Below are 288,358 nucleotides of genomic sequence, written 5' to 3' on the forward strand. Positions count from 1 at the left end.
ATTTCCACATCCCACCTCGGCTGGCACAGGGCCGATGCGCTGCGGAACAGGCCAGCTGCCCAGAGACAGGGGCCCAAGCGAGAGCCCGGTTAGCACGAGTGACCGATTCCCGGGAGGGAGGGCATTCAGCGGGGGAGCTGGGGGAGGGGGTCAAAGTCCAGGCCGGAGAGAGGACAATAAGGCTGAGGGTGGCAACGAAGCCGAAGAGCAGCGCAGATGGCTGATTCCCAGCGTGACATCGGTGAACAAGCTCTGGTTTTAGGAAAGACTCAGGCCGCAGGGCGAGCGCCGCTGCTGCGTCCTCCCTGCAGAGCCTGGAAGGGCGCGCGGGCCGGTGGCCCTCGGGCGTGGGCAGCGGCGGCCGGGCCCGCTCCCCCGCGCCTCCCGGCCAGCAGCGCCAGGCAGTGCCAGCCGAGGGCAGGGCGCGCCGCCGACGGGGGCGGCCGCCGCTGACGCCGTGCGGGCCACCGGCCCCGACCGCCCGGGCGGCAGGAGCGAGCCCGGCCCCCGCTGGCCGCGTCCGCGCGGGGGGCAGGGCGCGCGCACACCGCCGTCTGGAGGCCGCGGGCGGCCTGCTGGCTCCGCCGCCGCCGCCGCCGCGCTCGCCATTCAAGCGCGCCGAGTCCCCGCCCCAGATCCTGGGGGGTGAGCGGGGGAGGGGGCGGGCGCCGGGCCGCTGAATCACCTCCCCTCTGCGCCCGCCTCAGCGCCGCCGCCACCTTTCCATTCAGTCGCCCAACATGGCTGGAGCGCGGCGGAGGTGAGCCGGCCGCCCTGCCGCCCCAGCCCCTGCGCCCCAGCGCCCCAGCGCCGCGCCTCGGGCAGCGCCTCCGCTCTGCGGTGCCGAGGCCCAGGGGCCCGGCTGTCCCCCCGCCGCCAGCATGTGGGGCGCCCCGGACGAGAGCTCGGTGCGGGTGGCTGTCAGGTGAGGACGGACGCGGCGGCGGCGGCGGCGGCGGGCGGGCTGCGGGCTGAGGGCGCGGCTGGGACCTGCTCGGGTCCGGGGCACCGGCCGCCGCGTTGCGGGGACCGGAGGGGCGGCCCGGCGGGGGGAACGCAGGCAGCGGGTCACCGCCGGCTTGGCACGAACGGCCGGACGCTAGCGGGGAGACCCCAGCGGTCCCCACGCCGCCGGCGTTTGCAGGTGGCCGGCGGCTGCGCGGCGCCAGGTCCCCGGGGGCTCTCACTCCTCCGGGTCCCGCACCCGCCCGGGGCGATCGATCGCCCGCTGGGCTTTGCCTGCAGGAGCTCCCTCTCTGCTGGGCTGGGTGCTTTTTTATTTTTATTATTATATTTTATTTCGAGAGCGTCTGTCATACGTGTCCATGCAACCCTGGCCTCCTGAGGCAGGAGACAAAGCGTCGGACTGACAGCGTTTCCACCAGCAGGTTGGGGATGTCTGTGCAAATGGAAGCCTCCTTAAGCATCACTGCGAAGTGGATAATGGCACAAGCGTGTGCGTGTAGGAGACACCTCTGGCCTCTTAGGCGTTGGAATGGGAAATTTTTTTTTTTTTTAAGATAAAAATCACCGGGGATAGGTCCGTAGAAGAAAGGAAAGCCTTCAGCCAGTGGAAGGGTTTAACGGGCGTGACTGAGTGAAACATCCCGAGGTTAAGCCGGGTGGATACAGGATGAAATTAGACATGCCTGGGTGTGAATTTGGAAACACTGGATCCCTCAAAACGGCATTTTGGTCCATGACAGACACACGGGTATTGAATGTAATTTAGACCGTTTTGAGACGTGTCAAGAAGCAGAGCCCTGACAGTTGCTCATGGAAAATTGCAACATCATCCCTGAAATATTAATGAAGCATTCATGGTGGAATAAGTGCGTTGCTTACACAGCTCGGACAGGCTGCTACTGTGAATTCACTTCTCTCTATGGGTACTTTCAGGATTATAAAAATAATATTTTTTTTTTTTCTGGGAAACTATGCTCTAAAATCCTCCACTCTTGTGGTCTTTCTGGAAAGTCATTTTGCAAACCCTATCATGTCCGCATTTCTAAATTATTTTAGTGACAAATCTTGATTAGGCGTAGAAATGGTAGTTTTATATATACTTTGTATCTTTAAGCGACTTTAAAGAATACAATGAATTTTAAAGATCTTTTTACATGCCCTTTACAAGACCAGGAAATGACCACCCATGGAAGTGACAGTTTTATGAGTTAGAATCACCTGTTATAAAGCTTTTGAAGTTTGAATTTGGCCTTCTTGGTTATTCTACACCTACTTATCCAATTGTTGGATTAGTTTGTTTCTCCTATATACTGCTATTATGTCTCTTTTGGTCTTTTCATACTTATAGGTGATGGTGCCCTGGCAGAGGAAGGGAAAGGAAAAAGACAGGAAACCCAGTAAGATAATTTTGTTAGTTAGCTGATCTGGTCAAGCAACATGACCAAGGAGCATACAGTAGTAATGGAAACATAAGATTTGGCTGCGAGAGAAGCCATTTTTACAGATTTAAGATTTTTATCTGTGAATTCTCTAGAACCATCATAGGGCCATGTGTTGGCCGTCCTGTTAAATCTGATGCTGCTTTGCAGTGGAGGGGAGCAGAGCCACGGGTCACCCTAAAGTGGTTTTGACATGCATAATAGCATTTTGCAAGTGAATAAATGTGGTTCTGATTGTCGGTAAAGGCTTTATAAAACACTAGCAGTTAAGCCACATTGTGAAGATTTGTTTTTTTTCTTCTTCTTCATTAAATACATTGAATAGATCCGCTCTCTAAACGTATTTTGCATAGGATAGAAATAGCTTATATAGCACTTTGGTATTAAGAAAGCGCTTGGCCATGTATTTTTATTTACAACAAATATTTATTCAGCATTATATTCCCATCTCTATTATCCAGACTTCTGAGCTAAACATAGCAATAATGGTTGGACACCTACCATATTCTAGGATTAGTGCTGTGTGTTCAGATGTTTTATATCCCGTGAAATCTCATTTGTTCCTCATAACAATCTTTGGCTTAGGTCCAGTCCTGTTATTCTTATAGCAATTTTACAGATGAGACACAGAAAGATGAACCTGAGAGCAAGTGGCAGAACAAGAGTTCCAACCCAGACAGCTTGACTCTACCTGGCCCAAATGGTTAACCATTAAGCCTACAGAGGTGAGAGGCAAAGACATGCTTTGCAAAGCCTTCCTTAGCATAAGGTCGGTTGCCTCTTCCTGGTTCTGTACTAGTTCAACTACAAATGAATGGCTCTGGCAGGTTATGCATACCTAGATGTTGCTAGAAAAAATAGAGGTCAGAGAGGACCTGAACTTAAGGCTAAAATATTTCCTCAGAGTCTTTAATCTTTCCAGTGTCCTCCTAGCCTACCTCCGGTTTGTGATAAGCTTTCATCAGCAGGGTAAATAAAATCAACAAATAGACGCACATCAGCAGGGCATTGAACCTGCTTCCCCCCTTCCATGTATAATGTAATAACAGGTAATAAATAGGGTTGACTCTACCTGTGTAAGTAAACAAAAATGTCATAGCGATTCTTGTGTTTTATTCGATATAGAGAGCTACCAGTATGCCAAAGCTAATGACTCTGTTTCAGGTTTCTCAAAATAAGCGCATGGGTCATGTAAAGCTTTGGGGAACGGAAGTTGGACAGAAAGTTTCTCATTTAGGGAGAACATTTTTAATCCAATTTCTGAAAATGCCTTTTGACAGAGAATATCCGGGGTGTTCTGCAAAGTATCTTTCATTGTGGTAGATGTGGATTCAGGTGACAGCCGCACCCCTTGTTGCTGATGAGCCCTTGAAGTATGATTAATGCTACCGAGGAACTAAATTCTAAAGGATTCTAAACATTGGTCCTTGATTTAGTTTTTGGAAAAATCTTATGTATGCTTGGAACAACTTGGTATGTGGATCTACTTTTTGACTGTCAAGTTGATGAAATCTAAAAACCGATGTAGTATTTCTGATGAAGAGTTAGTGTCCTAATGGACATGTGTATAAGTGTAATGTATGCATTGGATTTCAAAGACTTATGAAAAAATATGAAAAGAATGTAAATATATCAATAATCTTTGTATTGAATATTTTAATATATGGAGTTAAATAAAATATTGTTAAGGCCGGCTGGTGTTGCTCAGTGTTTGAGCGTCAGCTCATGAACCAGGAGGTCATGGTTAGGGCACATGCCTGGATTTTGGGCTTGATCCCCAGTAGGGGTATGCAGGAGGCAGCTGATTGATGTTGCTCTCTCATAGATGTTTCCATCTTTCTATCCCTCTCCCTTCCTCTCTCTAAACTCAATAAAAATATATTTTGAAAAATATTGTTAAAATTAATTTCATCTTTTTAATTTTCCTTTTTAAAAATGTGGCTACCAGAAATTTTAAAATCAAATATAGTGTTGTTCACATTATATTTCTATTGGATAGTGCTGCTCTATAATTTAAACAAGGTGAATAAATATAGAATAAAACTGTTCAAGCCATCCTATCATAGACTAAGATCAAGAAAATACCAAAATATTAGGTGACTGTTTTTAGAGTGGTTACACGCGCGCGCGCGTGTGCACACACACACACACACACACACACACACACAGGATTTGATTTATTAGCAACATTTTTTTCCTCCCAGTGCATAGGTGTAGAAAGTTACTAATTATGTAGAAAGTTACTAATTAAAGATACTAATTACTCCATATGGTAGCTGATTCTAAATCTAAGACATCATGAGATGGTGTGTCCTTTTCCTTTCCCTGTTGTAACACTAACATAACATTCGAAACTTTTTTCCTTTACAAGAACTTCAGCTTGCAAAAGGTATCAAGAGCTGAATGAAAATGGAGACACAGAACCATCGTGTTTTCACATCATTGTTAATAGACAGTATGTCAGTGATTTTCAACTAGTGTGCCGCAAGAATTGTTAAAACATGCAATTCCTGACTATTTATTCAGGGGCACTGACCTCGTTTCCCTTAGACTGTCAAATTAAAAAATGACAACAGCCAACACAAGCCCTCCAATGTGAATGAATCAAAATTATACCTGTTTTTTTGTTGTCAGATTGGCAAAAAATATATTTTTTGTTGTGCTGCAGAATTGTGGTAATTACTCCATGTGCCGTGAGATGAAAAAGGTTGAAAATCGTTGGCCTGTGTGGTTGTGAGCTAAAATGTCTTTGCTTGGCTTTGGCAGAGAACAGTACATACCCTTGACAGTGAGCTTGGATGTTGTCTGATTTACTGTGTTTCACCTCACTGAAGCACTTGTAACAAGTAGCATTGCTCAGCAGGCTCAAAGGCTCATTGGACAAGTCAAAACCTCTGTTCCGAGGTCTGTCACTGGCACTGATTTGCAGAGTGAACTCCCTGAACTCTTCTCTTTCCTCATGCTGAGGTGGCCATGCAGTGGCATGAAGGGTTGTGCAAACTTTCCGTATTCAGTCTATTAAATATGTGATTTCTGTTGTTGTGTGCCTGTTGACAGGAAGGCACTATTTTACCATTTCAATCTTGACTTTTCCAACAATATGTTTGCTCTGGTTACTGAAGAGGAAACATTTGCTAGTAGGCTTTTGGGGTCTCTCTGTTTCATTCTGGTTATAATATAAATGTATGGTATTTTATTTAATCTACATAGAGACCCTATGAGGTAGGCTGGGCAGATGAATAGAATATTATACAGATGAATAAAATGAGTCTCAGGCACACTGGCGACCTCTTCAAGATTTCTCAGCCACTGTGTAGGAGAACTGGAACTCAAACTCAGGTTTCTGATACCTATTTCTGTGTTCTTAAACATATTTCCAAATGTTTTCAAGACATTTCACATACTAATTTCAATGTAATAAAGATCTTTCAAGCTGACACATGAATATACACATGGGTAAAATTATCTGAAACAATTTAACGTTTAGAAAATGTGGAGATAGATAAGCAAGGCTCTCAGAAATATTTACTTGATTGAAATAGATGGTTAACTGGTGTTTGGTCATTTGTTTATTCCTTCCTTAATGCAACAAATACTTATAAAGTGCCTACTATGTGTTGGATGTTGGATGCTTTCCTACCACTGAGGATACACACATATTACAGCATGATGCCTGCCTGATGGAGCTTAGACCTAGCAATATGAAGCGTTTCAAATGCACAAGCTGTGTTGGAACTAACAAAATATAGTCAGCAGCACAAACTAGACATGAACAACAATTGTTTCAGTTTAGTTTTTATTTCTCCCTTATTTTTTTCAATAGCATATATTAGTTCATACATTTCTCAAGAACAGTGGTTAAAAATGAAAGGGTGTACCGCTTCCAAGCATATTTCATATAAAAATTGAACTCCAAAGCCTATGCATTAGAAGGATTTTACTTGTATCATGTCCCACTTGATATAACATACATGCCCTACTTGTATTTATTTATTTTTGGATCAGGAAGTAAGGAAAGAGAGGAGTAAAAACTAGCGGATGATTTGAGCTGAAAAACAATGAAATTATTTTATTTACCAAATGAGTTGATACATTTTCTTCAGGTTTATTAAATTTATGAAGTATGGTAGACCTGTTTGTTTCGAAGTCCGTAGAAGTTCAGATTTCATGTCTAATTATCACTACCCCTTGAGCTCTTACATCTTTCCTGCTAATTGGTTAATATTTTGATGCATAATTACGGGGTAGTGAATGATGCACTAGAAATTCCAGTTTAGTGAAGCCATGAAAGCAGAAATTATCTTGGCAGTTAATTCCATAATCTACCCAATCTTCCATTTCACGTCAATTTCTCCTCAAAGAAGGGAACTTGGAATTTTCATTATTATGGATGTTTTCCCCCAAGACAAGTTACAACTCACCTGTGAGACTCTGACTTATAAATGGTTGTTTTCTGTCAACATTAGACATGACCTTTATCTGAGTTTGAGATCAGGAAGAAAAAAAACACAACAATAAAAATGCATGCCAAACAATAGAAAGTATTTGTATACAGTATATCATTAGAATAACTTTATGCAAAATAAAACAAATGTTTGCTATTTTCAATGCGTGTCTCTGGGAAGCGGATTTGTGAATTCTGTGTTTCAACCTGGTTTCCCAGTGGATTAACTATTTAATCTTCTCAGAGTGTTAAAATAGTTTTCCCGTGGCTCAGGACGGGAAAGGACAGCCAAGCCAAAGGGGCAATTTTCACGACATCTCACAATTATTATGAAGTCTTTCTGAATGTTTAAGAATTATATTTGAGGTTCCTTTGTCCTTTGTTTTTTGAAATTATTAGGCATTTTATATTATAGAACATAATTTCCAGTACTTCTATAATTATTGACAAAATTGTTTTTAAAACTTGAAGGGGACCTTGATGGGGCCAGCTGGTTGAAACTTTTTTTTTTTTTTTTAAGACAGTTGAGGCAATTGCGGCCCAGACAAGTTGAGAGAATTGCTTGAGGACCCACAACTAGCAGCTCAAGTCTTCTTTGTGCTGTGGATTTTGCTGGCAGACATCCCAGAAGTAGAATAAACTTAAAAAACTGCAGTTTTAATCCCTTAAGCACTCCCTATAAAAGTTTAATTTGACATTTAGGTGAGTTCTCCCATCTCAATGCCCATTATTTTGGCTTCTAGAAAATAGACCAGTGATTCTAGCAAGCGGAGGAACCCTGGAGTAGATATCCAACTTTATATTCCTGGTATATTCAAATGTGAAGAAATTGCCAAAACTGAGTAATAAAAATAATATAGACAGTTTTCAACACTGGCATGTAACACATGGATGCTTTAACAGCAGCTACAAAAGGACAATGTGGGAGTAGTCTAATTTTGAAATAATGATAAACATGTACTGGTAAATAGCAGGATTTTGTAAATGCTCGGCCTGGAATGTGTGGCCTCTCCTCCTCCCCTCACCTTGATTCTTACAGCTTTCCCCCTACTCCTGTAGACTTGAGGATTATACCACATTGCAGCAAAAATGGCAGCCTCACTACAAAGGAGGTGGCTGGAGGGCGGGGTTGAGGTAGAGGTCAAATGGGGTGAGGTGAGTTGTATTTATTGGGATCTGGAATTGGAGATGGAGGTAGAAATCTGAGTGGTTTCAAAAGACCCCTTTTGAGTGTTACTTTACTAGATAGGTGGTTCTAAACTTCTAAATAATATATCAGCCCTTCCCATCCTTATTTTAAAAGAAAATAAAGAATACAACACAATTTGGCCATAATGGAGACCCATCATCCAAAAAATATCCTAAATCTCACCTCTTCACAAAGCCTGTCTAGACTGCTCCCATACAGGGGCATTTCTGCCTTTTGATGTGATTGATCTTCTTTGTATGATTCTTCTTCCACTCTCTCTAAAACCCCAATGGGAGGGAAACACACAATGTAGTGATTTTTACTATTTGGCTTAAAATGTTCCCCAAACTCAGAGAACATTTAATGCTTTTTTTGTTGTTCATTTTTTTTGTAGAAGATGCTAATAGTATTGACAGCATTATTACAATAGAATATTTGAAGGGCATTGGGGTTATTGAATCGAAACAAGCTGATATCTACAAATCTAGTTTGGAATGGAGGTCATTCAGGATTTAATCCCAGGATCATTTAATTTGTGTAACTGTCCTCCATCTGCTTCTTTAGTAAAAGCAAGCAAGAAAAAAAAAAAAATCACACTTGGTTGTGGAGAGGTGGGCAGCATGTGCCCAGGGACTGAAACAAGGTCAGCTCAAGGTTTATTCCCTGCTCTTTGGATCTCTTAGTGTATAGTAACATTTTAGTTTTTGAAATTATTCTCAACTTTGGGAAGCTGTGTCTGTCCCTTAGGCACGACAATATCAGTTCTCTAAATATGATAAATTATATAGTTTTTTCAGAGTAGATATTCTTATTCATTGACACAGCTGCACAGTCAGTTTGGAGTTCTAAATAAGCGACTTTTTCTTTCAGCAAGCAGGAACCAGAAACCTTGGAGAGGGTCAAGCTGTAGTTATTCATTACGATGCGGTATGTTGATCACATGGTGTACTAACGAGGCACAGGGCATTTCTACCTCAATTGTATTCTTCTAATTTTATTTACTTTTTTAAGATATATATTTTTTTTGTTTATTACGCAATTGTTGAATGTCCACTGTGCACTAGAATCACAGAAGTTGGAGGCATTAAAGCAATAGGAGGTGAATGATAGAATGAACATTGGATGGTTAAGAACCGTTTTTGGTCTGGACTCTCACCAATGATAAACTTGTCGTTGAGTAGGCTTTATCCACTTAACCTCAGTGGACTTTGGAAAGGATTAAAAGAAATAACCACGTGAAAGCATTTGGAAAACAGTTTTTACACAAACACAGGCAGTAATATTATTAGAGATGAGTTTGAGATAACCAGCAATGGGCGTGTTGGTTATATTCCAAACTCTAGCAATTGGATTAGTCATTCTCTAATATGTAACCCATAACTTGAATTTGCAAAGTGCATGTAACTGTTTGCATTTTTTTTTTTTATTTTTGAGTGTCTATTACTTGCATCACTATGAATGAAACAAAAATGTGTTTAAATACTTAAAAAAAAATCTTTACCTTATCTAGTCTCCTCTGCTTTTTTTGTTTTCAATATGTAAATCACATGCCTTGTTGCTCTATCTTACCAAATTCCTTCTTTTATAATTTAGTAAAATCCACTAATTTTATTCCTACCTTTCTCTTTCCATGAAGACTTTCAGTTGTTATGGTTTTTAGTGTTTAGTAAAGTTGCTACCTTATACTTTGTGAGATTAACAATAGGATGGAGTTATATTTCCCACTAGTTGCTTATCCTATTGTAAGAGGAACATGATTAAATTGGTTAATAAAAATGTGAATTTTCCTTCTGAATTGTCTTGCACCAGATTTTTGAAAATGTTGCTAATGCTTTCCTTGCTTCCTCTCAAGTGTGGCAGTAATACACTAAACCAGGCTATAGATTAAAGAGAGCTGCAAGGAGTAAACTGAGTAAAAATACTAGAAATAATAGTAACACTGGATTGAAAAATAAATTTACATTTTTTATAAAAACTGCTTTCTAGCACCTGGAGCTGATGGGGCCATGTGCCTATAGTATTCATCGGTGGAGCTAAGGGAAGACTTAGTGGAAAGCATCTTAAAAGAAGATTGATACTTAGAAGCAGGAAATAGATCTTTCAAGCCTAGTCTAGTGATCACAAAATCAGCTTTTAACTTAATTGTATTTGATTTTTTTCTAGTATTGAAATAATGTAATCAGATTAGTAAAGGTACCTGGGAAAAGATGAGACAAATATCATAGTTCATCACCTTCATATAATTACTACATATCTGTTTTCATATGTATATCTACATCTTAAAAATTGTTATAATCTGGATACACTTTTATAGCCTGACTAGAGGCCCGGTGCACAAAAATTCATGCACTTTGGGGGGGTCCCTCAGCCCGGCCTGCATCCTCTCCCAGTCCTCGGGGGATGTCTGACTGATGGGTTAGGCCCGTTCCCCTTAGTGCTCCTGCGGAGGTGGGAGAGGCTCCCGTCACCACTGCTGCACTCACCAGCCATGAGCCCGGCTTCTGGGCTTCTGGCTGAGCAGCACTCCCCCTGTGGGAGTGCACTGACCACCAGGGGGCAGCTCCTGCGTTGAGCGTCTGCCGCCAGTGGTCAGTGCGTGTTATAGCAACCGGTAGTTCCGCCATTCATTCAGTTTGCATATTAGCTTTTTATTATATAGGATATTTACACTTTAGAGCAAGCATGTCAAACTCGTAGCCAGCGGGCCTCATGCCGCATGCAGCCCACTGGAAGCGAGTTTGACATGCTTGCTTTAGAGTATAGTGTATGAACTTTTCTATGTCTTTATATTATTTTTTTAATTTTTATTGATTTTTTACAGAGAGGAAGAGAGAGGGATAGAGAGTTAGAAACATCGATGAGAGAGAAACATCGATCAGCTGCCTCTTGCACACCCCCTACTGGGGATGTGCCCGCAACCAAGGTACATGCCCTTGACCGGAATCGAACCTGGGACCTTTCAGTCCGCAGGCCAACGCTCTATCCACTGAGCCAAACCGGTTTCGGCTCTATGTCTTTATATTAAAGAAGGGGCATTTTTGAATAACATGTTAAATATACATTATCTGCTTTACTTCAATAATTCCATTCAATATATAGTATATTAAATTCCATATATCAAATGAATTTAATTGACAAGCCTTTATTTTCTAATAAGGACATTAATTTCATTTTTCTAAGTTTTGCTGTGTCGTATGATTCTTGGTAATGTTTTCATTTCTACTGATAAGTGCAGCCTCTATAAATGACTTTTTCCTGGAACTGTAGTCTCTAAATAAGAGCTTTTTTCTTTCAGCAAGATGGAACAAGAAACCTTGAGAAAGGGTCAAGCTCTCGTTACTCATTATGATGTGGTATGTTGATCAGAAGTGGGAGGCGAGTGCCATTCACCAGAATATACGATTTAATATTTCAGCATCTTCAGTACCATAACATTAAGCTACATATATAGGAAGATATAATGTGTTAAGAGAATATACACATTTGCTCTGCACATTAGTCTAAGCTACTGATGGTAAACCAAACACAGGTTCATAACCATGCCACGTTCCTTGAAAATCAGTTCATTTCTAAGGCATTTATTTGACTTACGTTCACCTCAGTTCAACACAAAATATTTTTGTTTGAGTGGCCTATTGATCACCCAGTCTGCATCTGTTCTGTCCTAAAATGGAAGTTGTCAACTGCTGGTTGATTAAACATGAGAGTACAGATTTCATTCCTCATTATTTGACCTCCCAGTTAAGGTTCCTTAATCCAAATGTGACATCTGTGACATTTTCAAGTCTCCATTTAGGCAATACAATATGATGCTTTTGAATTTTAGTTGGCCAACTTGGCCTTAAATTGACAACATGTTCTCTCCGTCCTTGATTATGTTCTTATCTATTTTGTTTCATAAGTGTAACTGGACCTCGCATTACCTTTGTAGCAGATTTGGTTCTTGTCTTTTGAGTATAGGGTTTCTTTAGTTATCTTTGATTCTGAATTTTGTATTAACTTGGTATCACTTGACATAATTTTTCACTTCTCTTGTTCAAGTGTTCTATGACTGCAGTTCTCAACATAGAGTAACCCAGACTTGATGATTTCACAAATTTAAATTTGAACATATTTTGATATCCATTTTGTGGTCTCATTTTATATATTTCAATGTTAGGATTCTACCTCACTCTATTTAAAAATAGGCATAAAGAGATTATGTGGTATTGAGAGCTGTGGGTATTGGTGATTTTTAAGTCCAGTGATTTCAGTGTGATGTTTAATAATAAAGCCAAGATTATGAGTTTGATCCCTAGATGGCCTTGGTAGCTTTGCTGCTTTTTAATGTAACCTTTGCAATCACAACACATACTGTTGCTTGAAGCAGTGACTGGATAATAGTAAGGATGAATCAGTACAAATCAGTCAACACTGGTGAAAATATCTCCAACCTTGTTCTAGAATTCTCATTCCCTTTACTAGATCATTATGCATGAAAATATTTTTATACTCAAAGTTTACAGGGGGCTCAATTAGAGAAAAAGATACCTACCTTAGATGTTTGTTGTGAAATTAAGTAAGATAATGTACATAAACCCTTATCATAGTACTAGCATTAGTAAATGTTTTATAAAGCATAGTTGCGCCCAGCCAATGTGGTTCAGTGGATTGAGCATCGTCCCATGCACCAAGAGGTTGCTGGTTTGATTCCTGGTCAGGGCATATGCCCGAGTTGTGGGCTCTATCCCCAGTAGGGGGCGTGCAGGGGGCAGCCAATCTATGTTTCTCTATCATTGATGTTTATCATTGATGTTTCTATCCTTCCCTCCCTTCCTCTCTCTCTAAAAAATCAATAAAAACACACACAAAAAAAGAATAGTTGCTACTGAAGGGTAGGAGGAGGTAAAGAGGGCATAGGGAGGACAGATGGTGATGGAAGGAGACTTGACTTGGGGTGGTAAACACAAAATACAATATATAGATGATGTATTATAGAATTGTATACCTGAAACCTATATAATTTCATTAACCAGTGTCACCCCAATCGATTCAATTAAAAATTAAGAAAAAAAGAATAGTTGCTGCTATCATTTTATTATCATTACTAGATGCCCAGTGCACGAATTCGTGCATGGGTGGGGTCTGGCCAGCCTGGCCCCAATCAACAGATCAGGGCCAGGCCTGTTGGGAGGAGGAGTTGGCTGGAGGTTGACTGGCGGGCCTGCCCCAATCAGGACACGATCAGGGCCAGGCCAGCTGGGGGGAGAGGCAGTGGGTGATTGGCCGGTGGGCACACCGATTGGGGTGGGTGGGGATGATTTGAGGTGGGACCGGCCGTGGGGAGGGGCTGTGGGCAGTGGGTCGGCCAGCCCCACCTCCAAATGGGGTGGGGGGGCCAATTGGGAGCCAGTGGCCTGGGGGAGGGACCATGGGTGGTTGGCCAGCTGGCCCTGCCCCTGATCAGAGTGGGGGGGCTGATTGGGGGTGGGGCTGGCTGGAGGGAGGGGCTGCAGGCGGATGGGGTGGTGGGGGCCCATTGGGGGCGGGGCCGGCTGAGGGGAGGAGCCGCAGGAGGTTGGCTGCCGGCCACACCCATGATCAGGCTGGTTTGCTGACGCAGTGGGCTTCATAGCAACCGGTCGATCTGGTCATTATGGCGTTCTGGTTTTGCTGCTTCAAACTTATGTGCATATGCTTTTAGGATCATAGCTTTTCCTGTCCCCTCCAATCTTATTTGTCCAGACTTGGCTTCTGTCTTAGTTTCATGATATATATCCTCCCCATCTTGAATACAAATCCACTTGCTTAAGTGAAATTATTGGAAGTCCCTTTTCTGTGGAGGAGGAAACTTATCCCCTTATTTTTCCAACTGGGATCTCCTTCAACTCATGTGGGCCACTCAGAACTGGAAGCTGCCCGGCTGGTGTGGTTCAGTGGTTGAGCATTGACCTGTGAACCAGGAGGTCATGGTTCAATTCCAGGTCAGAGCACATGCCTGGGTTGTGGGCTCCATCCCCAGTGCAGGGTGTGTAGGAGGCAGCTGATCAATGATTCTCCCTTATCATTGATGTTTCTATTTCTCTCTCCCTTCCTCTATGAAATCAATAAAAAAATGAAAAGAACTGGAAGCTGCCATCAGATTGAATCCACTTGTACACCTATGTTAGCACTGACCAAATCTGGGTCACTCTGGACCTCGCTTCACTTCTACATCATCCAGGCCTCTGGCCAGACTAGTTGTCCAGCTTTCTCCCTTAACCCATGCCAGCTTGGAGACCCCACTATGTTTTGAGAAAGATTTTACCTGATATCAAGACACTGTGATTTTCGTATGGGATTAACATGAAATACGTGTGCGTACGGGTGCACACACACACAAAAGGGAGTAGATGAATCTGGACAGTATGGTATAAAATAAATTAATGTAAATAGCCCAGTCAATGTGGCTCAGTGGTTGAGCATTGACCTATGAACCAGGAGGTCATGGTTCAATTTCCAGTCAGAGCACATGCCTGGGTTGTGGGCTTGATCCCCAGTAGGAGGCAGCCCATCAATGACTCTCTCATCATTGATGTTCCTATCTCTCCCTCTCCCTTTCTCTCTGAAATCAATTAAAAAAATATATATATATATATTAAAAGCATGGACTTTAGAGTCACATAGATTTGAGTTCAAAATTTTAGGACAGTCCCTTAAACTTTATGGACCTTAGTTTTCTTATCTGTAAATGGAGTTAATACCTATCTTGTAGGATTGTTAAGATTATGTGAATGTTGTAAATGCCTTGCATTTAGAAGTGTTTGAGAAATGTTAGATTCTTTTTCCTTTTTTAGTTTCCCCTCTTTCTTCCTCCCCTTCTTCCTATTACCTCTTTTTCCCCTCTCCATTTATCTCTATCTTTTTAAAATTTGTATTTTCCCTCTTCTAGGTAAGACTTGCAGTGACTAACCATACTTTTTTCCTTAACCACCTGAAGGGAGGGATCATTTCTTTGGTGAGTTTTTTTTTTTTTTAAATAAAATTTCTCCTTCATCTTGGCTTTGTCTATCTATGAGGTGAAGATTAAGAGTACTAATCTCATAGGATTGTCATGAATGTTAATTGGTATATTTATAAAGCACTCAGCATAATGCTTGACGTATAGCAGTCCTCAATTAACGTTAGTTGTAGTCATTAACTTGCAAACGTTTATTCATTTTTAAACAAGGATTCTCTCAAGTCCTCACTTGAGGCCCCTTTTTACAATTTATTATGTATGTCTCTAATGATGAAGAAGAGGGAAGATGGGAGATGGGAGAAGTAGGAAGAGATTGATAAAAGGGTATAAACTTTCAGGTATAAGAGGAACATAGTTTGAGGATCTAATGACTAATATAGTGACTATAGTTGATAACACAGTATTGTGTAATTGAAATTTGCTGAGAGTAGGAATTAAATGTTCTCAATAAGAAAAAAGAAAAAAATGTGATGGGAAGGATGGGTTAATTAACTTGGAGAGGGGAATCCTTTCACAATGTATATTATATGAAATCATCACAATGTACACTTTAAATATCATATAATTTTATTTGCCAATTATATCTCAATAAAGTTGAAAAGAAGAATGATAATAGTACGTTTTATATTAGATAATATATGACCATGGTATTACCAAAGTTATCAGTATTGTATTTATATGATAAAATGGATGTCTTGGTTTGTCCATATAAATACAAGTTGTGAAAGTCAAGATTGAGAAAATTATACTTTCTTGACCACGTTGAATAACATTTTTGAAATCTTTGTCCTCTGTTGGTATGTATACTAATGGTATTACATTCCTTTCTGTGTATCTTTAAGGGCATGGGAAAACTTATTGATTTGCAACTGCTTACCTAGCAGGGTGAGCTGACTGACATGTTAATCCTTAAACCTCTTAAATATATTGCTTGATGTATCATTAACCTGAGCACACTTCTACTTATACCAACAGAGTTTTCAACCAAGATTCCAGAAATAATCTGAAACACACACTCCCACTCCCACTCCCACACAATTTTCATGGTTAACATGAAAAAATTAAAAGATTTGATAGAGTGGAGTTTTTTGCTAACTTAGAATAGTCATCTGATTAATTTTGTCCTTCCTTTTGTAGTTCATATGTCATTTTGCATATTTTTAAAATTAATTACCATTTTGTGACTTTTTTTTTTCATAAGACCTTACTCAATAATTAGGTCTTCCTTGTTTATACAATAGTAGTTGCTGAAATCTTTGACTAGTTAACTAGTTTTACTTACATTGAAAAACAAGTTTCTGAGTGATATGACATCAATAAAGTCTGAAACTGAAATTATTCTGAAAACAATTACTTTTTAAAACCTGTTTAGAAAACAAACTAGACTGAACTGGTAAAATAAATACCTTTTGTGTCCTGCACAAATTGGTTTACTGTGAGATGAAACACCGTGAAGACAGATGAACTTAGAAAATATGTGGTAGAAAATTAAGTGGACTGTTGAAGATGCCTAACACAGTACTACTTGCTGTCTATTACAAGCAGAAGAACGCTCCCAATATTAGCTATTAAACTAATAAACACAGTGGCAGAAATAAAGTAATGTAACAGTATGAATATCCTTCAAAATAAATCATCAGTTTCCCTCTCCTCATATCTAAAAAACAGATGCTTATATATCTGAGTTGTTTTCTGTATATTTTGATGAGAACCAGATACTTTTTTCAAGTATTGTTTACTCGAAAAACGAATACAATAACAGGAACACGTGTTTCAAAACCAGTCATCTTTGTGCCTTTTTTGACTATCAAATATGTTTATTTGCACATTACATACTTTTTCTTTTATGATTGAATATTTAGAAAATGAACTTTGGTGGTGAAAGTAGTGCTTTTGGACTCTGAGTGCAGCGCTCTTCTGTTTCACTGACTCACTTTGGGGTGGCTGTGGTATAAGAGTAAGCCTGTGGAAAATAACGTGACACCTCTATGACTCAAGTCCTTCTACATGGAAAGTGGATTACACTTCTGCTGAGTACTTTATAGACTCTTTGTAAAGGGTTATAAAAGTGTAAAAAGAAAGCAAAAGTTACTTAGATAGGTAACTTTTAGATATTTTGGTCTCTTAAATGGAGTTAAAATAAAAATAAATTTGTGAGGATAATAAGTAGCTCTTATCCCTGACCATTGCAATTCATCTTGGCTCAGATCAATTTAATATATTTCAATTTAATTCCATTCCATTTATTAGTTATTGAGGCCCACTAAAATCAAGTGCACTCCAAACACTTTGCTCGGCACTGGGAAATGCAGGATGAATAGATATAGCTCTTGCCCTTGAGGAACTCAGTCCATTTGGGAGAGTCGTTCAGTGTCCTTGCAGGACCTGATAGCTATCCCATGAAATATGTCATAAATGTAATATGAACACATATGTACATATTATTGGAATAGTCTACCTCTATAGCCATTGTAATCATATTAGCCCACTTTCAAAGACAGAATAATGACTCCTTATTTTCCAAAATAGTAATGTAAACTATTAGTAATAATTTGTCTCATGACACCTAATCTTTCCAATCTCCTCATCTATAACATAGCCCTATTGGTTTATTTGCTTTTATTCTTTTCCTCTGTACTCATCCTTTCCTGATTTTCATACTCATTCCATGAAAAAACAATCCCTGTCCATAAATTTCATTCTATTTTCATCAAATGTTATTTGCAAAGATTTATTGACAGTTGCTCATCCACTCATATAAGGACATGAGTATACACACATACATACATATGTGAGCACAATTAAAGACATATCCTTTTCCCACATCATTAATAACTAATTCCTTCAGAATGGCCAGCTTGGATCTGAGTGAGTTAGGAAGCTTCCATGGAAAGTTCTCTAAAATATTCCATTTCTAAGAATAGTTTGAATAAAATTTAAAATCCTTTAGTTAACTGCATATCTATTTCTTATATCTACTTCATCAATCCCAAGGTCCTGTGGGTAATACGCTGTGTTTTTTCTCAGGAGACTAATGATCTGTTTTATCTTTCAATCCCCAAAGACCCTAGGCACTTTGAACATGTGATATTGGTAGAGTTATGAGCTTCCAGATGTCCTTGACAGCTTCGTTTGTGATTATCCAAACTTTTGATAGATGTTCCTTTCAAAGTAACCAGCTTTGGTTATAAGGAAATGGAGGAAATGATTTCCTAAGAGGAAAATGGGCTTTGACATCAAGAGAGTTGTTTGAACCTGACTTCTAGTTTTTAACCTTGGGTGAATTGTTTAAGCTGGCTAAGCCTCAATTTACTCATCTCTAAAAAGTATTGTAATATGTACTTCATAGATTATTCTCTCTTAACAGTGCCTTTCCTGATTAATTCTATCATGTTCACATGTGTAAGTATAATTTATAGTATGTGGCAATGCTTTGTAAATAGTTGTCTTTAGTGTCTTGGGTTTATGTTGTTGTTGTTTTTCTTCCTCCTCAATTAATTTTTAATTATTTAAGAGCACAGGTAGACTTTTATTTCTTCTTTGTCCTTCTCTGTGAAGTGATCAGTACATCAGTAAGCATGTCAGATCTGGTTCTCCACACCAGAGGGGAAAATATAGTATACTCCTGATTATTCTTATGGAGACTTTAGTCAACCTGTCAAAAAATATTTGATTACTATTGATGTTGCAGGAAGGGTGTTCTGGGTCTGGAGGATTTAGATGTGAGCAAGATAAGAGTTTTCACTTTCAAAGAGCTAACATTGGGTAAAGATAGAGAGCATAAACATAAAAAAATAATTTCAGGTGTTGATAAGTACTATGGAGAAGATGTAACAATATGCTTGAGAGTAATTGGTTCTGGCTGGGAGGAGCCATTTCAGTTGAGACTTGGATATTGAGAAGTGAACCATGAGAAGATCTCAGAGGAGGACATTCTAAACAAAAACAAGTCCAAAAGCCGTGAAAATAAGCTAGCCTGTTAGTGGAATGGTATGAAGAGCAGTACAGCCAAATATATCAGATAAAAAAAAGGAGGATGGAGATAAAAACAAAGGTAGGCAGGAGCCAGATCATTTAGGGCCTTTTAGTCTAGAATGGAAATTTTGGACTTGCATTTCAGTGGGAAGGCTTTTAGGGAGCTTTAAGTGGGGATATGACATGATCTGATTTACATCTTAGAATGATAACTGATTGCTTGCTATATAGAAGATGGACTGTGTTATAAAAGTTCAAAACGGAGGTGGGAGGCCAGTGAGAATTCGATTGTGTTCCAGAAAAAAGATGGAGGAGACTTGGACTGAACAATCACAGTACAGATGGTGAATAGAAGGTTTTGGAGATAGAGCTGTTAGGACTTGCTGATAAAGCATGTGATGACAAGAGAAGAATCAAGTAGATACTCAGTTCTGAGCATTGCGAAGAACTTGCTTTTTTGGGGGGAAAGGGGATCTATAGTTCTACTTTGACTGTGTTGTGCTTGCTAGGCCTTTTGGGCATCCTGCTACAGATGTCAAGTTGGCTATTGTATATATGAGTTTGGATCACAGGGAATATATCTGGGCTGAAGATAAACTTTTGAGAGTCAACAACATTTATGTGGTTGAAGAATGGGACTGTATGAGGTCACACATAAAGGGAAAACATTTAAAGAAGACCTGTGGGGAGAAAGCCCTGGGACACTAAAATTTAGAACCAATAAAAGAAAAAAAATTCACCAAATGAGACTGGACAAGAGTATCCAGTGAAGTTAGAAAAAAATCAGGGGGCTTATGTTGTCTTCGAAGCTGGCCAACTGTTTTAAATGTTGCTGGGAAGTCAAGTGAGATGTGAGCAAAAATTGACCATTTGCTTTGGTGAGAGTGTATTGGTGACTCAGATTTGAGCTGTTTCAGTGGAATGGTCATTTGGCGTGGATTAAGGAAAGACTGCGGCGAGAGTGAAATCAATAATGCTTTTAGAAGATTTTGCCGTGAAGAGGAGCAGATAAATGAGATGAAGAAGAACAAGGTTAGGGGAGATTGTGTTAATGGATGATAATGAGCAATACTTATGCCTGACTGGAATGATCCAGGACAGGGAGAAATTGATGGTGGTTAAAGAGGAGATAGTTGTAGGACTGAACCTTGAGAAGGAGACTAGGGTTAAGTGAAGAGAGAAAGAGAGAAGTGGCCTTTGGTATAAGCAAGGAGACTTCTGTTTTAACAAGGTACAGAGAATTTTTGGGTGTAGATGCATGTGGTTTGGAACTGGGAGTATGAAAAATGAAGTAGTCCTCATCTGACTACATTTAAAAAACACACACCAAAAATAAGAATGTTTCTTGAGGTCAAACCGTGAGATAATGGTGTTGGGTGTATCACCAAAGGGATTTGAAGTTGCCAAAAACAATCATAGAAGTTGTGGTGAAGCGGATACTGTAAGTGAGATCAATGTATGAGGCAGTGTGAGAAGGACAGCAATGAAATTGAAGGTGGTGACGTATGATGACATATGCTTCAAATAAGATGGAATCTTTGGAAGAAGAATGAGGAGAGACAAGTTGGAAACTGCACTAAGGAGCAAGAAGGAAACTTACCTCCAGGCAATGACTTATAGGTGATGTGAAAGAAAAAAAAATAAAAAGCCTTACTCAAGACTATTTCAGTAAAAGCCATGTATGTCCTCAGGGGATGGGCTGGTCACATTTAGGTTGAAGGAATAGGTGAATTTCTAATCAGAATAAATGAACTACCAACACTCATTCTATAGTGGAAGCAAAAGTTCTAAACTCTAAACCATATAGTAACTCACACGATCCTCACAATAATCCTATAATATAGAAACAGTCATGTGCTGCATAATGACATTTCAGTCAACGACGGACCACATATATGACCATGGTCCCATATATTATGATGGAGCTGAAGAATTCCTGTTGCCTAGTGACATCGTCAGGTTGTAGCACAGTGCATTTACTCACATATTTTTGGTGAGGCTAGTGATGCTGATGTAGGTTATAAACAAACCTACTCTGCTGCCAGTAATACAAAAGTATTGCACATACAACTATGTCCAGCATATGATACTTGATAACGACAATAAATGACTGTGTACTGGGTGATGTATTTACTATATTATACTTTGAATCGTTACTTTACAGTGCATTCTTTCTACTTACTAAAAAAAAAGTTTGCTGTAAAACAGTATGCCGTGTTATGCTGGTAGCAGCCTCATACATCTCATGTTTACTGCATCTCTTCATTGCATACTTTTCTCTTGTGCTTGATTTAATCTAATCTTGTTTGGTACAGTAACATGCTGTACAGGCTTGTGACCTAGGAGCAATAGGTTCTGCCATATAGCCTATGTGTGTAGTAGCTTAGACCATTGAGATTTGTGACAGTCCCCCTAATGACACATTCCTAGAATGTATCTCTGTTGTTAAGCAGCATGACTGTACTATTATTAGTCGCACTTTATGAATGAGGAAATTGAGAAGTTAAGCAATTTTCTTGGGCTCACACCTACATCTATAAGTGAAAGGGCCGGATTTGAATTCTGGCGAATTTGGTTCCAGCCACTGTTCCAGGTTGAACCACTTGTCTCTCCTGCTGCTTTTGGACCACAATTTCTAACTGACAGCAGAGAGTGTTTAGGAAGGAAGTGAGAAATAGATGATGGGGCCAAATGTGAGGCTATCTAGAGAGTAGTATTGAATGAATATTTTTTTTTTTTAGTGAATATTTTTATTTTAAAGGATGATCTGGGAAGTTTGGACTTCTGATGGTGACTTTGGTGAACAGGAGTTTGATGAGCTTTTTCTATGTTTTAGACCAAAGAGCAACTTGAAGACCTTGGATAGCTGGTTTTGCTGGGGGCTGGAGATGTCCTGCTAACTGGGAGAAAGTGGGGAATGAAACTTTTGAGGTGGCTGGTGACATTACTGAGAGGGGATAGAAGGGTGATTGATTTAAATTCAGGTAGCAGTGCCCTGCCATGTTATCATCTGTATAGACAGTTCTGAGTGAACATTCTATTGTCCAGTTTATCTTTCTGTCCTTGAAACTCAAGCATGTTGTAGTTCTCATCATCTGATATTATTAAGGAAATTTCTTTTAGTTGCAAGATTTGAAACAATATTCATGACACTAAAAAGAAGGTAGAAGTTGCCGTGATGTAAGAGTCAAAATTTTCATATTTTTGTCACAACTTGTGACAGCCCAGTTGCCAATGCAAAGAAAAATATTTTAATAGTATTTTTTTCTGATTATAAAAGTGATATCTGTTCATTTAAAAAATTTCACACCAGATAAGTAGAAACATTGTATTTCTGCCTAATATATATTAACATAATCTCATTTATGTAACATAATAAAAAATTGAATCCTATTGCATATACAGATTCCCGTTATGTTTTTTTTCCACTTTATATTTTTTATTTCATAAGTATTTCCCTAGGTCATTAAGGTGTCCTCTCAGATATGATTCCTAAAGATTGTATAACTGGTTGAGTGGACTGAATTTGGTAGCCTACATCTAGGTAAGCTTTATCAAAATTTTTCTAGTTTTTCTTTCCAAACTCTTGGGTAGGTCTCATTACTTTCAGGTTATTTTCAGCTGTAAGAATGACTTCATTTTTAGGAATTAAAGTACTGCCCAGTTTAAATCTAAAACATTCAATTCATTGTTCTTCTCTTTCCATCCAGCTCAGTCCTGACCTCTTTTATTTCTCCTTCTAGGCTCTCTCTACCTCTTCTGGGTCTTCCAGAGGGAGTGGGGAGACATTTAAGAAGCAGAGAAAAATTTCTTTTTACTTCATGTTCTTTGTTTACTTGGTGCTCTTTTGCAGTTCTCTCCTGGCTTTTACTTGCTGGCTGTTGGATTCTTCGAAGAGCCTCCTGGGGCTTGCTTCATCTGTAAGAGTGGCACTCTCTGCTGACCTCTTGGGAATGTTCTAGCTCCTTACTCTCCTCACAAGTTCTATAGCCTCTTACAATGAATGTCCATTTACCCCGATGTTAGTTAAGTTTCCTTGCCCAAATTCCTATGAAATGGCTTATTGTCTGGCCATCCTTATCTTTGTCCGCTTGGACAAGGAGAAACATCACACATATGTGACTTGTGAAACATCAAAAGTGCAGCTTGCTTGCTTAGTTAATTGCCCTCTAACTTTTTTTTTTTTTTACTTCCAATCTTCAGACTTTTCCAAAGGTGTATATATATATATACTGGACTCCAGAAAGCACGTCATATTTCCCCAGGGAGTCTCACCCCTCCTGGGTGGACACTCTGAGCTGGGTCTGTCCTCTGTGAAATGGTCATTTTGAGGTGGGACACTGTTTTCTGTGGAAGTGAAATGCCACAATCCCCTTCTTAAAGCTCTTCAATCTTTAAAGTAAATAGCCCTAGCCCGGTTGGCTCAGCGAATAGTGTTGGCCTGCGCTGCGGACTGAAGGTCCCTGGGTTGCAGGCTCCTCCCTGGCCCAGGCCCTGGTCCGGGCGTGTGCAGGAGGCAACCAATTGATGTGTTTCTCTCACCTTGATATTTCTCTCTGTCTTTCCCTCTCTCTTCACTGCTTTAAAAATCAATGGAAAAATATCCTTGGGTGGGGATTTAAAAAGAAAACAAAACAAAAAAAGAAAACAGACCACGCCCTCACTTGGCTTGATAGAGGAGAGTCATTTTACTTCCCTATACTTTGTAGAGAATAAGATAAAGAGAAAAAAGGTATGCTTTATACCTATTAATTATCTTCAAAGTATCCCCAACGTGAATTTTTAGCCTTATCTGTTATAGCCTAAAGATGAGAGATAAGGATTGATAGTTGAAGAGCCAGTTTGGCCAATTCTTGGTAAATGTGGGGATGTGTCTAGAAACTTCTCTTGAGGATTGTAGTTAAATCAAAAGGCAACAAGAAAAGTCCCATTCCTTAATCTTGCTATAACTGCTAGTATTTTATTATATGAATTGTTAGTTCAAATGATTTCATAGCAAACATTGCTGGTCAGTATGGCCCCTTCACAGAGGTGCTCCCATCAATCCCCAAAGGAGTGGCAAAAAAGAGGAACTTTCAGAATAGAGCCAGTGCCATATCGTACTAGGCCATTTCATTCTTTTCCACGTCACGCCATTCATTTCCTTTAATTTATTTTTTTCATCAGTTGATTTATTTAACAATTGCTACTCTATTTACTCTCATGGATCTAGTCCATGCACCAATTTCACATACAAGGTAAGTAATGTACTTTTTTCTCTAAATAGAGGAGAAATAATCACAGTTTGAGAAAATAGTAAATAAAATAATAGATGTAGCTTCTAAGCATAGTTTCTGGTACACAGTAGTTGCTTAATAAGTACAATGGGCAATTAAGCCAGTTGAACATATCCTGGGGGCTCCACTAATTGTGCCATGTTATTGCTAAATTCTTGGTGATTTGTGGGTACCCTAAGTACTTTATTAATAAACATAATTATGTTACATCATCATCATGACAGGCATTTAGCAACTTGCTCTTGTTGCAATACCAAATTGTCCTTTTACAGGCATACCTCGTTTATTGAGCTCTGCTTTATTGTGCTCTGGAGATACTGTTTTTGTACAAATTGTGGCAACCCTGCGTGGAGCAAATCGATTGAAATTGCTCACTTCATGTTTCTATGTCATATTTTAGTAATTCTTGTAATATTTAAGACTTTTTTTAAAATTATACTTGTTATGATAATCCGTTATCAGTCTTTGTTGATATTACTATTTTAATTGTTTATTTTGGGGAGGGGCGGGGGTGCCATGTACCATGTAAGATGCCCATATACGATGGTGATAATTAATTATTAAATAAATGTTGAATGCGATTGCTCCACTGACCAGCTGTTTCTATCTCTCTCTCTCTCCTTGGATCTCCCTAATTCCCGAGACACAAGAATAGAGGCCAATTAATAACCCTACAATGGTCTCTAAGTGCTCAGATAAAAGGAAGAGTCCCATTTACATAAAAAGCTAGAAATGGTTAAGCTTAGTGTGGAAGGTGTGTCAAAAGCTGAAAGAAGCTGAAAAATAATCTATTTGTTGACAGCCAAGTTGCTAATGCAAAGGGAAAGTTCTTGAAAGCCATCAAAAGTGCTACTCTACTGAACATTTTATACAAATGATAAGAAAGTGAAACAGCCTTCTTGCTGACATGGAGAAAGTTTTAGTGGTCTGAATAGATCAAAGCAGACAAAACATTCCCATAAGCCAAAGCCTAACCCAGAGCAAGACCCTAACCCTTTTCAATTTTATGAAGACTGAGAGAGATGAGAAAGCTATAAAAGAAAAGTTTGAAGCTATAGAAGAAAAGTTTGAAGCTAGCAGAGGTTGTTGGTTCATGACGTTTAGGGAAAGAAGTAATTTCCATAACATAAAAATGTGAGATGGAGCAGCAAGTGCTAATGTAGAAGCTATCCAGAAGATCTAGCTAATAAAATTAATGGAGGTGGCTGCTCTAAACAACAGACTTTTAATTGTAGATGAAACAGCCTTCTATTGGAATAAGATGCCATCTCGGACTTTTATAGCTAGAAGAGAGAAATCAATTCCTGATGCAAAGCTTCGGATGGCAGGCTTATTCTCTTGTTAGGAGCTAATGTGGCTGGTGATTTTTAAGTTAAGTCAATGCTCATTTACTCTGCCCAAAATCCAAGGGCCCTTAAAAAGTATGCTAAGTCTACCCTGCCTGTGCTTTATAACTGGAAGAACAAATCCTGAATGACAGTACCCCTGTTATACTGAATATTTTAAGCCCATCATTGATACCTACTGCTCAGAAAAGAAGATTCCTTTCAAAATATTTGTGGTAATTGACAATGCACCTGGTCATCCAAGGGCTTTGATAAAGATGTACACTTAATAGACTGTAGTGGAAACATACTTTTTATATGCATTGGGAAATAAAAAAAGATGTGGAACTTGCTGTATTGTGATATTTGCTTTATTGGGGTGATCTGGAACTGAACCTGCAATGTCTTTGAGGTATTCCTGTATGTTATGGGTAATTCTTACTGATGCTACTATAGATGCTTGAGTATTCATTGCTCATTGAAGAACATTCTGGATTAAATGGCTTAGGTTCATCAATTCTGTTGCCTCTGTAGATTTACAGTATTTTCCAAGCACTGATATTATGTGTTCAGGTGAGGTATCATAATAAGGTTTTAGGATCAACAGGTAATGAACTCTTAGAGGACTCCAGGAAACCCTATATTGTTTTCATGTATCAGATGTCCACGTGAAGAAGCATTTGGATTGTTGGAGGAGACTGATCAACAAGATGTCTATGTTTTTTATTAATATGTTACTTTATGTGTGGATCATTCCTACTGAATTACTGAAGAGGCAGGCCTCAAAACGTACTAATCATCTTTGTCCAGATATAGACTAGACTAGACTAAACCAATGTTTTCTGGATACTATTTCATCTACAGCTTATCCTTTGATCATTTCAATGACAGAATTAGAAGTTGCTCAGAAAAGGAGCCAATTGAATTCCCACCAGTATAATTTAGGTGGTAGAACCCTTGTCGTTTCATATTCATGTAGAGATGTGTTTTTGTTACTGTCTTTTGGTTCTACACCATTTTTTCCCATTTCTTTTGCCACCTCCCTAGTTCAGGTTTTAAATTATTCAATGCCTGAACAATTACAATAGTGTTTTAATTAATGATGTGGACCAGTGTGATATGACATTTGCAAAACCTTCCTCCAGGATGAGCAAATCTAGAGTCACTAAGGATTGGTTTTGTTCACTGTAGCTTTACAGAACTCCATAGGTGACACGGTGAAGGAAGCAATACCTTTTCCTTGTCTACTACATTTGCAAACTAATACAAAGAAGCCTCACAGCACTTTTCCTTTACAAGTTAAAAGTAACCAGCTGATCCTTTAAAAAAATTACTTGTTTCATAATATAAACAGAGAAAATTTATTAAAACCTGAAAAACTGCAATTGCCAGTGTTATTGGTATTTGAAAGTATAATAATGACTGAACAAAGTTGTACCCACTTGGGCATTTTATACCATCTTTACATGGTCTTAGTACTATTAGATGTCATGCTTAATTTCTTTTTTTCACAACTCAATACTCTAATTTTTTTTTTTATCACTCTCTCCCATAACACTTATTCCTGGTACTTATATTTTTAAAAAAAATTTTTCTCTCTCTTAAAAAACTTACCCCTAGTTTTTGCCAAATCCAGTTGCTTCTTTCTTCTAAATGTCTCATATTGTATTTTTCTCCTGGCCTCGACCCTATAATTTCACTCTGCCTTCACTCTAGTTCTGTTGTTTACTATTTAATGACTGACCTTTTGCTGTAGTCTCTTTACTAATAATAGTAATAACTCACATTTGTATGGCTCCTGGCAGATCAGAGAGTGAATCCTCATGTTTTCTTACTTGAGCCTCCTAATCAAATTGTTGTTATTCCAATTTTAAAGGTGACAAATTTAGACTCTGAAAGTATCAGAAAATGTTAAGAGCAGGGACTGGAACCAAATTTGCTGACTTCAGATCTCATGCTCTTTCTGTTAAGCCCTCTGCCTCATTTTATGACTCTCCCATCTCTCTGTTTCTTCGCCATCAGATGATTTTCCCCTAAAGCATGGCTCTGAACTCGTCTGTACTGATCTCTTTGTCTTCTTGCCGCTGCATATCTCTACCCTTGGAAGTGGGTCTACTTAACACTTGCAAATTTGTCTTGATCTCAGACTCTCAGACAGATCCTGGTCTTAAATACTAGGCTACTCTGAGCTCCAGTGGCTCAGAGGTCAGTATTGTCTTGTTTTTTATTTTTTAATTTTTAATTTTTTTCATTTATAATTCTCAGTAGAGACACAGCATTTTTAAAATTTATTTATTTTTGCTAAATGAATTAAACCTCCATTACTGGGCTTTTAGTAGCTTAATTCTAGGAATTGAACTTTTGGCCCTGCCTTGTATTACTGTTCCAATAATTTGTTCTCTGTCTTGTTGCTCCTTGTGCCTTAGTTACTGCCTTTGTTTACTGCTTAGTTCATCATTAAACTTTCCCGTGAACTAACATCCACAACAAAAACAACACTTGTATTCACAGACTGTTTAGCACAGACCCTTGTAAATAGTAAATAACCTTCTTTGTTTTATTCATAGTTGGATTGCTGGAATCTAGAACAGTGATTAATTCAGAAGAGACTTTCAATAAATATTTGTTGATTGACTATACATTTCTATTATCAAGTAAATCATTGTTATTAAGTTTCTCATACCTGCCAACATACTCTCGCTGATACCAGTTATATCTGCATAGACATCTGCCTCCTGCTTAAGCATTCCTGATGTTGTTTTCTGCCTCCTGGTAGGCCTACCTATTGTCATCTGCCCACATGCATGGGTTTATTATTATTGCATAATACCCCCTGATTGTCAAGACCCTATGAGTCTATTTTGGCTTTAGATCTTACATTTAGCCTGAGTAGAATTCTTTAAGAGCTGTTTAAAGCCTTTTAATTAGTTTTAAAAAAGGATTTTCTGACTATATTTTGCAGTACATAATTGTCAACCAGATATCAGCTAGATCTTTTGACAGTAAAGTACCAGAGACAGTGATGTAACAGCAGTTACTGGCCTCATAGTGATCATGTTTGGTCTGCTTTGTGTACAGCTGCACTTCTGTTATTGAATAAATTGCGGGGTGATGATCTCTAAATTTTTGAGTGAAACATACTAAGTATATACAATGATTTAAAGAAAAAGGAAATATCAAGTCAATTTGTTATATATATCATGTTAGTGTTCTTTAAAGTTTCTTGTATGGTAGAGGTTTATTTATTTTAGAGTACATCTGAATCTTTGTGAAATCAAAGCATATACTACATTTATGCCCATTTTGTGGGTGCTGGTGCAGTACTTTTATTAGCTCCAACAAAATAGGTTTAGTAATTAACTTCAACAAATAGGTTTATTTTTGTTGTATGGCATTTTGTTGATTATATGTGTCAGACTGTCAAATATTACATTTGCCCTATGGGAAAATAATTTTGCTAAATATATTTATATATTCTTTTATTCTATGTTACATATATATGGTATTTTTAGTTTCTATTTCACAACCAGTTTTTTAAAAAAATATATTTTTATTGATTCAGAGAGAAAGGGAGTGGGGGAGAGAGATAGAAACAACAATGATGAGAGAGAATCATTGATTGGCTGCCTCCTGCACGCCCCCTACTGGGGATCGAGCCCGCAACCAGGCACAGGCCCTTGACCGGAATCGAACCCGGACCCTTCAGTCCACAGGCTGATGCTTTATCCACTGAGCCAAACCAGCTAGGGCCACAACCAGTTTTGAAGTAATTCAAATTAGTGATTTCTTGTAGGACTTCAAAATTATTATTCATCAGAACTGCTTTTGTTCTCTTAGAACAAAGAAGTGAGGTGTGACAATGGGCATCTGTCTGTACACACTTTCTTATTCTCTCCGAGGAACCTCGTTTAAGTGTTCTGCCTGGTTAGAGGGACTCAAGGTTTAGATGTTGATGTTTTGCTTAATTGAAATAGCATTAAATAGGTAGGATCAGGAAGGAAGAATCAACCAGTTGTTTCCAGATGGGGGTGAGAAACTGAACATGCAATGTAAGCTACTAATTTATTTGTTTATACTAGAAACCGATTTTTAGATACCACAGTGTCAATGAAATTTTACTTTATGGTATCTTTTCAGGTGCCTTATTAATTTTTTTCAAGAAATTCAGATAGGTCAATAAAGGACTACAATATATGAATGCTTTCAAATTTAAATTTCAAAACCATTATGTAGGTTCTCCAAAATGACAGAAAGATAAATTCTTATTTTTTTGTTGTACATGAGATATTAATTTTTCTCATTTTGTAAATATATTAGAGTTTTCAGCACCCTGGTAGAGAGATTCAGAATTGATTTATATTTTTTGTTTTATTGATCCTTGTATTAGTTTTCTACTGCTGCTATGACAAGTTGCCACAATTTAAAACAACACAAATTTATTATCCCCCTGTTGTGTATGTCAGAAGTCCAAAATGGGTTTCATGGAACTGCAGAGGTTCCAGGGGAAAATCTCTTTTTTTGCCTTTTCTAGCTTCCACTATTATAGTCCTTTTTTCCTTGGCTTTTGGTCCTTCCTACATCTTCAAAGTCACCAGAGTGGCATCTTTAATCTCTCAGTTTTCATCTTCACAATGCCTTTCTCTTATACAGACCTTTGTGATTAAATCATATATTTAATGTAGATACCTGATATCTGATAATGCAGGATGATCCTCCAACACAAGATTCTTAATTAATTCACACTTGCAAATTATCTTTTGTCATATCAGGTAACATTTTCACAAGTTTTAAGAATTAGGACATGGACATCTTGGGATAGGAATAATTTTGTCTCTCATTATTCTGTTATCATTATGAAATATTCCTCTGTATCTTTAGTAATATTTCTTGCCATAAACTCAATTTTATTTGCTTATCAGGTTCATTGAGTTTATGTCTTTCAGCAGGTTTGGAAGTTTCTTGCTCATTATTTTTTCAAAGTGCTTCTACCTACCTCATTTTCTGCTCTTCTCTTGAGACTCCAATTACACATATGTTGTTTGATGAGAGTGTCTCAGCTCTCCCTTATGCTTTTTCTCTTCTCATTATTTTTCCTTCTTGGACTTCAATTTGGATAGTTTCCATTGATCTTTTTGAGACAAACATGTCTTCCTTGTCTAAACTATTGTTAAACCCATTCAACTAGCTCTTAATTCAGATATTGTATTTTTCAGTTCTAGAATATCCATCTATTTTTCTAGATTCAAATTAAAATTCTCATTTTATCCATTTGTTCATCTTTTATTTAATATATTATAATAGTTACTTTATAACTTTGCTAACTCCAATATCTTTATCATCTGTGGATTTGTTTCCATTATCTGCTGCTGTTGTTTTTTTTTTTTTTTCTTAATGACAGATTGCATTTTTCTTCTTCTATTACATATGTCTTCACTTTACTGATTTTATGCCAGATATAATGTGTAAATGATCAATAGAGGGAGATTTTTGTTTTTTTTTGTTTTTTTTTTGGGGGGGGGGGAGGGTAGGGATGAAGCATGGGTTAAAAGTGATTGGAATCATTCTGAATAGTATAATAGGGACATAAGGACACACCTCTTGTTGCTTGTGAAGGAACTGGGAAACAGATTTGATACAATGATTGGTAGAGTATAGCCAAATTACAGGGTTTTTTTCTAGAACTTGCTGAGAGATCAAGCCGTGTGATTTAAAAAAAAAACATTTATACTTAGAAAATTTATTGAGATCATTTTCTCTCATATTTCCTTATTTATTTTTTATTTAAAATATTTATTTTTAATGTCAATTTTTTATTTATAGCCCAAACAGAATTTATCTTCTTTTTTAAAAAAAATTATTTTTCAATTACAGTTGACATTCAGTATTATTTTATATTAGAAGTCCGATGCAGGAAGATTCCTGCAATAGGGCTTCCTGCAGCGGTCTCTGCCACCCCACCTGCTTCCCTCCCTTCTCCGCCGCCCCACCTGCTTGTCTCCCTTCTCTGCAGCCCTGCCTGCTTCCCTCCAGTCTCTGCTGCCTCACTTGCTTCTCTGCAGCTTCACTCCCTTTTGTAGCGCTTGGCTTCCTTCTACGCTGTCTTCAGTCTTCGCTCTGTGCCTGGATATGCAAATTAACCGCCATCTTGGTTGGGTTAATGTGCATATTCACTCCTGATTGGCTGGTGGGTGTGGCTTGTGGGCCGTAGCGGAGGTACGGTCAATTTGCATGTTTCTCTTTTATTAGATAAGATTAGTGTCAGGCATATAGCATTGTGGTTTGACAATAATTAAGTTGTGTGATCTTGAGCAAGTTATTTAACCTCTTCTTATCTAAGTTTCTTCTTTAAAATGAGATAATTATAGTATCTATTCCACGGAGTTACCATGAGGATTAAGAAAGTATGTTGGGCCTTAACCGGTTTGGCTCAGTGGATAGAGCATAAGCCTGCGGACTGAAGGGTCCCAGGTTTGATTCCAGTCAAGGGCATGTACCTTGGTTTCGGGCACATCCCCAGTGGGGAGTGTGCAGGAGGCAGCTGATCGATGTTTCTAATTCTCTATCCCACTTCCTTCCTCTCTGTAAAAAATTAACCTTTTGCACTCGGATGTCGAGTGTGACTTGACAGGGTTAGCATCGGTAGCAGCTCGTATGTCGAATTGTATTGAACGTATCAATAATTTGAAATATAAAAAAATCCAAATAAATAAGTTTGTATGAAAAGAAACTCCAGTTTTTTATTCTACTGCCATGCTTTGTAAAATCTGGGTTATTTAAAAAATTAAATCCTGAGTAGAATAAAGGAATCGAGAAAAAAGCAAGTGAGTGCAAAGGGTTAATAAAATATATTTAAAAAAAAAAGAGATTATGTTGGGCAATATAAGGCGTGTTCAATATGTATTATCTATTTGAGGACTGAGGATAGTCCATTAGTGGTCTTTGTCAGGTGGGTATTTAGAGTTTGGTGATGACAAACCTGAGTGGAGGAGGTTCAGGAGAGAATAAGGAATTAGATATAGGAAGAATAAGCCACTATTTTGACATAGCTATAACAGGTATTAAAATGTGTAGCCAGAGGGGGTCATGAGGTTAAGTGATGGATTTAAAACACGATAATAATTATAATTATAGTAATCTTCACAGCAACTCTATAAAGTAGGTACTACAGTATTTTCACCCCACTGTAAAAATGAGGAATCTGAGGCATAAAGAGAGGAATGCAATTATAAAATGTTTGTACACTGAGAATGGTCTAGCAGGGAGGGAAGAATGCAGGAGCTGAGGGATAATGCCGGGAGTAAAGTTTCAAGTGGGTGAGAAATGATGGAATGCAGCCACAAGTGGAGGATCACAGAATGTGTATTCATTTTAACAGTATTGAAAACAAAGAATATGAGTAGAATTAAAATGGGGAAAAAAGTTTTATTCTGATAGTTTGTCCTTTCTCATTGAGGTAAGAAGCAAGGGGGTCAACTGGGAGTGGGGTTGGAGATGTTAGAAAAGAAGCCATGAAATCATCATTTTGGAGAGTAAAACAAGTTGGGAGATGGATGAGCTTTTTGGTAATGCTAAGGGCTCATTTGAAGATTGAAATCATAAGTTTAAAATGGGGGTTACTGAGGCTCAATGTCTTTGAGAAGGAATAAAAGGTTAATTAATATGGAAAAGGTAAGAAAGGAATAAAAACAGTCTTTGCCCTGGAATATCTTAAAGTCTACCTGCTGTGTAAAGTGGTGCTCACCTGAAAAGGTACATTAGTAAGCAAATGATAGGTGCCAATTGGATAACCTAACCACAGACTTTGTCCCTTCAAAGGAGAGAGTGAACACTTGGGGCAACATGGGTGGCTTACGTAAAACATGAGCATTCATTGGGCAATAAAGTGTTTGAAGATGCCAAAAGGATAATCATTTAGCATCTCTTTGGTGATATACACTGAGTGGCCAGATTATTATGATCTCTGAATGCATAATAATCTGGCCACTCAGTGTATATCCTATATAATAAAAGGCTAATATGCAAATTGTCCCCCCGACCAGGAGTTCGACCAGCAGGCAGGCCGGCCAACCGCCCATGTCCCCTCCCCCTGGCCAGGCTGGCCGGACCCCACCTATGCACGAATTCATGCACCGGGCCTCTAATATATATACACTGAGTGGCCAGATTATTATGATCTCTGAACGCATAATAATCTGGCCACTCAATGTGTGTGTGTGTGTGTGTGTGTGTGTGTATTAGAGGCCCGGTGCATGAATTCGTGCATCGGTGGGGTCCGGCCAGCCTGGCCAGGGGGAGGGGACATGGGCGGTTGGCCGGCCTGCCTGCTGGTCAAACTCCTGGTCGGGGGGACAATTTGCATATTAGCCTTTTATTATATAGGATATACACTGAGTGGCCAGATTATTATGCATTCAGAGATCATAATAATCTGGCCACTCAGTGTATATGTTTATTACACATGTCATTTGTGTAATTATTTTTACACACTATGTTCTATAACTTAAAATTTCTGTTAGAATTTACAGAAGTTTTTTTTTTGTTTTTTTTTTTTAAGTATTCTGAGCTTTCTTGACTTGAACATGAAAAGTGGCCAGGAAAGAAATATATAAAAACATGCTTTGCATATGAGCTAAAGGGGAGATACTTTGTATACAATATAAAATGCTAATTTGTCACAAAATTGACATAATGATGTGTTTGTAACTGTTCTGTTACTATTTTGTTCATTATTGAGTGAATTTATTATTTTTTCTTATTGCATATTTTTTTTTCTTATGGCCTAGTTAAGTGTGACCAACTCCGTGTTTTCAGTCATTTCAGTGAACAGGCGGCCTTCTGTTTCAAACAGAGAAACGTCTGTTAGTAGGAAACATGCAACAATAATGTGGGGCTTCTCTTAGTAGTTTGTTTTGGAACTTTATATACACTTTTATAAAGCAGCTGCAAGGAAAAGTGTGTGTAGGTTTTTGTTTCTTAAATGTTAATGTAAGGAATATTTACAGAACTATATGAAGCTTTTCAACAGTCCTTTATTTGACTGTTACTCTTTAATTTTTTTTTTTTTTTTTTGCATTTCAGTTTTATTAGATGGCTGTAATTTTATGTAAGACCTTAGATATTTTTATTACCTAAGCAAATATATTTTTACATAAATATTCTCTAAAATGCTGCAGTTATTTTGGTAAAGATACATTTTGGGCAATGAATTCTGTATATTTTTAAATTAATTTGTTACTTTTTAAAATAGCATTTAATACTAAAGACAATTTAAAAAGTAAATTCTCAACTATAATTTTATCACATAAATAGTTTTACATTTTCCATTAAATATTTTAATAGCATTCATTATATATTTTTTAACTCAAGAAAAAAAGCCTTATGAAAATTTAATTTACATAGGCGTAATTTGTTTAATAGTGTGCATTTGAAATTGTCGCAGAACTATTGACTATATTTTTATATTATCTATATTATGAAACATGATGGTAGTATCACATTGTAAGGAATAGGAGACATTTATGCCAAGTTGTGTTATCCAAGAGAAAAGAGAATTTTTGGATTAATGGCTCAAAATGCTTATTGCATATTTCCCAACTGCTTTTGGGTGTGTTTGTTAGTTATGACAAAGAATAACAACATAGATTATTTTTAGCACTACATAGGGTAGGGAAACTAATATCTAGAACATTTTATCCTTTCTTAATTTAAAAATATTTTTAAAGGAGCTAGAAAATGCAAAAAATATTCTATGAGATCTTTTATTTTTTAATCAAGACATTTTTTCTTGATCTTATTTGCTAGTAAGGTCAGAAGAATGAGGTGGTCGTTTGCCATAGATTAGTGGCTCTTAGATTTATTATGTGTAAAAGTTTCCTGGGTGTTTGATAAATTGGTAGATATCCAAAGGCAGCCCTCTAGAAATTCAAATTTACAAGTCAGCATGTTTAACAGGCTCCTAGGTGATTAGGCTAGAGCTGGTCTACTGAGAAACTGGCCAGGTGACTATTCTTCAACATTAACTTAATTCTCACTAATATTAATTCAATGTTAATTTCAAAATTATGTCAATTTTTATTAAATTATCAATGCTAGTCTTAAAAGGAGTAAGCCTTTGCAGTTGAGCTGAACTTGTTTCAAAAACATGAAAGTATTTTAGCTACTTTAATAGCTTTAAAAGTTAAAATAAGTTCTCATGTTTTGGATTGTAATAACATTGTACATTTGTAGACATCTACAATTTAATTGACACTATTACGTCTTTTTGCCACTTTATCTCCATAATAAGCCTGTGACAGTAGGTAAAACAGGTATTATTATCTTCATTTTATGCCGTGGGAAATAGGCTAATGAAAGTTAAGTGACCTGCCCTCTGTCACGGAGCTAATAAGTAGCAGAACTTGACTAGAATGTAAGTCTTCACTCCTAGGCCAGTCCTTTTCCTATGGTATCACATCATATAAGCTATCTAAAATTTAGTTTAAAAAGTATGTGTGTGTGTATATATATATTCACATACATCTACACCATCAGACACGAGTCAAATTTTCCAATGAGAAAAGTTAGCATGCTTCATTGGATTTTAGTATATTTTTATTTTTTTAAAACTTTATTGTTTAAAGTATTACAAATAGTAGTACATATGTCTCTTTTGGATTTTAGTTTATTTTTTAGATAGTAAATATGTTTTATCTTACAAACTCTAGACTGTGAGTTATGCAAGGGCATGGATTATGTGTTATAAATCGGTGTTCTAATTGCCTAGCCTAATCTTTTTCACAGCATTCCCAGGTATTCCACAACTGTTTGATGCATGAACAAATGGATAAATGAACGTCCTTTAGGCTTTTGTGTCAACGGCGAGTGTTTGCAGTTTTTTGATGTATATTCTTGTCTTAAAATGGAAAAGGCTCACTATTGGGCTGTTGATATTTAAATGGGATGACACATTCCTGGATCCTGAATACACATGTAGTGCCAGTTCTCACAAGCAGATGCCAGATAGTGCTTTGCACAACAATGATAAGAAGGGTGTTGTTGCTTTTTGTAATGCATTGTAGAATATTTTATAGGTCTAGGTCCTATACACACTCCCTCCCCCCAGTAATAAAATGTGTGTTACCATGGTAGAACTAAATTCTCAGGAGAGATGAAAGGGGTTCCATTGTTTTAGAAATATATCAGAACCCCTTAGAGAACATCTAAAGAAGGTATTTCTAAACCTAACAAACCTTTACACTGCCATTATAACTTCTTCCTTGCCTTTCCAGAAAGACATTGACCCACCTTCTGCTCTACTCAGATGGTTTTGGTAGTTCAGGAAGATTTCTCATATTGAGGTATATGTCTAGCAGAGCTCTTCTTGTGTTGTACAAAATAAAATGTCTTCAGTGTCTCTTCCTAAGTGTGTATAATCTCCTAAAAGGCACAGTCACCTTTCTTTTTCTTGGACCAGATTGTTTCTTATGCCAATTATTCAGAATGTCCAAATAGGCAGTTTGTGTGGGCCGCTAGTTTTGATTTTGTTTTATTAACATATGTGCTTTTCTGTTTATAGGAGTAGTAGGAAGGAGGAAAGAATCGAATATACTCAGTGTGTTTCTCTGCATAGTTGCATAGTTGCGATTCATAACTAGCTTGGCAAGGAAGTATACTGAATCAGTGGTTCTAAAAGACACTTTGGATAGACTGTGGTTTTCATGTATTTCTACAGTTCCTATTTTAAAATATTACATATAATTAATAAGTGCATTCATTTGTTACTAGTCTTGAAATCCCATTCCTAAAAGGTGTCTACCAAAATATCTTTCTTGGAAAAAAAAAAAAAGTGTTGAGAATGAAGAAGAGGAAACACTTTTAACATGCCGCACGAAGACATGCTTTTGATTGATATTCTGGGCACTGGTTTTGATTCAGTGTTTGGCGGCCCGCCAGGTGTTCCTCCCATGCACTCTCAAGTTCTTTGAGTTGCCTCAGTAAGTATCTGTAGAATCATGGGAACTTGGCCTTTACTGTTGTTGATAACATTTTACAGTGAACACCCTTTAATCCTTGGTATACTGAACTTTTATCTAAAGCATTTTTTTTTTTCAATATAAGAAATGCTTTTCAAAATTGGTCTTTACAAATAAGGCAATTGGGCAAAGGATTTACTTTAAAAAATTTGCTTTTTAAGCACTCTCCTTTCCCATCTATTATTGTTTTTTTTCTACCTAGAAAGAAGTTTATTTTCCAATATAATTCTTTCATCCTTTAGCTCTTCTGAAAACTACAGCTTCCTATTATAGCAACTATTCCTTACAAATGTTCTGTTTCTCCTTCCATGCTATACTTTCTGATGTTTTCCTGATTTCCTTTTGACAGTGGTTCCCTTTGGGTTCCCAGAGCATTTTTTTGGTATTCCTTTTTGCAGTACTTATTTTATCCTGTTTCTCTCTTTTTTTTTTTTTTAAGGACCATGTCTGAATTCTCTGAAATGCAAGCTTTGTGAGGGTAAACTATTATCTTAATCATCTTTGTCACCTGTGCCAATCATAGAGATTTTCAAGAAGTGCATGCTCAATAAATATTTATTCTTATAAATTAAATTAATCTTATGAATTTATGTTTCCATGAATGTAATTCTATAAAAACCACATGTCTCCAGGAGCCTCTGACAACCTAGGCAGAAGATCGTTTTCTCCTTTGGTGTAATTAGCCTTTTCTTCTAGATTTGTTGGTTCTGACTTCAGAGACACCATCAGAACCACATGTCTTTGGTGGTACCTTGTTTTCCTTAGGGATAGGGTAGGCTTCAGAGCTTCATTCGGAACCATCCTTTCTCTATTTGTGTACCTAGTTAACACTGCATGATACTATTAGCAAACCGCAGTGATTAGCAAGAAAGTAGCAGCAGTTGGAGACCCTCCCCTTGTAGCATTAAAAAGATGCTGCACTCTCCTCTCCTTCTACATCACTGAAAGTAGGGCTGAGCATTCATGGGTAAGGAAAGTTGGGAACAGTGGGAAATACTTTTAAAGCCTTGAGTTGGGGCTTTTCACTACAATCAAGCCATCAGGAAAAGCACTTGGTTGTATCACGTTAACTCTGCTTTGTTTCTCTACTGCTGTTTTCACTTATTAGCCAAAGAGCTTTAAGCCAGTACTGTAGATAGGAAGCACAAATAGTAAATGCAGTATATACAGAAGTGATAAATGATGCTATTCATTCCTATTCTTTGCCTTTGATGCCAGTAAGATTTGGAATAAGTTAATTGGGGTGGAGTCACATAAGAGCATATCTAAAATCCTTTAACTTCCATTAAATCAAAGCTTTATACTTTTGGTTGTCAGATATGAAATCCATCGTTCAGAAGAGCCAACTAGTGACTTATAGATAATTGTTAAGAACAAGTGTGCTTCCTCTTCCTTCTACACATCAATCATCTCAACCTAATTCTGTCCTAAAGGAAAATTTGATTTTCATTGCTGAAGTTATCACAATTTTCAAGAAGCATATTTCTACATTGCAGACAATATAGTTGCTGACCATGTGACCTGGGATAAATGACCACAGAGCTTCTGTTTTCTCATTAGTAAGTTGGGGGCACCCAGCTCAGGGTCCTCATAGGACCTGCCTTCTTTTCCTAGCCTAGGTTAATTTCCCTCTTGCTTGGCTCCAGTGATGCCTCCATGTTTTCTGTTTATCTTGTCCCATTCCCCTCCTGTCCAGAGCAGGTTGGGATTAAAGCATCCTTCGATTGCTAAGCTCCCCCCCCCCCAGAACCCTCCTATGGAGACTTTGCTCTTCATTAGACCCAGAATTAGGACTGAGCCTGGCTGCCTTTGCCGTTGAGGATCTCACCATTCCTTATTTTCCTCCCCTGCTTTATACATTGCCTCAGGATGCTCCTGATCCAGGGCCCTGAATCTAAGCCTTCTTCATAGTGAATATGCACATGTAACTAATCCTCTTGTCAACCACTGAAGGTAGGTACCTTTATCCTTATTTTTGGAACAAGGAAACGGAGGCATAGGGAGAGTCTATTACTTGCCCAAGTGCACTCAACTCTGGAGTGGCAGAGCCACATTTCAAATTCTGATTATTTAACCTGATACCAGGGCCCATGTTCTTTACCACTTCCCTATACCAACATTTTCTATACACAGAGCTCGTGTCTTCTTTCTACACTGCAGACAATATACTTGCTGACCATATGACCCGGTATAAATGACCTCAGAGCTTCTGTTTTCTCAGGCAAGTCTGTATATGGGTTCCCAGTGGTTTTTCCTCACCTCCTGATTACATAACCTAATGCATAGCAATACCTTAATTTTGATTGAGTCTCTAGTATTTCTTGAGGAACTGCTGAAGGACCTAATTACCTTTGTAGAGAGCAATCTCATAATTGTAGGGTTTTCTCCTGTCCTGATTTTAAGTCATTATCTTTGCTGTGGTTATTGAGGCACATCATCTGGAGTTTGAGGCCAAGATGCCCATCAATTTTTGTTTTAAGGAATATAGAATATATACAAAATTGTATAATTCTATTATCTCCTTAAAACTCGTTATTATATGTATTTAGAATCTTAAGAAAAATATATGAAATTAAAAACAAGATAAAAAGTGTATATATTACAGCCCAGAGAATACTACTTGTTAATATGTACCTTCTTTAGACTTTAGACAAATACACACACACATATATATGCCATGTACATAATTTCTATTCCATATTTTTAATTCAATGAGGGTAATTAAGTAGTTGTACTATTTTATACTGTTCTTTTTTTAAAATATATTTTTATTGATTTCAGAGAGGAAGGGAGAGAGAGAGATAGAAACATTAATGATGAGAGAGAATCATTGATTGGCTGTCTCTTGCACACCCCCCAATGGGAATTGAACCCGCAACCTGGACATGTGCCTTACCACGGAATTGAACTGTGACCTCATGGTTCATAGGTAAACACTCAACCACTGAGCCACGCTGGTCAGGCTATGCTGTTCTTTTAAAAAGAAGGTTATTTCCATAAACATGGACAATATCGTAAATAGATTTGATAGCTTATTACTGGTGGTGTCATGACTCAGACCAAATTTCCCTGTTTAGTCTTTATGACGTGTGTCTTTCCATTCCTTCTATTCACTAGTTGCTCAGGCCAATCATCCCAGGTTTTCTGAACTTTACAAGTCTGCTATTTATAGTGATACTTTTAAGATAGAAGTTAGAGCATCTGACTCTTCTGCTCAAAACACTACCATAGCTGCCCATCTTACTGAGGGTGAAAAGTCAGGCTGTTCACATAAATACGTTAAAATAGTTCAGGTGGTTGGCACAAAATTTAAAACATTTGCATCTTGACAGTGCCTGTAAAGGACATATTCCCCACATTTCAGCTCCCTCAGGCATTCTGTTCTGATTCCATTCCCTTCATCTTGGTTATCAAATTAAATGAAAACATTAATATATAGAGAGTCCTAAGATGAGCAACACATTAGGTTTAATGTTTAAATATATTTAAATATATATTTAAACATTAGAGAAAAAAACTTTTTAGTGTACTGTATATATTATTTTGGCTCTTTAATTACCTTTTAGTGATTATTTTTTTCCCTAGCCTCATTACAACCTGAGCAGATAAGCAGATTAGATACCATTTATTTCAGTTTGGCAGATGAGAAAATGTGGTGTTATCTCCCATCAGCAACCTGTTTTTCCTTATTTCCTTATGTCTCTGTGCATGCTCTCTTGTAAAAGAACCTCTTCATGAACTACCATTTGATATCAAACATGGCTATTTTAAACCAAAATTCACGACCTCTCCTTATGATGGTTTTTTAAATGTAGAGTGTAAGTTTCCCAAAACGGTCTAAAGTGCATATTTTGAATAGGGTGTATAGCATTGTTGGCACCAGAGATAAGAATATGTCAGTTATTTTGAGTTTGCAGTGAACATTTCAGTTAGAAGAATCCTTTTTGGTTGTTAATTTGAACCCGTGGTTACATAAAAGCCTCTGGGGATTCAATTTAAGAGTCTGGCTAAGAGTATTGTGTTAGATTTGTGTGGGTGGCTGTGGTTGAGGCAAAACTTTGTTATGTCATACTCAAAATCTGAGGAATTTGATCCTCACTTCATCTAACATTGTGCTAAGTCTGTAAGCTCAGCATACAGCTATTTATATCTTTGTGGACAGTGCTTGCCATTAGACTGTTTTCGCCACCACTCAGGTTGCTATGGCCATGTGTGAAGGGCTGTGGGCCAGTGGATCCTACATGTTAACGTGCCGTTATTTAGGAGAACTGGTGAATATGTAGCTTCCAGGGCCCCACTCCAAGGGTCTATTTGGTAGATCAGCAGTGAGGCCCAGGAACCTAAATTTCACTCATTCAGTAAGTATTTGAGTATCAGAAACTGTTCTAGGTTATGGGGATATGTCAGTATGTTCTCCCTTGAAGCCTTCTTGCTACTGTATGTGTATGTGTGTGGGAGTGTGGGGATCACTGCTGGAAAAATGTGATAACATAATAAATAAGTCAATTATATGGTGTGTTAGAGGGTGATAAAACACTGTGGAAAAAATGGAGTTGGTAGAGGTGGATTAGCAGTGTAGGGAGTGGTGTGTGTGGGGGTTAGAGTTTGGAAATGGAGGTGGGAGTGCAGTTTTAGCAGCTCTCAATATTATTTTGATTATGTGGTTTGAACACACTTTGAAAAACACTGCTGTCAACATTATAATTTAAAATGGTAATTTAATATGATTTCTCATCAATGTGGTATTTAAAATTAAAAAAAATATCTTAATATTGCCCTACCTGGTTTGGCTCAGTGGATAGAGCATCAGCCTGCGAACTGCAGGGTCTCAGTTGCAGGCTTGAACTCCGCCCCGGTCCAGGTAGGCAACCAACCCATGTGTCTCTCTCACATTGATGTTTCTCTCTCTCTCTCTCATGTTGATGTTCCCCTCTCTCTCTCTCCCTCTCTCTCTCTCTCTCTCTCTCTGTCTCTCTCTGTCTCTCTCGTCTATCCCCCTTCCATTTCACTCTCTGTAAACAAACCAAAAAAAATCAATGGAAAAATATTCTTGGGTGAGGGTTAACAAAAAACACACACACAAAACACAAACAAACAAACCATCTTAATATTAAGCCCAAACATGTAGTGAATTATAAAGAACTGAAGGAAACATCGTTTACAGTTTTATTGTAAAACTGTTCAGTAAATTTTAGTGTATTTATGCAGTTGTGCAACCATCACCACAATACAGTTTTAAAAGACTTCTATTACTCCAACTCTGTTTTTTTTTTTTTTTTTTTTTTTTGCTTCACTTCCTCTTCCCATTCCCAGTCCCAGGCAGTTACTATTCTGCTTTCTGCCTCTATAGTTTTGCTTTTTCTAGAGAATTTTTTAAATAAATGGAATCATATAATATATAATCATATAATATATAATTCATATAATATATAATCATATAATTATATAGTCATATAATTCTGTTATTGTCTTTTGAGTCTGATGTCTTTCACTTAGTATTCTGTTTTTGATATTCATCCAAGTGGTTGTATGTATTAATAGTTTATTTCTCCTTATTGCAGAGTAGTATTGCATTGTCTGGGTATACTGCACTTTATCTCTTTACCAGTTGGTGAATGTTTGGATTGTTCTTAGGTTTTGGCTATTTGAAGTAATGCTGCTCTGAATTTTTGCACACATTTCTTTGTGTGCACCTTTCTTTTATTTCTGTTGGGTAGGTATGTAGGAGTGGATTTATTAGGTCTATGGTAAGTAATGTTTAACTTTTTAAAGACAGTGTCAGTTTCCCAGAGTATTTATACCATTTAAATCTTCTCACCTGTGAGGTTCCAGTTACTCAACATCCTTGTCAACAGTTGGTAATATTAGTCTTTTTTATTATAGCCCATGCTTTTCAATGTGTAATGGTACCTTTTTGTGGTCTTAATTTGGGTTTCCCCAATGACCAAGAATGACGAGCATCCTTTCATATGCTATTGACCATTTGTATTTCTTCTTTGGAAAATACCTATTCAGATTCTTTGCTTATTTTTAAATTGATTTATTTGTTTGTTTATTATTGAGTGGTAAGTGTTTTTACTATATTCTGGATATGAGACCTTTTTCTGATATATGGTTTACAAATATTTTATCTCATTCTGTAGGCTTTCTCCTTACCTTCTTTATAATGTCCTTTGATGCGCAAAAGTTTTCAATTTTGATCAAGTCCAATTTATCTATATATATTTTTTTGTTGCTTGTGCTTTTTGGTATCATATCTAAGAATCCATTGCCAAGTCTGAAGTTATAAAGATTTACCCCTATGTGCTCATTATCAGGACTGACCTTCTAAAGGAAATGGAGCTGGTCAAGAAGGGAGTGGGTAGGATGGGTGGGCTGAAGGTGGACATTTCAGGCAGAGGACAGAACATCCCTAAAGCAACAGAGAAGAAGAGAGCTGGAGTGTTTGAGGGTAGAAACTAGGCAGCCTAGCTTTGAAGGTGATGGGGGCTATTAAGAGGTTTTAAATTTAAAAAATTAGCATTTTTACACTGATGTTTTTACAAGACATGTGTGTAGAAAGAGTTTAAAGTGGTAAAAGGTAGAGGCCAGGGAGATAGGCAGACTGGAGGTAGTGAGAACAGTGAAAAGACTGTTGCTTTTGACCAGGTGAGAAATGACATGGACTTGAACTGTGGCAGGAACAGTTAGAATGGAGAAGATGGTTTTGCTGCTAGAGGATTGGTGGGTGGAATTCCTCCGTCACTAGTGGGAGTGGGGTTCTTGCGATATCTTCAGGAAAGGAATTTTCTAAGACTCACACAGGAGCATGAATAGTTTTTATTTGCCTGGAATTATATTTTTATCAGTTTGCAAAATCTCATGTCCTTAAACCAGTCCTGGAAAATATGCAGCTGGGGGTTCAGTAGAGCTAAAAGCAAGGCCAGTGTCCAGAATTTCCATTCCATGGTGTAGTTGAGTCTGATGTAGCATCGGGCTAGATTCAGTCCATTAGTTCATTTGTGTGGGTCATCCCATGGCTTTGGGCCACATTGGCAAGTACAGAGCATGCGAGGCCTGCAAGTCTGACTCGAAAACCAGGAGTCAAGCGTGAGTAGAGAGAGAGCTAGAGATAGAGGCAGAGGCAGACAGAGATGCTTTGTTCAGGAGTTAAGTATTTCAGATGTCACACCCTTGCAGTAGCTGTGCCTATTCTGGCCGCTGAATTGCTCCCAGCTGTGACTGACAAGTAAGCATCTTCCCACATCACCCAAACCTTACTGGGCATGCATCTAAACTGACTTTCTCCAGTCCATTTCCTCATTGATCTGCAGGGATTAGACTTGGAGAGTATTAAACTGTAGTATAAATGGTCTGCCTATATTATCTAGTCTTCTCTTTACTCTTTTCCTATTAATAATAATCAGGTTATTAATGGTATCAGTTTAAGAGGTCTTACCCAGACAAAATGAACAGATCTTGATAATGGATTAGATGTGAGATGAGTGAGAGAGAAGGAGTCTAGGAGGACTGGAGTTTTCATTAGTAGAACTAGGGATTGGTGTGAGAAAAGCAAAGGTATGATAAAAAGACAGTATGATCAGAATTGGGCATGTTGAGTTTGAGATGACTGTAGGACTAGGAAAGAGATTAGGATAGAGATGAAGACTTGGGAGCTGCAACTATGTATATGGTCATTGTAAGTATCAAAGGAAATGACATCTGAAAGTGCCATACAAATATTACCTAATTAATTACCTGACCAAGCTCTCCTGAACTTCAGCATGTAAGTTCTTCCTCTCAATGAAGTATATTCCCATGACAATAAAATGGAGGATGTTTAAGTAATAGTTGGGGGTTGAATTTACATGAAATATCTATATCTGTCTATCTATCTATTTTTTCAAAATTAATTTATTTATTGATGTGAGAGAGAGAGAAAGGAAGGGAGAGGGAGAGAGAGAAACATCAATTTCTTGCTTCACTCACCCATGCATTCACTGGTGGACTCCTATATGTGTCCTGGCTGGGGGTTGAACCCACAATTTTGGAGTATGGGGACACTGCTGAGCTACCCAGCCAGAACAAACTTACAAGATCTTTAAGTTTTTGAGTTTTCTAATTTCTAGGGTTGAATGAGTTAACAATGCAGAGGCAATAAAACAGTGTCTGGCACATAATATGTATTGTATAAGTGTTTGTGGTTATTCTGTAAATCTGTAGAATCTTTGTGGTTTCTGTTCATTTGGATACCAGTTCTATTTAGGTACTAGAGGGCCGATGCATGAAATTGTGCAAGAGTAGGCCTTCCTTCCCCCAGCTGCAGGCACCAGCTTCCTTCTGGCGCCCGGGACCCAGGCTTCCCTCTGGCCATAGGCAGGCACCCGGGACCTGGGCTTCCCTCGCAGTCCTGGCTTCATCCGGAAGGTCATCTGGAAGGACGTATGGTCTAATTAGCATATTATGCTTTTATTGTTATAGACTAGAGGCCCAGTGCATGAATTCATGCACCGGTGGGGTCCAGCTGGCCTGGCCCTAATTGGGGTGGATCATGGCTGGGCCTGTCAGGAGGAAGAGATGGTGGGAGGTTGGCTGGCGGGCCTGCCCCGATCAGGGCTGGGCCGGCTGAGGGAAGGGGCTGCGGGTGATTGGCTGGTGAGCCCTGCCCCTGATTGGGATTGGGGGGTGATTGGTGGCGGGACCAGCCATGGGGAGGGGCTGTGGGCAGTGGGCCAGTTGGCCCTACCCCTGAATGGGGTGGGGGAGTGCCGAACCAGGGCCAGCGGCCTGGGGGAGGGGCCATAGGTGGTTGGCCGGCCAGCCCTGCCTCTGATGGGGTGGGGGGCGAATCTGGGGTGGGACTGGGTGGGGGGAGGGGCTGCAGGAGATTGGTTGGCCAGCCACACCCTTTTTTGGGGTGGGGATTGATAAGGGGTGGGGCCAGCAGGGGGGAGGGGCTGCGGGCCGATCAGGGTGGTGGGGGCCCATCAGGGGCATGGCCAGCTGGGAGGAGTGGTTGCAGGAGGTTGGCTGGCCAGCTCCACCCCCTATTGGGGTGGGGAGTGTGATCAGGGGCAGGCCAGCCAGGGGGAGGGGCTGTGGGCCTATAGTGGTGGGGTGGATTGATGGGTGCAGGGCTGGCCGGGTGGAAGGGAGGGGGTGTTTTGCTGGTGGGCAGCTCTTGATTGGGGTGGGAAAGTCTGATCAGGGGCAGGCTGGCAGGGGAGAGGAGCTGCCCCACCCCCTGATAGGCCAGTTCGATGGCCAGTGGGCGACATAGCAACCAGTCATTATGGTCGTTATGGCTGTTACGGTCTCTGGCTTTTTATATATGTAGATATCAATACTGTTTGATTATAAAATGTCTACAGAAATAGCAAAATTAACTAAAATGCAATTCAGTGTTTTATTTATGTCTAGTCATTTGTAAATAGATTTGCTAAAAGCAATAAGGGTGATTGCTTGCCTAGAACCACATGCAGTTTCTGTAATGACCTGGAAAATGAAAGAAAATTAAGTTTGCATTAGCTGAAATTCAATAGGTTTTCTGTTTTCAAAAAGGCAAACAGACAAAGACTGTGACAGTTGACTGGAAGATGGCATCTGTATTGAATACTCTGCCCAATTTACAGAAGCATCAGCTTAGGAAAACGTGTTTTCCGGCTGCCCTGGGGCTTTGATTAGCATCTGAATGGAGCAATGAAAAAGATGAAATCAAGCATTCAGAAATAGGAGGAAAGGACTAAAGGATTTCCTGCAGATTGGTTCATTATTGTAGGCACTCAAGTTCTGGAATATGCCTGCCCTGATCTGGCTGACTGCTACACTGAATCCCAGCTGTTATGCTTGTATTGCAGTGCTGAGCTCAGTTATTATACATGTTAAAAGCTTAACCCCTTTTCCTATATTTCCTTGTTTTTCCTTGATAAATAAGGATGGTTTATTGTGAGGATTAAGTGAGATTAAATGAAATAACAACAACAAAAACCCCAGTGCAGTGCCAGGCATACTATAAATGCTAACCCTGTGTTAGTCCTTGTTCTTCTCACTCCACTGCCAGCACAGTGATGCTTAAAAACTATCCTTTCTCTTTGATTCCTGTGGGGAATGTGTTACTGGTGGGGAGAGGTCCTCATGCCCACCTGTTGCTTCTGGGAGTGGGATTCTTGTGATGCCCCAAGAAAAAAAATTTTCCGAAACTCGCATGGGAGAATGACATATTGTAGAGAGCTTTATTTTTGTGTGGAATCAAATCCCTGAGCTGCCAGGATCCCATTTCCTTTGCCCCTCCTGCCCGCAAGGAAGAAGTTCCATTTTGCCTTTAACAGGGCTAACATCAGAGCCAGTGTCCAGAGCTTCCACTCCATGTTGGAGCAGTCCAGTACAGCATCAGGCTAGCTTAGTTTTTGTTTCCAGCTGCAGTCCATCAGTCCATTTCAGGTGGGGTTCGCAGGGCCACATGGCTATGGTGGGAACATGGGCAAATGCAAGGAAGCAGAACAAGAGAGCCAACTCCTTTGTTTGGGGGATTATGTATTCCCCAAATTTTGGCCGGCCTGCTGTGGCCCTGCCTCCTTTAGCCAATCCTTGGTTCCCCAGGCTTACCGCACTTTCCCTAGTCATTCTGACTCACTGTGCATTGCGTTCATCTCCCCTTTGTTGGACCCTTCCCCCAGGGATCTGCAGGGAATGGGCCAGTGGTTCCCTGGGGAGTGTGATATTGCAGCTTCCTGTTGAAGCTGCCCAAGTGATATGCCTATAGTGTCTGGCCTCCCCTTTGCTCCTTTTCCATTATTAATAACTAGCTAATTACAATGGCATTCCTTCGGGGAAAGTATCAAAAAGTTGCCTCAGTTCGTTTAATACTGACTATTTCAGCCTGGGTTTCCTAGACAGCAGAGCCTGAGGCAAAGCCCAGGAGCCAATGCCCTACCAGGAGTACAATCCTAGAGCAGCAGAGAGAGGGGGGAAGTGAAGCCAAGCAGAGAAGATGGAATAGCACACACAAAGTGCACATCACTGAGCTGTAAACACAGCAGTGTCACTAGGATGTCTCTGGATAAGCCATATGGAAACACCCATTTCAGAACAGTCTGTTGGAGGCAGGAAAGGGGAATAATTTGTGTTTTTTTTTTCTTTCTATTTCTTATCTTTCAGTGGTCAGCGTGTACCCTGGCCTACTGTGTTCTGCTGCTCAGCCTTCTGGGCAGCTGTGGGGAAGCCAGATTTTGCCCCCTATGGAGCAGCCCTTCATTTGGGCCTGGAAGCAGTGGAAGGTGCCAGGGCCTCTGTGAGTCTAGTCAGACCAGGTCTGGTGCCAAGTTGCTGCAGGCAGTCCCCGTGCTGCACGGGGAGCCAAGCCCTCTCTGCAAGGAAGCCTGAGACAGCTGACAGTGCTAGGAGATGATGCAGGTGGGGCTGAGGTATCTGCAGACCATCAAAAACTGGCTTCAGTACACAGCAGGTTCTTCATAATGCTACTGCTCTGGAAACATCTCCCTTTAAAATGTTAATTCTTTTGTATGTAAAACTTAGTACAGTTTCTGATGATCTGAATTTTATTTTACATTATTACCAGCAAGAGCCAGCTCTGCAGGTGGTGTTGAATTTTTATAGTGCACAATACTACTAACGCTCTCTGCTGAGGTGAGCTCCGATTGCCTCCTCCAGCTGAGGGAGTTCTGCCAAGTGTAACGCACTTCACTTTGTCCTTTCCACTGACATGGCCAACTGATTGACCAAAGGTGTGAAAGTGCTGGGTTTTCCACAAAGAAACAAAGGACTAACCTTTGTTTCCGTGGTCCGTGAGAGACACTTCTAGGAAATGCTAAGCAAATGGAGGGTGACCTCCTTTCTGCACAACAAAAAGCATCATACACACCTGCCACCGGAGGACTGGCCAGTAGCTGGGTGAACAGGAGCTGGGAGAGTGGTGATAGAGGCAGCATGAAAAGCCAGACCTATGTATGTCAGACTGTTCTCTTCACTCTTCTGTGAATACACTCTATTAAGTCCCATCTCCTAATTCATGACTCTTCCCTTTGGCTGGAAATATCTTTTTTTTTTTTTTTTTAATGCCCAGATCCTGCCAATTCTTCCTTTCCTCCCACAATAAGAGCCATTGTATCTGAGCCCCTGACTTGTGCTTTTGTGATTACTATCTTTATCAATCTTTGCTTTTAAAATTATTGCTCTTCTACCATTTGATTTAGATTTTACTTTGTACATTATTATACTTAGAGGCCCAGTGCACGAAATTCGTACATGGGGCAGGGGGTGGGGTCAGCCTGCACCCTCTCCAATCTGGGACCCCTTGGGGGATATCCAACTGCCAGGGATTGGGCCTATAACGGCAGTCAGACACCCCTCTCACAATCCTGTACTGCTGGCTCCTAACCGCTCACCTGCTTGCCTGCTTGATAGCCCCTCACTACCCGCCCCCCCTACCCCCGTCACCCCTAACTGCCCCCCTGCTGGTGTGATCACCCCTAACTGCCTCTGCCTGCTGGCCTGATCGCCCCCAACTGCCCCCCCTCACCAGCCTGGTTGCCCCCAACTGTCCCCTCTGCCGGCCTGGTTGCCCCATGCAACCTGCTGTTCAGTTGTTTGATCGCCCCTCACTAACCCACCTGCTGGCCTGGTTGCCCCACGCAGCCTGTTCGGTTGTCCGTTTGGTTGTGACAGTCACTTAGGCTTTTATATAGATAGTCTAGAAGATTTGACATTTACTTACACACAGGTGTGACAGACTTATTTCTCTAAGTAGATTATAATGCCTTGTGCATCAGAGTTCATGTTTAAGCTGCCTGTTTGCCCCACTGCGTTTAGTGCAGGACCCATAGTAAGCAGACCAGAAACCTATTCAGAAGGCTTCTCCTGTCAACTGACCTCTAGCTACCTGAACTCAGGAACTGAAATAATTCTGAAAATTTTTGAATGAATCCTTTATTATTCACACTGTTGCTATTTGCCATCCCAAACTTAAGAACCACATAGATATGTAATTTCTTGCTATCAGTGTTTGCAATCAGAACTCTTTCTACCCCAGCTCAGGAATCAAATGGATTTAGATAACAGAGGATACCTGTCCTTCCGGATTCATGTTGTGTTTCAGTGATGGGATCAGCAGTTATACTGAGATTTTAGCTACCGCTCCTTCCTTTGTGACTATAGTACACAAATATAATAATCATATAGTTATTGTTATGGAGGCTCAACCAGGCAGGAATACGCATAGTTTTTGACCTGATTTTGGTTTTGGCACTTAATTCTCTATGCATTACTCTCCTTACCTATAACATGGTAAAAATTATATGTATTTTTTAGGATTCTTATACAGAATAAAAATTATGTCTGTAAAATGATTGGTATTTATAGTAGGCTGTTGCTGAATCACAGATATCATTGCTATGTCCATATTATTAATCATCTCATTCAATCCTAACAAATTGCTTTTATTCTCTTCTTTAAAGCAACCAGTCAGCTAATATGTATTGAATAACTTCTGTGTTAGACACTAAAATGTTCTGACTTTACAAATGATCTTATTGTTTTGGTACTCTTTTTATGTAGGTTGGTGTAAGATAAATGAAATTATACCAACACTTTGTGGTTGAACAAAATGTACAAGGTGTACATCTTGGGTCTTCTTTGTCTTTAATTTTTTAAAATTTGAATAAATTAGTCTTTTAAGTAAAGGGTACCTTTAAGAAAAGTAAATCTAGTGTTTAATAAACCTGCCTATCTCCAGTTTTTCTCAGAAACTTGAGTCTTTACCTTCTTCCTTGTTAGCATATGTTGTCTGATTTTGTCTTATTAAACCGGAATTTTCTTGGCTATTACAAATTCTTATTTAAATCATTCACTTATAGGAAAATGTAGTAGGAATGACCTGAATGCCCATAATGTGTAAAAGTTGTATAGTGAGTGGACTGCACTGCTGGGAAAGACCTCAGGTGATTTTTTTGTTTTGCTACCATTTTGAATTGTTTCCTAAGTCTCTCTCCCACTATCCTAAGAACCTGCCAGATGGAAAGCATAGTGTTAAATGGGAGAAGAAATACAAAGAGATGAATCAGAGAAATTTTTACAGCCCCCTAAAACACAATGTGAGTGGAAGTGTGTGTGGGAGAAAGACAGATGCCCCATGTAAAGGTAAGGTGTGTAGTGGGAGTGGGCGTGGCAGAGAAGAGAAAGGTGTTGTTAAGCCTTCAAATCCTAGCATGACATTCCAGCAAATCTAGGGGCAGAGAGATAGGCTGTGTGCTGGAAACTACTCACAAATCTCTACAACATGTAGTGAGTAATGGAAATTGAAATAATTTATTTAAACAGATGTGAATTAAAAATTTAAAGGATTTTCATCTTTCTAACAATAGATACCTGAGGAAAAAAGTGCCTTGCACTCCAAGAGAGGTAGGTCTGTACTGGGAACGATCTGCTCCTAGCAGAGGGTGGTCATTCTCCCAGTTGCCCCAGAACCTGGGCATGGCCTGAAGACTAACATAAGACACCTGATTATGGTAAACGTGTCTTCCCTAAAGCTCTTTCAAGGTTTAAATCCTTACATTTAAGGATGTTATTTAGCTTGTAAGGATTCTCACTGTGGCAATGTGGAGCAGACCCCATAGAAAAGAAATCCATGGGGAGCTAATATTTTAGTTGCCAATTAGGGCATCCAGGTAGTGTGCCATGGAAGTCATTCTTTATCAAGGTATGTCCCAATTTCTCTTTTGAAGGCTGTGTTATGGATGATACAATACTGTGTCTTTTTATTTATATCTAACTTTTGAATGAAAACATTTATATATGTGAAGATACATGAAAAGCATTATGTGAACAACATTAAGCACAGGTTATTATCTATTTTGTTCTCAGACTTTCAGGAGACATTAATATATATGTTTTTATTGACTAAATATTTAGTAACTAAATGTTGAGTTAATATTAACCTGTATGATAGATTTTTTATTTGAAAATACATTTTTTAAAAATTGGAGAAAATGAATTGATGAACTTTAATTCTAAACAACTCTATAACACATATGTGCTAATATAAAGTTTACATTTTAAGAAATGCCACCTTTATAAATGAGTTTAAACCCAACTTTTGTAATTCAAGGCATTCTTACTGTGTTTACACATTTCTTCTACAAGAATGCCTTTCATTTCAGTATGTTTAGCGGTTTCCTAATTTTTTTTTAATAAGTGGTAATTTAGCACTGTGTTTTAACTACTATTATTATCTTGTAGCAAATGGTTTTATAAAACACAGAATTATCATAGTGAGTCACAGTCCAAATGAGCAGTTTAGTTGGAATAGGGGTTTTAAGCCATTTACTGTGTCTCTACATATATCTCTTCATTAGATTGAAAAGTTCCCTGACATATTTTTGTAAGCATGTATAAGTTATGTTGTAGGCTTGGCTGCTACATTCCTTAGCCACCAATGATGGAATATCAAGCCCTGATATTACTTGTTGGCTCTAACAGAGATCTAAAACATCAGGTACTTAAACAAGATAGGAATTATTATGCTAATCCAGGTTTAATAAGGACTCTGACAGTGTTGGGGACTGAGGCTCCTTTTACCTTTTGGCTTAGCTGTCGGGATATTGATCTCGTATATGAATGGAGACCACCATGTTTATATTCCAGAAAAAAGCTCCCCCTTTCTTTTAAGAGACTGACCTAAAAGTAGCACACATCACTTTTCTTGAATATTTTTATTCAGAACCCAATCATGTCACTATATGTAGTAACAAAGGAGGCTAAGAAATGTAGGACGCCATTTACCTAGCTAAAATTCCTGTTACTGTAAAAGAAGGAGAACACGGAGTTGGGAAGACATTTGGCAGTTTCTGCCACGTGCAGTCTGTCTCCCAACCACGAAACATACCCATTCCCTCTCCAAGGTTTTATTCATCTCGTAGTTTATTGTACCAGGGTGCTGCGAAGTCAGTTCTTTCTCTCAAGCCCTGATATTACTTCTCACGTCTGACACTTTCAATCTGAAAGCCAGTTGATCTGCCATCTGCTCGCTCCCCAGGACCCCTAAATGCACACCCAATACACAATGGTAAGGTTGAGGCAGGTAACACATCCAAAAGGCAGTGGCAGAGGAGAAGCTGGACAAGACACTCGCATTTGGAAAAGGGGACGATAGGAAACCCAATCGTCACTCAGCAACGGCCAAATCCTGTGTGTAGGAATCATGAAGATTTTTATCCTGGAAGTAGAAAAAGTTCTTTGTTATCCCTCCTGGCAAGCGTGCCCCCTTGCCCTCAGGGAGGAAATCACCTGTGCTCCTCGCTTCCTGGCTGTGTCCTTTGGGAGGTTCTTTATTGTCTATTATATTCTGTGGCCAGATCTGAAGTGGATGTGGGAAATATACCCCTTTCTTGTGGAGAGAGAGCCTTCACAGCTGGCCTCCTGCTGGAGCAGGTAAAGGAGCCAGAGGGGGTTGTCTTCCTTGAGCATTTATAGGCTTTCACAGTCCCCGCGTGTGTAATACAAGAATTTAGTGGATTTCCTGAGTATTTTTACTGATTAGTTCCACGTGCAAGGAAACATAGCCAAACGTTAATCGAGACATAGTTTTGTGGGGTTTATGGTTGGGCCTCTGTGCTCTGTAAATCCTCCAGTTTCTAAATCAAGGGTAGTTACCTTGATGGATACGAGAGTTTACATTTGTATAAACCACTTACGTTCTGTGAAATCAGAGTTGCTGTCTACATTTCATAAGGATTCTGAGTATTCAAATATTTTGAGAAGGAATATTAAGAATACCTTTGTCCTGCGCTGTGGGGGAAAGTCAATGGGTATTGTTTTAGGCTCCTGAGTTTATAATAAATTGTTACCCAGCAACAGAAAATGAATATAAATGCTGAGAGTCCTGTGTTGCTTGAGGAAAAAAGAAAATCTACATTCTACATCCTTCCACATGGGTGTGGCTGTCAACATTTGGGGCAGCCCTGCCCAAGGGTGTTGGGGTCAGACATACAATCCAGGGTCAGCGCTATGGGCTGTTGAGCTTTCTTGTTGAGCTCGTCCTGTGAACTATCACTTACAATACCATAGTGCTAAGCTGCTGGACTTTGCAATGTCTAGAGCCCTTAGCTGTTAGGAATGGCACTGTAACAGAATTCTGTCAATTATGTTTCTACAGGTAATAGAAGATAGCTCTTTTAAAATAATAGAACTGATAATAATGATCAGAATTTATCTTAAGTGAAAACACACTATCAGTAAAAAAGCACATTTTTTTTGTTTGTTTTACATTTTATTTCTTTTTCCACAAAATCCTACTTCAGAGGCCTCTGAAACATCAACTTCCCTTCTGTTGTGACTATACTTTCTTCCCTTTTCTAATGTAGCGTGATGTCTCCTATCTCAGCATCACCTGTAGGCTCCTAGAAATGCGGCTCCTCAGCTCTTACTCAGACCCTCAGTATCAGATTCTGCATCATTATAAGATCCCCATGTAGTCCACATGGACGTTGAAGTTTGAGAAGTCCTGTTCTAAACCTCTTTTATGCTGTTTACTAATATATCTTGTTGAATTACAGTTATTTTTGTGTTTGCCGTATTTCCTGCATTGGATGATTAATTCCCAGGAATCAGAAAGTTAAATTTTATTCATCTTTATTTCTCCAGCTGTGTCTAGCATTATATCTTACATATAGGGGTATAAAAATAATTCACACAATAAATGGTTTATTAAATTAAATTGAATTGACTGTAGGAAGATTCCTGTTTTTTTTCATTCTTATAATTAAGCTAAAATGTCTGTTACTTAGGACTTCATTTTGTTGTTGGTAATGTAGGAACCTTCATTATCTACTTCTGGATATTAGGCATTTGCCAGACAGGGAAAGCTAATGGCCTGGAGAGCTCATTGAGGCTCAGAAATCTCGAATGACATTTTTATTCAATTCCTGACACTCAGCTTGTTTTCTCAGAATGTACAAATGTGGTTTCTAACTCTTTTCGTATCCACACTAATGGATGAGATTTATCTATTTCCTCTGACCTTCAATTCAAGAAGAGGATTAAAGTACATTCTGTGCATGTATCAATGATACTTTGTTCTCTGATGTTTATTACATTGATGGCCTAAAACGTCTGAGCCACAGCCAGCTTTTTGTGATATCTGCCCATGTCCACTTGTCAGGGATCTTTTCACTTCCTTCTGATCTTGTTCTTTTTCAATCACTTGTTCTTTTTCTTCTCATTTTTTTTTTTAATATAAAAAACCCCCCACACACCTTAAGGTAATAGGCTAAATACAACTGATGAGAATTTTATTGGGAATGTTAACTTTTATATGCCATTCTTGATTCTTCCTGAACTACTATAAAGCTGCCTGGATGATATCTGGGTGACCTTCTAAAATATAAACAAACTGTAAAAAATGAAGCAAGGATGGAAGTTTAACTATTAGAAAGACAACTTCATTGATGGTTAATTTCACTCCACATGCTGTACAGTGTGTGTGTGTGTGTATGTGTGTATATGTGTGTATGTGTGTGTGTGTGTGTGTGTGTGTGTATGTTTAGAAAAATATGGTTTGTTAATTGTTTATTTGGAGAGGCTGCCAAGATTGTTTTTTTGTTTTGTTTGTTTTTTAATGTATCTGTACCCTGAGTCCCACTGAGGCATGATTGTGTGAGATAGCAGAGTTGTCTCAGAGAGTAAACCCCAAAACAGTGTTTTAGTCAGCTCAGGCTGCTATAACAAAATACCATAGATGGGTGGTTTAAACAGCAGACCTTTATACCTCACAGTTCTGGAGGCTGGAAAGTCAAAGATCCAGGTGCTGGCAGATCCAGTTTGTGGTGAGGGTCCACGCCCTGGCTTGCAGATGGCAGCCTTCTCTCTGTGTTGTCACAGGATTGGGAGAGAGAAAGAGAGTGAGCTCTGGTCTCTCTTCCTTTCATGAGGACACTAATCTCATCATGGGAGGCCCACCCTCAGGAGCCCATCTAATCCCAATCACCTCTCAGAGGCCCCACATCAAAACACCATCACATTGAGAGGCAGAATTCATTCAGTCCATAGATATGAAAGTAATTTTTAAAAATCTAGGTCTGCTGAATCTGTTACATACCCCCTTGGAGTGAGATATTTTTTATTACATAAAGTTGACCTGGGAAGTTAAGAAACATGGGCAGCTCTGCCCTCTGAAACATGATCCATGTTTTTATTTTATTGACAATCATATTACCTGTAGTTGTTCTTAGAATCGTCACAATATGAAGTTTTCAGAATTTTACAGCTGATTGTGTAAGGGAATTTTAGGGTCATCTAGTTCATCTCTTACCATATGCAGGAATTTACTTGATAATAATGGTTTTCAAACTTTTATGAACTCCAAATTGTCTCCTTTTAAAAATAAAATTCTACAAGTAAATAAGGGGCTGACTCTGCCATGCTTTAAAGGGAATGATAAAAAACGAATAGATTCTTCACCCTTCACCTGCACCTTCACCTGAAGTATCCTCAGGCAGAAGAACTGAACACCGAAGAAAGGTAATGTATTGCAAAGGTGATGACAAGGCCCAACTTATTATATTAATTGAGACAAACTCCAAATACACAAATTTTAAAGACAGTAGCTTCTCTGAGTAGTTACAGTAAACTGTGGCCTAAATATGCCTACTTGCAATGATGGAGGCGTAGTTTTCATAGGCCTGTTCTGTGCGGGGCCCTGGGTTTCACAGGGGAGCCCAATGGACTGCTGGGGGCAGAGAGTCCAGTGGTGAGGGATTCCTGGGGTTCCTCCAGTAGGAGTGACTTCAGTTTTATATTTTTTTGCAGATTGTGTTTGGGAGAGAAGCAGGTTGTGGAAGTAGTGGCATTATTTTATGTATGTGTGTATGAGGACCCTAAGGTGGTTGGGGTCCATTACCAAAATAAAGTGCAAATATCACTGCTCATCACTGAGCTGGCACTGTGTTAGAATCACTGAAAGGGGCAAGAATGATATATCGGTGTGGGTAATTGGGGATCATCTTAAAATTTGACCTACTACCCTTTCCTTAAAAAATGTGTTCCCTGCCTTTCCTTTGACCTGTCACTTTGGGTTTATTGGGAGATGACAGAATTATGGCTTATTTTAGTGTTTGTGGTAGAAATGATATTTTGTTGATGGTAAAGTTTTGTATCAACAACTTGTGTTCATTAGTTTAGAACCAGAATCTTAATCTGCACAATATCATGCATACTTATAAATATTACTTTCATTTCTAAGAAATAGCTGAAATGGTAGGTCTTTCTCCTTCTATGGAATGATTGTAAACATAGATAATGTACACCTTCGACAAGGATGTGGAACTGTAATTATATATAGTCATAATGTCAGTTTTTCTCATGATAAAATAATTTAATAAATATACAGTATTATTTAGCATAGAAAGCCATCCCTTTCTTTCCCCCAGGAAGACAAGTGGTTGCATTTAGAAGGGGCTTTATATAAATATTTTTGAAAAATTTGTATATAAATGGGATGGAGTATAATAAAAAAGGAGGTATTAGAAACTTATTGATTTCAGAATGAGAGCTGAAATATCATCTAGTTATAATTCTCATTCTGAGATTACTTTTTTTTCTTTTACTCCGTCTCTCTTAAATCTTCTTTCACCTTTTCTTTAAGTTTGGAAAGCAAAACTGAAGTGTTAATTTTTTTTTATTGAAAGAATTAAAAAAACTAATTCTCTTGACAAAGAGAATGCTTTTTAACCTTTGTGTTATTACATATTTAACAATAAAATCCAGTACATGTATCTCAAACTCCAGCTCTTCCCAGGAAACAGAATGGCTCAACAGAATGGCTTGAGAAGGGCTAGAGAATTGGAGGGACCTTGGTGGCTCTGTATTCTAGGTCAATATTGATATCAGAAATGGGGTGGTGACAATGGTAGTGCTAAAAAAAGGGTGGTTGTCATTTTCTGAGACTAACCCTGATTCTGTCAGGATCGTGAACAGGTAGCAGATGGTATATTCAGACAGGATGATTGGGGAGAGTGTGGTAGAGGATGGGCAGCATTAAGGGAAACTCGAAGGGATGAGGCTGTACTGTGGTCTTAGTATTCTACTGTTGTAAATGTCCTGACACAGCTGTGGCCTCTGGTAGAGGGACACAGCCCTCAAAAAGGACCTGGTGGGGAAGGAACCAGGAAAACCATTCCACTTCTATCTTACAATGTTCTACTGAAAGCGGAGGGCAGAGAGCCCCACTGGAAGCTGTAGGAGCTCATTGTAGCCAATGAAGGTCAGTCTCCTAGGGCACAGGGTTAAGGTGAAGATGGTGAAGAATTGATATAGAGAGGAAAACAAAAGATACCTGGCAGAGATCTCTAGTATGGCTCTGGTATGCCTTTTGGTTGCATCTTTCATTTTGTAGAGACCAGGATGCTTATTTTATTTTTATTTATTTTTTATTGATTTTAGAGAGAGAGAAGAAGGGAGAGGGAGGGAGAGAGAAACATCAGTGTGAGATAGAAACATTGATTAGTTGCCTCCCAACACACCCCAGCCTACCACCCTTAGGTGCGTGGGATGATGCTCCAACCAACTGAGCCGCATTGGCCAGGGCACCAGGGTGTATATTTTAGAGAAAAATGTCTTAGGTAGGATGCCTACTTAGGTGATAGCACGTCCCTAAAATGCTCCTAAATTTTAACAACTCTTGCTATCCTGGTGCTTCTGCCCCAAAGGACTATGTTGCAATCAGGAACAAATACACTTCAGGCATCTTTGCCTGTTTTGCCTGAACTGACCTTTTCTCCCTGCCCGGCCTGGAGAATTCTAATCACCGTTCCACATCTAGATTAAATTTCCCATTTAAGGTTTTTCTGTACCAATGCCATTTCCTTCTGACTAATCATTATTCCATTTCTCCTTTGTATATAATATTCATTTGAGCACGTTTAATTTTCTTCTAGTCTCCTCCCACCCTCCCCACCCCCACCCCTCACCCTGCCTCCCATGGCTACCCTACTCTAGTTTTTTGTTTTGGCTTTTTAGGTACCACATGGTTTGACATTTAGTAGGTGTGCCATAGGAATTTGTTGACTCAAGTTTTCTGATGGCCACCGCATACAGCCACCAGCAACAATAGACATTTTCTGAGCACTTTGGACAATACGCGAATAGGTCATGTTGTCACTTAAAGTTCCCTGTTTCCTAATCCCTTTTTGTTTCTTTCTTTCTTTGTTATTTTGTTTGTTGTTTTTATTTTTTTTTGAGTGGAAGCTCTTGTATTTCTGGGAGAGAGGCTAAAGAAGAAAGCCTCAGAGTTTCCAAAAGGATTAATTAGTGACGCAGAGAATTGCACTTTTCTCTAAATCCAGAATTCAGCTACTTTTTATTTATTTTTTTATTTTTGGCTACTTTCTTCTTTATTTTGTCAGTTTATGTGTACTATTTCATTGTAGTTTTCTGAACTTCCGGTATTCAACAGAGAGAGTGGCACGATGCTACCCTCAATGGAAGATACTAGTTTCCTCGCCTAAGAGAGAGCTTCTCTCACTGTGCTGCACCTCAGGTGGAACGCAGGCATCAAAAGGTATGAGACATGAGCGTGGATGTCAGGGGAAGGTGGCACAGTGGCCTTCATCTTCTTAACCCCACTTCCTTTCCGTCGTTAGCCCGCATAGAACTGCACTTGAGGAAAATAGATCTTTTTGCAAGTGGAGGCGCAAACCAGAGACTGAGAAGCTTAGTATAGAATCACAGCCCCAAATATTAACAGTGCAAACTGTAAATTAAATATTTTAATTGAAAACAGGTACGACTATGAATATCTTTTGGTGTTATTGGGTTAGAATAAGCTTGAATCAGGTGGACCATACAGAGATGAGGCAGAATATAGTTGGCTTTACAGATTAGGATAAGATTTTGGGGTGATTTTAAAAAAGTGATTCATTATTAATGGATTAAGAAGTGAAGTTCTCCTCTCCATCTCTGTTATTCATAGACGTGTATACTTCCTGATCCCTAGTATACACTGCTGTGCTTTACGTATTTATTTTTTAAATATTTTTATTGGTTTCAGAGAGGAAGGGAGAGGGGGAGAGAGATAGAAACACCAATGATGAGAGAGGATCCTTGATTGGCTGCCCCCTGCACGCCCCACACTGGGGATCAAGCCTGCAACCTGGGCGTGCCCTGACTGGGAACCAAACCGTGACCTCCTGATTCATAGGTCAACACTCAACCACTGAGCCAAGCCAGCCAGGCTGCTGTGCTTTATTGTTCTCAGGCTTTTTACAGACTGAATGGAATTACCGAGATTTTCCTTTTCCCCTTGAATGTCTTGAAGAAATACCTTTCTGTCCATCAATCATCCTTGTAATTGAAGATCCATTTCTGGGAGGGGAGTTTTTCTTTGTGGACCTGTATTACTTACTTATGCAGTGCCCGGTCTCTTAGGAAAACAATTCAGTAAGTCCACACATGGTCTAGCCAGTTCCTGTGGTGCGTCAGAAACGTTTTTCTAGAGCAGCAGGTGGAGAGGGTTGAAGTGGGGCAGATCCTTACCTAATGTGTGTCTACTAACTGGAGTGAACTGGGGAGGATCAAAATAGGGACCTGATGAAACTCCAGTGGCTCAGTGATAGTGACAAAATGATAGCTGTCCTATTTTCTTAGAAATGGAAGGGAGGAAATTAGGAAGCTATAATTAACGTGAAGATATCAAATTGGACACTAGTAAGTAGCATCCAATATAATGACCATCCAAAAACGGTGACTAATGAGAAAGGCAAAGAATCTTTACAGGGGATGGATTTATTGGTGTCTGTGTAGGAAGAACAAAGGTGTTAGCAGGGTGCCAAGTGGGCTAGTTACAGATAGCTGTAAGTAAGAGCCACACAAAGTGGGAATCAGGTCAGATTATTGAGTGAACTGGAGAACTACAACAATCGCGTGGGGATGAAGTCAGAATAACTCAAGCAAAAGAAAGAAGAGACAGTGTACAAAGACACTGAGGTAATGGAAAAATTTGTCACATTTATGAACCATAGATTAAGGACAACAGTGCTTTCTAACAGGACAAGTAGTTAGCAATGACCAGCAAAAAGGAAGATATTTTGTATGTTATTCCTCTTCTATTTGTGGGGAAAAATAAAAATAACGTGTCCAACCTGTTAGCAAAAAAGGCTTTATCCCTTGTGAAGCTTTGAATGAAATGGGGAACAGGAATAGGGGAGGTGAGGGTGTGTGAGAAAGTCTGGGAGGTACTACAAAACTACGTATTTAAAAATATGTTTGACTACCAGCATCCTTGGATTTAGGTTAATGAGTGATGTTAGTGCTACTCTTCTAATTTAAGGGGTGGGGGGAGGCGTACAAGTCCCGAGAGGTTATAAATTATAATGCATGCAATTATTTATGTTTCTGAAGTCAGTATCTCTTCAATAACTACAAATCATTGATTAGTCATTTGTCAACGTTCTAGTCACTAGCATTTAATCAAATTTAATTCAGTATAAGGAAAAATTGTACTATTAACAATTTAATTCCCTTTTAAAAGAATCTGTTACTCAGGAACTTGGGCTTCCATTCTGAAAAAAAGTTTCTTTACTGGCTATATGGAGATAGTGAACATAATAATATTGAAAGAATTCCCATTTTGGCTTTTATAATATTCTCTTGTGATATGAATAGCAGGATGAATGGGGGTTTGTTACTTATTACTATGAAAAGGTTAGCTTTAGGATTATGACTTTTCATTGAAAATGGAGGTATAATATTATTCATTTTGATTATCTTTGCACAGCAACATATGTATGCATATTTATAAGTATATGTATGTACACATATATCCAAGTGACAATGTTCACTATTGTGCTATCCTTCTATTCCTGAGATAATAGTTTTACCTTTAATTGCTTTGAAGATTCACGGCATCCAAAGGCATTTTGAAAAACATGGCTATAGTGTGGGGAAGGCAAAGAGTAAATTATGCATTCCTTAACGAGGTGGAAGGCCCAAATGGATTTAAGATGTTAAGGTGCCTCCTGAAGGAATTGACTTGAGAATCTTCAAGTGGTGCTGAAACAACAACACTTTATACCTATATAGGCTTTTATTGCCACACACTTTCTCATTTGTTCAAGATGCTGTGATGTGGATGTGGCAGAAATCACATACCATTGTATATATGGGAAACAGGTGAAAAGTGACTTGCTGAAGGACAGTTAGTACATGTTAGGTAAGACTGTGAAGAACCTGAGATTTTACACAAGCGAGCTTGTTACTGTTTCATGTGTAGTGGCAGAAGACACAGACTCCTGAGTAAGAGGCGAAGGACTTTTATTACTCACAATACAATCAACATTGTGGACTTCATGTTGATTTGAATGGTTTTCCCCCCTCTCCCTTGCTCCCAGTCCAATAGAGGCAGTGTAGGTAGACCAATTCTTGTATGGATGCTGTGCAGGCAGTGGGATATGAAGAAACACTGAGCTTGGGAATTCACTGTTTTTATAGAAAGCAGAAGCCTGCCAACTCTTGGTCAAGTGGAAGGCATTATCTCTGAAGGTTGCTGGCTGCAAATGTAACCTTGAGAAAGGATCCATGAAGAGAGCAGTCAGGGGCTTGCATTCTTTTTAAAAAAATATATATTTTTTATTGATTTCAGAGAGGAAGGGAGAGGGAGAGAGAGATAGAAACATCAATAATGAGAAAGAATCATTGACTGGCCCCCTGCTGCACACCCCACTCTGGGGATCGAACTGGGACCACCTTGTTCATAGGTCAATGCTCAACCATTGAGCAACAGCAGCTGGGTTGGGTCCTGCATTCTTGGGATGCACAGCAGGAATGTGCAGGAATGCTCAGGTCTCTTCCAACAATTAAAGGTTAAAATCAGTTTTGCTGACTTTTGTGACTAAAACTCTAGCTGCAAGCGTAGCAACTATAAGCCATTCTCCCCCCCCCCAAAAAAAAATGTTTAGCTTCATATTTCTCTGTCCTATCCAAGACATCTTGAAAGTAGTCCTTTGGCTTATTTGATATTCTTGATCACTAAAACCAGTTATGGTTATGATGAAGGCGGAGAACAGAAAAGAGGGCCCAATTTAAGAACTGGTCTCAGTCCCACAATCTCCTCTAACCTTTACAGCTACTGCCACTGCAAGGAGCCCAGATAATGTTTTCACCAATGAAGTTCCTTGTACCTCTGGCCATAGGAACATTTGCTATAAAAATTGGAGGGCATAATAAGAACCACGGAGAAATAAAGAACAAGTGATGTTACTAATAGTAGAGATACGGTATGAAGGAAAAAAAGGTCAATTATTGATGCTTCTTTTAAGTCAGAATTTAGCTGTTCTTAAAAGAATAATTATAATAGAATTTGAAGTTAGAAAGAACTTTAGGAACCTTAGGAATGTTAAATCCAGGCTCCTTATCTTATAGATTAGAAAATTGAGACATAGAACGGTTAAATGATTGCTCAAGATCAAGTTTCTAGTAACAGAGTAAAGTAATGGAGCCCAAGTTACTAGTACATTATTGTGATGACTGCATACTTGGTATTGGGATGTCCGCCTTCCACTCCTCCACCCCCCGCTTAACTAGAGCAGGTTATAAGATTCAGTCAATAAAAATTTGTTGAATTACTTTGTCTTATGAATGAGTAAATATATTCTCTGTCTTCAAAGAATTTATTTACTAGTGTAACAGCAAGAATTCAAATTGATATATACTACTCTAAAATCATGTGCAAATTGCATAGATTAATTCAAGCTTAGGGGAAGGAGGCAGCACTTTAGAAAAGTATGTAGAGATGTGTGAGCTAAGTCTTAAAGAATTACAAAGAGGTTTCTAGAAAGAGAAATGGAGGGAGAGCATTCCAAGCAGAGATAAAACCATGGCAATGATGAATGATATGTACAAGTTGACCAAGACATGGTCAGTGGTTTGGTGTAGCTGGGTGTGACTAGACTTGAGAATGGACTAGCAGGTAGAATCCTGATTAGGAAAATCTTAGAGACCATGCTAAACAATAAGAGCATTTTGGGGGGAAAAGATGGGCTCATAAATCAGAATCAGTTAAAAAAGGGATGTCACAAAAACCAACTGGTTATAAAGAATTGAGAAATATGATGTTTGAAGGGCAGCAGTACTAGTATATGCCATCCCCAAGTATGCCACTGTGACATATTTTGAGTGAAAGGCAATTAAAAAGCAGCAACAAGAAAATATCTGTCCTCACCCTATTTGCCTAAAAGCAGGACATGTATTTGTAAAGGTGTTAGCCCTCCTGCCTCTCTCTGGAACACAGAAGTTAATCACTGGATATGGCATCAGAGGAACCTGCCTAACAAACTCTACTAACCAGCTCTGATCTTCCATTAGTTTCTCTCTATATTTATGTATTTTCCCACAATTTGCTGTCCTAGAAACTCAGTTCTTTCCCCTTTTGTTAAGATGTTATAAAAATCCAAGTTCTAACCACCCTCTGCGTTGCTCATCATAAACTTCATGTTAACAAACCTCAATTTTTTTTTTTGTTTGTTAATCTTTTGTCAGCCTAATTTACAGGAGAACCTAGGAGGGTAGAGGGAAAAGTTTTTTTCTCCTTTACAAGTTGTACATAGGATCAAATGCTTAGGAGAGATCAGGTAGGACAAATCCTAAAAAGGGTCTACTCTATTTGGAGATAGAAAGGTCCTTGGTGCCTTCTGCCTGAGCAGTTTCGCTGGACGATGAGAGCAGGTGGAATGGGTGCTATAGTCTGAGGGAACGATTCAGATGTGAGAAAACGGACACAACCTTTGTTCATCTCCTCTCATCATAAAAAACTGAATAATTGACAGCTCATGTCATGCTCTGTTTCAAACTTCCAACCTTCACAAACTGTTTGAACAGATTTTTTTTTTTCCTATATGGCTCTCCATGGGCTTTCCCTTTCAGATCCCACCCATCGGTCAATGGGCCACAAAGGATAAAAGGTTCCATACCTCATGCTAATAAAAAAAAGCACATTCTCTAGCAAAACTGTCACTATTTTCTGTAATAGCCTCACCCTGCCTACACTCATTTCCAATGTGGCATTTTTCAAAAATCCATCTCCACTAGCAAGTTCATATTATAGATAGAACCCCCCATTGTTGTTGTCCTTTATAATATAATTTTTTAAAATATATTTTTATTGATTCTTAAAGAGAAAGAAAGGGAGAGGAGGGAGAGATACAGAAACATCGATGAGAGAGAAACATCAACATTCATCGGCTGCCTCCTGTACACTCCCTGTTGGGAATTGAGCCCACAACCCAGGCATGTACTCTGACTGAGAATTGAACCAGTGACCTAGTGGTGCATGGGTCGATGCTCAACCACTGAACAACACTGGCCAGGTGATAATATAATTTTTCTATGTGATATTAGAATGTCATCCTAAATATTTATGACATAAGTTTTATGCATAATTGTTTTTTTAAAGAAACAGTCAAATATATCTAGGTGTATGATTACACATTTAAAAAGCCTGCAAGGATTTTTCTTTATTTCTTGGTGTCGATGCTAACCAAAATGTTAACACTGATTATTTCTTAGTGTTGGGATTAGGTGAGTGTGTTTAATGCTCTTATTTTTATGTAAAAATATTAAGAAAGAGTGTATCTCAATGTATTTAGAGGAATAGATGTCTGATTCTATTTTTAGTCTTCTCTTTCCGAGAGGGGTTGGTGTATTTTGTCTACATATAAGCTCAAATTATAGTTTTGAAATTGAGGTTTGTAGCTGTACAAACTCTTTACATTATTAAAGCAGGTGATTTGGGTTGGGTTAGAATTTCATCAGAGAATTCTTGACTGGAGTATAAATTTAGGTATTTGGAGAGTTTAACATGCTAATTTTTGAAGGGGAATTGAAAAGGTGACTATATTCCTAAACTTTGAAGTATAGTCAGCTTCCAATTATATGCATGTAGGGGAGACCACCCTTCTTAGGTGGGAGTGTCTCAGACCTGCTGGGGAACTGCCATTGCCTGGTTGTGGTAGAAAAGGGTCCTGCCTATTTGTTGGTTTTTAAAGCCATTCTCTCTCCCTGCCCGTGCAGATGGATGGAATTGTGCATCATTGCTTCAAACACAAACTCCTCCCCATTAGCAAGGACTATAAATCAGATGAATGGAGGTTAGGAGATTAAGTTCTGAGTGACACTGGAATTCTAAAATTGGCTGTTAGATCTGCAGTACAAGTGGCAACTATTCTTTGTTCTGTTGAAATGAAATTGAAAGTATATCAGCCAAACCCTGGCCTGTGTTGCTCAATGGTTAGAGTGGTGGCCTGCACACCAAAGGGTCTCAGGTTTGATTCCTGGTCAAGGCGGCACGTACCTGGGTTGCAGGTTCCATCCTGGCCCCGGTTGAGTGGGGGAGGCAACCAATCGATGTATCTCTCTCTCATCGATGTTTCCCTCTTTCTCTCCTTTCTTTTCCCCTCCCTCTTTCCCTCTCTTCCTTCCATGCTCTCTAAAATTCAATGGAAAAAATATCCTCAGGTGATAATTTAGCAACAACAAAAAAGAAAGTATCTTAGCCAAATAAGTTAGCCTGTGGTTATAACTACTTAAAATTAATACGGAATTGATTTCAAACATTTCATTTAGATAGTGTATTTATTTTTATCTGTCTTATTACATGGTATTTATTAAGGTTTCGTAGTAAAGCTATCTGTCAAGCAGGGAGAAAGCAGAATCCTGGGGTAAATATGGTAGCTTTCAGGAAAGAGAACAGCTGAGAACAGCCTGGTCTCAGATATGACTTTATGTTGGAATGCAAACTATTCATGTTATCTTCTCAAAGAAGTGAAATCTAAACAGAAATTGAAAACATGAGATGTTCAGGGTGGAGAAGAGTAAGCCAGGAAAAGAGAACAGCTTATTTTAAGACACAGAGGCCAAAGAGGGCATACCTTGTTAGTGAAACTGGTTTAAAAGAAATCATCACCACCAAAAATCCTGTCATGCAAGCATGGAGCATGGCAAGAGGAGACGCTGCAGAGAGATTTTAGGGACTTACTGAAGGGTTTCAAGTCAGATAGCTACCTGATCAACTTCATATTTTATAAATATCACTAATATCACAGGGTGTGGAACAGGTCAGGGGGCCAAGACTGGATGGCTATTGAGGAGACTTTTGCAATAATCTAAGTACTAGTAAGAGATAATGGTAGCTTTGATAAGGGTGGTGTTGGTGGGGAAGGAGAGAAATGTGTGGGCTCGAGAACTATTCCAGAGATAATTTATAGCTCTTGCAGACAGATTAGATAGATGGAGCAGGGAAGAGGGAGTCATTGAGGTTGACTCTCCTGTTTCTGACTTGGCAACAGTCGGAACAGTGATTCCCCCGAGGAGATGGGGTTTGTTTGGGTTTCCTCCCCTTGGCTGGATGAAGTGAGATAGGAGAAGAGGAGTTTGGAAAGAAGAGAATATTAATTTTGAGAAAGACAGGAAATGTGGAACCAGAAAGCTAAAGTTGCTACTACCATGGGCTGTTTTTATAGTTCACAACCTAGCTCCTTATAAGAAACCCTTTGTTTTATTACATATATATATATATATATATGTACACACACACACACACACACACACACACACAGAGTCTATATGTGTGTGTATTTAAATATTTAATCTGTATAACAGTACATAAATATTATTTTTTTCTCTCTCCTTTTTATAATAAACTGTCCTGCAGTCAAATAGTGTTAGATCTAAAAGGAACCTTGGAAATGACCCTTTCTCTCCACAAGTGAGGAGACTGGAACTCTGAGAGAAGACCATGTGTTATCTTTAGAGGAACAGAAGTAACAGAACCCAGGTCTCCTAGCGGCCACTCCATTGCTCTTTCCATTGTACCTAGCTAGCTCCACAATGAGCATTGCATCCCATTACAACAAATACACGAAGTTAAAGACTTTATAAAAGAAAAACACCATTATCATCGAGGAAAGAAAAAATTGCATTAACAAATATATTCATTAACACATTTTTTGGCAGTATAGAATACTATTTTAGATAACCAGGGTCGCAGATGTCTAGTCCCTTCTCAGTATTGTCTTTCCTATCCTTCCATTGACCATTCATTCTGATGAAGCGGAAGGGGCTGAAACTCAGGAGATCGGGGCGTAGGCTTGACTTTAATTCTGAAAAATAGGTGAACTGGTTCTACTTCCATAGGCCTGTTTCCGTATCTGAAAAAATTAAAATGTGGGACCAGAGTCCTTTAAAATACCTTCTTTACTCTGTCTTTATCATTTCATATTTTCCATCACTGGTTGTCTTTCCTTTCTTCCTTAAACTGCTTCTCCTCCGTGGCAAAGAGAAACTTCTTAAAATCCCAGGCACAGGAAGTCAGTGATGAGTGTGTTCAGGATGGTCCTGTTTACAGCAAGAATAGAATAGGGCCAGATTTTGGGTTATTCTGTTCACATATCATTGTATTTACTGTTCTTCTTTGAAAATAAAAATAGGCCTTGGCATTAGGAAGAGAGGCAGAAGAGGAAGACTCTGGAGTAGATCGGGGTGGGGGTTGGGTGCTATGGTCTTCCAAGCACAGACAGGAAACCTGAGGAGCTATACCTGGTGATTCATGGGTTTCGGAGAGAAAATACTGTATTTCTTTTGTAATAAATTTGTATTTATTTTTTTAAGTAAAATCTGCTTTTGTGTTTGCCATAATATATGGCAAATCAATATCGTACATGCATATCATTTACAAGTGAATACACATACACATATGTTGTGGGAATACGTGTTAACAGTTTAAGCTGACAGGAGGATGTGTTCAAACAAGTTTGGAAACCACTGGTGAAGAGACCTTGCTTGGGGCGATGGGTGCACGGAACAGTGTGCAGATGATGTGTTGTTGAGTTGTACACTTGAAACCTGTATGGTTTTGTGAACCAATGTCATGAATTCAGTTAAAAAACAACAACAACAAGCGAGTAAAGGGCATCAAGATATCATCCTTCCTGGAAATAAGAAAAATAACTCTAAAACAAAAATAGCAACAAAGAGCATTTTGGTAGCAGAATTATTTAACTGAGTCTTTTACCTCTTACAGAGTTGAGGAAACATATTCACCCATAAAAATATTTATTTAATTTACTCTTGTTCATGATTTTTTGGTATTGCTAAGTAACTGACACTGAAATGGACTCAGTATAATTTATTTAAACTTTTCAACAGAAGGAGCAGGCATTAGTGCTTTTAAAAAAATTGGCCAGGAATTTTTGTCCTATTTATTAGTTTTTTTCAATTTATTATATCTTCTTTTATTTTTTCTTGGCTATTTCTCACAGAATAAGACCACAACTTGCCAAAGAAAAGATTGAAGGATGCCATATTTGTACGTCGGTCACACCGGGAGAACCTCAGGTCTTCCTAGGGAAAGACAAAGCCTTTACTTTCGATTATGTGTTTGACATTGACTCCCAACAAGAACAGATCTACACTCATTGCATAGAGAAACTAATTGAAGGTTGTTTTGAAGGATACAATGCTACAGTTTTTGCTTATGGACAAGTAAGTATCAGATTATTTTCATAGAGTTGTAATTGTTCAGAAGTGTCAATTCAGTTGCACTTTCATTTTTGTTCTTTGAGGTGATGTTATTGCGAGCAAGCACATTATTTTTCTCTGTTGCTTTATTCAGACTGGAGCTGGTAAAACATACACCATGGGAACAGGATTTGATGTTAACATCATCGAGGAGGAGCAGGGTATTATTTCTCGTGCTGTTAAACACCTTTTCAAGAGCATTGAAGAAAAAAAACACACCGCAATGAAAAATGGGCTTCCTCCTCCAGATTTTAAAGTGAATGCACAATTCTTAGAGGTAAAGGACTAATTGTGTCATTAGTTTATTTTAAATTTTGTCCTTGAGACCGTAGACTTTGTGATTTTATGCTTCTGGCTTCTAGTACAGTGTTTTGCACAGAGTGCTCAGTAAATGTTTGAGTAAATGAACATTAGGTCATAGGTAGCAGGAAGAATAGACAATAGATAATAAGTATTCCTTACTTGTTGGCTTTTAAGATTATAAACACTTGGCCAGTGTCCATAGAGTAAAAGAATTAATATTGTTTATTTCAGAATCTCTCTGGACCCTATCTATAATTACCGTTATAATGTAGGCAGGCTCATAAAGTTCTGGAAACTCAGTGATTAAGACCGAAAGGGAGGGAGGGAACATGAGGAATAATAGGACGAAGGCTGCAGCACTAATCTGGCTGCAGAAGCTGGTATTCCTGCAAGGATAGGCAGATGTTTTGATGCAAAATCCAAAGGTTGGGGCAGGTTTGGATTAATTTAGGTCACTGTAGTCTGGTGGGAGGGACATGAGAGTCAGAGGACATGTCGGATATGAGCAATATTGCAGTTAGGTGAATGGTGGGTGACATTATAGTTCTGGGTGCTTTGTTCAAAGAATGTTCTAGTTTAATTCTAGTCTGGATACCTGAACTAATATTTGGTCATTGATGAAACATTTTATTTGACATTATACAGCACAAAATAGAAAACAATTCAAATTAATATACATTATCTTACTGCTGATTTTAATAGCTATCCCAGTTTAGTAAAAACCAAAAGCAAGATAAGTAACTGATGGAAAAAGAAAAAAAAAGTGTTCTTCCATCTTCCCTTTTACTCTCCAAAATGCTGTTGGGCATTGAGACTTTGAAGCATACTGATAGAAAAATGGTGTGTGCATCCTCTTCCAGGGAGTAGCTCAAGTTTGTCAGCCTCTATTGACACAGAAACACTAACATCATTGCCCACCTTGCAGAATATTAAGTATTAATTTTTAGATACATTAAGAAAGGCTGTAGGGCAATAGGAAATACATTTTTAGCTTAAGTAGTAAAACCTCTTAAAATCTTAATTAGGATTTATCTACATTTGGTACATATTTCTTAGAGTTTGCTTGTATTTATAAACTAGAGGCCCAGTGCACGGATTCGTGCACAGGTGGGAGGTCCAGACGGCCCAGCCCCAATCTGGGCAGATCGAGGCCAGGCCTGTCAGGAGGAGGAAATGGTGGGAGGTTGGCCAGCCGGCCCGCCCTGATGGGGGCCTATCAGGGCCAGGCTGGCTGGGGGAAGGGGCTGCAGGTGATTGGCTGGCGGGCCTCGCCCCTGAATGGGGTGGGGGGCTGATCAGGGGTCAGCAGCTGAGGGAGGGGCTATGGGAGGTTGGCCAGCCAGCCCCACCTCTGATTGGTGTGTGTGGGGGTGATTGGGGGTGGAGCTGGCTGGGGGGAGGGGCAGTGGATCTGGGGTGGGGCTGGGTGGGGGGAGGGGCTGCAGGAGGTTGGTCGGCTGGCCCCACTTCCCTCCCCTGATCGGGCTGGTTCGCTGGCTGCAGTGGGTGTCATAATGGTTGTTAGGGTCATTACAGCGTTTTGGTTGCTGGCTTTTTATATATATAGATATTTATCACTTGCAAAGGATTAGTAGATCATTTTAGCTAGCTCTCAACTTATCAGTCATGATTACATCCTTTACTGTTCTTATTCTTATAAAAAAACCTGACATTCATTTGAATTTGTAATAATAATTGCCTCATTCATTTTTTATCTATTTTGAAGAAATATATGTCATTTTGAAGAACTTTAAGATATATTTGAAAGATAACATTATGCACTACATGTTGTTAAGCCATGAGGCAATTTCTTCTAAATTTAAACTTGCAATATTTCTTTCTGATAGCTGTACAATGAAGAGGTCCTTGACTTATTTGATACCACACGTGATATTGATGCAAAAAATAAAAAATCAAATATAAGAATTCATGAAGATTCAACTGGAGGAATTTATACTGTGGGAGTTACAACACGTACTGTGAATACAGAATCAGAGGTGACGTTCATATTATAGTTAAAATAAGGCATATTTGGCTTTATTTAATATTCAGCTTTGCTTATAGTTTGCTTAAGATCAAATTCTGAAATTTGTACTTTTCATTGTAACATCTTGTAAAAATCTTGCCTTTTTTCCTCATATATTTTATATCAGGATTTTATTCTTAAAAATGTCACAGCTATGATAAAGTCAGTTCATTTATTGTAGCATCAAAAGAGTCCAAGGCAATGTATATATAGTTTTCTTTCACAGCTAGTAAAAGAGAGTTAGGTCATTAAAGGTGAAGGCTGGGACCACAATCCTTTTGCACCTTTTGCCGTCACATATATACGATTGTACCATGACTCCTAAAGGGAGACTGTTAAGAAAAGTCACAAAAATATTTTGACAGATGATACAGAGTAGCCTGAGTAATACAAGATTTTGCTCAGTTTGTTCCCAAGTGTTCCACTGTAACAGTTTGGAATAAAAGCTGCAAATGTCAGCAAAAGGCAAACAATGGAATCTCAGTGTTTTCTCCTATTTAAAAGATAATACGCTGTTATACTGAGAAGTTCAGCTCAAAAAGTGCATGTAGCTAAAATAATATGAACTTCCACATCCTTTACATCCCTCAGCATGGTGGGTTTTAGCATTAGCTCAGCTTCCGATTGTATGGTATCTTGCTTAAACATTGTTCTTTCTTCCCCTTTTCCAGATGATGCAGTGTTTGAAGCTGGGTGCTTTATCCCGGACCACAGCTAGCACGCAGATGAATGTTCAGAGCTCTCGCTCACATGCCATTTTTACCATCCACTTGTGTCAAACCAGAATGTGTCCCCAAATAGATGCTGTGAGTTACTAGCTCTGATTTCTTAAACTTTCAGTCATCGTTTCCCTAAAGTCACATGAATCCCAAGAGAAGAATACATATGAACCACATTTAGTTTGTTTAATTATTTCCTTTCCCAATGAGATGTCTCTGATCCTGTTTAAGCTGAAGCTGGCTAAGTGTAAGGTTTTGAAATAAACGTTTGGATATGTGTCTACGGCAACTGGAAAGTAAGCTGTGGCCATGTGGTGATGGAGGTAGTCACCCGAGATGCTTTGCTTTTGAGGACTGTGTGCTATAGGTGTTCTTTTATTAATGTAAGCAAAGTCTTAGTTCATAACAGCTGGGTTCTGACTGTCAAGTTTCTTTCTGACTTTGTTGTAAGCTTCTAATTGCCAGCAGACATTTTTGCATTTATAATTATTTGGCTATATGCCGCTGTGTATGTGCGCGCGCGCGCACACACACACACACACACACACCAGGGGAAAAGGGTTAGAAGATATGTAATGTCACATTAATAAAAATATTTTCAATTATTGTCCTCAATTGCAGGAAAATGCTACTGATAACAAGGTGATTTCTGAATCATCACAGATGAATGAATTTGAAACCCTGACTGCAAAGTTCCATTTCGTTGATCTGGCAGGATCAGAAAGACTGAAGCGAACTGGAGCCACAGGCGAGAGGGCAAAAGAAGGCATTTCCATCAACTGTGGACTTGTAAGGCTAAGACTAAGACTGAGATTGATGTTCCATTGTTCTTTCTTCTTTTTGTAATGCTTAATACCTAAGTGGAAAGCCTCCTTGCACTAAGCTGAGAAATGAGAGTTACAATAAACGCGTAAGCTTAGGCATAATGCCCTGAATTTTGATCTCCTCACGATTTTTTCAGTCTTTCACATTTCAGATTTTCTTCATGTATGTAAATGTAGTTGGATTAAATTTTATGATATGTTCAGAAAATAGTATATATTGTGGAAGGGAGTTACAAAATTCCACATTTAAAAACATTTTGTCAGTATCAACATTTAATTCTTATTATGGCACAGGGTGACTTTCAAAGTAGCATTTTTCCCCCCTCACATTTTGTGACAGTCACTTTATTTTAGGAATTATAATCAATGTTTTTTAGTGGATTTTTTCAAAATGAGAACTTTTTGGATTGTAATAGGAATTAACTTTAATACCCTGCCACCTAGTGGTGCTTTTCATTGGAAAACATCTTGTGTTTATTAGCACCAAGTTTCTGTTTTATGGAAGGAAAGGAGCTGAGGAGAGGAAAGGGGGCCTTCCTGCACGCCCCCTACTGGGGATCGAGCCTGCAACCCGGGCACGTGCCCTGGCTGGGAATCCACCGGCAATCTTCTGATGCCCGGGATGACGCTCAACCACTGAGCCACACTGGCCAGGGTTGGAAGAAAACATTTTTAGAGTAACTTTTTGTGTAATAAATATTTTCTTCTTATTGACTTCGTTATAAAATTGGGCATTTGTTCCTACAGAAAAGTAATGACATACTTCTGTGATGCTCACAGCATCAGGGCAAGTGTTTTCTACTTTGCTTCCCTCCCTGGAGCTGGGGCCTCCAATCACATGTCCCTATTTTGCCATTGCCCAATATTTGCTCCTGTCTGATGACAACCCTTCTGTGGGGGAATTAACAACGGAGGCTGATTAGACAGAGCCAGACCTCCCAACTCCATCTTGATACCCATCTTGATGCTCCCACCATATGGTTGAGTTTTGTGTTTAAGGGAGTGACCTGGGACCTGAATTTTGTGTATTGTCCTGAATTACTTAGGAGATAAAATTATGGTGGTTTTTACATTTGTTCTATCAGGAAAAGACAAAAGCCATTGGTCTGTTTTCCTGGTTAGGCTATTGAAGCACGTTCAGATATATCTGGTCAAGTTTCAGTGTGGCCAGTAGTCCAAACTGTAGCCTCTCTGGGAGAGAGGGGCAAGGAGACAGTGTGATGCGGATGCCTCTCTCTGCACGCTCCGTTGGCAACAGAGGCATGGGTAGAGGTGATTGCATCACTGAGGGGAAGTGTGACCCACATTTAGGCTAATGCTATGCTGTGGGGGCTAGCTCAGTGACAGCAAGGAAAGCAGTAGGGGTGGCAGGAGGAGTGACTAAAGAGTTCTGTGATTTGACTTACTTCCTTTCAATATTAGATGCTTAGCTCTTAGAGTCATTGTATTTCTAAAGACAGCCGTACTTACATTAGGAATACCTTTTCCAGAGGAATCATAGTGACATGTTTATGTTGGTTAAAGGAAAGTTTGTTTTCCCATAAGGTAGCTATATTTCAACAAGATAGTGTCATGAAACTATTGAACTACTTAAACGTTTTATTTCTTCACTGAGTTGAGGAGAAGAATTTGCAACCTGAATTGACAGTTTTCTGGGGACACAGCCTGATGGTCTGATAATTCTAGAGATGGTTAAAAGTCACCAATCTTTTATTTATCTCTAAAGAAAATTTCTGAATAGAAGTTCAAGTATTTGTGAGTTATGAATATATATAAGTACTAAATTTTGAGTCAGTTTTAGTCAAATTTCATGTCAGTTTTTCATAGTTAATAGTGAAAACTTGGTTAATAGGTCATACTTCAAAATATAAATGTAAAAAAAACACAAAAACAAAAAAGCCCAGACCTGAATGTTTTCAATTCTGTCATGTCTCCATACTATTCTCTATAAGCCTTTATTTAAAAGTGTTATAATTAGTGCATTTTTATCATTTTTCTTTCTCTCTCTTTTAGTTGGCACTTGGCAATGTAATCAGTGCATTGGGAGACAAGAGCAAGAGGGCCACCCATGTCCCCTACCGAGATTCTAAGCTGACAAGACTGCTCCAGGATTCCCTCGGGGGTAACAGGTATGCATACGTGATTATCCATGTTTGTGAATTTCAGTTATCCATTATTATTAATGTAAGTTTGCAAAGTGACTTTTAAAAACTGGTTTTATTATAAAGCAAATTGACAGGATGAGGAACTAATAATTATCAATGACCGGAAATGTGTGCGGCTTTCTGTATGTTGTTACTTCACATAGTCCTTATACCCTCCCTTGAAGTAGGTATTATTATTCCTATTTTGTAGATAAGGACATTGAAATCCAGAGAGCCATTGATTCAGTCACTTAGCTTGTAAATGAAGTCCATTGCACGTTCTCTTTATACTTTTTTGTTGTTCTGCTTAAGTGCTTGTTACCTAGCATATGCCTAATACAATTTTGTTGAAAAATACTAGTAAATGCTGTCTAAGTAAACACAAAGTAATTTAAATATGCTTTATACTATTTTACAAAGTCTCCTAAAAATTAAACTTTTTCTTTTTGCATTTGGAAAAACTAAAAATGTCAGTTGAATGAAATACAGGGTATTTGCTGTTTATGAACTTTGTCAGCATCACTGATATTCCTTCTTTTCATATTTTGAATTTTTCTGATGTTTCGTCAGCTAAACACATTATTTTGTAATGCATTCCTTTTTATAAACATCAACATGTTGGCTTTATGAGTAGAAACATTTTTGTCATTTAAATTCAAATAGTACAATTCAGCAAGTTCAGCTAGCCCTTACATTTTTATTTATTCTTTTACAGTTAACAGAGTCTATTTTAGTGTTTTCGAGCTAAAGAATCTCAGGTACTTCTCATCCATTTCCTTACTAGGTGGTAACTCTTCAGACAAGAAGACCTCTTTAGTGAGCATCAATTCCTGCTTAGAATTTTAAGACTGAACTCAATTTAAAAGCATTGCACTTTGTATAAGCTTTGGGGAAAAGACCTTCATTTTGTGACGTTTGTATAAATTATTCTTAAAAGAAAAATTAGATCAAAGATCTTTTTGGACACAAGCTGCATATATTTTTATGCATAATCTAGTGACTTTTATTTTTAAAAGTGAAGCTGGATTTTATACATTTATAAAGTTATAACAAGATTATAGCAAAAATTCTGAAAAGTGCTGAAAATATAAAGCATGAGAAAAATCAATTATATTTCTATTACTTACAAGTAACTACTGTTAACATTGCAATGCATTTCCTCCCTAATGCATAATATAATATGATATATGATATAATAATATATGATATGTAACACAATAATATAAATGGTATGGTTTCATTTAAGACAGATATGTGTTTTTATATATATATTGAGCAACTTTAAAAGTAAACAACTTTAATGTTTTCTTTTAGCTTTTCATAAACACAATCATTTTTGAATATGTATCTTTTGGATTTTATTTAATGACCATTTCCCTGTATAATAGATCTTAGCACTTCTCATTCTTGACTTTCCCATTCTCCTTAAGCACTTGATCCCAATGCTTTTCAAGGACAAGTTCTTTTCCTCCTTCACCCCAAATTTGTGATTTGTGGCGGGTTAATAATATGCATGACTGTACTCAACTTGCCCTGTTTGTGACTTACCATGTGAATTCAAAAACACTGGAACTGATCTATACTCTATTCAGTGAGTTCATTGATTATAGCAATCTCAAATGTTGCAAAATTTTAAGATGCTTATTTTTCATTTCTATGCTTATTATGAACTGTTTACAAATAGTTTGCAGACTGGAATTGGACTGGGGTCTATACTTTGAGTAGTCCTGTTCTCTAATCAGTGTTTATAACCATTACTCTTACTTGATTACCTTATCTTCATCAAAAAAGAGCTAGAGGTGCATGAATTATCTTAACTTTCAGATGTCCAGTATATAAGTACTAGAAGCCCAATGCACGAAGTCCTTGCTAGAATGGGCTTTCCTTTCCCTGGCTGCTGGCACCGCCTTTCCACTCTGGCCCAGCCCCTTTCCCCTCAGGCCCTGGAGCTGCCTCTTTCCACTCCGGCCCCTCCTTCCCATGCTGCCAGAGGCCCTGAGAGACCGGGGGTGGGGCAGAACACACCATCTCTCAGTGGCTGAGTATGCAAATCAACCTCCATCTTTGTTGGGTTAATTTGCATATCACTCCTGATTGGCTGGTGGCATAGCAGAGGTACGGTCAATTTACATGTTTGTCTATTATCAGGTAAGATTATGTACACATGACATACTCCACAAACAATTATTAATGGCCTAGAATGTTTTAAATATTGTGTTATCCAAAATAAAGTTGATGGTTCTTGGCCCCTAGAGTTTAGGGTGTAAGAGCTGGCATCTATAAAATTTCAAAATAATAATAATAATATAACCAATAAAAAAGAGATATGCAGGGGGTATAAGGAAGCAGAGAGAATAAGTACAGTCAGATGAGGGTTGGATTCTTGGACGAGATGATATCTGAGTTGAGCCTTGAATAATAATAAGAGTGAGGATAAATAAGGATGAGCAACAGTCAATAAAGAGAAAAAGATGGGTGGAATGGGATGTCTTTTAAAAGGGTTACTAGGAGTGCTGTGTTGAAATTATTGGGGGAAGGCAGAAGGCAGGAGTGGAAGCAGGAGACTAGGAGGTGATTAATTAGAATTGATGGGCATGAATTCCTTACTGGGGTGGGTTAATTCGCTCTTTCAGTGTCAGTGCCGATTAGAATGTCCTTGTCTGTTTCATTGACAGACATAATAGCTGGGGCATACTAAGCATTTTACTATTCTATTCTTTGGTTGATAAAGCAATTCATCATTACTGTAAAGTAATGTTTCCCTTCTCCCCTGTGTAATCTGGCCTGAACTTTGACCAGTCAATCACAAATGATGTTTTTATAACTTATGGATATACTATACACTTGTTCAGGTGGTAGGCTTTTAGTACGAAATTTTTTGCTAACAACAAAAATCAGGTTACAAGTGATTAAATAAAAAGAAAAAAAGTTTAAATCCTCAAATATTAAGTAGATAATGATTTTTGAATTTCAATTTGGAACATAGGTAGATTAAATTTTAGAATTATTCTGTGTGCATTGCCTCAACTCTTTTTTGTAAAGAGGTGAGAAATAAATATATGTACTTATACTTTCTCAAAACATTATGGATCAAAGAAGGATAATATAAATTAATTTTCTTTAAGATAGTCATAAAGCATAGGGGCTTTTACATTTGCTTTTATTTTTAAGTTATCAGTGTCAATCTTTTGGTATCTCAAAGAGAAGATATTATTCAAAAGGCAGGGATTTAAAAAGTGATTATTGCAGTGCTTTATTTGCCTTTATTCTTCTTTGTCACTTTCAGCCAAACAATCATGATAGCATGTGTCAGCCCTTCAGACAGGGATTTTATGGAAACTTTAAATACCCTCAAATACGCCAATCGAGCTAGAAATATCAAGAACAAGGTGATGGTCAATCAGGACAGAGCTAGTCAGCAGATCAATGCACTCCGCAGTGAGATCACACGACTTCAGATGGAGCTCATGGAGTACAAAACAGTAAGCTACTGGGTTTGACTTTGCATTTTGTGATACATTTTGTGAACACAATGATGCCTTTTGTGATGGCTTGCACATGTGATTCTCTGGAGCCTCCTGTCTGTCATGATAGTGGTCTTCTTCCTTTTGAAGGTAGAATTCTCTAACTTTCCTTGTGGGTAGCCATTAATAATGTTTAGTCTATCTATAAACCTGCTTCAAAAGGCTTCCTATTTAATCAATCAATTTATTATTTTAAAATTGATTTTAGAGAGGTAAGAAGCGGGGAGAGAAAGAGAAGAGAAACATCCATTGGTTGCCTCCTGTACAGGCCTGATCGCAACCGAGGTATGTGCCCTGACTGGGAATGGACCCCATAACCTTCCAGTGCCTCAGACAACACTCCAACCAACTGAGACACACCAGCCAGTGCTCAATCAATTCCTTTAGTGACAGAACTGCTACGGAGAGATGCTGTAGAGTAAAAGGATCACTTTTGCCTTGAGGCTGTTAAGACAACGGGCTCTTGGTTGTAGAACTGCATAGTCCTGTAATATCCTTAAACAAATCTCTTGTGTATTTAAGGCTCCTCAACCAACAGGGGAATCTTTTTCTTCCCTAGGGTAAAAGAATAATTGATGAGGAGGGAGTGGAAAGCATCAATGACATGTTTCATGAGAATGCTATGCTACAGACTGAGAATAACAACCTGCGTGTAAGAATTAAAGCCATGCAGGAGACGGTTGATGCACTGAGGACCAGAATCACCCAGCTTGTTAGTGATCAGGCCAACCAGGTTCTTGCCAGAGCAGGTAAGCGTGTAGGGTGGGACGAGTAAGGGATTCACCTCGGGAGAGCAGGGCACATTCTTTGTGTTCATTAATTATCTCGAACATTTGAAGTAGAAATGTCAATCTGTGTACAATGAAGTAGAAATGTGCAATCCATGATTTTCAGTTAAACGGTTAATTTGTAAATAATATCTTACAGGAACAAAATGTGCCCTTTACTTTGCTATTTTATCTTGCTGTCTGCTTGTGCAGTTTAGGGTGGAAAATTTGCTGTAGGATTTGTGTTTTAGAGCATTATTATTTTGTTTCTGTAACTTAGTGTTTTTTCTCCCATTCTGTTTTGTTGAAGTTTTAATTTGAAGGAAATCCTTAACTTCGTGTTTTATCTTGCAGGGGAAGGGAATGAGGAGATCAGTAATATGATTCACAGTTATATCAAAGAAATTGAAGATCTCAGGTACAGTTCATGGTCTGTAAGATGTAATGCACATTTTGGGCTTTTCAGTGCAGTAATATTGCTAGCTGTTGGGTTTATTGTTTAGTCATTGTTCACGGTGATATTTCTGCCCTTTGGTCAGGTTACCTGTAGGGGAATAGGTACTTGCCTTTCCATAATGTCACGTCCCAAACAACTTTCCTTCCATCTCTTCCCATATTATGTCCCCATGTTATCTTCCTACTCTGGTTGTCATACCCCTCATGGGAACTTACCCAACCTGACACACAGGACAGGCATGTGGATGGACCTTTAGTGCCTTCCCTCACCGTTTGGGAATGGTCAACATCAATGAGTCATCTCTGATTTTTATTGTTATGTTAATCCTCACCCAAGGATATTTTTTCATTGATTTTTTTTTTTTTTTTTTTTTTTTTTTTTAGAGAAGGTGAAAAGGAGGGAGAGAGGTACATGCTCTTGACCGGAATTGAACCCGGGACCCTTTAGTCCGCGGGCTGACCTCTAGCCACTGAACCAAATTGGCTAGGGCTCATCTCTAATTTTAAAAATCTCTGATCACTCCGGTTCCTTTCTGCTTTTCCAGCTACACCTTATGTGTGAATCATTGCACCCCTACCACTTTGCCTGCCTCTGTGGTACAGAGGCTCATTCATCACTCACATTTCACACACATACTGCAAATGCTCACTATGTGCCAGGCACCATGCCATGACTGAGCCAGTGTGACATAAGCAAGGAGTTCACAGTCTAGGTGGAGAACTTACAAATAGTAAATGGAATGATAGAAACCAGTAAAAGGAATGTCATCGCCTGAGCCCAGACTGTGGGAATAGGGATTGAAAAGAAGGTCAAGGACACAATTGTTTCTATAGTATGTTCAGGTTTCATGGTTTGTCCTGATGGCTCAGCTACTTTCTCTTGCAGTAAAACCACAGTCAGCTCCATGGGGAGCATCTAAGTAGCTCAGATCTCATTTCTGTACACATTTGCCGAAAATAACCAAGCGGGAAATGTTTCACAGCTACCCTAACTCTAACACGTCTCCATCTTGTATCTGTGTTCTCTTTCCCTTTCTCTTCCTCTGACTATTCTAGAGATTCTTTTTTTTTTTAACTTAAAAAAATATTTTTTAATTGATTTCACAGAGGCAGGGAGAGGGAGAGAAAGATAGAAACATCAATGATGAGAGAATCACCAATTGGCTGCCTCCTGCACGCCCCCTACTGGGGATGGAGCCCACAACCTGGGCATGTGCCCTAACTGGGAATCGAGATGTGACCCCCCGCCCCCTCGTTCATAGGTCAACGTTCAACCACTGAGCCACACTGGCTGGGCTAGTCTAACAATTCTTAAACAGAGATGAGTAATGTTTCCACTGTTCTTGCCTCTGCTAGGCATATTGGATCCCTTAAGTGTTTCAAAAGCAAAAGACAAATGAGCAGACATCTGATGTGGCAGTAGATAGAGTGACTCTATTAACTGTTACTTTTTTTCTTATACATGTCTCCAAGCTTTACCTTTTTGGCAGAGACCATTGGGCCACTGGGTACTGGTTCTGGTCAGCAACCAAGTTGGGCTTGCATTTCCATCCTGTGTTGGCAGTGCTCATTCCTGCCTACTGCCCAGAACGTCTTTCTTCCTTCTGTAGCACCCATCTTTACCTTCCCTGACACACACCTGACATCTGTCTTTCAGTTCCTGAAGATTCTCCTCCTGCTCCTAGCCTGCTTTTCTTTTATTTCCTCGGCACTGGCCAACAATGAAGGCTGATCCCCTGCTCTGGTTATTGTGCCCTGTTCCCTGTCTTCCACCCTGTTATTCTAAGGCCTTACCTAAGCTTGCTCTCTCCTCTGGACAAATGGCTTCAGTGGTACTCTTTCCTAGAGGACTGATGTGGTCATTTCCACTCCTCCTAGTGACTAAAGCAGCATTAAATACCTTCCTTCTAGTTCTCAACTTAGGACCATTCTTTGTTTTTTGTTAATCCTCACCTGAGGAAGTTTTTTCCATTGATTTTTAGAGAGAGTGGAAGGGAGGGGGAGAGACAGAGACAGAGAGAAACATTGATGTGAGAGGGACACATGGATTGGCTCCCAGACCAGGTACCTGCCTTCGACCAGAATCAAACCCAGGACCTTTTGGTCCAGGAGCCAATGCTAACCACTGAGAAAACCGGCTAGGACAAGATCATTCTTTCAGCCATTCAGTGAACAGAGATCAATCAGTGATCAAATCTTTCTTGGTGTAGGTTCGCAGCTTGTTCCACTTTCCTAACTTTGATGGTTCTTTAATTAGGGGTGTCCCACTCCTGAGGAGTAGGCTTGTAGAGTCCCAGCACTGTAATTTACAACATAAACATGATTTACACATGGGATAAGCATAAATGAGCTTTGAATTTAAATTGGATTCCCTGGTTTGAAATGTAAGTTTCTATTTTTTAAGAATTGTGTGCCTTTGGGAAAGTTACCTAACATCCCTGAGCTTTGATTCATCTGTAAGAATGAGGTAATACCTGCTAGTTTCAAAGAGTTATTATGGGGCTCAAATAAAAGCACAGGATATAAAAATTCTTAAATTCAAAAGTACTGTAAAGATCTGACATGTTATCATTATTTATGTCCAAGCTCTCTCATTCTGTTTTTATTTACTAAATCCTGCTCCAATTCATATTTCTATCAAAACTTGGTCTTAGGAAGACATTTATTCACAGCTTCTTAAACTTAATACAAATTTATATATTGTCACTTGGAAATGTTTATATTTCAAGTCTTATCATTCTAGTTGTAAAATAATACCAGTTATCTTTTAACAACTTACATGTCATATTATTTTTTTGTGAAACAATAATTGTCACTAATTAATTAACTCTTATTTTGGTGGGATTTATATATTTTGTAGAAATTTTTGAAAATAAGACAGTATAGCCGAAACCGGTTTGGCTCAGTGGATAGAGCGTCGGCCTACGGACTCAAAGGTCCCGGGTTCGATTCTGGTCAAGGGCATGTACCTTGGTTGCGGGCACATCCCCAGTAGGGGGTGTGCAAGAGGCAGCTGATCGATGTTTTTCTCTCATTGATGTTTCTAACTCTCTATCCCTCTCTCTTCCTCTCTGTAATAAATGAATAAAATATATTTAAAAAAAAAAGAAAATAAGACAGTATAAACAAAATTAAAACCATATTCTCACCATTTCTATAACCAATTTTATCATTTGGTGTATTTCTTCAACATATACTTTAGCAAAATTGATATCAGGGTGTATATATTGCTTTGCTATCTATTCTTTGAAATTGGACAAGCTATTATGAGCATTTTAAAAATGTTACTAACTCTTTTTCTAATATGATATTTGCATGGTTTTATATAGTACTCTCTTCTGTTTTTAATTGATTTAACAAATCCCCTATGTTAGATGATTATATTGTTGTTAGCAACTTTTTGATAAAATAGTTATTATTTGTTAAATACATTATCAGTCAGGTGAGTTTTAAATTCATTGTATCATTGATCCTCACAATAATTCTAGGAAAGTATATATTTTTCATCTTCATTTTACAGAGGAAATAGTGGAGGCTTTTAGAGATGAATGGTGCAAGATTTAGTGAATAACAGAGCTGAGAGGCAAGCCCTCAGTCAGCTCCTTCCCAGGGAAGTCTGGGTACTTCCTTTCATGCCTCACTGCTTAGCCTCCTGTTAAATGAAATGCAGGCAGCAACCAGTGGATGGGTGGATGAGTGTGAACGGAAAGAGAGGCTCTCTCTACAGCCCATAAAAAAAAAAAAAAAAAAAAAGCAGCAGGTTCTGCTAATGTAGCATGGGATTTGTGGAGATGAGCCCTAAAGGTTTTAGCCTTAATCAGCACCAAGATTGAAGAAACATTGACTATGCCCCTACCAAATGCAAAATTCCTATATAATAAAAGCCTAATATGCTAAGTGTCCGGTTGTCCAGACCTTTGTTTAACCAATCAAAGTGTAATATGCTAATGATATGCTAAGTCCACTCAACCACTTGCTATGATGTGCACTGACCACCAGGGACCAGACACTCCAACTGGTAGGTTAGCTTGCTGTTGGGGTCCGGCCCATCAGAACTGAGCGAGACAGGCCGGGCACTCCCTGGAGCCCTCCTGCAGTCCCTCCCAGGCTGGCCAACCTACCGCGTCCCTCCCCTGCCCTGATCATGCACCAGTGGGGTCCCTTGGCCTGGCCTGCGTCCTCTCACAATCCAGGCTGAGGGACCCCCCCCCCCCCGAATGCATGAATTTCATGCACCGAGCCTCTAGTTTAAAATAAAAACACAAGTTGTCTATTATATAAATCAGCCAATTAAAATACAGGTTATTATTGACAGTTCATTTATTATATTTTCATTTGTTACTAATATTCATCATTATGCACCCAAGCTTTGTGATAGATATTGAAAATACAGAAAAGTACAAATTTTGACTTTGAGTTTTTATAGTTAAGCTGAGTTTTTATACTTTGGTTGCCTTCTTTTTTTAATTTTCTTGTCAATCCTCACCCGAGGATATTCTTTTCATTGATTTTGAGAAAGATTATTTAGAGAGAGTGGAAAGTGGAGGAGAGAGAAGGAGAGAGAAACATCGATGTGAGAAAGACACATCGATTGGTTGACTCCCACACATGCCCCGACTGAGGCTGGGGGATCGAACCTGCAACCCAGGTATGTGCCATTGACTGGAAATCAAACCCACAACCTTTTGATGTGCAGGTCGATGCTCTAACCACCCTGCAGTACCAGTCAAGGCTTCGGTTGTCTTCTTGTTTTAAAACTGACATCATTATATTTCTGATTTCTTTAAAATAATTTTGAAGTCACTTAACCTAGAAGTTTGTACACAGCTATTTAACCAGTTAAAAATATTATAATTATTGTTCTGCTCACATATGACACCAGATATATAATTAAACAATTTCATTAAAAATTAGTAGGACACTAACTGGAAACATATATTCATTGATTTCTATACACTCCATCTCTAGCCGGTTTCAACAGTGTCATGAATAATTTCGGTAGATAATGAAAAAACACAGAACTGACTATGCCTTTGAGAGCTTAATAGTTGCAAATAATCTAGCATTTTTCTCTGAAATATTTATACATATGGCAAAAGTGCTTAGTATTACAGTTTTGAGGTAGAGTGTAGTAAGTTTTCTTTTTACAGCCCTGTCTCAGTCACCTTTGCCAATTGTCCTTGGAAATCTATTATATTGAAGTAGAGAACTGTGTTCTTGATGATTTCAATCAAATCAAAATAAAGAGACTGGCCTGGAGGACTCTCTGAATCTCTTTTAGTCTCAAATCCAGGGTCATTCTGTAGTTTTGCATATTACTGACAGGACATTCATTATTCTCCTCTCATTAGTAGAATGACTTGAGCAAACAAAAGAATTCTTTCAATTATCAGACTCAGGTTTCCTTGGAGATATCATCTTTTCCCATGACATATTCAGGAGCCAGATGTCTCTCAGACAGTTAGGGGCAACTTTGACTAACTGTTCTTTGCAAAGATTTGGGAATGCTATTATAGCTTGATGAATGAGGAACTGAAAGGTTGGGAACCATGCTGCTTGCATAGGTTAAGTTTAAATGATGGCTTTGCAAAGCAAGGATAACTAATGCCTAGTGGCCAGAATGCAAGCAATCTAATTGCTCTTGGCACTTTTGAGCATGAAGGGTGTGATTTCAAATTTGTAATTATATAACCAGGGAATTAAAAAATACCCTACACATTAATGTTTGTGAACACATTTATTTAAAAACAAAACCTACCTTGTAGCAATGTTGAAAGACATTCTGGAAATCTTTTTTTAGCATGCAAAACAACTCATTCAAAATGCCTGTGTATTCCTGCTGTAGTCAACTTCGTAGAGGCAGAAAGTAGAATGGTGGCTGCCAGGGACTGGGAGGAGAGGGGAGTGAAGGGTTCGTGCTTCATGGGTACAGAGTTTCAGTTGGAGAAGATGAAGTTCTGGAGATAGATGATGACAGTGGTTGCAACAACAGGGTTAATATACTTGGTGGTGCAGAACTGGTTAGGGTGGAGCATTTTATGTTACATATTTTTGCCACAATAAAAGATGTTTCCTATTTAAATATGTTTTTATTCACTAGGGCAAAATTATTAGAAAGCGAAGCAGTAAATGAGAACCTTCGGAAGAACTTGACAAGAGCCACAGCAAGATCACCGTATTTCAGTGGACCATCAGCTTTCTCTCCCGCTATACTATCCTCAGACAAGGAGACCATTGAAATCATAGACCTAGCTAAGAAAGATTTAGAGAAGCTGAAAAGGAAAGAAAAGAAGAAGAAAAAAAGGTAGTGTTTTAAAATCACTGGTCTATGAATCCCTATTTTTTTTTTCTTTACTTTTCAGGATATTTTAATTTGTGATTACAGTGAGTATACATAGTCTCATAAGTATATTAGTAAATAAAATGCCATTTAAATTAGCTGACAATTATAATTATGCTTCTAATAGTTTATCTCTACTTATATGTAAAAAAGTTAAATTATGTTATTATGGTAATGAATTTTATTTAGACTATGACAAGGTAAAATTACTATTAGAGACTATGTTATTATTTCTTCAGATAGCTGCTTTTGCATTCCATTCATCTTTCTTTTCTGCAAAGCTTGCTGTACCATTATGACTCAATGTTTTCATCCCCTCCTCTCCCCCCCCATTTTCTAATGCGATTAAATAGTCTCTTGGATACATTCTAGTTCCTGTCTAGATTAGTTTAACTAAAGGCTAAACCTATCCATCAGGCTGTCACTTAATATTATTTGGTTTCTTAAATATTTTCTGCCGGGCTTCCAATTTGATTATATGACAGTTATTTATTACCCAAATCTTCCCACAAGGAATTATTCACCACTGTTGTAGGTTTTCCTTTCCTTGCATCCTGATAATATTCCCTCCTAAAATCAACTGGGTGCAAAGAAGAGGAAAAAAAATTAAAATTTGACCATTGATAGTGTGTGAGCGGTTAAATACTCATAAATTCTTGACATGTTTACATATGGATTTTATGGTGCAGTGAAATATATTTTGAACTTGCCAGTCAAAACAATTTTAAGCATTTTTGGCTAGATATTCAAAAGGAAGCACAGCTATCTTATTTACCAAAAGTTTGTTACAGGGGATGCACTTTGTAGAATTATTATTGACATGTAGTCTACCTACTGCTTTGCTCAGTTTATTTAGAAATTTATTTAGGCAATCAGCATTTCTTCCATGAAAAAAACAGTTGGTCAAAGTTATTGGAGGTAAAATTCTTCATATTAATTCTGCTTGTGTCCTTGAGTTAAAAAGGAATTATTAAAATAATTAAAACAAGGAGTTACACATCTGTAGTTAGAAGGCATTGCAACTGAAGTTGCATTCTTAAGATACTGATGTCTTAGCAGGTGTTTTTCATGGAGGCTGATTATGGCAGCATTAAGAAATATATAATAATGCCCTAGCAGGCCTAGCCGGTTTGGCTCAGTGGATAGATCGTCAGCCTGCGGATTGAAAGGTCCGGTTTCGATTCCAGTCAAGGGCACATGCCCTGATTGTGGCTCGATCCCCAGTAGGGGCTGTTCAGGAGGCAGCCAATCAATGATCTCTCTCATCATTAATGTTTCTATCTCTCTCTCCCTCTCCCTTCCTCTCTGAAATCAATTAAAAAAATAATGATTCCCTCTTATGCAGAGCAATTAATAATGATCATAGAATTATCAAAACCACTGTGACCCAACAAAATGAGACTTATGATTTAGTTATAAAATCTAATTCTGTAGTTGGTCACAATGTCAAAGGTTATGACTTATTTTTAAAGGATTAGGTGGTTTGTGTTCATGAATAATAAGTACAACCAAGGGTACATTTCCCAAGGTTCTCCTCTGTTCTTTTGAGTTAAATTTAGAAATGTTACTGTATCACCTGTTGGATATAAATAAATGAAAAGAGACAGGGATCCCAATAGAAACATAGGCTTTTTTGACATTCTTGCAGTGATCATAGATAATCTCAAATCAGTACCTCTGATGCAGGTTATTTTTGTGACAATGCAGAGTTGTAAGCATTTTGACTGGTAAATAGCATTAAAGGAAAAAACATCTTATTATCAAGATTTGTCTCTGTTGCTTTACTCTGGAACTCATAATCACTTCAAGATAAAAAATATTTAACAATTTCAGTGATTCTTTTAGATGTAATAATTATTAAGGTAAACATAATAGCAGATTTAATACTAGGAAGAACTCACCAAACAACTGTGTGGGGGGAAAAAGTTATTTCCTAATAAAAAGTGATATGATATTTAAAAAAATTTTGAGGAGAAAAATAAGCCAGATAAATTGAGAGATATTATTTTAATGTGTGAAAAAAGTGGAAGATAGCTTAGAATTCGAAAAACAAATGAATACTTACTAAAGATTAATAACTCTTATAAGTGTTTTTAAAAATGCTTTATAAATCATTTTCACACACATGTTAGTGTGTCTTTGTAAAACAGAAACTATATAATGTAGTGTGAACCCATAAAAATTTTGGGTACCATAGACTGTATAACTGTAAAAGCCTTTAGAACCAGTTTATGAATTTACTTAACCACAAATATAAATTTAAGTTTAATAGAGTTTTTCTTACCACACTATTCAAATGTTGTTGTGGATTAAAAAATGAAAACCAATACTATTTTACTAGGTTTGATAAAGATTTTGTTCACCATTAGTAACTTTTAGCTATAGATCCAAATAACTGTTAGCTGCATGTAATGTTCCTATTTTTAAAATGCAGGTAAGCTCTCATTTTAGCCAAAGGGTTTGCTGCAGGTTAAAACAAGTAAAGATTTCCAGAAATGTTGAGAAGGACATCAGGTTTACTGAACTGAGTGATAGTCTTCCAAGGAACTTGATGGAGGCGATAGCTCCTCCTTGGATATGTTGATTTTGGTCGAGTTGTGTTACATGCCTCAGATTTATTTATTTTATTTATCAGAGAGACATTACAAAATCTGGGTTCTGCCTCAGTCTTACAGATACAGTAAGTTCAATTAAAAGTTGTTTGGAACTGGACTAATTTTTCTCTAGAAAGTGTTATAAATACCTAGTGTCCAGGTTTCCCAACTCACACAAAATGAGTTTTACCCATTTTATAGTGGTAAAAGCAAGTCAGAAGGGAATAGGAAAAGACAAAAGAGGGGAAAGAAACTTTCACTTTCATGGGTGTAGCCAACCTTTGGCTGAGGGGAAGAGGGGGATGTGAATTTCTGCCTTCGTTGTTTTTTCGTATTCCCATCTACTGACTTTGTGTGTCCTCCTGCTGCCTCAGTCCCTGCGTCCATTACACAGTCAGTTCTCATGCAAGTCTCCAAACGACTCCCAGTTTAAAAACCATCTGCTTTCTTCTGATTTCTTTAAATTCATACTTGGGAGCGAAGCCATCTGACAAAAGGAATTCATGCCAGTGGCAATGACTTATAACCAGTAAGTTTCTTTTCTAGGGATGTCTGTAATTTTGCAAGAGGAAACATTAATCCAAACACTAGAATTTGGGGCAGCAACCCCATCAAGGAAAAAAAAAAAATCCAGTCATGTAGGAAAGAATTGTTTTATTACCACCTTTTGGCTGAGAGTTCCCAAACCTGCCCGGGGCCCCGCCTTTGGGTTCTCATAGCTGCTTTCTTCCCTCCCCACTGAATCCACAGGTTCTTTAGAAGCTCCATGTCTTTTAATTTACTTTGTTTTGTGCTGTTACTCTTTGGTTTCAGTGGCTACAGGGCCTCTGACATTGTAGGAGTTGGTAGGAAGAGCAGCAACTGGATCATTTTTAGCTGAGTGACATTTGTGTTCAAGGTAGACATCCTACGTCCCGTTTTACATGCAAGTTTCACCCTCTTCGGCATCAGAGTCTTTGTCAAAGCTACAACCAATAGTTGATATGTGGCGTTTTAAGGATTGCTCTTCTACCTTTGTGTTGATCTGTAAAATAAGTGAAGATAGTAAGAAAATAAGGGCATATGAGAAAATGAGGGAGCCCTAGCCGGTTTGGCTCAGTGGATAGAGTGTTGGCCTGTGGACTTAAGGGTCCTAGGTTCAAGTCCAGTCAAGGGCACATGCCCGGGTTGCAGGCTCGATCCCCAGTAGGGGTTGTACAGGAGGCAGCTGATCAATGATTCTCTCTCATCATTGATGTTTCTATCTCTCTCCCTCTCCCTTCCTCTCTGAAATCAATAAAAACATACACTAAAAAATAAAAAAAGGGAGAATAATTGAATAGACTATATTGCCTGCTTTTCAGTTACATAAACTTTTAGAACAGTTAACAAGATTTGCACCTGCCTCTCTGCCTGCCCCACCGCCCCCTCATATATAAATACAGTATTGTAGTGGAACTAAGTAAAAAAAACCCGAAAGTCCTTTAAGTTACGGAGAAGTACCAGATTATTAGCTTATTCTCTGACCCTCCATTGTCTTTTTTTTTTTCATTAAATATATTTTATTGATTTTTTTACAGAGAGGAAGGGAGAGGGATAGAGAGTTAGAAACATCGATGAGAGAGAAACATCAATCAGCTGCTTCCTGCACACTCCCTCCTGGGGATGTGCCTGCAACCAAGGTACATGCCCTTGACCGGAATCGAACCTGGGACCCTTGAGTCCGCAGGCTGACGCTCTATCCACTGAGCCAAACTGGTCAGGGCTCCATTGTCTTTTTGAACTGTTGATTGCAAAGCTTTTCTAAAACGGCAATTAGGGAAGCATCTAAAGTTTAACTACTTCTTAGCTCATTTCATCCATAGATTTTAAATATAACTCTCTTGTCTAAGGCAAACAAAAATTCTTCATATTGAAAATAGAAAATTTGGTCTGTTTGCCAATGAACCATATCTTTTGAGCCATTATAGCTCATTATCATCAGTATAAACCTAGATTAGAAATAAAGTATTTTTGCATTTTTTATGTATAAAGAAAGTCTATGATTCACACATTTATCCCCATGTTTTTGGATATCTAGCTTTAAATGACTTGCACTGTAAAAAAACAACAAAACCCTAAAACTTCAATTTACTCATCAGACTGTATTATATTTGTATTTCGTGGTGTCAGGTTGAAATTCTAGAAACAGAGTTCTTAGGCAATGGCTTTCCTTTTCTATTTTAGCCATTATTCTGGACGTTTGAACCCTGGTGACTGTCACTCTGTTGATGTTTTTTTCTCAGAAAGATTGCTAGTCTCTTTTTGTAATAGCAGTAATATAAGTATATAAGAGAAACAATCACAGGCCAAAAAGCAAAATTCACATGTGGGCACATATGTTACAAAATTAAAAGGAGAACTGGCTTGATAATTCATATCTAAGACTCAGTCTCCTTATTGTAAAATATTGATGATTCTGGAAGATACTTTTGGAATTCTGGGCAGAAGGGGGATGTATCAAGGTTGCTAAATGCTTCTGCAGAGCCTCGTACATCTATCCTTTTGTCTACATGACAAATATTGGTATTCAGTACATTCCATTGAGTAAAGAAGCCCAATTCTGCATATTCAATATTCTTTACATTTATTTCAAAGCCTTTAAGTACATACTTATAGTTTTTTTTATAGTTTTCTGATTGAAATATAATCTTACTAATGGAAGGTACTACATTTCCCATTTTATTGCCACCTTTGCGTTAGATGTCCTTTTTTAGTTAGTTTTTAATAATTAGTACAGTGAGATTATGAGATTTTAATTTTAATTAATAAAATTAAAAATTTTCACTAATATCATAACAATCATATTCATTTGACCATAATACCATTTCATGTATAATTTTAAAATAGAATTTTTTTGGATGTAGTGATGTTCACATGTAGTATATTAAAGTAGAAATCAAGTTTTAAAAGTAGTATTCTAGTATGTAGTATTAATGGTAATTTCATAGTATGGTATAAAGGCATTACTTTTTGAAGTTTTTTTAATGAAAAGTGCTTCTGTAAAGATTTAAAAGGCAGAGGATATCGTTGAAAGTAGGCCTTTGTGGGAAACTGAGAAAATTGATCCATTTCAGATTTAAAAGAACAATGGCATCCAAACACTCCTACTATTTATATAAATTGAGACTTTATATTTTATTGCTAAATAATTTCAACCGATAGTCTATTTATTCTTCTTAGATATAATGCTGCTTGTTTTTCTACTTACTTTTTATTCTTACAAAATGTATTGCCTTTTTACTGTGTATTGTCCTTTGATGATATCTTTAAAATTTATTTTAAAGTCTTCAAGCTCATGTTTCATTTTTACCTCCTTATCACTCTCGCTTTTTACTGTCTGGTTTGTCCTTCATTGGCTTGGCCTTCCAATACTGTGCCTCGTGATTTTGAAGGCTACAGAAACTTGAGGAAAGCAATCGAGAAGAAAGAAGGTTGGAATATTTCCCAGGTTTTTTTTTTTTTTTTTTTTAAATTAAAATGTCATTTAAATTCTTAGTTGCCGTTCAAAAAGAAATGTGTTATAGAATTATAAATTGTTTCAGACCAGATTAGCTTGGTGCTTCTAAAAGTGATGTTGATTTTGTAAAATTAAAAATACCAAATATATTTTTGAAAAAACTTTTTAAGTATTTACATTAATTAAAATTCTGGCAATTTCATGTGATTTCAGAATAAAATATCATACTTATGAAGGAGATTTTTTTAGGTTAAGAAATGACCCTCAAACCTCATTTGGCTTTCAGAATGTATCTTTTCAGAAACTTGTGAGCAGACTGGGAATTATTATTTGGGTGGGAATTGTCATTTTGTTGCAGCCCATGCTAAGTCATGGGTGGGATCTCTTTCTTATTTGGTCTAATCTTTGTTGAAAAAAATATTAAAATGTCAACAAAGCAAAAGGAAACTGGCCTCACGACAGTTACGATTTACAAAACATTTTTAAGGTTCAATTAAGAAAACATGTTTTAAAATGTATTTGAAGTGAGCATCAAAGACAAGAAATCTCTGTTTTTTCCACTTGGAATTTGAGCAACATTTAGAAGTGCATTTCTCTATATTATAAACACTTGCATTTTAACTCATTCAGAATTATGGTTATTTAAACCAAGTCAAGTAGTTTTTTTTTACTTCTTAGAAGAATTTCTCTTTATAGATTTTTCTAAATAAATTCCCAGACTATATAATCAAAATGATTAAGAAAATAAACTGGTTTTAATAATATTTATGTATTTTAGAAGCACCACTCTAGAAATGTCATCTCTTAAAATAAGCCTTTTGAGAACATTTGCTATGCAACGATGAAGTAAACGAATATCTTACTTTAAACATGAGAGCTTAAAACTTATAATTCCTTGAAATTATTTGACAATTTACATTTCACCATTATATCCTACACATTATATATTATTCTAACGTTTCTGTAATTCTATTCTATACTTCTATAACTTATTTAAAGTATTCTAAAATGAGTCACACTAGAACTCATCTGATTAGTACATATCTAGGACATTATGTTTATCATTGGAATTAAACTAAGGGCTTAAAAATGTCAAATTTCTTCTGTTTTTGAAAATAAGATGCATAGTTCAAGTAGTGTGTGGAAGCATTTTCCCACCTGAAAATATTTAAGCCCTTTAAATGTACGTAGTGGAGTGTTTGCTTCCAACTTTTATATTATCCATAAAGGAGAGCAAAAGCAGAGCAGTTTGATGTTCTAGGACAGAGCTTCTCGAACATGCACAAGCATCCAGATCACCTTGGGAGGGTGATGAAATGAAGGTTCTGGTTCTGTAGGACTGAGGTGGAGCTGAGATTCTGCATTTCTAAAGGCTCCTAGATGATGCTAATGCTTTCCTGACTGTGGACCGAACCTTGAGTGCAGGATCTAGAATACTGGCCTGGGAGACTCAACACCTGGTTTGGGTCCCCTTGAGTGGATTAGTTTACCCAGGCCACAATTTCTTCCTTGGTTGTCAATAAAAATGTTGACACTGGTTGTCAAATATTAAAGGGGTTCAACCACATGAGCACTTGTGTTCCTTCTAGCTCCAAGATTCTGATTCTATGTCAAGTGCAGACTTAAAGATCTTTCATTGCTGCTGAGATAGTTATTTTACATATAATTTGCCCAGTTTATTGAGGAAAACTGGAATATTTGAAGTGCAATAATTATAAAGCATCAACTTGTATTTTAAAAGTTTAAACCTTAAGTGATTTATAAGGGTAAATTAATAATGTTAAGTTACAATGGATTTTTCTGCATCAGAATTGGCACAAACAGCGAATAATATGAGTTAACTTTATTTTAAGTAAAAAGTAACATTGGTTAAACTGGATACTGGAGGAAGGGAGAGGGCGTGTTGGGTCAAGAGTTTGGAATAAAGTGGTTTTATGGCTATACCTGAGGAAAAGAGAATTTGGGTTAGAATTTGAAGTAATAACAATAATAACATATGCTGCAACAGTTGTAGGTGAGGAAAGGAGACTGCATAGGTGAGGGAAAGGGGAATGCTGATGGGAAATATCTTTCCTAACACATTCTCCTTTCCTAGCCCTTAACTTTAGTCCATCTCTCAACTATAACACAACAGTGTTATGGTACTGACCTTTGAATGGAATGACTGGATGAGTTTTTTTCCAGATTTTCAGCTTGAACTGCACAGTGGTGGAAAATCAGCAGTCCTACTATGGATAGTAGAAGTGATGCAAGACAGGCATTCAGTATATTTACCTTTCCCTCTCACAGAATGATTTAACAACATTGATGGAACCCTGTTATAATTTACTTGGTTCCTTTCCAGTTATGATGGTTTTATTGGTATTGCTACTGCTAGTTTCTTCTCATCCTAGACACCTGTCTTCCATGCGTCTCTATGCATCTTTCAGTTGAACTCCAACATAATTAGTGTGTGTGACCCTTAGGCAGAGGTGCAAAATGGAGGTGTTCATGCACAGTCATAGGGTTAATGTATTTAACACTTACTGCACATTTATTATGTACATCCTCTGGGCACTGGGAATATAATACTGAGCCAAACAGACATGATGCCTGCCCTCATGAGGCTTATAGACTAGTGAAGAAGAAAGAAATTAAAGAGATAATCCATAAATATACATAAATTAAGAACTCTGAAAAATGCATACAAAGGAAAAGTATTTATAATTTCTGTTGTCTGAGTACAAAAATATTGGGGAGCACTGGGACTTAGAGTTAAAATTTAAAGTTTAATTATAATAACAAAACTTAAAAAGATTAAATTTTTAGTCTAGACTCTGAAAATAAATCCATGTATTAGGGCAACTATTTACTATAGCAGAATATCTGAAAGAAATGCTAGCTGTTGTAAAGTTATTGTGATAGAGTTTTTAAGCTCATGCTAGGGGGTATTTTATTTGGAGAATATTGCCTTATTCGAGTATTCTTTTTATTCTTAATATCTTGAAAATGTTACAGTAGCACAAGAGGAAATTTTTCACATATAGATTCACGTAAAGTTCACTTTCTTAATATTACTTGGCTTGATTAAATGTACAAGTCTAGTGTGCAGAAGTGTAACATCTGTGCATAATTGATTATGATTGCTAAACCCCTAAAAGGGTGAAGTGATTTAAGTGTGCCAAAACTTTGCTCACTATAGAGTCTCTCTTTTTCTCAGGGCTACCAGGGCTGACCTAGTTTAGTTATAACCATTAGCTGGCAGGAGTGTGTAGTTAAGTGTGTAGTTAGTACTCGATGACTGAAGAGAAGGCTTCTATTTGTATGGCGCATCTTGTGGCAGACCCTGAAACTTTCTGTTCACTCAGAGGTCAGCCTGGCCTTCAGACAGTTTTGATGTGCAAAGACCCATTTCTGGGAGATTATCAGAAACAGACCTGCGCTGTAGGTATGGCCTTGGGAAAAAGCATCACGTGCTATGTTATGGGAGACCTGAACGCGGATGGGTACAGCCAGTATAGACAAATTTACTGTGGGCAGATTTATTCTGGATCTTCAAATTTATTCTTAAATGTATTAGATAAAAATGCAGTTTTTGTATCTTTGTATTTAGATGAGAAAAGTTGTACATGTTAAGGTGAGAGAACAAAAATATTTATTTTTATTTCCTTTTCATTTAAATTGCCCGCCTTCTAGTTAAGTGGCTGTTCCTGTGACTAGTTCTTAGCTGTTTCATCAGTTCTCGTGCTCCCAGGACATGATCTGTTCCTCAGAGTTTCTGGAAAATAAGTTTCTCCTTCATTAATATTAATCACTGTACTATGGGTTGAATGGCAATTTCTATTTTCCTCTGAAGCATCAGACACGATAACTTTGGTCAGTAAAATGATCAATTCTTCCAGTATGTTTTCCCAAATAATTGATGATTTTTAAAAATCAGAAAGAAAAAAGTGAACCATTTTTCTCTCTACTTTAATACCATATCCTTTTGTTCCTTTTTTCAAAAGTGTGGCTGGTAAAGAGGATAATGCAGACACTGACCAAGAGAAAAAAGAAGAAAAGGGTATTTCAGAAAGAGAAAACAATGAGTTAGACATGGTAAGTATGGAAAAATGAACTTGTAAATTTTAGAACCTGAATTAGGTTGTCCTTGGCTATACTAACTTATGTGTGGAAAAGAGAGGTGGCTGGCTATCATGCATCCATTTTAGACTGTGTTTTTTTTTTAGAACCTCCTTTCTTTAGATACATGAACTATAAATATTGGCAACTCTCATTTTTGTGCCTTGTAAAAACATTGTGTGTGGGGAGATAGAATACCACAAGAGATGAAGTATTCTTTGATTTAGCACAAAGTTGTTATGTAAATAACCTTAAAATCATGGAATGATTTTTGAACTAATGAAAAGTGAAATTTTTGTACTTTTGCACTTTGTACTCCCTTAGTTTCTCTTAATGAGGTAATCAGTTTGCTTTGCCATATTGTGGTCACAAACCACATTTTAGGAAGAAAATCAAGAAGTGAGTGACCATGAGGATGAGGAAGAGGAGGAGGAGGAGGAAGATGACGATATCGAAGGGGGTGAAAGCTCAGATGAATCAGATTCTGAGTCAGATGAAAAAGGTACTTGCCTTTTGGTACAAGAACAAAAAATTCATTTGGGAATTTGATTAAAACATGACAAAAAAGTCTTAATTTTCTCAACTTCATCCTTGATGAAACAGCTTTTATGACTGTTGACCTATGTATGCCCTCTAAGGCTCATGCTTCTTCCCTTATTGGATTTAGTCATTGTGTGATTTCCATTCTTATTTAGTACAAATATATCTGTTGTCCCTGATCAATGTGAACACTTTTTATCTTGTTCACCTGTTTTAGTTTTATCTAGAATATGTTTTTTATAACTGCTAAGTGGATACCTGGATATCATGGTTTTCACACTCTTGCTTGAAAGATAAAATTATGATACATTGGTTTATCCCAGCATTTTTATTTTCTTCTTCTATAAATAGCCAATTATCAAGCAGACTTAGCAAACATTACTTGTGAAATTGCAATCAAGCAAAAGCTGATTGATGAACTAGAAAATAGCCAGAAAAGACTGCAGACACTGAAAAAGCAATATGAAGAGAAGCTAATGATGTTACAACATAAAATTCGGGACACTCAGCTTGAAAGAGACCAGGTGCTTCAAAACTTAGGTAAGAATTATCTCTAATTCAAATTAAAGTTCAAACTAAGTCATCAAAATGGATTTTTATCATCTCTTCCTTTAGAAAAGAAAATTATATTAGAAGCCACATTAAATATCAATGTTTCTCATAAGTTAAATATTTTTTTATTTTGTTTATTTCCCTTTGGTACCTGTCTAGGCTACTTAATTATTTTGTCTGATGTTGTGGTTAATTGTTTTCATGCCTTTGATTTATGCTGGAAACATTTTCTAAATTAAAAAGACTTCAATAATTGTTAAACAAGCAAAGAGTAGATAATAAAAGAGAAAGTGATTCAGAGACACTCTGGTTTGAGTTTGAGAGGATGTTCTTCTCGAAGGTCATGAGTTGTAAATCTGTGAAATAAAAATCTGCGACTCACAGATTCAGATATCCTTTGATCATTTAGGCTCAGTGGAATCTTACTCAGAAGAAAAGGCCAAAAAAGTTAGATCTGAATATGAAAAGAAACTCCAAGCCATGAATAAAGAATTGCAGAGACTTCAGACAGCCCAGAAAGAGCATGCAAGGTTGCTTAAAAACCAGTCTCAATATGAAAAGCAATTGAAGAAATTGCAGCAGGATGTGATGGAAATGAAAAAAACAAAGGTATTGATTCTATTTTCCATTAAAGTCTGATGTTGAAGATGCTTGTGTCATTTGGGACAAAAATATGATTGTGGTTCTTTCCATATTCAATAAAAGTTAACTATGTCTTCCAAATGATGCACTTCTTTGGGCAATTAGAAGTTGTTTCCTGTTGTCATCCATTATCAAAGCCTTTCTTCAGAGTAGCTGAAAAGCATGTGGTCAACATGGCTTCTGAGACCTTGATGGTATTTCTCTTCTTAAAACCCTTACACAAGGTTAACAACAATATAAAATATTGCAAACATTCAAAAAAGCACAGATAATAATACAATTAACACTATATCTAATATCCTAGTTTAAGATATTAAATATTAAAGATTTACACAAAGCTTCCTTTATATTAAGTTCCTGATCATATTCTTCTTTCCCTGAGAGGTAACAACTATTTTGAATTTGATGTTTATCACTCCCATGCATAGAAAAGTACAAATTGTCTTCCCTGACTAAAGAGAGTATTTGAATCTTGATCTGTTACCTGCTTTAGTTGTGGGATCAGTTATTAACATTTGGCATACCAATTAATGTTGTTTCCTTAAAATAGCAAATGTGGAAATGATTTAGGAAGTAGGTTATTATGTTGTGTATTTGCTGATGACAACAACAGTAGCTAAAATTATTGGGCGCTTGCTATATGCCAGACACTGTTATAAACAGTGCACAGATATTAACTCATTGAATTGTCTTAACAGTTCAGTGCCATAGAACTATTATCTCCATTTTGTATGAGAGAAAGCCAAAACCTAAAAAGGTTAAGTAACTCGCTCAAGGTGACACAGTGCCTGGTAATAAGTACCAAAAATTCATTCATATAGCAACTGAATACTGAATACTAGTATAAAAAGCATAAGCAATTTGATAGAAACATATTACCAATGTATTAGAAATAGAAATGTATTTCACTAAAGTAAGAATTGACCATTTGAAATGCAGCAAAACTCCACATTTTCATGTTAAATTTCTGAATTCTCAATAATTCATTCCACACATGTGGTTTATTCAGTGAATGTTTTGATAGAGTAATTCCAATAGATATATTTACCTATTTTTTTTTAGGTTCGCCTAATGAAACAAATGAAAGAGGAACAAGAAAAAGCCAGATTGACAGAGTCTAGAAGAAACAGAGAGATTGCTCAATTGAAAAAAGACCAACGTAAAAGAGATGTGAGTGGCCTTCCTTATGTACGAATGTTGTGCATGGGACAAAATTATTTAATAAATGAAGAAAAGTTTCTGATAACTATAACTATTAAAGACAGGCTAAGGACAATAAACACTAGTTTTATGTGTTGTTTATTACATAATATGTGTATTTTAGTTTAATATAAAAGTTTATGAAAAATACTATAATATTATTATAGATTTTATTGAAGGCTTATTTCCTACATGATGAGATGGAAGAAAATGTCAAAGAACAACTGGTTATTACTAGGGAGATCAGGGAACTATTATATAAGAGAGCAATTTTAGGATGGTTCTACAGATAGTTTCATCAGTACAGATTCTTTGAAAAGTTCTTGGAATGACAACCAGGTTTTACCAGAAGAGGCCTTTAAGATATACAAAAATGTTCATATTCTTTGACTCAAGAATTCTACTTCCATGAACTAAGACTACGAAAATATTCTAAAATAAGAAAAATTGCTGTACGTTAACATCTTCACTTTAAGGATATTTATAATAGCGAAAAAGGTAAAAACAAGCAAGATGATGTAGGAAGAATATATAAATAAGTTATAGCTCATCTAATTTAATAGGTTATTATTCATCCATTAATAATTAGGGCTTGGAAACCACATAGTGAAATGAAAAACGACTATGATTTAACATTAAGTATAAAATAACATTTCATATATGCATGCCTGATCCAAATCAGGGAAAATTTTGAAGGATATATCCCAACATGCTAACTGTAGTTGTATTAGGGTTATAGGTTATAGTTGATTGGGTGTTTCTTCTTTCCAAATTTTTTGACAATATAGTCATTTCATTTTCCTTAAAAGAAGAGGTTATCACCTTCTTTCCCCTGTTGTTGGTTAGTTTCAGCCTTTGATCCTTTTTCTCTCTCAACATTTTCTAAGTCTTCCCTGGATAAAACTGAGCGTACAGCATATTTCAGAAAATAGAAATCTACTTTGGGAGGTAAAAGGAAATTTAAGGAGGTAGAGAAGACAGAGTAATGAGGTTGAAAAGTAGATATTTTAGCCAGATGATTCCCATAATTATAGCTTTATTTATTTCATTCATTTCTTTTTTTTCTAACATATCAGTGGATTTTAATAATCAGTATACTTTGTCACTTTCAATTCCTGGGCATTTTAGGACTTGTTTATACTATTATTTTATTACTAAAATCAAGTAGATGGGCATGCTCATATTTTGCCTATTCTTTGTTTCCCTATCTGGTACTTTTTTAAAAAAAGATTGAGTTAAATTCATTTTTTTAAACTGTACAATTCAAGTTTTAAATATATTCACAAAATTGTACAACAATCACTACCATCTAATTCCAGAACATTTTGTCACTTCAAAAAGAAACTTATACCCCATAGCAGTCACTTTCCATTCTACCCTCTCCCTAGCCCCTGATAACCACTGACCCACTTTATTATCCTGATGATTTGTCTGCTTAGGACATTTCATCTAAATGGAATAATGCAATATGTAGCCTTTTGTTTCTGGCTTCATTTAGCATGATGTTTTCAAGGTTCATTCCTGGTAAGCATGTATTAGTAGATCATTTCTTTTCATGGCTGTATGGATAGAGCACATTTTGTTTACCCATTACTCAACTGACAGACCTTTGTGTTATTTACACTTTTTGGCTATTTATTTTGTTTTTCGTGAAAACTTTTGGATGACAGGAACAGTTGCCTTCCAATATATGCTATTTATTACCAATTCATATTAGATATAGAGAGATCAGTATTGAACAATTAACTCTTGGGAATATTATCTGCCACACAAATGATCATAAATGATATACTATCTTACCTAATATTAGACAAACATGACCATACCTCTGCTATGCCACCAGCCAATCAGGAGTAATATGCAAATTAACCCAACAAAGATGGTGGTTAATTCGCATACTCAGCCTTTGAGTGACAGGGGCAGGATGCACACCCCCCCCCCCCCCCCCCCCCCCCCGTTCTGGCAGCATGGGAAGGAGGGCCTGAGCAGAAAGGGGCTGGGCCAGAGTGGAAAGGCTGTGCAGGCAGCCAGGGAAAAGAAAGCCCATTCTAGCACGAATCTTCGTGCATCGGGCTTCTAGTTCTATTATACAGCTGTGAGGCTGGCTAATCATATACAAAACTAACATTCAAACTCCTTCCTTTTTTATTTGCTGCTTTGTGTATATATTGAGCCCCTTTCTAAATTCTTTCTTGTCATATTAATCTCTGTACTTTTAGAGAATCAAGTACATTTGTACACCACACAAAAAATATAAATGAGCTTGAAATTTGACTTTTAATAGGAAGAAATGTAATGTAAAAATAAGTTTCAAACTATATGTAAATTTTAACTTCTGGTAATTTATTCATTTAAAGAAGATTTATTAACTTTGCTTCTATGTCAATCATTATTATAGTCAATAAAATATGCTTGGGGTAAGATAGAATTCTTTTCTCTAAAAATTCTCAGCTGATGGCATAGGAATATGCCTAAGCATGAGATGAATGACCTGTTTAAATTTGGGATCCAAAACATGCAGAGTTATTTTTTATATCACAAAATTTAAGTCCTAGAAGGAATGTTTTTGATCAAGTTTAATTCCTAAGCTTTGCCCAAGATCATAGAGTTGAATAAATGACAGAACCAGAATTAAGATCTATGTTTTTTTTTTTAATCCAACATTATTCCCTAAATTATAGTCCTGTGAAATGGCTTAAAGTAATCCATAATTAATTGTCTTTATCATATAAAGTATCTAGAAACAAATTGATAGGCAATACTAACATGTTTCATTGTCCATTTACTTTACCCAACATTTTAAAAAGTTATTATACAGTGCTAATCCAATTAATTTATATCCTCCCCATATTTAAAACAGAGTTTGGAATTACTGTATATATTGTAAGGTACATCTATTGAAACTGGCCTAAACTGTGTTTCTTCTTGTGTGTGCCTCAGCCAGCAAAACAAAATGTCTAACAAAAAGGAAATGAGAATATTTGTGAAGCATTTAGAAAAGTACTTGTATATAGTAAGCACTATTTGAGTGTTTTTTACCTAAAAGTATATGCCCCAGAGATAGCCTTTCAGAGAGAGATGACTATATCAATATGCATTTGTGTTTATTGGAATAAAATACTTGTATCTGCAATAATGGATGCAAGGTTGTTGTTAGCTCAGATTTTGCTAAGAACTCTTATAGTTTCCAGCAGGCTGGGGTATATATTATTGTAGGAGGAGGAAGTATTGTATTTTCCAGTTTACTATTTTAACTTACTCAATATTCTTTTATAGCATCAACTTAGACTTCTGGAAGCCCAAAAAAGAAACCAAGAAGTGGTTCTTCGTCGCAAAACTGAAGAGGCAAGTTGGCCATTTAGAGGAAACATTCTGACTTTGAGATAAATGATGTATTTCTATCGATGAAGGGAATGAGTCAGTCTCTGTTGCTATTTCAGGTTACAGCTCTTCGTCGGCAAGTAAGACCCATGTCAGATAAAGTGGCTGGGAAAGTCACACGGAAGCTGAGCTCCTCTGACACCCCCGTTCAAGACACAGGTTCCAGTGTGGCTGCTGTAGAAACAGATGCGTCAAGGGCAGGAGCTCAGCAGAAAATGAGAATTCCTGTGGCAAGAGTCCAGGCCTTACCCACGCCCGCAACCAACGGAACAAGGTCAACACGATTCTTCTGTTCCTCCTAACAGAATCTGTGTGGCATTATTACTGAATGTTGGACTTAAATGCAAAACAGCATATTGTGTGCTAGTGCACAATCCAATAAGCACATAAGTAATTATGTTTGTCTGTTTATATATGATTATAGAAAAATGTATCAGAGAAAAGGGTTGACTGGCCGGGTGTTTACTTCCAAGACGGCACGCATGAAGTGGCAGCTTCTTGAACGCAGGGTCACGGACATCATCATGCAAAAGATGACGATTTCCAATATGGAGGCTGACATGAATAGACTCCTCAAGGTGTGGAAAATAGAAAGCAGATATGCTCTCCTTTAGCTGGCTGTGAATTTTCAGTTTTTCAAGTTTGTTCCCTGGGTAAATGTAATACTAAGGATTTTCCCCCTAGTGAGTTTTGATTGCATTGTGTATGAATAAATGAACATCCTCTATTAAAAATTGTGGTAAGAACAGGTAACATGAGATCTGTACTCAAAACTTTAAATGTATAGCATAGTATTGTTAACTATAAGCACAGTGTTGTACAGCAGATCTCTAGAACTTACTCATTTTGTATAACTGAAACTTCATACCCATTGAATAGCAACTCCCCATTTCCCTCTTCCCCCAGCCCCTGACAACCACCATTCTACTTACTGCTTCTATGAGTTTGACTCTTTTACATACATCATATAAGTGGAACCCTTCAGTACTTGTCCTTCTGTGACTCACTTATATCACTTAGCACCATGTCCTAGATGAGCATAATGTCTTAAAATCCAACTGTTTCCTCAATAGCAACGGGAAGAACTCACAAAAAGAAGAGAGAAACTTTCCAGAAGAAGGGAAAAGATAGTCAAGGAGAGTGGAGAGACAGATAAAAATGTGGTCAACATCAATGAGGAGATGGAGTCATTAACTGCGAATATAGATTACATCAATGACAGCATTTCTGATTGTCAAGCCAACATCATGCAGATGGAAGAAGCAAAGGTTTGTAATTTAAAAAACTGTGTAATGCCTTACTATTATTTTTTTATTATTAAAAGCAGTTTTAATTTTTATGTGAAGGAATTTTTTTTTATTTATTTAATATGTTTTTTAGGTTTTGTATGTATACCACTCCCTGCCTGCTCTTTAGCTATCTCTGCTCATTTCGTATTATTTATTACTTGTAAAAGACATATATCATTTATTAATCTACCTTGTGCCTCATCTTTTCTACTAGACTATATATTTTTGGTGTGGGGATTATATTTTACACTATTCTGAGGAGTCCAGTTAGTTAACCTAGTGAAGCAATAGGCTTTTGCCTTCTGTTTAAATACAGTTAGCTCAAAGTAATGTTACATCATCTGCTGGTTTGATGTAGGAAGAAGGAGAAACCCTGGATGTCACCGCAGTCATTAATGCTTGCACGCTTACAGAAGCCCGGTACCTGCTAGGTCACTTCTTGTCAATGGGCATCAATAAGGTAAGATCAACACTGTTAATGAAAATCCAAGTTTTGATTAATTTCATTGTAGTTTTTATCTTTCCCCAGTGACCCCTTCCTTTGTGATAAGGAAGAAGATTCTTTTTAATTAGAAAAAATTCCTTTTACCTTTTATTTATTTATTTTTAAAATATATTTTTATTGATTTCAGAGAGGAAGGGAGAAGGAGATAGACAGAAACATCAATGAGAGAGACACATTGATTGGCTGCCTCCTGTATGCCACCCTCTGGGGATCAAACCCGAAACCTGGGCATGTGCCCTGACTGGGAATTGAACCCATTTAACCCGAGACCTCTTGGTCCATGGGACGACACTCAATCCATGGAGCTATATCAGCAGGGCCCTTTCCCCTGTTTTTTAGAGTTAAGAAGCATCAGCAATATTTAGATCAAATCCACCTATTGTGTTTGTATATTAGAACAGATAAACAATTTAGGGAATAATTAATTCCTCTTTTGCTTTAACAAAGGAAGAATGAAAAGAAAATCTCTTGGGTTGCATACAAATTTGGTATCATAGGATGAATACTGATTCTTTACAGCTCAAAAACATAAAATTAGAAAGGAAAAAATATAGTTTCATTCTCATCCTCTTTGAATAGGAATGCATTCATGTCACCTGTAAGAAACTTCTGCCTAAATGTTGAAGGTGATAGTGATTTCTGACTTATTTTTTCCCCCTCATGTTGCGGTTGTGCCTAGAACTAGGCCATTTATGCTATGTTTTCTTAATTAATTTTCACTAGTGCCAGGAAGTAGGTATTATTCATATAACTTTGCATATGAGAAACCTGAGAATCAGGAAGATAAGGTAACCTGTTCAAGGGCGCGAAGCTAGTAAGTGGAGGCACGGAGATGAATCAAGGTAAGGCGTATTTGCTGTCGAAATCCATATGCACTTGCTATTTGTTTCAGATCTTTGTTTGGTAGATTCTGTTTTGTATGACCTAACATAATTTTATTTATATTTTTGGTGGTGTTACAGGGTCTTCAGGCCGCCCAGAAAGAGGCTCAAATTAAAGTACTTGAAGGTCGGCTTAAGCAAACAGAAATAACCAGTGCGACACAAAACCAGCTCTTATTCCACATGTTGAAAGAGAAAGCAGAGTTAAATCCTGAGCTGGATGCTTTACTGGGCCATGCTTTACAAGGTAATCTAACTATATTTTAGTTAAATAATTGCATGGGAGCTTTGCTCTTTTGAGTATGCTATACTATACTTTCCCCTAGAGCTTGACTGAATAGATGCTATATTTACTTACATTTTTATTAGTTATTCCTTCTTTAATTTGCATGTATGAATTTGGGGGGATGTAATTTACTATTGTCATCCCAAGAAATGATTACAAACTTACTGGAAAAAAGGCTTACTTAACCTTATTAAGGAGTTAGTTTTCATGGATAAAGAAGAACCAAGTTTCTGAATTGGTTATTTAAATTATTTATAATATTAGCCAACTGTCATTACTTGACTCTGCATATCTAACTGCCTTAAAAAATTAATGTTTTTGTTATGGCATCTATTCTACATATCTTACAAATGGTACCATAATCTTGTTTTATGTGGGAGTTTTTAACATTGGATCTGTTTTGATTGGAGTATTGCTTTTTGTTTCCTTTTTGCTATTATTTACACAGATCTAGATAGCGTACCTTTAGGTAAGTATGTTTAGCTTTCTGTGTACCCTACAAGCTGCATGAATTACTAATTGTTCATGTGCACTAATTGTGGTACATCTTATTTTTAAAATGTTTATTGGCAACCACTGTTTTGCATGATCCTTTTTGAAATGTATCCACAACCACAAACATACTAAGCCTTTTGTCTTTCTCATACATGCTTGATTTTAAAATTCTTAAAATGTTTAAAGAAGTATGCTTTAGTGAACTTTTTTCTTTTATTACTTGAACTGCAATTGTGGCTCCCGTTTGTAAGCCATTTTTTCTCTTTCTTGTAAAAGGCAAAAAAAAAAAAAAAAAAAGGAGTACATATTTCTTTTTAATTTTTAAATATATCTATTAACTTACATCTGTTGTTTTAACATCATAAATAACTTTCTTTGATATATATCTTTGGTGTATATTTATCTTTAGGATATATTTGCTAGATTCTCAGCTATGTTTTATAAAATTAAGCATATATATTTTAATATTGTAAATTAAACTATCCAAGGATCTTATATGAACAAATTGAAACAATATTTAAGATCATAACATTTTTAAATTAGAAGAGGCTTTAGTGATTTTTGCATATAAAGATTTTCAACCTTTTTCTGTTGCCACTACAGCATTCACATGAACTACCCCCACCCGTCAGTATTATTTCTACTCCTCTTGGTGATCATACACATGAAGAACCAGGAGTATCAGGGCAATTTTATTATTTGAAATTTTTCTGAATCCTTATTTCATCCTTATTTAAATAGTTTAAATCCTTATTTAAATAGTTTTTATTTAATCAAAATTATTTCACAACCTGGTCTGAACTTTCTTTTTTCTAATCATACAGTTGTCCAAGTTTTTAAAATGCTTTTTACTTTAAAGGAGAGGAATGTAACCAAAAGATTAAATGTAATTACCTCTCTGTGTCACTAGAATAAACATACTCTATGAATCTGAATTTATTTAATTTTTTTATTTATTTATTTAAATATATATTTTTATTTATTTAAGAGAGGAAGGGAGAGGGAGAGAGAGATAGAAACATCAATGATGAGAGAGAATTATTGAGCAGCTGCCTCGAGCCCAAAACCCCAGCATGTGCCCTGACTAGGAATCGAACTGTGACCTGCTGGTTCATAGGTGGATGCTCAACTATTGACCCATGCCGGCAGGGCCTGAATTTATTTAAAATAATGTCACACAAATAAAATACATGAGCTATATGATTTTTATAATGTTTATACTTCATGTTAATCTCAAAATAGTATTTCTTTGATATCAGCTGCATAATATAGGTATGGAAAGGCTAGTACTTTTATACTGCTCATGCTATAACAAATAAAGGTTAAAAAAAAAGGAGGATTGGTTATATCCTAACCAAGTTTCTGGATTATAACCAGAAAATTTTCAATTCCATGTGTTATCAGCACATTTCTTTTCCTCCTTCTATACTTCTTTCTCTTCCTTCTTCTTTTCTTAGTGGGTCAACTTATAGCAATAAGTAAAAGTCCATGATCTCTCTTACTTTGGAAGAAAAGTGCAATGCCCTCTTTGATATCCTTTTGTGCAGAAAATGTTAAGCTGCTAATTTCATGAGCAGAGTTACTTTTTCACAACTTTCAATTATCTGTAACTTGAAGAAGGGTCTTAAGCAGAGAGTTGGAACCCATTTGACTGATGTAACTTATGTCTTAATTGCAGAAATTTGCCCCAGGTATTGGGGCCATAAATGTAGCCCAGAGGTGCTTGGAGGAAAAGTATGGAAGAAGAAAAAAATGGAAGTGAAATCCACATAAGCTGGGCAGCCATATATACATTGCTAAAAACAAAACCACATTAGCACCAATGTTATTTCAAGCATTGGGCGTAGTGCTGGGATTCAAAGATATATAAGACACAAAATTTTGCCCTTGTGGTCTTGATGCTGAGGTTGACAGACCGTGAACAGATTGTGATACATTATATTGAGGGCAGTGATTGAAGTATATTCAGTATGGGGGTTGTGAGAGCACAAAATGGGACCACCCAACAGGAATGGAGGAGTCCAGAGGAGGTGACATTTGAGCTGAAACATAAAAAAGGAAAAAGAGTTAGCCTGGTGGAAGAAAAAGAATTAGCCAGACCAAAGATAAGGTGGAAGGGGGGCCTGAACAGAGTGAATCTAGGCAATGACTAAGTGAAAGCATAAGTTAGCCCCAATATTGTGTGCACAAGGTGTTTAAGCTGATTGGTACCCTAGAGCAACAAGTACATGGCACAGAATGAGGGAACAAAGCTAGAGGGTGAGCCAGGGCCAGCACTTCATGCTAACAGGCTTGTAGTTTTTGAAGAACACCTTTATTTTCCCTTCTCTTTTCCCTACCTACGTTAGCATCCTGACTTTGTATATTTGCTGGAAGACTCATGGGGCTCACAGTATTGTATCTACAGCAAAGATTCATGAGAATAGAAAGGATACATAAAGGAGTCCATGTCCAGGCTTCCTTATGTTTCACCCTCCCACAAGAGATTGCACAGAATGTCCTTTCTTCCTGGAATGAAAGTGCGGCAACATTTTGTGATGTTTATACTCAGGGAAATCCGTTATAGAGTCAGCACCCGAGGTTTTTACTGGGGACTCTCACACAGATACCCTCTGCCCAGTATATACCTGGATGCCAGACTCTCAGAGGAAAGCAGGAGTTTGGCAGAAGCCAGATTGTTTGTACAAATTCTAGGTACAATGAGCCACTCTCGTTAGTTCACTGGTAACTGGGGCCCCTTGCTAGGGTTCTTTTCCCAGCCTTACAAAGCGTTCAGCATTCTGGAGAAAGGGGCTGCACATTGATGATTAAAGAGTCCAGAGACGAAAGATAATTTTGAAAGGCATTTGGGGTCAGAGGAGCTTCAGCTGAAGGAGCTAGAAGACTTCTCCTTCACCCAGGACCCTGCTTTTATTCACACGATTTATCCTAAGACAAGGTGGAGATATACACTTTAAAGGGTAAGGTATCAAAGGGTATTGTCAGTTTGGGGAATAGCCTACAGCTGTTCAGGTATTTGGCCAACAGGAGGCAATAAAATGCCCTGAGCTCTCTGGCAGCAAACGATTATCCTATTCAGGTTTGGGGGAAGTGCTGTTTAGCCATTTCCAACATTTAAACTACATATGTGGCTCACCCTTGTTGAGCCCACCAAGTCCCATCAACATTTTGACGGAACTCTTGTAATTATTACATGCTGGAATTGGTTCCTGGCAGCCCCTCTGCCAGCCAAGGTTGCAGATGCCAGACAAAGTTCGACCTTGCAAGCAGTCCTGTCTAAGGATAGCAGTCTTCGGGCTGCCAGTCTAATTATTTTCTGTACACTGCTTTGAAAAAAGTTTTTATTAATTTTAGAGAGAGGAAGGGAGAGGGAGAGAGAGATTGAACATTGATTAGAGAGAAACATTGATTGGCTTCCTCCTGAATGTCCCCCATTGGGGATCAAGCCCACAACTCAGGCATGTTCCCTGACCAGAAATTGAACCAGCGACCTCCTGGTGCATGGGACAGTGCTCAACCACTAAGCAACACCAACTGGCTGTTTTATTATTTTATTACTAGAGGCCAGGTGTGTAAAATTCGTGCATGTGGGTTGGGGGTCCCTCAGCCTGGCCTGCACCCTCTCCAGTCTGGGATCTCTTGGGAGATGTCTGACTGCCGGACCTCTAAACTGGCAGTTGGACATCCCTCTCGCAATCCGGGACCGCTGGCTCCTAACCGCTCACCTGCCTGCCTGCCTGCCTGATTGCCCCTAACCGCCTCTGCCTGCTGGCCTGATGCCCCAAACTGCTCCCCTGCCGGCCTGATTGTCCCTAACTGACCCCCCCACCAGCTTGATCGCCCCTAACTGCCCTCCCCTGCCAGCCTGATCTCCCCTAACTGCCCTCCCGTGCTCGCCTGATCGCCCCTAACCGCCTCTGCCTCAGCCCCGGCCATTGTAGCTTTGTGCGGAAAGACATCCGGAAGATGTCTAGTCTAATTAGCATATTACCCTTTCATTAATATAGATTTTAAAAAATATATTTTTATTGATTTCATAGAGGAAGGGAGATGGAGATATAGAAACATCAATGATGAGAGAGAATCATCCTTTGGCTGCCCCCTGCACACCCCACACTGGGGATGGAGCCTGCAACCCGGACATGTGCCCTGACCTGGAATTGAACTATGACCTCCTGGTTGAGGTCAATGCTCAACCACTGAGCCATGTTGGCTGGGCTGGGGCTGTTTTATATAACTTAAAAAAAAATAGCTTAAAAAATAACTTCACTAGTTAACTTCCAGTGAAGTGAGATTGTGCAACTTTGCACTTACATGAATAAACTTTAAGGCATTCGGGCGTTATAAATCTCTGCCCTTAGCTTTAATTCTATGGTGATGGGAAAAGAAGCTGGCATTGGGCTGGATTTATGTTCTGGGAGTTGAGAGTGTGACAGTGAGGTGATGGTTTGTCCTGCAGCTCAGATGACTGTAGTGTTCATACCAAGCTCAGTCCAGAAGAGGGGTCTGATTTGGTGACTGAATGGGTGGCACCTCTAACCTCTGGCTAGGTTGGTTATGTCAAAATATAATTATCTCTAGATTAGGCATACGTGCATAGGCAGGAACTAAGTAGTTTTTACCAAACACTCATATGATATTTACCATACTAACTGATTTCTCCCCACAAGAATACTAGCCAATCTTAGTCCGCTTTTATACATGGGGAAATAAAGGCTAGTTTGTCATTCCTTTTAACCCCATTTTCTATGTTGTCAATTAATTCAGTCAGCTTAGTACTCAAGAATCCTGGTGTGAAGCAGGTCCTTGAGCCTTCCTCTAATGGTGAGCTTTGAGATACACATTGCCTTCAAGACTACCATTTTCTCCACTTCAGAAAGTAAACTCCCTTCTATGGGTCCCAGATGGGCTCCTTTTTATTTTTTAATATTTTTATTCGTTTCAGAGAAGAAGGGAGAGGGAGAGAGAGATAGAAACATCAATGATGAGAAGCATTGATTGGCTGCCTCCTGCACACCCACACTGGGGATCGAGCCCACAACCTTGGGCATGTGCCCTGACTGGGAATGGAACAGTGACCTCCTGGTTCATAGATCAACACTCTACCACTGAGCCACACTGGCCGGGTGATGGGCTCCTTTTTAGATAATACTATCAAGTATCAAGTATTACTGAATATCCTGTTCTACCTGCTAAACAGTGAAGAAAGAAAGGGAACATCAGAGAAAGAGATTAGTTGACTTACGTACTTATATGATATAAAATTAAAAGCTAAAAGGGGATGACTCATATATTTTATTAATATATGTTATTTATAATTCTGTCTTTAGTTTTGTGGAATGATTTTATAGTACAATGTGTATGTTTTTAAAACCTGAACCCATGTTACGGGCTCACTGACATTTTAAATAGTTCACTTTCACTGGCTGTTTTATTTACTGACTTCCTGATAGTTTTGTTTGCTTTTTCTTCTTCTTTTTTTAATAGCCTGCTAGAGTTGTTCTGAAATAGCAGTGGTTTATTTGTGTTCATTTATGAAACCATTGCATGCAAACCTATTGTTTTTGTCTTTCATGTACACATGAATGAGCTGCATGCTGATGTATAATCTATAGGTACCTAAACACACACATACTCTCTGCTTGAAAACAAAAATAAAGGGAACTCATAAGCATTTTCTTTACTCTTACATTTTATTCAGTGGGTTTTCAAAAATTTGGATGGCTTGGGACAAATGCATACTATGAAAAAATATATAATGTAATTACACATGCTCTTATAAGTACATGATTTCAATTCTATCCTATGAATGTTGTTCTATGGTTTATCAAACTCTGACAGGAGGAAGATTTTCATATAAATTTTACTAATTTTCTTTCATCTCTGACACTTCTATTATAGAGAAAGGGCAAATAACAATATTAAAATATTTTCTCTAATTAATTCCCATTTAATGTGCATGAATTTCGTGCACCGGGCCACTAGTATAATTACACATGCTCTGATAAGTACATGATTTTAATTCTATCCTATGAATATTGTTCTATGGTTTATCAAACCTGTGGTTTTTCTATTTTGAACATGTTTTTCCTCATCCTAGGACATGTAGTCAAAGGATTTTCTTAGAAATGTTTTTCTACATTTCTATTTTGATTCAGTTACTAAAACCAAAGTGCCCATATTGAACCCTTGGGCTGATAGTTATGGTAGTATAGGGATTACAGTCATCATTCAAATTGCAACATGGATAATACATTTTGGACATGTTTTTATTTTATAGAAAATGTAGAGGATAGTACTGATGAGGATGCACCTTTAAACAGCCCAGGATCAGAAGGAAGGTAAGAGAATCTTTGGGAACTTAATAGATTTTACTAGTTTCTATGATATTTTTAATACTTTATCTTGATGCTTCAAACAATTACCCTTATAAAACAAATAATTTTGAATTTTATGGCTGAGTGAATAGCACTGGACACAGTAATATGGAAACCGAACTCAGTTAAGCTTAACTACCACACATTTTAAAATAAAAATACTGGAATATTTAAGTAAAGAAAATGAAAAACATTTATATTAGTTTATTTTGATTTTAAATATTGTCTTTCTTTGTTTTCCATAGCTAGGCATATACAATTCTTCCCATAGTTGTAAACATAGAGGACATGCAGTTTTGTATAGTAAGTTCCCTTTTAATATTGTGGTTATATATTTGCATATAGCACACTGTCTTCAGACCTGATGAAGCTCTGTGGTGACGTGAAACCTAAAAACAAGGTACGGGGATTGAAAATGCTGGGTGACTATTCTTTTTCCCTCTGTTCTTTGTTATAACTATTAAACACATCGGAGGCCTCAGGCTTGACCCTGGGTAGGTTATCAAGTAGGCATTCTTCTACCAAAGCTTCCATGTATCAGAAAATTAGTCTTTTATCATATTCCCCTTAGACAAAAGTTCTATTGAAAATTTATCTCTTGTGAAATTTGCATTTTACTGTATTCTCACACTTTTCTCACTAGTCATGATTATGGAGACCAGTTTTTTTTTTCCATTATCCCCCCATATTTCTCCTAAAGGTTTATTACCCATTAAGGAAGTTGTGTGTTAATCTATTAAAGTTGCCTAAATTTCCTAATAATATAGGAGATAGTCACAAATTACTAGACAATAGTAATTTAAAGCAGTTGACTAAAGAAGTTGTAGACCTGTAGTTGGCATATAAAATAAATCATTTTGATTGGTGAGAGATTTTTGAAATTTTAACATTCTGGTATGTTTTTAAGTATTTCTTTCTTACTTTGTTTAACTATCTCCTGATGTGGTTTGAATAATAAGCCAACTCCTAATCATTATCTTGTATTAAAAGCAAATAGGCTACAATATATATTTGTAACGCTTTTCAAAAAATATAAATAATACATGCTGTTAAATGTGTAAGAAACACGTGGAACTTTTCAGATTGCGAGTTGGTGATATTTGATACTAGATGAATTAACTAACCATCTTAAGATGTTTGAAAACAAAGAATTCTTAGTAAATATTTGTTGAATGAATGGATAGAATCAGAACCAGAAAGAATAATGCAAATGGACAGCACAGATATAAGGCCCCAGTGGTTAGTCAGGTAAGGTCAATGAGTAATTTGGCTGGATGTAAAATCATGGGTCGGAGCCATTATGATTACCTAGAGAGGATGTGCCCAATTAAAGCAAATAGCCAGCACTCAACTCTTGCTCATTTTTGCCATGATGGAATATGGGCCTAAGGCTACCAGATCCTTCGGCTTTTTAAGAAAAGCCTTGAATATGGACTTTTTAGGTAGAATTTCCTTATCTTAAAAACATTGGGCAAACCGATCAAAAAACAACTTCAGGCTCTGGGTGTGGTCCTTGCGCCGCACGTAGTTTGTGTCTTATTGTTCTGAGTGACTAAGCAGAAGTTACCCACACTCAAAACATTCTAGTGTAGTTTGGATCCAGCCTTAACCCTTTGCACTCGCTTGCTTTTTTTCTCGATTCCTTTCTTCTACTCGGGATTTAATTTTTTTAAATACCCCCGATTTTACAAAGCGCGGCAGTAGAATAAAAAACTGGAGTTTCTTTTCATACAAACTTATTTATTTGGATTTTTTTATATTTCAAATTATTGATACATTCAAAGAGTAATTTTAATCTCGACATCCGAGTGCAAAAGGTTAAGCAGAGGAGAGAATCTCTTAAGGTAACTTTCATCTTTCAGGCCCTGTGGCAGCCTAGTTATTCCTGCTCTTAGGGTACCAGAAAAGAGCTGTAAAGTGGTGGTCTAAAGGTCCTCGCCTAGAAGAGCCACTTTTGTTAGGAATCCCCAGCAAAGTGATTTCCCTCTGCCCTGGTCCCTCGGCTGTGTGGAGAATTGACAGTGTACAAAACTGACTGCAGGACTTCCTCTTCCTAAATTCTCTGAAGTGCTATCTGCTTTTCCCTTTGAACTGCAAAAATACCTGGAGAAATCTCAAATCATTTATTTGTCCTCACTGAAAAAAATGAAGTTGACCTTATACTTTAAATCGGTATGTACCAGCACTCTGTGAAGTTGGGGATATAAAGTTGAAGAAAACAGGGTGCCTGCCCTTTAGAGTCTTACAGTCTGGTAGACACAATGATTATTTGTTAGTTCCTTAGTGATAACAGCGACTCTGAGCAACAGCAGGGTAGTCACTTGGTTTTCAAGAGTAAAGAAGGAAATGCTTATGGTGAGTTTAGGCTCTAGGGAAATAATCTTCGCCTGCCTCACCAGGCTGCCAAAATCTGGTGCAAGCTGACGCTGAATTATCCAGCAGGTAGATTAAAAGCGTCAAGGGAGCAGGTTAATACAAGTTGAGAAACATATGTAAAAACTGATATTAAATAAAGCATCTCAGCAAGAGGAATTATATTTTGGTTTAATTTCTTTATTTTTCTTCTTCTTTCAAAATTATATGCTGAGGGAGCTGGCCATGAGTGTCAGGATAGCACAGTAATATTGGAGGCAGATAGCTTCGTGTTGAACCTTGGCTTTGCCACTTCCTAGCTGTGCGACTTTGGGCAAATTGCTTAGCTTCTCTGTGCTTCATGTATGAATTAGGACAATAATAGCACATGCTAAGATAGTAGAGTGTTTAGAACAATGCCTTGTCATACAATACGTACAATACAAACGTTGGTTACTGCTTTGTCTTGTAAAGATCTTATCTGGCTATAGCTCTGGCTTGTCACTCTCTTACTGCTGCATTTGACACACTTGCGAGGAAAAGACACACTACATGTTTTTGTTTGTTTGTTTTGTTTTACCTATTTCAAACTAATATTAAATCTCTACTCTCTAGTCATCTTCTGTACAAAAGTTTGCTCCTGATTGCTTTTCCTCCCATTTTCTGACTAGGCCCGAAGGAGGACCACCACTCAGATGGAATTGCTGTATGCAGATAGCAGTGAACTAGCTTCAGACACTAGTACAGGAGATGCTTCCTTGCCTGGCCCTCTTACAGCTGTTGCGGAAGGGCAAGAGAGTGGAATGAATACAGAGACAAGTGCTACTTCTGCTAGGGAAAAAGAACTCCCTCCCCCATCTGGCTTCCCTTCTAAGATAGGCAGCATGTAAGTCTGGCCCAGCTACACTAACTTCCTTTCTTTTGGCTTTTCTTTTTTAATATGCATGTTGCTAATTTCTTATTTCTATTTTTTAAAATTTATGTGAATAAGATCTCTGGTTTTCAATGTAATTTCTGTTAGGTATTATCTCACCTAATTTTTGGGGCATTCAAAATGACTTGAGATGGGAAATGTTCTTTGTTGAATTGCATTATCTTGTTTCTCAGTTTTAGGGTCCTTCTTAGAGGATTATAATTTTTATAAAGACTGAGTTGTGAACTGCAGATAAAATTGATTCAGCAACTGCTAAATTAGGTTAATGCTATACCTATAAAGCCATTATATAAAACAACAACCTGAAAGTCTCTTAAATTAGCTCTAAATTATGTGTGTCCTAGTTCTAAGAGCCTGGTCAGATACTAAACCTTGCTGACCTTTCTAAAGAAAAGTGAAATATGACATACAAACATAAAACACTTGGGGCTTTCCTAACTTTTTGCCTTAAAGCACATTACATGTCCGACATGAGTTTGCACAAAATATTTGCATTGATATTATTACAGATTTGAAGGAAGACATATTCTCTCTCCCATCTATGTTGATCTGAACAAAAAAACATTCTACTCAAAACAAATCTTATTTAGAGATTTAAAAAATTATTTTCTGGATGAAAAAGAAAGATTTCCCTATACAGGCCCATGTGTGTGTGTGGGGGGGGGGGGGAGGGGTGTACTTTGTGTGTGTTTTGGAAGTTATATTAAAATTAGATCAATCATTCACTGGTAAAGATTTAAATGATATTTTTCAAACGAACCCTCACATGTACTCTGGCAAATGATTTATGGGATGAATACATGCCGGCATTGAGATATACTGCCCAAAAAGCAGCACGCTCCATATAACTCTGCAAATAATAAAAAATAACAAACTTCCCCCCCTTGAATATCTCTGTTTCCCATAACTTTATGCATTGTATGAAGATATTTTTGTTGTCTTACATTCAGTAAGCCCATCTTCAACCTTTAGTTCCAAAATTAATTTTAATGATGACAGAACTTCCTTGCATGTGCTTGAGGCCTATGTAATTAACTATCGGATTTGCTACTACAGATTGCTAACCAGTAGATAGCTTATGGCTTCAGTGCTTTTTAATAAGATGATAGTAGCAGAAATGCTTTGGGTGAAGGTAGTGAGATAGAAATGATAACAGATTTTAGGAACCCACATGTGTTCAGCATAGTCTGTCAGATGAGTAGAGACTTTTGGAACTTCAAGACTAAATCTATGACCTGGAATCCAGATTCAGGTAATACCTTCTTTTTGCCTTTCTTTTTAAAATTTTAAAAATGTATCCTTTGTGACAGGTGGTAGACAATACCTTTTGGAATCTCCCTTTTTGCATGATTTATTTTCACGTTTTCATGAATGCGGATGATTGTGTAATCCTGCACAAATTTAAGAGCTGGTCTTGTGCTTGGTGCAGTAACTTTTATAAACTATTACTGCATGACTTTTATTACATAAACTAGAGGCCTGGTGCATGAAATTTGTACACAGGTGGGGTCCCTAGGCCTGGCCAGAGATCAGAGCCTATCAGGGCTGTCTTGCCCAGTCCCAATAGGAGCTGGGCCGGCCGGGGCCTGTACCGGGGATAGTTGGTTGGCCATGGGAGGTTAGCTATGGGAGCGCACTGAACACCAGAGGGCAGCTCCTGCATTAAGTGTCTGCCCCTTGGTGGTCAGTGTGCGCCATAGTGACTGGTTGACCGGTTGTTCCGGTCATTTGGTTGTAATGGTCGCTTAGGCTTTTATATATATAGATGAAATAATTTACTCAAGTGGCCCTTATGATTTAAAGAATGCAGAAGTTCTAAAAATTGATTTTCTCCAATTAGATAAACGTTTGATTATACTTAATTTTTGCTTTCAAATAGGAATCATGTAACCCTTTCTGGGGATATTGCTTTCTAATTCTTTAGTGAATTTGTATTTTTTAAATTAATGTAACTAGCAAAGAATAGCAGAAATTCCTTTTTTCAATTAAAATGTATTACATCAAAAAAAACAACATAGTCTTACATAACTACTATTCAACATTTAAAATTTATAAGGCAAGAATATGTTAATTACAAACATTTCTGAGTTACAAATTAAGCACTATAGTTAATTTAAATAGTTGTGCATTTTTTGTGTGACTATGTCTAAATGTAATTCACTAAATCTCATTGTTTCTCATATTCTGATAGTCTAATATTTTTGTTCTTACAAAACTGTAATGACAATTTTTCTTCAACTGAAGCAATTCTGATCAAACTTAAACACTTATGTTTAAAATAAAATATTTTATTTGGCAATATAATATTGATTTTTTATATTAAAAGATAATGGGTTTGCACATATTTGAAATGGTTGCTAATTTAAAAATTAAATATATGCTTGTTAAGCTTCCATTAACTAAAAATAACTCATAATATTTTCCTAGTTTTAGTTTTTATCTTTTGTTTCCAAGTAATCTTTCTCGAGTTCTAGTTATTAATGTATTTTAAAAATTTAGGTTAAATGTCTACCAAATAAAGTTATATGTACATACTTAAAATTAGATGACTACGGAATCTTTTTCTATTTTTAGTACCAGATCGTCATCTCTATCAGAGAAAAAACTACCAGAGCCTTCTCCTGTAACCAGGAGAAAGGCATATGAGAAAGCAGAAAAATCAAAGGCCAAGGAACAAAAACAGTAAGTTACTCATGCTTTGTATCTATTAGATTGTATAAAATGTCTGCTACACTTAGATGCTAAAGGACAATAGTGAAATTATTTTCCAGATTTTAGGCTGGTTCTGTGCTTATGACAGATTTGAGTAATCATGACAATCAAGTCAGCTATTGGCTTGGCTAAATGGTCTTTAAATTCCTTGTTCACACACATCTGTAAAAATATTGAGCACTTGTGCCTGATCATGTGTATGCATATATTTTCCAATTATTCGCACATATTATTGTAAGAGTTAATATACACTTGAGGTGAGACTTATTAAATATGAGTCCTCTAGAAAAAATTTGAAATTAATCTTGGTTGTCATCTGACAAAACTACATTGACTTCACCTCTTTAACAGGGTTGACAAAAAACTAGTGTTGGAGGGTGTGTGAGTTGTGCCATTTTCTTGCTGTTCTTTTATGTTTAAATCGGTATTATCCCCAATTTATTTTGTGTTTTTTTTTTTCTAAAATCATTTTGTTTGTTTGTTTGTGGAAAAGCAAGCAAGAATTTATTGACCACAGCCAAAATATACACAGGAGAGTGAGACAAGGAAGGGCGTATTTGAAGAAGCAATAGGAGAGCCTAGACTGGGCTGCTTGGCTCACTGGCCAGTCAGAGAAAAGAGGGCCTTGGAGACAGGTCCTGGGTTAGCCCAGGATGAGCTGCCACTGCCCATTGCTCCTCTGGTTGCAAGTCTCATGGGGTCCCTTAGAGGTGAGAGGATAAGAGGTGGGGGAAGGAGGAGGGGAAGGGAACAGCAGGCATGTGCTCCCTGGAGAGAGAGTGCCTGCTAACCTAACGTCTTTTAAAAGCTGTTTGTGTGTTTTGTGAAGTTTAACTTACTGAACAACACATCACATAATCTGATGACCCACTGGGTAATTGCAATACCTCAACATGCAGAAAGGTGAATGAAGGGGTGAGGGCCACTGTCACCCTTCTACCTTGTGTGTGGCCTCATGCGCTGCATGTGGCAGGTGGATCTTTGACTCAGCCTTGAGTGAGAATATCAATGCCAATCTACACTTAAATATTTATTGGTAAAGCTAATTTCTTTACCATAAAAATAAATATTAAAGTAAGTTTTTATACATTTTCTGTACCTGAGTGGACAGTGTTGTACCACCCCCTTCCCTGTGCCAGCATGCACACGCTCTGCCTTGACCACTGGCTTAGCTGACGTGAACGTCATGGAAATTATCCTTCTAATCACCCTTGCTTCCTGTGTTTAAAGATGTCATTTGTTGCTGCTGAATCAGACCTCTCAAGAATGATTGGGAGATGGGGTATTGGAGCAAATAAGTAATTTAGATCTAAATGAATGACTCAGTTGAGTAGGCAAATCACTCTTAAACTTTCTGGGTCTGTTTCCTGGTCTGTAAAATGAACATCTTGGTCTCAGTTCTAAAACTGTATAGTTTTAAATTTGGCTTGCTTTATTTGTGCGGACTTTAGAGTTCAGCAGCAGATAGAACTCTTTCTTTAGTGCCACCTTGTGGCCAATGTAACAAAATTCAATGGGAAAAAAATTAAATTGTTCGGAGTGCATTTTATCTTACAATAAAGGAAAAGAGGAAGGAAGGGAGGGAAGAAGGAAGGATTTCTCTAATGAAAGGCTTTTTTTAGAAAAGCATGTTTCATATAACATTCCTAACAAAGCATAACCAATTAAAGCCACCTATTTAATGTTCTTTTTTCTTGTAGCTCAGATTCTGGAACCTCAGAGGCTAGTCTTTCACCTCCTTCTTCCCCACCAAGCCGGCCCCGTAATGAACTGAATGTGTTTAATCGTCTTACTGTTTCTCAGGGAAACACATCAGTTCAGCAGGATAAGTAAGTCATTATGGAAAAGAGCCCCAGCGATTTATTACAATATTCTGAACCTGTCAATACAGTCTGTAGAAAACACGTAGCCATCTCTTTGTGTGGGAGATGGAGTCTGACTTGTGAACTCTTGCCATATTTTGTGTGTTGTTCCAACAGGAAATGAACCGTAGAGACAATATTACAGAAAAATATTTTCCTGCTGAACATTATTCCCTGCTGTAGATTTGCATCGCTATACTTTCAGCACTTGTCTTGCTCTTTCTTTTACAAGTACATTCGCTTTGAAATATCTTTGAGACCACCTGAAGTTTAAATTTCATGGGATTCTTCAGCTTCTGTGAGCATACAAAAGTCTCTAATCCAGACTGCCTGGGTTGAAAAGATGCAAATTATTTTACCTTTGGTGGATAGAACAGATTACAAAGATCACTGTTATATGTGGAATATGTTATTTATTACTTGGCTGTTCTATAGAAATCCACTAGTAAACTTCAATAATAGTTTTTGGAATAAAAAAGTACCCTTACGGGTGAAGGGTGTAGGTTTGAGGGTGTGTTCTGGGGAAAGGGTAGTTGGAGGAATGTGGAAAATATTATTTTCATTAAATATTCATTGAAAAAGTATTCTCACATTGAGCCAGAATCTCTCTTGCAAGAATTCAATACTAACAGTGCTGCCATAAAGTGTTTGTTAACTCTGACTTATCTGCTTTGATTTTGAATGATAGCATTGTATGTGGATGTACTTGATATCCAGTCTCCCAGCCCAATTATTTGTTTTTTATGCTATAATTTCTCTGTATAATTCAATAATTTCTGAAATTTATAGGATTTTGTTTAAGATGTCTGGCATGTTTCGATGATGCTGAATGGCTCTTTAGACATAGAGAAACACAATAACATGTTGAAAAAACTTTAATCTACCTAATTTATGGATACAATTCTTGATCACATTTTAATATGGTTTATCAGCTGATGACATGTCTTTTAAATTGATCTAGATAGGCAACTGTTATCTGTTACTGAAAAAATCTCTAATATTGTTATATCATATCTTATTTAACTGAGAAAAGAATAGAAGAACATTAGAAATGCTTTTGGGAAGTCCATTTTCACTAGTGATATGAAAAATTACTAAATTTTCTTTACCATGCATTCACAGTCATAAAATTTTCTGCCAGTCTTTTGATGATCTTGACAATCTCATCATAGTTACACATTTTGTACTGAAATGTCTTATCAGCTACCAACAATTTGACTGTGTTGTCATCTCTGAAAGTTGTCACTTAGAATAATTGAACTCTACACTTTCAAAAGCTCAGCCACCTTCTGGATCACTTTTGGGGGGGGGCTCCTTTTTGAGACCAGAGTGTTTCACCAGCTACACATTGTTTCTGGTTACATTCCATGCCAGCAGCACTCACCCTCCCCTCATTCTCCACAAACTTATTTACAGGTAAATAGATTTTCATAATAGCCAGACTCACTGCCAGACTTGGAGGTTTTGGGATAGGACCCACTGCTGACAGGAGTGGGTCATCTATTATAAAAATCCTACTAAAGTTCCCCAGTTATTAGGGAGGAACTCCCTGGTCAGAATTCCATATTGTTAAGATAAGTTAAAACAAAAAATTATTAAATTGAGTGATTTGCTTTCCTTTCAAACATGTAATGTATTTGTGCAACAGCCATAGTAAAGAGTTCAAATCTAAAGTAATTATCAAGATGAATAAAATTCATGAATAGTTATTAAAATGGAAAACATTTTCTGGTACTAGTCTATTAAATAGAAAGAATCTTGAAGTGATGTATTTTACTTACTTGATACTGTCCCTCTTCAGGTCCTAAATTTTAGAAATAAGGATAGATAGGCTCTGTAGACCAGTAATAGAAATATTTCCCCCCAAAGTCTTGGTAGAAAACATAAGAATCGTATAGCTTGTCTGACTTAGCTAGACATTGAATTTGCTGTTATTCAGTACAAATAGAGAAGCCGGGCATGATAAAGGAAGTGTTTACCATATTTCAATAATACTGTTGATTTTCATTTCAACCTCAGTGTCTTTATCTGTTGACATCTGTATTCTTTCTCCTCATAATTCTAACTCTTTCGCTGTAGGTCTGATGAAAGTGATTCCTCTCTGTCGGAGGTACACAGGTACTTTCTTTCTATCTTTTCTATATTCTGGCATTTCATGGTGTTCTAAAATGCCTTCCTAGTAACTAAGCAAATCTCATTTTTGTTGCATGCATAACTTGTTGTAAACCAGCTAGATGCACTAACATTTTTTAACATATTCATTTTAATGATGCACCTTTTAGACAAAAGTAGTGGCAAAGTTTTTTGTATAATAACATAAAAACTTGTGATATTTGTTTTCTATTTCTAACCTAGATTTTTTTTTAAGTAATTAAGTTCTACGAATACTGATTTCAAGAAATTTTGCTCCTCAGTGATTTTTTTATTTCCAATAAAAAAATGTGGTAGGTCAGTACGGTTATCTTTTCTTGTTTGTTTAGCATTTTAAATAAAGAGTTTATGGGAGGTTTTGTGATTTAAAAAAAAAAAAAAAGCATGTTAGAAAAAGAAGGATACTATGGTACCAAAAAAGAGAGGAAGAAATAGAATGTAGAAGAGCTTTTTAAAAATTTTTTTCTATTGATTGATGGTATTTTAAAAATAACAATGTTATATTTTTTCATGTTAAGGATTTCTTTTTTTTTTGGACCCTTAATTTCTCTTTCATCTTTGCTATCATTTCTTCTTCCCACTTATCATTTGTCTTCTCTCTTTTTGCACTCGTTTCCCCTGTTTATGGCCATTTTGCTGATCAGCAGTAGATCCTCCAAAAGGTAGGCAGAGGGAGGGAGATGAAATTAATCTCATTCACGGTATTACAAACTTTACTGGTTTGCATGGAACAACAATAAGCTTTTTTTCTCTCCTTCAAATCAGGTTTGTTTTACAAGTTTGCAATATCTAACCTTAACTTAAAGAAATTATTTTAAAGTTGATTTCTATATTTCAGAATGTGAATGGATTAATTCTAATAGAAAAAAAATACCATGATTGTATGTTTCCAATTTCTATATTTTTTTCTATTATCTTTGGTGTTAAGGTAATATATATAAAGGTATATATGTATATTATATATAATATATTAACCCTAATACTATGAATATCTGAGAGCATTTTTCAGTGTCTAATTAATAAAATGCTATATTTAACATTGAGATTATTTTTCTTCAGAAGTGTGACTAATCAATGATATGAACACACATAACAATGAAAGAGGCTCGAGGAACTGTGCCACACAGAATTCACTGTATATTTGGTGGCAAATATTTACTACAACCTTTGACATGACAGAGTTGTGTTGTGTGTTATATCATTGGGGAAGCTTTAGTAGATTCTTAGGATAAAGCTGATAATTTGAAGGAAGGAAATCTTTTGGAGACATCGTGTCACATAATTGAGGTTACTGATTTTTTTCCTTAGGATGGTTTGTGTCATTAGATGCAAATCAGAAACAGCTCTTAGACTGTTCCCATGATTTTTTTTCTCTTTATAGTCAGCTTGTTGTAATATGCACACATATATTTTTTCTATTTAAGATGGAACAGTAGCAGTTGACTGTGCATTAGATCACATTTGTGAACGTGGGAAGCAATACTTTGATGGCTTCAGTTCATAGCTAACAACCTAACAGCAACAGGAAGATTCAAATGCCAGAGTCAGACCTTTGAGGAGGTTTTGCTCCCATTTCAGTTTTAATCTGCATAAATTCTTACGTTACAAACAAGTTACTGAGCATTAATTTAAAGAATCTCAGATTGACACATGTGTGCAATTAATAGCATTAGACCGTGTACTTATATATCTAGCAATAGCAATCCCTGGTATCATTCCAGTGATGAGGTGCTTCTTTTATTTTTTGAAATCATTTTAGCTAGATCCTAAAAATAAAGTTTTTAAAAAATTCTGAGCCTAAATTTACCTCCTTTAAATTTCTATTCATTGGTTTTTCATCAGCCCGCCTGAGTTATACCAGAATTAGCCCAATAGCTCTTCTTCTGTGTACGTGACAGTTCTTTAAATATCCAGCCCTTTCACTGTGCTACTGTGTCCTCTCCAGTGAATGTTCTTTTATCATCTGAATAGGCCTAGTTTCATCATCTGTTCCTTATGTGATAGAGTCTATAGACCCTTCATTCTGCTTCCACTGTTTTGGAAAGTGCCCAGTTTTTCAATGTGCTGAAAATGTGGCAACTAGAACTCAACTCCATTCCAGATGTGGCCTTGGTAGACTATAGCAGTTATATTACTTTCTCCTGAAAATGTTGGGAGAGGAACCATTAATTGTCAACCCGTTAATCATGTATTCAATAACTAAATCACTTACACCACTTTCCTACTTTGAACATTCTATTATATACCGTATTTTCCCGCATATAAGACAACTGGGCGTATAGAAGATTTTCCTGGGTTAAAAAAGTTGTCTTATACACCGGAAAATACGGTATTTGAGTTAAGTTTTATGTTTAAACTAGAGGCCTGGTGCATGAAATTTGTGCACTCAGGGGGGGGGGTCCCTCAGCCTGGCCTGAGCCCTCTTGTAGTCTGGGAGCCCTCAGGGGATGTTAGACTAAGGGCTTAGGCCTGTTCCCCATGGGGAGAGGGCCTAAGCCTGCAGTAGGACATCCTTAGCACTGCCACGTAGGTGAGAGAGGCTCCCACCACTGCCTCTGCACTCCCCAGCCGTGAGCCCGGCTTCTGGCTGAGCTGCACTCCCCCAGTGGGATGGCACTGACCACCAGGAGGCAGCTCCTGGGTTGAGCATCTTCCCCCTGGTGGTCAGTGCGTGTCATAGCAACCGATCATTTCACAGTTTGGTCGATTTGCATATTAGCCTTTTATTATATAGGATATCATTCAGTGATTATTTTCATGCTAAATACATACTTAACAATAAGTGAATTTTGTTTCAGTCATTTTTTTCTAGGCAATACAACACAGTAGCCAACTTTTTAATATTTCAGTGCAGTAAACATACCATTTCTGTCTTTAGGGCTAGAAAAAACATGACTAGATTTTGAAGACCTCCATTTAGACTGACAGGATCATTGACTCATTCGGTGTGACTCCAAGCATCGCTGAAACTACCTTACTATAACAGTTTTGTTCTAACCCATTTCCACAAGGATTTCCTTTGAAAGGCTTATTGTACGAGCCTTATTGGAGTCAACATATCTTGTGAATATGACTTGTCCCTATGTTGCTGCCTAGTAACCCTATAAATAACTTCCTTCATGAGATCGATGAGCTTGTTTATCTATTATTGATGAGCCTTTATTTTTAAGTGTTTATAATAATTTTATTAATCTCTAATTTCTGAAATCCACTTTTCCCCGCCTTTCTGGAATTGGGTCTGCATGATTTCCCCTTTATTGATCTTCTTAGAGTACCAATGGAGGTACTCCATTGATTTTTGTTCCCACAGGCGTATACGTTGAAAAACCTATGCTAAAGTGATTTAAAAACCGAATTCGTCAGATGTCTCCATTTGTTAGTTCTACTTAGTCTGGGCTTGTATTTCTTCTTGGTAATTTCTGCCACTTGTATCTCTTGAAGATTTTTTTTTTTCATCAAGAAGTAGAAACAGTATTGTTTTACACCTGTATTTGTCCTAATATTATGCCATCTGTCTTATATACTGGACATACTTCAATATAATTTTTCTTCCTGCTCTAAACAAAGAAACTTCTGACTGATATATTTATCATGTCTTAATTAATTCTCTCTTTAGTCTTCCTGACACGATTATTTCAATTCAGATCCTGCATTAAACTCCTTTAGGATAGGAATGATGTTTTGATAATCTGTGCATTTCCGTAGTGCATAGACTAGTAGCATAAAGCAGAATTTCCAGAAACATTAAAACTCATGGGATAGATACCTAAAGAATCTCACTGTATTTTTTTTTTTTTTTTAATTCTCAGTCTTTTTATCTTGTTTGATATTGTTAGTGTTTTAAGTTTTGGGTATTTTTAAACCATTCACCCTTTAGAATTTCTGTCCATGCAATCTTGTCTTTTTTCAAATTTGTTTGAAATTTGCTTTCTCAGTATTTTAGGTGGTATGTGTTATACTTTCTCAAGAATGTCCTTTTTGATACAGAGTCACATCTTCCAAGTGCTACCCTATATACTTTCTTATTTGTCAGAATTCACAACACTCAAACAGCTCCCAATATTGCTGCATTAAATTCTGAAGAGATGAAATTGTTAATAAGAAAATCCAAATAGGCTTTGCTCTTTATAGAGCGCAGCTGTTAGCTGGTGCCTAATGAGCTGATGTAGTCCATTGCTACTATTGCTACTTCACACGTTGTCTCTGTCCTTTGGCTTAAAAAAGAGATGAGGGAGCAGCCTGAATTTTGTTACTAATTATTTAGAAAGACTTCTTAAAGTCAGGGAAAAACTAAAATTAGTCTCATGGTATAGCTACTGAAGTCAGTTTTATTTCTTTGTTTTTGTCCCCCTCCCCCAACCCCCCAACTCAGAGGCATAATCAACCCATTTCCTGCTGCAAAAGGAATCAGAGCTTCTGCCCTTCAGTGCGTTCACATAGCTGAGGGGCACACGAAAGCCGTGCTCTGTGTGGATTCCACCGATGACCTCCTCTTCACCGGATCAAAAGGTGCTAGGAGTGGTTTCATGGGGGTTTTTAAGATTTTTTGAAATGACTGCATTTTTAACAAGCTTTGACCAAAAATAAGTGAAACTGCTTAAGACCCCTAAGGATATGAAAGATCATCTAATTTAGCCACTGAATTGTATAAACTATAAAATCATCTCATTTTGGGGAAGAAAGTAAAATCTCTGTTGATGTTATGTAAATAGAATATTGAGAGACTACATCTCTGTTTGGTAATTGAGTACCTAATGCATGCAGGGCCCCGAGCTTAGTAGTGCAGTTTATATAACGATGTACCAGAGGCCATTACAGTGCAAAGTGTGGTAAAGAAAATAAGATGGGGGGCAACCACCATTTCTTGAACACTTACTATATTTCAGAGACTATGCTAGACACTACAAAATTTTTATCTCATTTAATTCTCACTACAACCCCAGTGAGATACATGTTACATCCTAATTTTACAAATGAAGAAACTGAGGATTCAAGATATTAAATAATTTTCCCAGAAAAACTTAGCTAGGAAGTGGAAGAGCCAGGATTGGAAATCTAGGTCTACTCCTCTCCAGTCCTGCAATCTTAACCCCTTTGGTACAATTGCAGGTAGCTAGAACTCAACTGTATACACTTTGAAGAGTTATACACCAAGAGTTTTGGGGTTTCAGAAAAGGGAGAGATTTGGCAATCTGTGAGAAGCAGGAAGGCTTTGACAAGGGGGCATTTAAAATGAACCTTATAGGATGGTTTGCATATTGACAGATGAGGATTGGCAACCAAGATTAGAGAACAACATGAGCAGAGACATGGAGGTAAAAGTGGGGTATGTTTGGAAATGAAATAGTAGAATATATGTAAGAGAAGTAGTAGGCAATGAGGCTAGGAAGGTAAGAAGGAAGCCTGTTCAGGAATTTGGGGATCTAGTAAAAGTTATTTAGTACTTAGGGATATTATAAGATTCAGTTTAATCAGCAAACATTTATTGCTCATTATCTATGACTGACATATAAGAATCTTGCTAGAACTTATGAACTGTAAATAATGGCAAACAGTTCCCATTTTAGAAATAATCTGCTCTGTGAAAATATACTTTCCTAATGATTCCAATTAAATTGATCTCGCCAGGATAATTAGATTGTCGTCATACCAAAAAAATACAAAAACAACATAGAATAGTTTTAGGCTTATGTTTGTGCGTCAGAAATAAAATTCACCACACAGTGACCCCTGGAAAAGAAAGGTGCCTGTGCTTATGCATGTAGTGTGTTGTGAGGAGGTAGGGACATGATCAAAGCAGAATGTTTTGAAGAGGCTGATTTATTTGACATGACTTTCAAAATTTTATGTAATTACTAGAGGCCTGGTGCACGAAATTCGTGCATGGGGGTGTGTGTCCCTCAGCCCAGCCTGCACCCTCTCCAATCTGGGACCTCTCGAGGGATGTCCAACTGCCCATTTAGACCCGATCCCGGTAGGCAGTTGAACATCCCTCTCACAATCCAGGACTGCTGGCTCCCAACTGCTCTCCTGCCTGCCTGCCTGATTACCCCTAACCGCTTCTGCCTGCCAGCCTGATCACCCCCTTACCACTCCCCTGCCAGCCTGATTGATGCCTAACTGCTCCCCTGCCAGCCTGATTGCCCCTAACTGCCCTCCCCTGCAGGCCTGGTCCTCCTCAACTGCTATCCCCTGCAGACCTGGGTCCCCCCCAACTGCCCTTCCCTGCAGGCCCAGTTGCCCCCAACTTCCCTCTTCTGCTGGCCTGGTCAACCCTAACTGCCCTCCCCTGCATGCTTGATCACCCCCAACTGCCCTCCCTTGCAGGCCTGGTCCCTTCCAAGTGCCCTCCCCTGCTGGCCTGATCGCCCACAACTGCCCTCCCCTGCAGGCCCGATCCCTCCCAACTGTCCTTCCCTGCTGGCCATCTTGTGGAGGCCATCTTGTGTCCACATGGAGGCAGCCATCTTTGACCACATGGGGGCAGCCATCTTGTGTGTTGGAGTGACAGTCAATTTGCATATTACTCTTTTATTAGATAGGATTTTTTAATACCCACGTAATGCATGCACCAGACATCCCTGGCTCTCATCTAATCCTTTACTCCTACTTTGTCCTTGAACCTGCTGCAGAGGGTCAGGGATGGAGTCAGAATGCCTGTGCAGATTAATGGGATAATTACTGATTTCTTATCCCATTTCTTTCTCATAGGAGAGAAATTGTTTAAATAATTTTTGTTAAGAGAACCTAACTTAGTTCATATTGACAGTATTTCCCCTGGTTTATTTATTTGTTTTAGATCGTACTTGTAAAGTATGGAATCTGGTGACCGGGCAGGAGATAATGTCACTGGGAGGTCATCCCAACAATGTCGTGTCTGTAAAATACTGTAATTATACAAGCCTGGTCTTCACTGTGTCAACATCTTATATTAAGGTGTGGGATATCAGAGATTCAGCAAAATGTGTTCGAACACTGACGTAAGTAACTTAAAGATAAGTAGCATAAAGGGTGAACAGTTCTTGTTTACAAATTATGAGAAAAGATAACACTATAAATGCATTTTTATTTACTTACTAGAGGCCTGGTGCACAAAATTTGTGCACTGGGGGGGGGGAGGGATCCCTCGGCCCAGCCTGTGCCCTCTCGCAGTCCGGGAGCGCTCGGGGGATGTCCAACTGACAGCTTAGGCCAAGCGGGCCTAAGCCGTCAGTCGGACATCCTTAGTGCTGCTGTGGAGGCAGGAGAGGCTCCAGCCACTGCCGCTGTGCTCGCCAGCTGAGAGCCTGGCTTCTGGCTGAGTGGCGCTCCCTCTGTGGGAGTGCACTGACCACCAGGGGCAGCTCCTGCGTTGAGTGTCTGCCCCCTGGTGGTCAGTGCGATGACTGGTCGTTCTGTCATTTGGTTGATTTGCATATTAGCCTTTTATTATAGAGGATATCTGCCTACTTCCAAAGGATGGTAAAATGTTTATAATAAGAACACAGATAAAGTAAAGAGAAAAATACTATTGAGAAAATAAAATATGATACTTAGTATTAAACAGGAAGGGGTAAATAATTTGATCTGTGACTAAGTATACATTTTATATTTCCATGTTCCCAAATACCAAGGTATCACATTTCATAGTATTTACTGTGTGTTGTAGTTAAATGGCTTACAGTGCTTGCTTCAACAGAATAACACTCCTTGGAAAATGGCATAAATCACCATTGTAGACAGTTAAGAAGTGTTTGTAATCTTTAATTGGCAAGTATTGATTAATTGATAGGTTTTTTGGGTTGGGGAGGATTTACAGTATTAGCTTTGGTATTAGCACACATTTCATAACTGCATGTTATAGTGGACAATCGGAGGATGTGTTTGTTTTCTTTGTCTATCATATATGTCTATAAAATGTGGAGCAAATAATGATTCTTTTTGCCATAAGATTGATGAACTGTTTTATAATTGAAATTGAGGGTGAACTTTGATGGCTTAAATAAGAGAAGAGAGCATAGGAAAGATTAAGTTTTACTAAAATTAGGGATTTAGAGTAGGGGTTAATAATTTGTAGGGTAGGGATTATTAACCTTTAATTGCTAATTTGTATTTGGAGAACTACTAATTTTTGTACTGCATACAAGTCTCTTGAGGGAAATTTTATTTAAAAAGATGTTAGAAATTTACCAATCCAATTGATTCCCTAAAGTCAAATTTGAAAAGATTAATTATAACTTGATTTTTAGAAGTTAGCTAAGAGAGTGTTTCAAAATTTAAAAATATGCTCACCCTTTGGAATTTACCAGAGGAAATAGAAATAAGTTATGTTTGAGTTTTTAGCACATAGTAAATACTTCATGTATGAATGGGCTAAAGTAAACAAAAATGGAAAATAATTTAAAAAGTCCTCAGAGGCTTTAATTCAAAAGGGCAAATCTTATAGACAAAAGCAATATTGGTTGGCCTGGCCCTCAGGGGGCTTCTGGAAGCTGCAGAAAAAATGAATCACCTTTTTGACACTCTCATTTGCTGAGGGGTTTTTGTTGTTTGTTTGTTTGATTTTTAATTTTTGTCACCTAATCTTTTTTGAATGATATTTTAATCATTCTTGATTCAGGGCTTGTAATTCTTAACTTAATAATAGAATTGCAACTTAAGAGTCTTAAGCATGTCATCTTGTTTTATTCATTCAAAACATTTAAGGTGCCAACTATGTGTGTGTGCCGTGCTAGATTCTGTGCATACAGTGACCAAAAAGGGCATTGATGTTGTTGTTGCTTATATCAGGTTTCTAAGAATTCATGGAACTTTAAGATGAACTCATGAGCAGAAAAGGTGACTTTTATTTTTTGTTTTGTTCTGTCTCTGTTAAGATCTTCAGGTCAAGTTACTCTTGGAGATGTTTGTTCTGCCAGTACCAGCCGGACGGTAGCTATTCCTTCCGGAGAGAACCAGATCAATCAAATTGCACTGAACCCAACTGGCACTTTCCTTTATGCGGCTTCTGGAAATACTGTCAGAATGTGGGATCTTAAAAGGTAGAATGTAGAAGAAAATGTACTCCTTACACATGGAAAATACAGCATTCAGACATTACTAGTGCATCTGAAATCTAAATTTTATAACCCCAGAAGTTAATAGGAAAATCATAGGATTTTTTCTATTCAGCCCAACACCTCCAAAGGTCTCTTCTGTTCTCTTTAGCAAACTCACAAATTTTTCTTTCTTTTAAGTAGCATTGATGGGGAAAAAAACTATATGAAGAAAAATAGGATTAAAACCTTAGCTTTTCTTAATATTTGTCTACAAATTGTGTTGTTTTCTAGGAAGAGGCCAGCATTCTCATCCTAGTTTTACCAGTACCTTTGAAAGGATTATGTTTTGCAATATTATTTAAACATCTTATATCTCTAAATTTTTCAGTTTATAGACATAAATGAACAAATGTGGGCATAAAACCTTAAAGGGTTTCTGTGAATATCAAGAAGATAAAGTGGTTAAAAAGTAAAAAGATTGATACATTGAAATGTAAGGCAATACATCTTTGATGTGATTTTCATTTGCCATGAAATAGGAGTTTTTATCCTTTAGTTGAGTATTTATTTTAGTTTCTTTTCTAGTTCTTAAAATGTTGGCAGCAAGAGAACATTCACTTGTTAGTTAAATACTTACTCAACATCAGCTAAAGCAAGCACTGCCCAGCACTGTGTTGGGTCCTGGGAATATAGATGACACCAGACAAATGTGGCATCTGCCTTTGGAGACCTTATGTTATGAAGGAGGATAAAGGCCATTAAACAGGCTGTTCCAGGGCACTGAGTAAAGTTAGCAATTTGGGTACCTCCCCTCAGTAGGGCTTTGCCACTGGAAAATCAAAGGGACAGTTATTTGAGAAACTTCCAGAATAACTAGTTATAACATTTAAACAGATGGCTGAGAAAGTCTAACAAGCATAATTTATAGATAGATGATCGAGAAAGAAAGAGGTGCACCACCATCCTCAGTGCTGTTTTAGAAATAAAATGTTTAAGAAACTTAGAAAAGTGAGGAGTTAGTTTATTCTTGAAGAGAGTACATTTGACTCATATTAGGAACACCAGAGAGGAAGATACACAAATCATGACATAAGGCAGAAAAGACATCAGGTTTTGAAAATCTTTATACATTTTATTTTGTGGAAGAGTTAGATCCTGTGAGACCTGGTTGATTTCAGCGACATGATTAAATACTGATTCATATTAATAAAGTAACTGACAGAATAGTTTTCAAGAAACTGATATTCGAAAGCCAAATTCATGCCTGCATTCCGGCAGTGGGATTTAAGATAGAACTATGAAATAAAGGTTTACGGTCACTCCTATTGATTGACACCATACATTTTCCTACCAGCCCGATATATGTTCTGGTCATTTTCATATCTTTATAATAACTGATAAAATGTACCAGCTATTTTCTGATGTACATATATACATAAATATGTGTGCATAGATGTATGCATGTATGTATGTGTATACTTGAGTGCCTATCTGTGTTTTTGTATATGTGAGGGTATTTGTGTGTGTGTTTAATAAAATAATCTTATTTTCTCTATATTCTTATTTATTAGACAAATTATTTTAGTGATATAGTTGTTTTAATCAAATTTCAAATTGGATCTAATAACATCAGTAATATGTCTATCACATGTTTAGATATTTAACAGATTAATGTTTTTCTGGACTTGGGTTGGGAGTTAAAATTAGTCATAAGCAATTTTTTGGACTTTTGCTTCCTCTTTTTTTACTACCTAAATGACATTCATCAGCTTTGGAATACCATCATTAGGATTCTTCCCACTTCTTTTGGCTATTTTTAAAAAACTAATTTTGAACAGAGTTGAATAGAGGTGGAGCTAAAATAAAAATATTAGTGAACTATTTTATCAAAGAATATAAATTATTTATATTGAAGGTTGGCATCAGCATGCTAAGGAATATTTTCAAAGAAAATTATTTTTCTTTCTTTTTAAAGGTTCCAATCTACAGGAAAGTTAACGGGACACCTAGGCCCTGTGATGTGCCTTACTGTAGATCAGATTTCCAATGGACAAGATCTAATCATCACTGGCTCCAAGGATCATTACATCAAAGTGTGTATAATTGAATTGTTGAATTGTAGTTTGAAGTATTCAAACTCATTTACCCTTTCTCTTAATCAATTTTCGTTTTTCCTGTTTCTAGCCTTTGCTTTTTCTTCCTGATCTTTTCCTCCCTCAGAGTTCCTGATTTTATCATCTTATTTAATCATATCTTCCTATTTTTGACAGAAGATAGGTTGAGAGGGATTTTAAAGATTTTAATTCAGTCATCCAACTAATACTTGAGTCTCATTGTCACCATCTTTTATACTGAGCATATTATGGTCTTCAGATTTTATAAAATTATCAGATAAGCTAAGGAAAGATGTATAGTTTGATTCTGGAAATGTTAAATTTGAGGTAATAACAGAGGACATCCTTACGTAGGCCAGCAGACTATTAGAAAGGCGAGCCCAGAGTTCATGATGAGTTATAACTGGAGATGTAGGTTTGGAAGCCATTCAAATAGAAGCAGATGTTCAAGGAGTTCAAGTAGATGACATGGCCGAAGGAGAGGAGTTGATAGGACTCAGCCTTGGGAAATCTCTGTAAGAGCCAATAGGAATAAAAAGAGGGTATGGTAAGAGAGAGTGTAGCTCTGAGTAAGACACAAAAAATGGGTTAGTGACTTGAAAATCAAATGAATAAGGAGAGAGGATTTTTGTATTCAGTAGACTTGAGCATATCTACAGCTTAGGAAATGGGCTTAGTGGAGAAGAAAAGTGTAAGGAGAGTGAAGTGGCAATTGATGGACGTGGTAGGAGGAGTTAGAACCAGATCAAAGATGTGAACCTTGGGAAGAAGTAAGTACACTCTAGCATCTGAAAAGAAAGGAAGGGTAAGAGAATGTTTGAAGATAAAAGGAAACTTTGGGATGGAGGAAAGGGTCCAAAAATATATTTTTGATCATGCTGGCCTTTTCAAGAAATCACAAGGTCAACAGTTATAGAGGTGAGGGCAACTGAGGGGAATGAAAGGTTTTGAAATAAAGGTAAGGTTTTAAAATAAATGGTTAAGGGAATTTGAAATGGCCACCAGGACTCCAGAGCTTTCTATTAGTGTTTAAATAACAATTATGTTATTTATTTGACTTTCAACTGGATTATACATGAAAAAATTGATTGTCTTTCTTAAAAGGCATGTAAGCATGAGACACATAAGCAAAATAGTGTGAAAGTGGGACTCAGGTTCATCCGGAGTGGAACAGACCAGGTAATTTAGTTAACTTAGCAAGATATTCTAACGAAACAAATGTTTGATGAATATACATGTGTATGCATTTCTGTGAGTGAACACTTATAGCTGCTTATTTTAAGTTAAATATGATGACTGCTTTCTTTTTGCTATTTTTTAGATGTTTGATGTAACTGAAGGGGCTCTTGGAACTGTGAGTCCCACCCACAATTTTGAGCCCCCTCATTATGATGGCATTGAGGCGCTAACCATACAAGGGGATAACCTATTTAGTGGGTCCAGAGATAATGGAATCAAGAAATGGGACTTAGCACAGAAAGACCTTCTGCAGGTAATGTAAAACCTTTTCACAGAATGGAGTGGGTATTTCAGAGCCACTCAGCAGTCTATATAAGAATTTGAAGAGCCTCTATGTAGATCTTCATTGTTTAGGAATAATATTAATAAGGGCTTCCTCTTAAGGAGTATTTCTTTTCACCCACCTGAATTACTAATTATGAGAAGGGCAACATTTGACATTTACTAAATACCTCATCAACAAGAGGAGACTAGACACTAAAAGATCGGATATTGTCTCATGTATGTGCTAATTGAATAAAATCAGTCTTGGTGTAGAGCTGTTATAGTTTCTCATTTTGTTTTGTTTTGTTTTGTGTACACATATTCCACAGAGTAACGAGTTTAGCTAAAGTCAAAGTAGTGTAAATGATTCCTCAACTTACAGTAACATCTTCATGCATCTAAAAATGTTGGTTCTCTCATTTCCTATAGAACACTAGTTGGATTGAAATGTTGTGTCATTACAATCAAATATTGTTCTATTTTCCTAATTCCCAAGGGAAGAAATTAGCTAACAGATAAAATTATTCTCAGTTTCAAGCTTTCTCCTGTACATGTACAGATGTGTATGTATTGCAGTTGCTACTACTTTCCTACCTGCGACTAGACAAAACAAAATAAATAAGTAGCATGGAATATTAATAGAAAAAACAGTAACAGATGCATATATTGCATTCAAAAGCTCTTATGGACACATATTCATGGTGTGACATTTATATTGTGTATATAAAAATATTTATGCATAAAATATAGTCATACAGTCTGATCTTGTAATTATTATTTGCTTATTATAATATACTAGAGGCTTGGTGCACGAAATTCGTGCACTTGGGGGGGGGGGGTCCATTAGCCCGGATTGCGAGAGGGTGCAGGCCAGGCCAAGACATCCCAGCAGTGCACGATTGGGGCCAAGAAGGGATGTGGGAGGTTGGCCAGCCAGGAGGGACCACGGGAGAGCTCCAGGATGTGTCCGGTCCATCTCGCTCAGTCCCAATCAGCTGGACCCCAGCAGCAAGCTAACCTATTGGTCAGAGTGTCTACCCCCTGTTGATCAGTACACATCATAGTGACTGGTCGACAGGTTGACTGTCTGCCCCCTGGTGGTCTGTGCACATCATAGCAAGCAGTTGAGCAGCCTTAGCATATCATTAGCATATTATGCTTTGATTGGTTGAATGGACAACCAGACAATGGGACACATAGCATATTAGGCTTTTATTATATAGGAAAGATAGGTTAGCTCCGGTCTTCTACAAAAGTTTAAGTCAGTGATTTTATGAGGCAATCCTTAGAGTCTACATGCCAGGTTGTAGTTTTTAAATTTGTTTTATTAAATACATTTTGGGAAAGGTGAGATATTTACTGCCTATGAAGAGGATGTAATGTTTGACAAATTTTGTATACTTTTTAAGTCCTTTAGATTCTATAGATTTTTAACATTATAAGCCTTTAATATTGATATTACTGATGGTAATTAGTGAGGCAAATTATAGATTTCTTTAAGTCCCTAAGAATGATTGCATAGAAAATGATTTTTATAGTTTTCAGGCCATTCAGCATTCCAAAAATTGAGTTTTATCAATAAAAATGTTTGTAACTTTTTTGGGTGTGAAAATGTATGTCTCCTTAAGCTTCTTATTTCTCTTATTTCTCTCAGCAAGTTCCAAACGCACACAAGGATTGGATCTGTGCCCTGGGAGTGGTGCCAGGCCATCCGGTTTTGCTCAGTGGCTGTAGAGGGGGCATTCTGAAACTCTGGAATGTGGATACTTTTGTGCCAGTTGGAGAGATGAAGGGTCATGATAGTCCTATCAATGCCATATGTGTTAATTCCACCCACATTTTTACTGCAGCTGAGTAAGTTTTTCCTATGTGATTTTTTTCTATGTTAGCTAGTTGTGTTCAGATTTAATAAATATTGTAGGTTGTAAATATCTGGAAATGTAGAACATGAAAACCTTGGACCTCAATTTGCTCATCGATAAAAAGGGAATAATAGCATTATCTATTTCTTATGTTAGTTAAAGAGAATTAAGTGCATTAATGTATTTAAAGGGCACATGTAACAATGCCTGGCACATACTCTTGATAATATGAGCTATTTTTTTTCTGTTTTCTACTCACTTTTTTGTCTTATTTAAATTCTTTATTGTTTAAAGTACTATATAAGTCTTCTTTTTTCCCCCATTGACCTCTCCCTGGCTACTTCCACCTCCCAGCATGTGCCCTCACCCCCCTACTGTCTGTGTCCATTGAATATGAACTATTTTTAATATCATTATTATGATGCCCTGTTAGATATACTTATGGCACAAGCTATATTTTTACTTATATCTATTAAAGACCTATTTAGAAAATGTTTCCATGTTAAGTAATTGTAAGAGCTATTTCTTTATCTTTCTGCCTCTTTTCTCATGTTCATTTTTAATTTATTATTTTGTAGTGATCGAACTGTGAGAATTTGGAAGGCTCGCAATTTGCAAGACGGTCAGATCTCCGACACAGGAGATCTGGGGGAAGATATTGCCAGTAATTAAACATGAATGAAGATAGTCATAAATTGAATACTGTGATAATACTCTGTATATTCTTCATGGAAAATATTATACTACATTTATTAGGCAAAAACTTATGAATGGGATTAACAGGAAACTATATATCTGAATACAACTTCTGAATATAAATGTATTCTAGTAAAATTGTGTACAATCCTGTGTGCTTAATAGTAACATCTCTGAATACATGTATGTCCTAATAATTGATAATACTGCTTGATTCGCACTTTTATTGTGGCTGGATTTTTGTGACTAGCTATTAAAAAAACACACGCTTTCAAATTATTTGAATTACAAAATGTCTGCTTTTGTGACAGTCAGAAAATACACTTGGAATATTATGCAACCCACTGATGGTTTACTTATTTATAGTCTGTTCAGATGACTTACGTATTTAAATATATTGGAAATGTTGTCAAATTGTGGTCTGTTTGTCTGGTATTTATATCAGGCTATGGAGCGTTCCCAAATTTCAAAGTTCCCAAAAAATAACATGAATAGTGTTGATGATTTTTCATAAGGTGGAATTGACATTAATCTACTAACAAAGAATGTTAAACAGTTTGTGTTAAATGTTGATGTTTACTTGTATTGACCAAAGTTTTGCAGCTGTGCTATATGTATATCCTGTGCTCAGGACTAAAATGCCGTTAATTGTTGTATTAGTGCTGTGCATATATTCTGTGATGGGAAACATTTTTGATGTCCTAACAGAAATATATTTTGATCTATTTTCCTATGAAGTTGTTTCTATGATTACCTTTTAATTTCATTAGTATTATTTCCTCCCCTTTTATCTAATTTTTTTATATGCTGCTAAATATATTTTAAATATACTATGTTTGCAAACTTGGTAGCTATGATGAAAACTGTATCATCTGTGGTGGGAAAAGCTATGTAAATAGGTAGAATGTAAAGAGAGAATGTCTTACATTGTAACTGTATGAATTTTTAAATGCTGTAGATTGGATTTTGCAAGAGGATGTATAATTTATGTCTGTTCAGAATATTAATTTGTAAATTCTGCAAGTTTAATTTTTATGTAGATGGTATAACATTGGAAAATATTGTCTTGTGAATCCTGCTCCCCCCACCCCCCCAAAATATTTGCTTGTAAATGAAAGCTTAGCTAGGGCTTAAATAAACACATTGCTAGGAATTATTTTTATTCTATTGTTTTTTCTAATTATACTAGAGGCCTGGTGCACGAAATTTGTGCACTTGGGGGGGAGGGGAAGTCCCTCAGCCCAGCCTGTGCCCTCTCGCAGTCCAGGAACCTAAGCTGGCAGTCGGACATCCTTAGCGCTGCCACGGAGGTGGGAGAGGCTCCCACCACTGCCGCTGTGCTCGCTAGCGGTGAGCTCGGCTTCTGGGTAAGCAGCGCTCCCCCTGTGGGAGCGCACTGACCATCAGGGAGCAGCTCCTGCATTGAGCATCTGCCCCCTGGTGGTCAGTGCATGTCATAGCAACCAGTTGTTCCACTGTTCAGTTGATTTACATATTAGCCTTTTATTATATAGGATGAAAATGGCCAATATTTGTATAGGTTATTTTACCTCTGTGTGATATAAGGATAGGCTTTTTTGTTGTTGTTGTCATCTAGCACTTCAAATTTGAACCATAAATGAATCTTGATGAACCAAGGAAGCTCACTACTTGAGGGAATTAAATCAAGCTATAGAATTTAGGCATTTGAACATAGATGGTAAAACAAATAAAAATTATTCCCATAAATTTAGGACAATAGTGACTTTGGTTCCTTGAAGAAGTGGAGGGAATGGTAACTAGAGGTGCTGCAGGAGGTCAGTTGGGGTGTTGAGGGGTGTGGAGGTACTCCTGGGGTACCAGCAATGTTTAATGCTTGACCTGGGTCCCATGTGACATATTAAACTGCACATATATTTCTTTCTTCTTTTATGTATTATGTTACATTTCAGAGCAAAATATTTTTTAAAAAATGTTTTAAAGAAAATATTTTCCTATAAAAGAGAAACTCAGCTACTTTGTAATTTTGCTTCCTCCCCTGAAGGGAGATACTATGCCTACACCTGAGAGACATTGTCAGGGCTATTTTGAAATTCAATACTCTCAGAATGTTTCTTTTCACTGGACTACTGCTCAACAAGTCACTCATTTGACGATTACTTTATTAAATGAACATCTATTGATCATACATTGAGCCAGGTAATGGGGATGAAAAAATTACAAAACTGAATGAGGCTTGACCTCTTGAGTGGAAAGAGAATAAATCCAGCACTTACAGAACAGCTAGGTAAGTTCTCGGATGGGGAAAATCTTAGAACCTGTGAGAGGCATCTGAGCCTGCCTTTGAGTCCAATTAGAGGTCCGTTAGGGCATCCTGAGCACTGTGTTTGCTGGTGCAGAACACAAAGCCTGCTTCTATTTTACCTTTTAACGTGCTGGAGGCTCAGAGTTGGTCTGATTCATGTAATTAAAAAGAATACGTAGCCAGACCGGTGGCTCAGTGGTTGAGTGTCAACCTATGAAACAGGAGGTCATGGTTCAATTCCCATCAGGGCACATGCTTAGGTTGTGGGCTCGATCCCCAGTAGGGGGCATGCAGGAGGCAGCCAATCAATGATTCTCTGTCATCATTGATGTTTCTCTCTCTCTCTCCCTTCCTCTCTGAAATCAATAAAAATATTTTAAAAATAAGTAAGTAAAATGAATATGTAAAAGAGTCCTCTTGAGACTTAAATTTTGAAAGATGCTGGGAGAAGTCACAGAGAGGACATGATCAGTGGTTGACCTGCCAGCTGCACTTGGACAATCAGTGTGGCTCTCCCCCCCTCCCCACAACCGCCCCCCCCCCCACCGCCCTATCCTTGCAATGTAAGTCCGCCCACCCCAACGGTCTGCCCACTGTTCCCTTAGCAGAGCTGTTAAAGGAGGTGGCCTGGAGAGAGTAAGGTGCTGAGAGCATGGAGACTGGGTAGGTGACTGAACCCAGTTAAGGCCTCAATATAAATTGTTAAGATTATGGCCGGCAGAGGCAGAGATCTGCTCATCTTTCGATCACCTCAGACAAGACTCATGTAAGTTCCTTTGTTTATTAAATTTGCCACCCACCAAAGGGACAGTGGTCTGTCCCTTTCTTCAGTCATTCCTTGCCCTAGATGTGGGTGAAGGGACTAATTTACGAACCAACAAAATGTAGCCTTAACCCCTAAAGATCCCACTCAGGATGGTTAACAATAACTCAAAATAGTTAAAATAGTGCCTCTAAAACTTAAAAATGGGTTACTCCACACTATGTATTAAACATACAGTATACCTTATCTTTCCAGGATAGAATCTTTTTTTTGAAGATACAATTTTTCTTACAAATTCAAATCTCTGCATTTTATCTAAAGAGTAATGACAAAGTTTTGTCTATTATGTCCATATTTATTTATTTAATTCTCAGCTGATGTGGACGCTTATAAAAATTTAAATGAACGTAAACATGTAACTAAGATGTTTCATGCTGCTGTTAGTAATTTTCATTAAGCATTGCCTATACCTTACCTCAAAATCATTTTAAATTCAGTTTTTAGCCTCAGAATAAATAGGTTGCATTCCTGCTATGTTGCTGAGGATTTCATTTGCCAACTACTGTGCAGATGCTGGTAGCTGGAATTTTGTATTTGCAAATTACAGGCATAACGAAATGTACAGATTTCTAAATTTGAGCATTATGGTACAAAAGTAAGAGTTATCTTTCCAGTTTCTAACCATAATGAGATGCTCAACCAATTTTAAAATGTAACAGCTGCCATTAAGCTCCCTCTTTTTTGATGAGGTTCATAATTGTAATAGCTAACGTTTGCTGAACATTTACTCTCCCCTTGATTTTTGACTCCACATCCCCTGAAATAGGGGGAATCTAAGGTGTCACTAATGGTCAGAAACACCCCATTTCAGTGATGGTTAAGTGTAAAAAAGAAATGACATCCTAGAACGAGTGAAATAGATTCTAGAACTGGAAAAGTACAGTATTATGGGGGATTCTGTCAGACAGAGAGTGACAAATGTCCACTACATCATATGTGACAGATGGTATTACTCCAAGCCCTTGTACTGTGTCCTTGTGTGTGTTAGATTTAAGGAAAGTATGGTCCACCTTTCTCAGACTTGCTTTCAGCTTGGGTTCCACATTTAACCTGGTTTCCACCAAGCCTACGATCCCACAGCCTATAATTTGCCAACCCTTGTTCAAGATGGTTACATGGAAGAGAACACTTCTTTTTCTTTAGCTGCTACATTTTAAGATCCTTTGTTAGAGCAGTCTAATTAAATGATACATATCCATATAGTTAATGATTTAACAAAATATGCTCTAGAAAAGGCTTTCTGCAAAGAGAGAGTGGTTACCAGACATTATAAATTTACCTATTTATTCAAACAAGTTTAGGGTACATGGCAGTAAATACCTTGTTCTTAAAAATATAAGCATACAATGATAATTTCCAACATATAGAAGCAAAAAGTGTATTCAGGAAGGCATTTTTTTTCTATTTTTTAAAAAATATGTTTTTATTGATAGTTTAGATAGAGAGGAAGGAAGAGGGAGAGAGAGTGAAACATCAATGAGAGAGAGAATCATTGGCTGGCTGCCTCTTACACGCCCCCTACTGGGGACTGAGCTCACAACCCAGGCATATGCCCTGGCGAGGAACGGAACCAGAGACCTCTTGGTGCATGGGATGATGCTCAACCAATTGAGCCACACTGGGCAGGGCGGCGTGTTTTCTAATGTGAACAAGGATGCCTTTGGGGGAGTAAAAGCCAGCCCTGCTGGTGGACTCTTTGATCTCCACTGCCCAAGATAAACACATTCTTCATTAAGTAAGGTCAACTCAAAACCAATACATTTCTTTCCTTAAAAACGTTAGCTGTTCAGGAAATTCTGGCTGCACGTAATTTTCATTCCAAATTCCAAATTTGAAGCACCACAATGTTTTCTGTCACATATGCCTCTTAAATAAAAATGACAAAAAGTCAGCTATTTAAACAGAAGGGTTTGGACAAGATGGCATATTAACCATTTCTCTCAGACTAATAACTAATTATTCTATGAGTAACTGAACTTTCTGTAAAGAATGTTGCTTCCTAGAGGTTTTCTTATGTCATCTCTGGGATCCAAGAGGGTAGCATGCAGCCATTGGGCAGGGCACTGAGGGTACTGCCTCCTATGATTTCCACTAAGACGGTGAGCAGTCCGTAAGGGAGCACTTGGGCCGTGTGTAACTGCTGTGTTTGCCTCCTCCACCTGCCCCTGATGGTGAGAAAGTAGAATGAAAGATGAGTGTAAACTTTTAGAGGATCCTAAGTCTGGATCTAGTAGGTATTTACCACTCTTGGATTTCTTAGCACCTGTGAACAATTTTCTATGTTAGGAGTAGTCCCATCTTTTGAATTACACCTCTCACTGTAGATGCCAGTTTCTCATTTCGGCACCTGTCAGGGGACTTAGATTGGGTTCATTAGAGCCACTGGCAACAGACTTTGAATTGGAAGCTAGGGACACAGAAATGTTGGCACTTCATTGAATCCCTGTGATGGGGGTGGGAGCTAGTGCCATTTTGTATGGACACAGTGGAAGAAGTTTGAGTGTCAGTATAGGTGTACAAGCCGTGGAGGCTGTGCCTAGTGCAGGAAGAAGCAACCCGTTGTGAAATACGATTCTGGACATTGTTCCTGGTTGCAGAGCCGCCAAATCTCATTCTCTGGCCACTCCGGAAACTGTCCGCATTACCTGATAACCCCCAGTAAATTTTTTTTTCTGTTTGACCTGGCAGAGTGTTATGTGTAGCTAAGAAGTGCCGCTTATAAACTGGATCAAAACTCAAGACCAATGAGGACGATCTGTTGGAAATTGAGTTTCAGCAACAAATAACAATGACTGGAGACCATTTTCTTTTTCTGACCCGGTCAGTTTAAACATCTCTTGGATTAACGTAGCTTTATCTATTTTACATTCCTGTGAGAGACTCAGAAAAATCTCCAGAAGTGTCTGAAATTTCAGGTCCTTCCACAGCATGTCAAGATCACTGCGTCCTCACCAGGTGACTACCTGCTTGGAGTGAGTATAAATGCACCTGTAATACTGTGCTTAAAGCGCCTTTATTTGATATTATTATTATTTCCTTGCTATGTTTGATGTGCCGTTTTCCAGAAATGGGTCAGAAAAATCTTGGATGTTTTTGTATCCTAAGTAAGCCAAAGGCTGTGATTGCATTTCTCCTTGAGCCCATCATTTCTGCCTCAGGGAGAGTATTCCATAGGCCAGGATCACTGCCTTTGTTTATTGCAACAAGTCTGGTAGTTCCTTGCAGGGGCTAGCTGGAGGGTGGGGGTGAGAAGTGGTCAAGCGACCCCTCATTGTGTGAGCAATAACTTCTTGGCAGGTCATTTGAATAATTAAAGATTCCCACCTTCAGGTAGCAAAAAACTAATAGCTAGGAAGTTGGTGTTTTTTTTTTGTTTGTTTTTTTTTTACATTGCATTTGATAAGGAATAACCAGTACATGAAAACTATTTGACTGGCCTCTCTTAGTGTTCTGAAAAGTTCGTCTTATTACATACAATAAAAACGTATTAAAGTACAACCTAACTTAGAGAGGGGAGGTAGTCTCAAGTTGGGTAGACTCTAAGACACAGTATATTTTTCTCAGACTTTCTAATTCACGAGTTCATTCTACCCTTGCGTGGTCCGTGTGATTCAGGGAAACCCCACGAATTGTTCCGATTCGTCTAAGCCAGTGCCTCTCCATCAGCATGCAATCTGGTCAAGGCACAGATTGCCTGGCCACACCCCTAGGCTTTCTGATTTGAGATAATTTGCATTTCTAACAAGTTCCCAGGTGATGCTGATGCCGCTGGTGAAGGGCTTTGAGAAGCACAGGTCTGAGCCCATCTATTCCCCTTTGTAGTGTGGGTCAGGAATCTGGTTTAAACTAAATCAAAACCAGGTGTTCCCCTGGCAGTGATTGTTGGTCTAACTAAGGCCTGGGACTTAGTTCCTGGGTCCATTACACCAAGACTGCAGGAGCTCCTCGCACATTCCCCCGCACTGCGCCATCCCCCTCCCCCCCCCGTCCCCCCAGCAATTAATAAGCAAGCAATTTAGCAAGCAATGTAGCTGCAGGTGCTGCTGGAAGCCACCTATGCCCACAAAGGGATGCCTACAGCGAGCACGTCAAACTCTAGGCCCGTAGGCCGCATGCGGCCCACAACAAATGTTTTTGCGGCCCAGCCAATATAACGGTATGTAACGTTTTAATAAAAATTTTGTAACTTAATTTTTACAACATCCTGTTATACAGAATTATTAATAACGAACTACAACATTCGCTAAGGACTGATTTCTATATTCGTGCTGCATTCATTTCCCTTACACGCCTCACGCGCAGGCGCACCATTTCTCTCCACTAACACCAGCAGCGAATATTTTAGCAGCCGATGGCCAGGTCACTAGTCTTGTGCTGACCTGTTTGGTGTGCGCAGCAGGAAATATTTCGCTTTCAGAGAACAAGAAATATAGGTTTGTTTGCGTTACGTTTATTAATTTGTGCAGCTATTCAGTATCTGGTAAGTTAATGTTCAAGAAAAGTATTAATTTTAATAAAATGTTCTATTATTTTATGTTAACGATTAACCCACTTATTTCAGCCCTTTGTACTCAGCATGTCTCTATCGAAATAAACCTACATCTCTGTGGAAATTGAAGCTTTTGTGTTTTTGTGGCCCACATAAACTTAAACCTTGTTTGTGTGGCCCGTGTTAGCCTTTGAGTTTGACATGCTTTGACTACAGTGACATGAACGTCGGAGCAGGCTGACCTGAGGTCTGCCGATATCGGGGACACCCCCTCCCCATTCTGTGAGATGCTACTCTTATTGATAAGCCTGCCTGAGCTGGGGTTTCTTTCCCAGCCCTTGAAAATACCCTAAAATGGAAACAATGTTACCCAGGAGAGAGGCGCCTCTGTACGCATTAAGTAAGAGGCAGTTGGAAGGAGTTTGAGGCGTGGTCAAGCTAAAAACTGTCTTGAAAGTACAGTTGACCCTTGAACAACGCCGTTTTGAAATGTGCGGGTCCATGTATAAGGGATTTCCCCCGGAATAAATACGTGGCTTCCTGTCCACGCGTTCCGCATCCCAGGATTCAACTAACCGCAGAGTGAAAACTGCTTTTGCATCGCCAACGTCAGATTCCCCGCCGCTCATCCAAAATGCTGTTTTCAGCCCGAGTTGAATCTGCAGAAGCGAAGGGCCCACCGCAAAGTCAAGGCGCGAGCAGGTGTCCCCGGGGAGGCAGTGGCGCCCGAGCTCCGCGGTGAGCATCAGCCCCTGGCTTTGTTCTCCCTTTATCTCAGGTAAACACAAAACTGGAGGGTGCTCTCTCTCTTTCTCTGGGAGATGATGCTTGAGTTTCATTTGAGAGAGACAGCACTTAGGAATAAAAATAGGAAGGAAGGGGGAGAAAGAGAATTCTGGAGAGCACTGAGTGACAAAGCAGGGGCCAGGTCATAATAACCTCCAGGGCTGAGTTAAGGAGCTTGAACTTTGGCCCCCACAGTGAGGCCAACCAAGTCTTCTAAATATGGTAATGACAAGTTACTCTGGATTACTTTTTTTATTATTATTTTTAATAAAGACCTCTATTTATTAAGTCCTGATATGTGCCAGGCAGTGGAGCACCAGTAAGACTTGATCCCCAAACTCGGGGAGAGCCCTCTCTTGTGGAGAAGATCGACATAGAAAAATGAAGGCTGTAAGTGGTAAGTGCTCAAATAGATGGGCCAGGGCATGGAGAGAACCAAAGGAGAGCACAGTTGTGTCTATTGGCCATGAGGTGGCGGTAGAGGTAGGTCAGGATTTAAGGGGACAGGTGGTGTACACAGGAAAACTGGGAGAGTGTGGGAGGAGCCCAGGTGAGAGGTTTCAAGGCCATGAAGTGAGGCAGCAGCCTTGAAAATAAAGAAGCTCATGGACGTGAAAGATCAAGACCTCGATAAAGGACCATTGGGATGCTGGGTAAGAGAGAGGAAGGCTCCCATGGGCTCCTGTGGGTTGGTTGGATGGATGTGGTGCCAGGATGGAAGGAGGTCGAAGTCAAAGCCCAGAAGTCATCCTTGACCCCTCTTTTCCTCCTCACCGGCCACTCAGCTCTTGCACCAAATCCTTCCCATCTCTTAACCCTCCTCCAACTCTACTGTGGCCACCTGCTGTCATTTCTCTGATCAGGGCCTCTGCCATATAGTGTACTTATTTTAGTTTATGAATACAAACTTCTGCCTTGTTTGAAAGTGATCTTTAGGTGTTGAATGGGGACCATCCTTGAAACCATCTGGTGATGAATTGCAGGTGTCTGAGGCTCTTTGAGTGAGGGGTTGATAGATTAGGGAGGGGGGAGAGGAAGTGGGATAACACAGTCACTGGGACCCCAGATGGTTTTTTATTTATTATTATCCTCACTGAGAAGTGAGGATATTTTTTCATTAGTTTTTAGAGTGCAAGGGGGGAGGGTGAAAAAGAGAGAGAGAGAGAGAGAGAGAGAGAGCAAGAAACATTGATGTGAGAGACACATTGATTGGTCGCCTCCTACACTGGATCGAACCTGCAACTCAGGTACTGCCCTTGATGGAAATCGAACCCAGACCCTCTGGTGTGCAGGCTGAGGCTCTGATGACTGGGCCAGGCCAACCAGGACCCTGGATCTTTGAACTTGCAGGTTTTTCAAGTTAGTTTTTTTTCTTGATAATCTTGAAGAGTGTTCTTGTCCTGCAAATATTTTAATCTTTATGCGAACATTTTCAGGAGCATTTTTTAGTGTTTCCACCAGGGGAGAGTAATGTCCTTTACAACGCTGGTACTGTGAATAGGAGAATTTATCATTCTTTTTTTGGACTTGAAGTGGGTGTGAGTGGGAAGAACTGATTAATTTTGACTGCCAGTGGACATTAGGGTGGATTTGGAGCCAAATTCTAGCAGATGACAGAGCAGGGGAAGTGAAATAGCCTCTACAGAGCTAGAGTCTTTTAAACCAGAGCAACCACTTGATTAAATCAGCTGCTGCAGTTGGTTAAATTGAGTAGCTATCTTAAGCCTGAAAATTCATAATTCTTCAGTCTCCTGTCTGGCAGCCTTAGGAAGTTTGAGGACTTTGATTTGGCAAGAATTATACGTCCCATGAAATCATAAGGAACAAATATTGCCGAACAGAGAACAAGGGAGAATTGCTTCTGAAGAACTCAGACTCCCAATGAATTCTGGCTGTTTTGTCACTAATTCCACTTTAGCATGTCAGGAGAGATTTGGCTGCTGGAAGAATAAAACTGTTTCCACTGGGTAAGTTTAATGGGCTTGGCCTTTAGCTAGATGGACGAGCCATCATGGTGTTATGGTACAAGGACTCAGAATCAGGGGAAGACATTTGAATTCTGGCGCTGCCCTTTCAATGAATGTGACCAGAGGGGATTAGGATCCTGTTATCTGGGTTCCCCCCCCCCCCCCCCCCCGGCTCCGTCACTAACTCTGTGTCATCTTCGCTAAGTCACTTGGCCCCTTTGGTCTTCACAGTCCACATCTGTAAGATGACTCAGTTGGTCCAGGTGAACTTTAGTATTCATCACAGCTACAACATTGTTTATTCTATGAAAACACAAATCCACTCCCACTGTAGGATTTAGCTACCACCTGGACAGTCCAGGGTAGTTCTATGGAAGAGGTTTTCAGCATGACATGGAGGGGGCACCTTTAACCAACTTTATCCAGCAGCACAGAATCTGGACTTAGTTATATAAAACAAGGAGGCTCATGATTGTATTCAATGGGCAATGAGCTGGGAGAAATGGATCCTATAAAGTTTCATCTAAAAGGCATTAGTACTTTTCTTTCCTCCCCATTACTTTACAAATGAGCAAGAGGAAATGTGGCAAGATCCTTCAAGAATCATTTATGCAGATACTGTTCTGGGTGGAGCTACAGAAGCAAATGAAGCAAAGTCCCTGTTCTCTTGAGCTTAAGTTTCAGCTAGAGGAGAACCAGTGGTATAGTGTGGTAGTTGGTGATAAATGGGAGGATGGAAGTATAGTAAGAGGGAAAGGGCATGCCAGGATTCCATTTCATTTAGGTTCTCTGGGAAGGCTTCTCAATGACAAGACATTTGAGCAGAGCCCTAGGGAAGATTTCTGGGGAAAGCTTGTTTCAGATAAAACAGTGAATGCAAAGGCTTAGAGGCAACCCAGAAATAATAGGCAGAACCAGAATTCACCTATTCACTGGTTCATTCATTCATTCAATTAATACTCAGTGCTACTCTGTACTATGCACTGTTTCAGCTCTAGGATTGGAATCTTGTTTAAATTCAAAGCATTTGTTTTCCAGCACTTTAAATGATGCCTCCTTGGTATAGTGTCCTGTTGCTGAGCACTGTATAGGCATCTCAGTGAAGTTAGTCTTCAAAAACAATTCAGTGAAGTTGTTTCATGAAAAATAAAGATACGTGGTACTAAAAGATGAAGAAAAGTGAAACAATATTATTTATTGCAGATCTTATTAAATTAGATGGAAAGTCTCACTTCTTTGTCTTGTGAATAATTCTTTGTCTTGTAAGTTATCAGAGTGACTTCGTTGATATTATTCCTTTAATTTATGTGAACATTTATTGAGCTTCTATTTTGTGCCTGGTGTGGTGTTAGAAAGATGAATAAAGTACGAACTCACACAAAGAATTACAATAGTGGTGAAAAATCTTCTAAGTGTTAGGGTGAAGTCAGAATGAGCAAAGTGCCATTCTAGCTGGGGAAGTCATGAAAAGTTTTATAAATCAAGAAAGCCTGGGCAGGAAATTCAAGGTATTATGTCAAGAATTATGGATATACACCATTAGCACTGCATGGAGCAGATATTTTAAAGGGTGTATTGGTGGTGGTGGTGGGGACTTACAAGCAGAATTAATAGAGCACATGCAATAGGCTATTCTTTTATTGACCCACTAGAGGCCCAGTGCATGGATTCGTGCACTGGTGGGGTCCCTCAGCCTGTGCACCCTCTTGCAATCCAGGACCCCTTGGGGGATGTCGGATTGCTGGTTTTGGCCCTGCGGGGATTGGGCCAAAACCGGCAGTCCAACATCCCCCAAGGGATGTAGCAGTGTGCGAAGCGTCAGGGTGAGCCCAGCTTCTGGCTGAGCAGCGCTCCTGCTGTGGGAGTGCACTGATCACCAGGGGGCAGATCCTGCATTGAGTGTCTGCCCCCTGGTGGTCAGTGCACATCATAGCAACCGGTCAACCAGTCATTTGGTTGACTGGTCGCTTAGGCTTTTATATATACAGATGTTTCAGTCAATGCTAGGCTACACATATGAAAGCCAACATTCCAGTTGAAAGGGTTCCAATCCCATAACTCTACATATTTATAGGGTCAAAGGAACAGGGGGCATGCCTGTGACTATGTAACAATAGTAAGAAAATAACGTTGTTGGTAAAGGGCAGTTTCCAAAGCCTAGCAGCTGGTAGTTTTTTGTGCTAACTCAGACCTGTTGAGCCAGCTTCCTGATAATATACCCAGATTTGGAGGAAATGAACCTACAGGCCCATCAAGATTTATCTCTTCTTGCCTGGATGGTGTGGCTCAGTGGTTGAGCATTGACCTAGAACCAGGAGGTCATGGTTTGATTCCTGATCAGGTCACATGCCCACGTTATGGGCTCGATCCTCAGTGTGGGGTGTGCAGGAGGCAGCCAGTTGGTGATTCTCTCTCATCATTGGTGTTTCTATCTTTCTCTCCCTCTCCCTTACTCTCTGAAATCAATACAAATATAATCTAATAATAGACAAATATGCAAATTGACCATACCTCCGACACACCTATAAGCCACGCCCACAAGCCACGCCCACCATCCAATCAGAGCGAGTATGCAAATTAACCCAAACCAAGATGGCTACAGCCACAGAGAGCAAGGTTTCCTAGGTAACAGAGGAAGCCAAGCTTTCTGCCAGCCGTTGCAGGCCTAAGCCTCCACTCAAGCTACAAAGTTTCAATTATAGAAGGTAAACAAATTCAAACAAATGGTGGCAGAATGGAGCTTGAGAGAGCAGGCCAGGGTTGCCGCCGGCAACAGGGGAAGCAAAGCTTTCCACACACCCTGGCTGGGCCCACCCACTTAAGGCAACAAAGTTTCAATTATAACCCCAACACAAATGGCTGCGGGCCTCTGAGGGAGCCCCAGGCTTGGCTTCGCTCCAGGCTACAAAGTTTCAATTGTAGAAGGAAAATAAATTCCAGATACCAGAGCCTCTGCTTGCGTCACCAGGGGGCGTGGCCGGCCTGCAAACCACCACAGGCCCCTCGCTCAGGCCGCCCCACGCCCCAAGGGAACCCCACTCTGATCAGGGACACCCTTCAGGGCAAACCAGCTGGCCCCCACCCCTGTACCAGGCCTCTATCCTATCTAATAAAAGAGTACTATGCAGATTGATCATCACTGCAACACACAATATAGCTGCCCCCATGTGGTCAAAGATCCTGCCCTCATGTGGACACAAGATGGCCACCACAAGATGGCCAGCAGGAGAGGGCAGTTGGGAGGCACCTGGCCTGCAAGGGAGGGCAGTTGGAGGTGATCAACCCTGTAGGAGAGGGCAGTTAGGGGTAACCAGGCCGGCAGAGGAGGGAAGTTGGGGGCAAACAGGCTGGCAGCAGAGTGGTTAGGGGGTGATCAGGCTGGCAGGCAGAAGTGGTTAGGGGCAATCAGGAAGGCAGGCAGGCAAGCAGTTGGGAGCCAGCAGTCCTGGATTGTGAGAGGGATGTCCGACTGCCCGTTTAGGCCCGATCCCAGGGATCGGGCCTAAACGGGCAGTCGGACATCCCTTGAGGGGTCCCAGATTGGAGAGGGTACAGGCTGGGCTGAGGGACAACCCCCCTCCGTGCACGAATTTCATGCACTGGGCCTCTAGTATATACATAAAGATTTGTCCAGATGAGTAGGAGTTTAAAGGGCAGTCCTTTATGGAAGGAACAGTGTGTGGAATTGGAGGGAAACTAGAGATCATGGTGTGTTTGGAGAACTGCAGCTATTTTGTCATGATTAAAATATATATTGTGAGGCCAGTAGGAGATAGGCATTAGAAATTGAGGGGCCATTAGGAAGGAAAGATTCCAGAAAGTTCTCCCCATGGAAGCATATCCAGACAGCTTTATTTGCCATGTTAAGGTATTTTAAGTTACCTTTTTGCCCAGTGGATCCAATCCTATAGTCGATGAGAACCATGTGAGCTGGGTAGACTGTGGTAAAGTGGAGCTCAGGACATTCCCAGTTCACAGGAAATAGGTGGTATTCAACTCTACATTGCTACTATGTGGACATTTGTGCCTAGTGTTACCAGAGCTTTGGATTTTTTCAAGCAGATTTATACACAAAATATTGTAATTTTAAATATTGGAAACAAATTCAAATGTATGTAACACATGTATAGGCCAAACTAAACAGACTGGACTGGTCTTTGGTTTCTGATCCTTGTGGAAGTTGAAAGGGGCCATGTGAAATCTTAAAAGGATGGCCGATGGGGTCAGTTTTGCTTTTTAGGAGGATTATTCTGGAAGCAATGAACAGAATAAATTGAAGGAAGCCAGGATAGACTCAAGAAGAGTAATTATGAGGCTCTTGAAATAAAAATTGAGGTGTGAACTTAATACAAAGGTAGCAGGAATAAAGCTGAGGGGCATGTAGGAGAATGGCAAGACTTGGCAACCAATGAGATATACATACTGTGGAAAAAGGAGTGTAGGGTGACTTACAGTTTTCTAATGTGGATGCCTAGGTAAATGATCTTTCCAGTCACTGAAATAGGAAATAAGGGGCCAACACTGGTTTATAAAGCAATATCAAGAGTTGTTTTTGCATAGATTTAGTTTTAAGGTATCTGTGGGACATCTAAACGAAAACATAGTCAGTTCGATTAATTCTGAAGCTTAGGGAAGAAATCAGATTGACATTACACACCGGGGAGTCATCAATGAGCGGCTCATATGCATTCTTTCAACAAATGTAAATACTTTCCTTTGAGGGGAAGCAGAGTTTGCCACGACAAAATATGCCTTTTGGGGGGTATTGATTATTTTAAGCTGGTTATTTTTTAAGAAATAAAAGACTCAAGAGGAGCCTTTTATCTCCCTCTTACCTGCCTAGAAGAATTCAGATAGAAAAACTGGCTCCAGAAAGGAAAATCAGCTTAGTGTAATATGAACTAAGTATGGCAGACAGGGAGTAATTTAGCAAAGTCTGTTGTTAGACCTCCCTCTGTGCCCCATTGTTTCTGTGTGGCCAGGCAAAAATTTGTTTACAAAATGTTTGCTTTTTCTCATCATCTGTGAATTGTCTACTTTCACCTTAAAATACCATACCACTGCCTCCCTCTTCTAGTCCAGAATGGCATTTAAACCTCAACTGCCCCATTTGTCCTTGGGCCCCATATTCTTATGGAACCCCTAGATGTACGTATGAAATAAATTAGTTTTTTCTTCTTCTGTTAATCTGGCTCATGTCAATTTGATTATTAGACCAACCAGAAGTTCTTCTGACTACTTTCTCTAAAATTACAACCCCAAATGCTTAAACTCCTTATTTCACCTTCCCTGCTTTATTTTTCTTCATCTAGGTATCATTTTCTAGTCTACTAAATATTTTACTTATTTTTCTATGTCCTCTTTATAATGTAAATTCCATGAGATATAGTATTGACTGTTTCACTTACTGTTATGTCCACAGAGCCTGTAAGAGTGCCTGGTACACCATAGGATCCTAATAATTATTCTTCAAATGAGTGACTATAGGGTTAGGGGACCAGCAAAAGAGAAACCAGGTCAAGGGAAATTTAATTCCAAGGAAGGAGTGGATAATAATCCCAAATGAACAGAAATATCAAGTAAGGTAAGGGCAAATAGGGATTTTGTATTTAGCCAGCAAGATGCTACTAGTAACCTTGGTGAGAGCAGAAAGGGTGGAGGTTGTTGCACTACAATAACAGGATCAGGAAGAGAGGTAAGGAAATAGAAATATGGCTTGCAGACCTTGCCTGTGAATCAAGCTGATACATTAGGGTAGTGATGGGCAACCTTTTGAGCTTGGTGTGTCAAACTTCGCCAAAACACTGAGTATAACTCGGGTAGTGTGTCACTTTGAGGAAAAAACATTATTTCACAAATGTTTCATCCTCAGGAGCAGCAAATGTTTCATCCTCGGCATGCGGCCGCCTCAGCGGCTGCGTGTCATCAGAAATGGCTACGCGTGTCAGTGCTGACATGTGTGTCATAGGTTCGCCATCACTGCATTAGGGCAATAGCTGGAGAGTTCGATTGCTTGCTATGACGTGCGCTGACCACCAGGGAACGGCGTGGAACATGGCAGGCGACCAGCAGTGGTGGCGAGGCACTGAGGGAGTGAGGGAAGGAGGCGGGGAGGCGGGGAGGCGAGGAACCTGATAGGCCCTGATCGCTGGCCAGGCCTAGGGACCCTACCCGTGCATGAATTTCATGCACTGGGCCTCTAGTCTTCTCAATAACATTGTTAGCTTCTTAAACTCATTCTTATGCTCCTTCAGGATTTTCCTTTGTCAGGACTTAGTGAATTGGCTCTAGAGCTCTTCCTTGAACTGAAGAACTTAAGTTGGGTTGATTAAGAACCTAAATTAAAAATAAAATAAAATCCATTACTTACTGACAATTGCTTTTCAATTTCTTATGTCAGAGTACTTTTTCCCTCCCAGATTGGTCATTAAACGTCATTTTCTGACCTTGACAAACCAAGAGGCATCCTACTTAATAAAAGAGTAATACGCAAATTGACCATCACTCCAACACACAAGATGGCTGCCCCCATGTGGTCAAAGATGGCCACCCCCATGTGGACACAAGATGGCTACCACAAGATGGCCGGCAGGGGAGGGCAGTTTGGGGGAACCAGGCCAGCAGGGAAGAGCAGTTAGCTGCAACCAGGCCTGCAGGGGAGAGCAGTTAGCAGTGACCATGCCCGCAGGGGAGTGCAGTTGGGGCTGACCAGGCTGTCAGAGGAGGGCGGTTAGGGGTCACCAGGCTGGCAGGGGAGGACAGTTAGCAGCAATCAGGCTGGCAGGGGAAGGCAGTTAGGGGTTGATCAGGTGGCAGGGGAGTGGTTAGGGAGTGATCAGGCTGGCAGGCAGAAGCAGTTAGGGGCAATCAGGCAGGCAGGCCTGCAGTTGGGAGCCAGCAGTCCTGGATTCTGGTAGGATTGGGCCTAAATGGGCAGTCGGACATCCCTCGATGGGTCCCAGATTGGAGAGGGTGCAGGCTGGGCTGAGGGACACACACCCCCATGCACGAATTTCGTGCACTGTGCCTCTAGTATTAAAATAAGATCAGGCTGCTTTTGTGGTCTATAATATTTTCATAGCAGAGTTTAACTGACATATATTTTTTTGCTTATTCTTTTTATTTTTATGTCTAATACCCCATTTGTATGTGCTATGCTGTACTTCTTGATAGTATGATTCTAGATAATAGAAAATTTTAAAATCACTAACATATCCTCAAAGGAAATTTTAAAAAAATTTCCCTCCAAGGAATAGAGGGGAACCCAAGGAGGAATTCAATCTTTGTTAAGAATCAGCATGTATTTTTCTCCAAAGAAAGAAAGAAGAAAATAAATAAAAGGTAGAAAACTAGATAAACCTCAGAATTTTAGTTTCATGCTGCTGTGTAAAATGAACCCCATATGGTAGAAGAAAGCCTGTCAGTAATCCTATGGAGCAGATGGATTTTGTTCTTTCAAGTGGAAAAGGAACCTGCATCTTTATTCCTAAAATATCTTGAAGTGGAAGTAAGCAAAGTTTATTTCCACCCTTACCATTTTCTATTTCAGACTGATATTTCTAACAATCACTAAAAATCAGCAGGAAACTCTTAAATAAATTAGCATTAAAAGGCAAAACTCTATCATCCACTCCATAGAAAACATTTAGTTGTTTGTTTTTTTGAAAGTTCATTTAACTCTTAATTTTCTCTTATTAATTTTCATTTTGTTTTTTCCTTTTGACTAATTTAATTTTTTAAAATTGATTTTTTGAGAAAGAGAGGAAGGGAAAGAAGGAGGAAGGAGGGAGGGAGGGAGGGAGGAAGGAAGAGAATACGGGAAGAGAGAGAGAGAGAGAGAGAGAGAGAGAGTTGTTGTTCTACTCATTGACTCATTGATTCTTGTAAATGCCCCGATCGGGGATTGAACCCACAACCTTGGTGTATAGGGATGATGCTCTAATCAACTGAGCTACCCAGCCAAAGCTAATTTTTTTTTAAAAAAAATTTAATTTCTTATCGTATAATGAAAAGCAATAAACTCTTATTTGAGAATATAACCTATTCTCCAAACATACACCAGAGGCAAACCCTTTAGATAATTTCTTTTTATCTTTTGGTGATTACTTCAGTAAACCAAAAAGATGTGATTATATCTTTGTTTTTACTTTATCAATAGATGGTTATCAATTTAGATAAAAATATAAAATCAATAATGTTGAGGAGTCTCCACTGTGAACGATGGAGCTTTGATGTCACTGGCCTTCTGGTCCTGCCCCCCTTCCTCCTGCCTGTGTCCAATGGTTATATTTCTCGCAGTTCCTCTCTTTAACTTTGTAACTTTAAATAGCAACTTCAATACCCTGTTTTTTGTTCTATTACCTTCCATAGTGTGTCCTGGAGCCCCAATTATATAAGATGAAAACATCAGCATCCTCCTTTTGTCTGTTTTTCTTCTCTCCTCTTTGATCTACTTGATATAAACTAGGGTTCTGCTTTTATGTTATCAAGGTTACTAAAATTTACTTTCTGTTTAGAAACTACACCCAAGTCTTTTGTGTTTTGTCCCCATGTTAAATCTAATGCTGGACAATGATACAGAAAATAATATTATTATAACAATATAAGTAAAATTCAGTTTATGTCTAGAGGATGCTAAGATTACATTTCTTCTTCTCTTGCAAAGATGTGGTTCCAATTATTTAAAATAATACTGAATTTTAATTTCATTTTTAATCTGGACGTTGATATTCTTGTAGTACCTCCCCCCAACCCCCTCGTTTTTCCTGGTGTTTCTAAATATTCTTTCCCCCTTACTTTTGCTTTTGTCATATGCTTAATTTTTTTCTAGCTGCCCTCTTTTCCCCTAGAATCCTTCCTCTTGGAGGCCTATTTCCTCTCCAAAATAGATGGGTGGCTCTCTACGCCTCATCATCTTGCAACTTTCCTTCCCTAGTTTTATCATCTAGTATTCTCTATATTTTCACTTTCTGCTTTACTCTCTTCTTTGTCTAGAGTTAATCCTCAAGAAAATCTTTAAAGAAAAGATGGATTGAAGGAAAACTTCTGAGTCTATTCTAACTATGGCTATCAAATATCATGACACTTAACTATTGAATTGTCTTGGTATAGAATTTTTAGTTGAAAATACTATTTTTTCCTTAAAAGTTTGAAAGTATTGTCATAACTTTTCTCTATCATATTTTATTGGTGACAAGAAATATTAATGCCTGTCTATTTCTTATTACTGGAGATAACTTATATTTTCTTTAAAATGTTCACTTTATTATTGATAGTTTGAAATTTCTTTTATATATATATAAAATCTAAGCGACCGTTTGACCATTTGACCATTTGACTGGTAGCTATGTCGTGCACTGACCACCAGGGGGCAGATGCTCAATGCACAGGCATGGAAACATGGAACAGACTGATGAATCTCAGAGGGAAGAGGGGAGGAGGGAGAGTGGAAAGAAATTAACCAAAGATCTTATATGCATACTAGAGGCCCAGTGCATGGATTCGTGTACCGGTGGAGTCCCTCAGCCTGACCTGCAGGGATTGGGCCAAAACCAGCAGTCCGACATCCCCCGAGGGGTCTTGGATTGCGAGAGGGCACATGCCAGGCCGAGGGACCCCACTGGTGCACGAATTCGTTCACTGGGCCTCTAGTACATATATGTATATTCTTCCATTTCTTTTCAGAGGCTATTTTAATGTGAATATGCTTACCTTCGTTGCTGCTGGAATATCCCTTTTCTGTTCTTTGGAAAATATCTCCCCTTCATTTTGCGTTCTCTCTGGGACTTCCCTTAGTTTTGGTAACTTCTTACCAAATCCTGTACTTGTGTTTTTCATGTTACTAGTCACTGTCTTTTTGCTATGTGTCTTGGAAAATTTCTTGGATTCTATTTTATAGTCTTTGTTTTGAATTGTTTTTGTAACTTAATGGTATCCAGGAATCACAATCAGGTGGGTGTTAAAGAGGATAATGACACTAGTGGCCACCTTCTCATCGCTCTCCCTTCCCAAACTGGGCTAACTCTCTCTCAAAACTCGATGCCATTGGCAGAAACAGAGGTAAGATGGATCTACTTTGGGAGAAAAGAAAAAAGTCTTGGAAGAAATTTGAACTTCGATACTTTAAGAATTTTTCTCAGAAGAGAGAGCATCCCCAACCAAGTGGTTATTTAAAACCAGAAGAAACAGAAATAACTTTGTCAATTTTTTAAGTGAAAATGAGGCTTGAGAACAAAGTGAACTCAGGTTTAGAAATAAACATAACTACAGTGCTTCTTTGGCACATCTGAGACACAGTGAATACATTTTGGACTCCATTATAATGACTTTGAGTATTTGAATATTTTTTAAAATTTACATACTTTCAAGGTGAGAGTAAATTAGAATCTTTGGGGATGAGCCCCAGACAGCAGTCAGTAACTTTTAAAGCTCCCCGGTGAGGCCAACATGCAGCCAGGTTTGTTCTATTGCTATATCTGGAGGGGAGAGGAAACCCAGAACTTTATTCCCCTTTGGCTTTAACAGAAGGGGAGGAACTAATGCAGGGAGGACTGGGGAGAAGACCTGGGTTGCATGGCACCTGGGACATGGGGAACTTTGTTTTCTGAAATGAATGTCCTCCTCCTTCATTCTTTTAAATTCCAAGGACCAATTATTTCTGTAATGAGGTCAGTGCAGTATCGAAGGGCGCCTACCTGCTTTCCCCCGTGATGCAGCTTCCTTCTGTAATGGTCAACTTTTATTTTGCTTGGCGATTGCAAATAACTGGAAAGACAGACACCACACTCCATACTCCTACTCCGGGACTCCCACAGGGACCTGTTTGCAGCACCTCCATGAACCATGCCTCCCTTTCCCCACTGCTGCATCACTGCTTATAGAGAAAAGAAAAACATTCCTCCCAACAGGGATCACCAGTTGTTGCTTTAGATTGTATGGGATATTTTTGTCCTTCGGTCTCCATGGCAGCCAGCACTGACGCAGAGACTATCCTCACCAAAAAAATCCTTTGTTTATAGCAGAAACTTTTTTTATTGAAAAACTAAAATCTTTTCCAGGACAATTCAATATTTCAGTAGAATCATGGGTTTAAAATAGAGCTATAAAACGACTCTACCACAATGCCGCTATAAATTATAAGTAATATATTACTATTGATTAGTTGTTTTCTCTACCTAGTTTTAAAGTTCAGGTTGATCCCCTTTACAGAACAATATTGAACTGGAGAAGGAGAAAAAAGCACTCTTGCCTGCCATTTGATAACAGCGTCGGAATTGGGTTTCGTGCACTGGAGGTAGAAGCCTCTGTTGCTCGACTGCACACGTTGGCATCAGAGAACTACAGAGAATTGGGGTCAGAGAGTTTCTTTAGAGACCATCTCTTCAACCACGTAGGTTCACAGAGAGAAACACTAAGCCCAGAAACACCAAGACACCTTGTCCAGGGAACTGTTGAAACAAGTTTAGGATTCCAGCCTCCTAACGTTCAGTATTCAAACAGCTTCCACTGCGGCCTCAGCTGCTGCTGAGGAGACCGTCCTAGGAGCACACTGTGCTATTGTAGTCACCAGCGACTTCCCAGCTTCTTTGAGCTAAACGGGGCTCGCGTCATGTTTGTGTTGGTGTTCAGTGTTCATGTGCTGTCATGTTCAGGAGCAAATGACAGTGACGTTTTATTTGATGCAGTTCCCTTCTGAATTATAACACGTTGGAGGCTTTCTCCCGTGTGCTTGATTGCTTGCTGGGTAGGTTAACAGACTCAGCTTTGGCCTTATTTAAGCCAGTGAGTTCATTTCTTCATTTAAAGATCTGGTGAAATCGGTTTTATTCTTTGATGGGACAATCATAAAATTTTAGATTTGTTAACAAACTCAAATACAAAGACCTTTGCCATTCTGTCTAAACATATGCAAGAAACACTGGTCTACCTATAACATCCTTTGTGTATGTGATCAGGGTAGGGCAGTAGGCAGAAACCTAGGTTTGAATCCTTGCTTCATTGTTAACTTTGAGTAAGTTACTTCAAGGTTCTGAGCCTTAGGTTTCTCCTCTATATAAGAGATAATCCTATTTCAGTGGTCTATGGTGAGGATTAAAAGAGCACCACTTGCTAAGAGCCAATCACAGTTACTAGTGTTAGTAGGTACTGAAAATACTAGTTTTATACTCATCTCTGATTATCCTGTTCAAAAAATTGCTTGAACCAAGGCTTGTCTTCTCAATGGTAAAACTTGACTATGTAAGTATTTACTGGTTTGTGTAACAAGACTCATTTTTGAGATTCACACAATCAATTTCTTATTATTTTAGTGCTTGATATATTTATTGGATGATTGGCTTGTTTTCCTAGGCATCTTGTAGAAATGATGAATCCTGTACCATTTATTATTTTTATAAAAAATATGTTATTGATTTTAGACAGAGAGGAAGGTGGAGGGAGGGGGGGGGAGAGTGAGAGAGAGAGAAACATCAATGTGAGAGAAACATCGATTGGCTGCCTCCCTTATGCACCCTGACTGGGGAGCAAACCCATAATCAGGGTATGTGCCCTGACTAGAAATCCAACTGGTGACCTGGGATCAAACTTATGACCTTTTGGTGTACTGGATGACACTCAACCAGCTGAGATGCACCGGCCCAAGCTGTACCATTTACCCTTATACTTGGATTCCATTAACATGAATGTTCATCATTTAAGCAACCCATGGATTTTATTAGATGTAGAATTTTTCAGAGATTAATCACTAATGGTTATGTACTTAGTGGAGAGCTTTATGGTGGAACTCTACTTTTTAAATCATAGTTTTAACAAGAGCAAATATGGCACCCACTGTTGGTTACTCACCCAACAGCATAAAGAATTGAATCTTGTTTGAGTGGTAACATGGCAATCCCATTCCTCTTTGCCAGTGACTATTTGAGGGGAGGGCCTGTGATCCTGTTTTGGACAGTACTCAGTCAGAAGAAGCCTACTAAGTGCTTCTGAGAATGATTTCCCTCCTCTCGTCCCTGATAAAGGCATAAGCTGTACAAGGAAAGGCCCTCTCGCCCTTGCCTTGTCCCTCCTGCCTGGGCTGCTTTCATTGGAGGACACTTTCTTGCTATTTTGAGTAGCCATTTGCCCTGACAGGGCAACAGGCAACAAATGAAAGAGCCAGTGTTCCCTTAAGCCATGGAATTGCCTCCAGAACCAACAACCTCCAGATTTCTCATACACAATAAAGGTACTTATAATTCCAGCCATCTTTGCTCAGTTTGTTCTCTCTTGATGGCAAAAGCCATACAAACTGCATCCAGCGTGAGTGATAGAAATGTGTTTATAAAAGGTGCCAGGAATTCAATGCCAGAAGGCATTTGTTAAGCTTTCATCAGCCTTGGTAAGCATTTTGGAAAGTTCACTAATGTTTTCCACTGGTCTGTCCTTGACTCCGGCCACACAATTATGCTCTTTATGTCTGACTAAAAGCTGGTATTCAAATAGATACTTTCTATTTTTGGAATTGCTGCTAGATCTCATTTGTAAGCATGTTTAAATGATAATAAATCCTCAAGTAATACAGTTGTTGCAGACATTTGATAACTCTTCTATTATATGTACATGAGAGAGATTTTAATATATATGTGTTCTCTTGAACAGCAATGCTGAGAGATATAATTATCTTGTAAAAATGAAAAAAGCAAATTTCTCTTAATTTTACCTTTCACCACCTATAATTTTTATTAATTATTAACATAGAAACTCGAAATTACTTAAAAGTTCATATTTCATCTTGAAAGGGAGAGTGTTTTTAGTAAAATAGCTAAATGAAAGTAGCAGCATATTACAAATGTTATGATTTTTTCCCTTTAAAAATAACCTGTAAACCTCTAGCCAGGCCAACCAAGGAAAAAAGGAAGAAAACACATATCAGAAATGAAAGAAGCCCATTATTTCTGGTCCTATTGACATTAAGAGGATTTTATGAACAACTATAGGCCCACAGGACTGATGATTTAGATTAAATAACCCAGTTCCTTAAAAATAACAAAAATTAGTACAAATAAAGGTGTCTTGAATATCCATATCTCTTCGGAATGCAGTAGTTTGTCCCTATTTTGTGCCTAACCAGCAAGGGTTGTCATGGCACCCATTTGTGTTAATATAACATTTCAATTTGTAAAGTGAACAGAACAGGCCTCATATAATTTATTTCCTTTGTAGCTTTTCTTACTTGTGCTAGACAGAGTGTTGCATATTTTGAAGCGATTAAAAAGAAGAGGTTACAAATGGAGAAATCTGCAAGATGTACTGTTTAAATGAAAAAAGCAAAATGAAGAACTGTATATATTTATTATTTCATTTGCATGTTTTCAAGGGAATTTACATATGTAAAGAAAACGTCTGAAAGAATATACGACAAACTTAATTCGAGATTACATTTGAGGGGCGGTAAGGTCTGGAGTAGGAGGGACACGTTCTTCTATGGTATATAACTTAACATTTGTTTTGTTATAGTCAAGGAATATTTAAAATATATGGAGATGCATAGAGAACCTTATAAAGAAAGGGAACTCCCCAAAGATAGGAAGAATTTTGGGGGCCATATTATCTGCAAATCTTTTCTTTCCCTTAACATAGATTATGTTGATAAAGCAATTGAAGCTTTTGTTTAATCCCTTTTGATCCCAGTTTCCAAAACTACCAGCATCCTGAGGTTATTATGAATTTTTCCCATCCATACTTTTATAGGTTCATTGCTCAGGAAACCTTAACATATATGTTTGATTTGTTTCAAAAATTTTATATTAATGGGATCATATATTTATTTTTAAAATTGTCTTCCACATGAGCCTATTGTGTTTTTTTTAATTTCTTTATTGTCTAAAGTTTTACACATGTCTCCTTTTTCTAGGGCAGTGGAGACTAAGGAGAAAATAAACAAATGGGACTACATCAAAATAAAAAGCTTCTGCATAGCAAAAGAAACCATCAACAAAACAACAAGAAAGCCCACTGCATGGGAGAACATATTTGCCAATGATATTTCAGATAAGGGATTAATCTCCAACATTTACAGAGAACTCATACAACTTAACAAAAGGAAGATCAACGCCCCAATCAAAAGATGGGCAAAGGACCTAATAAACACTTCGAAAGAGGACATACAGAAGGCCGAGAGGCATAGGAAAACATGCTCAAAGTCTATCATTCTTTTAATAAAAAAAAGAAGCATACCAAAAATCAATAAAATAGGTCTATCAAAACTGTGTGATGCAGCTGTGCTGTAGGAAGTGCACTGGGTCAGAAAGTTATGTCCTTAAGGTCGGTCTCCACTAAGCAGCTTGTGGCATTGGGTGAGTCATTAGACCTCTCTGGGCGACAGTTTTCTAATATGCAATCTAGATGCTCCTAGGTCCCTGTGACACCTAATAGCCCAGTTATGAAATATATTAATACAATTTTTCCTGTTCTTACTTTGTAATTGACTAAGGCTTCAATCTCTCATTCAGATTCCAGGAAGCCAGCCAGCACTGTGCATTGGCAGTTTTTGCCACTTGGGTGCTGATTTGACTTCAAGATTTTGCCTGAAGAGCTGACCTTTAAGTTGATCCCTGTCAGGTGATAGACAGCGAGGAGGAGGAGCGACAAATGTGAGTGACAAATCCACCTGACAAAGGTGCAGGAGACATTGTCTCCCTCTCTACCCTCTGTGTTCAATACTCACGGATGGAGTGTTGTTTTTCGGAAGTAGAGTCAGTGAGTGCTCTGGTTACCACCGTTTTATTGTTGCTGTCACTGTCACTGTCATGCTTTCTTGGCTTAAATGTGTTGAGGGTGTGAGTCATAGGGATGCAATCACATACTCAGGGGAGCCTAATGCTGGCCTTGGCTGGAGAGGGGAGAAGAGAGATGAGAGGGTCAGCAGTGGCTCCCTCCACCACCTTGGAAGAATTTGTTGGAAAGGTGGAAAACTGAGAAATGTTCAAAGCCAAGATTACAAAATTAATAAAGGAGCTGAGTGAATGTTCTGAAGGGCAGTTTGAGATTTTGAAAAGGATTGATGGCCTTTATTACTTTATGAAATGCAGATCTTATAGTAAATGTTGTCTGAAATATCAGCAATGGAAGAGAGATTATTTTATAATGAAAGAAGCAGGAAGATTTAGGCTCCTATTTAAAAGGGAAAAGTGAGACTCACAAGATATATAGGTAGTATATTTTCTTGAGTAAAAGATTTAGCAGTAACACTCATTTTCATGAATACAATATGTCTAGAAAATGTAGTCAACCTCTTTGCACAGAAATGTCAATTTAAGGATGCCAGAAACTTTTCCTCCTCCAGTTTTAATATAAAGGGAATAAAATAATTGCATTTGCTATTTATTGCTGTAAAACACATTATCTCCAAACCTAGCTGCTTTAAAAAGCCAAACATTTATTACAGCACTAGTGGCCCGGCGCACGAATCCGTGTGCAAGTAGCTCGTTGCCGCTTGCCTCAGCTGGTGGCCCCGCCTACTGCTGCTCGTAGCTCTCTGCTGCATGTAGCTCACTGTTCCACCCTCCTGTAGCTCTCTGCCAGCTGCCCCGCCCTCCTGTAGCTCTCTGTGCTTGTAGCTCACTGCCCCACCCTCCTGCTGTTCAGTTGTTATGTGACAGTGTCCTGGACCAATTTGCATAATACCCTATTATAAGTATAGATGCAGTTTCTAAGAATTACTAGTCTGGGAGAGGCATCTCTGGGTGGTCTGACTCGTCAGTTCTCACGAGGTTACAGTGAAGGCAATGGTCAGCACTATAGTCATCTGGGGTTTGGCTGAGCTTGGTGGACTTACTTCCAAAATGGCTCGATCACATGACTATTGGCAGGAAGCCCCAGTTCCTCACACCTGGACCTCTCTATAGGATTGCTATCATGTTCCCATGACATGGTAGCAGGCTTCCAGGAGCAAGTGATCCAAAAGAGAGAGAGCAAGAGGGTACCACAATGGCTTTTGCTATTTAGCTTGCAAATCACAGACAGTCACTTCTGCCACATTTCATTCAAAGAAGCCAGTCACTAAGTAAGCCAACATTTGAAGGTAGAAGTTCCAAAGAATTAAGGACAGATTTTTACCACAATAGTCAAATTAATTAAAGAACCACAATAGTCAAATTAATTAAAGAGGTCTCAGTATTTAACATGAATTATAAGACTGCAAGGGAGCACACATTTGTTAAGCAGTCCTTCAGTTTATATACTTTTCATAAAAAAATCACTAATAACTAATATTTGTTTAACACTCCACATACCACATTCTGTGCTTGGCCTTTCATATCTGTTTTATCCTCAGCACAATTCTTTGAGATACATCCTCCTTTACCACGTTTCATCAAAATTAAGATGCCATGAATTGTAACATGCACCATTAAGAAACAACAATGCCCATTAAACCATAGCACACCTTATTTATAGAATGTGTACTTTGTACTAATTAAAAGTAAATATTCTAGGCTTATTTAGACCTTTTTGGGGGAGTCATATATCACTCTGTGTATACATAAAAAGGAACACATAGTGAAATAAATTGGGTTGCTAAAACATTTTTACATTCAGAGTCCAATTCTTCTGAATCATTGACCAGCCTTGCATTCCAGGTCCTATGCAGGCAGCTGACTGGTATAATTTAGGAGAAGTGGTCCTAACTCCAGCCTTGAAGTTTTAGCCATCATCTGGCAGTGGGATTTGGGGAATCATAGTGGAAAAGAAAATATCATCAGAAGATCACTGTATTTCAGATAAGTGTAGGACCTTGCATTATATTTCCCATATCCCTTTCAGAATTCCCGGGTTCTCAACCACACCTTCTTCTAGCCTTTGAGTTATAGATCTTATTTAATTAGACCATACCTGTTCCATATTGGATACCCCCCCATACACATTTTTATTTAATCCTATTAAATGGGTTTTATTAAATGGGTTTTCATCAGATGGCTCCCTAAAATTGTATGAATAACTGGATAGGGAAGTTTTATTTTCCCAGTATATGCTTATTTTTTGAATCGCTGACTTTTTTCTCCTGATGGACTACATTTTCTTTGCTCTAAACACCCAGACAAGGTAGCTTTATTTTCATTTTTGCTAAGATTGCTTTCAGAAAGAAAAGTCCCTTATTTGTATTCAATTTGGTTTCTTCATGGTGGGCATGCTTCACTACATCCCTCTTGGATAAGGAATTGTTCTGTTTTGAGAGGAGAGGCTAGAGCAGCGAGTGAACACTTCTCAGTGTTACATTATTGATGACTCTCAGATGTTTAAACCTGTGTGATTGGCAATTACACCAGTTCAGCTTCTTTATTTCTCCAGATTTTGCTATTTTCACAACTAATCAAATTTAGTGACAGTTACTGTAAGGTTTAAAAAGTTATGGTCATAGAATAAAGAAATGAAAATTTTTATGCAAATAAAAGGTTTCTCCTTGTGAAACTTCCCACCACTTGGTTTGAGTGATGATAGCTCTTTATTTGCATTTCCTAAGGCAGTCACAGCCATTTGCATGGACAGTGATTCAGTTCCCACTGAGCCACGATGACAAGGAAAACAAAACTGAAAGAGAGCAAAACTAAAAATCTAAAAGTGGCGAGCCACCCTGTTTCTCTCAGGCTTTCGGAGGTGCTGGAAGGATGCCCATCTGTCCTCATCAGATGATTCTGGGCAACAGGAAATGGGATATGAAAGCTCCTCTGTACTTTCCCAGGGGAAATCACGAGTCTGAGCACCAGAAGTGAGGGCGCGCAGAGATGGAAAGTCCACTTAACTGGGGGCCACGTGCTTAAAGCCCCTGGCAGCTGATGGAAACCTACCAGGTTTCTCCCAAGCTCTCTCCCAAGAAGCAGCTTTTAGTCGGAGGGCGGAGAGCAGGGATGCGGGCACCATGAAGATGGCACTTAGAGGGGCACTGTGGCATGAGAGGCAAAGCACAGGCTTTGGAGACACACATACCTGGGTCAGGATTTTGTCTCAGTCACTCCCCAGGTGTTTGAGGTAGAACAGGCCTTAAAATTTAAGGCATACACACAAAATGTAAGGTATACCCGGGGCCCTTGTAAAAATGCAGATTCTGACTCAGTAGTTCTGTGGTGCGGCTCAAAATTTCACATTTCTAATAAGCTCCTAAAAATGCCAATGCTGCTGACCCATGACCCACCCCCTTGAGAAACAAGGGACTAGAGGGATCGACTTTCTTTCCAAGTTTCAATTACTTCCTCTGAAATTTAGAAAAACAGTATCTAATTCTGTGATTGTGGCTTTGATAATAAATAATATATGTAAACGATCTAGCACAGTGCTTGGTACATCACAGGTATTCAATAAGTGGCATTATTGTTGAACAAAGTTTTCTTCCTTTAATTAGCTTCCAACGTTTTGCCAACGTAAGCCAAGGAGCAATGGCACCAGGGACATTTCTATCAAGTGTGACATTGTTGGGCTAAGGAAGCTTGAATTTTCATTTACGTTGTTGGGTTCATTTTTTAATGAGCGACTGCTTTAGCTACCTAAAGATTTCTGTATTTTTTTTGTGTGTGTGTGTGTTTTTTCTCCTGGACTAAGAGAGCATAACATAGAGTCAGAAAAAAAAAAAATGAAACAAACAAAAGATAGGATTTTACGATTAATATCACCTTGGTCATTTTTTTAAAACAAAGAAATGAAACCAGCGAGGATTTCAGATGTGTTCTTCAACAAGTTGGTGTGCAATGCAGGAAGGAAATTGGCTTGCCGGTGGGCTGAGTGGTGCTGACATGCTAAGAGTACCCAACGAAGCCACAGAGTACCGGCGTCTCAAGGCTATTTTTCTGTTGCACAAGTTCTTTGTAGCTCTTTTACATTTCAACAGCCTAAGGTTTTACCCACTTGGTGTAATTTCTTTGGTAACCATTTCTGATTTTATAAAGTTAGGCTTTTGACAAAATTAGAAGTTCTATTCTGGTGAAAGTACAGGAGTCCTGTAATTACCCAGCGCACTCCACAGTAATTACTGCTGCTGGGCCTTTCTCCCTGTGGCCAAGTAGGCCTGCCTTATTATGATATGGTAAGTGCTTAAAATGTTTTCTCAGGAGGAAGTGGCTAGGAAGGGGCCTGCTCCCTTTCTCTGAGGAGGTAGGAGATTAATACAAAATGTCCAGATCACTCTGTCATTGTTTTGCATTTCTGTGCACATCCTGCAAGTGGCTTTAACTTGAAGATTTTGTGAACAGATGAAAATTTTAGTTCAAAAAGAGGCACACGCCCTGGCCAGTGTTGCTAAGTGGTTAGAGCATTGGCCTGCACACTGAAGGGTTATGGTTCTATCCTCAACCCCTGTTTGGGACCAGTTCGGGAGGGAACCAGTCTCACATCGATGTTTCTCTCTCTCTTTCTCCCACTGCTTCCCCCTCCCCCAGTCTTCCTCTTTCCCTCTCCCTCCCCACCTTCTGAAAAGCAATGGGAAAAATATCCTCAGGTAAGGATTAATAGCAACAACTACAACAACAAAAAAGATGCATGTGGTAAAGTGATAAGGAGATGTTGCATGCATAAAAAATGTTCAGTTGTATTTCTTTCCTTGACTGGGTAGTTTTGAAAACCAAATGATAATGGGTTGAACTTGAACTTTTTAGACATAGCTCATCTTAAAAATGTAACTAAGTTGAGCAACTCATTTTCTTTACAAATAATCTTGTAGTAGAATCAAAGTTTTTAATGAATATGACACGGCACTGCTTTCCTAAATAGTTCAAAGCAATTTTGTATAATTGTGATGATTTGCCTTTAAAACATATTTGGCCCTAGCTGGTTTGGCTTTGTGTTAGAGCATGGGCCTGCGGACTGAAGGGTCCCAGGTTCGATTCTGGTCAAGGGCACATGCCCGGGTTGTGTGCTTGATCCTCAGTGGGGGATGTGCAGGAGGCAGCCAAGCAGTGATTCTCTCTCATTGTTGATATTTCTTATCTCTCTCTCTCCCCCTCTCCCTTCCTCTCTGAAACCAATAAAAATATTTTTAAAAATATGTATATATTTAAGGAAACATATTTGGAATACAACTAGAGAAATGCCATTATTATCTTGGTTTTGAGTATGTAGAAGAGAGAGAAAAGCTTTACCCTGGCCGCAGATTCTGGATTAGATTTAGATACATTTGTGTCCTGGATCCTTTGGGTTGTCTCACCCTCTTGTCAATGAAGGATGTTGTTATCGCTAAAAGTGAGTTTTGTTTTTCCCCCAGAAGACGTTAACTTCCTTTATCCTACTAGATGGTCAAGTTAAAGTAATTAACCAGAAAATATTAAATAAGCATCTTCCATGTGCCAGGCATTGGGATAAAACAGGCAAGCAGGAAACCAACATGATTCTTATCCTCATGGACCTTGTGGTCCAGCAGGGCAAGAGATGCCAACTATAGATTGGGGCTTAGAGGCAAGGTGGGGCTGAGCACCTCAGTTTTGGGGGTTAATACAAACAGTAAATGAAGCTCTAAGGTACCAATGAGGTTGGCTGGAGCTGTAATCCTTAATCCTTAGTTACATATAAGAATGATGTAGGAAGCTTTAAAATATTCTGAAGCTTAGACCCTATCTTAGACCAATAACTAACTAAGACCATCTCCAGGGGTGGGCCCTGATGTTGGTATTTCTTAAAAGCCGCCCAGGTGATGTGAATATGCAGCCAGAGTTAAGAACCACTGTCTAGAAAGGTGAGAAAAAGGCAGATAAAAAAAGAAGTTATGGGAAAGCCTAAATCACCGTTATTAATGAGATTTTCAAAAAGCTCAAGAGGAGTTGATATATCAAGTTCTTGGGGAAAATGATCTGGTCTGTGGGATAAAGGAAGGGTTCTATTTTGCTTGTCTTCCACTTTGCATAAGGATGTGATTTAGAATTTTGACACCCTTCCTCAAGTATCAGAATAACAAACTAGAACCACATGCTCCCAGAATCAGCATTGCTGAACTGGCCGTGGATATTGTTGGGTACTGGGTATTGTTGAACTTGGATCTGTGTAAGGGTCAAAATAGCATTGGAAACATCACAAGGGGGGTGGGAATGGGGAAAGCATGTGTGGTGGCGAATGCTAACTAAACTTACTATGGTGGTCATTTCACAGTATACACAAATATCAAATCCTTGTGTTGCGCGCTTGAAGTTAATATATGTTGATTATCCCCCAATTAAAAAACAATAGCCCTGGAAAGACATTTCTGTGCTTGACTTCTGCTCTTCTACTGCAAGAAGACATTTGGACTTGGACCTGTCTGATTAAAACACAACCTCTTCCCTGGTGTATTCCCTCCACTTCACATTTCAGACTTTATACCCATCCCGACTTTGCTAGTTTTTTTAAATCTCAGGATTAATAGGCATTATGACCTGTGTACAAAATCCACAGCGGGACATAATTCATGTCTGAATTTAAAGAACTTCGTGTTCAACTGGATAAGTATCTTTTATTCTGAGTGTTGAGCACTGTAACAAGTTCAGGAAGTGGAGGGGGAAGAGGAGGGAGGGAACATGTGACTCCCACTCTCAAGGAGCTTACAGTGCTTACTGCTTAAATTGGAGTAAGTGCTGCCTGTGAGAGCGCCGAGTGCCAGGAGAGTTACAATGCATGTGAAGAGGCGTTTCCCCTGTGCCGTGGAAGCAACCCAGTTCAGAAGGCGGGACGACATGTCCACCTTTTACTCTGGGCATAGAGGAGTTCCTAAAGCTTCCTTTCATCCCCTAAAACAATCCGCCGTTTCTCCTCCTCTGTTGCCCGTTTTGCTTTATCCGATGATGAAGGGCTCTCTGACTTTTGCCCTCTAGGATCTCATCATTTTTATAAAGTGTCTCAATGATTCTTTTACTTGGGATGCTACCTCACAGAAGTCCCAGAACGTCGAGTAAACCCATTCTGGTGTTTATGTGTTCCTCTAAATTATTTTTCTCCACAGCAGGTCTTGACTTTTTTTCTGACTCAGTGTGATCAGCAGCTTTGCTTTGAGATGTGAATGGTCAGGCTCCGGACTGGACGACAGAGCCAGAGCCGTGGCATTCAGAGGGCAAATGGGGCAGGAGAGTCCAGGAGAAGATGCTTACCTCCTTCTCCTTGTCTACCTTTCCTGGGTCATGCAAAGTGCTTACACACACTGCTTCATCACATCCTCTTATCACCCCTGTGAAAAAAGTTCTCCCGTAAACTCCCCCTTCCACACAAGCAAGATAAAGATCATGAAGCATGAGGTCCCTTCACTTCTTCATGGCAGAGCCTAGATTCAGAGCCACATCTGACTTTAGAGTATGTCATGCAGCCTACAACCAAAATATATGTCACGCCAATACCCAGAGACCTAGACTGGGTATAGGAAACAGGCTCTGTGGCTGGGATTTATCTTGCAAAATCCAGCACACCTGGGCAGACAACTCTATGTAATTAAGAGCATATCTATTTTCTAGGTTAGACAAAACTTTCTTTTCCCCTTAGACATTGGATACTTCTTTTGAATAGTATCCTTTCACTCAAACATTGCAGGAAAAGGCAAGACAGATATAAGACTCCTGCTTAAGAAGTTAAGAAATTTCCTTGGCGAGTGGAATGGGGAAACTAAGACAGACAGCTGAACAAACTGGCCGAGCAATTTACAGCAGAGACAGAAGGTCAGCTCCCTGGAGATAACATCTAGGCCTCAGTTATATTTCAGCTCCAGGTCCAGAAAAGCAGCAAAACCAGGTGGGCGACACCAGGACCACTGGCAATGACTAATGACCCCTGCCCTGGAGCTGACCAATCAATGGAGAGTATGACCTTAAAAGGGCACAACTGGAAAACTAATGAATATTTTGCTGAAACCCTCCCCTGAGACCATCCCTGAGATTCTTTCCTATGAGAGAGAGAGAAAAAACCTTCAAGACAAAGAACCCAGTGTTCTCTCTCTCTCTCTCTCTCTCTCTCTCTCTCTCTCTCTCTCTCTCTCTCTCGCAAGCCCATGCCTTTCCCTTCCTCTTCTTCCCCACAGACATGCATCTCCTAAACTCCATAGGACCCCATGAGACTTGCAACCAGGGGAGCAATGGGCTGTGGAAGCTCGTTCCGGGCTAATCCCCTGACCTTGTCTCCAAGGCCCCCTTTTCTCTGACTTCCCAGTGAGCTAGAGCAGCCAGGCCTCATCTCATTTCTTTCCTATAAGGTTTCTATAGAGAACCAAAGCAGCCCAGCCTGGGCTCTCCTGTTGCTGCTGTTTTGCTAAGCCCTTCCTTTGCTCACTGTCCCCAGCTTTAATAAACGTGCCCTCGTAGTCAGCCAGACTAGTGTTGTGAATTCTTTTCTGCACGAAGTCAGGAACCCACACATTACTGGCTGGCCCTAGGCAGACCTGCTCAGGGCCAGGTCCCCTTTCCGGTAACAGACACATACATCCTGATTACATAGCACTTGATGAAACAAGGTGTATTGGGGTAGGACTATGTATGGCTTGATGCATAGAAAGAAAACAGTTTTCAAAATGCAATGACTCCCATCTCTAAATTTAAATAAAGAATGATAAAAAGAGTTTTCCTAAATAATTACTTTTGTGATTGCTTCAAGGAGCTCACTTATAGTAAGATTGCCTTTGCAATAATCAGTCAGTGTTTTACTTCTCCTCAAATCTTGGGGATTTCTGTGACTATTTTAGCTTATTAAGTTTGCTTTAAACAATAAACCAAAAATGGCTATCTTCTTTGGTGGTGACTAGAGTATACTTATAATCAATAAACACTGCCTAGTTGAGTTGCAAAATGCTGGGACCTGTTAGGTATTAGGGTTAATGAGGCAGAATGATTTGGGTTATTTTGGCCCTCATGGTCATGTCCTAGTTAGTGGGAAATATATTGAGTTCCATGAGAATATCCTTTAGAATATACTGCCTCCTTATGTGACAATATCTGTTGTAAAGGTTTATTAGAAGACAATGAGTTAAAAGAAAGTAATTGATTATTTTTCTCTGTTTATGATCTAGTTCTGTTACCCATAATAACTTTGCAATTTTCTAGACCATTGCAAGCAATGCTTTCTAATATTCATGACTTTCTGGAGTTTTATTGTTTTTTTCCTTTCTTTCTGCCAAACCATGGAGGTGTGGGGGCTAAAATCCTATCTAATAAAAGAGCAATATGCAAATTTACTGTACCTCCGCTACACTCACAAGCTACGCCCACCAGCCAATCAGGAGCGAGTATGCAAATTAACCCAACCAAGATGGCTGCGGCCACGGAGCGAACAGGAGGCTTGGATTTCCCTGGCAATGAAGGAAGCCAAGCTTCCTGCACACCCTGGCTGGCCCAGGCCTCCGCTCAAGGCTACAAAGTTTCATTTATAGAAGATAAATAAATCCCAGATACCAGGGCCTCCGCTTGGGTCGCCGGGAGTCGTGGCCAGCCTGAAAACCACCACAGGCTCCTTGCCCAGGCCGCTCCATGCCCCAAGGGAACCCCCACCCTGATCCAGGACACCCTTCAGGGCAAACCAGCTGGCCCCCACCCGTGCACCAGGCCTCTATCCTATCTAATAAAAGAGTAATATACAAATTGACTGTCACTCCAACACACAAGATGGCTGCCCCATGTGGACACAAGATGGCCGCCACAAGATGGACAGCTGGGGAGGGCAGTTGGGAGGGATCAGGCCTCCAAAGGAGGGCAATTGGGGGCAATCAAGCCTGCAGGGGAGGGCAGTTAGGGGTGACCAGGCCGACAGAGGAGGGAAGTTGGGGGTGAGTGGGCCTGCAGGGAAGGGCAGTTGGGGGGGACCCAGGCCTGCAGGGGAGAGCAGTTGGGAAAGACCAGGTCTGCAGGGAGGGCAGTTGGGGGTGATCAAGTCTGCAGGGCAGGGCAGTTAGGGGCAATCAGGAAGGCAGGGGAGCAGTTAGTCATCAATCAGGCTGGCAGGGGAGTGGTTAGGGGTGATCAGGCTGGCAGGCAGAAGCGGTTAGGGGCAATCAGGAAGGCAGGCAGGTGAGCAATTGGGAGCCAGCAGTCCTGGATTGTGAGAGGGACATCCCTCAAAGGGTCCCAGATTGGAGAGGGTGCAGGCTGAATTTCGTGCACTGGGCCTCTAGTATATATATATATAACTTTCTTCCTTCCACCTTCACAGTTCTTCTAGCTTGGCTAATAATTAGATTCAACAGAAGCAGATTAACAGGAGAAAATGTCTAAAGTTTATTTTATGAATGCACATTTTAGGGTGCTATACTAAGGCCCAAAGAGGCATTGGACAGTTGAGGTTCTGGACAGAGGAGAAGGAGGGCAGGAGTCCAGAATTTTGAAGGAGAAATAGGCAATTCAAACAGATTCCTGCTAAGCAACCCAGAAACAATAGGGAATGGAGGGGGTAGAGGGATCCAGAATGGGCTTCAGCACGGATCCTTTTTGTCTATTATGCGTCATTCAAAATGCTCAGGCGAATATGCTAAGATTCCCTCTCTTTCTACCTGAATTCGTTTAGGCAGGAAAGAGCAGGGTCAAAGGTTCTTTCTTAGTCTTTTTGTTTCTTAAAAACCAGCTTAAAATCAGTATCTCAAAAAGTATATTTTAGGGTGGCAGAGCTTTGGTTCCCTTCAGAGGAACTGCAGACAGTATTGCTCTTGTCTATTCTGTATGTTGGCATTCCAGAGTGAGATTTTATTTGAGAAAAAAAAATGAAATCCACAGTAAGAAAACTCTGAAATCCACTGATATAGATCACATCTCCCAGATCATTATGGTATTTCATAGGGAACCCATTGAAAAATATATTGGCCACAGACAGATGACAGTAGTCATTTCCCATGTACCTAGAAGTTTCATCATTTGTCCTAAAAAAAAGAGGCTATTGGCCCAATAATTAAATACCATGGATTATATGAAAGAGTAAAAGTAGTGTTCCTGTTCTTTAGGATTCTATGTACCAAAAGGGACAAATAATAAATTTTGCCCTAATATATGCTCCTAGTGTAAGGATCAACATTTTTTCCTATAAAGAACCACATAGTAAATATTTTGGGCTTTGTAGGCCATATGGCTTCCATCAGAGCAACTCAACTCTACCATAGTAGGAGGAAGAGAAAGCGGTTATTAGACTACAGTAAGCAAATGGGCAATCTCTGTTCTAAAAAGTCTGAATGGAGATAAGTGGCCATATTGAGTGATAATACCTTTTAAAGAATGCTAGAAGACAGATTTTAATGAATGCACTTAGGATTTTAGAAAGTAGCTTACTGCTAATGTTTGGTTATCTTGTGATTTTAGTTTATATGTTTTTAAGTGTTCAAAGATATTTTTTCATGTCTGCATAATACTTTGCATGATAATTATCCATGTGAGGATTCTAAAATTATTTTTAGAATGGGTATTCACTTTCATTTCATCCTTAGCTATGTCCTGGCTGGTGTGGCTCAGTGGTAGAGCATAGGCCCACGCACCAAAGAGCTGCGGGTTTGATTCCTGGTCAAGGGCACATACCTGGGTTGCAGGTTTGATTCCCGACCCTGGTTGGGGCACATGCAGGAGACAACCAATTGATGTGTCTCTCTCACATCATTCTCTCTCTCTCTCTCTCTCTCTCTCTCTCTCTCTCTCTCTCTCTCTCTCTCTCTCCTTCTTTCTTTCTGTCTTTCTCCCCCCCCTCCCCCTCTCCCTTCCATTTTCTCTAAAAATCAATGGAAGAAATATCCTCAGGTGAGGATTAACAAAAGAAAAAAGAAAGTTTTTATGTTTCATAAACAGAACTATTTTCTAGAGAGTGGTCCTTATAATTCAGCTCAAATACATTTTGACTATATTTGTTTTATTTATTTATTTTAAAGTTATAGTTGACATACAGTATTAACCATTTTAATATTTTTATTTAATGGTGGACAGAGTAGTGGTCCTTTATTGCTTTTAATTAGATATTCAATTTTTCTCAGTATTCACAAGTTAAATTTACAAGGTCAAAGGAAAATTATTTCTTATTCAGTGTTTTACTTTATTTACCATCTGTTGTATATATTGCCTGTGACTTTAAGTATTTTCAACAACTAGCTGCAACATCTCAAAAACATATTAAAATGACCTTAGAAGAGGACTTAAAAGATTATCTATGATTACAGAAGCTTAAATCTTGCTTTTCAGTAAATGTCAGAATTATAGGGGAAAATTATACCAAGAAGTAAGATTATCAATGAACTCTTCAGTTATTAAAAAGCATTAAGCAGTGCTTGGCATATTAAAGAATCCTGGTACTTACAAATCCTGAAAATTATTCTGTGTCCCTTTCTGTAATACCATCAACTTCAAATAGAGCTACTTTCATGGACCAATAAATAAACAGCTCATGCGATAGTCCTTCTTATGGACAGTAATAAGGATGTTTTTACTGGACGTGATGCTTTTATTAAGTGCCACACAGAGCAAGATTGAGGGATAATGGCTGCTCAAGGTTGTACATCCTCAGAGACTGCTAAATCGGAAGCGGTGGGCTGCACACAGCTGAAGATGGGTCTTGTTTTGCTTACATAATGGTTTGTAAATTTGTTATGACTTAAATTAGATGATTAGAAAATCAGGTGATCTAAAAAAAAAACAAAAGTGAATCTGATCTAAAGGCTTATATTTCTGCATGGCCCAATTTTTGTTGAAAAGTTTTTGCTCCTTTTAGGTGGCACGTTTTCATAGTCCTGGTCATTCGGCCAGGGCATGCCTTCATTCCAACATCCATCCCTCCTAACTCATTAAGTCTTCCAGCTGACCTGTAGGCATATACTTTTTAGCATCTCAACCAGATCCAAAGTAGGAATGACCAAGTTAGCTCATTATCAGCCTCTGAATTACCCAACCCCGAAAGTCCTCAGGGATCTATGTGTTGTGCTGCTTTCATTGAATGCTTACTGGGTGTCAGACTATGTAAGAATCCTCATCCCAGTTCAAATAAGTGTTGTCATTGCCCTCCTTTTACAGAGGTAAACTGAGGGACACAGTGGTAAAGCACCTGCCCTAATAGGCTCACGGGAGAGGGCGTGGGGTTGCCAGCCCAGGTCTGAGCCCTGGAAAGTATTTCTTGTCTTTTGTTTTTGATAATTTTCTTCTCTTTTGTTTTCCTGTTCTGGAAGTCATATTGAGACATTGCCTCACTTGGTATAATTTTCTAATTTCTCTTACTTTTCTATTTATTGATGATTTTCTTTGTTAATCTTCACATGAGGATATTCCCCCCCCCCCATTTCTTTTCTGAGAGAGGGGTGGGGGGAAAGGAGGAGAGAAAGAAAGAGAGAGGAACATTGATGTGAGAGCGATGCACGAATGGTTGCAGGGGCAGGAGTGGGTTTTGGGAGCAACCCAAGTATGTGCCCTTGACCGGGAATGGAACCTGCGGCCCTTCTGTGCGAGGGCTGATGCTCTAACCATCGAGGAACTGCAGTGAGGGTGTTTTTCCTGATCTTATATATCAATCTTTCTATTGAAATTGTTCTCTTATCATATTTTAAAACCAGGGTTCTTTCTTGCCCAGTGTTGGTTTCTTTCTTACTCACCCCTGTTTTGGTTTTATAGGCATGGTCTCTTCTCTACTCCAAGGATATGATTATAGGTTTTTCCTCTTTTTGAAATTTTCTTCTCCTTCATTTATTGTCATCATTTTCTTCAGGTCCTTTCTCCCCCTCCCCCCCCTTTGTTTTGGCCTTCCTCCTTCAACTGGAAGCTCCTCCTCAAATGTCTGTCTGGTGGCTCCGTAGCTAACCATTCATATTTAAGCATGAACGACTAAGATGCGCCTTGGAAGACCTGTGAGTGGAGATGGGGCTTGTTAACTGGTGCACTTCACTCCAGGGTGATCAGGCAGCTTGCCCACCATGGGGACTAGCACCCATCTGAGATAGTTCAGTTTCTCCGAAAAAGAACTCTATGGTCTCCTGCACGCAGTTACAGTCGTTGTGGGAGCAGGTCTGGGGAAGAAGGCTGAGGTACTCACTGTTCATTATGAAAATACCAGAGGCCCGATGCACGAAATTTGTGCAAGGGGCTCGGCCCTTGCAGCCCCGGCTGCCTCAGCCAGCCCTCGCAGCCTCTCACAGCCCCGGCTTTGTCCAGAAGGTTGTCCAGACGGTCGTCCAGAATGTCGTCTGGACGGCCGTTCTGCTGTTCGGTCTAATTAGCATATTAGCTCTTTATTATATAGGATTCTCTCCATTCCTTTGTTTTCAGTTTGCTACCTCAGTCCAGTCCTAAATGTTCCCTGGAGCCTGTGGGCAAAGAGATAAACTCCTGATCTCCCAGGAGGGCTGTGGGGATCAGATGGGGAAGGAGGAAGCTTGCTCTAGCCTGGTGCGCTAGCAGGGCTGACTCTGTGATTGGTAGATTCAGACAGTTTCATCTTCGTAGCAAGGAACTACCATTACATTTTAAAATAGTTTTACATTTTACTTTGTTTCATCTATTTGGCTTTGATATACCTTGAGACGGAATGATTGTAAACTTTGACTAAACCATATTCGGACTAGTGAAAACAAAAAATGCTGCACATAGAGATAGACCTGTTGACTGTCCTTTTTCGGGATGAAAATGATTTTATGTATTTGAGAGATTCACCACATGGAAATAAATGAATACTTTAAGCTACTCACATAAGACATGAAAAAACCATGTCTCCCATAATTATTTCAAGAATTTGCCATTAATATTGCTGTCTCCAGTTTCACAATGAGATGCAAGAATTCTATTCCTGGTTCCAGCTCAGCACCGGAAAGCCTCCTTTAGACACCACCACCCACATCTATGCTCTCCAAGAACTTGTTAATTGCATCTGAATTATGTTGCCAGTTGGAGTCCTTAAATAAGAATACAACGCTTCTTCTTCTTCTTTTTTTTTAAATATATTTTATTGATTTTTCACAGAGAGGAAGAGAGAGGGATAGAGAGTTAGAAACATCGATGAGAGACAAACATCGATCAGCTGCCTCTTGCACACCCCCCACTTGGGATGTGCCCGCAACCAAGGTACATGCCCTTGACTGGAATCGAACCCGGGACCCTTGAGTCCGCAAGCCGACGCTCCATCCACCAAGCCAAACCGGTTTCGGCACAACGCTTCTTTAGATATGTGTTTTTTTCCAATATGCAGAGATATAATTCTAAATCTTTTCCTAACTTAAGAGTAAGAATAATATTACTTTTGCAATCTGACTTAATGAATTAAAACCATGAAAATTGTTTACTGGAACACATGAAAATTGGATCCACCTTTACAAGGCAACAATGCATTTACCAAGTGTATTCATTTGCTAGGGCTGCCAAAGCACCACAGATGGGGTGGCTAAAGCAACAAAAGTGTATTTTCTTGCTGTTATGAGATCAAGGGGTCTGTTGAGTTGTGTGTTTTTTTAGGTCTCTCTTCTTGGCTCACAGATGGCCGGCCACCTTCTCACTGGGTCTTCATGCTGTCTTCCCTGTGTCTGAGTTTTGTTTCTGTGTCCAAATTTCCTCTTCTCAGGATGCCAGTTGTATTGAATTAGGACTCACCCTAAGACTTCACTATAACTTAATTACCTTTCCCACTACCTCCAAATAAGGTTACATTCTGAGGTAGTGGGGGTTAGGACTTCAAAATATGAATTTTTGTTTATTTCACTTAATTCAAATGGGACATACAACTTCTTTTAAGGGACTCTTCTAGTTGAGAAAAGTGGACTATGTTATGTTTTATTCTACTAGAGGCTCAGTGCATGATTGAATCATGCACGTGTAGGGTCCCCTACACGCTTTCGCTTTCAATCGCGGGGGAGCTGGGTGCCTGTCCGCTGGTGCACCAGGCCTTTCGGAAGCCTCCGGTGTGGCGGAGGCTTCGGAAAGGCCTGGTGCACAAGTGGACAGGCACCCAGCTCCCCTGCTTTTGATGGTCCGTGGCAGGACGTGAGCTCGCTGCCCCAGAGGCCCCTTCTGTTCCGCAGCACAGCCATGGTGCAGATGCTGAGCTCAGCGTCCCACCGGCCCAATCGGCTACCCTGGCCACTCCGAGTCCCGCCCCCTGCACCTCCCGCTGGCCCAATTGTGGGCGTAGTCGAGTGATGGTAATTTACATATTACCCTTTTATTAGGTATGATATTGTTTTCCATTATTCTGTAGGCGACCCCAGTAAATGTCAGTAGCTATAACTTCCAGGATAAAAGCAAGGCCTATGGAATAATGAGATCTCATTTTTAATGCCAATTTATTATTGATTAGATCATCATTACCAAAACATTTATTGCACCTAATATAATTCTACCTTTTTGTGCACTTGCCCTGAATTCTTGCTGAGCAGCATGAATAGTCTGCTTAAGAGGAACTGGTTAAGATTATGTCTACAAATATTTTATCCATTCTAATAATTTCTCACACTTAAAACTAGATTTATTTCAGATTCCCAGAGTTATGAAATAGATAAACATTCCTTTGGGGAAGAGAATAAGCATTAATTTAAGAAGAGGCAAATTCTGTACTTTTATGCTGCTATTGTTACAGAAGACTGGAAAAAAAACCAAGCCATGCTTAGAGAAAGGGAGTTACATTTTATTAAGCCCAGGGCCAGAGGAAAATGTGCCTTTCAAATTCTGGGCCCCCCCACATGGAGGAAACCTTTTCTATTTATACTTTTCCTAGCTCTTTTGTCTCCCAAATTTGGAATGAGACTTCCAGGCCTTCTGGGAAAGAAGGCCTACGTGCTGGGAAGGGGCCCTGAGACCATATCTCAAGGCCTGGCCTGGTGTCAGCACCGACAACTCTGTCTGGGGCATAGTCCACGGCCTCTCTGGAATGGGAGTAGTCTTATTTTCCTTATTATTTAAGTAAGCAAGCATTTACAGAAGCTAAAATAGCAGGGTTAAAATTTCAAACAGCAGTTTTTATATAAGATGGATGCTTCACTATAATATGGCTTTATTATTTTTAGAACTATTTAAACTCATTTTTACAATGTACTTAAAACTAATCCAGGTATATCACAGATGAGTTTTAAAAATATTCTTGATACTAACTTTTGAAGGGATCATCCTACCTAATAATAGATAAATATGCAAATTGACCACAACTTCCCTATGCCCAAGCCACGCCCACCAGCCAAGCCACGCCCACCAGCCAATCAGGACGGATATGCAAATCACCCCAACAAAGATGGCGGCTAATTTGCATATCAAGACAGCATAGAAAGAAGCCAAGAGCTGCAGAAGGGAGCAAAGCTGCAGAGAAGCAAGCAAGCCGGGGGGAGGAGAAGGGAGGAGCGGAGGCGGGGCCAGGGGCGAAGGAAGGAGAGCGGGCGGGCTGGCGGAAAAGGGAGAAAAGCAGGCGGGCTGGTGGAGAAGGCGGGGCGGGGGACAAGGGAGGAGAGCAGGCGGGGCGGGGTAGAGTGCAGCAGGAAACCCTATTGCAGGATTTTTCCTGCAACGGGAACGCTAGTATTTCTATAATTATAACAACATGATTCTTCTCTTGTTGACATATCTGAACAGACCTTAAAGAAGAACAGACCTACTGGTAAACATTATTTAGGTTCTAAAAAATGCACACACACAAAAAAATAATATTAAGGAATAAATATCTCAAGAGTATTTGGATTATTTTATGTATTAAAGCAATAAGAAAGCGACTTTGCAAATATTTCCACTACTCTCTTTATCTGGCCTTTTTTGAACAGAACCCCAATTCATGGCTCAAATCCACTTGGTTCTCCACTGCTCAGCTCCACACAACCATCTTACATTCCTCTAAAAAGAATTCTGGAATAGGGTGTAAATGCAGTTGGAGGGAATTAATGACACAAAGGGTGTGTACAAATGAATACATACTCTTTGTCTCATTAATTACTCTGCCAAAGTAAAGAGAAAAGAAAGTGTTACAAATCTGAACTGCTGATCCATCTGTAAAGATTTTAAGTGTTAGGATTTCAGAAGCTCTGAAAAGTATTCTCATGGCTGAACTGCTACAGAATCCTTTTTCAGTCCATTTGGTTTTGAAAATGCTTAGCACTACCTATGTCCTGGAACCAAGGTCAGGCCTTTGGGGAATTTTCAATCTATTTCCCATATTTGAGGTGAATGCCAACTCTTGTCCTCAGGGGCTAAGGAGATTTGAATGGTTGTTGTTTACATAAGTCATTCTATGAAACATAGGACCTAGGCCCAAAGTCTCAACTGTTTCTAAAGAAACTGATTGGCAAATGCTTAACTGTAGGCATTCTGACTTGATATTCTTATCAAAACTTTCAGTAAAATTAATAAAACCTATTTCCATGGTACTTTTGCACTTAGAAAGCTCTTATGACATACATTAGGCTGTCAAATCTCTATTTTCCCTGAATAAAGGATTGCTACTGTCAAGGATTATCTACACTAATAAAGGAGAAAGATGAAAATTGACCATACCTCTGCAACGCCCACCAGCCAATCAGGAGTGCGTATGCAAATTAACCCAACAAAGATGGCAGGTTAATTTGCATACGCAGACACGGAGCAAAGACTGAAGGCTCTGGCCTGAGCGAAGACTGAAGACGACTGAAGACTGAAGACTGAAGAGGCTTGGCTTCTCCACTGTGGCCTGAGTGAAGGCCTGGGTCCCTGGTGCCGAAGGAAAACTGGTGCCTGCAGCCAGGGGAAGGAAGGCCTATTGTACGAATCTTTGTGCAATAGGCCTCTAGTATTTAAAATATTTAATCATCAGTGCAGCAAGATAGGCAGGTCAGGCAGCTGAAAAAATGCTGGGCATGTGTCCACATGTGCAGGCGATGGGAGATAAAGGGCCAGATGGTGGAAGGGCTCTCCTGTCATGCCAAGGGGTCTGAAGCTTAACCTGGCAGCAATGAAATCTTTTGAGAAGACAAGTACAGTATAGGATTAGGCTTAATCCATAGAAAGACCATCTAGGCAACCTATTGAAAATATTTTTAAAAGTCAAATAATGGAAGTGACTGTTATTATCCTGGTCAGAAATGAAGAAGGCCTTTGTCCAGACAATGAAGATGGAGTCCCATAGAATTATACAAGACTTATTTGAGAGGTATTAAGGAGGTAGAGTTAACAGCTATAATAATAAAAGCTTAATATGCTAATTAGACCAGATAGCCGAATGACCTTCTGGACGTCATTCTGGACATCCTTCCGGATGAAGCCGAGGCAGAGGCCGAGGCAGAGGAAGTTAGGGGCGATTGGGCAGGGAGGCAAGCAGTTAGAGGCGATCAGGCAGGCATAGGGGTCAGGGGTGATGAGGCAGGCAGACGAATGATTAGGGATGATGAGGCAGGAAGGAGAATGGTTAGGGGTTATCAGGCAGGCAGGCGAGTGGTTAGGGGCAATCAGGCAGGCAGGCAGAGGGATTAGGGACGATCAGGTAAGCAGGTAGGTGAGTGGTTAGGAGCCAGCAGTCCTGGATTGCAAGAGGGATGTCCGACTGCCACTTTAGGCTCTATCCTGCGTGATTGGGCCTAAACAAGCAGTTGGACATCCCTCAAGGGGTCCTGGATTGCGAGAGAGTGCAGGCCGGGAGGGGGACCTTCCCCCTCTCCCGTGCAAGACTTTTGTGCACCGGGTCTCTAGTGTTTTGATATTGCTATTGGCTAAGTGGGGTAAGAGTAAAGGAAGGGCCACAGTTAGCTCCCAGGTTTCTGTTTTGGAAATAGAATGGATGATAGTGTAATTCACGAGGCTATGGAATGGGGATGAGACACCAGATTTGATAGGGAATAGGAGTTCAATTGTAAACATACTAAATATAAAGGTGTATGAATATAGAACCACATAGTATTGTCTACCCAGAGAATTCTTAATGCAGATCTGTTCATAGGAGAGAGACAGATTGGAGATTTAGATTCTATGGTTTCAGAAGAAAGTAAGTGGTTGAAACCGTGGGAATAATTTGGATAATAAAAGAACAGGAAAGAAGGCCAGGTAAAGTTCCTCTTTTTAAGTAAATGTTACTTAAAAAGAAATATTTCATAAATTTTGTTTTAATTTTTTAATCTCTTGAATGTTAGTTATTTTTCTCAAAAGCCCATTGACATTCTAAGAGTAATTTCTTGATTTGCTCTTTGTGGAAAAGCTTGATGAACTTTCTTGGAATGATTTACTAGTTATTTAACTCTATAATGATGTGTTGCTATTAAAAGTATAATTGAAATATATTAGGTAAATGTAAGCTTTCAATTAATTATTCAATCCAAGCAGTTTAGAAATCCTGCTCTGTGCTTTATTTTATTTTATTTTATTTATTAAAAATACTAGAGGGCTGGTGCATGAAATTCATGCACGGCGGGGGAGGGCGGGAGGGTGCTCAGCCCAGCCTGCACCATCTCCAATCCGGGACCCCTCGGAGGATGTCCGACTGATGGCAGTTGGACATCCCTCTCACAGTCCTGGACTGCTGGCTCCTAATTGCTCACCTGCTTGCCTGCCTGGTCGCCCTTAACTGCTCCCCCTGCTGTCCTGATCACCCCTCACTGCCTCTGCATGCCTGCCTGATCACCCCTAACTTCAGTCTCTCAGCAGGACTGCCACTTTTCACCATTCCCTTCTTGAAACCCTTTCATATACATGTTTGCAAATTCAAGGTTTAGCTCTGGAGAAGGTTGCTTAAGAACCTGGTAATGGGTGTTCACGCTCTTGTTTGAGTTGTGCCTCCATTGTACCTTGTTACAACATTGACACATTACTCATCTGATGTGGAAAAAAAAAGGAAGGAGGAGGAGAAGGAGAATGAGGAGAAGGAGGAGGAGAAGAAAGAAGAAAGAATAAGAAGAGGAAATGATAACAATGGGTGACTTTGGATAGAGAGGCGGGAGGCAGTGGGAGTTAATTTTCACTGTAAAGTCTCTTACATCTTTTGCATTTTGACCATCTATATTTTTCACTTATCAAGAAAGTAATGCAGTTTTGTAAAAAGAGCAAAGGCCATGGAGATGTAGTTTTCTGAAACAGCATAGTTTAATTACTATACAACATGTACTTTAGTCATTATATAGTAGAAATGGAATATAATACAATTTGAAGATTCATTTGATGTTGTTCTTACCATGTTTTAAATGATTTTGCAGTTGTAATGGGTGTAATGATTTAGGTCTTCTCATTATAAGTGAATTTTTTTGTTTAGAGGGCCTTATTCTTCTCTCAGTATTAGACCTTGTCTCACAAAACAAGAAGTCCTAAGACAGCTAGTCCAAGATTGATTTGGTTGCTCGACAATGGTATCATTGAGACACCCAAGCTCTTTCTATGTTTCTGTTAATGTGTTTGTTGCCTCACAGACATAGCTGGCTGCTCCATCTCTAGGCCTTGTCTGCAGGAAGAGAGAACAAATGGAGGCACCGCTGACAGTTTAGAATGCTCCTGATGGAGACATGTCTAATTGCCTACTTTCTAACTGAAAAGTGCTTCCATGTCCTCAGTTATTTCTATGCTGTGAATTGTATGATCTGTTGCACTTAATTTTTTCCTAGAAGCACCCTTCTTGAGTAATTTATTGTCCTAAACCAATCTGAATCAGTGGCCCAGCTATGCCTGCCCAGTTATCTTCTTAGGATTTAGGATTATGTTTCTGAATTGGATCCCAGCTTCCTTTAAAAAGATCTCTGTTGAAGACATTTTTTTTTCTTTTGTAAGAATTTACTTTTGTCTTTTAAAAAATTATCAATTTATCTTGATTCAAAATTAGTATAAGATACTTTAGAGAAAGGAAACATAGTACTAAACATTAGCTGAAGTCTGATTCCCTCCCTCCCTGTAGATTTTGAAGATACGTCTATGGAAGCCTTTGCTGGTTCGTGTTACCTGGGAGTGAGGCATGTCCACTGACTTTTTCTTCATTAGAAAATGTGTTACTTATTTTACTTAATTAGCTAATAGCAAAATGGAACATCAATAAATAATTAATGATTTTGCAATAACTATTCACAACAGTATCTTTAGATGCAATTTCCATATGAAAATCGTGTCTTAATTTTCCAGCTTATGATGGTCACATTCGGATTTCCACATTAAAAGTCAGAAAAAAAGCTAAAGGATATTCATTTCCTAAAGTAATAAGGAGACACATTTGAAGAAAAGCTATTCTGTGCTCAGCTCCCATATGCCTCATGTAAGGTAATTGTTTCAGTGGAGACTTTTGTTATAAATGAAAGATATGGGCTTTCTCTAGACCAGTGACTATAAATATGAAAAATAAAGATATGTATTGGCCCACATTTGGAAGAAAATGAAAAAGAAATTTGAAAGTGTAGAAATGTAGTTTATATTATTCATATACTACCAGCTTCCACTCTTTAAAACAAAGCTGTAGGTAATAATGGAGTGAATGAAAGGAATATATGTCCAGATATATTCTGTTTTAGCTTGATTAGATTAAGCCTACCACCTGGGAAATTAGCACAGTCCCCTAAGTTTTGACATTGTCCTCCCAGCAGGCATCACTGCAGTCACTATTAAATTATCTCTTTAGCTTACCACAAACTCAGTTTGCCATTCATCATGACCTTCTCCAAAGTTGCTATGACAACAGCAAGGTCCTTGTAACAATTGGCTAGTTAAGGCTAAGCCTATTAATAGTATAAAGCACTTGTAGAAATATCATTATTTATTGGATTGGGAGAGCTTCTAGCTGTTTACATAATTTTACTGAAAGTTATTGAAATGTAGATTGCTTACAGGGTTGAATTATTTGAACCAAGGATATATATACCCTATAAATATAGCATAGAGAAACATTAGTATTCAAATTACTGATTATTACTCAGAATCCTGTACTTTTATGGCACAGGTTATGGTATATTTTCACTGTGGTGAAGAAAGGAGAAAAGGGGAAAAAAAAACACTAATGCTAATAGTCTAAACTTCTCAAAGAAGATAATCAGGTCTTCCATAGAGATAGCAATGCTATCTAAAGCTTCCTGTCACAACTCATTCTATAATATAAATTATGAGCCTCTCTCTTTCCATATCTATGTGTCCATCTCTTAGTTTGAGTTGAATGTAGGGTAATTCCTGGAACCACTATCACTGAATCACCAACACATTTACTCAGGTAATATTTGAAAAGTATTCCTGAAAAAGAAGATACAATGGTAATTGAGTTGTCATTCTATCCTCTGGGAGCTCCTGGTTTGGTTCTTTATTTTCCCCAGTTTGTAAAAGAAACCAGAGAAAAATAGGGTAGAGATAGAAGGATTTGTGGCAAAGACCAAGACTCTTTCTTGTAACTTCTCTGTTCAAGATTCTGATTCTAAGTGAAAATTTTCCAGTTTCTGAATGTTTAAACCATTCATCTCTAGGATATGGCCCTACAATTGTTCCTTGTAATGTTAAAAACCACTTGGTATATAGAATTGATGCTAAGTATACTTGTGTGAATGTGTGCTGAGTTCCATGGGAAAGAGAAGGGGGAAAAAGACACCTTCATAATGGTGTTCTTGTTTACAAATAAATGACACAAGCTACTTCTACCATATGTAATTAAGTGCATTTTACTATAATGATCATTTAAATTGGTGTCTTTAAGAAGTGCAGCCTTTGACAAAGTCTCCAGAGTAAAATCCTTTATAGATTATTTCTCACTTAAGGATTGTAGATGGTGCCTTTAGCATGTTGGTTTTTTTCCCCCTTTCAAAGAACCTAAGAACAGTCACTTAATTTTCCTCCCTTCAAAAATTGACAATACTTAATACAAACAGTTCAAAATTGTGGAGCTTAAGTTGGAAGTGTCATAAGTGTCTTATGATCAGACCTATGCAGTGATTATTATATTATTAAGAACTAGTGACCCGGTGCATGAAATTCGTGCACATTAAAAGAATTAATTAGATGAAATAATTTAATACTGCTATTTGCCCTTTCTCTATAATAGAAGTGTCAGAGATGAAAAGAAAATTAGTAAAATGTATATGAAAATCTTCCTCCTGTCAGAGTCTGGGGCGCGCCATGGGAACCAGAGTCAAGTCCCCCCCCACCCACATGCACCTCAAAATTGTGTAAAACCCAGACCTGGTCGGCCCCACCCCCATTGGGCTACATCCAGACCTGGCCAGCCCCACCCCTGTCAAGCCCCGCCGGATGAGGGGGCTCGGCCTCAGGTCACCTGGCCTAGCGCTGGGGCAGGGGGCATGTCTTTAGGTCCCTGTCAAGCCCTGCTAGGTGGGGGCTGTGGCCTCAGGTCCCTTGTCAAGCCCCATGGGTGGGGGGCACGGCCTGAGGTCCCCCGTTAACCACCACCAGGCGGGGTGTGTGGTCTCAGGTCCCACGGCCCAGCGCAGGGGTGGGAGGCACAGCCTGAGGTCCTCCAGCCAGGCGCTGGGGAGGGGAGTACAGCCTGAGGTCCCCCGTCAAGCCCTGCTGGGTGGGGGGTGCAGCCTGAGGTCCCCTGGCCTGGTGTTGGGGTCGGGGGTGTGGCCTGAGGTCCCCTGTCAAGCCCAACCAGGTGGGGGGCGCAGCCTCAGGTCCCATGCCCCAGCCCAGCACCATACAGCCTCAGGTCCCTGCTGGTTGCTTGTTAAGGCTCATTATGGGAACTCAGCCTCCACTGTGGGTGCAGCCATCTTGTTATGGCATGATGGTCAATTTGCATATTCCCCTATACTATCTAATAATAGACAAATATGCAAATTGACCATACCTCCAACACACCCACAAGCCACACCCACCGTCCAATCAGAACAAGTATGCAAATTAATCCAAACCAAGATGGCTACAGCCACAGAGAGCAAGGTTTCCTAGGTAACAGAGGAAGCCAAGCTTTCCGCCTGCCCTTGCCAGGCCTAAGCCTCCACTCAAGCTACAAAGTTTCAATTATAGAAGGTAAACAAATTCAAACAAACGGTGGCAGAATGGAGCTTGAGAGAGCAGGCCAGGGTTGCCGCCGGCAACAGGGGAAGCAAAGCTTTCTGCACACCCTGGCCGGACTCACACCCTTAAGGCTACAAAGTTTCAATTATAACCCCAACACAAATGGCTGCGGGCCTCGGAGGGAGCCCCAGGCTTGGCTCTGCTCCACGCTACAAAGTTTCAATTGTAGAAGGAAAATAAATTCCAGATACCAGGGCCTCCGCTTGGGTTGCCAGGGGGCGTGGCTGGCCTGCAAACCACCACAGGCCCCTCGCTCAGGCTGCCCCACACCCCAAGGGAACTCCCACCTGATCCGGGACGCCCTTCAGGGCAAACCAGCTGGCCCCCACCCCTGTACCAGGCCTCTATCCTATCTAATAAAAGAGTACTATTCAGATTGATCATCACTGCAACACACAATATAGCTGCCCCCATGTGGTCAAAGAACCTGCCCCCATGTGGACACAAGATGGCCACCACAAGATGGCCAGCAGGAGAGGGCAGTTGGGAGGCACCCGACCTGCAAGGGAGGACAGTTGAGAGGGACCAAGCCTGCAAGGGAGGGCAGTTGGAGGTGATCAACCCTGCAGGAGAGGGCAGTTAGGGGTGACCAGGCCGGCAGAGGAGGGAAGTTGGGGGCAAACAGGCTGGCAGCAGAGTGGTTAGGGGGTGATCAGGCTGGCAGGCAGAAGCAGTTAGGGGCAATCAGGAAGGGAGGCAGGCAAGCAGTTGGGAGCCAGCAGTTCTGGATTGTGAGAGGGATGTCCGACTGCCCGTTTAGGGATCCGACTGCCCACTGGGATCGGGCCTAAATGGGCAGTCGGACATCCCTCGAGGGGTCCCATATTGGAGAGGGTACAGGCTGGGCTGTGGGACAATCCCCCTCTGTGCACGAATTTCATGCACCGGGCCTCTAGTTAGATAGGATAATTACGATTTACAACTGAATAGAGATGTGACCAAGTCTTTATGGGAAACCTTTGGGTCATCCCCTCACCCCTGTGACCACACTGAATCAGGAAATGGCACTTTGTCACAACCTGCAAAGCAAATCCAACTCCACAAAGCATTAGCAAGGAATGTGGGTTTTATCGAAAATGTTTTGGATAAATAGATGAGAAAGAGGTGCAATATTGTATTATACTTAACAATGCCTGGTCAAAATCCCATCTAACATTTCCAGACTCCTGTAGCAATTCCTCTTTAGCCCAAATCCACCTTAACCACAGGTCTGCCTATGGCCTCCTAGCCTCTCTTCTTTGTTGCTTACAGCCATTTGTTTATTCCAGATGTGCTCTTGTGCCATCTCTCTTTAGGTTGTCCTCTCCTGCATTTTTCTATTTATCACCCAGTTCAGCAAGCCAGGCATTCTATCCAGGGGCAACTCACGTTAGAAGAAAACAGGGGATTGCACATCCAAATAAAAATATACAGGCATTTTGTTGTATTCTGAAAGATTACAACTATTCTCTTTCCTTGACATATTATCTAGAGAAATGTGAGCAGAAATGAAAATTACACAAAGATGACATCAATTGGAGTTATTTCTAGTCCCATTTCCTGCAATCCATGATAAATTTCAAATAGTCTCTTCTATGGCAAAAATATTTCAAACCAATTTTCTTCATTTGACTGGCAAGACAGCATGATCTACTTCACTTCTGTGTACTGCTAATACAGAAAGCCACCACGCTTTAGTTTTCAAACCAATAAATACAAAATGAGCCATTAATTTGAAGGTAACTGGTTCCAAGAGCCAGGGCACAGCTGTGGCAGTCCTGCACGCACTCTTTATTAGTAAGCACTGAAATCCAGCTCAAATGGGTTTTAGCAAAAATGAAAGATTTATTCGAATGGTATTGGGATAGCTCATACTGTTGATGGTGAAGCCCCTGGAACCTGGCGGCACTGGGAAGACTCAGGACTTGATCACTGGAGTTGACCTCCAGAATTCTCACATTTTGTCCTGTATTCATCCCATTTCATGGATGGGGCTATGACACCTGTGTCCCAAGAAGGAGAGGAGGTTCTATTTTGCTAATTCCACTTAGGAAAAGGCCAGAGATGGCTTCTGATTTGTCCACCTTGTTAGCAACCACACCTGAGCCAGCCACTGCAGTAAAAAAATACTTAGCCCAGGCACCTGCTCTCTTATGTAAGGAGAGAAGCAGAGCCCTGTTACAATCTAAGTCGTAGAGGCAAGTGCATTGGCTAGACAAGACCATCATTAGCAGAGCAGTCATTCTTATATTTGGAATAATTATTCTTAAGTTTATTAATGCCTTGAATAACATTGTTTAAATTTTAAAATATGATGCAAGTCTAATATTGTTCTGGGAAATGTGGAGTTTAATTTTTTTACCACAGTACACATAGTTCTTTTACTTTACAACCCACACTGGGAAAGATTTGTATACATTTATATAATGCATATTGCAATGATCATTGTCAAATCACACTATTCTTATTGGCCTTCTTGGCTCCATCTGTCTTTTCTTGCAGAGAATCTTGTTCATATGAAAAGGGATCATTTCTCAAGGCTCTAATTATGTACAAAAGGAAATACAGCTGTGAATTCATCATTGTTTTTGAATCCCCCAAGTATTGCTTTGAAAGTGCACACTTACACAGTGTTAGCTGCCACACAGACAAAATAATCGTCAGCAATCCTGAATTCTGTTATGATTGCCACTGGCAAAGATCAGTTTGTAGGTGACTGAGAGATATGCATATGTAGATAAATTTAGATTCATCTGAGAGTGATGATGACAGTTCTGGAATCCTATACTTACACCATTTGCCAGAAGCCAGTGGGTATCTTGGATTTGGCCTCTTTGCTCACAAAGAGGGATTTTACAAGGAATTCAAAGGACAAGAAAAATAATGCTGCCCTCGCTGGTTTGGCTCAGTGGATGAGCGTCGGCCTGCAGACTGAAAGGTCCCAGGTTCAATTCCAGTCAAAGACACTTGCCCGGGTTGCGGGCTCGATCCCCAGTAAGGGGGCGTGCAGGAGGCAGTCAATCAATGATTCTCATCATTAATGTTTCTATCCCTCTCCCTCTCCCTTCCCTTCTCTGAAATCAATAAAAATACATTTTAAAAAATAAAAACAATGCTAAAAAATTAAACAAAGTAAGAAATCTTATCTAGAAATAGTATATTTTATTTTTCCTTAAAAAGAAGTAAATAAATAAATATATTAAAATTTCCCACAACTGAAATTCATTTAAATGGGAAAGAATTAAGAGAATTTTTCACTGCTCTAAGCAAACATCATAAAAAAAACCATCTTTATGTTTAAAAAAATCACAATGTTGCTTTAAATAATAGTCACAATAATTAGAACAGTGAATTAAAGGCAAAGGGCAGACAGATCAATTTTATTTAACAACTTCTATATGCTATGTAGTCTGCTAGGTACTTATCTCAACCTCATATGTATCTGAGAGGTATATTATCATTCCCCTTTCAAGGATATGGGAATGAAGGCTTCAGAAATTAAGTGATTAATCAAAGGAACACACTTATTAAGAGCCAATATTCAAACCTTATTTGCAAGTTAAATATACATTTATTGAACCAATGTTTATTGAATATCAATAAGGGACCAGGTAGTAATAGTATAAGAGCTAGAAATACAACAGGAAAAACAACAAAAGAATGGAGCCCCGACCCTTGTAGAGCTTAAATGAGGAAGTCAGTTCTGATGTTTGTACACATCACCCCGTATGCCTGGCCCTCCATCAAATCAGCCCCTGGAATTTCACTGGATCAGTTCCAATCCAGGAAAGCCCAGGCCCACACCTTATCCTGCACCATTGATTACTGGAACCCTTGCATTTTACTTTAGTGTTTGATTTGATCTCTGCCCTGTGCCCCAATAAGAAATGAGAGTGAAAACTGTCGGCCATCTATTTGGTCAGCCTAAATCATGTTCCTGCTTAATGTCTATTTCCTGATTCTGGTCTTCTGTTCGTTTACCATTTCAGTATGGTGAACGCTGAGATCTGATTTCAGCTGTGCCTTGAATACATAATTCCTCTTTGGTTTCATGGGCTAAACCTAAGAGGCGTTTAGCCTATTTTGAGAAGAGGCTGACCTTTCCTAAGGCAAACTGTGAGAAGAGGCCCTTTCAATCCTCGTTTATTTTTTTTTTTCCTTCTCAAGTTTAATGAAATCATACGGATGTGACCAAAAACTTGGGAAGGAATTATGGATGTGGATGAAATCTGAGATTGTTGACATATCCTGCTTTGGGGTGGAGGGAAAGTTCCCCAGACCATGGAGTGGGTTTAAGGGCATCCCAGGCAGAGGAGCCAAGTGAGCAGAACCAGACTGAACATTGAGGCTGGGGGACAAGGTGAATTTAAGGAACCAGATTTTGAGAGATTAAATTACTTGACAAGTTACTTGCAAAAACCCAGCTTTTGATTCAAAGTTCAGTGTTTTGCCCTAGCCGGTTTGGCTCAGTTGGATAGAATGCTGGCCTGTGGACTGAAGGGTCCTGGGTTTGATTCCTGCCAAGGGCACATGCCCGGGTTTTGGGCACAATCCCAGTAGGGGGCATGCAGAAGGCAGCTGGTCAGTGATTCTCTGTCATCATTGATATTTCCATCTCTCTCTCCCTCTCTCTGAAATCAATAAAAATATATTAAAACAAATAAAGGTTCAGTGTTTTATTTCTGATAAATCATTCCTTTTATGTTTTTAATATTTTGATTGTACTTCACTTATTCAATAGTGTCATACTTTGATGGGTAAATTGTGCTTTTACTTGGCATCAATTATATGTTGCTTTTGAAACAATTCAATATTACACCAGCTTTGATGATAACTAATCTCTCCATTCCTTTGGGTGATTCTGCCAACAGGGGACTCTATACCCACTGAACAGCAATTTCCCATTCCTCCCCTAGCCCTGCAACCATCATCCTACTTTCTGCTTCTGTAAGTTCTACTGTTCTACTATTTTCAATATTTTGTGTAATTTGATTCATGCAGTATTTGTCCTTTGTGACTGGCTTACTACAGTTAGCATAATGTCCTCAAAGTTCACCTGTGTGGTAGCTTAGGACACAATTTCTTTTTTATGGCTAAAAAAAATTTCATTGTATGTATACACCACATTTTGTTTATCTACTTTCTACTGGCAGACATTTAGGTTTCCACCTCTTGGCTATTGTAAATAATGCTGTAATTAACATGGGGAGGGGCAAATATCTTTTCATGAACCTGATTTCAATTCTTTTGCATAAATACCATGAAATGGAATTGCTGGATCATATGGTGGTTATATTTTTAATTTTTTTAAACTTCAATACTGTTTTACATAGCAGACCTACCATTTTACATTTCCACCAGCGGTGAACATGGGTCCCAATTTCTTCATATCCTTGCCAACAATAATTTCCTTCCTTCCTTCTTTTTTTCCTCCTTTTCTTTCTTCTTCTTTTTTTTTTTATAATGAGTATCTTAACAGGTGTGAGGTGATACCTCATTGTGGTTTTAATTATTTGCATTTCTATAATAATTAGTGATCTTGAGCATCTTTTCATATACCTGTTGGCCATTTGTATGTCTTCTTTGGAGAGACGTTATTCAAATCATTTGCCTATTTTTAATTCAGGTTATTATTATTATTGCTGTTGAGTTGTATGGGTTTCTTATATATTTTTAAAATACAATTTTATTGATTTCAGAGAAGAAGGCAGATGGAGAGAAACATCAATTATGAGAGAGAATCATTGATTGGCTGCCTCCTGCACATCCCTCACTGGGGATTGAGTCCACAATTGGACATGTGCCTTGACCGGAAATCAAACTGTGACTTACTGGTTCATAGGTCAATGCTCACAACTGAGCTACGCTGGCTGGGCATTTTCTTATATTTTGGATATTAACCCCTTAGATGGTTTGCAATAATTTGATCTGTCCTATAGATTGCCTTTTCATTCTGTTGTTTCCTTAACTGTGAAAAAGCTTTTAATTTGAAATAGTCCCACTTGTCTCCTTTTGCTTTTGTTACCTGTGCTTTTTGTCAAAACCAAGAAATTATTGCCAAGATCAGTAATATACAGCTGTTCCCCTATGTTTTCTTTTAGGAGTCTAATAGTTTCAGGACTTATGTTTAAGCCTTTGAGTATACTTTTGTGTATAGTGTAAGATAAGGGTCCAAGTGCATTCTTTTGCCTGTGGATATTTAGTTTTCCCACAGGCATTTTGCCTGTGGATATTTAGTTTTCTCTTATTGAAGAGACTATCTTTTCCCCATTGTATGGCTGTACTAGCTGTAGCCAGGTGTTCTCCACTCTTATTTGTTCTCAGTGGCCCCAGGCACCCAAACTATGTTAGTTTCACCAGTGATCTAAATGAGCCAAGCTAGAAATCAGTCTCTTGTGAAGCTCTTTGAAAAGCCAAAATGTTGGATGCAAGCTTCACTCTATATATGTCCCACCCAGAGAAGTTATGAATGGGGGTGTACTCTCTTCATACTCCCCCCTCCAGAGAAGTTATGAGTAGAGGCATTCTTTCCTGATGCTGAGCTGTGAGCTGTGCTGGCGTGTGAAGGGCCTGAAATTGCTCTTCTTACCCATTTCAATGTGGATATTCTTGGCTCTGTGCTAGTGTGGGGTGCTGCAACTTCTTAACTGAATTCTAGAAATCTCATAAAGATATTTTCGCTGGTATATGTTTGTTAAATAATTGTTTCTATAGGGGAACAAGGGCTGAGACTTCCTATACCACCATCTCACTGATGTCTGTTTTATTTTTTTTCTTGTTACTGCAAATGGGATTAGATTTTTTTTTTCATTTTTTTTATTTTTTACTGATTAAGGTATTACATGTGTACATATCTTCCCATTGCCCTCCCCACCAACTTCCATACATGCCCTCACCCCCCAGTGTCTTTCGTCCATTGGTTATGCTTATATGCATGCATACAAGTCCTTCGGTTGATCTCTTATCTCCCCCACCCCTCCCCAAACTTCCCGCTGTAATTTGACAGTCTGTTTGATGCTTTACTGCCTCTGTATCTATCTTTTTGTTCATCAGTTTATAATGTTCTTTATTATCCATAAATGAGTGAGATCATGTGGTATTTTTCTTTCATTGACTGGCTTATTTCACTTAGCATAATGCTCTCCAGTTTTTAATGTTTAAATTACCTGGGAATTTCTATTACAACAAGAGATAAATATAGCCATTTCCTTATGACCAATAGAGTTTCTCCATAGAGCCATTCAATGAAGGGATTCTAAAATAATGTGTTAAATGGTCATTACGTTACTATTAGGTAATGGCAAGTCACTTAAAGATATTTTCTAACAGACTATTTAAAACTTAAATAAATAAAACTTTTCAGGTGGAAGAAACTATTTAATGTTCATAAAAGACCCCACCATATATGTTAAGAAGTATTTCTTACCAATTATGTTAATTAAGTACAGGACTCTGCAAGCAGGCTACCTGAATTTAAATCCTAGCTCTGACCCTTGTTAGCGTTTTGGCATTGGACAAGTAACTTAACCTGTTTCTTAGTTTTTTTCACTTGAAAATGATGATAGTAAAATTACTTATCTTACATGGTTTTGGGGTATATTAAATAAATTGATATGTATAAAAACTTTGAATAATGCATAGCATATAGTAAATGCTATGAGTGAGTTATAATTATTATCAGAATTTTATTAGATTTTAATTCTTTAAAAATACCTTTAGCTTTTTGTTTTGAGAAAAGTATGTCCAGAGTAACACATGCTTTTGTTATATTAAAACCTTTTTCTAATTTGTGAAAATATTTAAATAAATTTATGTGAATAAGTGAAGCATAATAAATGATACTCAAGATAATGAAGCAATTTAAAAAGATGAAAACCTTAATCATTTGGAGATAGAAAATAATCATTGACATCTGAAAAAATTTAATGTATTTAATGAACCAGCAATAAAGACCACAGACGGGAAAGCAATCACTGATTTAGAAGTATGGGCAAAGATTGCTAAATTTCTGTACCTGAGTCTGTAACCAGCAGAGACTGAAAGAATTCATTTGTCATTAAAATTCCTAAAATGTTTGATATTAACGTTTCCCCCATTTTGGTCTCTCAAATATTCCTGGTGCTGACTTACATGAGTGCTTCCTTTGGAGTTAAGAAATGTAGCAGACACTCCTGATTTCCTGTGTAGCTATCACCTCTGTACTCAGCCATCTTCCTTCTTAATGGAACTCTGTTGCATTTCAGGCATCAGGCAGCCATGTAAGGAATTGGGCTCCTTTTCACTTGAAGGAGTGAATCTGGATTAATGGAATATTTTTACGGTCAAAACACCATAGTATAATTTTTTTTATTCATGAGTCTTTTTTTTTTCTTTTCAGTACAGAAAGTAAATTTATTCAATAGCAGTGAACTCTATCAAAGATTTTCCACATCTATTGAAATATTCCAATATATAAATTCCAAATCTTCGCACTATTCAAGCTATTATTGTGTAATTTGTTTAGTTTTTCTTTGTTTTTAGGAAGACATTTTAAACTCTTATTGCAAGCTTTGGTTCTAAGAACTGAAAATCATTCAAAACTTCAGAAGCTAAGAGATTTTGGTGCTCTCATCAATGAATAATTTCATTAAAGATTTACAACTCATTGGAAATGCAATCAAAATTTAGAGGTTTACCATTATAAGACAGTTATATTGATTTTTTTCAAATGCTTAAAATCTACCTGATTGATGGCAGATAAAGATACAGTGAGCATTGCTATACTGAAGTATGGTTTTCAGTATTAACTTTGTCTAAAAATATTGTAGTTCTGTTACTTTGTTTAAATAAAAATATTTACAAGTTTGACAATTACAGCTTCTACTTCAATTGTTAGAATGTCACAGCCTATTTTCATGATGCATTAATTGTGCACTATAGTAATTACCTTAAGTGTTTGACTGCTGAGCAGGACTTAAACAGTTTATACTCACACAACACTTTATTAATGGCTAGGGATATAATGCATCAAGGGCAGGAGAGAATCTGCCTTGAAAGGTTCTGAAGCAATCTCAAGTTCAGGTTTCTTTGTCCTCACACTCCTGGATCACACAGGATGCTCTTTGTCTCCAGTTCTTGAATGGTCACCAGCATGTTTATGGAACTTTGAAAACCAGGAAGCCTGAAATCTGCTTGTGTTGTAGGTCTTTCATAGTGAGTTGGTTAAGTAGGTACATTTCTATTGTGAAATCATTTGTTCCTGTGAAAACCTCTGGGCCTCCACAAAACCAGAGGCACATCATAATCCAATAAAGTGCTAAATCTGCAACATACAAATGATTCCTTATTTTGGGTACCTATTTAAAAAGACAGCTAAACCATCTTATAATTCCCACAAGTTTCCTCATGTTTTTACATCAGATAACATTTCTCTTACTACTCTTATCTACTGTAATTTGGACTCTGTGATAAGATTGAACAGATAGATTTAACACCACAATTAACTGATTAATAATTAAAACAAACTCCTCTTCATGGTAATTATCTTCCTAAAGAGGTTTAAACTCAATTTCCAGGTACATTTGACCATCAGTATCTGTATTATTGAAGGTCTTATTGACAACTATGAAATTGACTTCACCAATAATTTACAATATGATTACAGATATAGGAGATATTATAAAATAACTCATAAGTGGAGACTGGAGTATTTATTGCCTCCTCACTGCAGAGATGATCCTTTCCCATACAAAATATGGTTGTGTAGTGAGGTATAAACCAAAGCCATGTCTGGCTGAGTTTGGGATTCTAAGAGTTCCAAACTCATAACCAGATACCTTCCTTCATCTCACAGGACTGACTTGAAATAGGCCTCCAATGGGATGGCCTTTTAAGATGGCCCATCAACTTCCCATTAGGAGTGCACGAGTAAAATGTGAATCTGTTTCCTATCCCTACAAATTGTACAGTTGAGAATGTCTTATTCTGCTCTGTTCCTGGTAGCAAAGCAGTTAATGGGCACCAGTATAAATTACATTCTCTAAGAAACTCCCATAGATTAAGGGGCCGAAATGTTTTCCAGAAATAGATCCCCTGGGACTTGGCAGTCAGTGTGGGCCTGGGCTACTTCAGCTTCCATTTGAAAAAATATCTCTAAAAGCCCAGCTTGAGTTAGAGCACAAGTTCCTTCCCACCATCGTGTTTCAGCATGTTGTCTTAATGTTTGTTTTAGTTGATAACCCCATTTTCATCCCATGGAGCTCACAACCCTTTGCTGTGTTCTTGGACTACTATTCCCTCAAGGCATCCTAATTCTTGCATGAAGGTCTTTTTCCTCTGCATGTCTCTGTTCATTAATGGCAAATTATGTTTGTTTTAATATTCCTGGGCCTAATCAATTTCTTCTAAAACTTTCTTTGATCTGGTAGGCCAATATATATACATTTTTTAATTCACTGTATGTGCTGTTGCCATGCTGCTAATTGCCTTGATGCATAGGAAAACATATTTTGTATCCAAAAATATGTGTTCCTGAAGAAAAAGTCACATAGGCAGTGATTACTCCTAATGTACCTTTGTTTGTGTGTGTCAGAGGGTCTGCCAGAGGCAACTTCTTTAGATTTCAGAGGTTTTGGAATCCAGGATATGAGCCAGCCCACCATGTGATTCTCCATGGGTCCATTGATCTAAAAAATCCACATGTTCTTTTTTTCTTTCTTTTTGTTTTTCTTTAGCCTTCCATTCACAAAAACAGGGCAAGAAAGTGTCAATGTGAAATGCTGGGCAGGCATGGATGGCTTTTTACCTTTATAATTTGATATTTTTTAAACACTTCAACATCAAATTCATAGTTACACCAGGATTTTTAGCTCCATTGCAGAACAGAATATTTCGGGGTTGAGCCAGGGGAAGAAATTTCTGTGGGTAACTCCCCAATTTAGGTCCCTGATAGCAAATGTAATCCTCAAAATGAGAGCCAACAGAGCCACCTCAGTGCTGTTCTATTTAACCACCATGAGGATTTCCTTTGTTTCATTGAAGCATGTGCCATAAGTCACCCCTATACCCATGGTTCTCGGGCCTGCTGCCTCCCAGCTCATGGCATTTTGCTTTAGTAATAGCAGAGGCTTTGGCAGACAAAATGCTTCACATTCATGGACATCTGAGTGAATGCTAAGAGAGAAAAATTATTCTTTTGCTCTAAACTTCTCTTGAAGCACCAAAGTTATGCTTGATTTTCCATTTCTAAACTACTTAGAAGAGTATTTCACAAACTCCCATCTATTCCCATGGAAACACTTCTTCCTGTTGAGAAAATAAAATATTTTAAAATTTAAACATGAAGCTTAGTTCAATAGGCCTGTCTTTCTGAATTCCCATTGAGTCAAGAGCGTGAGGCCCCCGGAAGTTCTGCAGCGTGTCCTGGAATGCAGTTGTAAGATGGCTGTGATTCCAATTCACATCCTCTGTGACAGTCTCGCCAGGTGCCAAATGTTCATGCTTTTCAAAATAGAAGCACTTTGCTTTATTAGGAAGAATGTTATTAATCATTACTTGTCAGCAATTATATAAGGCACAATGAGCAGTGATATCCTCTGTCACCATTTTGTATTAAGGGGAAGTCTTGGAATAATTCAGAATTTTTTTTTTTTTTTATACAACTAGTAACAGTCTCAGTATAATGTTCCTGCACAGGTCAAGGAAGCTTAAAAGAGATGGGATCTTTTCTTATAAGCCAAAAGATTCATGTGCATTCTCCTTAAAATCTAAAACTCAGTAAGAAGTTAGTTAGGTATTTAGATGTGAGCTGTATAGAGCACTGTTTTAAGATCCTGCTCCTACCTGCCTTGCTTCCTGTTCTCTAGTTGCCTTTTGGCATTTATTTATCTAATTCTCTAACTTTTGAGAAGAGAGTGACTTGGAAATGGGGAGTCTATTTAAAATTTAGAATTTTTCCCTGGCCGGTATGACTCAGTTGGTTGGAGCATCGTTTCATATACTTGAAAGGTCATGGATTCGATTCCTAGGTTGCCAGTTCAATCCCTGGTAGGGGTGTGTAAAGGAGGCAACCAATCAATGTTTCTCTCTCACAACAATGTTTCTCTCCCTCTCCCTTCTTCTCTCTAAAATCAATATAAAACATCCTCAGGTGAGGATGAAAAAAAAAAAAGAGTATAGATTTGCCTAATGCTAATCAACCTTATTTTTTTCTAAGAGGGGAGTTTCTGCTAATATGTTCATTGTCCCATTCATTCATTCATTCATTCATTCAACAAAGAACTAGTGGACATTTATTCTATGTCAGATATGGTAGTGGATACTAAGGGTGGGAAAGGAACACTCAGATGAACAGAACAAGGTCTCTGGTCTCTGGAAGCTCACAGTGCAGTGGGAGTTCATGTAGAGCCCCTTGATGTGTGAAAGGCATTCTCACTCAGAAGAAGCCTTCTGCTCCTTGTTGATTTGTGCTAATCTGGGAAACAGGATTAAAGGAAGTCTAGTCTACCTTTAATGACTAGGGAAGGAGTTGCAGTGAAAATACATTTATTGATTTAAGATATTGGAAATTGCAGACCAAGAACAGGCTGCACTTCTCACAGCCACAGCATCAAGGACAGCAGGATGACAAGTTTGAACTGGTTTTCCTTCTTCATTTGAAAGACTAATCAAGACTAACCCCCTCATGCCTCACCATAGACCTAGCTTGGTCATCTGGAGAAGTCCATGGCTCCTAGACCATCCATTCCCCCCAGAATATAATTTCTGTAAATTTCTGTGTACCCTGTTCATAACTAAATCCTCATATCTCCTCTTCCCTCTAAAATCCTTTCACTATCACCTCTTAAACTGTAGGGTACAGGAACAGTAAAGTCTCCTGTATTTGTCCTTTTCTGAAATCCCTCTTGCCCCTTTCCTTATGAGAGCCTCTGATACATTTCAAGCGAAGGAAGTTTTCTCTCTGAGAAACCTACGTAACTTAGGGCCAGGAAGCAGGTTAAATGTTCTACTTGTTTGCCATTGTCTGTTGAAATTCATATCATGTCATGGGATCAGCTATAAACATTCCTTATTGCTGCCACCCACAAACCACCACATCCCTTACATTCTTATACTGACATTTTTCTTCCCCTTCACCCCACCCCTATCATATTCTGAGTGACTTTATTATCTTGTGAATGACTGATCTTGGATCCTGAATATATTGGCCAGAGAAGAGAATCCCCGCTAGGTCATTTAAGCAGGAGGAATTTATTCTAGGGTAAGAAATAATTTGAAGGATCATTGGGAGATCTGGAAATAAAAACAATTTATTAAACTTTCAACATTGACTACCAACACTGGGCTGGATGCAAAGGATCTGTTGTCCTCTGATTTGGGAAGTACCAGCTCCAGAATCACACCATCACTACCATGATTTAAAAAGCTGCTGCTGTAAGAGGATCCCATAATTCAACAGCTGTGATTTACACCAGCAAAATGGGTACCCTGTTCTCTGTCTCTTGACACCACAAAGCTAGTGATTGGACTCTGGGATCTTGGCAAGCACTGCCTCTAAACCCTGCTGGCCAGGGGAGATAAAGGCAGCATCAAAAGCTTGTAATCTGCCTTGGTTTTTGCCTTACAGAGATTTGGACAAACAAGAAGACATCAGAGGGGAGTTCCCTCCTATTTCCAATGCAAAACTCATAAAGTTAAATGCAATTTTACAAACCTTCTGAGCCTTTCTTCTTGTTAGATTGAAATAAGGGCCCTAGATTCTACTAAAATCAAATTTCTCTACTTGTGCTCTGGATCCTATCACAGGGGTTTCTGTTATCTACACTAGTCCCCACATCACCCCTGCAGTGAGTAATTCCCATCAGCACACAAACATCCTACATCATCACTCATCTTAAAAAACAAAAATCTCCCTTGACTCCCACAATGCTGTCTGTTCTGTTCCTCAAAATTGTCAAACTCACTATACCCTCCAAGCATTTTATGTTCATCTATTTTAGCTTGGAATATTTTCCTGAATTCTGTGTATGGTTGGCCTATTCTTGTAGCTAATGTCTCAGTTTAACTTAATCAAAGAGTCTTTCTCTGATCACCCTTTCTCCCGTGTCTACCTCCCTCAATCACACCACCACACCACACTGTTCTCTTTATAATTCTTAGCAAATTCTAAAATTGACTTATTTATGCATTTACTTACTTTTAGGTTTGTTTACTTCACTACAGTGGAAGCTTATAGAGCAGGTATATTTTCAGCTTTGTTCACTTCTGTATTCATTGTACATTGCTTGGCACAGAGGAGAGGTTTAATAAATATATGTTCAATAAATGGATGGTTTATGTACCAAAAGGAAGAAAATGGTGAGGATCATAAAGGGATGGAAAAACAAATCTCCCACATCTCCTTCCTTAATCAAGGTTTTGAAACCTTATAAAGATGGGTACCTCTGCTTCCCCTTTTCTGGGCTGGTCTCCCCACAGTGAGTGGAAATGGTTCCATATGGAACAGTGTCCTACATCTACCTTTGAGCCCCTGTTGCATGTCTTTGATTTATCACTTCAGAGAGGCTCTACTTTTTAATAGCTTTGATTTATGGAGAATCATTATTTGTAATGCCACCTGATTTATGAATTTATGAGATAATTTTTTTTTTTTTTTACTTTTAGCTGCCTATTCTCCCCTTTAAAACTTCAAGCTCGTTTTTTTCCTTCTTTTTTTCATTTGTAAAAGCTTTTGGTACAACCCACATTGTTTCCTTCTGTTCAAATTATTATTACTTATCTTTCATGGAGGTTATTTTTCTTGGACCAATTATTTGCTTACTCCCTATTGCATATTCTTTCTGTCTGAATTGCATATTATTTTCTTAATGGAGAGTAAGAGCTTAATATCCTGTATTGCTTTGTCTCATTAAGTTCTGACTCATTGACTCATTTTCTGGTTCCATTTAAAATAATTAAGTGCTCTGGAAGGAAAGGGAAAAATGTTTTGTTTGTAAGACCATTTTGGTTAATAGAATCTTTCTGATCTCCAAATCATATAATTTCAGAATCAAATAAGGCTTACATATCTCTTACCACAAAACTTTGCCATTGTATGCATCTCCTCTGGTATCCCACAGTAGCACCATGAGGACAGAGTCCAGGCCCACTACGTTCAGGGTACTCACTGAACATTTTTTGAATGGATAAATGAAAACTTTCTTTTTGGGCAACATAATTTTCAAGTTCAGAAAATATAAACAGAAATTCTTGGAGGAACTTTTGGCCCAAGAAAACAAGCACAAAGATCTTCTCAGCCTTTTTCTTGAAAAGCAAAATACTGTGGAAGCATCTAGTAGGAGAATGGGTAAGTGTTAAATATTCATTGGACAGTGGTCAAAGCAAGTGAACTAGTGATACATTCAACATGAACGAACCTCCAAAATATAATTTTGAGGAAGGAAAACTAAGTCATAGAAGAATAACTAGAAATTATTCTATTACATGAAGTTTAAAAGCTTGCCAAATTTATAAAATATATGCTTTGGGAGACATACATATATGAAAGTATAAACAAATGCTTGATTATGTAAACAAAAAATTCAAGGTAATATTTTCTTGGTGCTGATGGGAGTAAGTGAGTAGGAGCTACCCAGGAAGGCTACAAAGGGGCTTCATGGAAGTACTTTATTTCTTTTTTTTTAAATTTTTTTTATTGATTTCAGAGAGGAAGGGAGAAGGATAGAGAGATAGAAACATCAATGATGAGAGAGAATCATTGATCGGCTGCCTCCTGCACACCCCCTACTGGGGATCGAGCCCACAACCCAGGCATGTGTCCTTGGATGGAATCGAACCTGGGACCCTTCAGTCCGAAGGCTGACACTCTATCCACTGAGCCAAACCAGCTAGGGCAGTACTTTATTTCTTATACTGTCTGTTGGGTACACATGGTCTTTGTCTTATTTTTCATATTCCTTTATATGCCTGAAGTATTTCATAATAAATATGAAACCCCAATGGACTGTAATATAATTGAGCAAGGAGAAGATATTCTTTCTTAAAGAAAGTGAATATGAGGCACAGAGAGACATTCATTGCATATTGAATAGATTCCCCAAAGATGTAAAATGTAAATGTGAAATTTGTGAAAAATTTGTGAAAAAAATTGACGCTGTCAATTAGTTTTCAACTAGTATAATTTGATATTCAGTATTTCTCCTCAAAATTATTCATTCCAGTTATTGAAAACATCAGTAACCATCATATTTAAATTCTTGAAATTGCATTTTGAAAGGAAATAACACAAAACTTTATACGGCAAAATGTAAATGTAGCTAGAAGTGTTTGTCAGAAGGCTGAGTTTCTGACAAATGTGCATAGAATTTGAGTGACAAAATCTATCTGGTTAAATGGTAAAATTCTACATTTTATACATGTTTATACCTTTGATAGTAAATATTATAAATTAATTGCAAGTGTTAACTCATTTACTAGTAGTCCTCATCAACAACTGTTACTCTCTCAATTTACAGAATAAATAATGGAGATATAGAAAGTGAAGGGACTTGTCCAAGGTCACATCTCCCCAAAGAGGTGAAGGCATAATTGTAACCCAGATTGCCCAGTGCCAGTGTCTATCCACTAACATTAGTTTCCACCCACCTGTAATAGACAGTTAGGCAGTATAATAAAAAATAGTATTTTTAAAGCTCATTTCATTGTGGTACATTATAGTTTTGTGAGGAGGTGAGCTCTGAGTGCATGCTATGTGCCAGGCAATTTTAGCTCTAACCAAGCTCTAACTAAATCTTCATGACACCCCTCTGAGTTAAGTACTGTTATTATCCATGTTGCCTAGATAAGAAAAATGAAGCACAGAGACTGGAAATAAATTTCCCAGTTTCTCATGACCAGTCTTGAGCCATGTGCATCAGCTCTTTTTGTCACAGAACAAATTTAAATAAGAAGCCTAAAGTGGGGGAAATGGAGAGAAGTAGAAGAAGGTCTTATAGGTGGAGAAGCAAGTGGGACAGAAGCAAGTGTCTCTGAGTGGATTATAAATACTACTCTAGAGCCGTGGTCGGCAAACTGCGGCTCACGAGCCACATGCGTCTCTTTGGTCCCTTGAGTGTGGCTCTTCCACAAAATACCACGGTCTGGGCAAGTCTATTTTGAAGAAGTGGCGTTAGAAGAAGTTTAAGTTTAAAAATTTGGCTCTCAAAAGAAATGTCAATCGTTGTACTGTTGATATTTGGCTCTGTTGACTAATGAGTTTGCCGACCACTGCTCTAGAGCAAACACTTTATTTTATTTTATTTATTTTATTTTATTTTATTTTGTTAATCCTCGCCCGGGGATATTTTTCCATTGGTTTTTAGAGAGAGTGAAAGGGAGAGGGAGAGACACACAGAGAGAAGCATCGATGTGAGAGAGACACAGACGCATCCATTGGTTGCCTCCCACTAGGGATCCAGCTGTATGTGCTTTTGACTGGAATCGAACAGGCAACCTTCAGTCCCAGGGCAGAGGCTCTATCCACTGAGCCAAGCTGGCTAGGGCTAGAACATGGACTTTTATAAGTCTGGCCTTCAAATTTTGATAGTGCATTTCAAGCTGTAGTTTGAGAGCATTGGGTCAAGATGGTTGGAATATAACAGATGACCTTAGAGATATCCATTCTTCCCCTGGCATTAAAGCAGACACTAGAGGCAGCTCTAAGAAGGCGACACTCGTGAGCTAGGGACTGTTCTGAATGTGTGTCCTCTGCGGTGGTCCCCAGCGCCCACCTGCGGACCAGGATCCGACCTCCCCTTGTGTTTTGTCTGATCCCCCTGGTGCTGGGCTGTGTTTCCAGCCCTGAGACCAGGAGGTCGCGTGTGTGAGACTTGGATGGGGGTTGGACAGGAGCAAGGCTGCAGGATGAGCTAGAGAAAGCCGTGGCACTCCCTGCATCCAGTCTGGTGGGTCTTCAGAGGCTGTCTGACTCCAGCCCGCTCTGGACTTGGGGCTGGGGATGGAGGTGGGTGGGTACTAGCTCCCTTCACTGAAGTTGGCTGGTGTCTTTCTCTTTCACTCCAGCTTGAACAGAGTCCAGGCCTGGAGGGAAAACAACAAACCAGGAACCCTTCCCCAGGACCTTGGTGGTGGGGGCCTTGGAGTTGGTGGGGAGCAGTCCCCCAGGCTGTCCCCTGGGGTTAGGAAACTGGTTTGGTCACCTAGACCCACTTCTCCCCAAGTCCTGGGAGTCTGGGGCCTCTGGCCGCAGATGTGGTGACACCTGACAGCCAGGGCACGCGGTGAGGTGCAGGGGTCCTGGCTGCCTTCTCCTTACTCCTGTCCTTCTCCCTACTCCTGTAGGAAGGGCAGGCAGATAGAGGGCTGCCTGCACCCCAACCCTCACCTCATGTCAGCTCAGGGCCTCCACCCCCCAATAGCACTGCGGTGAGTGGGGACCCCACAGCTGCTGGCCCTCAGTTACTCCGAGACAAAGGCCAGAACGATCTTGAGTGGGTGGTCAGTTTTTGGAACCTGATAAAGTTCCTGAGAGCCTCACACAGTCCCTGGAACCTGCTGCTCAACCTCCCTCTCCAGCTCTTCGGATCCTCTTTTAAACTATCCCACATCTGGTGCTTAATGCTGTATTGTACACCTAAAACATTTGTTAGGAGGAAAAATCTCATTGTTAAGTATTCTTATCACAATGCAAGGATACATTTTTAATGAGTTACATGACTTTCCCATCTCCAGAATTGTGGGTCTATATACTTCAAATCTTCCAATTAAAACATTATTCCTGGTGCATCTTCAAAGGTGTGTATGGACTCCCGGAGCATTGTGATTACTTTCCTATGTTACAATCCTTGGAAAATGGGGTCGAAATCCCTTCGCACAAAAGCAAATCTGGCCAAGAGGTACCATGGAAACTGATGAACATGCTAGCGTGTAATCACAAAGACAAAAGGGATGACAGCGGAGAAGGAAGAGATTATGGTGGATGGTGCCAAAGAAGACAGGGGCGTGAACCTGGGGAGGTCAGGAGGAGGTTGTAGAAACTGACCCCAGCATTGGGGAGCAGGCCCCAGAGGATATGGCCTGTGCAGAAGGGAGGGGCGGGCGGCCTTAAGCACTATGTATCTGGGTGACTGTGGGGAGCTGGGTCAGAGTGTTTTCTTGGAAGTGTAGTGCAGATCCAGATTCCTACGCATTCTTTCCACTCCTCCCCCCAATTACACTTTACATTCAATATTATGTTGTATTAGTTTGAGGTGTACAGCATAGTGGTTAGACACTAATATACTTTACAAAGTGGTCCTTCCTGATATTACAAGTACCCACCTGGGACCACATAGTCATTACAATAGTATTGACTGTATTCCCGATGCTGTACTTTACAATCCCATGGCTATTTTGTGACAACCAATTTGTGCTTCTTAATTCCTTCACCTTTTTTCAGCCAGCCCCCAACCTCCCTCCCCTCTGGCAGTCACCAGTCTGATCTCTGTATCTATGAGTCTGTTTATGTTTTATTTGTTTATATTGTTCTTTAAATTACACATATAAGTGAAATCATATGGTATTTGTGTTTCTCTGTCTGACTTATTTCACTTAGCATAGGTCCATCTATGCTGTTGGAAATGGTAATATTTCATTCTTTTTTATGGTCAAGTAATATTCCATTATCTCTATGTACCACAGTTTTCTTATCCATTAATCTATCAATGGCCACTTGGGCTGCTTCCATATCTTGACAGCCTTTTGTGTGTGTGTGTGTGTGTGTGTGTGTGTGTGTGTGTGTGTGTGAACATTTTTGCTCTGTTCATTTCTCTTAATGGCTATAATCTCTGCCCACAATCCATAGCAACTTTACATCAAAGAATAATTACCTGTACTTTCTAGATATAAAAGAAGACAAGTGGCTTATCTTTACAATCTGCATTAATTCTTGATAAAGAAAATGAATGTAGCAAGTTGTTCATCCTAAGCAGAAGCATTTGTCATATTTCACTAGGAACTTGACTTTGGGTATTTCTTCCTCAATATTTCCCCTCCATATTCCTTACAGTAATGCTATGAGGAGATACAAGATAGATTATTGCTTTGGAATAGCTTTTGATCAATTTGTGGAAACATACACAAATAAGATAAATTGTAAATCAACTACATATATATATATATTATTATATATATATATATATAATTTATTGAAATGTATAAGTGGCACAGGAAAGTAAAATAAATGAGTGAACAGAGAGAAATGGATTTCTGAATCCAAACTAAGTTTGATATACTGCTTTATTTTCTATAACATACATATGGGGTTTGACAGTTTGATGAATTAGAGGTAGTTTGTATCAACAAAGTTTTGGGAATGGAGTTTCCTCCCTGCATCGGATCAGTAAAATCAATAACCTGACTTAGAGCTCAGCTGTTTTGTTTCATAGCTCTTGAGGCAGAAAACAGAGCAGTCGAAGCAGGGTTTCAAGGATACCAATCCATAATGTGGTTAACAAAGATTTTCTCTTTGTGTTGGGTGCTCATCATTTTTGTTATAATATGCCTGGGCATGGATCTCTTTGAATTCATCCCATTTAATTTAATTTATTCATTGAACTTCATGGCTATATGAATTAATGTTTCAATGTCTTTTGGGGGAATATTTTAGATATTATGCCTTCAGATATTTTTTTGCACTGTTCTTATATTTTTATCCTACTAACTATTCACTGACAAGTCACATATAAAGCTATGAAAATCTGTACATCAACTAATAAAAAGTACTGTGGAATACTATGACACACTGGTATTCTTATTGAAGGGATTAGGGTGTTCTGTCCTTAGATGAGATAACTCTAGACAGTTTGGTACTTTGTGGGCCTACAGCCCTCAAATACATCACAGAGATATTCTGTTTGGCTTACTCAAAACAATTTGAGTACATTGTGTGCATTACAATTAGGGAGATTTCTGTCAAATCTAAATTTCTAACGTCTTTTAAAAAATTAGATCTAGATAGAACTTAGCTTTTACTTCCACTTGACTACAATTGGCTGATGCTGAGCAGTGGCTGTTGCTTTTAGATGGGGCACATGTTCTCTATTTTGTCACAGTCTTCACCTATCCTTACTGACTTACACAGGTTTCCTTCAGTCATTTACCTACATAACCCTAATCCCAATTGTAATCCTACCCTTACCCTTTACTCTAAGTGTTAGTTTTGGGCTTCTGACTCCCTATTTCAATTGGACATGGAATCCAGATAGCTACCGTTCTTTTGAAAAGCTATGAAAAGAGTCAATAGTTTCTAAGTGAGGCCTGAAAACTTTCCCTTTGTGTATATACATTTTACTAAATAGACTTTGTGTCATGTCATTTGGCCACTCAGAGGCCTTCAAAAATTACTTGTAATATTTTCTTACTACAAACTAGTTTCAGATCAATGAGGTTTCCGGATAGTTGAGTCCTTTGAAAGTGATGTGTCAATAGAGGGATTTGATTGATAACTTTGAAAGTGTTAATGCTATTGAGAAGTTGGATATAGTTTGTTCACTACTTTCTGACATCCTATCTAATAAGAGACAAATATGCAAATTGACCATACCTCCGACATACCCACAAGCCACGCCCACAAGCCACACCCACCATCCAATCAGAGCGAGTATGCAAATTAACCCAAACCAAGATGGCTACAGCCACAGAGAGCAAGGTTTCCTAGGTAACAGAGGAAGCCAAGTTTTCCACCTGCCCTTGCCAGGCCTAAGCCTCCACTCAAGCTACAAAGTTTCAGTTATAGAAGGTAAACAAATTCAAACAAATGGCAGCAGGATGGAGCTTGAGAGAGCAGGCCAGGGTTGCCGCCGGCAACAGGGGAAGCAAAGCTTTCCACACACCCTGGCCGGGCCCACCCGCTTAAGGCAACAAAGTTTCAATTATAACCCCAACACAAATGGCTGCCGGCCTCGGAGGGAGCCCCAGGCTTGGCTCCGCTCCAGGTTACAAAGTTTCAATTGTAGAAGGAAAATGAATTCCAGATACCAGGGCCTCTGCTTGGGTTGCCAGGGGGCGTGGCCGGCCTGCAAACCACCACAGGCCCCTCGTTCAGGCCACCCCACACCCCAAGGGAACCCCCACCTGATCTGGGACACCCTTCAGGGCAAACCAGCTGGCCCCCACCCCTGTACCAGGCCTCTATCCTATCTAATAAAAGAGTAATATGCAGATTGATCATCACTACAACACACAATATAGCTGCCCCATGTGGTCAAAGATCCTGCCCCCATGTGGACACAAGATGGCCAGCAGGAGAGGGCAGTTGGGAGGCACCAGGCCTGCAAGGGAGGGCAGTTGAGAGGGACCAAGCCTGCCAGGGAGGGCAGTTGGAGGTGGTCAATCCTGCAGGAGAGGGCAGTTAGGAGTGACCAGGCTGGCAGAGGAGGGAAGTTGGGGGCAAACAGGCTGGCAGCGGAGTGGTTATGGGGTGATCAGGCTGGCAGGCAGAAGCAGTTAGGGGCAATCAGGAAGGCAGGCAGGCAAGCAGTTGGGAGCCAGCAGTCCTGGATTGTGAGAGGGATGTCCGACTGCCCGTTTAGGTCTGATCCCACCTGAGGGGTCCCAGATTGGAGAGGGTACAGGCTGGGCTGAGGGACAACCCCTCTCCGTGCACGAATTTCGTGCACCAGGCCTCTAGTCTTGACATATAAGAGTAATACGTTTATTATAAGATAATTCACAGTAGTTATATCATGTAGCAAAAGTTTGGCCCTTTCTGCATCCCCACTTCTTTCACTATGACGTAGGCCCCCAATCTTGTTGCTAAACTAATTCAGTAGCTTCCTAATTATTCTCCCTGCCTCTAGCTTTCCTTTCTCAAGTTATTTTTTAATGCTTTGATAGAGTTATATTTCTAAACCAAAAATCTGATCAAGATAACTCATGCTGTATTCTGCGGCTCCACAGAATACAATTGCAACTCCTTAACGTAACCTGTAAGACATGATGGGACACCCGCTCAACCTCATCTGCTAGTGGAAAAAGAGATCTCCAAACAAGTTTTCTACTTGTTTCTTAAGTTGTCTTATTCACAGACTTCCCATTAGTGCTCCAGGAAGGTCAATATAAATATTGAAGGGCAGATGTTTTGAGTCATTTTCATGGCATTATTCCTAGCTAAAATTTTATCTGCATTAATCAACAGAAACCTTTCAGACAGAGATATATTTTCAAATGTCTTATCTAACTAAGGATATACTGTTACATTTTAAAATGACCTAATTGTGTGTTACTTGTGAACATTTCATTGCATTCATCACCCATATTTTATGTTTAAGTAAGACAGAATGAAGGTGGTTCTAGATATTTACAAGATCATTTGTCTGGAGACTATTATGGGATTTTACGTACAAGGTTGTCAAATGCCTTGGAGACAAGATTAAAATGCAAATGACTTTTGAAATTGAAGAAGGAAATTTAGAGATATCTGTGAGAAAGGGAGTGTTGTTCAATCAAAATCGGAGTATTAGAAATACTGAGTGATAAAAAACAAACCCACATCATAGTATGTGCTCAGTCTCAGGTAAACAAGGAAGGGGAGCCTACAGATCTTATTTCTGGAACTGATTGTGAGGTCCGAGCTGGGATGAATGACTCTGACCTTTATTACTCCTTCTCACATTCCGCTTGACTTTAGCTAGGAGGGCAGTTGAACAGGGTTACTTACTTGCAATTCTCTTGTAGAGTAGCTATAGACTTCCATTAATCTTTGTCATCAGGCAAAGTTGTATGAGAAGAGTCCTTGGCTTTCACTTACACCATCCCTAGCTCTGACATGTATCTATTAGGGGTCCCAATTGAAATTGGTCCAGAGAGCAAATAATGTAACCCAAATACATTTCATAGGGAATATTAACTTGGAAAAATATGCTTTGAAGCCCTGTAAGAACTTGTCCCACATTGGCTATGAGGATCAGGTAGTGCCTAGTTATGAAAAGATTATATACTGAGATACAATGTGTGTGTGTGTGTGTGTGTGTGTGTGTGTGTGTGTGTGTGTGTGTGTGTGTAAAAGTCTACTACTGTCTCTGGCAGGTGAAAATGTTTATTGAAAATGTTTATTCAAAAAGGGAAATACGCATCCTGTATGTTTGTTCCTACATATCAATTGCTAGGCAATGTGTTAATTTTTTTAAATTTCTTTATTGATTAAGGTATCACATATTTGTCCTCATCCCCCCATTCCCAGCCCATACCCCTCCCCACACCTGCCCCCACCCCCCTGTTGTCCTTAACCGCTGGTTAGGCTCATATGCTGGCACACAAGTCCTTTGGTTGATCTCTCCCCTTTACCCCCACCCTCTCCTACCCTCCCTCTGAGGCCCGACAGTCTGATCCATGCCTCCTTGTTTCTGGGTCTGTTCTTGTTCATCAGTCTATGTTGTTCATTATTTCCCCTAGATGAGTGAGATAATGTGTTAATTTAAAGCAGTGTCTTAGTCTGTTCAGGCTGTTATAACAAAAATATTATAGACTGGGTGGCTTATAAACAACATACATTTATGAAAGTGACATCTACAACATGGCTGAATAAGATATCCCTTCATGATAAAAAAAAAGTTTCAACAAATTGATAATGAAAGGAATGTACCCTAATGTAATAAAGGCCAAATATGAAAAGCCTACAGCTAACATCTTACTCAATGGTGAAAAGTTGAAAGCTTTTCTTTTAATAACAGGAACAAGATATGGATGCCTGCTCTCACTTTTACTTAACATAGTATTGGAAATCCTAGTCAGAGCTATTATGCAATAAAAATAAAATTAAAAAATTGTTTTTAAAAGAAATAAATTCATCCAAATTGGAAGGAAGAAGTAAAAGTGTCACTACTTGCAAATGAGATAAATTTATATGAAATGAAACCTAAGAACTCTAACAAGAAATTGTTAAAACTAATAAATTCAGTAAAGTTGTAGGATACAAAATCAGTATACAAAAGTCTGTTGCATTTCTACATATGAATAATGAATCATCAGAAAGAGAAATTAAAAACCAATCCAACTTACAAGTGCTTCAAAAAGAATAAAATACTCAGAAACAAGTTTAACTACGGAGTTGGAAGACTGGTACACTGAAAACTATAATACATTAATGAAAGAAACACAAATAAATGGAAAGATATTTTGTGTTTATGGATTGGAAGAATTAATATTATTAAAATACCCATATAACCCTATAGATTTAATGAAATCCCTATTAAAATTCCAATGACATTTTTCACAGAAATAGAAAAAAAATTCTAAAATTCATATGGAATTACAAAAGTCCCCAAATACCCAAAGCAATTCTGAGAAAGGAGAGCAAAACTGGAGGAATCACACTTCTCTAATTCAAGCTATACTACAAAGTTATAGTAATGAAAACAGTATGGTACTGGCATAAAAATGGACACTAGACCAATGGGGCAGAATTAGGAGCACACATGTAAGTCTTCATATGTAAAGTCAACTGATATTTGACAAGGGAGCCAAGAGCATACAATAGGAAAATGGATAACCACATGCAGTGGAATGAAATTGGACTCCTAATTTCCAACATTTACAAAAATTAATTCAAAATGGATTAATGACTTATTAATAAACCTGAAACTACAAAAGTCCTAGAAGTAAAGATAGAGAAAAAGCTCTTTGACGTAACCTGTAAGACATATCTGCATTAATCAACAGAAACCTTTCAGACAGAGATGCTTTGGATATGGTATCAAAAGCAAAAGGGACAAAAGCAAAAATAAACAAATGGCACTACGTCAAACTACAAAGTTTCTGCACAGCAAAATAAATAGTTTTACAAAATGAAAATGCAACCTCTGGAATGGAAGAAAATACTTAAAAATCATATATCTGATAAGGGGTTAACATCCAAAATATATGAGGAACTCATTCAACTCAATAACAAAAAAAAACAAAAAACAAAACAAACAAAAAACAATTCAATTAGAAAATGGTCAAAGAAAGAACTGCAAAGTCATTTTCCCAGAGAGGACATACATATGGCCAACAGGTACATGAAAATGTTCTCAACATCACTAATTATAAGGCTCGCGAGCCACATGCGGCTCTTTGGCCCCTTGAGTGTGGCTCTTCCACAAATTACCATGGCCTGGGCGAGTCTATTTTGAAGAAGTGGCATTAGAAGAAGTTTAAGTTTAAAAAATTTGGCTCTCAAAAGAAATTTCAATCATTGTACTGTTGATATTTGGCTCTGTTGACTAATGAGTTTCCTAATAGAGTAAATCTTAAATGTCTCCACCATAAAAAATAATAATAATTATATGAAGTGATGTATGTGTTGACTAATCCTACTGTGGTATTCTCAATATATAAGTGTATCAAATCATCATGTTGTACACCTTAAACATACATAAAGTTATATGTCAATTATATCTCAATAAAACTGAAAACAAACAAACCAAAACAACAGAAATTTATTCCCCAGAGTTCCAGAGTTTGGGAAGTCCAAGATTAAGTTGCTGCCAGATTTGGTGTTCTGGTTCCTAGATGGCTGTCTTCTGACTGTAACCTCACATAGGGGAAGAGGCAAGGTGCTCTCTGGAGTTTTTGTTGTTGTTTTTTTAATAGGTTTTTATTGATTTTAGAGAGAGGAAGGGAGAGGGAGAGAGAGATAGAAATATCAATGATGAGCCTGCAACCTGGAACCGTGACCTCCTGGTTCATGGGTAGACACTCAACCATTGAGCCACACCAGCCAGGCTGGAGTTTCTTTTATAAGGAAATTAATTCAATTCATGAGTGCTTCATCTTTATGTCTTAATCATCTCCCAAAGGCTCTACCTCCTAATACCATCATATGGGAGGTTAGGTACCACATCTGAATTTTGGGGAGACACATTCAGTCTGTTGCTGGCAGTAAAAAGACTTAATTGGCAATTGGTGTCACAGCCTAATTTCACTTATGATAAGTTGCTGCTGTTTTTCCACACCCATACATGTTCTGCACATGCTAAAATGGATAATTAATGGAGCATATGACATAACTTACAACCCTGGGCATCTTTTAAGTTTTTATGATTGCATTAATCCTTTATAGTTCTCTAATTAATGTGGTTGTGTGGGCTTTTGTTCACTCTTGTGATAGGAAAAAGAATCGACAGTGGCTTTCACATAGCTTTTTCTTTTATAATAGGTCTTATTACAGGGAGCCAATGTTGAAGTAGCATTAACTGCTGAAGATACCATTCAAACTTTACAATTAGTAAAGGTGTTAGGGTATCCTTGGATCTACTGTGAGGCAAAAATCAGTTTGGAATACTACTTGTCCTCTATTCTGATGTGTGGCATACAGTGACACTACAGATCCCCAAATATTAGTGTTATTTTAGAGTCTATATTCAATAACCCTTAAAAGAGTTTGGAGTGGTTCCCTTTTTCTAAAACACACTTACGCAGATAAAATGGCCACACATTCCTGTGGAGAAGGTTAGGAGGAAGATTCAAGCGTACAAAATGGTGCTAACTTGTAGTCTTCTCTCAGTGTATTCAGGTCCCCTTTACTTAAGGGCCTCTGTGCCTGTGAATTGACACAGGGCTTAGACTTGTTTGAGAGGCAATGACATAAGCAGGGTAACTTTATCCTGCGGCTGTTCAGTAGGTTCTTTCTTTTTTAAAATATTGTTATTGATATTTAGAGAGAGAGGAAAAGAGGGAGAGAGAGTCAGAAACATTGATATGAGAGCAAAATATCAATTGGCTGCCTCCTACCAGGGATCAAGCCTGCAACCCAGGCACGTGCCCTGACCTAGAATCGAACTGGCAACATTTCGGTGCATGGGATGATGCCCAACCAACTGAGCCACACGATCCAGGGCTGTTTTGTTTGTTTGTTTGTTTTTTAAAAAATTAAATATGACCTTGGTAATTGCTTATTGATTTCATTCCTAGTGCTTCCCACTTTAGCCAAAGTCAGAGATCTTGTCTTAATGTTTGCTGTCATCTGATTACTGTACCTGTCCCACTGCCCATTATGTTGATGATGCCACCTGGTTTTAGTCATTTCAGGCTCCTGTGCAACTTGATGATATTAGAAAATCCTTTTCATTTGCTGCACTTCTTGAATAGATTACTGATCTAAATATCACAGCTAGTAATTAACATTTAAAAGACTGGTGTTTTCTCCCCAATGTCTTTCTACAGCAAGAATGAATGGAGATTGATTTGGGTTCTAATGGACAAGGATTAAAGGGCAAGTGGGTGAACTGCTCAATAAATCTAGCATTCCAGTCTTTGAAATAATTGAATTGCTTTTTCATTGCAACAAAATAAAAATTCTGGTCTCTCTGTCACTTGGCATGAACCAGTATTAGGCAAGTTGATAACACCAGACTCAATGCATTAGCTGGCACATTGAGTGTAGCCGTGGGTACTTACATCAATATTAATGAATTCAACTCTACCAACTCAAAATTATACTTGGATTAAGATCAATCCAAAATAGTCAAGATCATTTAAAAACCATTATCACAAATATTCTCTAGATTAAAAATAAAGACAAAGTCAAAACCACATCAGTTAGTATAGTCCTTCAGCTCCTTCTAGGCATGAGGTTTCTCTTCCTTTCTCTGTCTTTGTGAGTTTGTTGCCTCCTCATGTTGAGGGATTGTGCTGTGTACTGGAGCAGTAGTGAAAGGAGGGACACAGTGGAATTTATAAATGTATGTCCTCTGAAAGAGTGTCAAGGTAACTTTAGGCAAAGAAAGCCCTGTGGTGTTTCTGAGGGATTTGTGATTTTGAAGTTCTCCATTTCTTCTAACTCTCTTTGATGTGGTGTACAAATCATTAGTATCTTCCTTCTCCTGATTAGTGCTCAAATGTTTATGTAAGTGATCTGTTGAGATTGTGTTCGTTTACCTGAGGGCAATTTGAAAACCTTCAGCATTATTTTTGTATGTGTGTGTTTGGTTTTCTTTCACCTCATATTTAGAAGCAGTTGGTAAGAGACTTGCAGATTATGATAAGGCCCTGAATTCTATTCTGTGCCTCAAGGGGAGGGTCTTAAGATCAGAACTTTTCATTTTCTTTTCTTTAAGTTGTTCAGTCCACCATTTCCCCCAGCAGTCTAAAATCTCCTTATGCCCTTTATTTTGGTTAATGGTAGAACTATTTGTTCTGATACAGCTTCATACTCACTGAGTCATTGTCTGAGATGGGTGCAGTTGATACCTCCGTTAGTTGTTTTGCCACTTTGAAACAATGGCTACTATTTCCCCTTCCTGGAATGCAAAGTGGATTTTTACTTACTTCTGGCCCACCTCAGCCCAATAAGTAAATTCAATTACTACATACACCCCTCAGGTTCTTTTGCCTGAATTCCACACTGGTACCGATTTCTCTAACTTTGGATCCTTTAGTTGTAAAGAACAGAAATCAATTTTAGCTAACTTAGGCAAAAAGTAATTTGTTCAAATCATACTTGTTTCCTCATAGAATAAGAAGGAACTCTGAGCTGCCAGGGCAGTTTAAGGGATCAAATGGCAGAGATTTTTAAACTATGTCTAGGGCCGTGGTCGGCAAACTGTGGCTCGCGAGCCACATGCAGCTCTTTGGCCCCTTGAGTGTGGCTCTTCCACAAAATACCATGGCCTGGGCGAGTCTATTTTGAAGAAGTGGCATTAGAATAAGTTTAAGTTTAAAAAATTTGGCTCTCAAAAGAAATTTCAATCATTGTACTGTATTTGGCTCTGTTGACTAATGAGTTTGCTGACCACTGGTCTAGGGCATTTCCTTCAGTTGACTCAGCTGCCTTTTGTCCTAATGAATCTTTGCTCAAGGTTCAATTCTGCCTTGATTGAGTCACATCCTCACCTCGTGATGGTGGGGGAGGAGTGGGAGGAGAATGGTCCTGGGATGACCAGTTCCTGTAGCCACACATGGTATGGGGACAGGTCATGTCTCCAAAGAAGGGTTTTGAGGCAGATCGAACAGTGAGACAAACACCCAGACTACCCATCTATACTGATAAAAGAATAATATGCTAATTAAACTGGGAGACCTTCCAGAGACCTTCCGGACGTCCTTCAGGACAAAGCTGGGGACTTGGCTGGCCTGAAGACTGCCCCCAAATGTCCCTCAGCCCCTCACCCAGGCTGGCCATGCCCCTCAGCCCCTCACCCAGGCCGGCCATGCCCCCCAGCGAGGACCCCCACCCCGATGGGGGTGTGGCTGGCCTGCAAACCGCCCCAGGCCCCTCGCCCAGGCCGGCCCCACCCCCCAAAGGGACCCCCACCCTGATCCGGGACCCCCTTCAGGGCAGACCAGCCGGCCCCCACCCATGCACCAGGCCTCTATCTATACTACTAAAAGGGTAATATGCTAATTAGATCAGGAGACCTTCCAGGAGACCTTCCAGACATCCTTCTAGACAAAGTCATGGTGGTGGGGCTGAGGCAGAGGTGGTTAGGGGCAATCAGGCCAGGAGGAGGGGGCAGTTGGGGGCAATCAGGCTGGCGGGGGGCAGTTGGAGGCAAGCAGGATGGCAGGGGGTCAGTTGGGGGCAATCAGGCTGGCAGGGGGGGGGCAGTTGAGGGCGAACAGGCTGGCGGGGGGGCATATGGGGGTGATCAGGCCAGCAGGGGTCATTTGGGGGTGAGCAGGCCAGCGGAGGGGGGGCAGTTGGGGACAAGCAGGCTGGAATACAGAGTGGTTAGGGGCGATCAGGCAGGCAGGCAGGTGAGTGGTTAGGAGACAGCGGTCCCAGATTGTGAAAGGGATGTCTGACTGTGGAATCAGACCTAAACCAGCAATCGGACATCCCCTGAGGGGTCCAAGATTGGAGAGGGTGCAGGCTGGGCTGAGGGATACCCCTTCCCTCATGCATGAATTTTGTGCACCGGGCCACTAGTTAACAAATAAGAGATTTGGTCAGTCCTATAGCTCTTCTTTTCTTATTTTTAAGCAGGCTACAATGGTTTTAGAATATGTATTTGTTACCAGCTCTGCTTATTTCCTAAGTAGAATTGTTGGGATGTGCAGAGTATCTGGAAAAATAGCATCCATGTCTATGTAAAAGTCACATAGTAATTATGACTAATATTGTTATGAATTAAAATTATATAATTACATAAAGGAATGTGTGGGTCAACTAGCTTCTTTAATCTTTGGGGATGATAGAATAAGGTAAGTGAAAGTAGGAATGAAAGCAAATGTTCTTGCATTGCAGGGGAAGGATGATTGTTAGACATATTTAAAAAAAAATTACCCAGGTTATTAATGGAGAAGAAAGAAGCTGCTCAGCATGCAAATATTGAAAGTAATAATGATCTCAACATGAGTCTCAAAGGCATATAATTAGCTTATGGAAAAAAATGGTTTTGAACGGTAGCTTTCAACTCTGGCTGTGTATTGGAATCATCTTTTAAAAAGCACTAAAGCTCCATCGCCATCCTCAGAAATGTTCTTGTGGGGCTCAGTAGGGATGCACAACCTCATGGCACTCTATTCACATCAAAATTATACGCATGTGCCCCTTGGAGTTGTTCGGTGCAGCTAGAAGCAGTGGCCTGACCATCAGCATTTTTAAAAAGCTATCAGTGTGTGTGTGTGTGTGTGTGTGTGTGTGTGTGTGTGTGTGTGTGTGTGTGTTTTAAATGCTCAGCCAGACTTGTAACCATTGAGTTGGATAGTCCCTTGTCTCCTATTTATACACCCAGCTTTATAGTGCCTTTTTGTGATTCCTCATGTTGGTTCTCTTTGTGTTAAATGTGATCTCACCTGTCTGCAATTTGATGGCTGGAATTTGGAGTACTGAGCACACAGAATTATTTGCTTCAGTCTGAACCTCACATGGATGGCTTTGACCACTGTATCTGATTCCAGGGCAAGTGTAGGAAGATCTATATTTAGGGCATGTCTGGTAACACTGAAATACTCAAATCTGTGAATGGTAAATGACTAACTTTGACTTATCTGCAGAAATACTATATAGTAGAAGAAGTTATCAGTCCGTAGTTCATCTCTATGTGTCTAGAACAGTGATTTTTCAACGGGTGTGCCATGGTACACTGGTGTTGCCACAAGAATTTTTAAAACATGCAATAGATGACTATTTAGTCAGGGACACTGACTTCTTTTCCTTTAGATTGTCAAATAAAAAAATGACAACTGTCAACACAACAATAGTTGTCTGGTGTGAATGAATCAAAATTATATCTTTTTTTTTTTTGTTAGGTTGGCAAAAATTACAAAATTTTTTTTTTTTTTGGTGTGCTGCAGAAGTTTAGTAATTAGTATATGTGTGTCATGAGATGAAAAAGGTTGAAAATCACTGGTCTATAATTATTACCCAATCAATGCTTATTACCTAATCATCTTCTTATTTGCTTTTCTTTTTTGGGTGGTGGTGGTAAGAATAGAATATATACATTAATTTAGAAAAGCAATAAAGTATGAGAAAAGTCAGGTTTTACATAACCAGAAATTTAAAATAGAGATGATGGGGTTATTTTTCAATTATCTTTTGAAATGTTTCTTTGTATATTATTTACTAGAAATAAATGATTATAAAATATTGGGGGGATGATTCTGAGTCTAGAAATAAATTGTGTAAGTCATGACTTTGTTGTGTTGATTTATTCCAAAAGTTACACTTTTATTTAATGTATAAAGCTTTCTTTTTGTGGATTGGGATGTTTATGTAACTCTTGAGCTTTCTTTAAAATGTTCCAGTTACTGAGACTTGAATTTTTCTCAAATAGGATTTGCTTGTTTATCATATACTTATATGCTTATATTGAATCCCTTTTTTTAAAAATATATTTTATTGATTTTTTACAGAGAGGAAGGGAGAAGGATAGAGAGCTAGAAACATCGATGAGAGAGAAACATCAGTCAGCTGCCTCCTGCACGCCCCCCACCTGGGGATGTGCCTGCAACCAAGGTACATGCCCTTGACCGTGAATCGAACCCGGGACCCTTCCGTCCGCAGGCCGACGCTCTATCCACTGAGCCACACCGGCCAGGGCTGAATCCCTTTTTTAAAAAAACATGTATGGAAACTTTATTTAAAATGGTCAGAAAGCTAGCGGATACAATAACTATTTTCAAATATTGAATCCTTAATATCTTGTTTTATAAAGGATCAATTGTAAAAATTTGGAAAACTCACCATTTGTGAGATGTTCAAATCTCTGTCAAAGGAGGCACAAATAAAGATATTAATTAAACTCTAAAGGAAGTAGTCCTGACTGCTGTGATAATAGTCTATGTGTGTTGAGTAGGATTGGCTGAGTTTATAGCAGGACTGAGACAGCTCTCTGCTTATCTCTCTGAATGTGTGGCAGTCTGGTACTGATAAGGCAAGATAAGAATGATATAGACTAGTTAGTGATTTATAATGTGCTGTTTAATGTTGAAAACAACCCTGGAAGCATCTGGGTTGGCTTATCTTCTCTGTTGAGGGATGTATGAATTGATTTTACCTAGAGTAAACATTGCACAGCCTGGCTTAGCTATGTGACCAGCAGGGTATAAAAGATCCCATTGCAAACTTGGGCCTAAGCTCCCCTGAAATCAAGTTATGTCCTGTGCTAATGAGAAAGGGCCCCTACAGGGCGGTGCCTGCAGGTCTCTGAACCCTTGATGATGGCTTGGGCACTGTGTCCCTTGCTGTACCATATTCTTTGCCTTTACTGAACCCTTACATGAATATACTCTGTGGAGTGTGGGGGAGGAAGAAATTTTCCTTTTCTCTTCCTGGTTCTTTTATCTGGTCTCAAAATCAAATAGACCCGAGACAGATTAACAAGAGATAATAACCACATTTAATTTCATAGGTATGTATGGGAATCCCATTTACAGGAGAGCGTTGGAGATCTGAGATTAGAGACTTGGAGGCAGAAAGGGAAATTTAAGTATATATGACATTCAGAGCTAAGGATGAAGTAAGATGCCACGGGCTTCAGATGGGAGGGAGATCATTGGCAAGACAATAAGAAGAGTAGATGCTTAGTGATTAGAACTATGCCCTGCACTATAGATAGGTCATACGTTATTTCTGGTGATAACTCTTATTCAGGGCAAGGGCCCATAATTTAAATTCTTTAAGGGAGGAGGGAAATGTTTCTTATGAGATTGCAGGGTCTCAATTGACTTCAGCTCAAAATAACTCACATGCCTAAGTGGCTATGTTGGGAGACCTGTTCTGAAACCTTCAGGAGTCTACTGAATCCTTTCAGCGTTTGACCCTATGTACTTGATGCAAAGACATTTAGCACTTTGCTCTACTTATGAGGCTGTCATGAATGAATAAATGAAAGTGTACCTAACTATAAATTATAATCTAGTATACTTGTATACAATGCTAATCTTAATATGAATGTCTGGTTTTACATCTACATTTAACTCTTGGTATACTACTCACTTTTTCTTCCATTTTTTAGACTATGTCTCAGTCTATCAAAAGCATCTTAAAATTTTTGAACTATAAGATGTCTGCTTTTTGTGAAAAAAGACAAATGAGTTCAATGAAAAGCACAGGAAACTTTAAAAAAGCTTGTTCAGATGATTTGCATATTATAATAGTTTGAGACTAGCATTTAAATCAACCTTAAATAGGTTTCTGATTCTGAAAGTTCCTTTTCATGTTATAATGACAAAATTGAGATAAGAAAGTATTTGGGGGTTCAATGTTCTTAAAATGAAATATTGGCTTTAATCTTCTAGCAAAGACAACGATTTGTGATAATGTTACTTCTTGTATTTTAAAATTGTGCAGCTGCCTATATTCTGTGCTAAAATTTTAGTAATTAATTACATAATTAATTTTTAACTCTATGCGTGCCTTTCATGCTAAGAAAAATTTCTCTGTCTAGAGAAACATGACATAGGCAGTGAAGTGGGAAGAGCATCACACAGTCAGGCATCAGCAAGTAGCTCTGTACAGTCAAATGTCTATTAAAATGGAAGTGGAATAGGACTTAAAGAAATATGTCTGTAATACATAATAAATTATGTATTACAGTCTGTAATACATAATAAATTATGTATTACAGACTGAATGACAACACTTTTTGATTTTAAAATTTTAAAATTTTAATTTCTATTTTAACTATAGAAATATAGTTTAATCTTTCTTTCCAATGGAGTTATTTCTGTTTTATCTTTAACTTTCATTTTCATTTAATGGAAGGATGTACTTGCCTTTCTATTTAACTTATTCATATGCTGTTGGACATATTTTAACAGGATTATATGTGTGAATCTTGGTAGAATTTGTCACTAATAATGTGATGGGTTTCTCTGTCTAGAGAAACATGACATAGGCAGTGAAGTGGGAAGAGCATCACACAGTCAGGCATCAGCAAGTAGCTCTGTACAGTCAAATGTCTATTAAAATGGAAGTGGAATAGGACTTAAAGAAGCAACATTATCACAAATCGTTGTCTTTGCTAGAAGATTAAAGCCAATATTTCATTTTAAGAACATTGAACCCCCAAAATGTTTAAATTAAATAAACATTTATCTCAGATAAATGTTTATTTCAACTTATTTGGCCAAGTCCACAATATCCTTGGGAATAAATTATGTATTACAGACTGAATGACAACACTTTTTGATTTTAAAATTTTAAAATTTTAATTTCTATTTTAACTATAGAAATATAGTTTAATCTTTCTTTCCAATGGAGTTATTTCTGTTTTATCTTTAACTTTCATTTTCATTTAATGGAAGGATGTACTTGCCTTTCTATTTAACTTATTCATATGCTGTTGGACATATTTTAACAGGATTATATGTGTGAATCTTGGTAGAATTTGTCACTAATAATGGAAAAACTATATAATATGTAGATTATAAATAAGAGTATATTTTAAAATAGGATATTAAAATTTCCCACCTATTTTAGAATTTTAAAAAATAAATTCTTGAATATTAAATTTTATTAAACATTTGGAAATATTGCAATATTTTCATCTGAAATATTTTTTTCTCCATGAAATTGTATTATGGCTTAAAAACTACGTCAATATCTCTGATTTTACTTTACTCCTGGTTATATGATCATGGTGAGAGCTTAGTCTGTAAAACATTGCTTTATCTGTGAATGATATAAGGAAAGACTAAGGTTCTTGTTCTTATCTAGCAATTCATAGGTGTTCTTCATGCTTATTTAAAATATTCAAGTATTTCTGAAAAGTTTGAGTTAGCCAAATATGTTAAATATCTGAGCAGAAACTACTATTCAAAGGAATTAATGGTAATTAACTACAATATTAGTCTCTTGTAAGATTAAAATATCATTTGTGATGTAAATCTTCATTTCCAACTTTCCCTGCTTATATATGAAGAACGTTAATGGGAGTATATCTAGTTACTTTTGAAGTCACTGTACATATTTTGATTTTTGTCTGTATTTCTCAAACTATAAAATGTGAATCAAAGGAGAAGTTATGTATGTTAGGGACTATATCCATAGAGTCGAAATGGAGAGGAGCAAGTTCGTTGGCAGGCTGAAAAAGATAAATCTGAGAAAATAATTCCACTGCTGTCCTTCAGGGAAATATTTAATTGCTAGTGACAGAAATCCAATATGTACCAGTCTAAGGAAAACAGCTATTTTTTTATTTTTTTTTAAGAAGCCCAGAGGCTGGCTCATAGAAAGGAAGGAGATCTTGCAGGAACCTGGATCTCAGCAATGTGAAGTGAGAACTGAAATATTACCTTTGTTACTGCTTTGATTTTCTTTCTGTTTGTGGGCTTTTCCACAGTGCAGGATCATGATCCAGGAACTGCCTCATCCCAGCCAGTTCCTACGAGGGCTGGTGACTGATCCACCCGAGCCATGTGATTGGGCCTTAGGACTGCGCTGTGAGGTGACGTGGACTAATCATATGACAAGGAGATGAAGGGCCAGGCTGGCTGCCTCCACAAGAGCAGTATGCTTGGGGCAGGGAAGAGAAGTTATTACCAAATGAACAAGTCAGTAGGAAGTGATTCTAGACAGAGAAACCCATCACATGCAATTTTTACGTGGACTCTACATGGGTGCAATGTGGAAAACACTTCCAAATTAAGTTCACTTCCTTATTGTTAGGGTTAACCAGGTAACAAAGTAGGGAGTGACTCAGATAAATGTTTATTTCAACTTATTTGGCCAAGTCCACAATATCCTTGGGAGTAAATTATGTATTACAGACTGAATGACAACACTTTTTGATGAATTATTAATTTGAATAATCTGATGTCAGTCCGGCATGGGTCTCTAGTACTGTTTTCTAAAAATGAGTCTTTGCACTGTGAAACATGGCTTTTGTAAGTGCTTTTAATGAATATGATAAACATACTTCTACTAAGAGCATCTTGTGGCCAGGCCCTATGCTAGGCTCTGCTGATATAAAACATAGCCCACTGTCTATTAGGAAAGACACATTCATAAACTGATGATTGACTTAGAAGGATATTGTTTTTAAGACATGCTAGCCTGAGTGGAGGGGATGCAACAAAGGAATTTTCAGAGATGGTGACGCTTGAGCTGGGTGTTGAGTGGCCATTTGGAAGGACAGGAGAAAGACATTCTATGCACAAGCATGACATAGGCAGTGAAGTGGGAAGAGCATCACACAGTCAGGCATCAGCAAGTAGCTCTGTACAGTCAAATGTCTATTAAAATGGAAGTGGAATAGGACTTAAAATAAATTCTGTATGTTTGGAGGAGTAAAGGGAGATATGGCCAAAGGGGATTGATCAGATTTTGAAAAGGCTGTGTCAGACTGAGAGGAGGTCCAATGGGTGTCCATCAGGGTAGTAACGTGTCAAAAAACCCTCGGGGATGACATTCAGTTCAGTGACAGAGTAAAGGCATCTTTGTGCTGCTGTAATAATTGAACTCAACTCAATTATAGTCTATAAAGAAGGGCTTCTAACACAGCTACACCCAGGCAGGTAGAGAGAGGGGAAGTTGCACCTTGGGAGATGCCAAAAGTGGTTTGCATAACCTCAGGGGATATAGCAACAAGACTTCCTTGGAAACAGCCAGGTCCTGGAATGTGGGAGGGCCAGGAAACTATCTTTGAACTCTACTTGGCACTCCCATAGACTAGCTGGCAAGGTAGATGCACGAGGAAGTGTGTAGCTAGATCCTTTTTATCGTCCCAACCCAATTAAGCTACTTGTATGACAGGGTGGAGCAAAAAATGTGGGTGGTGCAGCTAGGGAGGCTGGCCTGCTGCTAAATAATAACACAGGCACACATGCACGCACACACACAAAAATGCACACACACGTGTGCGCCTCCTATAAAAGCACTTCACTTAGTCAGGGAGACTTTCCGTTACGTGCTAAGGTGACAGTGTTAAAGGAAATGTCTGGAAACAAACAAAAACCCAAGTCATCTCCGACCCATCTCCTCTCATCACCCTTCCCTTAAAAAGTCTTCAACCAAAAGCTAACCTAGGAAAAAATCAGTCCCCATTCCTAGACTTGCTTCAAACCAATACAATCTAGTGATTCTGTTAGTTACATGATGCTCCGTCTTGCTAGCAGATTCCATCTGGAGACTTTCTCCTGGGAGCAGTCCCTTCCCAGTCAGGCCATCTCATACCTTGATCGCCGTCTTGTGAGGATCTAGTTAAGTCAAGCTTGGATTCCTGACCCATAGAAACTGCTAGATTAAAAACTGTGTGTTGTTTTAAGCGTCTAAATGTATTACCCTTTGTTACACAGCAATAGAAAACAAATACACATTTATGTCCAATTACTGATTTCTGAAGTGTACCGTCTTTTGTGTGACTTAGACCAGTGGTCGGCAAACTCATTAGTCAACAGAGTAGGAAACCGCGGCTCACGAGCCGCAGTTTGCCGAGCCACAGTTTGCCGACCGCTGACCTAGACAAAGAATATAGTTGCTTGAAACAGAGTGTGGTAAAAGTCAGACTGGTGAGCATGTAGAAGTGTGTTCCCAGAGAAATGAACATAATTCAGTGTTGCTGATATCAGGAGAGAGAAAGCTTTCTGGGGGTGGGGGTGGGGTAACAGAGCAGATCAGGGAAGCTTATTTATGTTGGAGCAAAGAAGAAACAAAGACGTGTTTAATGCGTCAGAGTAGTAGAATCTAATTTGCATATTAAACTGATCACTTCGGTAGTGAGAAATTTAGATTTTCAACAGAAAGATTGGAGTTGAGTAAGCATAATTAAAGAGAAGATGAGGGCTAGAATGAACAATATGGCAGTGAAAATAAATAATGGAGAGGCCACAAGCATATCTGAAAATATTACACATGGAGGTGTGTTTGGCCTTGGTAACTCACTGAATTTGGGGGATTGAAGAAAAGAGAAACTGACACTGAGGTTGCTGACTTATGTGGCAAAAGGTAAGAGATAATGCAAAAATATAACTTTCAATAGGTAAAATAATTCCCATACAAATATGAAATACACACATGTCAAATACTTTATCAATTTCTTAGCTCGTTTAACTTACTAACTTTTTAGATAAACAGTAAGATGCTATTGACTCAAATGATAAACTGGAGACATAGATAATCGAAATGCTGAAATGATTTTGCTAAGAAATGCAAAATTTATAATAACCTCCAGGACAATAATATACGCTGTTTGGAATAATTGTGTCTACAGGATGGAAATCAAACTGGTCAAAATTAATTTGTAATTCTAGGGACAAGAATAACTAATCTCCGTTTTCTCCCATTGACAAAGTTGCAGAGTAGCCAAGGACAAGGGTACAAGCCAATGTCCAGCTCAGCATTCCACTGGAAAGACATCCAGTAATCTTTTGTCCACATCGGTTTTTCAAAATTTTCCCAGGTGATGACGCCAAAAATGAATCCAGGCAAAAAGTGAGCTCAGAAAGGAAACAGGAAAGAAAAACTCAGCATGCCATTGTGAGAGAGAAAAGCTTCCCTTTGCCAGCGGTGGACTGTGAGGGCGAGAGGGCAGGCCCCCTGTAGGCATGGTTCCCTCTGACAGGTCCAACCTTGAATGAGTCTGACAGGTCCAACCTTGAATGAGTCTGATGAGGTAGAATTGTCAGAAGGCCCTGGGAAGTCAGGAACACTAGGAATGAGGGCAGATTTTCCCAGGAGTAGCCTGAGGGAGGAGGCAGGCCTGAGGGAGAATTTGTGCATTTGGCTCAGTACTATATCCAACATCGATGGAGTGAGAGTGCAGATTTGAGGAGCAGAGAGACTAAGGCTGTCCTCCCTGAGGCTATACCTGCTCCCCATGGCCTGCAAGAGACTGAGAAGTGCCTTTTACTCTAGTGCAGCCATTTTCGTCCTTGTTCATCTCATGGCACACATAAACTAATTACTAAAATCCTGCAGCATACCGAAAAATAGAAATAATTTTGATTCATTCACACCAGATGGCTGTTGTTACCTTTTTTATTTGGCAATCTAAGAAGGGAAAAGAGGTCAGAGCCCCTGCCTAAATAGTCAGGTATTGCATGTTATAGTTAGGTATTACAAATTCTTGCAGCACACTGTTGACAATCGCTTCTCTAGTGGGAAGCATGGAGAAGTGCTGAGAGCATGAGGGGAGCCATGGAGACTCCGGACCACAGGAAGTGAGAACTTCAAGGCCACAGGCCATTGCTGCACCACCTCATCATGTTTTTTGCATGCTTCAGTATGCTGTGAGTAAAATTTGCAGCTTTATTTCAATGAAGGTGAAAGGAGAGAAAAATAGAGGCAAAAAATAGAGGCAGAATGCATTCTATTCTTCCATTAAATATTTAGGGAACACTTAACCATGGTTAGACCACAGACTGGTATCCTTTTTACTGTATCCCCATTTAAGAAGAAAAAGTACAGGAAAGGCACATTTTAGGGAAAGATATGTGTATACTTCCCTAATTTCTCCCTTACTCGGGAGGACGTTCCTGTATTATTTCAGTTCACAGAAGTTTCATTCAAAAATGTGCCAGGTGTAGGTGCCGGGGAAGAGCAATCTTAACAGCATAGACACGGTGTTTGCTTTCCTTCCAGTCTAGTTAGAAAGTAGCAATTACACAATTGTGGTATAGCCTTATAAGCAGTATGCTAAGCCAAGTGCAGTGTGCTAGAGAAGGATCTATGGCAGAGCCTGAATTCAGACTTACATTCCATCTTCAGGCTTGGTTACATCACTGTCAGGGTATCGGCAGTTTACTTAGGAATACTTAGGCTAAGCTACAACTCATTCAAAATGTGAGGGCTCAGTCCAAGATTCATCAGCTAAAATAATATTAGAAAAGGCCACACTTTAGAGGTGCTGATCAAGCAAGTTGATTGACATTTGAAGCTCTGCTCATTTGCATACTAATGTCAGAAATGAGTTTTTAATTGGTAAAATTGATGGCTTGGTTATTAGAAAGGTAAATGTTGCAAACGAGCTCTAATTGGTGAAGTTAAGTGCATATGAGGATTGGCTGAACTGTTTTAGATATACTCATGCATAAACAGAGAGCAGTAATCCAGCAAATCTGATAACCCAGACCTGTAGGAGGTTTGAGCTCTGAGTGGTCCTGTGTCCAGCCACTGATGGGGAGGATTTCTGGGTACCTGATGCTGCCCCTAAGGGAAAAAGAATTCTGCTCTGGAATGTTGTTGTGGCTGCCTTGAATAAAATTCTCATGAAAAGTGGGACTTGGAGAGCATTGTGCTAAGTGAAATAAGTCAGTCAGAGAAAGACAAGTACCTTATGATTTCACTTCTATGTGGAATCTAATGAGCAAAATAACTAACAAATTAGAAACAGACTCACAGATAGAGAACAGACTGACAACTGTCAGAGGGGAGTTGGGCTTGGGGACTAGGTAGAAAAGGTAAAGGAATTAAGCAAAAACAACAACAACAACAAAAAAACAACAAGGTTGAGAGCACCTCTATTTCCCCATCTAAGACATGGAAATTTTCCTGTTGTTGTTGAAAAGCTTAAATGGGTTATGATAAGCAAACCCTTAGAGCAGTGTCAGACACATGATAAGTGCCATAAAACTTTTACCTATTTTATTGGGTCTCTTGCATTTTTATTAAAAATAACACACACACACACATCATGTTATCTCATAATGTCTCAGTGATGTTTCTGTGTTTGAAAGTATATTACCTTTGGGTGGATCCTATGAGGTGGGTAAGTTTTTGTCTGCCCCATATGTCTTTGAGAAACCACCTCTCTCCAATTCTTAGGCCATTCACCTGGTTTAGGTTAGGCTGACTTTTGCCCAACAAACACTCATACACTCCCTTTCAGGAAATTGACACATGAATTACATTAAGCTTACTGGACACCTCCTTTTGAGTAGTCCTGGAACCATCATTACATTGAATCCTATTTCTACTCTAGTGGTTAGCTGTAAGGATAACCTAAACCTAGAAATGTTAGTAGCCATCTTCCATTTTTGGGGGGATGAAGACAACAAAGAGGTAAGCAAGACAGAAAATGGAGACCTTACCAGTCACACAAACCATAATTCTCTCATCTTCTACTTCAAATTGGATATCTCTCATTTTCAACCAAAAAAAAATCTTTAATTTCAAAATCCTATCATATTTCACACTTAATACCATTGTCAACGCTTTCTCTTTTGTAGCTATAATATTAGACATAAGATTTGAAGCTCTTTGTGCTGATAGCTGGGAGTTCAAATCTATAAAAATTAAAATTGTAAAATGAGAACTAATCTAAAAGTTATTATGATACCATTAATTCCTTTAAAAAAATGCAGGCTGCCCGGCCAGTGTTGCTCAGTGGTTGAGCATCAACCCATGAACCAAGAGGTCACCAGTTTGATTCCTTGTCAGGGCACATGCCAGAGTTGCTGGCCCAATCCTCAGTAGGGGGCACATTTCTTTCCCATCGACATATCTATCTCTCTATCCCTCTCCCTTTCTCTCTAAAAATCAATAAAAATTTATTTTTAAAAATGCAGGATAACAATTATTTTGGTGAAAACTGTGCATCTTTGTGTTAAAAACTTTTTGGGAATTAGCTCATTGGACTTCCACAAAAATCCTGAGGTAGATGCAAGGACTGCTTTGTTTCATACTGAAGACAGTCTCAGAGAGATTAAAACCAACCCCAGGCTCTTCCATTGTTTTGCAAGTAAGCCTGTTAGGGCAGTTCTATGGACTGAATGTGTGTGCCTCCCAAATTCATATGTCGAAACCTGGACCCACAACGTGACTGTATTAGGCCGTTAGCCTTGGGAGATTATAAACTCATGAGGGTGGAGTCCTTATAAATGGGATTAATGTCTTTATAAAAGACACATCAGAGAGCTCACTTGCTTCTGCCATGTGAGGACACACTGAGAAGTTGGTACCACAAAAAGGGCTTCACCAGAACTGGACCATGCTGGAACTCTGATTCAGCTTTCTAGCCTCTAGAACTGTGAGAAATACATTTATGTGGTGTGGTTTCTAAGCCACCATAGAAGACTTTGTCATAGCAGCCTGAACTGACTAAGACAGACAGAGAAGTGTCCTAAAAGATTATGCTGCACAAGTCCTGCTTATTGACATGGAAATATGCTCAGTCATGGTGTTGAGAAAAAAATATACAACAAATATATAAAGTAGAAGAATCCCATTGATTCTTAGAAAAATAGTATTTTTATAATTATACTAGAGGCCTGGTGCACGAAATTCATGCATGGGAGAAGGGGTCCCCTCAGCCCAGCCTGCACCCTCTCCAATCCAGGACCCCTTGGGGGATGTCTGACTGCCTAAACCAGCAGTTGGACATCTCTTTCACAATCCTGGACCACTGGCTCCTAATCGCTCACCTGCCTACCTGCCCGGTCGCCCCTAACTGCCCCCCTGCTGGCCTGATCACCCCTCACTGCCCCTCCTGCTAACCTGGTTGCCCCTAACTTCCCCCCACTGCCGGCCAGGTCGCCCCCAACTGCCCCCTCCCTGCCAGCCTGATCACTCCTAACTGCCCCCCCCCCACTGCCATGGTCACCTCTTACTGCCCCCCTGCCACCTGGTCGCCCCCAACTGTCCCCCCTGCTGGCCTGGTTGCCCCCAACCCCCTCCCCGCTGGCCTGGTCACCCCATGCAGCATGCTTGTTCAGTCATTTGGTCATCCGTCACTAACCACCCTGCCGGCCTAGTCGTAGGCAGCCATCTTGTGTGGGCGTGAGGGTCAATTTGCATGTTACCTCTTTATTATATAGAATATTTATGTATTTCCATAGATATTGAGACAAAATTATATATGTTTATACAATTCATATTTTATATAATCATATATTTTCTATGAAGAGGTATCTAGGTAAGTGCTCTCTAATACATTGTATTTTATTTTTTTCTTATTTTTTCTAATTCTATGTAGTAAAAGTATAATATGCAAATAGACCGAATGGCCGAACAACCGAACAACCAATCAAAGCATAATATGCTAATGATATGCTAAGGCTGCTCAACCCCTCTCTAAGATGTGCACTGACCACCAGGGGACAGACAGTCAACTGGTCGACCAGTTGCTATGACGTGCACTGACCACCAGGAGGCAGATGCTCTGACTGGTAGGTTAGCTTGCTGCTGGGGTCTGGCTGATCAGGACTGAGCAAGATGGGCCAGACATGCCCTGGAGCCCTCCCATGGAACCTCCCCAGCCTTATTGTGCACCAGTGGGGTCTCTCAGCCTGGACTGTGTCCTCTTGCAATCCAGGACCCCTCAGGAGATGTCGCAGAGCTGGTTTCAGCCTGATCCCACAGGCCACTCCTTTTGGGAGGGCACCAGACTCAGGGCTCATGGCTGGCAAGCGCTGCTGCAGCAGCCTCTCCCAATTGGGACTGATTGGGCACAAGCCTGCAGCAGGCACAGTGGGGCCGGGATGAGTGCGGGCGGCAGGTAGGAGCTGCAGGTGGCGTTTGACTGTGGGTTTCACCTGATCCCTGCAGGCAACCCAGAGGGACCCCACATGTGCACAAATTCATGCACCGGGCATCTAGTATATTTTATAAGTACAGATATAACTACAACATGTATATAAGATATATTACATATTTATGTATTTCTATAAGGAGATGTCTGGAAAAATGTTCACCAATAGACCTGGTTTGATAGATTTCAAGTTATTTTAAATTTTCTTATCTGTGTTTTTTGTTTTGTTTGAATTTTTTAAATGAGTTTGTGTTGCTTTTATAAAAACAATGCAGCTTAAAAATACCAACTGACCAGTGATCAATAAATCCTTCATGGATATCACAGCATAAAAAAGGACAAATAAAATACAAGGGATTAGAATTCTGATGTAGCAATCAATGTGCTCCCCATTTCATTCATTTATTCAATAAATCCTCATCAGCCAGGGGGCATTGTGGGAGGTCCCTGGGGGTAAAATGGTGAACAAAGTAGACACGATCTCTAATATTAAAGTGTAAGATCCTTTGAGAGCGAATTTTAGAGCCCCGATGGAATCTAATACATCCAAACATGCATTTGTATGTTGTGGATGTGACTGTGTACCTCTGAGTGTTGGGGGGAGGTAGAGAAGTGAAGCAAGCAGAGCCCTAGGGAAGCTCATCCTTCAAAGCATTCACTGTTCTGTGCTGACATCCCCGTGCCGGCTGCATCTGTAATACTTTTACAGATAAGGCTCAGTAAGGTCAGCCACTGGTAAGGGTTTTATATAGGTCACCATCTCCCAGTTCTGGAAATCTCTGACTATGCAATAGTTCATAGCTTGCACTCAGAAGTAGTGATGTGTGTGTGTGTGTGTACATGCACACACACACACACTCACTGCTATTTCTTTACACCTTCCATGAAAAGTATTTCCAAATACATTGCATAATTCAAAGTAAAAAATGGGGAAACTTTATTTCAAAAAGGAGAACTAAAACGTGGTTAAGAAAGTTTGAGGTAATTTTCAGCTACTTTGACCATAAACTGAAAAGCCTCCAGGTAAATTTGTTCCCTGAGTACTTAGTCTGATTACTTTTCTTTATCTCCCTTTCTCCTCCATCACCCTCTCCTCACACAACAATTTGAAAATAAACTGCTGCTTGGATCTGACAGGTAGACCCATCAGAGCAATACATGGCCTGGAAGCGTGTTCCTGATGCTGAAATAGAAAGGCTATCTGAGAACTTGGAATATTGGGAAGAGCTCAGCAACACTCTAGGAATTGTAAGGCCCTCTGTAGTGATTACAAATTAACCATAAATATGAATTCATAGGTAGTTCAAATGTCCAAGACCCAAGAATCAAAATTCTGTTACTTAGAGTCACTTAGATATTATAAATATGAACGGAGGCTCTCATAAAAAGAAGGCATTCCAGGCAGAGCAGACAAACCCATGCGTGAAGACAGAGAAGTATGTATCAAAATGATTTTTAGGTGTCTATGGTGGTTCTGCGGAACCAAAGGCTAATATGTTCTGATGGGGGAGGAGGCTAGATGGAGTAGAGGCCAGGATTAGCGTGGTAGTTAGGGCCCAGATTGTGAGAGGCCTGGAGTGCTGAATGAAGGAATTACATTTTTATTCTTAAGACTATGCAGATTCTTGAGAAGTTATTGAAAGACTCTAAATTAGGAATGACATACCAAGGGGTTAATTGGGTATGGAGCAGAATAATTCAATGTAGCATTTTTCAGTAGATAATGGATCGTCTCTGGGTTGGGAGAAGACTGTGACGGGGATCCATAAAATGGTGATGCTATGATACACTCCTCTTCAGCTCCCACTGAGGAAAACAGAAAGAAGACGGAACTAGAGGAGTTCAGCACAGCTTTTTGTCCTTGGTTAGGAAGACAAAGGGCACTCCTTCCTTCCTTTCTCCCTGGCTGGAACTAGTGTGGCTGGGGAAGCCTCCATTCCTTTCCAAAGCTGCTGTGATTTTTTTTGGCTTTACCCAATTTTATCCTTTTAAGAATAGAGTTGAAGGGAACAGACAGCCCGATAAGTCATCTCTTTCTCTGCACCCTCTCCAGGGGACCTGCAGGAAGGGGGAGTACTCCAAAGGGTGAAATGATGTTTTGGGGATGAATACTGGAAAATGCAAGATTTTTCTCATAATCACCTTGCTTTTTTACATCTAAGTATGGCTTTATTGCTCATGTTGGATAACTGAGAGCTTTAAGTTTTTCTCCCATTCTCTTTTCTTCTTCTTCTTCTTCTTCTTCTTCTTCTTCTTCTTCTTCTTCTTCTTCTTCTTCTTCTTCTTCTTCTTCTTCTTCTTCTCCTCCTCCTCCTCCTCCTCCTCCTCCTCCTCCTCCTCCTCCTCCTTCTTCTTCTTCTTCTTTAAATAAAGAAATGTAAAATTACCAGAGGAATGTCACCAGAAAGAGTTTATAAACTCTTAGTAAGCAAGAAAGAAGACAAAACCTGATAGAACACTGAACAAAGATTATAGAAGGGGCGAGTGATGATTCTTTTCACGCAAACCTTTTGCATACCCTCACTATGTTGTCTCACTATGTATTGACTTAAGGCAAATTGAATCCACACTGATTTTAAGTCTTCATGGGGTTTTCCCTCCCTGTTTTTAAGCTATTGGGGAAGTCCAGCAGAGGCTAGGGGATATTTTGGTTACAGTCCAAGGACAGATAATCAGGCCTTCTGATAAAAGAAGGAAACTGATAGTTTGAGTTAGGATCTCCTTATATCCCAGAAATTCTAGTCCACATGTCCTATCCATATACATGTCTGTTGCTATGACTTGAACTAAGCGATTTGGTCAAATGCAACTATGAGATCTTTGATATACAATGGTACCGAACAATATTTAGAGGTTGCCAGGGTTAACTAAACCCTTCACCTCCCTATCAAGTTATAAAGGAAGCAAACAGACCAAATGCTGTCATGCCTACAGCCACCCACTACACAAACATTTAATAATAAGCAGACATAAAACAATTCAGACAATTCATTTCATAGGCTTAACGAATTTCCAGCTCTCTGTTCTTTTGTGTATTCTGACAAAACCTAGCATGAAATATTTACTCAAGGCGAATGTGACAGTATTTTAAAGGCAGAAGTTAGATTTATAATCAACATCAAGCAATATGACTCTCTTAACAAAGTGGTTGGACCCAGTTCTGTTACAGAATCAATCTTTGGAAGCCTTTCTAGAAAGTGAAAGGCTCACTAGATTTTCATATTTATTTGAGAGTTCAAATAGATATAAATGGTTTTAGCCAATTTATGTATTTTGATTTCATTACTGAGAACTCTATTTTGAATATCTGTTATCTGATTAAAAGGCCACAAATCTTCACCAGCCTTTTTTTCTAGCATTCATTATGTTAATTTACCAGGCCTTTGGTATTGATTGGAGATAATAATATCAGAAAGGCTTGGAGTAGCAACCTCCGAAGCACAGATTTTTCTCATTAAATGCTAGTTGGTCAGGCCTGCAGTGTACCTTTCTCATTAGGACAATAAACTACTCCCACAGTGTCACTTAAACTAATACATGAAGAATATCACATTGTCTGTGCTAAAGTGTTTTAAGTTATCATGCTTGTAACACCTGCTGCTATGGACTTCATGTTTGTGTGCTTTCCTTCTCCCCTACTCACCCCCCACCACCCCAAATTCATATGCTGAAACCATAGTCCTCAATTTGGAGGTGGGGCCTTTGGGATGTAATTAAATCATGAGGGTAGAGACCCCATGAAGGGATTAGAGTTCTTATAAGAAGAGGCCAGAGCACTAGCTAGCTGTCTCGGCTGCATGAGAACACAGCGAGAAGATGACAATATGTAAACCAGGAAGAGGAACTTTGCCAAGAATTTGACCATTCTGGAACCCTGATTACAGACCCCAGCCTCCAGAACTGTGAGAAATGAATGTTTGTTGTTTAAGTCACCGAACCTATGACATTTTGTTGTAGCAGCTCAACCTCACTAGGACACCTGCTGTAGTTAATTTAACATCCTAGCCTACTAGCTGATGGAGGTCTCACTGAGGTCCTCCCTATTCCTGTTCAACTGAGCAGCACAGACCTATATACTAGTACAAGCATTAAAAACGATGTGCTACTGGTGCCCCTTTAAAACATTGAGGATATTTACATTAAGCCACATCAAAATGGTCTTGCTACTTTGTATTTACTCATTCATATTCTTCAGGAGAAGAGCTTCAGTTTGTAAAATGGCCCCACATTGAATATGTCAAAGTGCAGAATATATTTAATTACATAATTTGATGAATAGTGCTTTAGAGAACACACTTGACATTTACTTAGGAAATTTGATTCCTTTGAGAATTGTTTATCACTAAAAGAGTAATCTAAATTTATATTGATGTCATCTTCTGAAACCAAAATTACCTTTTCTTCAATAAACAAATCATGTCAATTTTAGTCATTTTTAAAAAATCTGGATTTGATGAGTTTTTGTGCATTGTTATTCAACAAAGCCAGATGAAAGACAGGATGACCATTTAATTACTGCAAGATAAAAGCACATCTTTCAGTGTTGGAAACATTGCAATTAAAAATTTTTTTTAAATCCTCACCCAAGGATATTTTTCTCATTGATTTTATACAGAGTGGAAGGGAGGGAGGAGGCAGAGAGAGAGAGAGAGAGAGAGAGAGAGAGAGAGAGAGAGAGAGAGAGAGATATCAATTGGTTGCTTCCCTCTGGAACCCTGATCAGGGCCCAAGATCGAACCTGCAACCAAGGTATGTGCCCTTGTGCCCTTGACAGGGAATTGAACTCAAGACTCTTTGGTCTGCAGGCTGACACTCTAACCACTGAGCAAAACCAGTAGGGCACAGCTAAATTTTTTAGAAACTTGTATTGAGATCTATGTTTAAAAGACTGTTTTTAAAAATATGAGTAGCTTAGTCAACTTACCAAAACTTTTTCCTTTATTTTCTGATTAGACTAACATTGGCTTTATTTTATTATATTTGTGGTGATGTGATAGTAGAACACATAAATAAATTCAACTTGAATATTATAAAAAACTAGAGGCCCAGTGCATGAAAATTCATGCACTGAAGGGGGGGTCCCTCAGCCCGGCCTGCCCCCTCTCACAGTCCAGGAGCCCTCAGGGGTGGGAGGTGACCTGGCGATCAGGGCAAGGTGATGTCCCCATCACACCTCTGCTTCTGCCACTGCCAGCAGCACAAGCCTTGGCTGGCCCTGGTTACCTGAGCCTCGGGCGGCCTTGGGTGGCTGGGCAGCTGCCATCCGAGGCTTGTCTGCACCTTGGGCCTGCCCTGGGCGGCTGGGCAGCTAACATCCAAGGCTTTTCTTGCACCTCGGGCATCGGCTGGGTAGCCGCCATCCGAGGCTTCCCTGCGCCAGAGGCTGGCCCTGGGTGGCTGGGGGGCTGAGGGGACTGGGGGACTCCAAAGGCAGGCATGTGGAGCAGCCGGACCTGCCTGGGGCGGGGTCTGGCCATACCGTGTGCTTGCCGCCCCAGCGAGGCTGAGGGGAATGGGTGCTGCCATCTTGAGGCTGTGGGCGCCACCATCTTTGAGGGCATGGCAGTCAATTAGCATATTCCCTCCTTATTGGCCGTGAGTGCCACCATCTTTGTGAGGGTGTGATGGTCAGTTAGCATATTTCCTCTTTATTAGATAGGATAGTTTTTCTCCTTACCAGAGTTTACCAATGAAATATAGGGATTCCCAACCCTGTCCTTATGTTAGTTCTGCTGTCTAAGTCAACTAATAGACCATGATTGATTTGTAAACATTCCTCAGAATGTCCCCTTTATCACTGATGGGAAAAGGAAAGAGTCATTAGGTAAGACTCATTATTGAATGGAACCCGAATGACAGACAGATGGAGAGCTCTGCTGAGCAAGTTGATGTGAGGCTGGGGGTAGAGTAGAAATAGGTAACCCAATAAAATGCAGAATTCCCAGTTAAATTTGAGTTTCATACAAATGAATAATTATTTTAGTATAGGTATATGTGTATACATATTCACATTAAAATATTATTTCTTATTTACCTAAAATTTAAGGTCTTCTGTATGTTTGATTCTGAAGTCTAGAAATTCTAGGTAGGAGATGGAAGAGATGGGAAATCTGTATTTCAATTTTTGTCTTTGCCTGTATATTGTAAATTGTTGTTGTTTTTTTTAAATGGTGATCTTAAATGGAAGCTCCTCCAGAAAATCATTTTGAACTGAGATTTAGAGGGTTGCTTTCATTTCTACCTAAAACTTTATGAATCTTTCTTTCTGAAACCTGTAAATCAGACTAATGTGAAATACAGTCTATGTTGTTTGGAAATAACTCAGGGCCATTAAAAGGGGGGCATGGGATGGATGTTACTGCTGGATCATTGGGTATTGGTAGAATTTGTGGGTTGTTTGGCATATAGCTTGACTCTGGGAAGCTCTCCGTTAGTGTTTAAAATCATATACACTTAAGTTTAGCACAACTTTTTATGTCTTTCAGTGTTTTCTTCCTTAAGATAGTGAAATAAATATAGCAAAGGAATAGCAATATTATTTGATTGAATCCTGTTCTGGGGATTAAAGCAAATAATGCTTGTAAAATTCTTAGCCTACTTGACTTATACAAAATACTCAAGAAATGGTAACTTTGTTCTTTTAAGGCTTTTCAAAATCAAGTGTATTTTGCCCAAAGTTGGATAATATTTTTCTTTTAAGACAAGTAAGCAAGGAAAATCTTTAAGTTTACTAAGGACATTTCAGGAAAAAAATACATTTTATTTGCTGTGTAAATTGAACTAAGGAATGGGCTTGAAGAAAAGTATTTGTCTAAGAGAAGGAAGATCATGAACAATTTGGCTTATTTTTTTTCTTTTCTTTTAAAATTTTCTCCCTTCTTTTATTGATAGATCTCTAGGAATTATCACCTAAACCCCCATTTAATATTTCAGTATCTGTCATATACAAATATTCATTGTTTGAGTAAAAAGCTAAATTTATATAATCAGATATAATGATAGTCTAAAGGCCTATGGTATTTTAATGCAGAAAAATTACATTCCTAAGTATTTGGAAGCCTTTGAGGATTTTATTTTTACTATTATTGTAATAGGCTACTTCTAATATTTAGTTATTTTTAAACTTGATTTCTAATAATTATTTAAAGAATATAGCTCTTTAAACTGATAGAGTGTAGAAATATGATATGTTGATTGTAGTTAGGCATGAGATAGGTAAACTTGTAATAAAATTGGTATGTTATGACTCTGTTTTCTTCTTTGAGTGAAGAAAATCATAATAACCTGGTGAGACAAAGTCTCAGAATCTCCAAGGATGGGATTGCTTTCCTCAGGAGCTTAAGCAAAGAGGTTCTGATTGGATTACACCTGGTCAAGTTGATTAACTAATTATTTTGATTATTTTAGATAAAATTATTCCATTCATCTTTGTGGGTTGAGGAGGTTCAGTGACTCAGAAGTCAAGTTCTCTTTAGTTCCATATTTGAATCCTTTGGAAATTTTTTTCCCACCTAATTGACATGGGAGAGGTTTAGGCAAACGTTTTAATTTCATAGGAAACTACATTCATTCATTCATGACTGGATGGACACAATATTCACTCTAAACCATTTACTAGTACAGTTAAAGGGAGATGGACTACTATTGTGTATGGGTGGTTGGAAGAGGAGGGGAGATCAAGGAAATGACCCGGGAAATCTTCTGAGATGTCAAGCTGGAGGTGGGGCTTGGAAGTGAGAATAGGTATGTGTCCCAAGGACTTGACAACAACAACTGGTTTCAAAAGGAAAAGAATTGGAGCAGGTGGAGGGATCTCCTTGAAAAGTGACCTATTTAGGAGATCTTAATAGGTAACCAGATAGGGTGAATTTTGCCTAGACCCAACAGAGTTAGAACTTTTTGACTTCTTAAAATAAATGCTTTCTTTTTTTTAGTTGACTAGAATAATAGCAAATGTCTCAGCATTTTAATAGGTAGCAGATTTAAGTTCTGCATACATTATCTCATTCAATCCTCATCACAACTCCTTCAAATACAATTGTTCCCAGTTTGCAAATGAGGAAATTGAAGCTCAGAGAAGTTAAGAACTAGAGTCAAGTCTGAAACCCAAATTCATCTGCCTCCTTCGTCTATAGTCTGATTTGACCATTTTTGTAAGTTTCTTTTTAATTTAAGGGATGATTGCTTACTGTTCTCTTTACACTAAGAAGACAGAGTAGACAGAAGAAATCAACAGAAATTCTTTAAAACAGAATTATTAGCATGGCTTTTTATGCTGTTTCACCCACACACAAAGAAAATATATGCACTCAGAATTTACACCAAGTAGTTACATAAGTGATTTATTTTTATTCCCTATTTTAATGGTACTATACAGTAGAGAGGTGGGGAAAGCAATAGCAATTCAAATATTTATCTATTGGCATATCCAAGAAAACAATTCATTTGAAGAACTAAAGTTGAAATGGTTGTCTATACAACTTATTTTTAATATTTTGCTATCTCTACATGTATTTTTTCTTCTTTTCTTTAAAAAAATTTTAAAATTTGTTTGTTAATCCTCACCCAAGGATATTTTTCCATTGATTTTAAAGATAATGGAAGAGAGAAGGAAAAACAAAGAGAAATATTGATGTGAAAGAAATACATCGATTGGTTGCCTCCCTCACCAGCCAACCATTGCCTAGATGGGAAGGAGCCCACAACCAAGGTATATGCCCTTGACCAGAATCGAACCTGGGACCCTTTGGTCCACAGGCCAACGCTCTATCCACTGAGCCAAACCGGTCAGGGCATCTTCTTTTCTTATTGGAAAAGGAGATTGGAAGTTTTGTTGTTAAATACATTGGGTGGTGAGGTCCATGTCCTGATGGATCAATGATTTAGAGATTTGAGAATGGCTGAATTTGTGATACAAATAAGAAAGTAGAGGATAAAACAGAAATTAGGCGAATACAGCCAACTGAATGTCAAGACCCAGAAATGAGGATAGTTTTCTGGATTCTTTTTTCCCCCCTCAAGCTGCTTGTGAGTCCACCTGTGAAAATTCCATTATTTGGGAGATAGTCTTAGAATAGTCTCCAGTGTTTCCACTAGAGGGCAGTAATATCCTCTACTATCTTCAGTGATGGTAAATGTTCCTTAGTTTGATAAAGCAGAGAGGGATTAATCCAGCTAAGATTGGATTGCAGGGTGAATTTGGTACCAAAGCCCAATAAAAGACAGAGTAGCAATATTATAGGATCAATTATAGAGCTACAAAGGATTTTTAAATCAAAGTTACAAATACAATAAATTGCCATTGTTTTTTTTTTTTTAAATGAGATGGTATCCAAATGCCAAGTATGGTTAATCCTGGAAGCTGCTATCAACAGCCTTCAGTGAGACTTCAATGGGCATAATCTTTGGTGTCCCATAAAACCATAGTGAGATTATCTTTCACATCAGAAAAAAGAAGTAGCGATATAGCATTCCTTCTGAGGAACTCAAATGTCTAAATCACTTTGTCTTGTGCAAGGGGTAGGTCTCCTGTCTCTAACTGCACATGTCTCATTCAACTATTGCAGATTAGCTTAATGGAATTAGACACTAAGATGGAATCGGAGGTGCAAAATGCTTATTAGGGAGAATACTTGTAGAAGGTAGGGGGAGAAAGCATGATTGGGCAGAGCATGAGGTTTAATTGTGATGCAGGCCTGGCAAAGCCTTGGCCAACCTGGCTGGAAGCTCTGGGGCAAGAATTTTCCATCAGTATTCTGTGTCAGACTGAACTGAATAGCATTTATACTCCTCTTCTCACTCAGTCATAGATGTGAACTCCATTGGAAGGGCTCAGGAAGATCCTGAAGGAACTGTGAGCTGGAAACTCTGTGAGTACCTGAAAGGTACCTTGCTATAGACTAAATATTTGTCCCCCACCCCCAATTCACATGTTGAAACCCCAGTTCCTAAATGTGATGGTATTTGGAAGTGGGGCATTTGGGAATTAATTAGGTTTAGATGGTGTCATGGAGACGGGGATGCCTTGATGGGATTAGTGTCCTTATAAAAAGAGAAAACTATAACCCTCTCTCAAGTACTCTTTTCCCCATCCCATTCCAATACCCTCCCCTCTCTTAGCCATGTGAGGATACAGCAAGAAGATGGCCAACTGCAAATGGCTCTTATCAGGCACAGATTCCATTGCCACCTTGATCTTGGGCTTCCCAGCCTCCAGAACTGTGAGGAATAGATGTTTATTGTTTAAACCACCCAGGCTATGGTAATTTATTATAGCAGCCCAAACTGATTAACACAAGCCTTTTCCTACTCTGACAGTTAAAGTCAGTTTTTGGATGTCAGATAAAATTGCTAAAGGCGCTTCCGCCATGTCATTCTAAAAGACTCCTTGTTCAATGCAAATTTCCTCAAGAGTAGTTCTGCCCTATGATTATAGTTTTGTTTTTCCATAAAATTATACAGCTGAAGAATAGCAAAGCCTTACTCAGGACAACCTACTCTATCTACATATGTGGAATGTGAAGACGAGGTGATTAAGTAACCTACTGAAAATTGCACAGAACAGTTAGTAGCAGAGCTAGAATTTGGATCTCGTCCCAGTACTTAATCCAGTACTCATTCTAATTTGCTGATGTGTGTCAGCCTGGCCACACACTATTGCCAGGTACCTCCTGTAATAAGCAGAAATGCACCTTGCCCCCATTTTCTAGCTGTTGATATATTTCTTTCATGCCCAACTCAAATGCTGTCTCCATTCTGCCTGGTTGAATTTTTCTTCACCAGGTGAGGAATGCTGTATCAGGTGATACAAGTTTCTTCCTAATTGGAAGCCAACATCGAGTAGATTTACTGGAACTCTGCATGTGTGCTGTTAGTGTGGGAGGCAAACGAGAGAAAAATAGCAGTAAAAGTGAAGGGAAGAAGTTGAACAGCTAAGGAAAATTTGAGTTGTGCCTCAAGCCTGTCCTGATTGCATGAATCAATTCTCACATACAATACCAGATTCTTATGTTATATACCATACCTATGTTATTACATTTTAATCACTGTAGACACTGGGTTGTCCCATGTTACAGATGGGAGAACTGGGGTGGGATAGGTTAAATAGTTTGAGCAAAGTCTGACAGGACTTCCTTTCTCCCTTCCTTCTCTTTTCCTTTTACCTTTAAACACACATTCATTGACTATTATATGTCACACACTGGCATTAAATGTAACCTACACTGGACTGTGATGATTCCTTAAGAAAAAAAGATTTAGTGATGGTTGTCTTGTTTTTGCTTTGTTTTTATAAGTCCATTCTGGCTAGTATAAAAGTACTAGAGGCCCAGCGTGCGCAAGTAGCTCGCTTCTGCTTGCCTCAGCAGGCCACCCCGCCCATAGCCACTCATAGCTCTCGGCTGCTGGTAGCACTTGGCACAATTAGTTTGGGCCCTGCCCTTCCTGCTGCAAGGCCTTTTATGATATAGACTAGAGGCCTGGTGCATGAATTTGTGCACATGTGAGGTCCAGCCAGCCGGCAGGTCAGGGGTGGGGCTGGCGGGTGGGGAAGGGCTGCAGGCAGTTGGCCTGCTGGCTCTGCCCCCTGGTTGAACTCCCAGTTGAGAGGACAATTTGCATATTAGCCTTCTATTATATAGGATTGGTCAAAGTCTGTCCTTGTGACTTAATACATTGAAAAAATATATAAGAATTAGTTTTCTTCTAATATGATAAACACTTGAAATGGTCTGATTATCGTGATGAGAATGTGTGACAATTCATTGTAGTACTCACAGTTCTAACACATTTCCTATGATATGTGTTTACATGTTATGAAATTTGTTTATATACTTTAATCTGATACTTTTGTTCTATATGTGTTACATACAATACTTTGGTGTTCTAATTTGTAATCATTTTTCTCTATCTATCTATAATCCCGCTGAATTGTTTTAGCATTTCCCTTAGTCTAGTAGTGTATTTGATGTATCCTAAGATATTTCTTTAATATTTATGATATTTTAGAGTTCTTGTATACAGACTAGTCATTTTTAGCCTTCTTACAACTTTCAAAAATTTGATTAAGTAAATGTTTAACGGTGCACACAGTTTTTGATTGAACACATAAATAGGCCAAAACTCACATTTTTAATAAGCCTCAATGTAGTGTATTAAGTTCAAAATCAGTGGTGCATGTTTATACTTAGGACATTGCAAAATTGATTTAAAAATATTAAGTCAATGCATGTTAAGAAATGCATTCAATTGTTTAAAACCAGAGAATGGGGATTAATTCACAACCTGGACATGTGCCCCTGACCGGGAATCAAACCAGCGACCTGTTGGTTCCTGGGTTGATGCTCAATCACTGAGCCACACTGGCCAGACTAGAGTCTCAGTACATTTTTATGGCCATCCTAGGCCAAAGGAAATACCCAACTGTTATGCTTATTAAGTTTAAGTGGTCTTGCCCAAACTACTTAATAAATATTTGTGTCTTATCAACTTAGGAAAGTTAAAAACCTAATGCACACAAGCACAAGGAAAAAAACCTGTAATACTTAGTTTCATTCTTAAATAACTGCAATTATTTTTTGATGGAATGTGTGTATCTGTTGGGTACTACACAATTTCTAACCTTGGAATATCTTTGGACACCATCACACTCATGTCCACAATGATTTCTGCACAGTCCTTACATTTTATTAACAACAAACACCCAAAACCAAGATTTGCAAAAATGTGACATCATTGAAAGGAATGCAGTGCAAACTAACATTGGAACTGTAAACCTACATGAGCTAGTACTTTGTGTGTATTTGACAGATGTGTTTCCTCAAAATGTTAAAACATCCCTTGGAACCCTGTGAGTTTGCTGAGGTGCTTTAGAAAGCGTTGGAACACAGTGTGAGAACTAAAGTACTGAGAAATGGCCATGGGAGTTTTCAGTGGGAGTCATAGATAGGGAGCCTATGTATTTCATTGTCCAAATAGAGATAGCAAATGTGAAAATGAAATGGGGCACTATTCAGTTGTGACAACTCAGGTTGTCTGGGGAAACCGGAAACTATTAGTTAGCTAGTAAATTAGGTGGAATAGCATAGTGAAACCCTGGTTTGAGTGGCTTTAAGAAAGAATGGGCCTGGTTGGTGTGGCTCAGTGGTTGAGCATTGACCTATGAACCAAGAGGTCATGGTTCAATTCCTGGTCAGGGCATATGCCTGGGTTGTGGGCTTGATCCCCACTGTGGGGGTGCAGGAGGCAGCTGATCAATAATTCTCATCATTGATGTTTCTATCTCTCTCTCCCTCTCCCTTCCTCTCTGAAATCAATAAAAATATATTTTCATAAATGAAAGAATGGGAGAAGGCACATTGGAGACAGTGAATACTGAAGAAAACTAGTAGCTGAGAACACAGCCCAGTGTTTAAGGAGCTGGTGGAGGAAGAAAGAACAAAATGGTAGGAGGAGAGAAGCAAGAGACCAACCAGAAAAGAAAATTGTATGGTGGCCATATTTAATGAGATCAACTACAAAAAGTAAGCAAGATAAATAAATGAAATGTATACACTGGGTATGTAAGCAAGACAAGAGGTTTTTGAGGAACTGTGAAAGGGTGGAAAAGAACAGCAGAGTAGATTTCACTTTCTAGAAGGGAGGGCTGGGCCCGGCTGGGCCCACTGCTAGGTGAGTTGGCATGCCAAAGGGCTGAATTATCTTAGAATGCAAGAGACTTGAGCATCACCTAACTTTTTTGTTTTAAAACATTTGGTGGGATGTGATCTCTCATCTTTGTAACTGCTTTGTATCTTTTATAACTGCTTATGATCACTGACTTTATTCCTGTGGGAAGAAAATCCTGAGAAACATTTCAAGGACCATTTAAACTCTCATCTCTTTCTCGGTGCTTTCAGAAATCCTCTGAGAGTTAGTCTATTTCATTCTTCTTGAAACCTGATTGTTTTTGTTTTTGTATTTAGTCCTTGATTGATCTCTAATTTCCAGGGTATACGTCTGGCCTTCCTAGTAACCATAAACTTCCTGAACGGGGACCCTCCCAGGACACGTCAGGCATGCTCCAACCTCGGCCTCCAGCACTGGCTGTTTACAAGGACCCCCTTCCTTCCTGCTTCAGATCTGTACTCAAATGCCCCCTTCTTAAGGAGGCCTGCCCTCCACTCACTTACGGAAATTGCAACCCCCTTTCTCCTCCCAATACCTGTTTCTCACTCACCCTTACTCTGCTTCATTGTTTCCTGTAGAATTTTCAATTTCTTACATATAGTTATTAATGTTTAGTGTTCATTTTTCTGCCTCCCTCCTAATAGAACATAACCTCTATCTTTTTTGGTGGGCGGGATGGGAACCTCTGTTCATTGATGAATCCTAAAGCCTTTAATAGAAGATGCTGCAGAAGTCTCTTACTGAGTGAACAAATTTGTTCTTTATACATTTTCCTCAGCGCAGTAAATCTCATCTGTGGCTTCAATAAGTCTTTGTTAATTTCAAAGAACTGACCCCTATTGGTTCAAAATCTTAAAAGTTCTGTAAATTCCCCAAATGACAACAATTGCTTCTTTTAACTTTCAGTGCCAGAGCACATTTTTCTGTGTAGATTGGCCAGTGAAAGGTTGTTCTTTTTTGTTTAAGCCTTGAATGAAATGTTTGTTGAAATTTCATTGACTGCTTTTATGTTCCACATTTTTATTTAGAATTTTAAAAATTGATTTTATCTTTTTTATTTGCCTTTCTTTTGTTCCCTTATACTTTTCATACAGCTTGCTGCCTCACAATTCTATTCGATGATACTGGTTTAAGAAATAAAACAAATTTTTCTTTTCTCCAAAGAAATAGAAAACTTTCCTTTGCACTCCAAGGGGTATACAGGAGGAATACAAGCATGAATTCAAAGCTATGACTAAGACTCAGCGTGTGCTTTTCTTTACTAAAGTTGGAAAAGTTGAGCTCAGAAGCATTGTTTGGTGTGGTTGAATAAAGTGAAACTACGTGAAAAATAAAGGCTTTCAATAGTCTTTCAGAAAAAAAAAAAGAATTTTGCTCTTGAAAGAAAAAGCCCCCTCACCTCCTTTTAAAATGTCCTCAGGTGAGGTTTTTTGCCATCAAAAATTTCTACTTATGACTGATGTTTTCCCCAATCAATAGAAATCAGCAGGACACTCCAACAGGAATTAGTGTTAATTCTCTAAGATAGATACTGCTTTTAGGAACTGGATTTAATCCGTTTGCTCTTTCACTTCCTTGGCTTATTTCCAGTTTTTATTTGTAGCTTGTTAACGCATTAAATGCTTGTTTAGTGGTTTTGGTTTTGTGTTTATATCTGATAATTCAATTGTATTGAGAATGAACCACCTGGTGTGGGGTTACTGCCTGCTGACTTGCTCTCAGTCACTGGCGTCTGCACTTTTGACATGCTGTCAGAACCTAGTCAGTAGGTGGATTAGGCAGCGTTCTCATCCACATCATGTTCTGAATATCCTTTACGGGCTTTAGAGTTCTGTAGGTCAGCCCAGTGCTTATTGTCTTTCAATTAACAGGCTTTATTTTTTAGACTGGCTTTAGGTTCACAGCAAAATTAGCGGAAAGTTTCCATATACTCCCCTTCCTCCTTCTTCCCGCCGCTTGCGCGTGTGTCTACACACACACACACACACACACACACACACACACACACACAGCCTGCCATACCATCCTACCATCAACATTCCATGCCAGAGTGGGGCATTTGTTATCATCTATGAAAACTTCATTGACACATTCCTATCAGTCAAAAATCCATAGTTTACATTACATAGTTTACATTACTCTTTGTATTGTATGTTTTATGGGTTTGGACAAATGGATAATGAATGATATACGTATATCCACCATTATAGCATCATACAGAGTAAGTTTTACTGCTCTAAAAATTTTGTGTTCTGCCTATTCGTCCCTCTCTCCTACCAAACCTCTGGCAATCACTGATCCTTTTACTATTTCCATAGTTTTGAATTTCCCAGAATGCTGCATAGCAGCAATGATACAATATGTAGCCATGTTAGCTCCACTTCCTTTTCTTAGTAATCTGTGTTTAAGGTACTCTTTGTCTTTTTGTGGCTTGGTATTTCTTTTTCTTTTTTTTTTTTTTAGTGCTGAATGATGTTCCATTTTCTGGATGGGATAAATAAACCACAGTTTAGATTGAAGGACATCTTGGTTGTTTCCAAGTTTGGCAATTATGAGTAAAGCTGCTATAAACATTCATGTGCAGGCTTTTGTGTGAACATAAATTTTCAACTCCTTTGGGTAAATAACACAGAGCATAATTGCTGGATCCTGTGGTAAGAGTATGTTTAGTTTTGCAAGAAACTGCCAAACTGTCTTCCAAAGTGGCTGAAAGAATTTGCATTCTCACCAGCAATGAAAGAGAGTTTCTGTTTCATTCACATCTTCACAGGCATTTGTTGCTGTCACAGCCCTTCATTTATAAAACATTTTTCTAATTTCATGTTAGGATTTCCAGAAAATATTCAGGAATCAAAGGCCAGGGATCAACTATTATATTCCCCCCCACCCGCTTTTTTTTATCATGAGAGGTTTTTTTTCTTTACTTTAGTACTATTTCTTATTTGTGAGGTTTCCCTGGAAACATAAACATTCCAGGAGAGAAAACATACAAATTAATAACGATGGCAAAGTACCTAAATAGACACTTCTCCAAAGAGGACACACAGATGGCAAAAGATGCTCAGCTTCACTAATCATCAAAGAGATGCAAATTAAAACGACAATGAGGTATTACCTCACATCTGTCAGAATGGCTACCATCAACAAATCAAGAGGATTATGCTAAGCGAAATAAGCCAGTCAGAGAAAGAGAAGTATCACATGATCACACCCATTTGTGGAATATATCGAACAGCATAAACTGATGAACAAAAATAGATCCAGAGACAAAGAAGCATCAGACCGTCGAACCTCAGAGGGAAGGCAGGGAAGAGTGGGCAGGGGGTAGCGATCAACCAAAAAACTTGTATGCATATAAGCATAACCAATGGACACAGACAATGGGAATGGGGGGCGGGGTGAAGACCTGGGCCGGGAGGGGAGGCGGGGACAGGCTGGGAGAGGTCAATGGGGGAAAAGAGGACATTTGTAAAACTTTCAACAATAAAAAAGTAACAATAAATAAATAAATAAAGACTAAACCACCACCACTACCTCCACCCAAAAAACCCCAAAATCAACAAATGACAAGTGTAGGTGAGGATGTGAAGAAAAAGGAACCCTAATACACTGCTGGTGGGAATGCAGACTGGTGCAGACACTATGGAAAACAGTATGGAGTTTCCTCAAAAAATTAAAAATGGAACTTCCATTTGACCCAGTGATCCCATTTCTAGAAATATATCATAAGAATCCCGAAAAACCAATTAGAAAGGATATATGTACCTCCATGTTCACAGCTGCGCTATTTACAATAGCTAAGATCTGGAAACAGCCCAAGTACCTATCAGTAGATGAGTGGATAACAAAGCTGTGGTATATTTACACAATGGAATACTATGCAGCTGTGAAAATGTACTCTTATCATTTGCAACAACATGGATAGGCCTGGAGAGTTTTATGCTAAGCTAAATAGCCGGTCAGAGAAAGACAAGTATCACATGATCTCACTCATATGTGGAATCTAATGAACAAGATAAACTGATGAACAAAATAGATCCAGAGACATAGAAGCATGTTACAGACTGTTAAAACTCAGAGGGAAGGGGGTGGGTGGGTGAGAAGAGATTAACTAAAGAACTTGTTTGCATATATGCATAACCCATGGACACAGACAATAGTGTGGTGAAGGCCTGGGAGGGGGTGGGGTATGCAGGGTGGAGGTGGTCAGTGGGGGAAATGGGAACATCTGTAATACTTTAACAATAAAGATTTAAAAAAGATTAATAACTAAGGAGAAATAACTTTGAACAGGATGGGCAGGTAACAAGTGTCTACATTTTTGGCTCTATGTTGGAAATTTTGAAAAGTATTTATTTTGTAATGTAGGATTAGAACTACAAACTTGACTGCATACTCACTTCCACTCACTACTTTTTCTTTCTATTTTAATAGCATTTAAATCAGATAAGAGCCTTTCACCATATCTTACACCAATATTCAAGATTTATTAAATAGCATATGCATTGAATTCATTATATTGCATCCTTGACTATTTGAAAAGTTATTTTTATTAAAATAATCTTATATAATAAAAGCGTAGTATGCAAATTGTCCCCTCGACGAGGAGTTTGTTCAGGAGTTGGATCAGGGGGCAGGGCTGGCTGGGGGAAGGGAGGGAGTACCCAGCTGGCAACTGGCAAGCTGCTAGGGACCCTACCAGTGCACACATTTCATGCACTGGACCTCTAGTTAATAATAATAAAATTCATAATCTCTCAAACAAAATAATATAAATCTTTTATTTTGCATACTGCTTTTAATGTGAATGCATAATTTTTATAGACTCAAATGCTGAATTGTATTTATTGGGGGAAGTTTTTGAATCAAATTGAAAATATTGAGTTTGGAAAGCTCAAGTAATCAAGACACTTATTCCCCCCTGGGGCCAAGGCACAAGGATACTACAGGCAGATGATGTCTTCTGAACTTCAGAAATATATACCTATATATTTCCACATGTATAAATAATAAAATATAATAATATACATTTGTTGAAAAAAACACATATAAATTTTTTTTCTTGTTTTGCTTTTAAAGATTTTTTAATTGATTTTCAGAGAGAAAGAGAAAGGGAGAAGGAGAGAGAAACGAGCCCATGTGCCCTGATCAAGAATCAAACCGGCAACCTTTTGGTGCACAGGGCAACATCTAAATTTCTTACAGAATATTTTAAGAAAACCAATTTACTAAGAGCTTTTCAGATATGATACATTAAACATTATGGGAGAAATATATCTTTGATTATGCCATAGCCTACAATTATAGCATGCATTGTGAAGAACGTTCAGCTTTTCTAATAAGGGAAATCTATTTGGGCCACTAGATTCAGTTTGTCTGGTGTTTTGTGTTTGCTTAGCTAAACTAGTGTTCTTTGTTTGAATTTCGGTCTCCTTAGTTTATTGTGGTGGTACTTTCACCTCGTTAAATGGCGACAAGCCTGACTTTCACACATATGTGAGAATTGCCACAACTTTGATTTGCTAACAAGGGGCTGTCTGCTCTGGTGAGAAATCTCACTGAAGGATGCTCCTGGAAGTATCAAGTTCTCACTTCAGCTAATAAAGTGTTTAATTAATGAAGCTGCCAAGGCCAATTCCTTTTTGTAAAACATTGAATGCTGTTAGAACTTTCACCAGACTAGAAAATGACTTTACTTTTCCCATTGCAACTCTTTCACCTTACCTAATAAGTCTACCTTTTAAAGTCCTTGCCAAAGATCATGGACATAAATGCCTTTGCCGAGTCCTCCTTTTTAAGGATTTATTTTTATTTATTACAATTGTACTTTATATATACTAACTAGAGGCTTGGTGCTTGAAATTCATGCATGGGAGGGGGTCCCTCAGCCCATCCTGTACCCTCTTGCAATCCTGGACATCCCTCTTGCAATCCAGGACTGCTGGCTCCTAACCGCTCACCTGCCTGCCTGCCTGATCACCCCTAACTGCTCACCTGCCTGCCTGATCAGCCCTAACCACTCGCCTGCCTGCCTGATCACCCCTAACTACTCTGCTTGCCTGCCTGATCTCCCCTAACCACTTTGCCTGCCTGCCTGATGCCCCTAACTACTTTCCTGCCTGCCTGATCATCCCTAACCACTCTGTCTGCCTGATCGCCCCTAACCACTCGCCTGTCTGCCTGATCACCCCTAACTGCTCACCTGCCTGCCTGATCGCCCATAACCACTCGCCTGGCTGCCTGATTGCCCTAACTGCCTCTGCCTCAGTCCCTGCTGCTGCAGCTTTATCCGGAAGGATGTCTGGAGGGTCGATTGGCTGTCTGGTCTAATTAGCATATTACGCTTTTATTATTATAGATAGTTATACTGTTCTAGGATATCTAACCAAAGTATGTAAAAGAATTACTACAACAAAGTAACTTTTTTTTTTAAATATACTTTATTGATTTTTTGCAGAGAGGAAGGGAGAGAGATAGAGAGTAAGAAACATCATCGATCAGCTGCTTCCTGCACACCCCCTACTGGGGATGTGCCCACAACCAAGATACATGCCCTTGACCGGAATCGAACCTGGGACCTTTCAGTCAGCAGGCTGACGCTCTATCCACTGAGCCAAACCGGTTTCGGCTAAAGTAACTTTTTAATAAAAGACTTCTTTTCTATTTTTTGTGGCTAGAAATTAGAAATAAATTTATATGTTTTTAAAATGTGCATTCAGAGATAATCACATACACAGATTTACAAATTTGGGATGCTATAAAATATTTCACATCATGCTTTTTGCTAAAGATGTATTATAAATATTTTCCCATGTTACTAAAATGTGTTCACAAATATAATATTAAAAACAAAATCATCTTTCATATTAAAGTACCATAATAAACTATAACAACTATGATGTGAATGATTGGAATGTCCAGTAGATTTTTAACTTGAATGTTATTACCTCTTAATATTATAAATTGTTAGTAATCATGGCCCTGATTTTTAGGATTAGTTAACCTGCAGGTTAAAGTAAATGTTTGTTTGGTTTGTCATGTGTTACCTTCCCACTCAAATGAATAAAAATAAATATACTAAATCAGTTTGTAAACATTTAGATGATAAGATGGGTAAACTGCAAGATGGCTTTGGTGGGAGGAATATTACCTGATAGATATACTTTTCTCATAGCTGCTTGTTCCTGGTGTCACCCAATACATCTTGACTTAAAAAAGCATTTGACTCTCTGATATATAATGGTTTTCTGTTTGTTTGTTTTTTGTTTTGTTTTGGTGTTTTTTTGGTTTTTGAAGAATGATCCCGAATGAGTTTTGTGAATGATTTGACTAAGAAAAGGGGAATGTCATCAGGATTGTTGGTTAAAGTTTGACCGAAGCTCAGTAAAGTTTATTAATTATATCCATGCCTGTGGAGTAGAATAAAAGATTTATTACTGGCTTGAGAATGATAGACAGGATATTGAAAGATAAGGTCTAGAAAGGACACTGTGGAGTTTGGAAATGTGAAGTAGAACATGCTCGATGGGACCTGGTAGGATGATTCTCCTCAGGACTCTAAGTCCTGGTGGTTTCCACAGTTTGAGCTTTCCTTCTGGTTACACTCTTTCCTTGGAGAAATGAGAGTGACTGACAGGCTGTACTTCAGGAAAACTGTTAAAATATAAAAGAACAGAACAAACATTGCAGTAGTTCCCCCCTCCCTAAAGTTAGATGTGTGGTTTGTCTCTTCTGCTCAATAGTACCTCCTTACCAGGTCAGTATAAGACAAATGTGAGCTGCGTTAGGTTGTGGATATGTACTTGCTTAGATGCATGTTCCATATCTTTTTCCTCTTTTTCCCCTACATTGGGAATCTGGAATGAAATTTGTAATCCATGTTAGTGATGTAGGCCCTTCTTCATCTAGGAATTCACAAAGGAGGACAGTTTAATTTCAATGTCATTTCCTTTTTGCTAAAATAATTGACATGTTTGAAGAAAATCCAACCAACATACAAAGAAGACAACAGCTTTAGCCTACTATTAAAACTTAGAGGTAAAGGTAATGGGAAAACACCAAGTACCAAATGAAAGCTTGAGTCTGTCTAGAAATAAATTGATGTCTTGTTACTATAACCCAATTAATCCCCTGAGTGTTATTGGACAGAGCTATGCCTTGTGAATGGGGTGGGTCTTCTATGCCTTCCCACTGCTCCCGGGAGGTCCCTATTCATGGCACTTGGTCTGTGAAGGCAGGAATTGTGTTGTGTCCCCAGGATCTAGGCAGCATTTGGCCCATAGTAGGCGCTTAGTAAATATTTATTGAATGACTAAATGTACCTTTCAGAAATTTGTTTTCTGAGTAGAAACTACATCCTTAGGGAGCATCCATAATGCAATCTGTATATAAATGTTTTGAAGAGGATCTTTGAGTTGCATAAGGTTCTGGAAAAGAGAAATGTGTGTGCGAGTTCATGCATATCCCAGATTGATTATATTATTTACATGAACGCGATAAATAAAATGCTGTCACCTGTCCGCTTTCTCATTCCTCCATCACCAAATCACTGGGATATTAAGGGAAAAGTTTGAAGCAATTACTGATTTAGTCTGACCTTCTTTCCCATATTGGATGTATGATGACATCCAGCTATTTTCCTCATTAGACTAGCTCCTGAATATTTCACTTCAATATCTTGCTTATTTAGATTTAATATCCAGAATGCTCTCACCAGCAAGTTTTCCTACTTAAATATGCTGAGCCCTAGAAATTGATGGATGTTTTTGATCTATATGTCAATGTGAAAAATGAGAGATACAGCATATTAGGATTTCTGTTTATATATGCTTAAAATAGCAATTCACTCTTAACTTGTAAAAAAAAATATGGTGCTTTATGTAATCAGCATAATCTGTTAATGAGATTGTCAGAAAGGGGTGATTATAATCAAGTGAGTAAATATGCACAATAACTATTGAAGATATTAAATTTTTATTTTAATTGGAATTTTAAGATAAATTATTTTAATAAACTCTTGGGGAGGGATCTGATTTGTCTTTAGGCTTTCATATTATAAACAGTGATTTAAAACAGTCCCCAAAGCTTGCAAAACTATAATTCTCTATCCTAAGGAATTAGAAAGGTTGCTGCAACTAATTATGATGATCATAGCATAAATTTATTTTTACACATCTGTTCTTCCCTTTGAATATATTAAGCAAATAGAAATAATAATTAAAATATGTTAATACAGCTGGGAATTTTAAGTATTCCTGTAGGGTAAAGGTAAATTAATATATGTGTACGTACAATTTTGCTATCTAACAGAAAATATCATATGAACTACATAGTTATGGGAATTTTAAGTTTATTACAGGAAATTTGAACAAATGCTCTTATTACAAGTCACCCATTATTTTAATTTATTTTTAAAATAGTTAAAATTTATACATATATAATACCATATATGTAAGTAGTATTTCTAGGAATATTTCTGAGTTTCAGCCAATAATCCAGATTTCAAAAGTTCTCCTTTGAAAACACCCTGAATTTGACCCTAGCACAGATTTAAAATTTTAGTAAAACATGTGCTGTGAATAAATGTATAGTAAATGCTACTGACCTTTTCCTACTTTGTCATACTGAGAATAAATCAAGTCTAAGATTTTTCCCATTCTGTCTGAATTTTAAATGTTCAATCTCATTTTCCCTATAAAGGCAAATTTGTTGTATATTATGTCCTATTTTTTTATTTATAAATATGAGTGCCATGGCTATATACAAGTTTTTGAATACATACATTCAAAAACTTGTATATAGCCATGGCACTCATATTTATAAATAAAAATGAGTGCATACATAGTTGATTGCATTTCCTACTTGACATAATTGAAAAGTGGCAAAAATTCCAGCTCCTTTACTTCCTGTGTACTATTTACATGGACCTTTTCCATGAACCACCTGAGTAGTGCTTTGAAGTAGAAAGGTGATGGTAGAAATGTGGGCCACTGTTCTCCAGGGTCCTGGTTGGGTCTATCTCATATGAAAAAATAAATATGATCAGTTTACCAATGAAAATATTCAATTGGCTGATAAGTGTGCATGTTCTACTTACATAACGTTTAAGGGTCTGTACCTTGTGGGGCTCATTATTCCTTTAGAGAAGATACCTTGTGTGTCCTTAGGATACAGAGGACTTGGTCATACACACCCGTCTTGGTAACCAAGGGCTCAGCGTTTTAAGACTTTTTCTTGCCAGCTGGAATTAGAAAAGACAGCACAATGATGTAGTAAATGTGCAGATTTCTTCCTACCCACACTTCGGCAGTCCCGTTTAAATCGTACTAGTGTGCTTTGGCTTTGGTTCAGATCCCTGCTGTTTGATGTTGGGATTCTGAACGCCTCTGTTCCATTATGAATAACTCCCTGTCCAGGCAGAATTTATTACACGGAACTTAGTTCTTGGGCAGCTACCAATGGAAGTATCCCTGTATTTGCCAACAGATTCAGTTTCCCACTAAAGATGATGAAGAGATTCTTTTGTAAAAATGTGAGAGGCAAGTTGGTCTTTGCCTTTTTCCTCTGTTTGGCTTTTTTCTGTTTGATGTCAACTGCCCCTCATTTCTCCTTCCTCCTTACTAGAATCTGGGCTTCTCCTTCTGATAATTAACTAATCCAGTCAATTGTTGTGACAGACTGATGAAAGGTCCTTTGCTTTCTCCTCCCAGGATCCTTCCTTTCCACTTAGAAGAAAAGTTAAACTATTCCTTTCCACTTTATTAAGTTAAAATTACTTCCAGTAAAAAATACAGCTCTTAGCCCTGCTAACCATAAAGCTGAGACTTTGTGGTTGGGAGAAAATGTCGCATGCTGTGGTTTGTTAGTGAGAGAAAGAATACTGGAAGATACTTTTCTATACTTCACCACATATGGAGTTGCCCATTTGCTTATATGTAAGATAAAGCATTATTGAATATTGATGAGTTATACAATCTTATGACTTTGGTTTAACCTGAGTTGTTTTCTACATAAACTCTTTCTCCCAATACTTTTATGCTGACCCTTAAAGTACAGTGATTGAAATGTTTGCTCAACCAGGAATAATTTAAAAAACAACAGAACTGGAAATTTTGAGGTTTAGAAAGAAAAATAATTATAATTCATTGGCAACTTCTCTTACCTAGTCCTTAATTCCTTCAGTAGGTCAAGGGACCTAGGACATGTCAAGAGGAGAAGGTGACTTTTCACTGACATTGGTCTTCTTATGGATGGTAATGTCATAGCTGCGATCTTCATTCTAACCCCATGAAATAAGCAGGGCAGGTATTGTATCCATCTTACAAAGGAAGAAACCTCGACTCCTAGAAGGTAAATGACACATCCATTGCCACAGCCACCAGAGAGGTAGATTACACTCCAGGCCACCTGCATGCTAGTCTCATGTCTTTCCATTACATGGTAGTGCTAGCCACGGGTAACCTTGTGGGAAGACTTTCAAGGACTTGCTCTTGGCCTTGTTGCTCTGTAGAAAAAATTCAAGGCCAAAGAATTTATTCAAATTGTTCCATATAAATACATCACATGCCATGAGCAAGTGTTACTTTTCTGGGACCATGAAGGCTGTAAGGCTTCTCCGTGTTTGTTCCATGGTTCTGGCAGGTAAGGAACTTACCTTTTGAAAATGTTTAACAAATTTTTACTCAACACTTGATACAATAAGAGTGTTAAATCAACCTATCTAATCTTTAATATTTCATATCTCTTATCCTTGATGGATTTCCAAAAGGAATTTAAGGGTTTTCTATTTATTAATGATAACCTAACTTATTAATTAGATATTTTTAGCATATGCCAGTTCCTTGTACTAAACACTACATATATATATGTATATATATAAAACAACAGCTAATATACAAAGAGGGATGTGCCAGCTGTTAACTAAAAATCTTTACATGTATTAACTGATTTAATTTCTCAAAATTCCATTTCTATTCCTGCTCTGCAGAACAAAGTAAAGTACTTTGTCCCAGGACATAGCTGGTAAGAGTTAGAACTGAGATTTGAATAAGGATCATGGTTAAGGGTCAATCCAAGCCCTTAACCATGATATCTACACAGTATATATTACTATATATTCTGCATTAACTTAGACAATAATCACAAGAAAGAGGCAGTTAGCTCAGAACTTATGAGCTAAGCTTCATCATTGCTCTTTTAAGTGTGCGGGTATCTCAAATTGTACAGCTCCTAAGGTATCAGAGCCATCTTTGACCCTAGGAGCAAACCCCTATAGTTGGTGCAGAATAAGAAAGAAGAACTCAGAAAGGACAGAGGGACAGTAATGAGTCCTTCAGAAATTGAATGGGGAGCTTAGGTGGTCAGAGAATAGATGAAATAATAACTGGAGAACAGAGTGATCTGGCACACTGGAGGGTAGCTAGGATGATGTGTGCATGATATCTATGTGTGAAGTTGTTTATTTAGTGATATTATTTGCTTGGTTTGAATTTTGAAAAACAAGAGAGATAATGAGGTGGGTTGTTTTTATTTGTTGGAGTTGGCATTTGGTATTGTAAGGAGGAAAAGTTTAAGGACCAATTCAATGATGTGATATAGAACAGTAGTCTTCTAACTGCAATTTATAGACTCCTGGGCATAGGTGATATAAGAGCCTGAATGACAATTACATATGAAACTAATTATATTGAAAAATTCTTATAAAGTATTTTTAAAAATGTGTGATATACCAATAAATGTGCTTCTTTATTAATACATAAAATAATAAGATCTAGCATCTGGTCTTAAAACTACCATAATTTCAAAATTATGGTGAATTTAAATAACATTATCAGATATTTACATCACTATAGTGTGAAACAAAAATATATAAAATATCTGATATCTATTTGTGATAAAGTGATGTGTACTTTGCTGGTGTGGTTTGTTGCCTATGTCATAAGTGAAGGAAATGCTAAATTTTAGTTGGAATGAGTGGAATAGGTATAATGTTTTTCCATTCAAGTTCATAGATTTCCTCATTGCACTTAGTCATTCAGGCTCTTACATCTCTTATTCTTCAGCAGTCTCTTCTACTACCACCTTCCTTCATGCCATTGATTTGTTGGGGAAATCAGGTTATTATTTGTTCTAAAGGAAATCCCACATTCCAGATTTCGCTGATTACTTCTTCATGGTGGTGTCATTTAAATGTTCTTCTATCCCCAAATTAGTTCTGTTCCATTTACTTTTTATAGCTGGTCATTGGTTCTAGAGACTTGAACAGCATCATGTTCAATGCTTTTTGACAGGAATACTTCACCAGTGGTACTGTGAGTTCCGATTGCATCTCACATAATATCCCTTGTTTTCCCATTTTCAATAATGCTAAGATTCATCAGTGTATCATGTGATGGCAGCCTGATCATTCATTATAGAGGTCTCCATCAACTTCCATTTACCCATTGATGATCACTGTCTATATAGATTATTTCATTAGAAGTTGCAAAATAGGGTCTACTTCTATAATTTGTAAGGCATTTTCTATATGAGATTCAATTTTTTTTGTGTTAATCCTCGCTCAAGGATATTTTTCCATTGATTTTTTTTAGAGAGAGTGAAAGAGATGGAGGGAGGGGGGGACATAGATGTGAGACAGACACATCGATTAGTTGCCTCCTGCTCCCACCTTAACCAGGCCAGGGAAGGAATCTGCAAACCAGGTACATGCCCTTGACCGGAAATCAAACCCGTGACCCTTTGGTGAGCAGGCTGATATTCTAACCACTGAGAAATACCACCCAGGACTGGTATTTAGTTTTAAAAAAATCATATAAATTTTCATCATCAACTACTTGGCAATCCTGTAATAGAGTTTACATGAGAATCGCAGGATAATTTATGATTCCTTCTCTTCAGTTCTCAATTTTCAGGGTAATCAATATTTAGTTTCTTCTGGGCAATCATGCCCAAACACTGTTCATTTATCTATCTGTGTGTTTATCCATTGAAGTGTCCTTTATCCTGTGTATTGTTCCATCTAATGCCACTGAGAATCACTTCAAGTTGGTGCCATCGAGGTGTTTTTCTTTCTTTCTTGAATGTAAAGATGTCCCAGGCTCCTCGTAAACATTCCTTACCCTCGATGGAGTAATTTTCCCCAAGGAATGAGTCTTTCTTTTTAATGAGGAGTGGCAGCTAAAAGCCACAGTGTTGATGGTAGGTTAGCTTCTTATTAATGGGTTGTCATTGCTTCTAGTTTTCTCAGTGGACAGTGATTGGAAACATGCCTGTTTATAAAACAGTATGATTAATCATTGTTTCATGCTAATATTTTTAAGTCAAATTATGCTTAGTGTTTTAAATTATTAAAAAAATTATATAGTTACAGTTTCCTATGCTGAAATATTGTTTCATAGAAGCAGTAATGTAATTACTCATTTGCTTTAGGCTACAATATATTCAATATATTTTTAGGTTCCAAAACTAAAGTATCAGTATTAATATTAACAATATGACCACTGGGATTCATGTTACAATTTCTTTGTGGCTTGCCCTTTAAGTATATGTATACCATTAGAAATATAAAAATATTTGCTTTAAAATCATGAGGTAATTCCTTTTGTGTATGTGTGTGTGGACATGTTATCAACATAATAAAATAAGCAAGTACATCTGTTTTAGTATGTGTCAGTTTTTTAAAACACTTCTGTTAAAATCAATTTTGTTTTCCTGAAAATTCAATTAAAACTGAGATGATTTCAAGAAAAACTATATGACAAGATACAGGTAAAGAGTGATCCTTTTCTTCTTAATCCTGTTTCTTCTTTTCTCCAATATGTAATTATTTTTATTATTGTTTATTGTACCCTTCCATTGTTTCTATTTGAAATTATAAAGAGATGCATATATATATATATATATATATATATATATATATATATATAGATAGATAGATATAGATATCTGCTACCACATTTTTACAGAAAAGGTATCATTCAGAAACACTATCCTGAACCTTGTTTTTTTTTTCTACTAAATATACTCTGGAAATCAGTCTGTATAATATATAGAAATTTCTCATTCTGTTTTATGATTTATGTGCCCATAATTTAATTCATTAGTCCTCTATTGAAGGACATTTTGTATATTATGTGCCATTACAAATGATGTTTCACTAAATATCTTTGTGTATCTTTGGGATAAATTCCTAAAAAATAGTATTTGGTCAAAAAGTGAAAGCATACGTAATTTGTTAGGTATTGTCAAATTCCTGTCAATAGCATTGTGCAATTTTGCATCCACATGCCAGCCATGTACTGATGATAAGGCTCATTTTCCAAAAAGTATGTTTACCGATTTGATAGGCAGTTCTGCAGCAGGTGTTCCATGGGCCTCACTTGCAAAAACATAGTTTAGAAATTATTTATGATAAAAGAGATCAGAATGAAGAGTTGAATTGTATCTGTGTTTAGATGTTTTATCCGATTTATGGAGGAAAAGATTTATAATCCATGACATTTATTGGATTAGTACAGTGAAACTCTCACAAATACCCAAAGTGATGAAAGCATCCCCATCTGCAACACAAACCTAGGACTTTTAAAAATAGCAAGCCACAAAAGAAAGAGGATGAAAAAGTACACCCATATTGTGGCATTCTTGTGGGGTCTCATATCTGATAGGAAAAAAAGATTGATTCATCTGAAATATGGTATTGGAGGAGAGTTCTGTGGGTACCCTGGACCACAAGATGACCAGGTGAGGCCTAGAGTAAAGTAAGCCTGAAATATATTGGAGGCAAAAATGGCAAAACTGAAGCTGTCCTACTTCAGGCACATCCTGAGAAGGCAGGGTCCCTTCGAAAAGACAATAATGCTGAGAAAAATAGAAGGCAGCAGGAAAAGAAGACCAAACATGAGGTGGGTTGACTCCATAAAAAAAAAAAAACAAAAAAAACCCCCACAAGAATGAGTCCATAGGAGCTCAGAGGGTTATGGAGGACAGGACATTGTGGACATCACCCATTCATAGGGTTGCCAGGAGTTGGAATTGACTCAACGACCCATAGCACACAATACCTTGTTAGTTTAGAAGAAACATGTATAGATATTTCTGCACTATTATTATTGGAGACTGACAACTGCTATCTAGTCTATAAATGAAGGAAAATATAGCAATCAGAACAGGCAATGTTATTGACTTTTGTGAAACTCACTTGGTAACGTTTAGAAGATGATAATGGGTAGATGCCTAAAATTGTGGAGATAGTAAAGAATGTGCACGCTGAGAATATTAGGAGTGATAAAGTAAAATGTTAGTGCTTCATTTTTAAGGGACAAGGTGGGGTGTTTTTTTTTGTTTTTTGTTTTGTTTTGCTTTGCTTTCTTTTTCCGAGGCTGACAAATTTATAGTACATACTGTTTAGATCCAGTAACTATTCCACTCATAATCTAAGCACTTTGACTTTTTTTTTTAAAGTTCCACCAAAGTATCTTAATGATAATTATGTTGTCTAGATATATTTTTGCACTTATGTTGCCCTGTTTTCCTTCTTGGTTCAGTTCTAGTCCAGTCTGTGAGTTCAAGTTCATGCTGGGCATCTCTAGCCCCCCAACTCCGTAAAGACTGTCACCCTGATCCCGGAGCTTCCGAAGCCAGTTGTCTGTCCAGGAATTGTTGTTGGTCTCCATGGAAAACCCCAGGCATCCCTTGGTGCTTTGAGAAGGTGGATTCGTGTTCTGTGGTACCTGAACCCCAACGGATTGATTGCCATCCCGAGTCAGGAGCAAATGAAGCTGCCTGTGTGAACCGCGGGTGTCACTGGTGTGCCTCCGAGAACACCACCGCTCCGTTTTGTTTCTACAACTCCAAAGAAGAAGCCACGTGTTCCATGAAATTTCCCATTCAGAACCGCGTTGATTGCCATCCTCAACCAGGAGCTTCTCCAGAGGTGTGTGAAGCTAAAGGCTGTGTCTGGTGTTCTACAACCATTGCCAATGTTCCCTGGTGCTTCTACCCTGCCAATGGTCCACATGGCTACACCATGAAAGATGCGCCTCAAAAAACAGCTCAAGGATGGAGGTATACACCTTCTAGGGCTTTTAATAACCACTTCTATCATCGGAACTGTCTGATGCAGCCTCCTGGGTTTGTTTGATGCACATACCATCTCAGAGATTTCATTGTTTTTATTGGCTCTATCCTGAGCCTTCATGGTGAATCAAAAAGCCTAAAAGACAGACGGCTTTTTGCTTCCTAATCGTTTTTACTTGGAAATCACTGTCAGACTCCCCTGTTGAAGAGTAGGTTACGCCTCTCTTTCTTGTTTCTCAATCAGTTGTGTGGGGCCTGCCAAGTAGCCAGAAACAATCATTATTTTGTGGGCTGGGATGATTGATTGCAAATAAGTCAGGCTATGGTAAAACTCTTGTCTCTTGTGCAATCCTGTCAATCTTTTCTTCTTTTTGTTGCATATCCTTTGTGAAGCATGACACAGCACTTAATTTTCAGTGAAATGATATAGAAAGTCAGAATGAAAAATTGCCCCGAACAGCCACTATTTCAGAACATCAGAAATTATACTTTAACGTCATAAGAGTGCTTCCTCTAATTAATAAGTGCAAAAATAACTCAATCACAAATGATAGGCTTAACTTTTATATAGGAGAACAGAATAAATTGTCATTTTCCTTTCATCAAGATTCTCAAGAGAAAAGCCACATTTAGTAGGTTAAGTCTCACTTTAAAAAAACTTAACTGCTATACTGATTTTCAGACTAGATCTTGATTTTGAAGATCCTTTTTGGGCAGTGTATGGCATGTATAGAATCTGGCATTTACTTAGTTGGACCTCCAAAGAGTGTTATGAAAGTTGACTTTACTTCAGTTTCTACTTGGAATTTATGAGCTATTTTCTATTTACATTGCAAGACCAAGGCTTGAAACTGTGTCAAAATGTGTTTTCCATTTATGTTTTCCACCAGGCAGTGATATAAAATGTAGTAATGATGGTTAGAAGTAGGGATTTGGAGAACTATTCTCTTTAAAGACAAAGACAAGAAATGACTGTTAAGACACTAGCTGGAAACAGAAGGGTGAGGTCTGGGCTGAGAGGAACTGGTTTATGTCAGAGTGGGATAGGGTAGTCTTGGAAATATAATGAATTCCAAATTGAAAGTAGAGAAAAAAAATATTGTCACATTTTGATTTTATTGCTTCTAGACCTTGAAAATGCTCTACATTGAATACACCAGCCTATTTTATGGGCTCAAGTATAACTTGATTGAGCTAACTTACATTGTATGTTATTTTCTCTTATTCTAAGTTTGCCCTTGGTTTGAGTTTTTGCAGATTTTAGCAGAGACCATCATGGGAAATTTTTTGAAAACAGATTAAGATCTGAAATTAAAATAATAGAAGCTCAGGATGAGTAAGAGCAGTGAACCATAAAATAAAATAAATGTCAGATAAATTAAATTATAACTATATTAAATTCTGACTTGGAACAAAGATTATACAGAAAGGGGAATTGTAAGAGAAGCAGAAACACTGAGCAATCACAAAGACTCCAAATGTCAGTGTCTTTGCTGTCTGGGCTGCCTTTGGCTTATTGGTAATGTGTGCCTAGCCTTGCACTTGACTCTGGGCCTGGGAGATCTTGTTATATCTCGATTTGACCATCAGATCATTTTGCTTGCTGAATTTATACAATATCTCAAATATTAATGGATTCTTTGTAAGTCAGGACAGAATGTTCCACAGCAAAACAATGTCAGTAAGTAGTGCTTTTCCATGATAGGCCTAACATAGTGTATCTAACCAGAATGTACCTGAGGAAACAGGCCTCTCTCCCTGAACCTAACATTGGAAAGCTGGGTTAGAGTGGGTGGTAGTGGTGAGGGCACTGAATTGGAGATCCTATTAGCTGGACATGTGTAGTTGTTTCACACTCATTTGTATGCAGGATGAGGAGAGAGGACAGAACTGGGAGGAGAGGGGCTGTGCCCAGGGCTTTGGGTACATGACTGCCCATTAATTACTTCTAAGCCTGGTTTTTAGAAGTCATGGACAGCCATCCTGATTGAACATGACAAGAGATTTCATTCTACTACAGGGCAGATTGTATCAATATCAACTAAGTCAGGTGGCCATGTTTTTTATTTTGTCGCTGCAGTTTTTCCTATTCTTAGAGATGTATTAGGAAGAAAATTAGTTGATTTATTTTATTTCTATTTCAGTGTTTCACATTTACTCTTCAGTGTTTCTTCTCTAAGACATTCTTCATCTGAATTTTTGTTTTCTTTGAAAGTATAAGTTGTTTACCTCCCTGTTTATCAACATTTATTTTAACTGAGGAATTCCACTCATCTATAAAAATAAATATGCTTCATTTGGGTTAATAAAAGTGGTTTATCTTATAGGGTAACATTAATCAAATCTGATACTATATCCCTGTTTGGAAATGATATCTCCCCAATTGTAATGGATGTAGAATTTCATACTAAGGATCGTCTTCGATTTAAGGTAAGTATAACTGACAGTCTGAATTTTTCATGAATACAAACCTTGTTAATTGGAAGTTTTAAATGCCATAACATTATTTGATTAAGCACCTCACATGATATCTTGTTTTGGAGGTAACTACAATTTGCTATTTCACTTTTTGGTAACATTGCAATTAGATCACTTAAAAAATTAATAAACTCTTTATTCTATTTAACTTGTTTTAGATTTATGATCCTAATAATAAACGATTTGAAGTTCCACTCAATATTGAATCTTCCTCAAATGTGTCTTTTGAACCCAACTATGATGTTGAATTTATAAATGATACAGCCCTTCAATTCAGAGTAGTAAGAAAGAAGACAAGAACCGTATTGTAAGTACTATCCACATGAATATGCTCTTAGTTTTGTTCTCAAAAACAATGCATGGAAAAGTTATTGAGGATATAGGATTAGCAAGCTTAGAATATTAGAAATATGAAGTTTAACTTAAAGCTATGTTTTAAGGTAAGATAGGGTAGTAAAAATATTCATGTAGCCTCCTGTTAAATTATGTATTCAGGATTAAATTATGAGGAATTGAATTATAAGCTACTTACAGTATTAAAATCCTGTGTTCCCTTTCAAAATTGAATTTAGTTGGACTGGTACATGGTATACATTCTGTTAATATCAGCTGTTATAATTTTTACCGGTTTTACTATTCATCAGCAGTGTTATTTTTGAGCATCCTATCTAATAAAAGAGTAATATGCAAATTGACCATCGCTCCAAGACACAAGATGGCTGCCCACATGTGGTCAAAGATGGCTGCTCCCATGTAGACACAAGATGGCCACCACAAGATGGCCTGCAGGGGAGGGCAGTTGTGAGCAGTTAGGGGTGACCAGGCCAGAAGAGGAGGGCAGTTGGGGGAGACCAGGCCAGCAATGGAGGGCAGTTGAGGGGGACCCAGGCCTGCAGGGGAGGACATTTGGGGGAACCAGGCCTATAGGGGAGGGCAGTTGGGGGGAACCAAGCCTGCAGGGGAGGGCAGTTGGGGAGGGACCAGGCCTGCAGGGGAGGGCAGTTGGGGGGAACCAGGCCTGCAGGGGAGGGCAGTTGGGGGGGACCAGGCCAGCAGGGGAGGGCAGTTGGGGAGGCACCAGGCCTGCAGGGGAGGGCAGTTATAAGGGTGACTGGGCCAGCAGAGGAGAACAGTTAGGGGTGACCAGGCTGGCAGAGGAGGGCAGTTAGGGGCAATTGGGCTGGCCAGGGAGCAGTTAGGTGTCAATCAGGCTGGCAGGGGAGTGGTTAGGGGGTGATCAGGCTGACAGGCAGAAGCGGTTTGGGGCAATCAGACAGAGGCAGGCGAGCAGTTGGGATCCAGCAGTCCTGCATTGTGAGAGGGATGTCCGACCGCCCATTTAGGCCCGATCCCGGTGGGATTGGGCCTAAATGGGCGGTCGGACATCCTTCAGGGGGTCCCAGATTGGAGAGGGTGCAGGCTGGGCTGAGGAACAACCCCCCCATGCACGAATTTCATAAACCGGGCCTCTAGTTATGATAATAAAAGCACATGCCTACTAATCTAAATTAATATTAATAATTATTTATTGATTTGGGCTTGTCATTATTATGCAAAATAATATAGTGACAATTTTTGCTTTGAATTTCCAGGTATATCTATGTCATCCTGATCATTCACTTCCTTTTAATATATACTGGCCTTGAATTAACGTGAATTGTAATGTGGTTATACCTATACAGAAAGTAAAGCTATCCTTGGTTCAATAACTCAGATGATCAGCTTTTGGTTCTAATAGTGCTGCAGTTTTCAATGTTTATGCTGCCCACTTAGTCTTTTTTTATTCTATGAGGCCATGCTGAATTCCTAAGTTGGTGGATTTTAAATCACAAATACTTTACATGTCCTCCTGGTCAAGAGATGAAGTCTGTTTCCTCACCTCTTGATTCTGGGCTGGTCCTTTTTATGCTTTGATCAATAGAATGCAAAAGAAATGACATGTGACTTCCAAGATCTGGCCTCAAGAGGCCTTACAACTTCCTTTCTCACCCTCTTGAGCCATTTTTAGCATCATGTGATAAAAGTCTACATAGAAAGGGAGGCCCAGCCATTTCACTTATTCCAGCCATTCCAGATTAACCAGCTCCAGCCAGGCCCCCAACTGGCTGCAACTGCATGAATAATTCCAGGCAAGAACAGCAGAACTGCACCAGCAATTGTGAGGAATAAGGCATTTTTAATATTCTAATTCACAAAGTTTTGGGGTGGTATGATCCATAACAATAGAAAACTGATACAGTAACTTTGACCAGCTGGCTCTCGCCTGCATATCTTGATCATGGTGGGCAGGGTAAAAGAAAATGTGGTGGGTAACAGGCTCATGGTCAGGAATGAAAACCAGCTAAAAGCACATGCCTCAGAGAACCTGGAAGGGGTAATATAACCTTACCAAGGATAAAGCAAACATTCAAAAAGAACACATTCACTGTAGTAATCTTGGGTCAGATGAACCTGAGTCCACAGCTCTGCTTTGCCACTTGGGTTGCTGTGTGAATTCAGGAAAGTAACTTAAATTCTCTTAACTTAGCTTTCTGTTGTTGTTGTTAAGGTGCGTTTTACTAAATCTTGAATGAAATAATATAAGCCAACTGTGTTCTCTATAAATGGTAGTCCTTCACCCTTTATCACAGGTACATGTTTTATCTTCTTATGAACACTTGACATTTTCTTATGAATGTGTTTTGTTTGTTTGATGTGTTTATTATCTTCTACTAGAACAAATGATCCTTGAGGGCAGGGACTCCATCTATTTATTTTACTTCAGTGTTGGGGAGCACACGAGACTTGGTTGGAAAGTTTGTAAGGAAGACATTCTGAGAAAAGTGAAGTGTGTGGAAGGCTGCCTGCCCTGTTTATCATAAGTCTGACTTCAGGGAGTGCTAAAGGCAGTGCCCCTAATTATTAGTTGACCTTTCCAAACAAGTCTGTGCACATGCAGACCCCGGGTGTTTACTGGAATCCTTATGCTTAATCTTTTGGGTGTCCTTGCTTAAAAGACACTACAAACCCATGTGTCTTCCCAAGATTACTTACCCTGCTGATTGTATCTAAAAGGTAAGCTTTATCTCAAACTGCTGTTATAATGAAAGCCTAATGAGGTAGGCAATCGAGGTTCTCTGGTTCCTTTAGCCAGACAGCCCCTTAGCCCTCTCTTTCACAGAAAACAGTTGGGTTGGAGTAATCCATTCATCTGTCATTCAGGGTCTGCTGGTCAGCCCCAGCACCTAAGCATCTCTAACACATAGATTAATTGGTGCTCAATAAATATATGCCAACTTACTGGTTAATTGTGAATTTGAATATACTGAAATTTCTAGACTTCTATGTATCGAGAAAGACATACACAGACAAAATCCTCTATAATTTCATCTTTTCTCCTTATCTCTTTTGTCTGCACTTTCTCCCTTTATAATACCCTGGCTTTTCTAGCCCCTTTTCTTCTTTAGACCTGTGAATCTCTATTTCAACCTTTGATGTGTTCCAATTTCATATTGTCAGCTGCCTGTTAGACAATAGGAACTTTCTTATTCTGCTAATTCTTCAACCTTACAATGTTCAAAGCTTACTTCATTCTTCCACACCCCACCCAAATTTCCCAGTGTCTACCTTTATGCATCCTACTTCAAGCCAAACTGGACTACTGCCTTGCCATTTCTGAGATCGACCCTAAAATTTTCTTTCTTTCCACATTTATTCAGACTATTTCCTCTTCCTTTTTTAAAAATGTATTTTTATTGATTTCAGTGAGGAACAGAGAAGGAGAGAGAGATAGAAACATCAATGATAAAAGAGAATCATTGATCAGCTGCCTCCTGCATGCCTCCCACTGGAGATTGAACCCTCAACCTGGGCATGTGCCCTGACCAGGAATCAAACTGTGACCTCTTAGTCAATAGGTTGATACTCAACCACTGAGCCATGCCAACCGGGCTCTTTCCTCTTTCTTGAATGCCTTTCTTTCCTGCTTCTGCTTATCAAAATTCTTCCCAAGTGTAATCTACTTTCTTCATAAAATTTGTCATGTATGGAAGTGACCTCTCTTTCTTTGTAGCTGAAGTAGAACCAAATCTGTATTTTTCTTTAAAATCCCATACTACACTTCACATCATATTCATTTCACCTTATTACCTCCCTCTGGATTTTATTTTCCTTTATGGCAGAATCAATGTCTGGCTTATTTTTATCATTTTCACATATTCAAGCATGCAGCAAATGTTCAATAAGCAAATATCAGTGCACACTTGTCTACTATCCTATAAGTACATTTTAGATATGCTCAGAAATAGCAAGACACAGACTGAAATTAGAGAAATAGGGAGTTTATTCACCTAAACTAAAGAGAATGAAAAAGCATGTCAGGAAGGAGGTTGTGAACAATTCCATCCAATGCTGCTGATAGATTAAATCAGATGAAGACTGAGAATTGGACATGGGGTTATACCAGCATAGTTCATTGCTCATCGTAAAAAAATGTTGTTGTTGTTTTTATTGTGGTAAGAACACTTAACATGAGACCTACCCTCTTAACAATTTTTTAAATGTTACTGCTGACTACAGGTACAGTGTTGTACAGTCGCTGGAGCTTGCTCATTGTTCCCTTTGACAAGAGCAGCTCCAGTGGTCTTGTGGAGGGTAAAGCCTGAGAGGAATATCTTCAAGTGAGAGTGGGGAGAGAGATTGGCAAGCGTGACAGTGAGCGACTGTTTCGAAAACTTTAATTTCAAGGAAGAAAGAAATGAGGTCAGGAGAGAGAATGTGTTTTTTTTCCCCACTTAAAATGAGAAAAATAACAATGTGTTTATAGTTTGATATGAAAGACAGTGTAAGAAAAAGTGGAGAGAAAGGCCAGAGTCCAGTGAATCACTGGAGGAGTTAATTTGAGGAGCACAGGCAGTTCATTCATCCTAACAGACTAGGAGGTCAAGTCAGAATATAGGGGCACAGTCGACATGGTGAATGCTCAAGGCTTAAAACCAAATTCTTTCGAAATTGCTTAGACTGAGGGCTAAAAAGAGCAATTGGGGTCTAGCCTGTGTAGCCTGTCATGCCACCTTTAGGAAAATGTCCCAGCTGCCTGGGGTCTGGTTGTTGAGGACATGGGTATGAATGGTGCTTTGATACCCTCTCTGGCTGAATGGGAGCCTGAGGAGCCCAATTGCCCTAAGTCACAATGCTCCTGGGTGTACTGCAATGAATGTTGTGGTAAACACCTCCTTCTCTATCTCCTTGCTCACCCCACTCCCATCAGACAGCTTGGTTGGGAGGGCTTTCTTGGGGGTCTGTGTTAGCATGTACCCAAGGGAAAGTGAAGGATTGAGCTTCCTATCACTCTGTATAAAACCTTTCCCATAATGAATACTCAATACATGTTGTTGCATCTTGTGCGTTCTTCAAGTACATAGAGAAAATAATATTTTCTCAGCATTCACCTGGTGTTTGTTATTGGGAATAAGGAATAATAAAGAATATACTACCTATTGTCAGTAGGGCTAATTAGAACAGCGGAGAGAATGAAAGAAATGCAAAATGAAGGTAAGAGGAGTGGAAAAGGAGATTTAAATTCTGACAGGAAGAATGAAATAAGACTTCAGGGAGGAGATGGTTGTAGTGAAGCCTTATTTTTGTTTAAAGGAGCTATATAAGAAAGTAAAATTCTAAAGCAGTTCTATTTCACTTTAATTTTTATCTGATCTACGCAGTTTTCTTTCATTTATAAAATATTTAAGGGCAAAGTCATATGGTATTATTCTATTTTATTTTTCACCTGGTTTGATTTAGTTGCTCTAAAATTATTTTAGTTTTAATTGATCAATGAGAAGGCATTTGAACAATGTGTTTGAATGTCATTTTAAAACTCAATTCACATTGTTGTCATAATACTATGTCTTTTTTTTTTTTTTTTTTTTTACTTATTGGAGTCTAGTGATCCTAATCGTTAATGCTTAATGTAGGTAATTTCCAATAAATAATGAAATTTGCTCCTTTATTCAGGAAGTCTTTTCCCTTCCATTTGCCTTATTTTATAAGTATAAATATATATTATGTAATTATATGTATAATCGGTGTTCGTGAAGGGGAATGAGAAATAGGAAAGAATAAAGGTTAATATGGCTTATGAAAATCTTAAGTGACTGCATTATCTCTGAATAGTGCTAACCCTTTGAGAACATTAAGAGTTACAACAAGAAGCAGAGGAGAGAGGACTGACAGAGCTTATGCCCCTTAAGTCAGTTATTCCAGACCTAGAGAACTGGTGGTAGCAACTCACAACATGCCCCAAACTTCTGACAATCAGCTCTTTCAAAACAACTGACATTCAAATTGCATGTGTAATGATTAGGTTCCCTTTTTAAAAAATATATATTTTTATTGATTTCAGAGAGGAAGGGAGAGGAAAAGATAGAAACATCAATGATGAGAGAGAATCATTGTGACTGCCTCCTACACACCTCCTACTGGGGATCAAACCCACAACCCAAGCATGTGCCCTGACAAGGAATTGAACGATGACCTCCTGGTCTATAGGTCAATGCTCAACCACACAGATGGGCCTTTTTTTTTTTTTTTTGCTAAGGAAAAGGGTATAAGTGTATCTATATATGTAAAAGCCTAAGCGACCAGTCACTATGATGAGCACTGACCACCAGCGGGCAGATGCTCAATGCAGGAGCTGCCCCCTGGTGGTCAGTGTGCTCCCACAGGGTGAGCGCAGCTCAGCTGACCAAAGGACTCCAGATGCCTAGCTGGTGAGCTCTGCTGCAGTGCATGAGCCTCTCCTGATAGGACTGACTGGGCGAAAGCAGGTGGAGGAGGTGGGGGTATGAGCAGGAGCTGTGCGGCTGCCTGCTGTGTGGCCTGATCCCCGCAGGCCACACCGAGGACTGAGGAACCCCACCGGTGCACGAATCTTTAGATAAACCCAAGAAAACAAGGTGCTTCTATAAACAGTAGCATAGGCTACTTTTGGAAGAATCGTTGATAGCATGCTACTAAAGCTTAAGTGATACCATTCTTTACATAGAAAAGTCAAGGCCAAAGGATTTTTCTCAAAGGTAAAGTAACCTTCAGGTTTATGGCAAATTGAGCTTGAAAATAATTCCTTACCTCTAAGAATTGGTTACTATTTCTTAGAGATAGGTTCCTTTATGGTTAAAGCTGCTGGGAAAATGCTGAAATGCTTCCATGGTAGTTAATAGCTATTCCCTGAGCTGATCCCGTGTCCCTCCCGCTGTTCTGTCGCCCTCCTTTGCTCTCAACCAGGACCCCGCACGTCTCCCTCAGTTCTTGCAAAGACCTGTCCTCTGGGGGGTCTTCAGCTCTCTGCTTCACAGATCCTGGTTCTGATTTCTCACCATGTGCTGAGCTAATTTTTAATTATTTTGAATATAATCCTTTTGTATAGTCTTTCTGAATGGTTTCTTTAGTAATTGTTAATTACTATTAATATTTTTATACAATCTTTGAGGCAGATGCTTAATAAAAAGTAAGAGCACATTTTCCACTGTCATTTTTTAAAACCATCTTTGAGGTAAATGATTGCTACTGATATGATTTAGTTACTTAGAAAGCCACTAATGGTAGCATTTTGGTCGTTATTTTATGTCTTTGCGGCTAGGTGAAACTTTCAATGAACTTTTAGGAAATTACACTTTGAGGTTTTGATACTTATAAGAGAAAAAAAAATGAGAAAAATCTTGTTCTGAGGCTTCTGATAACCTGAAAAATTAAATGCGTGTTCTTGTTTATTAGGGTCTGAGAAACCTGTATTCAAATAAGAACACAAGAAAAAAGATCATAAAGGCTTTTTCCCATGGGAAACGGATTTGACACATGCTACTACTCTTCATATACAGAACTTATCTGCTCACAGTATTCTCCTGGACCTTCCCCTTCTCAGGCTGGGATATGCCCCTGTATCAGCTTGGACTTGTTTATCAGCATGTGTCCCATTGTGCTGTAACTACCTAGTCGTTCCCGACTCTCATTCCTCTGTGTATTTCTCCGGTGTCCAGTGCTGGGCACTCAGGAAAGCATCCTTGAATGAGAGGGGGAGGGGAAAAGGAGGGGGAGAGAGAAACACTAAAAAAGCAACAAGTTCCAGCAAACGTAGTCAGTGTGGCTACTCAGCAGCAGTCTCCTCCAGCGTGTGAGGAAGTCTCCTCTGGCAGGGGGCCTTGGAGCGGGTGCCTCCCCTTGGAACAGGGCTGGGAACCGGAGGGCAGTAGAGGCTGTGATGAGGTTATGGGTTCGGGAGCAGCATGGGGGCCTCTCACCTGTGGCTGCTGTGCTGTCACGACCTCCACCACCCTCGCTCCTTTCCCATAGTCGGTGACTTAACCCTGGCTTTCACAATGCAAACAGGTGTTCTTGGACAAAAGGCTTCTTTCATCATTTACCTTAGGAAAATGTCAGTGCCATAGTCAGCTCTCGGAGACTCGGTCTGCATTGCTACTCATTAAAAACTCTGCAAACGTCTTACAGAAAAGAATCTAGCTCAGTTTGGGTGACCCAACGTTTCCCAAGTTTTATCTGAACACAGACTGCTTTCATTTCAAGAAAGACCTACTTCCATCTCAACAGATAAAATGCTGCACAAGAATTTGAGCAGCAAAACCAACGGAATCCTGGCAATATTATTTGGGTAATTTTAGGCAAGTTATGTAACTTTATTCTTTCTGCATCTCAGTTTCTTTCTTTTTTTAAAAAGTCATTTTTAAAAATATATATCTTATTTTTTCCCACCACCATTTATCACCCCATACTTTCCCCTACCTTCACCCCTCCCCCCCATTCAATCCCTCTCCACTAACCTTCTCCCCAGAGGTGTCTACCTGCTCTCTATCAATGAGTCTGTCTCTATTTTGCTTGTTAGTTCAGTTTGTTCATTAGATCCCACATATGAGTGAAATCATATGGTACTTATCTTTTTCTAACTGGCTTATTTTACTTAGCATAATGTTCTCCAGGTCCATCCATGCTGTTGCAAGGGATAAACTTTTCTTCTTTTTTTATGGCTGAGTAGTATTCCCTTGTATAAATACACCACAGCTGTTTTATCCACTTATCTACTGATGGTCACTTTGGCTGTTTCTAAATCTTGGCTATTGTATACAACCCTGAAATGAACATAGGGGTGTATATATTCTTTTGAATTAGTGTTTTGTGGTTGTTGTTTGTTTGTGTTTTTTTTTTTTTTTATTTTTGCTTTTTTAAAAATAAATTCCCAGAAGTGGAATTGCTGGGTCATAAGGCAGTTCCATGTTTAATTTTTTGAGGTAACTCCATACTGTTTTCCACAGTGGCTGCACCAATCTGCATTCCCTTCATTAAAAAAAAAAAAAAGGCATAATAGTGCCTTCCCACAGGAATATTGTGAGGATTAAATGAAATACCATATATACTACACCCAACATTTAGCAAATACTCAACAAACATGAATTGCCATTTCTTTAGATCCCTCATATCCCATCTTTATTATCTCATCCCCCTTTAAGCTAACTTTGCAGGATTTTTTTTTTACAGGAATTTAATGGAGGAAAGAGTTTTTATGAAAGTTTTATAAAAGTTTTTATAAAAACGCCACCCTGTCACGTTTCTGCTTCTCTGTCTGGCACAGGTGGGAAACGACTCTTGGAGGCCTGATATTTTCTAACCAGTACATACAATTGATGACCTCTGTCCCATCGACTTCGATCTACGGATTTGGTGAACACGAACATCCGTCCTTTAAGCATGACATGAATTATGTTCGATATGGAATGTTTTCCAGAGATCAGTCACCAGTGGTAATGTGTGGATATAGATTCTTAATATAAGAAATCTGATTCATGGAAAGGGAAAAAGGGCATGAATACTAAGAATGATTTTCTATAAGGTGCTATAAACCTATGTTCAGAAATCATTTGGGTTTATACTTAATTGGTGATAATGACAAGTTTGAAATTTGACATCCACTCAGGTTTGCACCAGTTTGCCTTTTACCCTCATTACATATATGACACTTTTGTTTTCTTTTTTGGCATGTCACTAATTGCTACTGGATCTCATTGAGATAGGAAAATTAAATTATAATTCATGAAAAACAATATTTCTGTTTGTGTTGCAGGCACTTAGCAATCTCTATGGAGTTCATCCTTTTTATATGTGCATTGAGAAAGACTTTAATGCTCATGGTGTCCTCCTCTTGAATTCCAATGCCCAAGGTAGTGTGGTCATATGGTTAAATCATAAAGAAACCAATGCACAACTTAAATGCTGTTTGGTGTGTGTTTTTTTTTGCCTTTTCTCCCTTTAAAAAATTCTTATTAATTAGAACAATATAGAGTGAGAGATTGTCTACAATTTAATATTTTGTTTCAAAATGGAAAGGTTTTTAGTGAACCACATACAGTCATCCTAATAGATTGCAGAATTCTATTAAGACAGAGTACTACAGAAATCAGAAGTCCTTCAACAAGCAATGTTAGAAATTTCAGTGCCTAATATTAGATAGACAACCTAAGTAGCATCTAAATGACAGAAATATTAAAATAGTGATCTCTGCCATTTATATTATTTGTACTTATTCTCTGTTTTGCTTTGTTCTTTCAGATGTCACTCTGAGCCCATCTCCTTCTTTAACATTCAGGACCATTGGAGGAATCCTCGATTTCTATATGTTTCTTGGCCCCACTCCTGAAAATGTTATCCAGCAGTACACAGAGGTGAGTACAGCACAGTAATTCACGTTCAAGTTTTCTTTGTCCTGGCTGTGAGGGGAGGAGGAGCAATTAGCAACTAGTCCTTTCGTCTTCCAGTCTCCTAGCTGTTTCCACATTTAGGCAAAGGCTTCTGACTTGGTTACAATTTCATCTCAGCTTCATTCCTTCTGATCCATCATACCCTGTGCCACTTGACTCTCTCCCAAAGGATTCATCTGCCAGTCACTTGATTCTCTGGGGTCCAATAGAACTGGGTGTTGAGGAGTCACTGTTTGGAGGAAAACCTCCTGATGAGACAGAACTCCTGGGGAATTGTGAAGTAGTGACCTTGGTTTACCATCCATACTCAACCTTTCTTTTTGCCCTTCTTCTAGATCAGAGGTGGGAAACCTTTTTTCTGCCGTGGGCCATTTGGATATGTATAACATCATTCATGAGCCATGAAAAATTATCAACTTAAAAATCTGCCTGCTATATTTGGTGAAACATTTAATGCCTTGGCAGTGCCAGACAAATTATATATGGTCTGTGGGCTGGACATTCCCCACCCTTGTTCTAGATCTTTCCTTTCTAGATCTAGGTGGAGATACTCCACCTCTGTCTCCCTCCCCTCATCTACCAGCCGTTTGGTACACAAATGTAGCAAAGGTACAATACCAATTTGTTGCTCATCCCCCGTCACACGTCATTCCTCAAATGATCTCCCTAGCGGAACTAGTCAAATACTACCAAAATCCACAGGGATGTCTGCAGTTCCAAATAGGAAACTTGGTAACCCCGAATAACTGTCTAACAAAATAATTGTAGGCTTTAGAGTAGGTGGATGGGAAAGGTAGGGTGAATGTGTTTTTGGGCCAGGGGAGGGTCTTAGCAGAGCTGTTTAAATAATAATTACTAGAGTGCCTTTTGTTATGGCTGTCACTGAGTCTGATGAGCAGGCAATTCAAAATGCAAAGACAAGGCCTTTGTTGGGATAATCCTGGGAAGAGGAAGGGGACCTTTCCCATCAGATTTCTCAGTTCTCTTGGAGATCAGACAGTGCCTGAGGGAGGTGCCTGGGCCCAGCTGGAAACAGGCTTGCACCAAATTTTGTGGCTTCAAGGGATTCCATAAAGATGCATCAGTTCTCTCTCCCCAAGTCTTCAGAAGATCCAACATGGGGTTTAGAAAAGATGGGATTGAGAATGGAGACAAGAGGGGGTTGAGGAAGGAGCTACTTAAAGCTGAAAGTGAAAGCCATCCTCCTTTTCTTGTTGCTTGCTTATTTCTGTCCTCCTTCGTTTCAGTAGACACCTACAGTGGGGGTCCCCTCTGCCTAGAACAGCTATGGTTTGATTCTCAAAGCCTTTAGAATAACTAGCAAAGGGTGTGACAAAAATGAAGCAAAAGTTAATCCTATTTACCTTGTCTCCTGAGCAATCTCTCACTTCCTTGAAGAACTGGCCCAAAGCTGGCAGCTTAAAAGAAATAAACCTTTCTCTTTCATCTTATTTTCAACCTATCTCTCTCTATAAAAGCCTAATATGCAAAGCGTCCCCTTGGGAGTTCGACCGACTGGGAGTTCGATCGCTCGCTCGCTATGACCTGCGCTGACTACCTGGGATGGCGAGGAACGAAGGAAGGTCCCAGCCGGCAGCTTGCAGCCAGGGAAGGGAGGCCCCAGCCCGCAGCCAGCAGCTGCTAGGGACCTCTAGTTGTTGATAATATAAACTTCCCTTAGCCCGCTTAGTACTCTAGGAGAGGTTATATGCATCTGTATAGCTTAGGTTTCTAGTAAGAACACTCCTACAGAGGGCTTGAATCCTGTCTACTGTTGATGTGCTGTGGGATCTTGGGCAAATCACTTAACCTTCCTGTGCTTCTCATTTCCTGCATCTATCACATAGGGATAATTATAGTACCTACCTCATATGATTGCTGTAAGAATTAAATGTGATAATAAACATTAAATACATTTAATCACCCATGAAGCTCTGAAAATTTCCATATAATGGACACTTGTTTTATTAGATTTCTCCGTAGCTGCTGATTGCTGTCCTTGAAATCCACTTGCTAAGCTTTTGAAACAGTATTTTCTGGTTTACCTCTCCCCCTCTGGCTTCTTTTTCTTAATCTCCTGACAAATGTTTTATTCACTCAATAAGTGTCAGTATTCCCCAGAGTTCTGAGGGATACTGACACTTATTGAGTGAATAAGTGTCACTCTTCAAGAAGAACAGCTTTTCAGCAATGGCATCACCTACTATGCATGCACTGATGAATCGCATGCCCTACCTCCAGTCCAAAGCTTTTTCTTGAACTCCAGCACATTTATTTTTGCCTATTGAAAATGTATACTTCACATCCCACAACCATCACAACATATTCTATACAGAATTAATAATCTCTTTCTAAACTTCTTACTTCAACTAGATCTTCCTGTTATCATTTTCTGAGTTAACAGAATTACCAAGAACCCAGTCATCCAAGCAAGAAACTGAAAAACTATCTTCTTCTCGATCCTTCATTGTCTCACAGCCCATGAATTGATTCTGTCCTTTTATTTTGTCTCTGGCACTCTTGCCTTAATAAGCTTTCATTTTTCTCCTTGGAAGGTTATAATAACTGGAGAACTGGTTCTCCTACTTCCTGTTTGGTTTTCCTACAAACCATTCTTCATTCATACTTTTGTCAGGAGGATACTTCTAAAAGGTAAACCCTATCTTTCACTCCTCTGTTAAACATTTAACCATCATCTAAAGTGTCATTGGCAACTACAAATATATGTATTGCAAAATACATATGTAATTTTAAAAATTTTAGTAGCCAATTAAAAAATGTAAAGACAGGTGAAATTCTATCCAGAACATTATCATTTCAACATGTAATCAGTCAAAAAATAATAATGAGGTATTTTATATTTTTTTATACTAAGTCCTTGATATCTGCTGTGCATTATTTTATACTTAACATCACATCTTAATGGAGCTAGCCATATTTTAAGTACTCACAGCCATATGTGGCTAGCGGCTCCCATAATTGTCTACACAAGACTAAAGGATAAAACATCCAAATTAATTTGCATGGCTTATGCAGGCTTTTAATTAACTGCTTCCATTCTGTATCTACAGCATCATCGCCCATCAACTTCTTTTCAAACTCTGTACTCCAGCCCTACTGAAAGTTTTCAAGGTCTGCTATGTTCTTAGCATACATGCTTTCCCTTCGCTTGGAAAAATGCCTATCTCATCTACTTGGTGATCGGCTTGCTCTTTGCACCACGTTTTCTGTGAAATCTTTCTCCTACTGCTAATGATCTACACTCCCACTATACATTACATGCATCCTTCCTAGTTCACACACGGTATGAATGGAAGCTTTGTTATCTAGTGTCTTCTAGTCCTGCCTTTCCAACCAGTCCAGGTCCTCTCTCCAAACCTATGAAATCAGGTATTATGGAATTTATCCTTGGCTGGCATAATGAAGAGCCCTGTTTGAATCGGTTTTTTATTTTCTTAATTTTAACCCATGTTCTGTGCAGGAAGCCACTGCTTTCCCAATACTGTCATAAGAGTGCACCAAGGAACACGGAAGGCCTATGGACCTTGGGCGTTGGCAGGGTTAACACTAAACACCATTGTTCTGTTGAGATAGCAGTGGCTCAAAGCAATTTCCTGACCTAATAGCCACAAAGTAAATGTTTACTGGACCTTACTGATCTTTACTGATCTTTATTGACCTTAGAGATGGTCTGTCTGCTACCTGTTTGCCATGCTTTACTGAGGGCAAGATGTGTATCTAAAACTGAATAAAAAGCAGATAAGGCCTGGTTTTAGTGTGCCTTTCCAAGAGAGAGGTCTCCACCTGGCCCCCATGCCTTCTAAATTCATATTTCTTGTATAGTATTTTCATTTGTGCGTCGGCCCCTCCTTCAGATCCTGAACCCTAGCCGTGCAGGTCGCAGCAGTTTTGAGCAATTTATTTCTATTGTTTTGGGTATAATTTACAAATCCACTTTTTTCTAACAAACGTTCAAAGCTGCATGAAATTAAATTATTGATAGTATTTATATTATTTTTATAATGCTAAACCCCCAACAAAATTAGTCTTGAGGAAAGAAGACTATGTGAAATTTCAGTTAATTAACTTGCTAATTAATTTACATTCTTTAATTAGTTTTTCTTTATTCTTTAGCCATAACACAAATGACTTAACAACTTTCTAGCATGCTGGGACACTAAAAAAATCTTCACTTACATAGTTAGAAAGAACATCTACATTTCTAAATAAGCATGCCTTTGTGACTATTTGGGATTGTTTAAAATGAGGTCAATGAATATATTTCTGAATAAGTTTATTTTTAATTATACATTACTATGGAAATTTGTTCTCCATGTAAAAGTGTCAAATGATGCAGAAGTATACCCCCACGTCCTCCTGCCTGTAGCTGTAACAACCACTTTTAATAGTTTTTCAAATATTCCTCTAGAAATTTACTATGAATTTATATACATATATTTATATTTTCCACTCATGTATTAATAGGATCATGCTAGAACTATTTATTTTTGTGGGGTGGTCTTTTAATTTACCTCTGTGTTAGAGATCTTTCCATATGAGTACTTATAAAATCTATATAAATTTTTAGGACATAATTTTTTTAGAGCAGTTTTAGGTCCCTAACAAAATTGAGAGGAAGTTACAAAGATTTCCCATATACATCCTGCCTCCCCACATGCATAGACTCCCCCATCATAAGCATCACTCACTAGAATGGTACATTTGTTACCAAGGATGAATCTACATTGATACCACATAATCACTGACGCCCACAGTTTATCTTAGGATTCACTCTTGGTGTTGTACATCCTATGGGTTTGGACAAATGCATATTGATATATATTTATTATTATAATATTATTCAGAGTATTTTCATTGCCCTGAAAATCTTCTCTTTTCTGCCTGTTCATCTCCAATCCTCCATCAGCAGCCATGTCTCCATAGTTTTTCCTTTTTTCAGAGTGTCATATAGTTAGATATAGTATGTATGTACTAGCCTTTTCAGATTGGCCTCTTTCATTTGGTGATGTACATTTAAGATTTCTCCATGCCTTTTTGAAGCTTAATAACTTATTTATTTTTAGCACTGAATAATATTCTACTTTCTGGATCTACCACAGCTTATTCATTCATCTACTGGACATATTGGTTGTTCCAAATGTTGGCAATTATGAATTAAGCCACTATAAATATCCCTGTGCAGGTTTTTGTGTGGACATAAATTTTGATCTCTTTTGGGTAAATACTAAGAAGCACAATTGCTGGATTATATGGGAAGAGAATGTTTAGTTTAGTAAGAAATTGCCAAACTGATTTCCAAAGTGGCCTCCAAACCAGCAATGAATGAGAGTTTCGGTTGCTCCCTATCCTCACCAGCATTTGAAGTTGTCATTGTCCCAGATTTTGGGCATTCTAGTAGGTGTGCGGTGATATCTCTTGTTGACTTCATTTAGATTTCCCTGATGACATATGATGTGGAATTTATTTTAGGGACTTATTTGCCATCTGTATATCGGATGAGGTGTCTTTTATGGTCTTTGGACCATTTTTTAATCCTGTTATTTGCTTTCTTACTGTTGAGTTTTAAGAGCTCTTTGGATATTTTGGTAACTGTCCTTTATCAGATGTGTGCTTTGCAAATATTTTCTCCCAGTCTGTGACTTGTCTTCTAATTCACTTGGCATTGCCTTTTGCAAAGCAGGACTTTTTAATGTTAATGAAATCCAGCTTACCAATTATTTCTTTCATGGATTGTGCCTTTGATGTTATATCTTTCTTCTTTTTTAAAGTTGTACCAACTGACATTTTAATGTTTTCCTATCTTAGAGAGTGGAGCAACAAACATCCTTGTTCAAATGTCTTTGGGCACATGCATGCTTCTGGAGGATATATTCCTGTAGGTGGAATGAATGAGTGAAGGTTATGCCTATTTAACATTTTGATAGCTATTGCTAATATCCCTTCAAAAAGAAAAAGACTATTAATTTTCATTTGTGTCTAGAATACCAAGGATAGGAAATGGACTTTAAGACGCTGAAGTTTGTTGGTGGCAGGAGTACTGGGTTCAAGCATCAGAAGAACTGGCTCCTTCCCTCCTTTCGGGTGCTCTAATTAGCTCTGTGACATGGCATGAATCACGTAACCTTCCTGTATCCCTGGGTCCTTTAAGCTCCAAAAATCCTACTAGCTAACAGCTTCTAACCCTGGCTTTCAAGCATGTAGTAGGATTCAACAGGTTTAATATGCAGTTTATGAAGACTGAATTTTCTAAATCAATGTGATAAATCTGCTTGCCTACATTCCTTTAGAATGGAGCCAAGTGCAGAGAGAAACTAAGACCTGCAAGACCCACTGAGGTTCTCAGAAGCGAGGTCTGCATTGGGTGTCTTGCTCCCCCAGTGCTGCTTTGGCTCAGAGCCCTGCTTTTGGCTGAAGGTCTGAAGCTGGGAATGAATCCAGGCAGGCAGCAGACAACCAGAAAGAGAGGAGCAGGGCCAAGGTGTGGCACGAGTCCACTCGACAAGCTTTCTGAGAGAAAATGCCGTGTGGCCAGACTAACTTGTTTTTCAGTATTCACAGGTGGAGATTTTCCATATTAAAATTTTCCGTAATACAAGAGTTTCATTTCCCACACTGGTGCCAGAACAGGATTCAACCAGTGACTCAAGTAAACACTGTCTTTTACCAGCATTACTAATACCACTGTAAATGTTTGCTCGGTTTGAATACAATGGCGCTGCAAGGTGGTGGAGGTAAAACCAACTCAGGTGAACCTGATCCCAGGTTTTGCTAGAAAAGTGAGAAAGTGAATAGGTCAACCGCAGGTAATTTTAAACTGGAATTCTGAGATGAAACTGAAAGGAAGATTGCTGGGATGCCGGCTATTTTCTAGGCCGCTGGTTCTTCCATGTTGCTGCACATTAGAATCTACTGATTTTTCAAAAAAAAATTGACATGAGGTGGAAGGCGGGGACTGGTGGGGAGGGACTCCCAGAGATTCTGATTTAATTGACCTGGGGACTGGCCTGGCACTAGGATTTTACAAATCTCTCCTGGAGATTCTAATGCTCACATCAGAGAGCCAGGGTTCCAGCCTTGTGCTGCCCTGTGTGGCAGCCACCAGCCCCGTGCAGCACAGAACGCTTGGAAATGTGCCCAGGTCAACTGGAGACATGCTCAAAGCCTTCGTGTAGGAAAGGAAAGTGACACTGCTAATTAATATATTACTCATACCATATTGTAATATCAATAGTACATATTACACATTAATTTAATAGTATATTAATATCACATACTAACATTATATTAATAAGATTATTATATTGATAATTACGTGTTTATAACAATAAAATACTATTTTGTATGGATTGCATGTTGAAGTAATATTTCAGATACAGTGAGTTCAATAAACTATATTACTAAAATTAAATTTTACCTGTTTTCTTTTACTTTTTAAAATGTGGTACTAGCCCTAGATGGTTTGGCTCAGTGGATAGAGCATCTGTCCGAGAACTGAAGGGTCCCGGGTTTGATTCCGGTCAAGGGCACATGCCTGGGTTGCAGGCTCAATACCCATTATGGGCCATGCAGGAGGCAGCCAATCAATGATTCTCTCTCATCATTGATGTTTCTCTTTCTCCCTTTCCCTTCCTCTCTGAAATAAATAAAAATATATTTTAAAAAATGTGGTACTAGACATTTTAAAATGACCAATGTGGATTATATTTGTGTCATCAGCCCAGGCAAGATCTCCGATGCCTCCATATGTTCACATATTAGGAAGATCCAGGACACTAGTTAGAAGAGGGGAGGGGCCCACTTTATGTTTGGGGCCATTTCTATTTCTCATGGTCACAGAAATAGTTTTCTGAATAAGATTTAGTCTTTTACCAGCATTACTAATATAATTTTCAATCTAATGTCATCTATAAACTCTTCATTTCCCTGTTGTAATATCAAGGTAAATTCATCAAAATTTGTGTTTGTTTTTAAAAATAAGCTTAAATATTGCAAAGGAGATTATTCTCAAAGAGTCCTTTTCTATGGCTAAAGCCCTCTATAAAATCACTGACTTCCTCTGGAAAATGTAATGGCTGTGGAAAGAAATTCACTGACTTCTCCAAAGAGGAAGAAAAATCATGAGATCTTGAATCTTAGGGCATCAAATGACCTTTTTTCCCCCATAAAATTTTTATACCAAAGAATTTGAGAGGCATAATAGTAGTCAGTATTGAACCAATATGCTAGAACTTTCAACTCACCATTTTTCTTAATAGTCCGTCCTATTTTCTAGCAGTGAGAAAGCCAGAAAGCAAAATTTTCTAAAAACAAACTTACGGGGCTAGAGGATTTATCTAAAATTTATCTGGATAGAAAATGTGTGGATGAAATCCCCCTTTTTGTTAGATAATTAGTGCATTGCTTTGTAAAATTTAAAATTTTAATACTTTTTGTCTTATCCTAAGCCTTTGTTCTGTGATGTGTATGATGAGAAAGGTGTAAGTTATCTCCGCCCTTTACATTCCTTCCTAGCTGTGCTTTCCTCTTCTTTCAATAGCTCTTGAACTAGAAAATGAGGAAAGGCACAAAGCACATTGTTTTGGGGGAGAATGTATTATTGTCTATATTTCCAGTTTTATAGTTCTAAAAATTGCCTGGCCTTATAAAATGGAAGCTATATTGCCCTAACTGGTTTGGCTCAGTGGATAGAGCATTGGTCTTCAGACTGAAGGGTCCCAGGTTCGATTCTGGTCAAGGATATGCACCTTGGTTGTGGGCACATCCCAGTAGGGGGTGTGCAGGAGGCAGCTGATCGATGTTTCTCTCTCATTGATGTTTCTAACTCTCTATCCCTCTCCCTTCCTCTCTGTGAAAAATCAATAAAATATGTAAAATGGAAGCTATAGTTCCCATTTAGATGCAGAATTGAAGGACCACCAAATTGCTGAATTTGGTGACACCAAGGAAAAATTCTTCCAGGGGTTGTTTGAAATGGTCCACTTTGCTCAATGGTCACCAAGAAAATCATTGTTAAGGACATCATGCAGACTTTAGAAAACCAAAAGTAAATAAAGCCTGTGGCAGTATATCAGGTTGACGCCTCGGTCCCCTGAGTAATTTTGATTTGGGGTCTTTTCTCTTACAGATATGATCTTGGAAAGATCTGATCTTGGAAAGCTTAGGTATCAGAAGTCTTAGAGTTTTAATAGATTATTCTCCAAGATTCCCTTTTGAACCTTGCTTTTTAAACAGGCTGTGGACAATATTAAACTCTATTGGCATATTCCTATTAGTAAGTTAGATTTTCTGACATGTTTACAGTGTCTATCCTAATCCCCCATATTCTTCTTTTCATTTTTTGGTATCTATGTATCTCAAGAATATCTGATTCTCCCATATGCCTCAGTTTTGTGTGAGCTTACAGTGAGCGTTTGGAATTTTCTGAGAAGGAAAATCCTAGGTAGTTCAATGTTAGCTTCAGACAGACCTCAAGTGTTGAATCTTTGTTTTTCTCTATATGGCTCCCATGGGTTTGGTCAACTGATGTACCTGTCTGATCTTTAACTTTCTTAATCTTTAAAATTCAGTTTATCACTTTCCCTTACACAGTTTTCCTCAAGATTAAAGG

The 288,358-nt window shown here is 38.8% G+C and overlaps 1 protein-coding gene and 1 pseudogene across 9 annotated transcripts; both read left to right on the forward strand.

Moving 5' to 3' along the window:
* The first annotated feature begins 714 nt into the window (after window positions 1-714).
* KIF21A (kinesin family member 21A) lies at window positions 715-139,937 on the forward strand. Of its 9 annotated transcripts, none has more exons than XM_054719159.1 (37): window positions 715-925; window positions 69,899-70,121; window positions 70,252-70,434; window positions 72,308-72,457; window positions 73,158-73,292; window positions 73,827-73,994; window positions 76,043-76,158; window positions 79,460-79,655; window positions 80,257-80,446; window positions 80,819-80,882; window positions 87,021-87,224; window positions 93,268-93,306; window positions 97,319-97,409; window positions 97,818-97,935; window positions 98,325-98,513; window positions 98,935-99,134; window positions 100,230-100,337; window positions 103,644-103,712; window positions 103,808-104,022; window positions 104,173-104,326; window positions 104,822-105,016; window positions 105,396-105,497; window positions 106,505-106,670; window positions 107,158-107,178; window positions 113,485-113,545; window positions 113,927-113,981; window positions 116,605-116,819; window positions 119,442-119,549; window positions 121,280-121,408; window positions 123,521-123,559; window positions 127,965-128,101; window positions 130,392-130,572; window positions 132,448-132,612; window positions 134,585-134,702; window positions 136,045-136,215; window positions 137,881-138,080; window positions 138,667-139,937. In XM_054719159.1, exons 1-37 carry the CDS (start codon window positions 882-884, stop codon window positions 138,758-138,760), a joined length of 5,013 nt encoding a protein of 1,670 aa, XP_054575134.1. In that variant the 5' UTR covers window positions 715-881; the 3' UTR covers window positions 138,761-139,937. The 9 variants fall into 9 exon arrangements, with proteins under 9 accessions (XP_054575134.1, XP_054575137.1, XP_054575135.1 ...); XM_054719163.1 differs by lacking the exon at window positions 715-925 and adding an exon at window positions 7,841-8,965; XM_054719162.1 differs by lacking the exon at window positions 123,521-123,559.
* A 45,748-nt stretch (window positions 139,938-185,685) lies between these two features.
* On the forward strand, window positions 185,686-185,783 carry LOC114231323 (small nucleolar RNA U13; annotated as a pseudogene).
* The last annotated feature ends 102,575 nt before the right edge of the window (window positions 185,784-288,358 follow it).

The sequence above is a fragment of the Eptesicus fuscus genome, chromosome 7, assembly GCF_027574615.1.
Source record: "Eptesicus fuscus isolate TK198812 chromosome 7, DD_ASM_mEF_20220401, whole genome shotgun sequence".
Classification (NCBI taxonomy): domain Eukaryota; kingdom Metazoa; phylum Chordata; class Mammalia; order Chiroptera; family Vespertilionidae; genus Eptesicus; species Eptesicus fuscus.

Bases quoted from the DNA above. Each gene is read 5' to 3' on its own strand.
- KIF21A (XM_054719159.1), top strand. From the start codon at position 882: ATGTGGGGCGCCCCGGACGAGAGCTCGGTGCGGGTGGCTGTCAG. The intron at 73,995-76,042 runs GTAAGGCTAAGA...TCTCTCTTTTAG, and splicing joins TTTCCATCAACTGTGGACTT to TTGGCACTTGGCAATGTAAT. The intron at 113,546-113,926 runs GTAAGAGAATCT...ATTTGCATATAG, and splicing joins AGCCCAGGATCAGAAGGAAG to CACACTGTCTTCAGACCTGA.